Source organism: Hypomesus transpacificus, chromosome 1, assembly GCF_021917145.1.
Source record: "Hypomesus transpacificus isolate Combined female chromosome 1, fHypTra1, whole genome shotgun sequence".
Lineage (NCBI taxonomy): Eukaryota > Metazoa > Chordata > Actinopteri > Osmeriformes > Osmeridae > Hypomesus > Hypomesus transpacificus.
In genome coordinates, this window is record NC_061060.1 from 1049623 (window position 1) to 1285550 (window position 235928).

The window sequence follows — 235928 nt, forward strand, 5'->3', positions numbered from 1 at the left end:
CCCCACTGGGTCCACGCTGCCCTACCTCTCCTACCCTCCCCTACTCTCCTGCCCTACCTCTCCTACCCTCCCCTACTCTCCTGCCCTACCTCTCCTACCCTCCCCTACTCTCCTGCCCTACCTCTCCTACCCTCCCCTACTCTCCTGCCCTACCTCTCCTACCCTCCCCTACTCTCCTGCTCTCCCCTGGACGGGAGGGTCTCCTCTGAATAACGTTGGTAAAGAAGAATCCACGTAGCTTCAGGGAGCGTACATTGTAGTGTCTGGCAGAACAGGATGGATAGATAACAGAAATCTCTCCTGAACGGGATGTCTTGCAGATTTCACTAAATCTTTGATATTTGAATAAAATTTCATGATGAAAGAAACAAATGCCGCGACATAAGGGATTTGAAATTGGGGGATAAACAGACCCCTGTCTTAAATTCTGGCCACGCTCCACTGAGTCTGTCTTCAGGATAACCGCTCCACTGAGTCTGTCTTCAGGATAACCACTACACTAAGTCTGTCTTCAGGATAACCATTACACTGAGTCTGTCTTCAGGATAACCACTACACTGAGTCTGTCTTCAGGATAACCACTACACTGAGTCTGTCTTCAGGATAACCACTCTATTGAGTCAGTCTTCAGGATAACCGCTACACTGACTGTCTTCAGGATAACCGCTACACTGTCTGTCTTCAGGATAACCACTACACTGAGTCTGTCTTCAGGATAACCGCTACACTGAGTCTGTCTTCAGGATAACCACTACACTGTCTGTCTTCAGGATAACCGCTCTACTGAGTCTGTCTTCAGAATAACCGTTAAACTGCCAGAGAGCTGCTTCTTAAGTATCCTCTGTCAGCAGGTTCATAAAATCATTCAATTTCTGCAATTTTCCAGCGTATCATGTGAACTGGTGTGGTATGGCCAGGTTGAGGGAGGGGGTGTTGGAGGGATTGACTGGATTGTGGGGTCTATTGAGGACTTGGCCTGTTGAAAGTTCTGCTGCCTTTGTGACCACACGGCTGTGATGGAAACGACAGGTGCAGGATGTGTATCTGGTAGAAGAAAAAAACAAAAAAACTTTCCAGCATAGAATTTCAGGGGTTGTAAAAACACAGCTGTTTGAGCTGCTCAGTTCCTGTTTCTCTCCTCAGCTCCTTGTTGGCGTGGTCACTAAACTCGCAAACATGGCATTATGGTCTTAACTCTTTATAACAACCTTTGTGTGGAAAATATGTGCAGGTCGCTGTTAACACTCTGCTCTTGAGGATGAGACTTCTTAGCAACTGCTTGATAACCTAGTTGTGGTAACTGATCTCAATGGGAATCTGTAGTCCTGTTTAACACGCACACCTATGAACACAAGATGTTCGCTGGAGGATCTCTGGCCGCCCGGCCTAGTTAGACGGAGGGTAAAGCAAGATATTTAATGTTTGAAAAGAAAGTAGATAAAATAATATGGAGTAGTGATCTGTAGAAAAATAATCAGTAACTTCCTTTCAACATTTCTTTCAGGACGTTTTCATAAAGAGTAGAAGTGAGCTTCAGCAGATTTGGCTTCCAGTGTTTCTGTTATCATTACGAGTGTTGCTCCCACTTAGATTTATTATGGTGAAGTTCTTAACCCAATAACAAATTGTGTAAAGTTATGAGTGCAGCACTGTCTGTGTGTACTTGAGGAGGGAGTGTGTGCGTGTGTGTACCTGAGGAAGGAGAGTGTGTGTGTGTGTGTACCTGAGGAAGGAGAGTGTGTGTGTGTGTGTGTGTGTGTACCTGAGGAGAGGGGGGTGCAGTGCCTGACACAGCTCTGTGTGGGAGACGTGTGGGGGTGACCCGGGGTTTTTAGCTCTATAAAGTTATCTAACGATCGACGCCACCTTCAGAACCCCTCACAAATTACCTCCCTATTCTGCCAAACCCAACCTCCATGGATCTGCTCACTTTCCTCTTTCTGTCAACACTGGAAGGCACTGCCATCTTTTCTGAAGCATCGCTGCCAACTTTAGATATTCATTATCGGTCGTGGTTTCTTCCACTAAGTGTTATTCCTCCTCCTGTGTAACCTCACCACTGTCCAGTAACAGGCCTGTCAGAAGCAGTTCTGGCTAAAGATTAACGACGGTTTAAACTGTCAGCAATTTTTGGCTGAATGATTGACAGGACCGTCTTCTTCTGTGTCAGTTTACATGAACAGGAAGTCAAAATAAATCTAGAATTTTCCTGACACAGCCAGCTGGAGACGTCCCGACGTAAACACAAAGAACTTTGACGTGACATTGGAAAAACACCACAGCGTCTGAGAGAAAACAAACAATAAAAATAAAATAAAAACCTTGCACCAAGACTCTGTTCACACCTTGGTCTGGAATGGCCTTCCTCTCAAAACACCTCGCAGCATACCTGCTGTACCCCAGCCCTGGGGCTGACGGATGACATCACAGCGAAGGCTGCTCACCGCCGCCATTTCTGAGGAGATAAGAGAGACTGTCTGGATCAGGGAGGCGTCAGAGGTGCGTCTCCAGAGCAGCTATTTGTTTGGGTAAGACAGCTCCTTCATTACTGCACAGTTGTGGGAGGCTGGGAAGGAGAGCTGTTTCCCTGATAGCGTGGGACTGGACTGACCGTGAACACCCAGCTTCTTCTTAACACCTTCCCTGCGTTATTGTAATCAGCGCTCGCAGCGGGAGATGCCGAAAAACAATTAAGCAATGTTCAAGCAGAAATCTTTTGGTAAATTCTTAATTTGTTGTCTCTGGAATTGGATTTGAACAGCTCCTGAAAGCACTTGGAACTTCACAGTGCTTCCAGGACTCCGCTGCTATGTATTTGAAAAGTTTGTCTACATCGCTTTGAGAATCAAACTCGTTTGAGAGAGACAAGGATGCAGACAGACTTGTGTGGAGGTTGTGGGTGGTCTCACTGCTCTCGTCTTGGAGGGAGGAGGCAGCGCCTGATGCTGCTGTCACTTTGAGAAACGCTCTCACGTGTGCCCTGTCCTCGTCCCAGCCCACTGGAGCGTCTCTCTCGGGGGGGGAAGCCCAGCACCCAGCACCCAGACACGCTTATCATCCTCAGAAGATCTCAGCTACAAATGATCTTGGAAAAAGTGCAGGAGCCATTGAGTCGGGGGTTGTTGAGAACTTGTCTTTCAGACACATGTTAGGCAGGAATAAAGGTGCATTTTACTGACAAATAATTTAATCACATGATTAACCGAAGGAACAAATATATCTATACATCCAAACATTAAGGAAAATGTTGATCCCTGTTTAGACCTTAGGCTCGTCCACACACTCGCCTAGTGTGATGCTGTGTGTGTGAGGCTGTGTGTGTCGGTGTGAGGCTGTGTGTGTGTGTGTGTGAGGCTGTGTGTGATGTGTGTGTGTGTGTGTGACGCTGTGTGTGAGTGAGGGCGGTCTCTTGTTGCCCCAATGGTGGTGAAGGGGGACTTACATGTAGTGTTGTTTAAGTCCCTGTTAATCCTTGACTGATTAGTGGAATTCTCATCAGGGCTCCTTGAGAAAAGAGAGAAAGATATGGAGAGGGAAAGAGAGGGATGGAGGGAGAGAGAGACGTCTGCACAGAGAACAGATCTCCGCATTAGGACTCAAGAGACCAGACAGCCAACACCCCCAACCGCAGGCCTGCCTCCTCTCCGGCCAATGAGAGCCCGGGCCCTTGGGTCACTTCACGTGGCAGACTAATCCAGAATCTGCCTTGTAGATTAGCTCTTCTCCACTCTCAGACCCTCCTGCCCAAACCCGGTAAATCCCGAGGTAAATGTCTGGGCTTCCGGTAAGTGGGGGAGTGTGGCGTTGTGGAGTGGATTAAGGAGAATGGGATAATATTTACTAACGAATCGCCAGTAGTGATTAGGGTGAGGATAAACAGTAATGACCCGTCTTTTTTGCAGACAAGACACATTTTTATTTGGATTTGGCTCTGATTTGTTTTGACTGTTTTGCAGTTGGATGAGTTGGTTGTGTACTTGGATGCTGCAGCACATCGTCATGCTTGTCATATAGATACTTACACTTACAGAGATGGCTAAAGTACACACATCCTTCACTCAAGCAGAAGCACAGATACTTAGACAATCTACAGAAGAGAAGCCGAGTACAGTACAGTATAATAGAGTCCTCATCAAGTACTCATCGATGAGGCAAATGTTATTTTATTTAAAAAAAAAATTTTTTTTTCAACCTTTCCAAACAATTTTTTTTAAGCAAATATTTTCTTAAAAAAATTGTTTTTCGAAATGTACTTATCGTGTTGGTTTCTAAACAGTAGTTATAGCCTGTGAATGTACATGAAATAGTCCTCTGAAAAACAGTTTTCATTAGGTCTTTTCAACATTTGAATTCAATGTGATAAAATGTTGCGATGGTAAATCTCAACTGCAGCTGAGCATCAAGATAGATCCCAGAGAGACGGGCCGTGTGGAGGGAGAACGTGGGCCGTGTGGTGGGAGAACGTGGGCTGTGTGGTGGGAGAACGTGGGCCGTGTGGTGGGAGAACGTGGGCCGTGTGGTGGGAGAACGTGGGCCGCGTGGAGAGAGAACGTGGGCCGCGTGGAGGGAGAACGTGGGCCGCATGGAGGGAGAACGTGGGCCGTGTGGAGGGAGAACGTGGGCCGTGTGGAGGGAGAACGTGGGCCGCATGGAGGGAGAACGTGGGCCGCGTGGAGGGAGAACGTGGGCCGTGTGGAGGGAGAACGTGGGCCGTGTGGAGGGAAAACGTGGGCCGCAGCGTCTCTGAGAGCGTCGGGGAAGCAGCTCGATGTTCCTCCCTGTAGGTGGCACTGCTAACCTGGACATGCTTCTTGTTAACCTGGACATGCTTCTCCACTGACGAGGCGGACGAACGAGCAGGAATCCACCGCGTCTGGTCTTCATTACTGCATCTCGCCCCAGAGGGAGAAATAAATTAAAGTAATAAAGAATAACAATAATAATAACAAAGATTATCTTCGTCATCACAGTTATGCTAACAACAGTTATAGAGTTTGGAAGGGAGCAAACGGTCCAGAGTAGGCTGATACCTCGCCTGCTTTTATCTCAGAGACCACGATAGATAACTCTCTCCCCCTCCTCACCCGCCTTCTCTGAGGGAGTTTTCTTCCCCCGGTTTTCACAGAAGTGTAAGGGAATAGGGGTGGGGTGGCCGGGGGGTTAGGGACGGAGTGAAAGGCAAGTGTGTTATTGTAACAGAGTTCACAGGGGAGTCATGCTCAGGGCAGTGGGCCGATGGCACGCTAGGCTGTGATTCACAGTCCAGGCCTGAGCACTAGCCTGGGAGCCTCGTGAAAAGCTCCAGTCAGCTCGCCCGCGCCATGGCAAGAAAAACAAATAGGCTATCACCTCGCGCCACCCTCCTCCCGGAGCAAAACTATTCGTCACTCCACGTTGATAGAAACTCCGACAGACTTTAGGCGACAGTCTCTGATGAAGACTGTGACCTACACACACGTTCACAGATGCGTCTTGTCACCTCACAGACTTAATATCAGACAGTGTTAACACACTGTGATGCTGGAACTCTGCCGTCAAATGCCACTAGCCAAACAAAAAAAAACACAAAAAAAAGATCACGGAATGTAATGACATCACAGTTTTATACCATAATATATTACGAATGTTCTGTTGTGTTTCCTTGGAGAGGAGCCCATCCCTACCGAGGCAGTCCTGTCTCGTGACTGAGCTGAACCGCGTTCATGTTGCATGCGATGGGCCTCGGCCTCAGGAGGGAGATTCTCTTACCCCCTCCCTGGGCCAGACCATCAGCCTCCTGGTGACCAGGACCTGCTGTCGTCACGGCAATCTTCTCCTGCGATCCGCCGGCCAATGACTGAGCCCTAATAGAAGACAGGTGTTGGAGGAGAGAGGGGTGGCAGGATGGATGAAGCGGGTTAACAGGAGGGGACAGCGTGGTCAGATAGAGGGACTTGAGGTTGGTTGCTCTGTAATGAGGATCCCTACCAGAACATGGCCCTGCTTTCACATGCCTCACAGCAGCCTACTGTTGGTGAAATGACTGAATCGAGAGTTTAATCTCTTTAATGTTGAAAACACCATCGCTCATCATGGTCTTATGGCTTGATATTCACATTTCAATTAGGTCTCAATACCCAGAAATTCGAGTCACTGTGCGATGAAAGAGGAAGAAGTTAGCTTAGCTGCTCATTAGATATGTCCTTGAGCCCACTTGTAATATTGTCAGACCAAAGTTAGCTTTGGTCTGAATTACTAATCAACTGCACACATCCTGTGTTTGATGACATTTTACCTATCCCCCTCCCCTCCCCAGAAAAATCATTAGTTTCTGAAAAGGAAAGAAAATGAGCCTGAGAAACTCTGCAGCATGGAAGATTATGACTTTTCGTCTTCCCCCCTCTCCTTCTTTCTGATTACATCCCTTTGGGTTCAGCTTTCCTGTCCAGGGTGAAGCCGTCCTGCCTTTGAGCAAATTTCCGTTGTGTTTCTCTGGAAGTAATGACGGGTGACTCGACGCGTTTGAAGACGTGGGTGTGGAGATGAGAACAGAAATGTGTACCCCCCCTTCTTCACTCCCCCCCTCCCCTCCTCTGAGGACACCCAGTTTGTTTCTACAGCCATCGGACCCCGGAGGGGGGAAGTAACACAGAGTGAACAGCGACGAGTTAGAGAGACGCTATCCCAGAAACCCTGCTGGATCTGGGACAGGCCTCCACTGTACAACACTATCACGTCTCCACGCCGACTCTCCCGCCTAGCCAGAAGTCAATCGCAGGGTCAGAGCCCAGGGGGAAAAGGTTTGCCCGTTAAAACATAATCAGACAGCGTGGTTTATTTAAGGAGAAATACGACCCTGACCGCTACTGTGTACAGTGCACGTCACTAGAGACCTAAGATAATAACTCGGAACCGAGTATGAGACAGCAACAATAATCTTCAAATTGTACAATTATAAGAGCAGGTCAGGAGTTGTGTGTATGAACATACCTTTATTTGTTTGGTGAGGGTATAGGGACGTGAAATAGAACAGGGTTCCATTTCACTTGTGCAGGGCCACATGGACCTTATGAGGAAGGAATCATAGCCCATTCACATAGATACTGTTAAACAGTTACGTTACCTCCCTCTCCTTACAACCTATCTCTCTCCCTCTCCTCACCCCTCCAACCCTTCTCTCCCTCTCCTCACCCCTCCAACCCTTCTCTCTCTCTCTCTCTCTCTCTCTCTCTCTCTCTCTCTCTCTCTCTCTCTCTCTCTCTCTCTCTCTCTCTCCTCACCCCTCCAACCCTTCTCTCCCTCTCCTCACCCCTCCAACCCTTCTCTCTCTCTCCTCACCCCTCCAACCCTTCTCTCTCTCCCTCTCCTCACCCGGCTTCCCAGTCACCTTTCTCCGTACCATGTGTCTCGTTGTGTGCAGATTAACTCCTTTGTTCTTGAGGGCAGTTGTCTGTTTTCGTTTTTGGTAAGTGTGTGAGAAATGAAAAGCAGGTTCCCCTGTGCTCTATGGGGCCAGAGGGCCGAAGGAGAGAGCGACGCGCACGAGCGTGCACGCTCTCAGGGCGCATGAGCGTGCACGCTCTCAAAGCGCACGAGCAAGAGGAAAAGGGAGCTCTGGAAAACGCAGCTGGAAGTGTCTTTTCAACTTCTTGGAATCGTTGATTTATTTACTGCAGTGTCCTCCATTGACATTCCAGCTGCATTAACTATGAACTCACTCTTCCCATCATGGAGGATGTTTTCCTGCAGTGCCCGACTGTTTAACAGCCGTAACTACTGCTATATCGTAACTACTGTAACAAGATGAGCAATGTCTGGAACCAGCATTTACATGCACGTAAATATACACCAATCAAACATACCTGAAATACAATAAGTTCAAGAAACAATATATTTATTTAAAAAAAGACATGCTCTTGGATCCTTCAGTGATGCATCACAGTAACAGACATGGCATTTACATGCACGTAAATATACACCAATCAAACATACCTGAAATAAAATAAGTTCAAGAAACAATATATTTATTTAAAAAAAGACATGCTCTTGGATCCTTCAGTGATGCATCACAGTAACAGGCATGGCATGACCCGTAGAATGTAAACAGTATAGTGTACCAAGCTGATTCCTACCCTGTCAAACCGATGATGACAGAATGCTATTCATCCACCCCACACACCCCCTCTCAATTGGCATCCATCATTTGTTAACCTCTACCTATTCTCCACAGTGACCTCTGGTACTCTCTTCGTCTCACAATGTGATGACACACACACACACACACATGCATACACACACACACACACACACACACATGCATACACACACACACACACATGCATATACACACACACACGCCAATCTAATGTCTGTACCAAACTATCCTCATTAATGTTGATGACATGATGGAGTCTTCAAGTGTCATCCACATTGTGTTGAGCACATTCAAAGTTATTAGCTTTAAGACACTGAAAGCTACTCTGGAGATCTCAATCTAATATTATTGTGCAGTGTCAAATTGAATTACCATTTTTACAATTTTATCCCTTGGCAGAGAACAAGGAAAGCGATTGAATGGAAGTTCATTTCTTTGATGGCTTATTATTCCAAGCACAACACTGGCTCATTGCTTAGTCTGAGAGCACATTTTCTATGGCAATGCATATTCATATGTTTAACGTACAGACATGCATTCTTAATGATCCAAGATAGCACAGAATACAACGAGCTCATTAATACGTTGGGCCATGCCTCCGCCTGTTTCGAAAAACACAAGACTACCTTGTGACTTTTAATCAAGCTAATTCAATTTCTTCACCAGGAGGAATTAAAATGGTTGAGCATAAATTAGAGATGAATTAGTGTACTTTCTTTCCCAGAAGGAATTTTTATTTTAACTTGTGAGTATTTTTCCCTGAAGTACCTAAATTAGTTTTATGTTGTACGGCTATTTAAAAAAAATCTGTGTTGACTGTTTCTTTCTTTTTTACTTTTTTATTTATTTTCTTTCTTTCTTTAATTCTTTACCTTTTAACTTTTTATTCATTTGTTGGTCCCACGAGTCAGAGAAAATGTGTGTTCTTGTCAAACATCGAGGGTAATCAGACGTCTGATTTATATCTGGAGATTGTTAGGATGAGTTATTACACTGTGCTACACAGCCCCAGTACCCTACCTCCAAAAAGTATTCACAACTGATAGTAAATCTTCTGAAAGCAGGGGCACATTTAAAAGTGTGAGGCAAAGAATGGGGCTTAGGTGTCTTGGTTGTCATGGGGATGGGGTAATGGGCTGACATGACAACGTGGCTTTCCAGGATCGCAGAGCTTATTTTATTGGAGGGAATTAGTATGACCTTTTCACTCAATCTTTAGAACCTGACAAAATCAGGACTTTAGGAATGACACATTTGGTGATTATTTCAAGTTGATTAATTGTTAAGAATTCAGACTCCACCTGTGTTAGTCCAACTTGTTTGCATTACAGCCTGTGCTACTAGTGCGTGCCTCGTGAAGAGGCTTGCTTTGCTGTGCTAATAGATTTCAAGAGCGCTGACGTGAAGTGCACCTTATATGAATTGATTCAGCTCTGTATCATTTAGCCATATACAAAAGGGCACTATATGACCTTTCATAGAGTGACTGAACAAACATCACGCGCACTAAAACATAATAGTAGTCAAATTAAGAGTTACGGCTGAGGATGATGCTCTGCAGAGCCACACACAGAAGCTCTGAGCTCAACCAAAAAAATCAAGAGATTTACAGTTTCCAAAAACACAGCAAAGTGCTTTTCGCAATTAATGGACCACATCGTAAACATACGGATGCATTTATGGGCTTGGCCAACTTCATAAAAGCACTTAAGCCATTTTCGAAGCTAAAAGCTAATTTTAAGATGTAAACATCTGTTAACAAAATTATTCAAAGCTATAAACTGACAAACGCCAGCGTCAAGTCATCAAAAGCACTGTCCTCAGAGCTTCACCCTCAAACCCCTCACAGGCCAGCAGTCCCACCCTGGGAGAGAAAAAAAGGTGGGAATTTTCCTCAGAATGTGTACTTTGTCAGACCTAACATTATCGTTATTTCTTATCTCCATGAGATGCCCTGTCACTTTTGGTTGAACAAATAACATTAACCAGCTAGGTTAGGGCCATAGGACAAGGAACATGTCTAAATACCGCTCGGCTAGCGTCTGAGCGCAGGGCTGACGGACGTGGGTAATGGTTGAGGGCTTGTTTATAAATTATTAATGATTTTCTTCCCTCCCTGTCAGTTTGGACGTGGTTTTAGACGGAAGGGTTGCCTCTGCTGTTTGCGTGGCAGCGTGCTCCTCAAACACATTGCAATTTATTCCTCTGCAGTTTGTCCGTCAAGGCTCGCTCTGACAACATAATCCCGAGCTAAGCCGCCGTGTTCAGTTTTTCTTGTTGGCTCTCATGCAAAGAGCTCAGCCAAATCTCGCTACCTGTCAGTCGGGCCCTGCGCGCGGAGACCGGACGAGCTGCCAGGCCCACTGCAGTGGCTCCCAGGAGGGAGAGAGGGAGGGAGGGGGAGGGAGGAAGGCATGGTGCCTGGACAGACTTAACCCCTGCATCCCTCCCTGTAATCCACTGTAAACACCCAGAGCCTTAGAGGGGCTAACTTCGCTAATCAAGCCTCAAGCTCGCCCACTCGCTATCATACACAGCACCCTAAGAACTGGAGATGTGAGCAGCCGTTCCAGTGTGTGTGAGCGTGTGTGTTGGAGAGGGAAAGGGAAAGGGAGAATGAGTGTGTGAAAGTGTGTGTGAGAGAAGGACCCTGAGCTTCTAATCCCTAAGGAGAGACACAGGTGCTTTAAGAAGCACAGTAGGGTGTCTCTATCCAGTGTCTGCCAGATACTGGATCACTACTTCCACAGTTTAGTTTAGTTTCTCTGTCATTGCAAATATGTGCAAAACGATCACACCATCATGAATCAAATGAAAATCCCAAACTCATTGACTTTTATAATGTATTAAATGCGTGGAAGCAGCCACCTAATTCTCTGACATATCACGCTCTGTTACAAATCATATTTTACAGTGTAAAATATTTACAATATGTTTACATGAACTGAATTCAAATTATACAAGTACTCACTTATTGTTCAGATCCATCAATGTAGTTGAAAGGGTAGCCTATGGAAAGCTTCCACGAATCATCTAAGCTTTGGAGAAAGCACAACACTACCAGAACAGAAAACCCTACAGTCAATGATCCAGCACAGGCTTCTGGGACATACATTGAAATTTCCCTCACATCCTCCCAAGTCTTTCTGATAGTCACCCAAAATCCACAGGAAGAACATAAAAGGCCTGACAGTCGCCAAAGGCAGAGAAAGGAGAACTAAGACAAGCTGCCCCCCCCCTCACACCTCCCCCCCCCCCCCCCCTCGCACCTCCCCACCCTCCGAAAAAGAACGATTTGGAACTTCTGAGTGGCCAAGACATGACACAAGCTTTAAAACTGAACTCCCCTGTGTTTCCTTTTCTTGCTCTTCTTCTATCTTTCACCTCTCTGGGTTGATGAGCTGGGTGGAAGGAGATGAGGAGGCCAGGGAGGGGGGGAAGGACGGCTTGACAGAGAATAACACCACATTTCTCAACATCTCCTTCCACGATGAGAAACCAGTTCCATACTTCCACCAGCTATACAGAAACAGATTCGACTAAAGACTGCATTACTAGACCAATTATAAAATGATCGTCCCAACTCCACGACTTAATTAATACTCATTTGAGCTGATTTCTGTCTGACGTCTGGCTTCGGACCAATAATTGTAAGAAGGTGCTAAATCATGGAACTGTTGGGCAAGGAGAGGCAGGGCCCCTTCACTAAGAAAAGGAACGTGAGGCAGCCCACACAGACCTGCCTCTGTTCCTGTCCTCCCTCCATCCTCTCCTCTCCTGCCTCCCGGACTGTGGGAAAGCTTTGGGTAAATATGTTTGCCACTTTAAAGCCTGAGATAAGTGTAGGTGGGAGCAGGAGTTGGAGAGGTGTGGAGATGCCCAACAGGGTGGTGGGGCGGCGGAGACAGGCAGACAGGACGTGGCCCCGATAAGAGCCCTCTGGCGGGTTAGCACCACAGCTCGTAGCCATGATTGGCCTGAGAAGCTCTCTAAGAGAGCCCTGGCATCTGCCCCTGGAGCTAACTCTGCTATCACACGGGACAGGACCGGGCCTGGATGGAGCTCAGGGCACGAGGATACAGGAGACACACACGTTTTTTTTCTGATGAACTTTGAACCCTGTGCCGTTAGGTGGGGCCAGTGTGAGGTGAACTGACCCCTGGTGGAAATGCTAAAATGCCCACTTTGAAGCCAGAGGAAAATGTCAGTCCCCACTTTGGTGTCACACTTCATGTGGCACATGTAGCGGGGAATGTTGGCTCCCACTTGCTCTGGCAGGGGAGAGGGACAGGGCTCCTGCTGACAGTGGCTGGATTAGGGCACAAAGTCTTCACTCAGAACCCTGGCAGAGGGGTAGTGGAAAAGGAAAAAAAAACGATGGGGCAAAGCTTCGACTGTGGAACTTTACTTTGCTAACTTGTATTTTACATGACTTTCTTTACTTCATTTAAACAATCTTTCTTGCAAGTAGACACTATATTTATCATAATATAATCATGTTTATATTCATGCTTAATATTATTAAAATGGCATGGTTTGTTGTCAGGGCCATCTTTGTATGGATATGTACAACATTATTTTGCTGATCTAAAGACAAATGTTGAAGATATGAAATTCAGAAGACAAGTGCTTTTTAAACCCTGTCGTGGAATCTCCGTATGTCTGCGGATTTGCTCTCACATAATTCCATATCTCATATTCTCATTTTAACCCCCGAAAAAACCTAAACTAATGCCACAGGACCAGCCAGACAGGAACCATGCAATAAAGATTGATTGATGGCCTTTGATATTTGAGCCTGAAGAAGCGACCAGTCACAAGCATTTAGACAGCTCTACGTAAATAGGGTAATAAATAGATCGATCACACATAGCACGGAGAGATTTATATCACATTAAAATGACCGGACAGTGCCAGCTCAGAGACGGCTCATTACTCAGCGGCTGAAACCCCTCAGGGGAACCGCGACGTGTCGGCAGCTTGCTGGACGTCGAGTCCAGGGAGACATCAGCAGAGGGCCGGAGATCCCAGACGGGCTGGCGTATCAGACCGGTCTGGACGACGGTGACATCCATCAGGAAAACTGCAAATGGAAGTCATCTGACTGCGACAGGCACGTGAATATCAATCAGACAGTAACACCGAAGGCATGCGCAACCTCAGTCATGGTTGGTTGCGTAAAAGACGGGATCACAAGACAGAACACAACAGACCTAATTTTCTGCACTGGTTTGGTAAACGATAGTTGAATTTTCCTGTACTGGAAGCTAGGTTATCCAGGCATACAGGTATAACGTCCCCAACATACGACAATAAAACAAGAAATCCACTCTAGCCTGTGACGCACGTATTTTTATTTTTTGTCTTGTAAATATATGCGTCACAGTTTGTCTAGTTTGTATTGTATTGCGGTTATCACTTTGGTTTATCTGCCGTTTTTCACACAATACTAACGGATTAGGAGCTGAATCAACACTTAATGCCGGCGCTAAGCGATTTCAGCCAGTGCATTAAAGCTGACTGCGGTTTATTCTTTTTCAAACCTCATATTCATTTAGAGCCAATTGCCTCTCAATTATTTAAAGTCTGTCAACAAGGCTTTGCTTGTAGAGGGAGGCTCAAGCCTGCTTCTCCCATATCTTCAACCCATGTAACAAAAATCCGACGGCTGTATGTCAGGACTAGCCTTTAACCTTTCTACGAGTCGGTCTATTTCCAGCGGTACATTCCAGTCGTTGGGAGTCCCGTATGGAGTGGTAAGGCCCTCTAACCACAGACATCGGTAAGATTTATGGGAGGTTAGGGGATGTTAGTGTGTTTGTGTGTTACCGCAAGCCATCGGTAGAGACGTCAGTGGAGAGAGAAGGTTTACGGTTCTGAGAAGTGGCCTGGATGGTGCAGGGTGTTAAAGGTTGGGCTCGCAGGTGACATATCCTATGACCTGTCTCACTTATAGGCCTTTATCTTTAGATGCCTTTGTGTTCACCAGGCTGTGTTCTTTAGATGCCTGTGTGTTCACCAGGCTGTGTTCTTTAGATGCCTGGTGTTCACCAGGCTGTGTTCTTTAGATGCCTGGTGTTCACCAGGCTGTGTTCTTTAGATGCCTGTGTTCACCAGGCTGTGTTCTTTAAATGCCTGTGTTCACCAGGCTGTGTTCTTTAAATGCCAGGCTGTGTTCACCAGGCTGTGTTCTTTAGATGCCTGTGTTCACCAGGCTGTGTTCTTTAGATGCCTGTGTGTTCACCAGGCTGTGTTTGTGATCCAGGCATCCCAGTGAGTATTAGCTTCTTATCAATCGTGCCCCTTTGTCTCATAAATCGAGATGTCCAGTCCAGTGAACAGGGATGGGCTGCCTGCGTAGTGGTCTAAAGGGCTCCCCAGGTTTCTCTGTAAAGGTGTTTCCATAACCAGCACGGCGGCCGAAAGACACCAGGAGTGATAGACAGGATCACCTCAAACGGTCAGGTTAAAACTGAAAGTGAACCTACAGCAGGATGAGATCACATAGTAGCAGGATTTAGACCTGGTTCTTACTAACAGCTGTTATAAAATAAAGTATTTGTGGGATAATCCGTCCAAAGCCTGATGGTCAAGCCGAAGCAGTCCTGAGCTAGCTCTCGTAAATGAAATACCACCTGCATTCACAATGTCAGAGCTTCAATGGAGCAAAAGTTATATTTAGGCAGGAACATGAAAGACCCTGATCCCTTAACAAAATAAAAGCTCTGCACAGTAATCTCGCAGGCAGAAGTCAATACGGAGCACGGCAGCTCAGTAATGAGGACAAGATGAGCAACTGTCAGACGTATTTCTCCAAATTTTGAAGCGTTGCTTTGACAGGAGCTTGACAACTCTGCAATCCATCTCATTCTGTCTGTTTTCACTGTGATGGAGCTACTGGGAGACAGAATGTCTCCTTAAGACAAACCACCGATCATTGTCAGACTCGAAGGCTTGGATTACCAGCCGTTGTTTTCAGCTGATAGAAATGTTGTTGTTGAATTGTGATGGGGGTGAATCCTGCTTTATTGACCTACCGCCGTTGAGTGTGTCTTCTGTGGCGTTGTGACAGCAGCGTGTTCAGACGCCCGGGGCCTTGAGAACAAAGCCCTCTCCTGTGTGTGATGGCCCTCTAGGACCATGGGAAGACCAGGGCTCTGGAGCCAGGTGACTACTGAGCCGGGTGACTACTGAGCTGGGTGAATCGTGAGCCGGGTGACTCGTGAGCCGGGTGAATCGTTGAGCCGGGTGAATCGTTGAGCCGGGTGAATCGTGAGCCGGGGGGAACAACAGTGCATCTCCTCTGTTTTCATCTGGAGATTACGGTCAAGTACAGTCAACTCACTTAGCAGTCTGTCATCCACTGTCCGCCACTGCACTCTGCTCCCACGGATGTGTGTGTGTGTGTGTGTGTCTAAGTGTGTGTGTGTGTGTCTAAGTGTGTGTGTGTGTGGACACTCCATCACCTCCTCCTCCCCCGCAGGCCCAAGCAGAGTAGGTAAAAGCCCAGCCCTCACTCCCAGCAGGCTCTGCAGTTCCTCAACTGTGACCTCCGCCATGACTTTGACCAGATTCCTCCATATTTTAAACAACCCTCCCCATTATAGGCCTTGAGTACAGTAACAGGTTTCCATGGTACTGGAGGGAGGGCCCGGTGGCGGATGTATGTGAGCGTGTATATGTCTAGGAGAGGCTGTTCTGTTTGTGTGCAGCTGTATAAATCACTTGACCCAGTCTCACTGTTGACCGTGGATTTACGCCAACCAAAGAGCCTCGCGATGAAAATGTATCTGCCCTGCCGGTAATGGATGGTACACAGAGAACGCTGTCATCTGGCAAATATGCTGGCAGAATGGATCTCAAGTGAGGCTGCGTCCAGCCACGGAGCAGGGGCGCTGGGGTGGGCGCTGGGGAGAGGGGTAATTGATGGTGCTCACCCCAGGGTGGAGCCGCCTGCCTCTGACCCCCCCCATACACACACACACCTCGCCTCTCTTCAGTATTCCCTCTCTGATGCCCTCGCCTGCCCCCCTTGTCTCTGAAACAGGACCGCTGCTTGAATTAGACCGGCAGCAGCACAGTTGGTTGGCTTCACAGCCAGACTGACGCCTGCAGTGCCAGGATCTTAAAGTAGCGCTGAAAAACACACCAGGATGAAACTGGATACATAGTGTTATTATACTGGAAATCAAGTTGTGTCTGTGTGTAACATTAAGTTCTTTTTTCGTGGGAAAAGGAAAGGGGTAGTGGTAATAACCCTTAGATATGTCCCTATGATTGACAAGGCATTAAATCGAGAATAAGACACTTGACAGTGCCCAATGCCATGGTCTTAAAGCAGCGTTGTCACCAGTCGACCTGTCTGCATTAGCAGTGCCTGCAGTACTTGACAACAACAAAATATCCTTCCAGCTATAAACATTTAAATGACAACCCTAATGACCTGATATCATCTGCTGTCTTCCACAGCATCATTCATGAAAGTGCTGCATTATTAAGATGGTGGAGCGGTGGACGGAGGCAGGACGACAGCAGGGCTCTGGCAGAAGGAGATCAAATTAAAACCACATGCTGCTAGAACCTTATCCAGTCTGTGGGTTCCTGCAGCTCCACAAAGACTATCTATAATTCATCCAGACTGGGCCTATCACAGGGCCTGACATCTTCCAGACTAGCGTGGACTATCACAAGGGCAGATAGCTGGGGCCGTCACAAACCAGGGTGACGAAGTGTCCTATTTCCATGTTGTCTCCCAAATCTGGGGCCCACACTTCACTTGCTGGACAGGGTAGAAGCACAGACAAGTTGTTCTTTATCTGTGTGTATGTAGGTGTGTGTGTGTGTGTGTATGTGGGTGTCGGTGGGTGGATGTGTGTGTGTTGAGATGTAGGTGTGTGTTTATGGGGGGGAGGGGGTGAGAGTGTGTGTGCCTTAGTAAACCTTGCTATTGTCTCCCATATGGGTAAAATATGATATACCATTTATGACAATGACATTTGTTTTAAGAGTTCTAGGAATTCACCCTGCACGCTGTTTACTGCCACTGCAACACGGCCCAGGGCTGTCTAATCAAGAGTGAGCACCGACAGTACTTTCTGTCACTTCGCTTGTGGAACCCCACAAAGTTTGTGCTCTCTAACCTAGACAGCTGAGCGACGGACAGTGACCAGGCTGGGCTCTGTCTGGGTGCTGGCTGGCTGAGCGCAGGCTAGGACCAGAGCTCACAGCGGTAACAAGAGTCTACTGTATGACTAGAAGCATGAGAGAGGACCAGACTCTTTATTCTTATACTAACAAAAGGAATTCACCGAACAATGAATCTGTGAGGGGATGACATGACAAGACCAGATGGTATTTTAAAAGGGGCATAGATAATGCCTATGTACAGGGATCCTCTGATCTGACGCAAAATACCTTCTTTTTTCTCTCTTTCTCTTTCTCCTTCTCCTGCACGGGAAATGTTTATCTTCTGATGCAGGCAGGGAAGGTATTAATCAGCCAAGACCTCGGAGGCCCATACAATCATATCAGATGTAATTGATGGTCGTTTACAGAGTGGTTTCCAGAGGACAGTTTGAGTGTAGTGGAATCCATATTGTGGAGACTGTCTCTTCTTCTCTTGTCTCACTCCACTTCAGTTATTGTACGCTATCCAAAAGGTGTTTTTTTATTTGTATTTTTGATTCAACCGATGAAAGGGCTCAAGACATACAGATGACTACATTAAAAAGGAAAGAGAATTGATTGTAATGTTAAGTATGTGTTTGTCTGTGAGTACGTTTGTGAGTTGAAGTCAGAGGGCAGCTGCTCTTATCCATAGCAGTAGAGTTTATTGGGAGCAACTGCTCTCACGGTGTGTTGAACCCCACACACTCTCACCGAGGGACAATCATTACACTGTCACAATGTGTTATATGTAAAGAAGGCAAGGAGACCACTCCAACACACACCCACACTCACACACACACACACGCTGCGTAATCCCCCTCCATCCCCTGGGTTCCCCCCCCCCCCCCCCCCCCCCCCCCCCCCAGCAGCTAGCGACAGTGCTTATGAAGCACGGACGCTCGTAAATTCCCTGCCTTGATGTTGTTAACCTTTACCGTGACCCGTCACATCCACGCTGGCTGTTATAGCACCCACTCAGTCTCAGCCCCCCGCCCCCCGCACCCACTCAGTCTCGGCCCCCCGGCCCCCTACTGGCCCGGTCGCCTCTTCAACTCATCGCTCACAACCCGTTGCCAAGCAACAAGCCGCCCGGAGGTGTCTACTCACCCCATAACCACACACACACACACACACACAAACTCTGTACAGTATGTTAAAGGCAGAGAGAGCTTATGTACATGTCAACACGCTCCTTGTGTTTGTGCAGAAAGAAAGAGGGAGTTAGTGGATCTGTGAGGAGCTGTACTGGCTGCCAGAGCACGTCAGGAGCGTCTCATACCATTTTTCCTTCCAGGATAACTGTGAGGACTTTGGAGTTGCAAGTGGTACGTGTGTTTTTCTGCCACCTTCTGCGGAGGTTTGGAAACACACGCCACTAGAACGGACTGAGAGAACAGAACTGTCCTGGAAGACAGGAGAGCAGTAGGTTAAGATCCACTGCACAACTGTGGATCTGGTGAACTCATGAAGCCTTTATTACTGTAGGATGCTAACGGTGGATTCCAGACTAGCTAGTGTACCGTTAGTATAGACTGTGTGGCATGGTTAGTTATAGACTGTGTGGCATGGTTAGTTATAGACTGTGTGGCATGGTTATAGACTGTGTGACATGGTTAGTTATAGACTGTGTGGCATGGTTAGTTATAGACTGTGTGGCATGGTTAGTTATAGACTGTGTGGCATGGTTATAGACTGTGTGGCATGGTTAGTTATAGACTGTGTGGCATGGTTATAGACTGTGTGACATGGTTAGTTATAGACTGTGTGGCATGGTTAGTTATAGACTGTGTGGCATGGTTAGTTATAGACTGTGTGGCATGGTTAGTTATAGACTGTGTGGCATGGTTAGTTATAGACTGTGTGGCATGGTGTGGATGTTCACAGTTACATTGCGATGGTGAAGTTCACTTTTATGATTCCTGTAGCTCTCCTGCTATGTATGATTGTACTTGAAGATCCTTAAACGTGTTTTTGAACGCAGTCAGAACAAATGAGACAGACTGAAGTTCTAAGTTGAGGAGTCTCGTCTCAGGCACCTAGCAGCACCCTGGCTAGACCTCCACTCTTCATTTTAAGGCACCTGTTGGACTTCACCCCAGGTGTGGGCAGGAACCAGAGCCAGACGGGTCACTCAGAGAACTCCATCCCCTCGGTTGATAAAGACCCCCTTGTCATATCACATGCCCTATCCCATTACGGCCCTGATGACTTGAAGGAAGTGATCAGATTAGGTGTGTATAAGCTCTCCACTCTCTAATCCCCGGAGCTTAACTCGGGGTTTGTCCAGCTCTCAGACGCTCCGGGCGTCATGGCGACAGGGTCAAAGCCCCCCTGCGGAGTCGTGGGGGGCTGTCGTCCCGTCACCAAGCCGCCGGGCGGGGCAGTGGGGTGGACGAGGTTCACACGGAGGGGCTGATCTCCTGCCTGTGGGGTCTGGGGCCTCCTCGCCTCTCCTCGCCCCGGCAACATGTTTACCGCAGCGCTAATCCACGAGCCCCCCACGTCATGCCGAGCGGCTAGTTCCCGACTTACTGACTCAGAGGTTTGGAGGGAGGACTTTCGGCGTTGCCGCGGTAACCGGCTTCTTCTCCCACCCCCCCCACCCCTGCTCACTGTCTTGTCTGTTTTTTTCATTGGCTCCATGTCTGAGGGAGGAAGGGAGGGGAGGGAGGGAGGGATTATGGGATGGGAGACAGCCCCCTGGAGATTGAGACATTCTGAGAGTCACACATTCACAGCTGATGGCAAATCCTTTCAGAATGTTCTGGAAGAAACTCTCTGAGCTTCTGAAACACAGCGTTGATTCGTTTATTTTCCAAGTCTGAGAAGTGAAAGAGGTTTGGTTCAACTTTCTGGGTCTCCATGGGATGCTGTCAACCAAGGACAGGCATCCTGACCCTCTGCCAAACACAGCTAGCAATCCATAGGAATAGCTTTAGCTGACAGTCAGTAACAGCCATCTGTGAGTCAGGACAGCGAGGACCCAAACAGCCGGCCATGTCTGGCTGTGACCAGTGAAGCGTTTACCTTCACCGAGTACACAGCTCCCATCCAGCTGATAAGACACATTCCTCTGAGCACAACCCCCTCTCCATCACCCCAGACCCTACTGATGACCCCTGCCGACCCCGCTCAGTCACACACACACACACACACACACACACACACACACACACACACACACACGCTTTTCCACATTGGAGAGTGAAAAGATAAGGACAAGACAACCGAGAGCCCTCCACTGCCTGTAACACAAGTCAACTGATAACTTTGTTTTTACTGGGATACCCACTTGACACTGTGTGGATTAGTTTTCATGTTGGCACAGGAAGACATGGTAACAGTGAGCAATGGCTTTTTTGTGATAATAACAAGCAGTTTAGACAAAGTCCCGTAGCTTTGGCAGTTAGACGGGGAAGGTATTTCTGGGTATTAACAGTGTCACGCTGGTAATAAGGTTCTAATCGACGATTGAATTTATAATCAACAAGCTACGCAGAAATAGAAAACTTGCATTTGGTTGACAAACATAACTTGAAGATAAATAAATATTTCTGGTAGGTAGGTCAGGTAACTGTAGATGACTTAGAACAGGACTTCTAACAGGACTTCTAACTTACTCGATCCTATGCATGCATTACTGTAAACATAGTGTTTCATTCTCACTTCCACTTCTCTTTCTCTCTCTTTCTCTCTCTCTCCAAGAAGCTTGTGTTCTGCTGCACCCTGCATTGTTCTTCTTGCACGCGTGTTTGTGATCTCAGCGTCCTATCTGGGATCAGGACGTGTGAACAGTCTCTGATAACTCTACACACGTCCTCTCCCTGATAACTCTACACACGTCCTGTCTCTGATAACTCTCCACACGTCCTTTCTCTGATAAGTCTACACACGTCCTGTCTCTGATAACTCTACACACGTCCTGTCTCTGATAACTCTACACACGTCCTGTCTCTGATAACTCTACACACGTCCTGTCTCTGATAACTCTACACACGTCCTGTCTCTGATAACTCTCCACACGTCCTTTCTCTGATAAGTCTACACACGTCCTGTCTCTGATAACTCTACACACGTCCTGTCTCTGATAACTCTACACACGTCCTGTCTCTGATAACTCTACACACGTCCTGTCTCTGATAACTCTACACACGTCCTGTCTCTGATAACTCTACACACGTCCTTTCTCTGATAACTCTACACACGTCCTGTCTCTGATAACTCTACACACGTCCTTTCTCTGATAACTCTACACACGTCCTGTCTCTGATAACTCTACACACGTCCCGTCTCTGATAACTCTACACACGTCCTGTCTGATAACTCTACACACGTCCCGTCTCTGATAACTCTACACACGTCCTGTCTGATAACTCTACACACGTCCATCCATCTTCACTCTAAAACAGTGCATATGTTGCCAGACTGGCTGCGCACAAGCAAAAATCGTCTTGTCTGCATCGCACCTGTCTATTTTTTCTGAGTTTATTAAAAGAATATTAGATATAATGCCCAACGTGTAAATATTCATCAAAGTATTCATTAGGAGCAAAAGGGTTACTGAAAGTGTCTGTAAAAAAACCCATAGTGTGACTAATACAATAACGTGTTTAAAGAGCATCGACACAGTGAGCTAATGCACTTGAGTCATCTTGATATTGTATTTTTCCACGTTCTCAGTTTAGTGGAGGACAAACCAAGCTGGCTGGTCCACAGGAGGTCTTATTCAGGCTGAACGGGTTTAAACCTACTGAAGCAGTGGGGCTAACAGTGACTTAAGAGTGGCTTATGCTAACTCGATGAGTGGCTGGTACTGGATGGAAGCCTTCCCCTAGGAGGCAGAGCCTGAGAGCTGGTGCTGCGGAGCCCGTGCTGGCCTGGGATCCATGGCAGGGTGGATGGAGGAAGGAGTGACCTGCGTAGCATGACCCGGTGAAGCTTGGCTTGCTGTGTGTGGTGAATATCCTGAGTCATGTTTGCCCAAACGCCCCTCATTCCTGGGGAGGGTCCCTCCTACGGGGTTGCTGTCCTCTTCCTCACCTGTCCTCTCCATGACCTGTCCTCTCCCTGACCCGTCCTCTCCCTGACTTGTCCTCTCCATGACCTGTCCTCTCCCTGACCTGTCCTCTCCCTGACTTGTCCTCTCCATGACCTGTCCTCTCCTTGACTTGTCCTCTCCATGACCTGTCCTCTCCATGACCTGTCCTCTCCCTGACCTGTCCTCTCCCTGACTTGTCCTCTCCATGACCTGTCCTCTCCATGACCTGTCCTCTCCCTGACTTGTCCTCTCCCTGACCTGTCCTCTCCCTGACCTGTCCTCTCCATGACCTGTCCTCTCCATGACCTGTCCTCATAAATAAGGCTGAGTTTTGGGGCTCCAGCACTCAGAAACCTCAGAACTCGTCTCAGGGAATGTGTCATCTCACGGTGAAGAGCCTTACTCTGCATGTGTGTTTTCGTGATATACTTCACAGTTGTAAAGGACGCTGCTGAACCTGCTGAGCTGCCCTCCTCAGTAGCACAGCTCTACACCAGAACATCCTAGTGTTGTCTCAAACCTTCACTCAATTTGTCAACAAATGATACAGATCTCGCTCCAAATACTTTTCTTTCCCCTCCTCCTCTTCCCCTATCTGGGTCGTCCTTCCTCTAAACAAACCCGATGAAGACCTTCCCCGGAGCCTGGAAAAACACAACTGCTGCTTTCTGATTTTCTGAACCCTCCGAGCGATGGCTGCAGCTCGGAGGCTGGGGAAACTCTTATTTATCATTCCTGCTGAATCTGTTGTTTCTGTTAATCTGGCCCCCGAGCCGAATCAAATGAAAGCAGAGGGCCAGACGTGGAGCACATTCATTCAGGGCCTTGATAAGAAATGGCCAACGTTTTTACTGCGTTCCTGACAGCGTAGCTAACCACACGGACGATAGCAGCAGTGGTATCGCATTTTTTTCGGTGTTGTAACGGTTTTGGTATTGCATATTTTTTGTTCTGACTGGTTTGGTTAGGGTTCCTAAACTTTTATGGACAGTTATATATTGCTGGCCTGTCGGCCGTGTGTGATAAGGGGAGATGTCTGCGTTGTGGACCAGCGTGTCAAACAAGCTGTCATTGACCTGACGTGACCCCTATCTGAACAACGAGGCCTGGAGAAGATTGGAGGAGACGGGTTCTTAAGTTCAGCTCTCGCACACCGTGGTGCATGAAGCACAGCATATTGACTGTAAAACCGTCTGTACTTCATGTTAATAACTTCATGTTATTAGAAGATGCACCCTAGAACTGTTTGCTTGGTTTGTGTTACTTGTAGTGCACACAGTGGGCATGTGCAGGGCCATTGCATATGTAAACACTTGCATTTAAAAATAAATAACAAATATTTTGATGGATGAAATCGTTGCGGAGGCTTCTTCACTTGCTGCATGCACACACATGGTCATGGTAAAGGCATGACTATGTAATGTGTTCCCTTTTGAAATTATGTGTTCGTGGTGTGGGTTTAAAGGTAAATCTAGATGCTTCTTACCTCAGCCTTATCCCTGCATTCATGGGACACGGCTAGTAACTAGGAGGCACGCACAAACACACACACACACACGCGCTGTGGCATCTATCCAGATATTTCACCTCAGATACAATCCACTAAACTAATCACCAATCTCTTTAGTTCGAGATGCCAGAATTTTATGAAATTATTTTTCACATCATAACATCACCTTATCATATTGTCATATATCTATTTTCCGTACAGACTAAACCGAGGACCTGGTTTCAGGAACCCAATCTAAATGTAATCTCAGCCTCAGTGCTGTAAAAGGCTTTGGTTATGTGGCACATCCCTACCATTATGAATCCAACATGAAAAGCAACTTTTATGCCTGAAAAAAGGCTTTTCCAATACGCTGTTTGACAATTTCGTAAGACATTCTCCATCAGTTTTCTTTTTTCAAGAACTGATGCATTTTTTGTTGTTGAGGTGTGTGTGTGTGTGTGTGTGTGTGTGTGTGTGTGTGTGTGTGTGTGTGTGTGTGTGTGTGTGGGTGGGGTTGGGGTGTGTTTGGGGGTGGTGGGGGGCTGGTGTTAATACACCTAAAGTGGACTTAGCTCAGTCTCTAGTGGTCTACTACAATCATCGCAACTCTGACCACAGTAACTGACCACAGTAAAGAACAGTTGTGCCAAAACCTAGGCTATCAAACATTTAGTAAATGATGATGATGTGTGGAAACCCATATTGATTCTGCAGTGTGATGTGCATTCGGGAAGGGGGGGACACTAATGTCAAACTATATCTGTTTGGGGGATTTCATTATTCAACTCCACCTATGAAGTGAGAAGGTGTTCAGGTGTTTTCACACTAAAGATTATTCTTCACACTGGGTTTCTTTGTGTCTAGGCCCCCCTCTTGTGGTCAGTTTGGGTCACAGCAGAACCTTTAGGTTGGTATTCTTTAATGTGGAAGAGCTCATTCCCCTTATTTGCCCAGGCAACGCCACCAAACGATATATCCTAACTACTATCACTTCACTCATGACCTTTAGCTAAAACGACTGATCAGAATGACAAGGTTCTGGCTGTTCCAGATGCAGCTGACCCTTCAGATTGATCAAGGCTGGGACCGACTTGGAGCTGGCTTGCTCACAGGTGCTCCTGTGGTTCCCAAATCCCCCACCCAGACAGGGTTTTGTGTCCAAACCCACCCCAACGCAGCCAAACACTGCCTCAGACTCTTCCTCCCTCCCTTTCTGGCAGGCGGCCATTTTGAGAAAGAGAGCGAGAGGGAGAGATCAGTTTGCTTGCGGCCAGATTCTCTGCTTGACTGCCTTTTGAAAGTGGCTCCGAGGCAGGTAAGGCCTCCAGTGAATACCTTGCAGCTTCACAATGACAGCTTGAAGGCAGAGACACTTCTCCCTTATTTCAATACTCCACTGCCTCAGTTTAGCATCCAGAGCTTGTCAACACAACCCCCCCCCCCCCCCCCCCCCCCTCCCCGGACCATCGTATTGTCTGCAAACTGATCGGAACACTTTGCTTTGTTTATTTAAATGGTCCTCAGCCCTGAGGGCTGTTTGTTGAGAATAGTCTAAATTGCCAAACGCCTCTGCACTCCCCCTGTTCTCTTGTCGTCTTTCCTCCCGTCTCTCTCCCACCCTCCTTCAGCTCCTCTGTAAACACCCCCACCCTGCAGCCTTGTGTCCCTCTCTGGTGTGTGGTCCCCACGCTCTGTGACAGGAACCACTACCCCTCCACACTTTGGAAGTCCCGCATCCAGGATGACTGTCGCTTCACCAGGGCTTTCTTGTTGGTTTGCGCAGGGGGGAACTCCTTGCTTGAGACGCTTTCTTATTAATGATGTTGACTAATGATATTCCTCTATGTACTTCATTAAAATGGCTAGCCAAAAGCATTGTGATTCAGAGCATATACATATATAATATATATATATATATAAAGCAACCACTTTCTTTGATATGATTTAGAGGTCGTGCTCAAGGGAAAGCTAGGGTGTTTTGGGTCTAACTTCTGAAAAGCAGCGCTGTGTATTTTCAGCAGGGCATGTGTGCCACATGGGTATATTGGCAAACGGACATATTTCTCCTGGAGAGGTTATCTATGGATGGTTGGATGGGTAATGACAAGCTTGGGGGCCTGAACTTCATATCCAGAATCATCACTATGTCATCTTCCTGTCATCGTCCCTCTCATTAGACATGACGATGCACTGCTGTGATTTACAGGAAGCCAGTAGATGACCCTTCAACTTTCATAGAAAACAATGCGAATGAGGCTAAGCCCACTATAAGGATGCACTACATTACCATCACTGCCATTCACATGCCAGACACAAACAAGGACAAGACTTCAAAAGCATAATTTAGAAATTGAAGAAAGAAAATAGTTTATTTATTTATTGATATGAGTTAAAGCCCATCTTGGGACGATCGATCAAAATGAGCTGTGTTTCTGTTGAGGGGAGACAGGCTCCTGCAAGCTTGGTATGCAGGCTTGAACCCTCAGTTCCTAGTTGCAACAAGCGAAGTAAATCACCTGACAAGAGCGTCTTCAACTGACAGGCTGAAAGGGGAAGTCTACTTCACGATGGAGAGCAGAAAGTTCAGCAGTAAATTTCATTGTTCAAGCCCCCGATTCTTCCCCTTTTTTCCTGGCGATGGGAACCGGCGATTAGCGTGCGCTGTGAACTAAATGTAGTCACGCTTCAGTGAGGACGCAGGGGCAGTCCTTGTCGCAGGTGCTGGAGGGCTGGAGGCCAGGGTGAACTCACACATGGAGGAGAGACTCTCTCTTCCTCTCTTCCTCTCCTTCTCTCTTCCTCTCTTTCTCTCTTTCTCTCTTCCTCTCTTCCTCTCTTCCTCTCTTTGTCTTTTTGTCTCTTTCTCTCTTCCTCTCTTCCTTTCTTCCTCTTTTTCTCTCTTTCTCTCTTTGTCTCTTTCTCTCTTCCTCTCTTTGTCTCTTTCTCTCTTTCTCTCTTCCTCTCTTTCTCTCGTGCCAAGAACTTATCCACCCTGAGGTCATGTCCCTTGTCTCCTTCCTAAAACATTAAATAGACGGGGAGAAATAACACTGAAACTGCAGCCCTCTGCTATATCAATTCATTTTCGCACTCGTATTTGTACAAGCGGTGTCAACTAATATCATTAGCCAACAGTATCATTACCAAACCCTTGTCAGTGAAAGCAGAGGAGGAAATATGTCATAGTTCCAGCTCCCGGGGCTCTCAATTCAAGCTCCCCTCCCCCGCCAAAAAAAGATTGCTGTGTTCTATGTTTTAATTGGAGAGTATAAATTACATGTAATTACTTACAGGTTTTTCACTGGCTAGACAATCGGCAGTCACTCATCCTTCTTCCTGTTTAAACTATCTGCGGCAGGATCGCAAAGCCCTACTGCTTATTGTCCAACGATTAGCTGTACATCAGCATTACCACCTCAAATCCAGCAGTTTCACATCCAGCATTAAACGGGATGAATATTGATCTGCTAAAGAGGATTTATTTATTTCATGCTCTATCCAAAGATCAACTGCAGCCAGCACCAGAGGGCTCTGAGAAGCTCTTCTGGTGTAAAGCTACAGCATACATGACTTTGGACTTGACATTTTAGACCTGGAAGAAAACCAAACAGTAAATTCACTGCAATAATCCCAGATAAATGAGATGATCACTGCAAAAGCTTAGCTAGTTAAGTGGCCTACGCTTAAGTCGAGAGACGATAAAAACATGTCTGGTGTTCAGATCCTCTGTCTGGGGGGTGGGAAAGAGGAAGGCCTTCGAGCGAGGGCGACCCACACCTGGGGTGTCATCATTTCCTGTCTCCTTTTCAGCCAATCACGCGACATAAAACACAATAAACAACGCACGAAACAACAGCCGAAACTATGTTCAACAATCAAATTTTGCTTCCACTTTTATTCTGTATTTTTTGCGTTATTCTTTTGTGTCTATTCCCTTTGTCCATATATTTACACTCACAGACAGTAACCCAGTGTAGGTTTAGTGGCTAGGCCCCATTGTTAGCAGTGGAGACTGGTGAGCTAATACAGGGATAAGCCCCATGCTGTCTGCTTGGTGGTCGTCTCAGCTGGGATGGGTTGTCAGAGAGACAGACAGACTGCGACCATCTGGAGACACGGCCCCTCAGGGTCACATGACACGGACAGTGGCTGCCGTTTCAGACATGGACGGCTCATGATGTAATACGGTCGGCTTTGACTGCAATTAAACATTTCCCCCTTTTCAGTTGTTTTATTGAAGGACGGTAACCGAGCAATAGTATGTTTTTTTTTTCTTCATGTAAAAAGGTCAACGTGTTTTCATTTTGTTTTCTAATGTCACTGAATGGGTAAGAATTGATCAAATTGACAAACAATGCGTTTTTGGGAGAATTTCATCTCAATTATTTGTACACGTTGAAAGGATATTGCATGGATTTTTTCATAATAGTATGTCCATTATTATATTATTCATATATATTGTCCGTATTTCTGAAATAATGAATGTTTTTAAAATTGTTTTTTTTTAAAACACTAAAACAGATCATAGGGTTACAAGCGAAGATTGAATTCCATCATTTACACCTTTCACTTCTAAATATGTGATTTCATGAAACTACTCTGCATAATAAATTACTTGTAGCTATGTAGGCTTGTTTATGGGTATCCAAGGGTGAAATAAATGTGAATTTATTTGGGCTTGTATAATTCATACGTCATACTTAAGTCTATATTTCATCGTGTTTAACTGATTCCCCATGCCTAACCCAACTTGTTTCAAACTAATGTCAGACCGAGTGAGGTGTGACATTTCGGTGCATTTTATCGCCAGCAGGTGGCGTGTGAAACCTTCTGTTGTAAGAATGTTTTGAGTTATACGCCAATCAATTTCCACCTAGTCAACCCATATTCTGTGTTCAAATGTCAACCCAACCAAACAGTTTACAGGGCAACAAAATATTTTTAACCGCAATATAGATTTCAGTAATATACGACGCGCTGTATAAAAAAATTTAAGAATAATATTTATAATAACAGATTTGAATCACTGTCTATTTTCAGACATAAATCTATAACTGTATTTCTCTTTATTTTCAGAATTGTAATTTAGGCCTTGATAAAAGTGAAAATACACAATGTACGGTATACAATTCCAAACTGATGATCTAAGTCGCGTCATAATCTCATTACGAAGACAATGCAGATAATACAGGTTTGCATGTGAATACATTATTTCAAATCATACAATAATATTGGCAGTCATCATTTTACAATGGGCTAAATGTTCAGTACATCATCCCATTATTTTCTTAAATTATATAAAGATGGGATTCTGTATCCTAATTAAGATTTACTATCTTAAATCATGACGTATTTTTTAGCTATTTTTGTTATACCTATTTCCATTTTTCAACCACGTAAGATATTAGCCTATGTCTAACGTTTCAACCCACAATTTTTCAAACGTGCCATAAAAATGTCATCGTCTCTTTTGAGAGCTGAGACAACGTGCCGTGGCAGCAAGAACGGAGCTGGCGAACATCACGGATGTGCAGCTTGCGCTTAGACCGAGGGACGTCGCTTCGGTAATCTTTTTCTGCAGATCCATCACACATCAGAAGAAATTCATAGATCATCTTTTGAGTAAAGGACCTGCGATGTTGGCGTAGCGGTACACAGACTAAAGCACAAACTGTGTTCTAATGATAGATCGGCTGCAGGTGAAGACCACCCAGGATGAAGGCTGTTGGCTCTTCCAATCATCTTAGCAAGAGTACAACAATAGAGCAACCACACCTTAGTTAAAGATGCTTAACCTCCTAGCGAGATAAGTGCCCCTCAGTCCATTACAGGTAATTATAGTTAATCAGGGAAAATGTTAAAGGGTGGGATTAGATTTCAGACTGAAGTAGAATACTTCCTTACCAACAAGTGTTCACAAATAAAATCAATCAATCAATTAATAATTAAATAGGATCTTCCTAAATTTTCCCTTTCAAGAAAAAACTTTAATCCATATTTAAAGGTTTAGTTAAATGATTTAGACACATCCACACTAGTGATAACATATATTAGTGCGTGTTGTGTGTTTAGGTATTGTCTGTGAAAGAAAGAAAAGGCTTACTGAAAGCTAATTTAAGGTATTTATTTGGTCTTCCTCTGCTTGTGAAGTTTTTGAGACTCAAAATCCTCATCAAAATGGTCTCCATCAGTTTATTGGTTATGATATAACTGCTGTGAATTTGCCAGTTCTTGGCTAAGGTAACTTTGATAATTGATTAAACGTCAGGAAATTTAAACGTCAGGAAATTTCCAGTGAAATTCAACTAAAGCCTAATCCTTGCTATTCCATAGAAGCACTTAATATGATATCAGACACAAAATGGAGGACAGCCCTGTCCTGGGAGAAGGATGAACTAAAGCTCTTAAAACACGTCACATTAATTATTTGTGTGATTGTGTCTATTACAATATATTGGCATATTATTTGGAATGGTTTGTAGAAATTTTTCACCCTGTGCAGATAATGAGGCAGTAAATTTGAACTACAATGTTTTTGTACAACACATGTTTTAAAGTATACAGTATATATAATGAGACAGCATTAATTCAGTGAGTCATAATGTATTAATTGACAGGAGGTTAAAACAACCGACCAGGATCCAGTAACCTTGTAATTATCAAAGTTTAATTAAAAAACACAAACTCTGCAGAAAAACGGCTGAAAGTCGGTGCTCCTTTTCCTGGTCAGATAACAGGACTGTGCGGGTGAACTGAAGAGTCTCAGGCCCACTGCAGAGCTCTGAGGAATCGATAGCAGGCCATGTAGCGGAGGGCTGGTCGATATGTGATGATACCATGATATCTCAGCCCGCTACACGGTCTCAGCACCACAGAAGAAGAAGGGAGAGGACGAGCGTGCAGGGAAGGTAAAATAAGCAAAGAAATCCATGATAAACTCTATTTTGGGGAAGCTTCAAAGTGTGTGTAAAAGATAATGAATAGATGATTGTCAGCGCTGCTGAATTATTCTCAGAGAAAGAAACTGAAAATCTGATTTCTTTCCATTGAAGATGACTTTGCAGAATTTTTTCCTCTTTTCATTTCTACCAAATGGAAAATATAACATCCATGCAGACAGACTAAATAACAGTTGATGATAGATTAATGAAAAGGTTTCAGTTTTGACACACAAGACAGCCCCATACATACAGTGATGTCGGGCTATCTTCAAAGAGTGGTGGTTCAACTAATGCACACACACACACAGAGAGAGACGGCGCAATAGAGAGAGAACATATTTGAGAACAATATTATCATTAGTTTTTTAAATGCAGTACATACCAGGTGTGTTAACATTGTAACATACTGTGACTGTATCGGTCTCGTCAGTAAATATAACCTGCTCGACCCAAAAAACAAAACAAAAATTAAACAAAGAATATGTAGATAAAACAACTGGACGATGAAGCAGTCTTGTAATTTAGCAGTTCATTCAAACAGTGATACATCATTTTTTATGTACACAAACTGCACCAAGTGCTTACATATTTACCGTAACGACAGCTCAAACACCTATTTTTGATGGCAAAGACAGGGTTAACTGTGCTTATATGGGAAGCTTTGGAAACAATAGGTCTCCCTTGCGATTTAAGAGTATATCCTAGGATTTAAAACTTGGGCTCTTTAAAGTTGTATGTAGAAGCTCTTAAAGCTCACCACACCCAGGAGAGAGAAGCTGTTTTCTTTATAGTCTCTCATTGACTTCCATGGACTCCTGATCGTGAGTCCTCTGGTGTACACTGCCATTAACCCCCCACCCCCTACACACACACACCCCTACACACTCACTCACACACACCACCACCACCAAAAGCTTCTGCCTGCATTATCCCAAATGAGCTCATGCGGAACAGCTGCCATCACTGCGTATAGCACAATACTCAAACACAAGTACAACTGTCTTTTTTGTTAGTGTGTGTGCGTGTGTGTGCGTGCTCAAAAAACAGGGTTAAGCAGGTCTGAGGAGGACGTGTTATTGTCACTGTGTCCAAATGTTCATTCATCCCTGTTTAATGACAGTGTTGAGAAGGATCACTCACTCTCTCACTGAATCATTAGTCTCTGTTTATTTGACAGTAATTAATGTTACTATTTTTGAGATGTAGGAAATGGCAATGTGTGTGTGTGTGTGTGTATGCTACAGTCCTCAATATCTAAATAATTAAGAATGTTTTCTGACATAGAGCTGAGGACAATAAAAATGTACAATGCCCTTTTTTCACATTTAATCATCCAAATTAGCCTTCAGGTCTGGACTGCAGTCAGACTTTCTAACATTACATTTCCAACCAGGCCGTCTTGCTGGCTCCAGTCCTGCCTACTGAACAGCATGTTTCTCATTATTATATTATCTTCCAGAACACTCTATTCATCTCTCCCTTTATGTTCGTCTGCATGCTTCCCATAGTGTTCTGGTCTGCTCTACTTGAAACAGACTCTCTGCCACGACATTTCACATCATCATTTCACAACAATTCTGAACCGTCTGCTCGTCCATTGTGACTAATGTTCCCCTTGCACATTGCATGTGAGTCAATAGTGATCATTTTTAATAGATTAGAGGATGTGGAAGACACTAATGATCAGATGAAGGATCTCAAATGATGAATCCTTTGTGGTTTTCTGCTGTGTGACCGTCCAGATATCTGCTGCTTTATTCCCCCGTCTCCCTGCGCCCTGCGCCCTTCTCCCAGGCAACTCAGTTAGGATGTTCCACCAGGACCCTCCACACCCTCACCCCAGCCCTCATCCCCCTCATCCCTACACCACCGGCACACCACCGGCACACCACCCACCCACTCCCTCCCGACCCCACCCACCCCCTCACCCTCTCAATCCACTCTCGGATCATTTCAATTTGCATGTTGACTGGCCCAGGCTGCCTCAGCCCAGTTAAAAGGCAGGCTATTTGTTGTGCTCCCCAGTTAATGCCGCGCAGAGCTTTAAATACCCATATCAAATCTTTGAGGCTCAACAGATTCAGTTTTGCAAACCTGTATCGAACAGGGGTTCAATCTGCCAGCTTAGAAGTGTACACTCCTTAAATTCTGTGATAAGGTAAAACCAATCACTGGATTAGGCTCTGCTTGTCAGCGACTGTGTATTCCTCAGTAACGTTTTCATTGTTGAGAAGGTTGGATGTCAGGTGAGAGAGGGAGGGAGGCTGCCCGGTTTCAGTTGTTCTCTGTGGGAAAATACTTAAATTACTCTGCTAGTAACAGCCTGGTTCTCTGTTTTCATCGACTGCCTAGTGGGTATGCACATTGAACATAACATGAGTACAACTCGATGTTACTGAGTTTTAATTAATGCAAGTTGCCCATCTTGTGCAAATTATAATTGTACATAATATAATTGTGTTTGCAATGGTTGCTGGAATAACATTTTCTATTTTTCATGTATTTTTTTATTTTTGTGTGTGACCAAAACATTACACATCATATAGTGTATTCATAACTCAACAAGAGGAGGATCTCAGGACTCAAACTCTAGTTTGTCTGTGGTCTTGCCGCCTTGTTCCATCTGGTTCAGAGAAGAAGTGGGAGGCTTTCGAAATGACCAACTTTTTCAAGGTTTTGAAGCGAGGTTAAGTCCAAATTCATGGCAGGTACATAAATAATCACCCGGCTAAAATATAGACTGCAACTTCTGTTCTTGCTATGAATGTAGCAATGCTGTCTCAGATTACCAATCTACCGACAGAATCCCCAGCCCCAGTCCTCTCCTCCTACAGATGAATCTGGATTTCCACTTCTTGTTGCCAGCAATCGCAGTCTGGGAGCTTCTCTGCTGGCGTTTCACGCTTGGTCTAACTCACACATAAAGCCTTGAGGCTGCGTTTGCGGACAGCCTGGATCTGACTGTCATATTCTTTTTCACTTGGTTTTGCTTGAATGCGGACAGATCGGTGTGGTGGCTGGTGATGAAAACCTGTCTTGAGTTTTTGACGACTTAAGTGTGAAAACCCAGGCCTGCTTGTTTGTGTCTTCCATTAGTTTTGCTGCCAGATTGGAGCATTTATTGGGAACTATAATCTAAAGTTCCTTTTTTTTTTATGTGTTACTTGTGTAATTGCCACAAAATAAATATGATTTTGCATCATAGGAGTACCATATACGTTGTTTTCCACAGTTGTTGGGCAAACCCTGACTTCTCTCTGCAAAATGAATATTATGATTGAATGTCTGCGTCAGCACTGTGTGTGTCTGTGTGTGTGTGTGTGGAGAAATTATTTTCTTAAATGCAACCTTGGTTACAATGTGCTTCTTATAAAACTGGAGGAGTTTGTTCAAGAAATGACAAAGTTTTTAAACTGGGGCAACGTACAGCCTATGTTTGAATCCGTGGTAATGACTGAGTGACTGATTGCAAACTGAGTGACAATTAAATGCAGTCGACAAGTCTAGCCAGGGGACGCCATAATGAATCACACTATACTTTAATCATCAATTTAGACTTGTTTTTGGATGGCCTTCAGACATTGAGAAACTGAATCATTTTACATTTGGTAATTCATGATAAACCGTCACCCAACCAATATTATGAGGACATTTTTATTGAAAAGATGATGTATTTACATTATTAAATGTGCGGAAAAAATTTGCACAAGTTCATTCGACTTCATTTGCTAACATAATATTTGCTTGTTTAATTCATGGAGAAGTGGCAAATTGATACACTACCCAATCATTGTTATTCTACCCAACTCACTTATGGTAAAAGCCAGTTAAATAAATGGACCTGTCTTATGGGGTGGGTCTGGACCTGTCATCTGGACCTGTCCTCTGGACCTGTCTCTGGACCTGTCTCTGGACCTGTCTCTGGACCTGTCTCTGGACCTGGCCTCTGGACTTGCCTCTGGACCTGCCTCTGGACCTGCCTCTGGACCTGTCCTCTGGACCTGCCTCTGGACCTGCCTCTGGACCTGTCCTCTGGACCTGCCTCTGGACCTGCCTCTAGACCTGTCCTCTGGACCTGCCTCTGGACCTGTCCTCTGGACCTGCCTCTGGACCTGCCTCTGGACCTGCCTCTGGACCTGTCCTCTGGACCTGCCTCCGGACCTGCCTCTGGACCTGCCTCCGGACCTGTCCTCTGGACCTGTCCTCTAGACCTGCCTCTAGACCTGTCCTCTGGACCTGCCTCTGGACCTGCCTCTGGACCTGTCTCTGGACCTGCCTCTGGACCTGTCCTCTGGACCTGTCTCTGGACCTGCCTCTGGACCTGTCCTCTGGACCTGCCTCTAGACCTGCCTCTGGACCTGTCCTCTGGGGTGGGTCTGGACCTGTCCACTGCCCGTCACAGCTCACCTGCCGCACAGTTGTTTTAGCTGCTTCCCTTGGTTTCTTTAGCCACACCGTTCACAAACAAGCCACGGGCTTGGAGCTGAAGTGTAATGGACACAAGACTCAGAGTGGCCTGTCAGCTCCCAGCCATTAGCAAGCAGAACTCATAATCCTGGGATTATCTGAAACAGCTTCCCTCCCATTCTACGTTTACCAGAATTCACTGCAAAGTGACCACAAAGCAACCTATGGCCACTGCACATGCCTTGGGTGAACATGAATCTTTAATGTGGTTAAAAGGCAGAAAATCCTATCTCTCACTTGGTTTGATGTTCACTTGCCCATCTGTGACTTTAATAGGTGTTGCAGTGCATTATGGGTTTTGTGTGAACACCATATAGTATGCAAATTATGGGCTGTTGTTTTCATTGGAGGAAAACATGAAAAAAAAAAATTATAGTCACATAAGATTGTTTAATTTATTAGCACATCACCAGGAGTCATGATTTGTTTTTTCTCCAGGAGATTCAAGTTAAAAGTTTTGACAAATGTACAATTTAAAATGCACGACTCTAATGCTAAGCCTGTAATGGAGGTAAGTGGCAAGTTTTGAGACAGAAAAGAAATCAAGATGCATAAAACCCTTAAGCTGAAGTGGATGAAGACCATTCCAAGCATTCACATCCCATCTTTATGTCTAGAAGTTCAGTTCAAACACGGATGTTTTCTCTCTTCTGATTCCTTACCTGATGCCGGTCAAAGACGCCACAAGAAAGCATTACTTGAGTGGAAACAGTATTGACCAGTTACACATATTGACCACTACTGTCCAGTAGTTGAGAGCTAATGTTGACATGGTTTGGTCTATATGGACAATGCTCTGGTCAATGTAGATAATGAGGAATGGGCTAGTACAGCCTAAACATTTACTTTTGGGTTCGACCAGTGCAGAAGTTCAAAAGAACTGTGTGCACTGTAGCTATGAAACGAGAGGTTTGTGAAACGCAAGGACAAACTACAGTTGTGTGACCTGACAATCAAGACAATGTCAACACTTCACATTCAATATACTGGGATACATGATAAGTACGATGTGTGAGTATGATGAAGTATGCTGATGACTCCTGAGTCATGTGACGGCTCGGCGGTGACATTGATGTGCTCTCTCCCTGCTGTCCTGCCGTCTGACGATCGAGCCTCATTGATCCTGGGGGTGACAGGTCGTCTGAAGGAACCACGGAGCTATCCCAGAGGCCTCTCTGCTCGGCCGTCTTTGAGGTTGGAGGCTCGATAATACTCTTTCTTCCCTCCTCTGCTTGTGATTGTTCCCTTCATCTGCAGCGAGGGAGAGAGGCCTCACTGCTGCACAGACACAGAAGAAGCCACCACATGCAGAGTCCTGGCTGACAGAGCTGAGGGAGAGAGAGACAGGAGGAGAGAGACAGGAGGAGAGAGACAGGAGGAGAGACAGGAGGGAGAGAGACAGGAGGAGAGAGACAGGAGGAGAGAGAGACAGGAGGAGAGAGAGACAGGAGAAGAGAGACAGGAGGAGAGAGGACAGGAGGAGAGAGGACAGGAGGAGAGAGGACAGGAGGAGAGAGAGACAGGAGGAGAGAGACAGGAGGAGAGAGACAGGAGGAGACAGACAGGAGAAGAGAGACAGGAGGAGAGAGAGACAGGAGAAGAGAGAGACAGGAGGAGAGAGACAGGAGGAGAGAGAGACAGGAGGAGACAGACAGGATTAGAGTGACAGAAGGGAGAGAGAGACAGGAGAGTTAAGGCGTCACTGTCTCTTATTCACAAGGGGACCTGGGTCAGTGTCACTAACATGTGACAAATGACTTTGGCGGTGAAGAGACCTGTGGGGGTGAGCAGGCGCAGGTCACGGAGCTGCTTCACGAATCAATCCAAACGTTTCGATTTGACTATCGCTGGCAGACTAATGCCTAAACATGAGCAGGGAGAGAATGTGTAAAGGAGAGAAGGGATGTATGCGTTTGTGTGTGTGTCTGTGTGTGTCCCAGTGTGGCTGCAACCGATTATGAGCAAACATGATCTCCTGGAGAAAGACAATAATATTGGCATTAAACACCTCAAGAGAAGAGATGCTGTCGGTTTTTAATATATCTTAAATTATGTCAGGAAAAACACTGGAACACCACACAAAAGCCACAGTCAGTGTATTATGCTATCTCATAAAGCTGCAGCGCTCGCAAAACAATATTGACATTGGGAGCAGGCAAGCAAATGTCAGACCTTATAACATATGAAATACTTAACGTAACCAATTTCCATCTGTCAATCACCCTGGGAATAATGACAGGTGGCTGGAAATCAATACATTCCGTGCATGTGCTGCTCAGTCACTGGGCCCAGATCAGACTGGGCGCTAAACATTGATCTTATTAAACCAAAGTGTGTTTGCAACAAGTTTGCTTTCGCTGCTAGTGGTGTTGTTTCCACAGAACAACCGAGTTTTATAAGAAGAAGATTGGCTCCAATCTATCCTCTGCGTGCGTTGGCACAATGAGTTATGAGAAGCAGCGGATTTTGATCCTGTTTCTGACTGGCTGTAGTGCTCTGCAGCATTTCTGTGTGATATTCAGCTTTGTTGTCTGTGGGCCTCACACTAACCCATGTCTCCAATGCTGAGGAACACAACACAATGTGCTGTACAGTTAGCTGTGTAGCATGGCTGTGTTTGGGCATCACCTCATTAACAACACGCTGTCCTTCTCCACACATCATCAGTAAGGAGGCAGAGAGGAGGAACTCCCTGGGGCCAGGGGCTCACATCAAAAGACAGAGATGCTTTTGAAGAGTCTCACTTTATCCTTGACTGTTCGCTCAGAGACTGCGAGCCAATCACTTTCAGACAGGGTTCAAATCTGGATCTGTCTCTAGCGCTCATAGGAAAACAACTTTTTCTTTTGGTTATTTTAGCTTTTTCTGTAAGGTATTTCTCCTGGAATATGTGAAAGTTTAATGATAATAACGATGATGTACACAAGTTATTCAAACAGGTTTACGAGCTGTTTGTTGTTCTCCATTCGGCAAATGGAAATTCTGTGATCCAAGAACATACAAATCAGTCAATGAAGATCCGTACCTGAATCTGTCATGTCCGTCCTCCTACCGATGACAACTCTGGAGGGGGCCGGGCGGCCTAGCCCCACAGCAACCCAGGAGAGGGGGCCGGGCGGCCTAGCCCCACAGCAACCCAGGAGAGGGGGCCGGGCGGCCTAGCCCCACAGCAACCCAGGAGAGGGGGCCGGGCGGCCTAGCCCCACAGCAACCCAGGAGAGGGGGCCGGGCGGCCTAGCCCCACAGCAACCCAGGAGAGGGGGCCGGGCGGCCTAGCCCCACAGCAGCCCAGGAGAGGGGGCCGGGCGGCCTAGCCCCACAGCAACCCAGGAGAGGAGGGCCGGGCGGCCTAGCCCCACAGCAACCCAGGACGGGGGCCGGGCGGCCTAGCCCCACAGCAACCCAGGACGGGGGGCCGGGCGGCCTAGCCCCACAGCAACCCAGGAGAGGGGGAGCCAGCCTCCAAACTAGCGTCAGTTTTATGGTCCTGCAGCTGTGCTGGCAGTATTGATTTCGGACGTCTGTTGATGGTGCTGGACACATTTTTATGAAGTGAGGAATTGTGGGTCCACGTCGCTGGCGCCGCCCAGGAGAGAGCGCAGCAGACAGACGCTCCGGACGTCCATCACACTACGGTGTGTTCGCTCTCGTCCGAGCACCCTGGTATGCTATGCTGCGATATGAGGGCCGCAATAAAATGCTCTATTCAGTCTGCAACTGGATATTTTGTTAATGGCCCATCCTTCAATTGACATGTATACATACATGGGGAGATGTCAGAGAAGTGCCCCATATAGAGTCATTGATAACTCTCAGTAAAAGCCATCTTAGGCTAATAAAATCGCCGACTATACATATCGGGGCAGCTGTGCAATTGAATCCAGGAAATGATGATTTACTAGGGAACTGTATCTGTGTTTCCGTAGAAACCAGGACTCTGTGTAGTCAGAGAAACAGGTGGTAGAGAGTTAATATTAGCAAGGGGAAAGACAATTAAGAGACTTGCACATTTAAATTTGTTGTTTTTTAGTTGATTAGATTATATTCATATCTTTACGGGACTTCAGGTTTTCATACTGTACATGTATGTTGTAAAATTATATGCTGTCAAAGTATGTGAAAAAAAAAATTCCCGATAACAAATTAATATAGTTCCAAATACTGTGAATGTGTGGCGTTGCCTGGTAACTGACTGTGTGTGAGGGGGTGAATCCCATTGTCAGCGTCACAAAAGCCGGCCCTCCCCCCCTCCACCCGGCCCTCCACCCGGCCCTCCACCCGGCCCTCCCCCCCTCCACCCGGCCCTCCCCCCCTCCACCCGGCCCTCCCCCCCTCCACCCGGCCCTGCCCCCGTCCAACCGGCCCTACCCCCCTCCACCCGGCCCTGCCCCCCTCCTCCCGGCCCTCCCCCCCTCCACCCGGCACTGCCCCCGTCCACCCGGCCCTGCCCCCCTCCACCCGGCCCTCCACCCAGCCCTGCCCCCCTCAACGCTGGCACAAACACGGCATCCTTTTTTAGCAGGGATGCATCTCACACAGCCCTGCGTCTTAAACAGCAGTCCAGGGCTCATCTCTGATATGCCAGGGTTGTTTTTGGAAATATATCATGTCGTCACTCCGATGATGGATAGGGTACAAACTCATAAATCTGGGGAGGATTTGTAGAACAAATGTTGGTCAGCCGTGATGTATTGTGAAACATAAACTGAAGCAAACTATCTTGAAGAACTCGCTCTCTCTCCTTTCACTCAGTCAGGGGTCGTCCGCCAATGAAAAGACGAGAGTCTTGTTCGTGAACCATAAATTGGCACACATTCAGTACTAAATTTGTGGATGAGAAACCTTGATAACAGGGTGCTGAAGACTTACAAGACAAGGTCACGTTAACTTATTTGTTGTCTGACAAAATAAGTGGCATGTGCTTCCACAGAAGGATTAACAGAGAAGTCCACTATGTAGAAGCTACAAGATGGGTCCGGACATTTCCCCTTCCCATTTCAGTCTGCCCTTTGCCGTGAATCATTATTGTTGTATTTCAACATGAAAGGCAGGGGAGTGAGAGAGGGGAAGCCCAGGCTGGAATCAAACCTGGGTACCTGTGGTAAGGCCTCGGCCAAAACAGCATGCTCTCTACCCTGAGCCACCAGAACACCTCTCACACACAGGATATGACACCAAAATGTGAGCTTGCATTCGGTTCCCTCCCATGGTAAATATCATGGACATGAACAGAAGATACAAAAGTACAATACACAAAAAAATGAAGTGATGTTCCACCCTGGTCATTGTCTTTCTACCAGGTGTGCCCCACCAATAACCGCCTCGGACATTTGCTTTGACTTAGTGACATCTGGTTCCAATGATCGTCCACCAAAGATCAGGAGATGGCAGGAGGAGGGGGTGGAATTCACAAACTGGCCCGGCAAAACAGAAACTAGGATTCATCTGCATAGACGGGCGATTTTGGCGGGAGCCCGTGTTACGTTTGTCTCCATCCCATGTCGTTCTGCCATGTCGTTCTGCCCTGTAAACAAGTGGGTTTCACGTCCTTGCTGTTTTCAGTTACCACATCAGCACATTTTCATGGCGTGAGTCACTTGTCGGGTCTGTAGGGAAAGACAAGCCTCCGCCCAGCTCACGGGGAGATACTTCCCCCACAGTAGGAGCTCGCTTGACAGAGTTGGAAACAGACTAACATATGTTTGGCACACAGGGCTGTGGAGACCAACAGACTCTTCTCTCTCTTTTTTTTCTCTCTCTGAGACCTGAAGTTACAGAACTGTTGCACCACGCCTCTCTATTGTTTGTAGAAGGCTGTCACAATTTGCTCCCAGCCGAAACTGTCACACTCGTCCAATTGGAACCAGCTCTTTTCTCTCTCTCTCTAGCTTACACACACACACACACACACACAGAGACACACACACACACACACAGACTCACTTGCTTACAGAGGGGCCTGACACCGCAAAACGTCAAAAACTAAATATTTGGGGAGGGTGATATCATGCTGCCAGGTCTCTGCATCGGAGTGTGAAGCTCAAATGTACTTTCAAAGACTCCAAAGCCCATCTCATTTCAACTACCAATATGCAGAGCCTATCCCCAGCTGCCATAGCCATGCCAAAGCAATTTGTCTCTTTTATTGCTTTTGGAAGCCAATATGTTTTAATTAAGGGAATACGTAAGCACAAACAACACCATAAATAATCCTTTTCCCAACCCATGACAAAGGAATTTCGTCAGATCTTTTTAATTTTTTTGCCGTCATGGCATACATACTACATTAATTAAATCAATTTGGGTGTTGTTATTGAACCAGGGGGAGGCAACTCGTTTTCTCCTGGAGCACAATGTGTCATGCTTATTTGTGGCCATGGTGATCTGGCTGTGAGCGTGTCCAGGGAGATAGCAGGGTGAGCCTGTTCTCTGATCAATGTAGCTGTTGGCACATTTTACGGAGCCACAACAGTGTGTTTATTTATCAGTGTTTATTTGCAGTGTAAACAGTGTGTTTTTTTATTTATTAGAACACTTTTATCCAAAAAGACATTTAGAACAGGGGGAGATTCGAACCTTCAACCCCTTGTTCTGCAGTTATGTGTCTAACCATTTGAGCTATACCCCCCAAAACTGAGCCATCCAACAGCCCACAGTCTGGCATTGTTTGGTTGTGTGATGGGAAACAGCGTGTGCAGGAGATCTAGACTCAGACTGAGACCCATAGCCCACCTGACTGACCTTTTGACCCGGAAGTGAATGGCCACTAGCAGATGAAGGAGATAGTGTGGATGACCTTGTGTAATAGTATTATCACAACAAACAGGATGGGGTCCCAGACAGGGGTCACGCACAGGGGTCACACACAGTGCAGCACAATACCTCCAGTGTCACCCAACATTCCTGGAGCTGCATAACAGTGTCTTTCATGTCACTTGAAGACATGAAATTAAGTTTTGTGTTGAATATACAACCAGACAGTAACGTATACCCCATCGCCGAGGTTGATAGAACAGAGCAAATGGTTTGGCTAGGAGGTTTTAAAATAGGAACCTCACAAAAGAATTATCCAAGTGAATGTTTGTTTATTTATACATCCAGGATGAAATCCTTGGGTTGGGAAAAAAATTCGGAGGAAAGAGAATGAAAGAAAAGTAGAAATGTTGGGAAAGGGGATCTCCTCAAAAGACTGGATTGAAAAAGGATCTAGAAGTCATTTGGATACTTCAGTACAGTGGAGCGTATGGCTATTTGATCCCTTGTCATAGAAGGTCTCTCATGAAATTCTATTTTAAAACAAATCCTTCTGTACACAAACATGTTGATACTATTTGGTACAGATTAAGTTGTGTTGTTTAAATGGTTCATTATTGCCGAGACCTATCCGAGAGACCTGATCCCACAGATTAAGTCAGCTTGATTGTATTTGTCCATGGATTACATGGTGCCATCTATTCAAGGACAGGTCCACAAGTGTGGACTCCCTGTGTTGTTGCAGTGCTTAGAATGTTCTCTGTAGTTGAGAGACAACACTGTCAGGAAAACACTTGGTGAAGACTCACTTGATAGTTCTCATTTAGTCAGTTAGAGTTGGAATCAATGAATGACTCGTCATCAGAGTCGTTGGTCGCGTGAACTGAGCAGTTCACAGCGAGTTCACAACTGTTGTTGTTAAAGTTAAGGTGAATCCAAGTTGTCAAAATGTGCAGTCCGGATCTTTTTAGAACGTGATAAACTAGCAAGTCTGCTCTCTATGGAAACTGAAAAAAGAAAAAGAAATTCTGCAGCTCATGACTCAACTACATGTCATATATTTTCCATCTTTCTCTTTACAAAGTGGGCGTGCCTCTTCCCCTGTCCTCTAGTGTCACCGTCCCATCACACTGGGCTCTCTGCTGGCTCTCTGCTGGCTCTCTCCTGGCTCTCTGCTGGCTCTCTCCTGGCTCTCTCCTGGCTCTCTGCTGGCTCTCTCCTGGCTCTCTGCTGGCTCTCTGCTGGCTCTCTCCTGGCTCTCTGCTGGCTCTCTGCTGGCTCTCTCCTGGCTCTCTGCTGGCTCTCTACTGGCTCTCTGAGGCAGATAGGGATGCGCCCGTCCCTTTGAGATGGCACACAGACCTTCTCTTTCTTCAGAGATGTACACCAGCATCTGGCAACAGTCAGCCCCCCGGCGCCCCTTCCTGGAGACAAGTATGTTGTGTGATCAGGTTCCTCCAGCCTCATTTATTAGATGAAGTGATGCGTCACTGTGGTGTGTCATGCGTCGTGGTTGGGGATGGGAGGTAGCGGGTGGGGGGTGATGGTTAGGGGGGTGCTGGGTCTTTCATGCCGCTGGGAGGGAGAGGTGGAGGCCAGGGAACGAGGGAGTATGACGCCTCCCTCCCTCCTCTTCTGTCAGTCACTCTACCGCCACACATTCGTCATTTGTCGACAGGGAAAGCAGGTATTTTCAGAATACAGTCGGTAAAACACTTTCTCTTTCCCTCTCTCTCTCTGTGGCCGAGACACCGGAGCTGTAGTTAGAGTCTCTGTAGACATACAGGGTTCAGCAGCAGTCTCCCTACGCTGTTCTCATTCCCGTCAGGTACCCTGACAGTGACTGGGAGAGAAGGCCGGGGGTCACTGCTGACTAATTTCTCCGAGCACTCAGATTGTGTAAGTAATGGACCTCTTATTGCATGTTCACAACCATCACTGCAAACAAGCCAGGAAAAATCCATACAAATTCCCCCACGTGTGATAGGTCCTTTGGAGGGGGGGTGGGGCGAGGGGGGGGGGGGGGGGGTGGGCACCATCTTTAAGGTACAGCCATCACTGCGGAATAGGCCTAATGTGCAATTTAAAATCAATATCTTTAAAAAATGCTTTTCCTACCTGCTACGGCATCATCTAAATATCAATAGGGCCCCTCAGTTCTTCAGAGAAAGCCAGGCACGATGAATCTCAGATCCAGGGTGCTTTGACCAGGGATTTCTCTCTGTCTATCCCACAGAATCTGGCTCTCACTGTCTCTCTTTCAATTTTAATACAGCGCCACACTTGGCACATGAGGTTTAATAAAGTAACGTAGTGTCTGACAAGCCAGGTGTATCTTCAATCCTTTCATATTCTAACTAAATCCCAAAGAAAGGTGTTGGGGATACTAAGAGAAGAAGGGATGGAGAGAGGGAAGGGGAGAGGATGGGAGGGAGGGAAGGGGGGCATGTTTTTTTCTTCTAAGATGCCCGAGGAATTCTCTTTTTCTCTCGCTTCTTCGCCAGATCTCCGAGTAGCTGTCTTATCTGCTGGTGTGTCTAGCTCATGTGTGTCTTACACTAAAACATATTGCATTCCCCCAATGATGACCTCTAGGCCTGTACTTCACAGGTGTAGCACGCTTTTTTCGATGAAAAACTTCATGGGATGTTCACATTTTCCTTTCTTTTAGGTCTTTGAGGTCTGGCTTTGGCTTCCTTTTGGCATTTATTGAAGGAAATTTGTTGAAAGTATGGTTAAATTGCACGGCTCAGACATTTTTAATTATAACTGAATTTGTAATTCCTAATTTCTTTATAAGTACGTCTTAAATTAAAATGTGTTAATTTAGTAGCTAAATCCAAAATTATTAGTCTGGACTGCAATTTCAGCATTTTAAGCATTTGACCTCTGTCATGTACAAGGCTTTTACATCCCTTGTGAACAATCAATAACCAAAGGGAAATGACTGCTAAATGACTGAATGTAATGTAAATGGGATATAATGAACTAGTCACCTACATTTCCCATGACCTCTGTTTTGCTTTGCCCTAACCAATATGACAATATAACTCCATGTCCTAGTGTTATTCAAGGCCTGAAAATGAACAATGTGATCCATCAAAGAAAGACAACTTTTAACTTTTAATGCAGGATTCCCTGCATTCAGACGATAAGTAGTCTTATGAGAGAGATGTGTTTCATCGCACCATATTTTTATTTTCATTTCAAGACCATCCAGTAAGACTTTGGAAAAAGTGCCTTTCCCCCAAAAAGGGGAAAAAAAGTAATTAATGTCTCTGTCTCTGCCATGTCTTGTGTTTGCTCATCTCTTTCCATCTGGGTTCAATTATGGGTGGATTCTGATGATAAGACAGTCAGGAGCTGGGTGACTCTCAGCACACACACTGCAACACAACGCAAGTTTCTCCTCTACATGATTGTAACTTAGAAGTGTTTTATTGCGATTCGTAGTTCTTCTGTTTCTTTTTGGGGGGGGGGGTGGGGGGGTCACAGTGTTGAACTTATCGTCCTCATCCTTGATACTGAACTGAAATCAGGAGGGAATTATCAGGCAGCAATGGTGAAAATGTCAGTGTTTTTGAATGTTTAACTTTTAGTATTGTATTTAGTTTGATGAAGAACCTCCAACAACCACATCCCCCCCAGCGAGGGTGATGACGAGGATTGAATCAAATGACTAAATGAGGGATGTCAAGGTTGGGCGGTAGGGCTTGCCAGGGAACAGACACAGCCCAGTCTCATTAAGACTGGACCTCGGACAAGGTCAAAGGGCGCTGTCATGGTGACCCCTGGTTCACCCCTATTTGACCCTGGTCACTCGGCCTGAGGCTCGTCACCGGCCACGGTGACCCTGCCCTGACCCCTCCTATGCTGACAAGCTGATTGGCCGATGGGGTCAGTCTGTGGACATGAAGGCTGGAAGCACTGTCTCGCTGACCATGTAGAAACTTCATAACTTTAGTTTGAAACCAGTAAGCCTCATGTTGTGTGCGTTTAATCAGTCAATTTTGCTTGGTACAAAAAACGAATAAGAAAAAGAGTTTGAGAGCTCATGAGGATGGTGAGATAGTTGCCCCTCGTAAACATACAAACCTTCATCTCAAAAATAATAATGCTCTAAATTGTAGATATGCACTGTTATTTAATGGTGCCGTCTATTGTTATGGAACGTATTATCATAAGACATTTGTACTTAGCGTGAAACTGTTTGGCCTCTGGCCACTAACATGTTTGATTTAATAATGTGGGAATTTTGCGCTGTTTTCCTTTCATTAAATTTAAGTTGAAAACAGAAACAGAAAGCCACTTGCTTTAAAGCATGAACTTTACCGCCCAACAACTGTCAGATGCAATATGACCATCTGGATTCAAAAGAGAAGCTTTTTTACAGGATGTCCGTTTTAATGCAACGGTATTTTGTTTTTGGAGCTTCTCTCTCCCATCGCTTTTCTCCCGCTACGCATGGAGCCTGGAAATTTGCCGGTGACCACCCATCCTAACCTGGGTCTGTTTCAGCAGAGGAGGCTCTGAGATTTAGGCCGCAGAGAAGCCAAAGCCCTGGAGCTGCAGGGGAGTATTTCCGAGGTTGGGATGAAGTCTGACTCCAGCCTGGGAGTCACCAGGACCCGGGGAGGAGGTAGGAGAGGGTTATGGGTACATTTATATCTGCGTTCTTGCTAGTGGGCCAGTCTGATGCATCAGAGAGACCACAGCGTTGGGGACGAGGCTGTCGTGTGCTCTGTGGCCCAGCGTTCTGTGATGTGAGCCTGGGCACGTTGGAGAGAGGGCTTGCTGCTCGTCGCCCTCCAGAAGGAGGGGGGGGGGCTGCTTCTGGTCTTCATCAAACTGATTAACTGGTGGCTGTGTGATTGTATTTGTAACCTCCACTATAAAACTATTCTTGAATATTTTTGGAGGGCATTCAAATTCATGAGTAGATTTTAAAACACACAAAGTCACGTTTTAAATATATTGTAGATTAATTGTTTCATGACATTTTTTTCTTCCCCAAACTGAGAAACTATATTGGTCCATACACAGTATGATATTAAGTACTTATTAGGTTTATCATCATACTATGCACGTTGGCTGGAAAATTTCAAAATAAACGGAAATTTAAGGAAATCTACAGTCAAAGATTAACCGGCATCAACCAATTAATATTATTAAAATGATATTTACCAATGAGCAGGCACCACCGTAGAGCTGTGTAGCACGCAGACAGGAAGTGTCACGTGACGCATTCTGGGAAAGGGTCGAGGCAGGCCACACTTCTTTCCCCGACAACGAAACATCAACATTAGTCTCACGGTAGCCGAGGACGAAGAAATTGACTGGATTTCATCTGGGAGTCGGATTCCAGCTCTTTCATCTTGGTGCTGGAGGCATGTTCCCTAAGCAGATGGCCCCTGGAGACCCACATCGCAGGGACGAGGGTGAAAGTCAGGCTTCGAGCGGGTGTGAGGGTTAAGTTTAGGGTCAGAGGTCATATGAAGGTCAGGGTTACGGCCAGGTTAAGGTCAGAACGGGGTCAGAATGTCCAGCCCCTCAGGGCAGTGTTTAAGTGATCCTGTTTTCAGTAAACCACAACTTCTGTCCCCTAATTAGTAGGCAGTAGTCAATAGACTATGAGCTTTAGTTATTTACCTACAGAGCCAAAACACATAACTATGTCCCTATCTATACCATAGTCCCACACAAACTACTATTTATAGGACATTCAAGAGGCTCTGTTGGTCAGTAAAAGTAAAAGGATGCATCTGTAGAAAGTGACGGTTTGATATCATTACACCATTAACTTACATTTAGTCGATGCTTTCATCCTTCTGAACTCGGTTCTGTGGGGGTCCTCTGAGTCTCATGACAGTTCTGAGGGGACTGGGGACAACGCTTTCATCAGGACTCTGATCCACATCAGGGAGGAGCCGGTGATTTGCCAGGCTGAGTTATGTGCCCTCTGATATGATTTATTTCAAACGTCAACAAAGATATTATTTATGTTTCCATGGTATCTCTCGCGCCAGTTGTTGATGATGTCACCCTTGGCTGTCACCGCTGATTCTGTGGTCTGTGCTGCATTCTGGGAAACCCAACACCGTCCGAGCAGGGGGACTGGGCGAGCAGCGTTGAATGTGCTCCTCTTCCTTGTGTCCTGCCGTGGGGTGCAGACGCTACGTCATATCAGACCCACACACACACACACACACACACACACACATGTATACATACCCCCCCCACACACACACACACATACACATTCCCCCCAAACACACACACAACCCCCACACACACACAACCTTCCCCCGGCATTTTCTACCCACCACAGGATACCAGCGGTTCCTTCTTCATGTCGTTCCTCCAAAACCAAAATTACCCTCCCAGAAGACGAGGCATTAGGCTCAGGCTCGTTGTCAAACATGGAGGGTGTGCAGCAGGCCGGCTGCCATGAGGAGCAGGGCTTCCAACACGGTGCTGTTGTCAGAGGATTTTCAGGCTACACCAAATGTATCCGCACCCTACGAAACCACTTAGCGTTTTACTGTGTGACTTAACTGTCATAAATCAAATGTCACAATTGGTTAAGTGGAGGGAATTATCTCTTGTCAAATCAAAGCATTTTTTATTTGTTTCTTTATTTTCTTTAAAGGTGCACTTTTTACAGTAATTTGTCGTTTATTGATGTCATGACACAAGATTTCACGGAACATGCTCTCCTTTGTGAATCAGCCCTTGAAATGAAACAGTCCAAGGTAACACTGGAAGAAAAGAAATCCTGTACGATATTCCACCCATTCATTATCTCCTTTTCTCTGTCTGTCCATGGTCTTAGAAAATCCTACCAGGGGCATTCTCAGGCTTGGGAGGGCTTAAGATCTCATCAAATGAGCTGTCATCTGCTTAGTTATTGGGTGCTTACAAATAACCAAGATGCAGAACTTCAGAAAGTACTCGTTTTTAAAACCCTCTCTGGTGTAAGGGAAAAATAGCTTTTCAAATGTATTATTAATATGTTTCCAAAACTAGATCTGGATAATACAGCACATAGGATTAGCCATAGGAATTTAATATAAAATCTATTCAGCCTCTTTCGTTTCTCTCACTCCCCCCTCTCTCTATCTTCCCCTCTATCTCCCTCTCATTCCCTCCCCCTCTCCCACTCTCTTCCTCTCTATCTCCCTCTCACTCCCTCTTTCTGTTTCTCTCTTTCTGTCTCTCTTTCTCCCCCTCACTCCCCCACTCTCTCTCTTCCTCTCTATCTCCTCTCCCTCTCCCCTTCTCTCCCTCCCCGTCCCTCTCACATGTGTTGAGTCAGTCTGTTGTTGGTTATGAAGCTGCAGGGTTCCTGGTGACAGCGCTCGAAGGGAGTTGAAAGTGCGCACCCCAAAACCCCGCCATGTGTTCTCATTTAAAATGATACTTTAAAGTTAATGACTTACACAGGGCTTATAGGTATAGCCGGCTGATCCATGGTGCTAATTTCATTGGTAGAGTGGGCTCCATAAAAAGGTCATTATGCCTGGCTTGTGTTTAACTCGTGTTTAATTCCAGGCAGAGGGAGGAGGGGAAAGTATTGATTAAATGACATCTTAACAACCAAGAGTTTAATAAATAGCTGGTGTGTATTGCACTGGAAGGCCAGGGGAGACAGAGGAAGGAGTTGTGGGGGTACGGGTGAAATGTCCATTTGATCACGGTGAAGAGGGGCAGGAATAGTGTGTGTAGAGATATGGGTTTCACTGTAGGCACCGTGATGGAAAACACTCCTAGCTCTTGACAAATTTATGTTAACAAGCAAATTAGCCACAGAGGGGAGGTAGGGAGGGATCAATAGCCACAATAAAATAAAAAAAAGTTGGTGCTGACCACATACTGTCTACGAATGTAAACTGCCATCCCCAGGTCCCACAGGGCCAGCCCCAACAATAACCTACAACCGAGCGAGACACAAAAGATATTGACACAAAGAGCGCCTCAATTTCCCCAGGCAGCGTGGTCCTGTCACATCAAACTGGCTATTAGTCACAAATTCTGCCTGCCAGGGATCCATCTTGGATCTCTAGGGGGACTTGTCAACTTGAAAGTTCTGCCACTGGCCAAAGGACATCTGCTTCCACTGGAGGGTGTGTTGAATACAAGAGGCCAGGGGTTGGCTCTGTGTTGGGAGAACACACAGGGCCACTCCACGTGTCACTTTCTGTTAAAAAGAGCAATTGACAAAAGGATGAAAAACAACCAGGGCGGGTTTTCTTCTTCTTTGAGGGAGGTGTGTAGAGTGCTGATATAGACGGTGTTCAGACCAACATGGTGTCTGCTTTACAATACATTTGAATGATTCATCACCGTAACATAACTAAGAAACTTTGATTTTTCTCCTGTCGACTTTTAGGTTGTCTATTTTTCCATTTGTGTAGAAAGGTAAAATGTATTAAACACTTTGTATATAGTTTCGGTTGAGTACCATGCACAGACTGCTTTGCTAACCAAAATACTTACTCTTAATACCAGAAGTTGTCACTCTTATGTAATAATAATAATCCATAAAAAAAGCTCTAATCTCCAATTTCAAGAACTAAAATATTTTAGCCACCATTGGCCATTTTTGTTGTTGTTGAAGGATTCTACAATATTCCCCTAAATACATTCCCCCTCAACTCGTCTGTCCTCACGGGGTCAGATTTGCCGCTGCTGTCATTGGCGTCCACGTTCCCTTGTAAATTTCAATCAGTGTCTCACCGCAGGGTGCCGCGTCCAGCCCCTCCTCACAGGTGGTCCCTGGCTGCCCATCACTCACCCCCGTCTAAGCGATCCGTCCCCCTCTTCTACACGCCTGTTAATTGCCCCTGTGTTCCTGTGGAGGGGCCCAGTTAGCCCTGGTTAATGTTTAATGCGGCCACTGCAGCGATCAATGTCCAGTTAACAAAGACACCATTACCCACGCTGGCAGACTGTGGGGTGTTATTGGAGGACTGACAGGAAGTGTCACATCACTCTTGTTGTGGAAGGGTAGGCAGAACGGTGTTGAGGTAAATACGTATTATTTTGCTAATTAAGTGGGACAGGGGAGTGGGGTTGATGCGTGTTTAATGAGATAGTTAACTGGCACTACATTGAGGGGGAGGGGCGGGTTGATGTTGAAGATTACTGCTCTGACAGAAACTGAGAGCCTCATTCAACATGCAGACAAGAATACCTCAAGATCTAAAAATGGCCTCATACCTGTAGATTTAAATAAGACGTGGACAAATATTTGGTTGAGGACATGGTTTTAAGCCGTGTGAGGTCATTGTACAGTCGTATTAATAACATAGGGCCTGTGCCTGCTAAAAAGGTCCACACTTTGAGTTCCAATAATCGTAAAATGTGACATTAATTGTTCTATCAAGATAAGGATGCATTTTGAGTTATCACGTCAACAGTTTATTACGAACACTTGCATACAAGTAAGCATACACATTTTAGGCCTAGTTGTTAAAAAATAGATTCATGATACTCCTGCATTTGCCTCACGATGAGGGGAGAGACATCTGGGGCAAGCCTGGAATACAGATGACACCAGGAAGGAAAAAAGAGATCAATTTCAGAGGCAACGGTTTGGCACATTTAATGAATTCAGTCTCTAATTCTACCTATCATGATCTCTCTTTCTAGCTCAGTTTTTTCTGTCTTTCTGCGAGGATGAAGGCCTGACTTGTGAGTGACCATCAGGGAGAATCTCTGCAAGAGATCAATTACCAATCACTCGTTAAGAAGGTTTGTTCAGCTGAGAAGGGAAGCTGTGGATCACTGCTGGACTGAGTGCATGCCAGGGTCTGGAACAGCCATCATACAAACACCGGCCTGGAATCCTTTCCTTGGCACAGGACTGGGTGATTTCCTCTCCTCAGTTCAAATGATTTGGTTTAATTGCTTTTAAATAATTTCTGTATATATAAGTATATACACACACACACAGGCATCCTCCTCATAAAAGGTGGACCCTTCGTGGTTCCAGAGGGCTGTTGGGAAGCCTGCAGGTTGATGTGAACTCACTTGATGGGCACCAGAGAAGAACCAATCTTTGCATTGTGTTCATATCTGTCACCTTTAAACACCCTAATAAACACATGCCACCTCCAAAGCCAAAGCTTTGCATTGGTACCTTTAAATCTAACATCCGTAAGTCTAATGTTCATATCATGCTGACAATTTTGTTGTGCTACATACATTCTGTATGTATTAATACAATTCAACTGTGTAAACATTTAAGTAAATTATATTTAAGAGGTGAAGATGTCCAAACGGTAAAGACTATAGTATTACGTTTTTGTTTTTTTTATGAAATAAAAGCATTTAAAATGTCACAAGCAAAACCTTTCCCCTAACAGCTTCACAACCTGGTTTACTAAACGCAGTTTACCTACAAAATTAGAAAACGACGTCTCCTACAAAGTAAGCCATACCCCCCCCCCCCCCCCCCACACACACACACACACACACAAGGAAAAAAATAGAAAGAAAAGAAAAAATAGAAATATTCAGCTTCTGCACACCAGAAATCTCATAACTTATTAGGTGCATTGGTGGAATACCCTATTAGGAATGAAGGTAGAAGGAAGAAGGAAGAGGGGGCTTTACTTTAAATAGAGTAGTGCCAACGCACATTTATTGGCTCTAATGTGGTACAGCCGACCCCCTGCCACAATACTGGAGCTCACTGGGCCGACACAGCCACAGGGAGGGGAACATAATAACCTTTTTAAGGGTACGGCACGTCGCTGGATCGTGGAATAAAGACTTCACTGTCGGCGCGAGTGAGAAAACGAAGGGCCTCGCCCCAGATGAACATAATCTTTTGTTATTACGTTGTTAATACGTTTTCGTTCTGCGATCTGGTCTCAAACAAACTCTCCTTCACGAAGACCCCCTCCCTCTCCCTTCCCCCTCGTCTCCGCCTCGGTCTTCCTGGATAAAAGAAAGAAGTTGATTTCTGTTTGTCGTGTGTGTAACCTTGTGTGCAGAAAAGATATGCTTGTGTCGGCAATGCATCTATTGACTTTGAGCGTAAGCTCGAGTCATTTAATTACATAAAATCTTTTTTTTTTTAAGAATCCTAGTGTAAAATCTGTTGAAAGCGGCACATTTCCGTGTCTTTTGAACGTCATGGTTCAACTTCCACCCTGTCCTGTCACCTTGTGACGTGAACCGAAGTCCTGTCCCACAATCCCTTGCACCTGGTGCTGACACACTGTGCTTAGGTGGCCAATCGACTGGCCGATTGATTAACCGATTGGAAATATGAACTGGGGGATGCTCCTTCCAACATCCTCCATGTCACTTCCAGTCAGTGTCACAAACACCTGTCTGGAGCAGAAAACTGCCCCTCATTAGCATTCTAATTAGGAGACAATCAGATACTGATCAATCTCAGAAAACACTGGATGTGCAGACATGCACAAGCATGCAGATGGCCACACATACACACACAGATTCACTCACACACACACAGATTCACTCACACACACACCGATTCACACACGCACAAACACAAAGATTCACACACAAATGCATACCCATACACAAACAACTACACGCCCACACAAAACAAAGCACACACACACACATGATCCTTCTTTGATATGGTACATTCACACCCCATTACACAGAAGTTATAGGGATTTTTATAATCCCATCAAAAAACCTCTTGGCTCCCAGCTGAAGAGAACCTATCAAACGCGGTCCAGTCAAATGTGGACGAGCACATTTCACAGACACGCAGAGCACATCTCCACAAGCCAGACGGAGAGATGGAGCATGCATCCTAGATGAATGCAGAGTGACAGGTATTGCATATCATATGACGGACAGCTCCTTTCTTCAAGGAAACCGTGATAAATAAACATGTGCCCTGTTTGGCAATATGTCAATGCGGGTGTTTTACGAGCCTGTGTTTTATGCAGCCGTTCACTTGAACTTCCTAAAGCTGTGGAGCCGTGGCTGGGGACCCTGCCCAGGCCTGTGCCACTGCAGCATTATGCAGAAAGCAGATTTGATTTGATTTAGGAACTATGACTGGCTGAACATCATGTGCCAGAGACCAGGAAAGAGACACCGTCATTGATTGATTTTTATATTGTTGTTGTCTGAGATCTTAACATGCCAGAATTTACAACCCTGGGAATAATAATGTCATATAAAACAGACCAGAGACACAGGGCCCCCCTAGCTCTCTCTCTCCCCCTTTCTCTATACTGCTCTATTTCTCTCTACTTTCTCTCCCTCTCTATTACTCTCTCCCTCAATCTCCTCCCTCTCTCTCTCTGTCTCTCTCTGTCTGTCTCTCTCTCTCTCTCTCGGGTTGTCTTATCATGGTCATTTTCAATTTTGAATTTATTTCATCTTCTGGGAGAATATGAGAAGTGTTTGACACTTGGGAAGGTGATTTTATGGACGGTGCGTGTGTGTGTTGTGCTGTTTATTATGGTGCGTGTGTGTGTTGTGCTGTTCATGACACATTAATAGACAGTGTTTTGCAGGTCCACCTTCAGATCGTATTTCCATTATTGAGTTCAATTTTACTGTTTTTCTCATTCATTTTTTCCAAATTTATAAAGCTGTAAAGGAATTCATGGTTGCAGTATGTCATTGCCGAGGGCCCCCTCAACACACATACACACCATTAACAAAATGGAGCAGTTTTATCATGTTACAGTTGGACAAACTGCCAGTCAGGTCAACCCTCCTGGCAGCAGGAATGTCTGGTCCTGTTCTGGACTTCGAGGGCAGCTGTTTCTGACAGAATCAAAATCAACGCCCTTCCTTTCACCACTTTTCTAGAAAACCTTCTACAGTACAGTTTTATCCAAAGTGAGGTACAAACAGCCTCCAGCATAGCAAGCACAGCAGAATATAGGATGACTCGATCTGTTCCACCCAGGTGTTTAGGCATCTGTCTCTTAGCTGGCCCCAGGTACAGGCAATATCCAGATGACCATCCCTCCATCCTTCCAACCCTCCATCTCTCCATCCCTCCATCCCTCTCTGTCTGTCTTCGTCTGGGGGTGCAGGTGTCACTCTCCCCTCTGATCCCCTCCCCACACCCCCCTTCCACACTCATGTTGGTGCAGAGTAATTGCTCCCTTTTCCCCCCAAAAAAATGACAGGACGTTGACCCCACCGAATTATTGAATTTTCATTGCTTGCCTTAGGCCCTGTCGGCGCTATTCAATTTTTGCCTGAGGAGGACAACCTATTAAAAGAGAGGAGTCAAGAAACGTGTTTTTTTATTTTTCTGATTGCCCGAAGAAGCCATTACAACTAGACAGGACAGGACAGGGGGCAGGAGAGTGGACATATACCTTTCCCAACACACACACATATATACACTCACAATCACACACACACACATATACACACACACATATATACACACACAATCACACACACACAATCTCTCAATCTTCTGAAAAGATACATACAAGAGTTCTCCACCACAGGCACAAACAGCACACACACAACCATACACCCACACACACACACAACCATACACCCACACACACACACAACCATACACACACACACACACACACAACCATACACCCACACACACACACAACCATACACCCACACACACACACAACCATACACCCACACACACACACAACCATACACCCACACACACACACAACCATACACACACACACACACACAACCATACACCCACACACACACACAACCATACACCCACACACACACACAACCATACACCCACACACACACACAACCATACACCCACACACACACACAACCATACACCCACACACACACAACCATACACCCACACACACACACAACCATACACCCACACACACACACAACCATACACCCACACACACACACAACCATACACCCACACACACACACAACCATACACCCACACACACACACAACCATACACCCACACACACACACAACCATACACCCACACACACACACAACCATACACCCACACACACACACAACCATACACCCACACACACACACAACCATACACCCACACACACACACTTTGACCCCCCCCCCCTTTCTCCAAAAGAGAGCGGACACAATTTACATGACTTGAAGGGAAGTGACAGTCAGCAATCAGCCAGGGGAATAGGGTTAGTACCTGCTGCCTGGATCACTATTACAGTCTGCCTGGCAGCTCCGTCAGATCGCTTATACCAGGGCTGACCTCCGACCCCCACACATATCAACCAATTGCCCTTTAGTATAATTATGTGGAATAATCTTTTGGAGTTTGATTTGAGGGAGATGGCCAGGGAGCCCGCTCCTAATTTATTTTTTCTCCGTGTTAATAAACACTCCTGCAGCAGGCCGCTCTGGATCCTAAGTGAAATACCCCGAGAGCAGGAGGTCAAAGTTATCTATTTGCCCGTCGTCGTGTCCAACTGTCAGTCGGTTTGTCTGTCCATCTTCCAGGATATGGGTGGATGAACACCGAGGGGGATGCCCCCCCCCCTCTGATCCTCTGATGATGCTTTATTGATGGCACCAGGACGTCCCTCCTGGCTTGATATCTCATCAGAGCCTTGATGAGCAGCTCTCACAAGGAGATCAGAATCACACACACATTCATATCAAACTGTCCCGTTGACATGATGCTGTCACTTGACTTTTAGAAGTTTGAATGTTGAACAGCACTGCAGTTTACATGTGCTCGTTGATCTTAACCTAAAATGACAGAACTGTGACATAGGAGAATCCTTCTTGAACATGAGAGGTCATCTTTGAGTGCTCCTCTAGACCAAAACAGTGTTAAAAATCCTGATGTTGCCTTTAAGAGCCAGCTAGAGATTCTGACACTATTCCAGGCAGCGAGAGATTGAAGTTCCCTCAATCTGACGGAAAAACATTTTGACTCATAGATTTGGCCTACCCTACTGCACCTCAAGAATGCTTATCACATCAAACACTCATGAGCCAACTCTTCTCTCCTCTTCTCCTCCTCCTCTACCCCTCCCCTCCATTAGCCAGGCAGGGTGATGAACAGTAACACTGCTCCTAACCTCAACCCGACACACAAACACAGCCCTGCTGAGGCTGCTGGGGGAAGCTTCTCCTCACACAGCCCTATTAGGCGCTGGGCTTGACCTTAATCATACACTCCTATCAAGGATCCGTGACCCCGGCCTCCCAGGGGGGCCCAGCTCATTCACAGACGGGGGCTGGCCCCCCCTGCCTGTTTAGGGCTGGGAGCATGGGGGGGTGGGGGTGGGGGTGAGAGGGCCCCTGATCAGCCACCCATCTCATTGGGCCCTCCTCCGCCTAGCTGGCCTGTGTGGTCCCCATGGGATGCATCGAGGCATGCACACACACACACACACGCGTACAAACATACAGAGAAACATACCCCAAAACACATGCACGGACAGCATGCTCTCCACAGGGGGCTAACGTCAACACAGGTCACTGTCACACATCATGTGACGCTCAGGACGCATGGTTATTCGCTAGCGTGTCTGAGAGAGAAAGGTACTTCTGAAGTAAGGTTCTTATTACAATAACCTCTTTTCAATCTTTTTTTTTCTCTTCTGAAAAACTGTTCTGTTGATTAGCATGAGCTACGGTGTGAGAGACTTCTATCTGCTTGGCAGAGTTTGAAAAGTCTGGAAAGGGCAGAAAAGAAATCAATTCAGACCTGACAAATGTAAATAAGGTCTTATCGAGCAGCAGCAGAATCGACTGCATCAAGACAGCAAATGTTCCACTCGCTTGCCTGTCATTTGAGAACATCACTGGATCAAACCTCCGTATCTTGCCCCGAGGACATCCAATTCTCCACCCCATCTGAGAGCATGGCAGCTCGTAGCACACGAGTGAGGGTATGTGTGCGTGTATGATATGTTTTAAGGGGGGGGGGGGGTGTTGGTTTGTGTGTGTTTGCTTGTGGTCCGCAACACTTTACATTTATTGAAATGAGCGCTTCCCTGGGGTGTGTGAGAGGAGCAGAGGCAGAGCTAGCGTCTATCGACTCCCCGGGATTACAGGCTGGCCCAGGCGCTCCCTCGTGTCCGTGGAGGTGACCCATGCTAGGGCAGGGTTCAGGAGGGGCGGGGGAGGGGGGCCGGGGGGCCTGGGAGGGGGGCCAGGAGGGGGGGGGGGGGGGGGGAGACCGCTCCCAGGCACAGATTAGTGGCTCAGGGTGTCCCAGCAGAGACAGTGTGAAATGATATGGAGCACGCACACGCACACACAGAGGAACTCACATCAAACAATGCTCAGATCAGCATAGACAGGTACACACACGTCAATGAGGGTGATGGACCACAGTTAGATAGTTGGATCACTGAATAAGCAAAAATATTTATTGAAGGACCATGTAGAGGAAATTATATTGTGTATGGCATGCATTTAGCGTATTTGTTTATGTTAGAAATAACTTAATCGTTTGATGACTATGATGCCTTTGTATTCCATTTACAAAAACTTTTTTTATCCCTAATCATGCCTTGTGAAATTGAGAACGGTTCCGTGGATCAGGAGAGTACTTTGAAGTGCCTCCTAAATGAGACATTTCTTGCAACATATAAATTTGTGTGAATCAAGCCTGAAAGAGTGGAGCTGATCCTGCGTTAAGGCCCCTAATTGCGTTGAGAAAAGCACAGCGCTGTGTTGGAACAAGGTCTTCCATTACACTGAGAGGCCTGAGATGCTTTCAGATGTTAGCAGGTAGTAATTAAGGTTCAGGGATTTTAATTGGTTGTCTTGTTTCATCAAAGCCCCTTGTCTTTGAAGTTACAATCAACCATATCATTATTTTACTTTTTTTTTGTTATATCTTAACGTGTTTTCACAAAGGACATGAAAAGCGAAATAAAATTTAAAAAAACATTTTTCGCAAACACAATTTTCTTCATTCTTTTTTTTTTTTTACTCTCTCTTTTATTTTACAAGTTGCAACAATGATATCAGTTACCCCCTCGATGTCTAATATTATTCTAACATGTGTGAAAAAGGGCTTGTGGTTTCATACATGGAGAATTGGCTAATCAAGAGGCTGGGGAGAAGAATGAACTACTTAGGTCCTGAAGTGCTTATCTGCCGTACGAGTGCCGTAGAAGCAACATCGCCGCCTGCTCTCCACCAGCATGAAGAGGCAAAGTAATTGGATTCTTTCCCACAAAATAAGGCCTTCACCCTTGAGCTTAATTAACCAGCCAGACACAGGGGCAGCGTCCAGCCTACTCCAGCCCGCGTGCACCCCCTTCGGATCCCGAAAAACCGGTCTCTTATCGCCCGGTGGCTGTTATTACAATGACTGGGCAATGATATAGGTCAGTCGGTGGGGGCAAGTTACTGAATGAGAACAACATTTTGGCCGCTGTATGACAGCTGAAGTCACGTCGCGCATCCGTAATGAGCTTGGATGTTTTAATTTGGGAAAATACAAAACAAGTTTAGATCAAAGCAATGTGCAAATAGTGCACAAATATTAAGTGCAGCAGATAATCAAGGATTAGGTTAGCACAGTTCTAACAGTATTGAAGTGGTTAGGGCTAAGAAACTCTGAATTTTAGGAGACACTGTGCAGATTAGAAATCTGTGCATAACTGCGCAGATTAGAAAACTGAAATGTATAAATAATCTAACCCTAGTTCACCATCAAACCTTAAGCAGTTGTCAGGAGAAAGAACCTGTTATACAGGGGATCAATATAGTGACACATGCATCCACGGTACGGATATTCAACTGTGTTTCACTTCTGATTCACTGTTATTCACATAGCTAAAATAATAATTCTGAAGATATTACTTAGAGGAAGGATTTACTGTACTCTCTAATCTTCATTGTATGATCTACTTTACAGCGATTTGTACTGATACTTATAGATAATTATTAGTTTTGTATTGTTTAATTAAGTTTAAAACATATGAGAAGAAAAATTATAATTATCTTTTGTTCACCCCATCCACACAACTGCTTAGGAGCAGCACTTGTTCCCAAAAATTCACAATGAATGGCACTGGTCAATACAGTTACAAATACTGGCTTTGGAAGCACTACCACAAACACTCACAATCTATCGCGGGTCAACCACGGCTAATACAGGGCCGCTCACCATATTAACAAGGTAACATTCAGAGTAACAGCAATCTAAAGGGATAAAGCAGTGCGGTTGGTATATTGAGGGATCGTACTTTATCGTGGGTGTTGTTTTATGACAAAGTGCGTCTCAAGCCCCTTGTGCGATGCCACCGCTCGTATTATAACTCTTCCTAAGGTCCTTAGGGCCACTTTGGATGAAGAGTTGCCATCTTTCTGTCACCGTTCCCCCACACACTTTCACCGGCTCTAAAGCTCCATGTGTGTTGTTCCGTTCCCCCTCTATGTCTCCCCGAGGAGCCGACTCATTTTAATATAAATAGAACGCTTCATCATGCAGTGCCACAACCTTCCCCACGACGCATCGCTCCCGTGGTATTATACGAAGCACGCAATGCACCTCGAGACTGCACGAGGTAACACGGGAACGAAACAAACGTTTATTTCACTATCATTTCATATGACGGGTTCAATTTGTGGTCGGGTGAGATGTGCAAAAAAAGTGCGAGCAGGAGTCATTGAGCTGCATCTAAAACGATTAATAATCAAGTTCAAAAATACTGATGGAGAGTCGCCACAACACACAATGAAATGACATCGAATTATCTACAGAATTGATTTCAAACTAGATTAGCAAACATACATGGAGGTACAGGAGACACGGAAATAAGTTTACTCAACAGACTTTCAAAACAATTTGAAACTCTTTGTTGAGAACCTTTTGTTTCTTATGTGGCAGGCTTATTCTTCAGACCTAAAAGAAAGCTCTCAGAAGCAGCCTCGGCTAGCTGGACTTGCCTGCTCTAATGAGATGTGCACAGCTGTATCCCAAATACCAGGGAGATCATTTAACAAGAGATGTGTGCAGCCCTTCCCGGCTTGGGATTTCTGCACTCTTCTCTGTTGTGGTAAAGAGACGTCCAGAGGGCCAGTGGGGCTAGGACACCGCCCGGGGCATTGCCTGCCAATAGCCTCGCCCCGAGAACCACTGATTTGTGGCTTCTGATCGTGCACACCTAAAGCCGGCGCCATTGACTAATTGCACTTCATCTGGGTGAGGGATCCATCTTGGCTAACAAGAAAGCACTAGAGGTCTTCATTTAGCTATCACACCCCGTCTCCCCCAGGGACAAGTCCACTGCAGCTGCAGTCCTCTCCCAATCAACACATCAAACGCAGTCCCCCCCCCCCCCCTCCATGCCCCCACCACCCTCCCTCCCAATTCATTTTCCTCCCTCCCTCCCTCGTATCTATCTCTCCCAGAGAAAGGGGGAGGGAAGTTGGTGATGGAGGAGACGGAGACACAGTGGTGAATACTGAGCGCCAGCTTTGGACCCACCCTGCAAGCACTCTGGATTTAACAGGATATTTATTCTTTTATATCCAGACAAAAGAGATTGCACATGCCCTCCCATACCAGCCAGAGTCACTCCAGCACATCAGGGGGAAACTAGCCAGAATATAATGAGACTCCATCAAGAAGATCGTGGCAGATTTGGCGATAATCGTGAATACATCCGAAAGGTATCAGCATGGATGCCAGGACGTTGTTGTTGCAATGAAATGACGATCCACCTGATGATGCCAGGGTCAAAGGAAGGAAAATTACACCCCACATTTAGCAAATTTTTCTACTGTCGTTAAAGTGTCTTAATTTCAGAAAATAATAATGGTAATGTTCGGTACTGTTTACACTCTCAAACCCACAAACATACATCAACCTTCTCCCCAGAGACACCCTTCTGTTATACATGTATTTATTTGTCACAGTACATTTACATTTATGCATTTAGCAGACTCTTTTATCCAAAGCGACTTCCAAGAGAGAGCTTTACAAAAGAGCATAGGTCACTGATCATAACAACGAGGTAGTCCCAAACATTGCAAGCAGCCAAAACATGAAGCATACATTGTGAAAAAACTAAACAAGTGCCAAAAGGGAAGGCCCATAAGAGCATGCAGTTATACAATTTACAAATTAAAACAACATGAACCACAAAAAGTGCAGGACTGTACCCATCTACATTAAAATAAAACATATTTAAACTTTTAATTTTGTCTCGGTGTTACTCCCATAACTGCAGTCAAACACAATTCTTAGAAACGTCATTTATAATGACCAGGTCTGGAGCTGAGGTCCAGGTTAATCAACTAGGAGCACCAACAGAAATCTAATAAAAGTCCTATATCTGAACCACGTCCCCCAGTGGACAGAGGCTCATGTGCTTATTAAAATACCTTATTAATGTATGGCTTGATTGTATTTCTTAATTACAGGATATTATTAATGGTGCCACACTATGTTTCAGTCCTGGTATAAAGACCATTATATTAAATACAACCTAGTTATATATTCTTATACCATGGTCTGGGTGAATACTCGATTCTGATTGGCTGCAGGGGTGTACATTATGTAAGGGATAATGCCCGACGAGGTGTCCAATATCATCTGATAACGGACGATGCGGGGGCGTGAACCGTCCGACGGAAGCAAAAACCGTCGGACGGTTCACGCCTCCGCATCGTCCGTTATCAGATGATATTGGACACCTCGTCGGGTGTCCAATAAACACAACATAGGCTGTGCTTATTTGCCTCATTAATGACATATGTAGCCATACTACATACGTACATAGCACATGCACTACACAACATGTTAAACTGTCCACACCTAAACAGACATGGTACTATTGCTCCGTGTGGGTTTGCTGGCTTGTCTTTGTCATTTATCACCAGCGTTTCAGTCATTTGCCTTAAAATAACCAATAATCTATTGGTATTCTCTAATTGAACAACATCAGTAAGCAAACACTGGAGCCCATAACACATGCTAGTAATGCATGACAATCACCAGCAGTAATGCATGTTGACTGGCATTTTAAATGTCATGTTAATAACGCATCTGAAATGAGATAATGAGCCACTGGGGTTTCTATGTATCAGGTCATCACCGTGTCAATCAATAGCCCACTAAAAACGTCAATAAACATATGCGTGATTATTGATTGTCCTACTTGGTTATTATCATATAAAACAGATTGGTAAATATGCAAATGGTTGCTCCAGACATTCCTCGATGTCCGTCACCCCGTGACGAACACAGATAACTAAGTAACGATGTGACAGGATTTCCCCGTTTGAATATTCCAATGACGCTCCAATCATCTGATGCTGAGATTGACAGCGTGTCGCAAAATGATAGACATTTTTTCCTTTCCACGGGTCTACGTCAACTGAAATTTTTGGCCAGCAAAAAGTGATACAGCAACAAAATATGAAAACCATCACCTTTTTGCCTCAGAACTTTCTCAAATCGCAAGCAATGAAAGTCTGTGGTTGTTGTGAGACACAGCCTGCACCAGCTGGATCAGCAGGCACCAGAAAGCTTTCATTCATATCTGGCCTGATGTGCCACCCAGGGTTTACAGATATCACAAAGGGTGTTCTGAATTCAGTTCATGCTTGTTTGTTTGTGTGTGTGTGTGTGATCTAGCTATCTTTCTTGTCAGAAAACAGGAAGGTGGTAGTTTGACAAAGTTGTGTGGATACACTGCATTACCAAGCACAGAAAAGATGGCTTGGAACTCTACTGCGGGACTTTCCACTCATTAAGAATCAAATCTATTTTAATAACCTCATCAGTGACTGACCGCTGGGGAAGGAAGTTAAATATATAAATATTACTTTTATTGGATGTATGTTAGTACACCCAGTTCGTACAATGTTTTATTAGACTTGACGTGACTTTTCACGTTCCCATCTTCTGTCTGATCTTGACATTAACCATTCAGTTTTCATGCTCAACCCTAACCTCACACTACATGTGTGTAGATGTTGATGTCACTGTCTGACGTTCAAAATAAATCTCATCATTTCAAAATGAGAGCCCGTGGTGATACCTCTTGCAAGAAATCACCATTCTAGTGACATCATGTTGATCCCCCAATAAATTGTTCCATGAGATCTCTCCTACCGTTGGCAAAACATCCACTGCAATTCACATTCCTCAGTCCTCCTGTATGCCAACACCAGTCTTCCACTCTTTACCACCCCTAATTCATCCAACCATGCGGATTTCACCCGCCTATTCCCTTGCCCAGTCTTAATCCTGCTGGAGTTGAGTAATATGAGACGGAGAGAGTACCCAATTCTCATTCCCGTCCTCCAATAAGAGGGGCTCTGGAGTCTTCAGTCTCTCTCCCTCCCTCCCTCCCTCCCTCCCTCTCTCTTTCTCTCTCTCTCTCCCTCCCTCCCTCCCTCCCTCCCTCCCTCCCTCCCTCCCTCCCTCCCTCCCTCCCTCCCTCCCTCCCTCCCTCCCTCTCTTTCTCTCTATCTCTCCCTACATCTCTTTCTTTCCCTCCCTCTCTCTACCTCCCTCTCTCTTTTCTCCCTCTCTTTCTCTCTCTATTTCTCTCTAACAAGATGAGCTGTTTTCCATGTGGGCCCTTAATGCCCCTCTGAGCTTCATTCTGCAGATCCCCTATGTGCCACAGTGAAATCACAGCCCAGGCCGCAAACCTGCTTGTTGATCTTGAGATTATTGCCCGACAACAGGTTTTCCCCTAAACCCAACCCACCCTCAGTGGGTAACCCAGGCGTAAGGTAATATTGAGATGTCTTTCCTCTCTCTCTTTCCCTCTCTTTCTCTCTCTTTCCATCTCTCTCTCCTTTCCTCCCTGTTTCTTTCGGTCTCTCTGCCTTTCGTTCTTCCCCTCCATCCGTGGTCGTGCACAAGTGTTCGCAGCTGCCACTGCGCCGCTAAGCAGGTTTTAAGACCAGTCCCAGTCGAGCCCTCTCTCCTCCAACCAGGAAGATGAGCCCTCCATCCAGACCTTTTTAAGTGATCATCCTTGTATCATAACAGATTAAGGGCTACTGCTACTTCGGATTAGACCTAATCTAACCTTTATCCGCTCCCATCTTCACCTGAAACTTACAGGGACCAAGAAGTCAATCGCCTGGGCCCATGATTTACAATGACACTGATCTGTCTTCCTGCGGTCTAATTATCCGGATTAAGAAAAACACTTTTCAGTAATTATTTTCACATTGGATAAACATTAAGCTTCCACGGATTGAGTTGAGCTTTCTTCCAACAAGAAAAAAAAGAAGACCGGAGAAGGCTTACAAGCACGTAACAGGCAGATGGAGGTCCCCTCTAATAAGAAATAACCCACAAACAGGCAGAGTACATAAAGAGAAAAGCAAAGAAATTGATGCTCTTTTTGGTTCAAACGCAGGGGGTTTGTGTAGCTGGGCACACAAGTGTACACATTAAGCCGAGATGCCCTTGTCACCAATTCTATTTACATTTCAGACACGAGAAACAAGGCCTTGGCAGGGTTTCGGTTATTTTTTGTGGGGGGAGGAAACACATTTCCTTGGGTTATATTTCTTTGTGTCTGCCTATTTCTGCCTGTGTCCCAAATACACAGGTTAACACTTTCTGACATCACATTGTGTTTTGGGGTCTTTTTCTGCTAAATAAATAATTCATCCCTGGGAAAAAGGTGATCTTCATCGAATCTTTGGTATTATACTGTTTGTTATTTCAATAATACACAATTACAACATGGATTCACATCACAGAGGTCCCAGATAACCTTGTAAAGAGAGAATTCCCTCAGAGGAACCACCTCTGACCCCAAGGATGCCAGCAATCTTCCTCAAGACCACATCGCCATGGTCACAGAGCTTGCTCACTTTCACACAATCTTTCTCTCTCTCCCTCTTTCTCTCTCTTTTTCTTTTTCTCACGCTCTCTTGCCTTTTCTCTTTCTCTATCTCTTCTCTCTGTCTCTCTTGTTCCTTATCTCTCCATCCCTCTCTCTCTCTCTTATTCTCACTTTCGCTTTCTCTCTCCCACGTACAAACACACACACATCGATTACTTGAATTTTGGCAGGCGCTCACCAAATCAGAATATCAGCACTTCAAATGTTCAACAGCTTCTTATAACATACCTCAACAGATTTATGGATGATCTATTTTTCACCAAACACCCATCCAGGAAACATCCGTCCTGTTGTCACCAACACAAATTCATCTCAATGAAGTTTGGAGAATGCTTCGATGATGCCTCTAACCCCCCGCGCCCCCAGACATCCCCGCCAGATGCAGGTTAGACCTCTGTGGCCCTCTTGCCAAACCAGATGTGTCCAGGCTTTGATGTGGACACAGCTCCAGTAAAACAACAGAGAGTTCCCTACATGTTTTAATTACTTATTAATTTAGTCTGTGTTGTGACCTTTGTGGGCTGGATTGTGATGTGGGTTTACATGTTTTTTGTTTGTTTTATATTTGGTCAACTGCATGTTTCAGGGAAACACTCAGAAATATGCACAATTAGTGAGTGCTGTTATTCAGGAAATTATAATCCGTAGGATTGTTACTAATCTACTTTAAATCAGACAGCAGCATCATTTTATAATCTTCTTTGAAATGAGACGGTACAGGACGTTTTCTTTCATCCTGTCTCCTCGTTCTTTTATTGACTGAATCTCCTGCTGTTCTGTGCAAGGTGCCATGAAACCCAAAGACTGGTGATAATGTGTCAAACCCAGGGTGTTCTTCCTCCTCTGGCTCGGCCTGTACAGGAGCCATCTGTGGTCAATAACGCCTCAGGAAGAACTCAGAGGGGTAAACCAACATTTAATGTGCTTCTCCAAACATCGCTCTCTCACTGACCCCCTGCCTCACTGACAAGAGCCTGTGTAAACTGCACTCATGCTCTTAGCAAAGTTTAAAAATGTTGCATGCACGCCGATTGTTTGCTTTGCTAATCAAGCCCAGCAAGAGAAAACAAACTTGTTCTTTTTTTTTTGGGTGGAGGTTACCGTGCCAGTTCCCTCACAAGGGCAGTCTAGCATCACGTCCATGGAAGGATCAGAATGATCAGCCGTTTGTCTGCAGGGAGGTGTCTGTTACTGAACACTCAACAGAGTGTGTGAAGTTTGCTAGCCATATTAAAGAAACTGGCACTTAATAACCGTATTCGAGAAACTGCCACTTTCTGTGTCAGAATTTGTCGACACGCATGTATTGGCAGCTTAGGTATTCTTAGCCTAGTGCTTCCATTTCAGCATGTTTGACCCTGTATAATAATAAATATCAACGCATCAATAAAGTATCTTGTGGAGATGGGCCCATTCTGTAAAAAGCTGTTGTCGTAAAAGCGTATAAAACGTCCTTACATCACAACCTCAGAATGCCATCTCCTCGAAAAAGAAAAGAAAAGAAAAAACACCATTGTCTGCTCAATGTAAAAATTACACACCTAGAACCCAAGCCCATATTATGTCTCACTGACATCCTATTAGTATGTTTTATTGTCCGAAGTCGGTTGGTTGACTCAAGGGGATAAATTCGAGGAGCACAGCTATTCAATTGACCTGTCGAGTGAATCGACAAACAGATCAATCTGGCAGCAGGCCAGTCCTGGGAGGCCCCAGCGCTGCCGTCCCAGTCGGCTGTGTCAAGTCTCCTCCCAGAGACAGGAGATCCAGGCCTTCTCATGTTTGCACAGGAGGCAAGCGCCAAGCCTCACATACCTGTCCTTTGTCGAAAGCGAGGTAGTTATGAGCCAATAGCCTGACGCAACCCCCAAAATATTAAGGTGGTGTCTGCGGATCTTTCAGAAGCCATTGACATTGACATGATGGGGAAGCCCAACAAAGTAGGGAAGAGATTACTCTTTCCTGCCCGTGTAATCCATTAATTTCTCCTTCTATTCTCTACATCCAGTTGCATGTCTAGACTGGTTGTTTCTGTACCTCCAACAAAGCTTTGGGAAAAGTTAAAACTTTATCTTCTCAGGCCGCCCTCCCCCTCAGCTAAAGTCTAAAGCCCATAATATTAGTTATGTTTTATGCTGTTGTCCCCCCCCCCCCACACACACACACACAGTATTTTTGTTGTTGTCTTTTTTAAATAGACGCTGTCATTTGTCTGGTTGGAGTTTAGCAATAACCCTTGAGCTGTTACGGTTCAACAAGTATGGGTTACAGTATGCCACAATGAAACTCGGAATACTAAAATAATCACACAGTTCCTTTTTACTTAATATTCTGAAGGTAAGATTCTGACGGTAATATTCTGAAGGTAATATTCTGAAGGTAATATTCTGAGGGTAATATTCTGGTGGTGAGATTCAAGGCCGGTTTCCTTTGGGCCACAAGACATGGAGACACCTGCCTGCACAACAGGCCTCCCAAATGGTTATCAACACAATATTATTATTCCAATAACGACTGCAGGCTTCAGTCCTTTGTTTACCTTCAACCAAACATCCCCCTCAAGCCCCACATGACTGTTCCTTAACAGCCACACTCATCTCAATATCATCATTTAATTTATCACGGCTTCATCTGGGCTTGAGCTGACCACGACATGATTGAGCCAGAGCAGCACCACCCTGCGTATTCACAGTGGAATATTTCCCTGATAGTCTTTATTGATTGGTACTGTTATTTGCCATGAGGATCACTGTGGTAATTAAAATGTGACCACATTTAGCATTTGACTCCCAATCAGTCATTACCTTTGTGTCTCACTGCAGGAAATGAAAAGGTCATGTGTAAAGGTGCTTTCACATGGTGAGGATTGATGAAATGCATGACAGGCAGTTTGAAAACGATTAATTCAAATTTATCAGCGTGGATTTAGACATTTGATCAGGATGTTTGCTTACTCAAACATTCTACAGCAACATTCGGTTGACTTTGACATTATAACATTAACCACAGTTAACTGTTTATAACATATAATTTATTTTGGGCCTGTAAACTGTTAACTTAGCTTTTTATTGGAAGAGTTGGACTTCATTGGTCCCCAGAGGGAAACTTGATTGTTCCGGAAGCATTGACAGGCATGAGACAAACTCTTCACAAAATATGCAACGTAACAGGCCCTCATAACAATGTAAAAACAACATTGTAGATAGTAGTTACATAGAAGCAGATAGTGTGTCTGTGTTTTGCATTGACCAAGACAACACATCTCGTAATAAAAGTATGAGCATGTCGTCACAGAACATCTAGTGGACAAGGCTCAGCTGTTATTCCCTTCACTTTCCTAGCTGTCTACCTCTCTCCTGCCTCTCTCTTTCTTAGCTGTCCTCCTCTCTCCTGCCTCTCTCTTTTCTAGCTGTCCTCCTCTCCTGCCTCTCTTTTTTCTAGCTGTCCTCCTCTCCTGCCTCTCTCTCTTTCCTCCCTTTCCCTCTGAGCTCCTCCTTGGAGCCGGTTTCCACAGGGGAGACGAGGGGGGGGAGAGAGGGGAGGGAGAGAGGACAGAGGGAGAGATAGACGGGGGTTAGGAACTAGGGAGGGGGAGAGGGAGGAGAGAGAGGGGGGGGGAGAGGGGAGGGAGAGAGGGGAGGAGGACTCAGCCAGAGATGAGCTGGCTTAGACAAATGGCCTCTCTCCTAGCTGTATGACAGCTGGCTTCTCAATGGCTCCCAGAAGGCCCCACACTTTAGATCGACAATAAGGTACCAAGGGCGCTGCACAGTCTGAACGCCGCGCAGACGTGAAGGAAAGGTCTGGGATCCCAGATCGCAGCTGTCCAACTCTCGTTACTGAGAAGGGACGATGGGCCAGGACTTTGTCGTGCTGAGCCAATAGTTCCCCAAGGCCCAGACACCTGAGAAATCAGGAAGTTTCACACAAATAGTTTATCATCCCCGCCGCTCTCTCTCTGTCTCTCTCTCTCTCATAAATCCTGGACCCACAGTTCAGCTTCTATCAACAAAATCTAATACACTGAAGGAGCTGTTAAACAAAGCAATTTGTCACACTGTCATTTAAGTGGAATCAAAGGGGGATTTTCGCCATTTACAAAGTCCGCCTCTTATGAACGGAGAAGAATACAAGCTTTAAAACACATGACGCACATGTGTTTGGTGTACAATGTGGTGCCTCTCTGAAACTGGCTTCAGAAAGTTTTCCAATTAATAGCCCTCCTCCCTCCACCCAGGCTGCCTTGAGCGGGGGGGAGTGAGCCAAATAAAACACCACGATCATGGGAGGAACCCAAATATGTTCCTGGTTACTAGGCGATCCCTGGAAAAATCATTAAGATTACGTTACAGAAAACATTTTCATGTAGCGTGTACGTGTAAAGAGAAGTGAAGGGCAGGGATCCGATGGCCTAGAAATGTACAAACGTGTCAGTTTATAAATACACATATATCATTTTGTGTACTATGTTGTTTAAAATATACATATAGACACGTTTGTACAAGTCAAAAATAAAATTTAGGGAATATAAATTGATCATTTTAATTCCTGGATTATATCCTTGTTTGCAGAATGTTCCATGGAAGGTACTGGATGCGTGGCAGTTGGAGCTGTCTTGACCGACACTATATCAAAGAGACATCAGGTTCATTCTTCCTCTCTTTTGTATCAGGTTCACTCTGTCATGTAACACATCATTGAAGTTAAAGCACAACAACAAAAATATAAGAATATATCAAAAGCAATCACAACACTTCATCTTGTGAAGACCCCAATAGCGTTCAATGCCTGCAATCCAGCACAACTCACAAAGCATTTTACCTCTCTTATAAATTAAGGACCTGGTCATAAGCCTTCTCTGAGAACCAGCAGAAGCCTTCCCCGGGGGGGGGCAATTCACAACGAGACAGGAGGAAGGAGGGGAGGAGGAGGAGGGAGGGGAGAAGGAGGAGGGAGGGGAGGAGGAGAACAGGAGGAGGGGAGGTGGGGAAGGAGGAGGAGCAGGGATGGGGAGGATCAGAGGAGGAGTGGGGTGGGTGTGGGGGTGGGGAGGTCAGTGCTGGAGCTACTGCTTGAATTGACCCTCAAAGACAATCCAGCACGATGCAGCAGAATCTGATGGCCATGCATCAATGAGAGGGAGACAGTAGGAGAGGGAAGGCAAACGTAGATGTTTGTGTATGTGCATGAGCTGAGTGTACACTGGAGCCCTCACTGTGTGTGTGTGTGTGTGTGTGTGTGTGTGTGTGTGTGTGTGTGTGTGTGTGTGTGTGTGTGTGTGTGTGTGTGTGTGTGTGTGTGTGTGTGTGTGTGTGTGTGTGTGTGTGTGTGTGTGTGTAAATCATACCGATCTCCCCCGGTCCCTGTCCTTTAAGGGCCCTTTGGAGACGTTTCAGCTATCTTAGAAAGCAATAACAATTTATATATTTCAGAAAAGCAGAACCTACTGTGTGCATGTGGGCGTGCTGCATTGTGATCAGGTTGTGATGATGAATGCAGCAGGTCAGCTTTATTTGCTATTTGGCATCCTGACTGTGTGCAGATTCAACATTGTGAAACGTGAAAATTATCAGTATTTTTCAACCTTCAAATGTTCTTCAAAGTGAATTTGACTCATTTGTTTTGGTACTCACAGCAGGCCAGGTTCCTGATAATCCCCATTTTGATATATCATGTCTTCAAGGCAGGTCAGTTAATGAGCAATAGTTATCGTTAACAGTTTTTGTTTATCTCCTGAGCTTCAACATAAGAAACAGAACTAGCCTATTGGGGAGAAGAGAGAGAGAGAAACAGAGAGAGAGGGGAAGAAAGAGAGAGGGGAAGAGAAAGAGAGAGAAACAGAGAAAGGGGAAGAGAGAGCAAGGGGAAAAGAGAGAGGGGAAGAGAGAGAGAGAGGGGAATAGAGAGAGAGGGGAAGAGAGAGGGGGGGAAAGAGAAGGGAAGAGAGAGACAGGGTAAGAGAGAGAGAGGGGAAGAGAGAGGGGAGGAGAGAGAGAGGGGGGAAGAGAGAGAGGGGAAGAGAGAGAGAGAGAGAGAGAGAGAGAGAGAGAGAGAGAGAGAGAGAGAGAGAGAGAGAGAGAGAGAGAGGGGAATAGAGAGGGGGGAAGAGAGAGAGAGAGGGGAATAGAGAGGGGGTAAGAGAGAGAGAGGGTAAGAGAGAGAGGGGGGAAGAGAGAGAGGGGAAGAAAGAGAGGGGGGAAAAGAGAGAGGGGAAGAGAGAGAGGGGAAGAGAGAGAGAGAGGAAGAGAGAGAGGGGGGAAGAGAGAGAGGGGGGAAGAGAGAGAGAGAGGAAGAGAGAGAGTGGCATGATAAGACAGTCCTCCTGAGTTCACCAGGAGAGAGCAGATAGAGACAGATGGAGTGACTCCTGGTTCATCTCCATCTCTGTACTTCCTGTAACCTCAAAGGGAGAGAAAAAGAAAATGAACAAGGATTAGTCTCAATCTCATTCAACCAAATTATTTTAAATGATTTATTCGGTTAGCCTCAGCCTTGGCATGCACATGTTTAAGTTGACATTTCAATTCTACAAGTAATTTGCATTATATTTGACTCCCGATGACACCCTGATATTAAAGATTCTGCCGGCAGTTTTGATTTCCTCAATTCAAAGAAACGAGCGTTAGGGCTCAGGAGATGGAGATTCCTGTCAATCCCTGACCAAGAAAAAATATAGAGAATTAAGACAAGACAAGGTCTTAACTTCAATCACATTCTTAGGTGTCCACTTGTGACACTCAGCAAATCCTCCACTGGTGCATCCCTGCTTATTAAATAAAGATCCCTTACCGAACACATGTATCTGTAATGTCATGGCAATCTGGTGAAAATTAGAAGAGAAAAAAAAATGGGGATATTACATGCAGCTTCACACGAAGAGGTGAGAATCTGGTGCAGTCCTGTTGCTAAGATACTTGGCTAATGCCTAACCCATAATGCTAATCTGGTGGAATTCACGCATGTCCCCACATATTTTGGCGAGAGGGAAGACATCAGCTGGTTGGCTTGAAGGTCCCTCCACTTTAATCATGAAACCAACGTTAATCTGAAGAAAACACAACCTGTCAGTTAGAAAAGATAAAACAAGAAAATAGTGGGTTGGAAAATTGTAAAAAAAAAAAGAAGAAAACTGAGCTCCATTATGTGATAGAAGACATTTTCAAACATAGCTTCAATCATTGGCTTGTGTCTGGTTATGGATGTGGCCGTTGGAAGTCATGACTTTAGTGTGTAAACTGAGAAGTCAAGGGGGTTATTTGCATGTAAGGTGTAACTTGACTTCCAATCACCTGTGACAGGAAGTTCAGTCCACTTCCTGGGGGAGTGGTCCATTTGAGAATGTAGTTCTGGACTACTACTGTAGAGAGGCCTGTTGTCTGAAAATAGTCTTGAAAACGATGTAAAGATGTGTAAAATGTTTTTCAGAATTCCTCCCCCCCTAATGCTGTATGTTGGACAGTCTACATTTTAGTAAATATTAGTATTTAGTATTTTCCAGATCATTCTAATCTCAAAGGACTTTGTTAACTATTTCTGTGTTTGCCACATTGTCTAGGAGCTGCCACACCATACCACCTCCTCATCACGATGGTTGGCTTAGCTGCTCTATCTTGCTACATTTCCATCTATTTCCTCAAGGTCAGAGCTGTAGAGGTCGCTGGCTAGACTTGAGGCATGGTGTAATGAGTTTGGAATGACTTTTAGGGCACTGGGAGGCAATGACTAGTCCCACCTGACTCGCTCCAAAAACAATTACAATAGATTTGGTGAACAAATCGTTATCATTGAGGTTGAGTTTCTTTGAATTTCTTTGAAAATTACAGACTAACATTTGAAGCATAACACCATGCTGATTTGTCACTGAAGACCAAATAGAAATCAATTTACCAACACGGTACACAATTCCATTTAGAATGTGTTAGTGTGTGTTGACACCTGTGTGTTGACACCTGTGTGTACCCTCTGGTAACAGTGCCCATTCCTCACCAACCCAGCGGTGTATTTAGCTGTTAACAGCTCGCAAAGAGAGAAGAATCAATTGTGTTTTGGGACACCCAGAAATGACACTTTTCAATCGTCCAGCAGGCAGAAAAGAAGGGAGAGACTGATAAAATGTTTTCGCAAACCTCTTACCGCTCTCAATCTCCGCGGGGCTCTAGAGAAAGAGATGAAAACGTTTGTTTACCACAGAAAAGACGAGAGACCCTGATTTCCATCCCAAAGGTAATGGCCAAGAAGGAGGCAGATCAATAGCCATCTGCACCAATTCCTAAAGTAATAACATTCAATACGAAAATCCATTTACTTTTACTTACCTTTACTTTATTTCATTTTACCATAAAAGCCTGCATGTAGCGTTTTGGGAGAGCTTAGGCACTGTGGCTGATTGAGGGCCGGTTGCCACTGTGTTACTGCTAAGCTTGCTTGTTTTCTCTAAGAAAATTGGAGGTGGGCTAGGAGGAGTTCATCCATGTTGAGGGAGAAATATTGCTGGGGAACAACATCTTCATCAAGAACAGTAGAGAGGCTGGGTGTGCAAATGTGTCTCCAATTCGATGGACTAGTGGCAATAGTTTCTGTGTATTTTATTTCTCTCATTTAGTGTTCTCCTTTGTTTTGACTCCTTGTTCATCCTGACCTTGAAAGATGCACCTTGAAACATCATGCAACCCAACCTTTGTCACAATTATGAGAAACTAAAGGGAATTTAAGGTCTAGACAACAATCCGAACCCTAACCTCAGCATCATTGATAAAGGTATTGTTATGGCAGCTGTACATGTTAGCACCACAGAAAGGGAAGGTTGAGATTGTTTTGAAGCCTGATTCAGACACAGAGAAAAGGGGTTTGTTTTTGGTGGATTTGTGTGTGCGTGTGTTCCCAGTGGCTCAAAACAGGAAGTTTAATAAGAGCTTGTCTGTTTGGCTGAACTTGCCTTGGAGCCAGTTCTGAAAACCTCCTGCAGCAAGCTACATGCCAGGTGGACCACACAACACCCTCTCTCTCTCTCTCTCTCTCTCTCTCTCTCTCTCTCTCTCTCTCTCTCTCTCTCTGTCTCTCTCTCACATACACACACACATCCTTGTGTAATGCCAGTTTCCCTTCTTTCAGCAGCCACTTACTACCCTCTCATGAGCACCAGGACTGCACAATGTTTTAATTTAGACAGGCTTTAACTCCAATTACTCAATCCAAACAGGGCACAGGGTTTTGAATATAGAAAACCAACTACTGCACACTTATAAATGCAGCCGCAAACTCGTGAAAATTCCCTAATTCAGTCATTCGGCGTTGGTTGAGTCTGAGCATTACTGCCCCTGTGGTGACGTGACAGTCAGGATTCTTCAAGGTGAAATATTGCGTCTTACTTTCCATGCTAGGCCTGTGTCTCACTCTGTCTACCAAATTAAACAATGGTTCTGGCTGCCCTCTGTGCAACCTTGCAGCTAACTCCAGAGTCTTCCCCAAAGCCTGACAAAGCTCCTGGGAATGACAGCTATCTGTTTTGGCACTGAACTACCCTGTTGTGTGTATTGTGATACCACGACAATACCACAGCAATGCACTGTATGTATCTGCATAGGAATTGACACGATTACCTGGATACATGTTAGTTATTTACATGTTGGGTTTTGACATTTTCAGAAGAACGATTGGTTTGTTTTTGTACTGTGTGTCTGACTGACTCATGAGTTTACCCTGACCATGTGATGTCTTTAGCTATATTACACGGTGCACAAGTTCAAGTGTTCCTGATTTTGACTATATACTGTCCATCTTGCCAACAACAACAATACAATTAAACTTGGTACCTAAAATTCAGCCTTAAGCCAAAAAATGTCCAACACATCAGTGACTTCCCCTTCAAACCTTTTACCATCGGACAGCTATGATGTGGAGTGCCTGATTTTTTGGGACTTTTGTTGCGTATTCATCCCGGCTTAACTTCAACCATATCGTATGAGGTATGATATGTCACAAATATAGCCCCACATCCTAATCCTGCATTGTGTGGGCATTACAACGTGGTATTCCATCATCTACAATAGTTATTAGGCATTATAATGTTAGCAAACATCCAGATATTTTTGAGGTCATCGGTAGGTGTAAAACTCTGTGGATTAAAATGTCCTTAGTCTCAAGTTTCAGAAACCCAGGGAACAGGTCTGGTTGTCCATCCCTCTGCTAGTGAAGGCAGGCCTTTTGAGTGTGCATTGGTAACACAGCGGTGATATGAGGACACCAAATGAAGCATGAATAACTTGACTATGTTGCGAATCTTCAGATCCTAAGCCATTAACACATTGTTTTGTATCATCGTATCATATAATGTGATTTCTAAAGGCACCACTGTCTCCCCTCTGAGGGCTGCCACACCTGTTTGAGGGGATCCTATACCATGCTTAGTGGCACAGGGCACTGGAATAATCTCCCCTTGTACGATTCAGAGGCACATACTAAAGAGCATCATTTACATTCTTACATAATTGCACTGATTGTGTGTGCATGTGGACATGTCTATGCATACAAACTGACTGTGTGTTTTTGCTGTGTATTTATGTATGTATGTGTGTGTGTTTGAATGTGTGTATGTGTTGTGATTTGTTCCTGAAAAGGAACTTCCTGGATGTAAAGTAACAGAGGAGTCCAGACAGCTGCAGCCCTCCGCTGAGGCCCCTGGGATAGCTTGTCCTCCAGGCCCTCAGTCACGTCTGCTTGTTCACTTCCTGTTCTTCTTCCTCTGCAGTCGTCAGCTCCAGCGCTGCTCTGAAACCAGACCATTTTCAACATCTTCCTCATATATGGCCGGCAGGAATGTCCGTGTTATCATTTATTTTTTTCTAAACTTTTCTTTCACACACAATGAATGGAGTGGCGAGGAGAACAGAAAAGCCTAAAACAGTGTGTATTTTAGCACAGCCGACTACTATATACTAGAGTATAGTAGAGTCCTAATCAAGTACTGATCTTTTTTTATTTATTTTTCTAAAACAAAATATTTTTTCAACCTTTCAAAACTTTAAACATCCTTTTTTTCAACCTTTCAAACCTTTTTTTCAAATTTTCTTTAATGTATCAAGCAAAGCATAGAATATCTTGATTAAAATAATATCCAACTGTAAATTAGATTTCTATCGTTACAAATTAAAAAAAGTCTTGATTTGAATGTGTGTGTGTCTGTGTGTGTGTGGGCGAGGTATGTGAATGAGTAATGCCCTATAATTGGTGCCAACACCAACCCCAGTCTTAAAGCTCCAAATGTATCTCATTACTGAGGGCACACATGTACTGCAGGAACCATTAGCAGATACTCCTAACACAAGGCTGGAGAATCGTCCATCGCGGGGCGAAAGTGAGATCAACGCAGAGAGAAGTCCAATAGGCTCACATGAGATCCGCTTCATGCTTTAATTACCTTGCAGTGAACCAACTCCCCCCCCAAAAAAAACATCTTGAACTTTCATATATATTGATCTTAATTATTTCAGCCCTAGAGGGTTAAAACAACTCCAAAGTGGAAACAGAGTGGTTCAATTTATATTTTTTTTAGACCTTCCCTCTCCCCCTTCTGACTGGGATTGTGCTCAGTTGGTGTGGAGGTGTTCTGAAAATAGGGAGGAGAAACTGCCTGAGGCACCGAGCAGAGGATTTGACCTGTTCCCTCGCAGTCGAAGACAGACAGCAGAAAAAAACCTCACTTTTCCCACACTAGCTAGGCTCTGGTTTAAGGTTGGGAAACTCAGCGATACCCCTGTAGGTGTGTGCCTACATTTTTTTTATACTCCTGCGTGGTGCGTGAGGTGCCGAACAATTTGGAGATTGTGTTGACCTGCTCTCGGCTTACACTGCCAAAATAAAATAAATAATAATAAAAAGTTCCAGCGTTTTCTATAGGGTCTAGGGGCCCTGTGCAGTCCGTTTATTTGCGTTCAGTCTTATGGCATCACAGCCAGTCACGCGATGGCATGTAGGGTCCTTGATGATGTATTTACATGGATGAAACATGCACATTGACGGGTTAAAGGTCAAACATAAAAAATAAAAAGTAAAATCTAAATTCACGGGACTCCACCGGCTCTGCATGTTGATTCAGTCACATTCTCAAGAGTTCAGAGTGGACTAAGAAGGACCTGTTTAGGAAGAGTTATCCCTTCAACTGAAACTTAACTGAAACCAATATTTTATAATCATGTATTTAATCATGACAGCTGGGTTTACAACTGTTTCAAGAGAAATTCATAACAAACTTATTTGATTTTGTATAATGATTTTAGAAGTAACTGTTCCTTCAGAGCAAATCCTATTTAAATGACTGTCAAACAGAAGTGCTTTATAACATATATTCACATGATTTGGAATGTTATGATCCAAACTGCGCATCAGAGCCTCTTCCTGACAACAAGACCAGGTGCGTCTCTACATGTAATACCTCATAATGCCATCTCTACAGCCATCTCATTTTCCTCTGGCATCAGATCTCTCTAAGATGTCATCAAACACAGACTACTCACCACCACACAGCTTCTCTGCGTTGCCTTGGGTACGAGGATAACAGCCGACCGGCCCATGTGAATGCCATTTTTAATATTTCTAGGACATGGAATCGCTAACAGACTTTTTCTCTTTTACCCCCCTACAGCATATTTTCATGGTGGAGTTCGGCCCGATCATGGTTATGATAATTTGATCTGCGAAGACACAGATATTTGAACTAGTGTACAGGGGGATGCAAATCCTTGGGTAAATCCCCCATGCTATACAGCCGCCGGGCGCTGCTGCAGTTTAATATCTACGTGAATGATTAAAATGAGAAGGTGAGCTCACCGTTGTAGTCGTAATAAGTGTGATTGTGCAACAGGGGTTGAGGAGAAGGGTAATGGTTATCTGACAGTAGCATGACCTTCATGGTACACTGAAGCTCCAAGATGCTCATTTAATGAGGTTGGATAAATCATTAGAACGTGTTCCAATCACACAAAAAGTACAAATTGAGATGAAAATCCTTGTTTTTCTCTTTCTTTGTTTAAAAACATTTCTCGTTTATTGAATTCAATTTCACACATGCAGGCTTTATATAAAATTTATGTTTTACTACATACGTGAAATCCATCACTCATTAAAATGCCAAAGAAGAACACACAAAACACATTAAATCAGTTCAACAATTGATTTATATTTGAACACATAATGCATTTATGTTCACCTGATTCATCATTCCTTATGCTTCTCACAATCTGCAGAATTTGCTGCTCCAGAACATTTTATAAAATACTATAATAAACGTATGTCTTGAGCTTGCCAAGCCCAACCTGGTGCTGTAGGGCAGGACCCACCCTGGTGCTGTAGGACAGGACCCTCACTGGTGCTGTAGGACAGGACCCACCCTGGTGCTGTAGGACAGGACCCACCCTGGTGCTGTAGGACAGGACCCACCCTGGTGCTGTAGGACAGGACCCACCCTGGTGCTGTAGGGCAGGACCCACCCTGGTGCTGTAGGGCAGGACCCACCCTGGTGCTGTAGGAAAGGACTCATGGAGGTTGACCACAGTGGCACAAATATTTCCCGACTTTCTGAGAGAACTGCTGGCCAATCAAATACAAGAACAATTACATCACATGAGCACATCTATTGCCTATTTGAACAAACAGACACCATTGCACATAATTGTTTTTATATTTAGGGTAATTAGCAAACATACTTGCAGTTGTACAGATCATTTTTAGATTTTTGTGTCAGGTTAACTCGATCTAACTAATGCTAACTGCAGTACTAAGCTATCTTCTGCTTCCAGAACAAACTTGCTTGACACTATTCCCTCTGTGTATTAATATGCTTTGCAATAAGAGGAGATGGCCTTATAAACCAACAACTAGCACAGCACATGCCATGTAGTCATCAGCAGAACACATGAGGAACGTCGAGAGGGCAGCTAACTCTCCAAAAGAAATAAACTCATTTGATACGCAATGAACACTTAGAGAGAGTCCTGCTGTAAACAGAGCATCATTCCTCATCGTGTTTATTTTGCCAACGGGGATCCGTTTACCTGTAGTGATGCTTCACGACACTGTAATGTCCTCAGTGAGTTAAATATATAATAATGAGATATCAGTACCAAGAACCTTATATTTTTCTTATTTAAGATTTGGCGTTCAGTCTTGTGATGGAAGGCTGTCTATGAGGAGACTGTTCAAAGTCACAGGCTGTCTGACGAAGCTCAAATATATAAAAGGACGATGGGTCGATAGCGTCTGCAGAAATCTGATAAACTATCTAATAAAAACTAAATTGGTTGCCTGGTGTATTGTACTGAACCAGAGACTGAGAAAACAGAGAATGGAGCCAATTGGCCGAGGTCACGAGGGCAGGGGTCAAAGTATTTTCCAATCATAAGGACGGGTGTCTGATTTTTAAATTAGACTATCAATCACAAACTAGAAACAGTAAAATCTGAACTGGTGTGTGTCTGTACCTGTCACTCAGGTAAGACATCTTAAATAATTACTTACACAGTGACTTACAGATAAAACAAACATACTTTTAGATAGTGACGTATATTGTGTGGTCATCTTTGCATGGGCTACACATCAGCATCAGACCCTGGACTTGTTGACAACACTTACTACACATACGACAGCTTTCTCCAGCTTTGTACATAATAATAGAGATACCCTCAACATTCTCCGGGGACTAAATCCTTTAATAGAAGTGGAGCAGAGTCACTGTCGATCCCTCGAAGGTCTCAATTCATCTCTCTTGCAAATCTGTTGTCAGGCAACAAAGACGCTTTACGGCACAAGTTGCCCACGTCGTCCCAGAGATCTCAGATCCCCTGCTCACGCTGCTACGGCACGGGCCATAAGCCTGCAAGGGTACAGACTGTCTGTTTCAGAAGGCGGATAGGGCTTTAACCCACAGCGATAAAAGGGAGGTAGACATGATGGAATGGAAACCGCACATAAGCCAGTTAGAGTATAGATAGATACCAGTAAAAAAATTAAAATGGCTTGTGGAAGAGGAACTATATTATGAACATATTGCTATATCATGTACACCATGCAGGGTTGTGTATCCTGAAAAGTTAGCACAGTGCTGAGTGACAGGCAAGAGCATGCCAATAAATGATTAGCTGAAAAATCAACATTTGGGTTATCTGAAGGCTTCAAGTTGTTTTCCACAATATCAGTCTTCGACTGTTGCAAGACACATGGGAACACCTCTGAGTGCTGTGTCATCATTCCATCAGCGCTGTGCAACCAGCGACAGGCCGCTCGCTCATTAAACATTTGCCGTCTAAATACAGCGTTCCCCCCTGGGGGGTCCTGCTCTGAAGAGCAAACACCGGAAGATACTAAAACGTCAACCGAAAACTGAAGCCGTCTTCGATCTGAACCGTCGGTAACTGGGGGAGCCTGTAGCAGGAGACAGGAGAGGGACCCTGTTCATCACTCGAACACAAGAGTCTCCAGCCAAGATGAAGGTCGACGTTTCCTGTTCATGTGTTTCAGAAGGAATGTCACCCGTGACTACTGAATGTCACCGTGAAATATCAATTCATCTCCACCCACTTCCCGTGTCTTCACGGCTGTCTCGTGACACCAGTGGTGAGCAGGAGCTGCCGAAGGGTCGTGACCTCACTGCACAGCTCACCTGCAGAGGTGGCGCTCCACATATATAATAACGCCTCCGTAGGTTTAGGTTATCAAACGGATTTATGGTCTCAGTGTGTCTTATTGTCGTATGTGCATAACTGTATTGCACTGCTGTTCCGCGATTATAAAAGCGCAATACAGATATGGATTTATTATGTTGCATAGCCCTACCCAGGCTTTTATTAAAACTTGCACTATGTAATCGTATTTCCATTTTTAGAAAGGATGCATGACATCAAAGAAGACTTTAAATTCAAAACAAAAAACGGTGTCACGAACACAATACTGTATGCAGTTTGCTTTCTGCTCTGCCAATGGGGTGTTAGTTGAATAACAGCACCACAGGTTACCAGGTGATGACTAACCACTCCCAAAGAAGACTACTTTCTGAACCACAGTTACAGTTACAAGGATCTGCAGCTCCTTGTTTCCTGGGGAGAGATCCCCTCTGTTGCAACACCTCACAAAAATAAAAAAGGCCCGTAAACGTAGTTACTCTGCCTTCTTAATCTGTCTGTGTGTCTGACGGTATAGCATCGTCTATTCAAAGCAAGCTGGGGCTGAACTATCACTCAGTATGCTGGAGCATGGAGGTGTTGTTTATTTATTGTTTTTTATTTGTTTCATTTGATCATGTAAGGAAAAAGTATGTGGGTGGTATATAGAGATACAAGCAGTAATAGCAGTAAGATAGTTTAGGTTTCTCAAGTTCCACTGACTTCACAACATTTTCTGATTCTAGACAGAATGAAAAGAAAAATCTCAATGGAGCGCCACCACCTACATGTGGACCACCACCCACTACACTACCCACCACGCACTAGACCAGTGCATTGAAAAAACCTACAAGGAAGAAATTGAAGTAAGCTGTATACAAGTTTATAAATTTGTACAAACTTTCACATCTTACAGTTTGTTTTATTAAAATCACTAAAAGCTTTTAATTGTTTTTATTATTATTATTTTGGCTAGTTTTATTTGAGTAATACATTACTATTGTCTTTAAAACGATAACTTCCCTCTTCATCATAATATCGTAAACCATCATCAAGTGCATTTGTACCAATATATTTACATGCCTTTGTGACTGACTAACAAGATCAAGAGTGAGAGGAGGAAAAACAAGGATTTTGTTGTCCTGCATTTAAGTCTTCATCATGGCAAAGTGTGGTCGAAAAAACGTTTTTTCAATAAGAATGAAAAGACAAGGTTGAGAAAACAATAATTTAATGTTCATCAGACACACAAGCTCTTTCCAATGGAAGTGTATTCAGGCAACGTGTGCTTACTCCTGAATGTTGGTTTATTCTCCTCCTCATGACTGACCTTTTACTTCCTATGTCACAGACCCTTTGAAATGTCTGTTTATTTTTGAGGCCCTAACAAAGATACCATATTCTCACAGATGACTTATGCTTACAGGGAATTCTTGAATTACTACGACAGTTGAAAATCTCGTTAGGAATGATTTCATCAAAATCTGCCACATTTATGTATTTTACTGAAACTATCCATCATAGCGTCAGAGGGAGACTCATGAAAAGTACGCTTTAGATGCCCAGACCTTAACTTTACTGATCAGAGCAGACAAGATCTGAAGGATAAGACAAATATTTAGCCCCGGCGTGAACTTTGACTGAAAATACGACCCTGAATGGCATTATCTTTCAACTGTCTCAAATTGAATACAAAGGTCCCATGTGTGCCAAATGTAAACATTTGTTCAATTTAACAGTTTAAAAAACGTTGTTTATATTTGATCTTATCCAAAATTTCATTGAAGACACTTGATAGAATTTGTAAAACTGTAAACACGCCTACAGCCCATAATGATTGACACTTCTCAAGAACAGCATTTTAATGTGGATACGCAAACCTCAATAATTGAAGTCATATTCCGTTCTCTTTGGGTCTTTTGGGAGCAGTGCTGTTTGTGCTGTGCGATCCCAGGGAGGAGACAGACATAACACACTGTTTGCTCTTCCACGCAAACGTAAGGCAAAGTTCAAAGGTCACGTGAGGTGACACTTGTCAGTCAAAGCACCTTCCCAGAGAGCCTAGCCTGTCAGCTGTCACTCTCGTCACACTTTCCCATGGTTCCTTTGAGCTTCGGCAACTTGCCTCGGTTTTCAAATAAACAGATCTGATTCCTCCACAAACAGGTCGCCACCTCCCCTTTCTATTAGCAGCGAAATCATTTAAAACAAATGATTCAACTCTTTCATGAGAGCACTTTTATTGGTCATGAAGACTCACCCTCCCACCGACATCTGTTTGATTTTATCTATTTGAACTTTATCCTCTTGCGGGATGATTTATCGGCCCGCGTTGGTACAGCCTGTTAATGTCAGGCTAAAATAGAGAGTGTTAAGAGAAGGGGCAGGAGAACATGCTTGTTCTTCCGATCAGGAATACAACAGTTTTGGTAAAGCAATGGGATGGTGCCAGCAGTTGTGTAAAGTGTCTAAAACGCATACACGCAAGAAGAACATGTATCAATAAAAAAAAAAAATCACCTTCCACAGAGCTGCCAGTAAAAGACATCAATTTTTACCTTTTAACAAATGTTAAAGTTCTTAAAAAAAAAAAACAATAAGCACACAAAGTTTTGCTGATACTGCTGATTGTAAACAAAAACAAAAATGTTTGTTTTAGAAAACTGAAATCTCGTCACTGTTTTCACTTCAACATGCTCCAAATATATTGTTTTCCAATATGTTTTCCTGATCTAAAATATTTCATAATTTAATACTCCTTTTCGCTACCAACAGAATATTCAGTGTCTTAAAAAATGTCTCCCAATTTAATCAACTTTGTGCAGACATTTTACATAACAATTACAATATTTGAAGACTTTTATGTTCATTGTTAATGTACAGTCGACGATGTACATAACATTGTACACCTGTACGCTAATTTCTGAGAGAAACTCTAGATGAACTAGGAACAAAAGCTAAATTTCTACAAGAAAGATTCCCAAACTTGCAGCGCCAACATCCCAACTCTCTTCTCTTTGGCTCGCTATATTTCATCAAATTATGGAGGCTAAAGAGTGAGTCTGCTCTTGCCCTGCTGTGTTGTAGAAGCTGTGGGCTCAAGCCTGTGGCCAGGCCCCGAGATCCCCCCGCTCCCAGCTGCCTATAACTCATCCCTCGCCCGGCCTGTGAAGGGAGCTTTACCTCTTCCATCCCAGGCCTAAAATATCCTTTCAAAGGCCGAAGACTGGAGCCAGATATGTAGGTGTTTTAGATAAGGTAGGGATCGCATTAAAGGATTGCTCCTTTTTAAAGTCGTAGCTGTTTTTTCTTCTTTTTTCTTTCCTTTCTCGAAGGCTTGGGAACGCCAAAGAGAAGGAAGAAGAGAAGAAGTACCGAACTAAGGACGGTAGCTTACGTTTGTGGTCAGTTCACAGCTCATAAAGGTTGGGGAATAACATGCAGCCTCTCTTAGCGTTCGGAGAAATGGGAAAGGCGAAGGCAGCTCAAGGCGTCCATTAAGAATACTGACACATACACAAAAAAATACGGGAAAACTCAAACCATATCGATTTCTTCAAACTGTATCTATAATTACAAGGAAGTCCGAAAATCTAGCCCTCAGAAAGATGGATTTTAAACGCGAGTACTTGATGCCCAATGCAAAACCGTTCAATTAAAATCACTTCCTCCCAATCTCAAACGGAGTTTTGTTTATAAGGGCAGAGACTGGACCTACAGAGACTCTTTTAAAAATGGGTGGTGTGATACCTGATCCATGGCGTGTGAAAGCGAAAGTAATTTTAAACAGTGGTCCGTTAAGACCTCAGAATGTCGGCATGAGCATGGCATTCCCAGCCTCTTTTTGTCCGTGCTTCACTGTTTTATAAGAGCTTACTGTCTGCCTCGGCGTTTACTTAAAAACGTTATAATTACGCGGCAAGCATTTTTTCAAGGCCGAGCCTGTTTACTTTTGCCAGCTTAACATGCACAGGGTCCAGCCGACACACAGGCTCTCCAAGGTCCATGTCGTATTAGCGGCGGTGTTTGTGGGATTGGGTTACAGTGAGATTAGCCGGTTCACTCCCTTTGGTGCCTCGCTGTAGCGCTCTTTCACCCAAAGGGTTTCAGCAGTCATTCTGCCGAGGCGGAAATCCCGCCTCCCTTTTGAAATGAGCCGGTGTTTTCCTTTGTAGAACCCGTGGGTTTGAAACGGGAGCGGTGATTGAGATTCGATAGAAGATGAGTGGTTCGCCCCAGTTCATGTGTACAAGAACTGGTCACAGATTATACGTCTCATAACAATATTTTCCCTTTCTAAATCACATAATCTACCACATCACGGGGTTAATAATAGGCATATACAAAAAGAGAAAAAATCCTCTCAATTCACACATTGCAAGAATTACACTACAAAACAAAAAATCCTCAAACAGTTTAGTCCATGTTTGGATTCCATCTACAGGAGGGAAAAATAGTAAATACAAATAATTTTGACACATTTACACTGACACAAGGGCATCCTAATTCTCTATGCTTAAAATGCAAGGACATTTGAAATCTCACACACTCTGACATAAATGTTTAAAGTTATAAAAAAAAAGAAGAATAAAAGTCAAAATTTATATAATAATGAGTGAAAAGAAATCACGAAACCAGGAGAGCTGAACTGTGCTGAGCATGTTGTATCGATGGCTGTTCACGCGTCCTTGTTTTTTCCTCTTACCATGCACTGCTATATTATGTTTACATTAAAGTTTCAATAAGGCGCGTGTGTCTCAAAGTATTAATAGTCAGAATTATGCAAGACCAGTGGAAGCTTGAAGGTTGACTGAAATAATACATCCCTCAGCTTGTTGCCGTCCACAACAGCTTAATCGTTTAGAGAAAATTGCAGGCAAGAGCACATGGTTCCCTACAAGTCAGTGACTGCCTGCCACAGAAGAGGAAACACCACACATAGATGCATTCTTAGAGAGCTGAGAGGGAAAGGCGAGGAAGAGACTAGAAAGGTTATTGCAAATAGTCTTTGGTAACACTTGAGATCGCAAGGAGAAAGAGGAAACTATTCCGATGACAGGAAGGTTACTTGGAAAGCAATAATCTGAGATTCAAAGCAACAATCTGAGATTCAAAACAACAATATGAGATACAATCTTCTGAAAATCATATATAATCAAATATGTGTGATTATAAACTGCAGGCAGAAACAAGACTAAGATAAACAACTTCATGTTGTGACGTCCAGCCTTTGCCTGTCTTTGCTCGCCCGAGGCCTATGAACCAGCCAGTCCAGCAATCCAGCCTCACAGGTAAGCCGCTTCCTTCTCTACCCTCTAACCACCTGTCCTGCTCCTCTGCTCTTCCACGTGAAGCGGGTCTGTCTGTGTCCTAGCCCACATCTCCACTCAGAGCAGCAGACTACTGTACAGCATGGGCAAAGATTAAGGCAAATTCTGATAAGGACTGAAGGTTGACTCACAGCATTAAGGAGGATTAATGTTTAGCTCTTTGTGGCAGGGCACTTCTCAGTGGCTGTGTTTACGCAGTGTTGCAGCCCCACATTAATCCAAAATTAGTATAAAAGATCAGCCGTGGCCGCCGGGGCGAGTCTCACCAGAGCTTAGGCTCGTAATCAAACCTCACTTTGGGACAATGAGCGCCTGGAAGGTCAATGAATGCCTGTGTTGAAGGGAGCGAGGCATTGAGGAGGGTGAATTGAGGTGTGTGTGTGTATGGGGGAAGGGACGGTGGGTGTTAGGGTGTGTGTGTTTGTGTATAGGGAAGGGGGTGTTGGGGTGTGTGTGTGGGTTGTGTGTGTATGGGGGAGGGGGCGGTGAGCGTTAGGATGTGTGTGTGTTGTGACGAAGGGTGATGAAATAATCAAAGTGAGATCTGCAGAGTATATAGCATGGTGTCAGCCTCCTCCTCAGTTGGGTGTGAAACTGAAGTAGCAGGAAGTAGACGTGCTTCTGTAGTCCTTAGACATCACATTCACTCTGAAACCGAAACTTTACATTTTCACTTCAACATTTTAGGCCTACATTTTCTATTTTGGTCTTTGTAGAAACTATAATTAGAGTTACTTCTAATTAGAATCCCAGAACCACATATCTTGTAAGGACAGAGTCATATGACTTGTGGTCATAACGATAATGTATTGGGTCGTATAAGTACACTGTACAAACACATTAGTGACAGACACAAACGTCTACATGCAGTGGAGAGGGGGCGTTGCTCGTACAGCAGAACCTGTCAGATTCCTTGCACTACATAACCTTTTAAATGCTAGATCTTTTACAGCAAAATAAAAGTTTCTAACTTAAAAAACAAGTTGTATAAAATCTGCAGTAAATGTTCATTGGCCAAACTGATGTCGGCCAGTGAAGTGACACTATATTCCAACAGTACATTCATTTGAGAAAATGGGAAATAATGAAATGGTCCTGACCACTGTCTGTGTGATACACTGTAGTGTGCACATTACTTTAAATAAGCAACCACAGCCAAAGAGACTTTTCCCCTGAAAAGCCACTACAAAAACCTGTCATTTTTATTGACAACTTACACTTATCATCATCTTCTATGTTGTACGATGATACATACATATTATTATTTTTTTATAGAGATTTTATGGAGCCGGAGATAATTACAGTTGCCTTGAAAAAGAAACAGAAAATCATCTCTTCCATCAGCTCCTTTAGACTCGTGCCAAACAGCGTCCTTTGTAACTGCGCGCTGCAAACCTCTCCAGCGGCCTTCTCCCTGTCCGTACTCCAGCGAGTGAGCAACTGACGGAAATCAAATGAAAGGGGACTGGCACATGCAAAAAACAACAACACAGCGCGTGGACCGTTTATGGCATTTGCACTACGTAGCGGTAAAACCAAATCTCTGAAGTGTGAGCAGCGTTGTGAGCCCAGCTAGGCACCCCCACTAAGCAGCTAACTGGCATCCCCATGGTAGCCACCCAGCTCTCCAGCTAAGATTAGACAAATTAAACACTATTATGCACGTCACTCTTGCAGCTGGTCTTTTAAGTGGCTTCATGTTAACTATCATAATGGTTTGCTTTTAAAAACCCACAGTCTTCTCCCTAATTTACAATATGAGAAACTACTTCTGGCTTCGTGGTGGGGGAATATTATTTTTTTTCTTATGCTGCAGCGGAAAAAAAATGAGGTTTCGTTTTTTTCGGAGCGCTGTTCGACAGAATTGTTGAAGTCAGCGCAGCAGAGCGCTTTTCTACAGTGCCTTATGTACCGTCTCCTCTCACTTTGAAGACATGTTAGACTTTAAAGGTGGTATTTTCATAATTGGTCTTCTCTAAAACGCAGTATGTGTGGATTGTCTGCCTCTCGTGAGTCCATGAGTTTTTCATGAAACTCTTCCAGCTTCTCCCTTACCCTGTAAACCAGTGTGGTATTGGCCTGGATCCAGTGGACTTAGTTCGGCCGGTGATGGATAACCTAGTTTCTGGCCTATCATCGCCCAGAAGCATATGGGATGTGGTTGCAAGGAAATACCCCCCACACAGCGTGGTCTAGACACGGACACAGGAAATGACAACATCCAACTTCCTGTCATCTTCTCTGTGATTGAAATACATATTGCTGAGCGCTAATATGACATGGTAGCTATGAACTGCTTTCAATGCAAAGTTCTTATCCATGCCAACTATTTAAACAAATATATATCAGTCCTAACCCTAACATTGAGTAATGCAATCAGTAAATACAGTTTGCCTCAATCTTATATTATGTACATGAATAATATATGTACTTAAACTGCCATGCTATTTTTATCTATTTGACACTACAAGGGTTTATGTGTATGAATGTGGCATACAGTTTCATAGAGCTTACAAAACTATTGCGGTACAGACATCGGTATCATTGCCTGGAACATGGAATCTGGGCATCAACATCTACAACAGCAGATTCTGGGGTCCATGTTCTGGACAGTTATTTTCTCTCAGTCGAACCCCACGTGGCCGACGTCTAGTAGGAGAGTGCACACAACTTTCCTTACGAGGAAAAAAAAGATTTAAAAAGTTTCCCAGTTGGGTTTGTATTCAGTGTCTATAAAAATAGTAAGGGAGTAACTCACACCTCAGTAAAACAGAATCTCTCCCTCAGCCTGTGCTGGGTTAGATCCATAGCATTAAATACCTTTTAGTTTGAGTTTCAGATTTACAATGGGATTATGTCGTGCATTTCTAGCTAAAAGCTAATGATTATACTACCATCTCCTATTGACTCTACACTCAATGTTCACTGTCTGCTGTGTTTTCTAAATCCTGTGGAAAACTAAGTTAAGTATTGAAACGTGAACATCGTATCAAACGTTATGAAACGTGAAATGAGGGACACATGTTTGGAGATTCGCTGAGACATAAAGAGCATAAAGAGCATCAAGACTGTGTGTGTTCCTTGGTGCAAGAGTGAAGCACTGGCAACGACTCACAGGCCACAACACAGCAGAGATTTACACATGACACATTTGAGTCAGGCAGAGTTTTTATTCCAAAGAAACTATGCAAAGAACCACACACTTGTTTTTTTCATATTCACACTTTTAACATTTCCAGTCTGTGAGAGGATGACATTTCATAGCGTTGTCCTCTCTTCTGGCTAATTCTTTTTAGACCCCGGGACATTACTAATCCCTGCCCTTTTTTCCCATACGGACTCTCTTCTTCATACAAGGAAATTTGGAAGATATCAGACTGGCATCACGTTGTAACCGTCGTGCATTTGGACTTGTGTAAACCGTCCGTAAACTAGACACACTGGAGTTCGATTGGTCCCCAACTTCCTCAGTGCACGAGGAGGGATCGCTCTCCATACACAAGACTTCTTCTCAGCATCAAAGTGCAGCTTGGCAGGTTTAATGGTGCACATCTTTCTTTGGTTAGACAGGACAGCTCACTGAGGAACCTCATGATTTATGCTGGGGCGGGTTGCGTAAGACTATGGGAAGTATCTGTGGTTTTTACCACAGGGGGGCCTTGTCTTACTGGATGACACAAGGACGTAGGAATAACGGGGGAGAGGGGGCGTGTTGACCTGCAGCTGGGATACGAACCAATAAAGGGCTGTGATTTAGACCGATGACATTTCATTAATACATGAATGAGTCCATACATAACTGATCAGAAATCAATTTCCCTGCAAGATGACCAGGTCATTCTCATATGTGTTAGGTCACTCTGGCCAAGGCTAAATGAATAATGATTGAAGGGCTCGTTTCTAGGAGCGGCTGGTGTTGTGGTAATCTCCACCAGCCCCCCTCCCTTTTCAAGTTTAGATACACGCCACACACAGTCCTTTGATAATGACCACAATTATTAAATTTCACATTCACCCTCACTCATTTAAATATTCACTTCAAAAATAGATTTTATTATGAACCCCAGCACCGCTTAATAGGCACCGCAAGGTCTCACTTTTCCGTACCAGTACGTCTAAAAGAACAGGTTTTGCTGCCTGCTATTCTATATTTAAGCTTTGCTGTCATGCATGATCCTCAATGGGATTTCACTGGCACCCATCATGCCTTGCACCCGTATCAAACCACCCGGCCTGCTGTCTCTCGCACCGAGCCCTCGCACAGAGCACCGATGCAAGGTAACCCTCCTCCGCATGTGTCCCGTTACTAATCTGATCTAATCTGGAGACTTTTGGAGGTCTTAGAGGGACTGTGGGGGACATCAAAAGGAAACATGTCTTAATTCCGGGACAAAGACACAGGGGTTTAGAGGGCTGGGTCTACTGCTTAAAATGCTTCTGTTGATAAACTTGGTCGACTGTTTTGTTCTGGCCGTCCAGTTTTAGATTGTGGAGCGGCAGGATTTCTGACCGTGAGGAGGGAGAGGGGATAGAGCCGATTGTTGTTGTGCTATCGAATATTTATTCATTTCCACGTAATAACAAATACGTTTTCATAGGTAAGCTACAGCGATTCAGAGTGTTGGGGCATGATTTTCTGTGTGGTGCGTAGGTAGACAGTCAGACTGCACCAGGCAGCGTGTAAAGGGCAGCAGTAATGTGACTTGCAGCAAAGGAGGAGGGTTAAGCTCGCTGCACTGACTGCCCAGCAGTTTAAGAGCCATGGGGGGGAGTTGCTCTTTAACAGTCAAGCACTCAATGTCCCTGCGCTGCATTTTCGCCTATTAACACATCCACCGTGTACCCTCTCAATCTGGGACGGTAACGGGAGGCAGATGAGAACGACCTCGTCGCCTCACACGGCCTGGAGGAGGAGGAGGGGGGAGGGAGGGAGGGAGGGGAAGAGGATGAGTAGGGAGAGGAGGAGAGGGAGTAAGGGGAGCGTGAAAAGGAGGAGGGAGGGGGAGGAGGAGAAATTTGTCAGAGTAAAATCACCTCAACAGGGGGGAGCCCTCGAGGTCAGCGTAGCTGAAGTTTGGGGTGAGTGGAGCGCGGCTCCTGAGGGTGGGGAGCAGTGTGATCCATCACGCCCCGGAGAATCCAGTGCTCCCAGCCACGGCTGCTTGGTCAGCGCTGGGCCGAGCCACGTTGGGGACAAACGGCACCATTCATCACAAACACAGAAGGAAAAGTTTATTGAAAAGATCCTCAGATGGAGGCTGATGATGAGGGCATAAAGCGTTTTACTTGATGTGAAGTTGAAAAAAACCATATTTGCAACAATCATAATTCATGTAAAAAATACTATAGTATATATGGTGTATGATTTCTATAGTCTGTTTTGGAATAACAAGAACATTATAATCTCCACCACCACCTCGTCTCTCAAATGTTAGTTTTTATCTGAACTTTCTCTCTGATTATCACATTTTCGTCTATTTATATTGTGCGTAACGTAGTACAGATCATGGACTCAGCGAGCATGGTAAGCTTTGTGATGAGCTATTTGTAAAGCAGCCACATAAATCAAGCATTTTTTATCCCAGTCTGACCTGTGGCTGGTCCTGGCTCAGGGCCTGAAGGTACGAGGCTGGCCTCCTCCCTCCTCCGAGGCTGGCCTCCTCCCTGGCTAGCCTCTTCCAAGGCTGGCCTCCTCCCTGGCTGGCCTCTTCCAAGGCTGGGCTCCTCCCTCTTCCAAGGCTGGGCTCCTCCCTCTTCCAAGGCTGGCCTCCTCCCTCCTCCGAGGCTGGCCTCCTCCCTCCTCCGAGGCTGGCCTCCTCCCTCCTCCGAGGCTGGCCTCCTCCCTCCTCCGAGGCTGGCCTCCTCCCTCCTCCGAGGCTGGCCTCCTCCCTCCTCCGAGGCTGGCCTCCTCCCTCCTCCAAGGCTGGCCTCCTCCCTCCTCCGAGGCTGGCCTCCTCCCTCCTCCGAGGCTGGCCTCCTCCCTCCTCCGAGGCTGGCCTCCTCCCAGTGTCTCCAGCCCAGCCTGGGACTGATTAGCATGGGAGCTACCGACTCCCCTGTGAAGAATGCTGCTGCTTTAAAACAAATGTTATTGTTTGTCACAGGAAACCAATGTGATTACTGTTTTTCTCTATCGCACACACTCATGCTGTGCGTAAAGCCATATTTATGCATGTGGTTCTCATTCCCCCCACACCTTCCCCCCTCTCCCCCTCCCCTGGTGAGGCAAGCAGGCACCTTGAGTTTTCGTCTTGATGAAGTCACACCTAGGAAAGGTTAAACAAAACACCAGACTGTTTACTCAAAGTATTTGACATTCGGGAGAAGGCAATCTGTTCACTTCAAACAATAGATTGAGTTTCCTTGTGGCACAGTTTCAAAAGTGGGAACGAGCAGCTCTGGAGCCATCAGTGTCTGTGTTATCTCAGACAGACGGTTAAACTGAGGACTTTTCACACAGTGTGGTGTCAATTCTGGAGTTATTTTAGGGTCTTTAGCTGTGGAAGTTGGCTGCTTTGGGAATGCTGGGGGTCTCCGTGTGTGTGTGTGTGTGTGAGAGAGAGAGAGAGAGAGAGAGAGAGAGAGAGAGAGAGAGAGAGAGAGAAAGAGAGGGAGAGAGGGAGGGAGAGAGAGAGAGTCTTTTCTCATGTTTGTTTGATTTAACAGATGATTTACAAAATGAAAAGTCCTTCCAAAAAAGTGCCCCCCTCTACCTTCTCTCTCTCCCCCCTTCTCTCTGTTTCTCTCTGTCTCTCTCTCCCTCCCACTTTTTCGCTTTCTCTAGGGATTAATAAAACACACGCAGAAAAAAAGGGGAGATAAAAAAAAGAGAAACAGTAAAAACAAGAATAAAGGTCTTGAAAGGCGCATCTCGTATGGAAGCAGAGAGGCCTGGTCCCTGGTCTGCCCAGCCTCAGAATTCAAGCTGTTTGTTTTGCCGTATGTCGACACCATCTCTCTGTTCTCCCAGTGTGGTTTCCTGCCACACAGTCTTCCACCACACCATCTATACAAGCTCTCTGCTTGCTATCCTCCTTGCTCCTCCTCCACGCTTCACCAACCAATGGGCCGCCACGAACCCGCCCCCGAAAAAAAGAGTATATACACGTTATGAATAGAGCCAATTAAGGAATTGATCTTGTTTGAAAGTCCTCGTAATATTTTAATTCCGAAAACATGTTCTCTGCCTCCCAAGTAATGCTTCTCATGTGAGGCTGTGGTTTTTGGAGAGGGAACTTGAACGTGCTTGGTGGCAAACATTTGTTTATGTTCTCGCTCGGCTGGTGCGTCGTTTCAAAGGGAGCCGTGCGTGTCACATAATGGGAGCTCATATCTCCTCCCAATTGAAAACACATTGGTGCTCACTCAGTGCTGAAATGTCAGAGCAGCAGGCTTGTTTTGTGCCAGGCTGAATGGAAGACAGATTAGTAGAAGCAGCATTTTTTTTCTTTCTCTGTTTTTGAGGGTGCAGAATGCTGATAATTGACCCATTCAATCTGCGCGTCAGTTGATTGGTTTAGTCACACTTGGCCTTACAATCCCCCAGACTTGCAGCCCTGTGTTATTACAGTATGTGGACGTTATTTAAAATGTGTGTGTGTGTGTGTGTGTTGGCTTGGGGGCAGTGTGGGGGCGTGCAATTAGGCAGAGGTGGAAGTCATAATTTGAGGCAATGATCATAAGGATGTTAGTTTGTGTGTGTGTGCGTGTTTTTGTGAATGTGCATGTGATTTTGTGTGTGTGGTGTGTGTTTATATACCAGTGTGTATATGTCGGTGTCTCAGTGTGGCTTTGGAAGGCCATGAGATGACAATGTTTTTTCTTCTTCTCTGCTTAATTTTCCACTTCCACTGTGCTAAGCTCAAGCACATGGTTAACAAGGCGACAGTTTTAATTGCTCCCACCGCACTGCTCACACATACTGCTAGAGCGATGACAAGCAATGTCATTGACTGGACCACCAAGCTCACTGCAAGACTGTGGCGAGCTCACTTCCTCCTCCTCTTCCACGACGCCCACATTTAATTTCATTCTAATATTCTGCGGAATTCAAGAGGTGCTTGGCTCTACAACTTTGATTGAATTTCTAGAATTAATCAATTCTGACATTTCGTTTATGTTTCATCACATGAAATCACAAGTAATATGTCTTCCTTTTTATAAAAGGTGTGCTGTTGAGTTGAACAGCTTTTAAATTAAATTAGTATTTTTATGAAGTCACAACTTCACTGGGTGACATTTACTATGTCCTCAAAATGGTAGTTGACAAGGTTTTCATTAAATACTAGGCAAGTTATTTTCAGCTTCAAAGCAGGTTTACCAAGCAGGTTTATTCTCCCTTATTAGTTGTTATGTGTTCTTCACCAGTGAAGCAGTTACACTTCATCTTTAATACCCTACAGTATATAAAGTTCTTATACAATCAGCTCTTAATAAAACAAAAAAAATGTACACGCCAACATCAAACCAGATAAAAAAATATGACTTGCAAGGTGGTCAGGTGGTCACAGCGAAAGGAGTTTTAATGAACCAACCATATTAGAAACAATACACTCTTATTACACTTAACTCTTCTTATTACCTGAATAAATACAGGCTCCAGCGCTCTGAGGCGATAAGCCTAATAGCTTCCCTTCGTAGCAGCGTGTTCTGCTGACAGAGGAGAGTGGACACAGGGCTGAGAGAAGCCATGCAGTTAGCTTCCAGTCCTGCTCCTCCGAGGGCAGGGACAGATGGTCAGCACAGAGGCACAAGCAGGAGGACCAGGGGAACACGTCTTATCTCCACTTTAATTTTTCTCCTGAGGTGAGCATTGAGGAGATCAGTGACACTAAACCCGTGGTATTACCCGAGATATTGCCCCCCCTGTGCTCTGCAAATGAAATCCTACCGACGGCCGGGGAACATCATGGTTAACACTCTGAAAATCAGTTTCTGTGCCTCCAGACCACAGCTGGGTGCAACAGGGAAGGGTGGGAGGTGGGAGGAGGAAGAGAAGAAAGAAGGGGGGAGGGAAGTCAAAAAAGTCAGAGAGAGGGAGAGGGCAGAAGAGGGAGAGTGAGTCTGGAGAGGGAGAGAGAGAGGGAGAGTGACAGTGAGAGAGACAGTGAGTCTGGAGAGGGAGAGAGAGAGGGAGAGTGACAGTGAGTCTGGAGAGGGAGAGAGAGAGTGAGTCTGGAGAGGGAGAGAGAGGGAGAGTGACAGTGAGTCTGGAGAGGGAGAGAGAGAGGGAGAGTGACAGTGAGTCTGGAGAGGGAGAGAGAGAGGGAGAGTGACAGTGAGCCTGGAGAGGGAGAGAGAGAGGGAGAGTGAGAGTGAGTCTGGAGTGGTAAGGGGGAGAGGGCAGGAGGGTGAGTCTGGAGAGGGAGGGAGGGACGGAGAGAGGGAGAGTGAGTCTGGAGAGGGAGAGAGAGAGGGAGAGTGACAGTGAGCCTGGAGAGGGAGAGAGAGAGGGAGAGTGACAGTGAGCCTGGAGAGGGAGAGAGAGAGGGAGAGTGACAGTGAGCCTGGAGTGGTAAGGGGGAGAGGGCAGGAGGGTGAGTCTGGAGAGGGAGGGAGGGAGGGAGAGAGGGAGAGTGAGCGAGTGCCTGTTGACTGATGGATGAGCGAGCCGTCCGCCAGCCCAGCGTCCTTGTGGAGCAGCTTCCTGCAACTGAGCGTGCTCCTTGTCTAGCGCAGGGAGTTTGATTTGAAAAAAGAAAATGGTGAAACTGGAACCATGGTCCACCTGTTTGGGGGGCTGGGGAAGGGGGGGAGGGCATGTGGTGGGAGTTGAGGTGGGGGAGGGGAGGAGGGTGAGAGGAGGGGCGATGGAGCAGTGGGGTGCACAGCAGAGCCCTCACCAAACCCCTGTGATCATAACCTTCAGAATGGTGAAGCAGGCCAGCTGTCCGGCTCGCGTGGGTCTGGGTCTCAGTGTCTCTGTTCCGAGTCTGTTCTCCTCATCCACGGCACTCCTCACTACCTCCACCCCTGCTAACGACCCACGCATCGCTTACACTCCCCAGAATGTTCAGTGGGAATCTAAAAGGCCATGTTTCCACAAACACACACACACAAGTGCATCTACACACGCACACACGCACACAGACAAACACACACCAAGTAGAGGACCTTTATTTATAGGCCCTGATCAGGAGTGAAAACAAGCCGTACTGTCTGTAGAAGACCCCCTGCCCTGTCCTCCTGAAATAGAAGGTGCGCATCCAGTTAGCCAGCCGGGGGACTTGTGGCTTCTAAATAAAAAGCTGGATGTTTACTCACAGCCAAATCTACCTCCACCCTGTTCCAAGACCAAAAAGGTGCTAATCTCCAATCAAGTCGAAAAAGGCAGATAGTTAGCAAGGAGAATCTAAACATAGATGCTGGGGGGAGGGGAACATATTCCACTTGAGATCGAGCTTAACTTTGATCTAACTACATGTTGGAGATTGTGCAGCAGTAATGAGGACTTCTTCTGTGGGGCACTCTGGGTAACATGCAGGCTGGTGGATGCAGATCGGGGAGGGTTAGGTTACATCTCTGTGGGATGGAAACCACCCTTAGTGTGAGGGTGTGTTGATATAGAGATGGAAAACTGGGGCCTCAGTTTAGAGAGAGAGTGCAAGGCTGCATTACATTTACATTTTATTCATTTAGCAGACGGTTTCATCCAAAGAGAGGCACATGTAGTGCATGTAGTCATGGCAGTAGGACAGCGAGGACCAGAGGAGGGGTTACTCACTGTCAACTCCAACTGTGTAAAAAAATGATTGTTGCACTGCGTTTCTTTAACCACAACGTTTATCTAGTTATTTTCTGGATTTCTGTATCTCAATATCTACCGCTCCATTTGTAGTAGTAAAGTTTGAGTGTGTGTTGTTAAGTGATTCATAGCAATTCAAAAGGCCTTGATCGACGACTTAAAAAATCGATCTGTTTGTTTGTGAACACAACTTCCGTTTAATTGATTTATCTGCAGTAAAATTTGAGCATGGCTGATGTCCATGGTGAGCAGAACAGCACAGGTATACAGTTCCTGCCTCCCTTCTCTCTTTCCAGCTGGTGTTTCTAACATCTCATGTTGCGTATCCCTAACACGTTACAGACAGAGAGGGCAGACGTCGTAAAAAGAAACGCACACACTCGCCCACCTGTCGTTCCGGCGTGGGGCTGCGTCGGCCTTCTGAAACCCACCTGCGACGCCTGGGTCTGGGGGAGCGGGAGGGGGGCTGCAGGGTTGGGTGGAAACCCAATCAAGCAATCTACGGATGCCCTGGACACAAACCCCCAAACAGGTGGGGTTCCCCTGGACCCAGATCAGGTTTCCTCCTTCCACTCCCCATCACAGGCCTCGCTAATGTCCTCCGCCACGCACCCACTTTGACGGACAAACCAAACTCTGTCATGAGCACACCTCCATCGAGCTTGTATGGACTTCACGGTTGTTTGACAGCATGTGCTTCCACATATGTAACGTGACCCTTAGGGGAAAACACACAAGCCCACGAGAGAGAAACTGGCCCTTGGAGACTTCGGACGGGTCAAATGAATAGGAACAACGTTGTGACTTCAGAAGTCTGGATGACTTCCTCACACACCCCTCGGAGAAAATGTGATATCTCTCGTTTCACAATCCTTGCAAGGCATTACGTTTTCAATGAAGACAAAGGCTTTCAGTGAATGAGTAGGAGTATAATAATAAAAATAGATTAATTCTGTGAAAGTTCAGGAATAATGACTTCTCCCCACCACAATGGAGACTAAGGAAATTGGGAAAGTGTAAAAAAGAAGTCTCCAGAGCCTACGCACACTCTGCAAGTCATTCTGGGATCTCTCCCCAAGCCAGGGAACTTTACACCACAACCATTCTGCAGACGGCCGGCTCTCATTTGCGCTCAAATCTGTTTTCTTGACATTGATTGGTTATTGTTGAACTCCGAGGACACCCAACACTCTGCCCCCGAGGACTCCAGTTGTGTGGTGAGTCATCTCAACGTCGGGCTGTTGACACAGTGGAGCGGGCCGAACTTGGACTGCACTTGACTCCCTCCGTGTTCAGAACGGGGGCGTCCGATATCCACAGGCATGTCTGACATAGCTCCCCTCTAACAGAACAATGCAAGGGATTAGGACCCGGAGCTAAATTTAAAGAGCTGAAGCATCCGTGTGTGAACTGGAGGGTCAGTTGGAACAACGACAGGAACATATGTGATGTCAGCCATCCAGGCCATCCTGCAGTTTGTCTACCGTCATTCCTTAAAACAAAACACTGAACAGGAAAAACACTGACAGACGGCGCCCCAAATAACAGCGAATTGGGGGAACACGTCTTTGCGGTGTTTGTGTTGAAGCTGGAACAAGACGATTTAATGAATCAAAAAAAGAGACCTTCTGGAAAATAATCAAGAAAAGTTTCGCTTTATTTATGGTGACACATACATTGACCTATTTGAAAAGCAATTGTGTAGCTCTGTCTGGGCTGTGTGGCATGTTTTAGTGGCCATGGGGCCTGTCTGTCTCCCAGTGCCATGACAAGTATTAATGTGGAAATGAAACCTTGCCTGATCAACAAGCAAATAGGATCCACTTGTGTGGAGTTGTTTCAGGGATATCCATGGCACTTATTTTTAGTGAACTACCCCGTGAACCTTCCAGTCCAAAAACACATTCATGAGATAGTTGTGTTGCTATTGGCATTTTTGAAGCTGAATCTTTAGCCAGGAAAAACAAAATCCATAATCTTTTTTGTTTTAAATATATTCCATAGAGAAGGATGGAATGGAGTTCGGAACTACCGGAGAGTTCCGTCTTCAGCGTATGATTTAGCGCTGGTCAATAGGCTTCCTGGAAGACTGATGGTATTTTTGGCCTCAACAATTGTTAGAGCGCTCCTGGATGAGATTCACGATGCAGAAGCATCCATAAATTCATATTTGTTGTTGTTTCAAAGTAGCAGCAAGGGCCAAAGAGCTTACAAATCTAAACAACGTTATCAAATGAAGATCAGTCCCTTCCCTGTAGAATATCACAGCACCTAATGTTGTTTGTGTTGTTAACCTTTTTTTTTGTTTTAGGTATTGGTTCACACATGCATCACTGTGGAGGTTAGCACTAGACAGTTGCTTGTGTGAAACACAGTGAATCCTCCCACCTCTAATTACCAAGGTCAGTAAATCATTACCCTCTGAACAAACCCGTTGTTTCCCCCAGTGCTAATTTACTGCAGAGAAGAAAACTCTAAGGCACAAGGCAATATGAGAAGACGAGAGAAAACCTCCCCCAAACCCAAGATGTGTTTTCCTGTTTGCTCGCCAAACAAAGCACAGGAATTAATGATATGTTGTTTGATGGAAAATTATATTGATCTTTCCTTTTTTTTCCTTTTTCTTTTTTTTCATTTTCCCTTTCGGAAACCAAATCCTCCCACGCAAGCTTTGCCTCCGAAAGATCGTTTTCCGAGAGTTTAAAGATGCCAGCCTTGCACCCACTAAATTAGGCTCCGAGAATATTTCCTCCAAATCCATATTGACTCCACTTATAGAAATGAAGCATTATGTGGGTGTTGAGTGGAGCGATTGGAGTGGGTTTGAAAAATGACACGGCGTTCTGGGGTATCAGTTACAGCATCTGACAGGGAAACATCTGGTTGGGCCGAACTCCAAAGATCCCAAACCCAGCTGAGAACAAAAGACTCTATAAGGAGGATAGACTTCCTTCTAAACCAACACCACTGAGTTCTAATTCAGAATCTATTTGCACCCTGGTTCTTTTTTCTGGCTCCTACTGTCGTACTTTTTTTGGTCCAGATGGTGAGAAGGACGAAGACTTAAGTAGAAATTAAAAAGTGAATGTGGGTCCTGCTCCGACCATGTGTTCTGAGTTTGATTCGCTGGGTCTGTTTGTAGTGTTAAATGTGAAAAGTTCTTCATGTTTTCTTTGATTTCTTCTAAACCTTGTCGTGTCTGATGTCCATTTGGCTGAATCTGAACCTCTTTCACAGAAAGAACTTCAAGCATATCAATCATGTGTGGTCTGTTTTCCTTCTAAACAGGACTATATGGCAACATTCACTGAGAGCCAGATAGTGACACGCAGTGACTAAGCACTGTACGTCTTAAACAGTAAGACTTCAAGCATATCTAGGTAGAGGTAGACATCTAACCTTTCGGTATATGACCGCTCTCTTAACCTTTAATCACCAAAAACTATGACATTTTGTTCACTCCACATGACCAGCAATATCTACGCAGTAATCAGAGTGGACTCTTCTGAGACAGTTAGCCTCAGGAATGTAGCGTCGCAGAGTGATTTACGACCCTCGGGAGGAGTTCATGACCTCACAAAACACCTTTCAAACGTTACATCCTCTGAACTGTAACTCTCTGGACATCCTCAGGTGGATCCATGACAGTTTTAAATGTTTTGTGGATCTGTACCTGAACATGTAGAGGAAGGTATTCTGTGTAGTTACTGCGATTGACATTTGATTCGTTTAGCGGTAGTCAGAGTCACAGGACGGTCTGTGTATCCTAGGCACAGTGCAAAGCAACCAGATCTCAGCTGCTAGGCATGGTGAACAACAAGAATACCTCATCTACAGTGCAACATATATATTGAGGTCTAAAATAATATATTACAGGTTTCTAAAACAGAAATTTAAAAATAATAGTTTGTTGCGGCAAACCAAAGAGAGCATATTGCTTGTGAGACCAATGAACTCCAGAAATCATGTTTTCATAAACCTCCATTGTTGGTCTATTGTTGCCTCTTTGGACATCGTACATTGCTCTCTTTAGAGTAATCTATCAGCCCCCGGGTGAGAAATAGCCTTCTATATTTGGTTTTCCACCCTTTAGGTCACTCTCTCAGTGGGCTCCAGAGCAGCTGAGGCCACCCTTTCTATCAGTCACAAACTCTGGCCCAGAGCCTGTATTCCCTGTCATCAAAAGGCTTACGCTAAAGAATCTCCATCCTAAATCTCATAAGAGCCGTGCAGGTCAAAAGGTTTTCAAACAATTTGACACAATCTTCCTTTCGTTGTGGATGAGGTAGTGAGTTTATGACTAGAGGGCGTCGTTGGTTGTGTGTCTGTCAGAGTTCCTGCGCCAACAATGTTTTGAAAACACCCCCCGTTCCTAGAAAGTCCAGTTGTATGATGGGGTGAGGGCTGGGTTAGGATGTGATCATCACCTCAAAAGACAAACGCAGCCTTAATCCCAACAACGCAGGATCCAGCTCTTGCTTATCAGCAGCATGGGATTTCTCTTCTGTCTGTCTCCATTACGTCAGATACACAGACCTTGCTACCACTGAGAGAAGGAGGTAAACGTGTGTAAGACCAGAGTAAGAAAAACATTCAGGGAAAAAGAGTTGAAACTTGGAATCACTACTGTAATGCTGCCGGCTGACCACAAAAATCTGGCTGTGAACCACGTTAGTCTGTTATCGTTATTTTGCTTTTTTTCCCTCTCGTTCTTTTCGTCTGCAATCCTTTACCACTGCCTCAGCGTTTTTCCCTCACATCTGAAGGAAAGCCTTCCCACCCCGCTCCCTTAAGAAGCGCTGGAGCCTCCATCAAAGCTGTTATGCTCCTCTCTTTACTGTGAGAAAAGGAAAAGCAACGAATAAGGTTTTGACGTCCCCCATTACAGTTATTCTGTTTTTATATGGGCCGTAAACCCTAGTGAGTGTGTGGAGACGGAAGAAGGAGCAGGAAAGGGAGAGAAAACTGAGGCTGATGTTGACGTGGAGAGTTCTGCCGTTATATCCGATGTTTCCATGTGCATATTTTTTTTTGGGGTCACCACACTAAAGACTGAGCTAATTAATGACACCAGCAAGGGCACCAGTTGTATGTTGGTCTCTTACTTGCCAGTCTAGACTTTCTTCTGCAGGCTGATGTGGATACCAGAGAAATGAGGTACCAAGAAAATGTGGTGGAAGTTTTTCAACAAGGCAACTTCTTAAAACAACAATTACCTTTTATAGTTGTGGGGTCTTGGCAGCTGACAAGGTCCTTCAGTTTGGGCCAATTACTGAGAAAGCACTGCTGAAGTTACCAAAGCACATAAACCCAAATGTTCAGTCAAAGCTCTGTGTAAATCTAGTCATGCTCCCTGCTTTGGGGTGACAAGGAGCTTACATTCTGGTTGGTGTTGGTCGGGCTAGCTGGGAGTCATGACAATTCTGATCCACTCATGGTGTCTCACAATGTGAAATTCGCACCTCATAATTTGCTCGAAGCAACTGTGGATGGTGGCATAATTTCTCAATAGGAACATGAACGTTTCCTGGCAAAGTTAGGAAGGATCATTTTGTATGGGGAGGGAGTAATTGTTGGATGAACAAATCACACAACTCCAGTACTCTCTTTTAATCCCAGGGCAACACATTTTACGATGTTGAAGATTAATTGTCACTAATCTGTCACTCATTTATTTCTCCTTCCTTTGATTTATTTGCTATTGTTTGCAAGTTCGTGTTCCAGATTATTTTCAGTATCTGCTTTACACCGTGGGAAAACAAACAGTACAAAACTCACATTCAAGGTTTTTATTCCATTACTGTAATTAGTTTAACTTGTTTTGTTCTGCACGCAGGTATAAGATATGTCCATATTAATTACTCTTCATAACACAGTCCATCAGGAGTGTAATCTCCTTTGGGGAGTAATAAAGTACCACTCTCTCTACTTTCTGTACTTGAAAAGCTGTGTTGGCACTCCACTGAGAGTGGGATTCCTGCTCACTGGTCAGGTTACCACTGTTTCACGAGACAGAAAGGGCTGAATGAAGTCATCACACAGTAGAAGACAGCACAGGACTGCCCGAATGGGGATGTTAGAGGGAGAAGAAAACTTGGCAGAGACCTCGAAGGTCTCTTGAGTTGAGTGGGGAAGGAGAGAGGAGGCGATGGGAAGTGAAAGGAGAGAAGAGGGAGTTGAAAGGGAGGAAGGAGAAGGAGAACAGGGGAAAGGGAGTGATAAGGGGGGAGGAGAAGGAGAGAGAAGGAAAGCTGGATGTAGTTGAAGCGGGAGAGGGGAGGCGGGCGGAGACAAGAAGGAAGAACGGACGGATCCTAAGATGGACAGAAGTAGAAAGGAGAGCGTGGCGCAGCAGAGAGACGGCTCATCTGGCTGCAGGCCCAGCTGGTGTCTGTGCTCCACTGCTGAGGGTGTCAGATCTTTATTCCCCCCTGGAGACAGCTGAAGGTGTCAACACAGAGCCTCAGTTACCTCCCCAGCAAAACTGGATCTGTGTTTGTGCTCACAACTATTCCACTGTCACAACACACAGATCCCATGTTGACATGGAGTCTCTCGTGAGTGCTCACCGAGAAGGACTGGATTTTTTTCTCTTTCACTTTTCCATTAGTCACGGCGAATTAAACGACAGTGATTCCTGGCTAGGAACATTCAATCTCATCAGAACAAACAAAACTGATAACCAGTATTGCTACCAGAAATTTTATTGTTTTAAAGAGTAAAAAAGGTTTGTTTCATTCTTGTGTGTCCATTGTAGGAGACTCAGAAACAGCCAAATGCAACAGACACCGTTGAGACGATTCGACATAAGGGAGGCCCAGGAAACGGCACAGACCTTGCTACCATGTTAAAGTTACGGTTCAGATGGACATTCAAGCCCCACCTACTACAAAACAATCCTTCTTGTCTGGGGTTTCAAGTTCTCAGAGATTACAGACAGGCCGTTTAGGGGTTAACCTCCTAATAACAAATCATGCTGCTAGGAAGGCATTTAATACACTTCTTAATGGATTCCAGAGAAGACATGGTTCGGCGATTGAATGCGTTCGTCTGAAACACATCCCCCATCTCGCTTTTTAACTTTGACAACTGTAAGAGGAGTGAGAAGAGAGAGCGTTTTAAACAGATAAGAGGAATCCATTTCCATTACATTTGATTCCCCTTAATGTATCGCGAGCTGTATAAAAATATAGTCAGTGGCCTTTTATCAGAAGATAGTAGAGGAGAGAGCTACAGTCAGAAACAGGAAAGGAACATTCCTGGGAAATGAGGTTAGTTATGGTCCGCGAGGTTGGCGGGAGTGGCAAGGATCCCTTCAGACATCTTGCTCATCCTGATGGATATGAATTACTGTGATTATAGGACAAATGCTTTGTTACTGAGTATTTATGTCAGTACTTTGCATGTGCACTGAAGCTTTTCGTTTCAATCCAGTACAAATAATCCACCCTTAAACTCACATTTAAAATATATCATCCATGTATGATATGTCAATATATTGTACAGAAATGTAAATATATACTGTGTGTGTGTATATATATATATATATGTAGAGAGAAAGAGAGAGACGGAGAGAGAGAGAGAAAGAGAGAGAGAGAGAAAGAGAGAGAGAGAGTTTAATAACAATTTCATAAATCTCAAGCATAATGTCATTGAATTAGCAGGGACTTAGGTGCCAGCTACAATATTAAATCTGTATTTTCCGGTTCACTGATCTTGGTGGCCACATATCCAAGTCCCACATGATATACTAAGAGATCCTCCAGCATTTTCCATCACCTTTAGCAAGGCCTTGGCAAGGAGACACAATAAATAATAAATGGACTTGAATTTTCTGATGGAATTCCGATTTGCGCATGGTACAATTTTGAGGAAAGAGGATTACAGTTAATTCCTCACGGTGGCCCTATCAACAGTTGCTGTTTGTAGAGCAGATTACCTGTGAGATCTCCATATTTTCATGACATGATACGATATGCGCTGTAGTTTAAAGAGATGCGTATTAGTCCAAAGCACACATTCAGATATAGCTCTCATAAGCTCAAGTAGAATTAAAGACACTTTCCCCTAGAATACAGGCTTGCTTCAAAGCTTTCAAAGCTTATCTTAATTGTGCATTTGCACTAGAGCAAGCAACATAGAAGATGGTTGTGCATTAACTCGGCTAGAATTGTTTGTCAGTCTGAACCTATCATTCCGTTAACAAAGTTGGTTATTTTTTTCCATGCATAGAATGGAACTGGTCCATGTTCAAGATACCATTCACCTTGTAAACTGTATTGAGATAAGGACGCTCTGTGTTGGATGAAAGCCGGTGCTGACATCACATAGAAACAGTGGGTAATGTCTTCGGTACATCAGACTGATTTAGTGTCCCATCTGAATTGTGCTGACAGCATCTTCAGAGAACTACACAGGAAATTACACACACACACAAACACAGATGACACACATAATCACAGACAAAACACTGTCCCAGCCTTCCCTAATATGGGGATGAATCATACAAACACACAAACATACACCCACACACATACAGAGCCACAACAATGTCCCAGCCTTCCCTAATACGGGGTTGAATCAGATGCCTGCATGGCCGCGCCATTCCTCATTACCCAGCATTCCAGTGGGCCGCATGCCTGGCGGTATGGGGCGGGGGGGGGCGGGTGAGGGTGGGTGGGTGGGTGTGGGGCGGGTGAGGGTGGGTGTGGAGCATGCGAGGGTCCTGGTGGGTCCTGGTGCGTCCTGGTGACAGTGATTGATTGAAGTAAGATTGATGGCTGCAGCTGATCCCCCAGCTCCGTTTTCAATTGTTGTGGACCGGGACTTCTCACCTTGTAAAGCCCTGAGAGGAGAGTCTGGCCTGGGCTAGGGCCAGGCGGTGGGAGGGGGGGTGAGGAGAGGGGTTTGGGGGAGGTGTGGGAGGGGTGAGGAGAGGGGTTTGGGGGAGGTGTGGGGGGGGGGGGGGGGGAGAGGGGTTTGGGGGAGGTGTGGGGGGGTGGGGTGAGGAGAGGGGTTTGGGGGAGGTGTGGGGGGGGGTGGGGTGAGGAGAGGGGTTTGGGGGAGGTGTGGGGGGGGGGGGGGAGAGGCATGATGTTTGGCTGAGGTGAACAGGTGCCACCCTACCCTCCTCCCTCCCGCCAGCGCCTGGCACGACATCAGCCTCCTCTAGGCTCGCAGGGGGCACCGTCGCTCAGCGGCCCAGCGGGGAGCACTTGGCCCTGGGCAACCGGGTTGGCAGGAGACCCATGGAGCTCCAGACCACATCACACCGACCCCCAACCCCCCTCCTACCCCCGTCCAACCCCTCCCGCCCCTGGCCGTGACCTTCCGAGACACAGCCCTCTCCTGCCTGAACGGCGCTACGCTGTTCCCACATTCCAGAGCGTAGAGCCAATGCGGCCGAGCCTCCCTCTCTCTTCCCTTCAGCGTTGTTTGATGTCTGCTTCAGCCTCCTCCGGTTTCAACACCATCTTTTATTTGGCTCCTCTGGTCCTGAAGACGGGGGGGATCTGCGTGTGTGTGTTGGACGCCGGGGTAATTGGACTGATACTTAATTGGGTGTGTGGAGAGAGCTCAGCAGCTGTTATTCCTGCTTCCAGCCTTGATTTGCTGTGAAACGAGGAAAGAAAGACTTTTGTTGTTTGTTTATTTTTTTTTTGCTTTCAGCTCCAGTGTGAAAAAGCTCATGGTTTTGCTGTCGCAGACTACAAGTGACTGCTGGCATTGGATTCAAGGCCTGGATGGGGGTGAACCATGCCCTTCATGGTTTATGATCTTATAGTTTTTGGCTGGTGGATCTGTCATGGCAAGGCATAGCAGTTGATCGATCTGTTTCCCCTAAAGATCCTAAGTTGAGTGGGATTGGCAGCAAAGCCTTGAACCTGTTAGTATACTCCCCTGATGACCTGGCGGTATTTGAAGTGCCCTCCAGGTCCAGTGAGCAGAGGGCTGGTGGACCAGGAGAAGCAGTGAGGGTTAGGTAGGGTGGTCTGCAGGGGGCAAGCCTCGAACACGGGGGAGTTTCTGCCTGTTTCTGTGGGGATGAAGGGGCCCCCCTCTCAGACCGTCAGAGCACCATGTCACACACACACACTTACACTGTGCACACTGTCAGCGCACCATGGCACCCATACACACACACACACATCGCCTCACCATGAGTATAGGTGTAGCACACACACACACACACCATGTCACCCGTACTGTGCTAGCAGTAGAACCCGACACATGCCAGGCCTTTCCCTCCCCTGGAGAACCCAGGTCTTGTCAGGTTCTGTCTGCTCCCTCACCGGGCCACTACATGGTTTGTGTTATCTGTTGATGTGTCACGTTAAGATCGGGTATGTTGGAATTCTGTCCATGTGCTGCCCAGATACGAGCATTGGGCAACACTCTTGTTCCGTTCAACTTCAATCTTGCCCAGGAATGCGTCGCCAGTCACACCTGAAGGGGTTACTTACAACAGGACCCAAGAAACGCAATGATCATGCATCTGTCATACATATATCTATCATACATAAAACATACAACTATCTATACACTGTAAATATACACCTAGCATACATACAACAAAGAACTATCTATTTATACACATACAGCTTCCAAACTCAGTCCACATCTTTGGCTCAGGTTACAGTTCCTTCAAACAGTGTTTGCTCGGTGCAAATCCAGTTTACAAGAAAGAAATGTATCCCAGCGATGCGTAAGGCAACAGATATGATGTTAGTTTGACCGTGGATCGTCTGGTTCACTGACATGATGGCTTTCCAGCGGGAGACCCCTGGAGGTGCATATATCAGCAACATGACCTTGTGTTTGGTCAGGGATCGCTCCACATCACTGTGAACTTCAGATAACTGTGGTCGAGACGTAAGGTGCTTTCGAGGGCTTCGGTTCAGCCTAATCAAAATGGAATGGGATGCAATAACACTGCAATTAATAACCATAATCAAATTCGTTTGTTGTTCGCTATTAATTCCAGTTATCGGAGAGGGGACGCACCAGAAAGCTACAGGAGGGCCAAACATGGCCTGGATGAGACCCTCTCACACATGCACAATGAGTCATCACAGGGGAAGGGAAGTACAGTATTAATAAGATATCAAGTCAGCCACTATCAGCTCAGAGAAAAGCTCTGCTCCCCTCCACTCTGTCTCGTCTCAAGCTTCTACCTCTGAGAAAACCTCCTTTTATTCAACACTTCAAACTTCCTGGTCAAAGGTTTAATTTGAAATAAACTAGCCAACATATTGGACACAGATAATGTAAATATATACATAAACAGTTACAGTACATGTACATTACATTTATGCATTTAGCAGACGCTTTCATCCAAAGCGACTTCCATAAGAGAGCTTTACAAAAATGCATAGGTCACTGATCATAACAACGAGATAGCCCCAAACATTGTGGGTAGCCAAAACATGAAGCATACATTTTAAAAACTAAATAAGTCCCAAAGGGAACATTTATTCATTTAGCAGAGAAGAAGGGAAGAACCATAAGAGCATGTAGTTGAACAAGTTACAATAAAACAATTTAACAACATGAACCTAAAACAAATGCAAGGGTGTACCTGTGGAAAAAAAGCAGTAAATATATACTTTGGTACGTACAGTATATTTTGAAGTGGTGTTCGTAAGGTGTAGGACAAGGAACAGCTCATGCTTCTTCCACAGAATCGAGGCGGTAACGATCATCTGTTGAAGGGATGTCATAGTTGCCTGTGTCCCTGTTTTGACGTGTCCTTGTCTGTGTCCTGGTAGGGCAGGAGGGGAGGGGGCGCATGAAACAGCCTGGAACAAGATTTAACACTTCTAATTACATCTATCAGCGATGTAGGATTTTATGTCAAAGCCGGTGTGTTTCCTGTTAGCTAAACATTACTTGTGACAGCCCTGCAATTAATTGTAACCCCAGAGAAGGGGAATGTGAGCAGGCCTCGTGTGGCCTTGACTGACACGCAGCCAGGCCCCGCACACACACACACACACACACGGAAAGCACAAGACATCCAACGACAGCTTAGCTATCGTGAGTCGACCAGCTTTCCCTCCCTCCAGGGGGCCCAGATGTAACTTAGCTCTCAGCGTTAGCGCTCGCATCGCACAGAGGCCAGCGCCAGAGAGACCTCCAGCTCGTGACAGCGTTATTGCTGCGGGGTGTCATTTTGGAGCGGCTCTCTTAAGGAAGATACCCAAACAGGAAACGGAGCCGTCATCTGCTTAACGGGGGTTAGGTGATTTATTGGCATGTTGAAGCATAACTGAGAAAGAGGAACGTAAAGGTGTGAGATATGGAGGAGGAGGTGGCGTCGTGTGACTCATCAAGCATGCCACTCCTCCGTGGGAAGGACAGTTTGATCACATCTTTACACGGAGAGCGAACTAAATACAGGCTTTCTTACTACCCGATCATCTACTGTATCTAACTGTCCAACGGGGTAATACTTTGCTTAGATTGAACACAGTGAAACATAAAGAAGGGATTCAACATTTATATTTTGTCCACCCCTCTAAGTGATACCTGACTCACACTAAACACACTGACATACGTTATGATTGTGTCCGCTGGTGTGTGCGTGTGTGTCTGCTGCCGCACCTGTGTGTGTGGGGAGTGTGTTACAATGGAAACTCCATTTACGTTCTATAGCATGACGAGCATGCCAAGGTCACTGACGCAGCAGTAAACCAAGGTGTCAGTCACCAAGGTAGACTTGGGGACTTTATTTTCAGCTAAATTTACGAGACAAGCAACTGCCATTATAATGAATTACGATATCACCTAAGCTTAGCCCATTAAGCTTTTATTCAGAACTATGTAGCACCTCACATATCAACGCTGTCTTGTTGGTGTCGCCTACATCATCCACAACAACACAATGACGTCTGCAAGCAGCTACAATGCAGCTACAATGGATACAGATATGTAATATGTTGATTCTCCTTTCATTGTCGGACTTTAAGGTGAAGTTGTCATTTAAAACATTTAATTACTTTTAATTATGACCTCAAATTGAAACAAGTAGGCTACGAAGGTGTTGGCATTTGTTTTAGTAAGCCTAAGTCAACTAGCCGAGACCCTGTTTGAAAGGTTCAAATTAAAGAGCAGTTTGGCCATCAAAAGAAGCGTTCTCTAAAGGAACATGGCAGTAGAAGCGTTCTCTAAAGGAACATGGCAGTAGAAGCGTTCCCTAAATGAACATGGCAGTCTTCCATCAACAGCTCCTCACTTTTCAAAATGCGTCCAATTATGTGCCAAGAAACACTATAATTGCTGGGAGAAGCTTTGACGCCTGTCACAAAAATCTCTGGTATAACCATGGAGGAAGTACGAACTTTGCCGTCATATTGACAGCTAAAACCAGACTGTCAGCTTTCATGGTGTCCACAATTATTTGGTAGTGTTCGCCACAAGCAGTGTCACTGCATACTGCAATGATAATCCCAAGAGCTGTTTATAAACATCAAAAGGTAGTAGGCCTAGTAGTGACCCTGTCAGACATGCGATGTTCCACTTTGCAAAATCTTCTCCGGTCAGATTGCTGCAAGGTTTGGTTATTTTGATTCAGGACAGAAGGTGTATCTTCACTGGGAGAGAGCATGATTGTTTTGGTATTCAGACAATTGTAGTGATTATCACACAACAAATGAATCCTACCTAAGCTAAGCATTACATCAAAGTTCACGAAAGAAGATAGAAAGAGAAAGCAACTGTGAAACGTTCTAGAAAAAGATCAAAGTCCACTTTTTTTCTCTTTTCCCGTGAACGATTCAAATAGGGCAGAATGTGACATCATTACCAAAGATGGTGGTTGTAGATTCTCCTCAGGATTACAGCCCTCTCCCTTTGAACCCCACAGGCGCCCACAGAATCACCCGCACAAAGACCTCAATAAGGGATCTATGTAGATGGGCCGCTAGCCAGCACCAGCACAAGAGGGCTAGCTACAGAATCAATTATTCTACCAACACAGTACCTACACACAGCCCAGGAAAACGTAATTATAGGAAGAAGTTTTAAATGTGAAGTTTTAAATGTTAAGCTTTGACGAGGCTCGGTTCTTTCCCTGCTTCGGTGCCGTTGATATGAAACAACGACGGCAGTTCAGAGATTGCGAAGACGTGGCAAGCTAATCTTCCCATCCTGCTGTCAGGGCAGGGAGCAGTCTCTGTCTTCCCTAATAGTCGGCAATGAGCAGCTTGAGTAAACACAATCAATGAAAGACACCGGGATATGCACCGCCGAGACTCCCAAAGTCTCCCCCTATTACCTTCCCTCCCCCCTCGCCCCGTCCCCCACCCCACCCCTCCCCACTCCCAGCGGCACTTAACAGCCCAATCTTTGTGAATTCTAAACAAATTACAAACCGTGACAATGGCATTGATCCAGAAATGAATGAAATAATGAATAGATGGCAGGTATTGGTAGCGTTCTTAGGAGTCTGTGTTGTGTTACAGTGAGTCGGTACCTCTGTCTCTCCTCTGTGGCCCGCGAACACTTCTGCTCTCCTGCTCCCAGATTACATTCTCTTCATCCATTATTAATGAAGTTAAACTACTAGTGGCATGCTGAATGTGCTGCATGGGAGATTTGTAGCTAATCCAGCGCAAAACAGGCCCAGTCACATAATAAAGAAAAAAAAAGAACAAATGTCAACAGTTTCACACAGGGACTGGATTAGCCCCCCCGACCCTCCCCCCCCAAACACACACACAAAATTCACAGACTTTGACACTCACAACACACACACACCACACACTACCTACAAGCACCTTTCACCAGAGGAAACTCAAGCCGTCAGTTTAGTCATTGTGTTGTAGACTTGAGGAAAATACCACAAGTCTATCCTGGTCTGTTTCTCCATCAGGTTGTTAGAACACTTAACTGTGTTATTACAGAACACCAACTGTGCCTAATTCCCAGATGCTATGACCATATAGCATTAGACCCCAGCACAACAATAACTGCATTCAGTGCTTTAATCACAGTCATTGGTCGTTGTCATTTGAAATAAATCAAGAAAAGGCAAACAGAGAAGGCATGTTTCCTGTTTCATATTTACAGATGAGCGCGGTCAGGTGACTGGTCAGGTGACTGGTCAGGTGACTGGTCAGGTGACTGGTCAGGTGACTGGTCAGGTGACTGGTCAGGTGACTGGTCAGGTGACTGGTCAGGTGACTGGTCAGGTGACTGGTCAGGTGACTGGTCAGAGGAGACCGCAGCAAGGATGAGCCTGGGTCAACATGACAGGTTATCACTGTGTATCACTGAGGGCCAACAGGCTTCAGCCAGTTGCCTGGTTTGTTATTCTACTCTGCTATGTACACACATACAGTTTCTAGGTAATGGTGGAAGAGAAACTAAACCCAGTCAGGATCCAGTTACCTGTATTCATTTAGCAGATGCTTTTATCCACAGTGATGTACAAAGGTGCACATATAAGCGCAGCAGGTAATCGAGGACTAGAAATTCACAATTCTAACAATTTAACGCCAAAGGACAGTCTGTGTTGACGAACTGCATGTCTGTACAGTATGACAAGTATCTCACAGCTCGGCGATGTTCTGTTTTTCTTTGTTTGGCCTCCTCTCCACCTCCCCTCTCAGATTCTAAATTCACCTCAGTGTTTCTGTCACCATCAAACCTCCCCTCTCTCTGTTTCTCTTTCTTCTCCCCCTCCTCTCTCTCTCTCTCTCCCCCTCCTCTCTCTCTCTCTCCCCCTCCTCTCTCTCTCTCTCTCTCTCTCGTTCCAAGCCGCTGTAGACCAATTAGAGCTAAGCTGCCTCCCTTTGCACCCCCTGTCTCCACCTGGGGTACATGGTCAGAGGAGACGCTGTGTAGCTGATCTGTTTAACATGTTATTGATGAAGCGAGGCATCGTGGTCCTTTTATTACACCAATTTCATTCTCTGCCGATTTCCCCCCTCAGCAAGTTAGAGGCAGCTTTGCATTGATTTAGCGTGCGATTGATCAGCGGCTGCTTCAGCAATTTATTGGAACCCTTCCACCTGTAATTAAGATCACAGCAACATCCGCGAGAGTGTGTGTGTGTGTGTTTGTGTGTGTGTGGTTAATATGACTGACTGAATCTACGAGTTTTGGATGTGCGTAGTATTCTGTCTGAATGTGTAGACTAGTCTGCTTTTTAAAGGGCGAGTTTAAATCATTTTTACCAAAGCAATGTCATGTCTTAAGTCACAAGGACTACAGTCTGTCTTGTAAAACTGACCAGAAATGACTGTAGTTAATGTGTTCACTTGTAAACGTGGACCAAAGTTTAATTCAAAATTAATCCTTGTGCATTTGAAGCAGCTGAATGTATGAGATTAATATTAGACCAGCAGAAGGCCAAAACCACCATGACATCAGCGATTCATTTTCTTTGGTACTCAAGGATGGGATAATTACAAAGAACACAGAGGCAAACAGCCGAGTACTTTTTAAATATACGTTGCATTAGCTGAGCCTGTGAAGGGGAAGAGAGAGGAGGCTGCCTTGGGAGCAGTGTCTGGGGCCTCTGTAGGACTGAAACCTCAGCTCATGTTGCCGTACAAGTACAGTCTCTCTGCCCTTCCCAGCATCTTTTCTCTTAGCTAGAATAATAAGGATCATCTTAAAAGCCATTCAACAAGCTCAAGAGCTGTTCAACAGTCATCCTTTTAATTTGGTGAATATACAAGCAGCTTTCCGTGATTAATACACCTAGATTGCTACTTGAACAATTGAAAAACCCTAAGACTTTTTTTTCTCATTTAAGGAGGGTTTGGTGGCAGCTAGAAATATATATCTTATTCTTACCTCCTCTTCCGTCTCTCTCTCTTTTTGTCTATGTCTCTCTTTCTCTGTCTCTCTCTCCCTCTGTCTCTCTCTTTCTTTCTGTCTCTCTCTCTTTTTGTCTCTCTCTGTCTCTGTCTCTCTTTCTTTCTCTCTCTGTATCTCTCTCTCTCTCTCTGCTTCTCTCTCTCTGTGTCTCTCTCTCTGTCTCTCTTTCCTTCTCTCTGTCTCTCTCTCTTTCTGTCTCTCTCTCTCTCTTTCTGTCTCTCTCTGTCTCTCTGTCTCTCTCTCTCCCTGTGTGTGTCTCTCTGTCTCTCTCTCTGTGTTCTTGTCTAGTAGAGAAGTTACACCCACAATAAAGCTGACTTCCAAGTCATTAATTTCTGTCTAACTTATTAGCAGTACATAAAATGATTTGTTTAAAGATTTGTGGCTTTGGAAACACCAATTTGAATCCACATTTTATTGCATGGTCACACTGCGCTGGCCAGACAGAATACTAGGCGACAATCACTTGTGGTTTGGGACTAGGGCAGAGAATGACTCAACAGTTTCTTACGTAAATGAATAATGTACTTCTTTTCTTTGCATTACATTACTAATTGATGGTTGATGGTACAATCCACAAACTGGATTAGAATACCTATTTATTTATTTTTTTAATTTTTTGTAATGTAATTCTAAAGTGGTAATGGGAGTCATTGTATGCGAGACCTTAATCTGGTAGCTAACATAACTCTTAGTTTTGAGATGTGACAATGTAGGGAATTTAGAATGTAATTTTAGAATCTGATTTAATTGTCCATTAATGTATTCCTTGTGACAATTTATATATAATAGTATATATAATATAAATATATATATAATAATACAAATATATATATATAATATTGAAAAAAAACTATAAATGTGTGCATTAAAAATAAGCAATGTATCTTTTGTTTTTAAAGAAGTATTTCCATTTATGTTACATCATCTTGTTTACATTTACATTACATTGTGAGAGATTAACGTTGCTGATTTACTGGAAAGCTGAATAGAAACCTATTTAAACTATTCTTCTGTCAAAAGTGAGAGGAGACCATGAGCCAGAAATTGTAAGTTGTCAATAGATCAAAATCTATTTGTGAAAAAAGTTATTTGTTTGGTCATAGATGCAAAGCAACAGATGTAACAGCTCATGCGTGTAATGCAAATGTAACAAGCACTGTGTGATGCGGCAAGAACGTCTATCTTGTGTACACACTCTGTCAACTGTCGTGAGTAGTCATAGAAATACCTCAAGATTTAATGTGGTTCAATTTAATATTTTATATTCTGCTGGGACTTTAAGGATATTAAATAGAAAGATCACACCCCAAACATTGGAATTGTATACAGTGTAAACTGCAGTAAACGCATGAAATATGGCAATGTAAAAAGCCAGAACTTTGTCAATTCAACTGAATCGAGACCGAATTTGGATCTATATTGGGTACGTCAGATTGCCTAGGCTTGTAAGGTAAAGGGATGCATGCTAATGTACATGAAAGGGAGAGGATGTTACAAACTCCTATTGAGTATGCACAAGTAAAGTTTGAATGTCCAACTGTATTGCTGTCGGCAGCTTAATGTGTGCAAAGGGGTTGATGTGCTAGTTAAGAGTCTGCAGAGCGCGCGTAGTCAGGTCACCTCCTTTCTCACATCACAGACCCATCAGAAATTCTTTCAAGTGTCCTTCGGCGTCGCCAAAGATGACAACAGCGAATCGATAAGTGCTTGAAATGAAAAGAAGCCGTCGGTTTGCCCTCGAGGCAAAAGATTTCATACCCGCCAGCCTTTACTGAACTTCAGGCATTCCTTTGCACCTTTCTTCGTGAGAAAAAGAAGACTCTCTTTTTTATTCTCTAGATGAAGGTAGGAGCGTGTACTATCTCAATACGCCGCCTTTTCCCCTCTGTGGTATGACAGCAGGGGCGCGGTGTGCCAAAGGCGTGCATGCAAGGTTGCTGTCGGAATAGCGATGTGGGTTTCAAATTATGCACCCTTGCAGTCCGGGGAGATACTAATCACAGTATACAGGTCATCTTCAGACAATGTAGGGATGATATCCTTCAAAGCGTTACAGAACTTGAATTTTCTCTCAATTAATTATTTAGGTTGCTTGTATATTTGTAACTATAAGCCTGCATGTTTGTACTCTGCCTACATTTTTTCCGACCTATGACATACAAATATAGACTGTGCGATGGGGCTCTTAAAAACAGCAGTTATCCTATAGCCTATTAAACGACTAAACCTATTTAACCGTTTGCCTAGCAACACCAACTTGCACCAAAAAAAGCCTTATAAAGATAGTATTGGCATCTTTGAAATGTGCCATTAAACTGTGCCTGCATGCATCTTGCATGCATCTAGGATTTGTTTTCCCCACAAATGTGTTTAAAATGTAAACCGATTCCGCCTGTAACCTCACTACATTGGAGGGGTCTGTATAAGAACACGGCCCTTTGTCGGCTTCGTGTTTTGCTTCAGTGCTTCATCGCCACGAAATTCCCATGTGGTTGTGTGCATTAATTACTTGTTTAATGGGAGTATGACTGAAAATGTAAAAGAAGGATTAGGCACGTGAAACGTAGGCCCACGTCCGGGCTGCTTGGCTCACTTAAGATGCGAATGGAAAATCAGTCCGTATTTTACGGATCTATAAAGACCATTTGCATCTTAGCCAGCTGTTCACTTCATCTGCGCATTAACTGAGATTTTCAAAACTGGCCATATCACTTTAAAAAAAACACAAAAAACTGCAAAATCGTGGTCTTTTTGAAATTGTAGTTTTAAATACATGTAGCCTATTAAATGCTAAACAATTAGGCTTTGTGTTAAATTTGATACTGTGTGGATGCAAGAAGAGTTTACTTCATTTTTGATGTAGCCGTTTTTCAACGGTAGTAGTTTGGCCAGTTACTTATGTAATTATAAACTAATTGCCTATTTATTGTGTTAATTGTAAATTACATTACAGCACAGGTTACTGTGAGCATGGTTGGAGAGACCACATCGACTCACATTTTATTTGTATAGCCCTTTTTACAAGCAATGGCTCCTCAGACGCCCGTAGAACTGCACCTGTGATCGGTATATTTTTATTAGAGGGCCTCAAAGAGTTTAATTGTGATTGAAAGATACTGGTACTTTAATAGGAAAGTAATCACAAAGCAATAGCATTGCCTGTATTCAAATCACAAACACTTAAATATAATGTCATTCAATGAGTCATGACTAAAGCCATTTGTTATGTTATACTCTTATATTTATTACTCTATTTTTATTGTTGTAAGTTGAGAGCTTCTAAGTTTACACTGTCTTCATGTGCACGGACATACACAGACATACACAAACACACCCACTGAACGCACACACACCCTCACGCAGACACAACCACACGCTCCTTCTCAAAGCTCGAGAGGGAGAAAAAAATGCGCCACTCTTGGAGTGTCTGTCTGGAGAAAAAAGTTGTTGAAACTGAGGACGAACCAAGGAGAGAGAATCACCTACTGAAGAGACCGCGTCTGCTTGGCTAGGCTACTTCTAATTGCTTTGTATAGGTATCCTAACGCGCGTATGACACAATCTTACGCTTGGCGTCAGATTTTTGATCAGATAAGTGGATACGCGACGTTGATAACTGTTTCTTCGAAAGGCGGACATAACTTTTATATCTTGGACCGTTAGTTTCCCGTCTTTACTTCATATACCAAAGCCAGCGCATACCGTTGCTGTGGACTTTACATATTTATCAGGCAAAAACAAAACAAGAGAGAAGAGTGATTAAACGCTGCTGTCCTACTAGCCAACTGGTAAGTCCGGGGGCCACTTTTAACCGAAATGTGAGTCAATGCAAGTGAAGGAATTCGTTCCACCTCGGGTTAGCTTTTTCGGCGTAATCTGTGAAAGTCTGATGTGAATTTCATCACCACCGCAGTAATTTAAAGGGACATGATAAGTGAGATCGTGGCAGGTTTCACCTTACAAGGAGGTTGATAATGCTGTATCGTTAGCACTGGAGGGAAACTGAATTGAATCGGTTTCATTGTCCCGTGCTATAATTAGGCTAACACAAAAAACGTGGGTGTATAAAAAAATGTACAGACCGAAACTCGCTGCAGACTACATTTAGTTCAAATAAAAACTTATCTTACCACTGTACGCTGTGTTTACGAAACAAAACCTTGAAACCGCTATGAAATTATATTATTGCTCAATACAAATGTATCAGCTAATTTAAGACTTGGTTGTGATGTTTTGACGTTGACTGGGGGTAATACTATGCAAAAAAAATAAAGAGATCCATGTCTTGGAAGTTTCTTTTGAGTTGATTATATAATTCCTGAAAGTAGCTAAACTAGCCTATTATGTAGCCTATATAAGCATGCAATGATTATAGGCCTATTTGAACAGTGACTACAGTATTTTTTAATACTTTATAATTAATATGAATTGCTTTGATTTAATTATTCATATCACTAATGATTCTTTATTTTTGTTATTATTATTGTTGCTGTTTTAGGCCTATATTTTATAGTAGTAGCCTAGTTGTGGCCTTCTAAATAGGCGTAATATTTTATTATTGATAATATCACCATAAATCGCTCACCCTAGAAATAATACATTTATAATAGTTGATTTATTCTTGTTTTTGACTAGCTATTGAACTGTAACACCAATCGCAAAAAACGAGACTAAGCATTAGGCCTTTTGGTTGTTATTATTTGGATCGACAATCATTATTAGAATTGACAACCATTTCCGTTAAGCTTTGGACGAAATTAATAATAACATGTTTATTTATCTTCGTTGTATGCCACTAGGCTACATTTGTTTAAAATACTGTTGAAAGGTAGGCAATGGCTTGGCAAGAGTTTAGGCAATTTCCTTGCTTATTTTTTAAATAACTGCATAAAACAGCACAGGCTCCTTTTGATGTATTTTAGGCGTGTTCTCCCATCCTTCTTTTTTATTATTCAGGCCAATGCGTAAACATTGTCGTTAAATTAGATTTAAATATATTGCCAGTGTGATTTGCTTCAGACGCGTTAAAACTGAGCTAGGTGGAAAGGTTGTATTGAATGAAATCTCATTACAGCTCCTGATTAGATAACACGAGGGACAGACAATAACCTTGCACCTTCTAGTCTGAAACCCGATATTTAATTTTGCTGTGGGATACCCGATACTCTGCCCCACTACTACCAGGGTTACCCAGGTATACACCATGTAGAAATTAACCTCAAATGTCTCCCTTCTTTGAATAAAATCGCAGATGTAGAGCGCAGGTGTGTGAGTAGCAGTTTCTCGTGCATAGGGGCTGCGTCTAGAGAGAGGAAGAATGAGGGAAAACGGTTAACAGCATGATTGCATGCAAATTTCTCCCATCTTGAATTATCATAAGCAAACAGCGGAAGCCTTGACTAATAAAATCCCATCTGTGTTACTTCATATCGAGTTAGTTTAGAGCTGCGATAATGAATTTTGTAATATTACACCGACAGACATCTCAATCAGACACTAATCCCGTGATTTCACTGCAGAATCACTCATATTCCAGCAGCCGAACTGCTGCAGCTTGGCGCAAACACATCACGGTCACATACCTTGATTGTGGCTGTGTGTGTGTTTGTCTGTGTGTGCTGCCATGTATTGGACCTCCTTTCGTATTGGTTAGAAAAGCTTCAAAACAAAAAGCTAAAAAAATGTTTTCAGAAACACTGTTGTATAGGCTGGCATTTAATTGAAGGAATTTAAGGAATAAGGAAAAGATAAATATTGGCGATTATTTAATTTTTTTTAACTAGTTGAATAGTTTAGGGTTCTGATTGGGTCTCGTCTACGCATCTGTATAGGCTAAGCATCTGTATAGGCTAGCTGTTCGAGAGAGAAAAAATTCAGTAAGGTGAAAATAAATGATCGCTGAAGGAGCATAGCCCATTTGATTGTGTTACTAAATCAGACTTCTTTTTCTTTTCAGAGGCAGTTTTCAAAAATCTGATAATGGAATCCCACTGCCGTAAACTTGCGTCAACTTGTGCACAATTAGGTGAGTATGTGAGCAAATATTATGGTGTCATCAGCATGGCCAGAATTAATTAATTCTGATCGTCATTAAACCTACATGTTACCTAGACTGCGAGTAGGCTTTAATGGGCCTCTTGAGTAGCGAAGGTCTCTCGCTCTCTCTCTCGTTCTCTCTCTCTTGCTCTCTCTCTTGCTCTCTCTCTCTCTGCCAGTCAGAACAGGTCAGATTAACAGGCCCGCTGTCCCAGAGCCCTCGCTTCTCTTACGCGTGTCTGTGTGGCAGGAGGGGCGACGTTCCCTGTCTTGGAGTGACACCTAGCTGTTGGTCATGGAAGTGCAGGAGAACACGTTAGGCTGGAAATGGTGCATTAATTCATGTTTTAGATGTTCCTTGTGTGAAGTCCTTGACGCACGGTAGACGATCTAACAGACTACTATATTAGTAGTAGCCTAAATTGTATGTGGGGTACAATTATTTCCAAGCTATTTTTGTTAAATAGTTGATACTCTTCTTTGTTATGAGTGCATTTCATTTGACATGACAGAAGCAACTGGTGCAAGACTTCTAAAGGACTAAAATCTATTTTAAAATGTGCGAATGTATACGCCTTAGATAGCAGAATTGTATTAATTGTCATCTTTGGACTAAATTATGCAGACAGTTTAAATTCTTACAAGGAAATATTCAAGCTCTATTAAAATCCGCCCGGCAATAATACGACCGGAAGTTCGGAGGTTGATTCCATTCCTAGTTGTCAAGAACAACCTAATCTTGTTTAGTCTAAACGAATTACCAATAATTCATACTTTAGCTCATATAGAAACGATTTATCGGAGTAAGAGGGCAGCTGTACCGAGCAGGGACAATTTGTGATCTTCCATTGATTAACAATAACAAGATAAATAGACACATAATTATACGAGGTATGCAATGATGACTTAACGAGGCTTGCGAACGTAGACACCGGAATGAGTAGACACTCGAGCGCCCAGATTATTGGCGATCTTCATACAACTCTTTTACACCAGATAATATATGCAGGATAGATTGACTCCAGGGAAAACGAAATGTATAATGAAAGCCTATTCGTGAGGAGGAATATACTAATGGAGGAATCTGATGTCCTCTTAATCCTATGTAAAAAGCCTTGTCGTCAACACCTATATTGACTGAATTACTAATTAATGGCCCTCTATGGTATAGCGCGCATTATCTGCAAAATAGAGATAGCGCATAAATTGTCAAATGAAGAGGGAATGGTTAATCCACTGTAGGTCTAGTATTACTTGAATCAAGAAGTGAGCAATCAACAGTCTCCAGACTTGTGTGCAATGCAGCCCACAAAAGGATAATGTGCATGGCTGCTCTCATAAGCACCACAACATGCATGGCCGAGTAATAATGAATTCATTAAGATATAAGGCTGTAGTTTTGTTAATTATCACACACAAAAATAACAGCGAGTCATTTTCATGTGTTAGCTAATTAGTTGTATTGTCTGTATGTAAACAGTGAGGTAGGTTGACGTCTCAATAACAGACAGAACCCTTCACCCCTTTAAGCACCTCACTTTGACCTCTCACGGTGTAGTAAAGGGATTTATATAACTGATATGGCCGAGTGGAGATGATGCGCGTAAGTCATAATGTCGACTAAATGCTATTTTATTATTAACCGATACATGAATGTAATATTGGAACTAAATACACAAAACAGGGAGGTAATAACCATGCCATTGGTTTTTGTCTCTTCCGCCTCGGTTCATCGCCCCCCTACCCGACTGCAAATGAGGTGGATATCAAGTGCTTTCACTGGATTAGGCTACATTTTAACTTGTTAGTAGCGCCATGTGTCGGAGGAGAGAAAGTAACAATGCTCATGTTTGAATGTTTATTCTTCCGTTTACTTAGCTGGGATAAACAGTGCCGTTATATTAGGCCTATTTAAAATATAGGCTAGGTGTTGTTGGTTGGCTTGATATTTGTTAGAACTGTCGATATACCTGTTTTTCCTTTTTACTGGATGGCAAGCATCAAACCCATCTCGCTTCGTTTTCTGTTCTATTGGATTATGTCCAGTAGGCGTTATTGATAAAACTAAATATGTTTTACCTGTCCGCGTGTTACCGACAATCAGGGTTAACTAAGGTGAAAAAATAGTCTGGTAGAACGAATGTTTACTTAGCGTTTACGCGCCTTGATCTAGTGGGAATTACTGACAATTCAATGAGATCAGCTCAAACTCATTTAAAGTCCCTCTTCAAAATTCTTAGGCAAATGAGAGTCTTATCAGATTAAAACTAGTACAAGTGGGATCAGTCAGAACCACGGAGGGGTGTAACGCAGCGCTACCCTGACATAAGCATTGAGAGGCCTCATGAATGAAAGTCTTTGGTCAAAGAAAAGCCACTGTCGTACCTCTTTATTGTGCTTATATGTTATATTTGTTAGGACTACGTGTATGCACGGTCTGACAATCAAAAGAATGACTTTGCTTCATAGTAATTTTTTCATATTTTTGTGTATGTGTTTGTCAGATGGCTGACATACACGTTCGAATCCCGGCTGTGCAAAAATGACGCTGTGTCCTTGGGCAAGGGACTTCACCCTACTTGCCTCGGGGGGAATGTCCCTGTACTTACTGCAAGTGCTGCTAAATGACTAAATGTAAATGTCTCAACAGGAACGGGTATTATTAGAAATGATCTGCCGCCTGTGCGTAATAGACATCCTCCCCAAAGGTGTTTTTTCCCGATATATCATGATGTTGGAATACCAGTTATTTAAAGATGACTGTAATGATCAGCGTACATTGGAGTAATTTTGCAATAGGGTGAACCAAGTTTCCCTGGCAATAGCGTCAGTGGCGATTTTAGACCCTTTTTAGGGTCTAAAAATTTCATCTCAGCACCCCTAAAACAAAACAAAAATATTATTATTGTTTATTATCATTTGATGCTGGTTGGTCATGAAGAAAGGGACATCCCTAGTTTTTTCAGTCATTCATTAAATATTTTGCATAATAATACATAAATGAATTAATTGTTATCCAGTGCAATTAGGGATTTATTAGCAAGGGGGTTTAGCACTTTTGCAAGGCACTGACAGTATTCATGTCACATTCTCATTGGGGGCTGAGCACCCCTAAAGGTCTGATCGTACAATCGCCCCTAAATAGCGTACAGAACACAATTAGGGTGTCTACTGCGCAACCAGACCCCGGTAAAAACGTTAACATCAAAGTAGACCATATTATTATCTTTTTCTTTGTCTCTGGGTGCAGCAAAGCGATGCTCCGGCGCGTCTAGGGCACAGCATGCGTCTCATCTCTCTTTACATGCTTTTATTTGGAAGAAAAATAAGCACCAACCCTGCACAAACACACTGCCAGAAATACGTGTCTTATTTCTCTGGGCGCCGGTTGGCTATGCAAACCGTCATGTCCACATTGATGACCTGTCAGAATATGGGAGGGTGCTTGGTGACGTCAAAGTCTACAGAGAGGCACAGTTGGACAGCCAGGGCGCAGCTGAAATGAAGAGCGAGCTGTGTAGTGTGTGTATACTCCTGGATCTAATATCGCCTACCTGTCCTTGTCACTCTGATACTCAGCGCAGCTAGCAGTATCAGAGCAAGATATAAATCTTCTCTTTCTTCAGTCTAAAAAACGCTTTTGTTTGCCTGCGATTTGCGAATAATGGGATTCTTCTAAGACATTTTAATCCGTTTATTCAAAGGTGGTTGTCAACTTAAATGCAATAGGAATCGCACTACTGTAAATCTTGACACCGCCGATTCCCTTTCGAATCCAACGGACGTGTTTTCTTTTGTGTGGTTTTCTTTTTTTTTTTGGTTCCACTGAGGGAACATAATCGCGTCTGACAGTGCTTTCCTATCGATGAACTCTATGAGGGATCCACTGAATTTGGACCATCACCACCACCACTTGTCCGGGAATAAACTCGCGTCCACGCACCACACGGCACTTGCAATGGCTTCTAGCCTGCAGCCCTTGCAGCGGTCTGTGGACTCCAAACACCGGTCAGAAGTGCATACTGTATCGGACACCTCCAGTCCAGAGTCTGTAGGTAAGCTCTATCGGTGCAGATAGGATCGAGTGATGCGTTGCGGAGAAAGACGGACATTCTAATGTTAACATCAAACAAAAGATGGCTACCTCATTCATACCCGCAAAGAGTTTGAGGCGAAGAAAGTTGTAATATTGCAGTGCTGCAAATATAAGGAGCATTTCACATTGATGGGGGGCCACCTATTGTTTGCGTGATATTAATTTGGCAGCTGCTTGGGAGGCAGCGCTTGACGTTTGTTTCACTCTTGAGAGATCATGTTTTCTATAAATTAAGACATAATCGGACTGTAAAATGTAAGCCTGTGTTAACATGTTTTCTTTCTTCAATTGTGTGTGACAATAAATATAATCTGGATTGAATTTAAGGCTGTATGGTATAGGCTACACCATGTGTATGCTTTGCAAAAACTAAACTAAAGTTCAACTAAAATTAAATACTAAATGAAACTAAGAAAGCAGCTCATGTATCGGTAGCTTTAACTCTTATTATGCATTTATATATAGGTAGCCTATTGTTTACACCAGTATCAGTGTTAAGATTTGTTTAATTCCAATCAAATCTAAATTTAGTTTTGATTAAGATACCACCGAGAATACTTCGAGCTAGAGTTAAACTAAACTGTTTGACTGAACCTCTTGTTTATTCCCCACAGAGAAAGAAAAAGGCCAGAGTAAAAATGACGACTCTTCAGATGACCCTAAAAAGAAGCGACAGAGGCGGCAGAGGACTCACTTCACCAGCCAGCAGTTGCAGGAGCTCGAGGCCACGTTCCAGCGAAATCGCTATCCGGACATGTCCACAAGAGAGGAGATAGCTGTTTGGACCAACCTCACAGAGGCCCGCGTCAGGGTAAGCCCCAGGGAATATACAAACACCATTTATGTCTATAATTTGAGGTGATTTGTGTCAGTCTTGTAAAAAAAAATAAAAAATTGTATGTATTACGCACTAACTTTGCGCATGATTACGCACAGCCTAAAAAGTCATTCAACAAAGTTGAAGCTAAACAATTTGGAATAAATAAATAATCAAGAAATCGTTTGAACAATTTTTCTAATCAAGCAATTTGACTTTTAGGTTACTAAAAGTAAAAACATCTACACAGTCTTTCGCTGTAATTTAGCCTACTAATTAGGCTACTGAGTTGAAATATGACAATTATGCACTTTTAGGACGTGGTAATGTGCCTACACTTTTCCTATGCCTAGCTTTAAAATATGAAAGTAAAGACGCTAACTACGTTCTTAACTTTAGAAATTAATTAGCATGTAGTTACTTTTAGCGGAACGACTAATAACGGCCTAATAAAGACGTTAACTGTTGGGGATATTGACTTTAGTCGCTGACAGATACCAATCGTGTCACTACATTGGTGTGAAAGAGGTGCAAAGCTTGTATTTTACGTTTGTCACCCGTGTTGTGTAATTAAGGTCACCGTGATTGTCTAAGCTGGCGGAGGAATACACATCCGACACCACATTAAGATGTTCAAATGACAGTTAGGCTAGTCTGGATGTGTATTGAGATTCTACAGAAACCAAAACAGATAGCGCTGCATGAGAAAGAGACTCTGGCGTAGGTTACGACACCCTAGCTATGATGCCATAACAAAAATATACGTTATAATAAGGAACTTTTGCCAATTATGAAGATAAAGCAAACCAAAGGAATAGTCATATAGCCTACGGTAGCGATAAACCAAATTATATATTTGTCGGAATGATTCATACAACACTTGTATGTTATTTGATTTACATTGCGAAATAATTAATGTAACACGATATCATTAAAAAAAAACATTAACGGTAGGCTAATATACTGAATTGCGCAAGTCTGTTTAACACCGATGCAAAGCTTATGTCTCACATTTAAATTCCAAGCGAAGTACTAATATAACATATCCTTTGTTGTAGGTGTGGTTCAAGAACCGGCGCGCAAAATGGAGGAAAAGGGAAAGGAATCAACAAGCCGAGCTATGCAAGAACGGCTTTGGTCCTCAGTTCAACGGACTAATGCAGCCCTACGACGACATGTATCCCAGCTACACATACAACAATTGGGCCGCCAAAGGGCTAACTTCGGCCTCTTTGTCCACCAAAAGTTTTCCTTTTTTCAATTCCATGAACGTCAACCCTTTGTCATCGCAAACGATGTTCTCCCCTCCTAACTCTATCTCCTCCATGAGTATGACCTCCAGCATGGTACCGTCCGCAGTCACCGGTGTACCCGGCTCGAGCCTCAACAGCCTCAATAACTTGAACAACCTCAGCAATCCCTCTCTGAATTCGGGAGTTCCCACGTCGGCCTGCCCCTACGCCCCGCCGACCCCTCCTTATGTGTACAGGGACACTTGTAACTCCAGTCTGGCTAGCCTGAGACTGAAAGCTAAGCAGCACTCGAGTTTTGGATATGCCAGTGTTCAGAACCCGGCCTCTAATCTGAGTGCCTGCCAATACGCAGTGGATAGACCAGTCTAATTCCTGAGAAAACACAAATCCCTAGTCACCGGAACGAGACACTACTCTTTCTTTCTTCTTTTTTTTCTTCCAAAAGGGCACTAGAAGACTAAACCACTGAAACGGGCCGAACTCAGCCATGGAGTTTCAAACTTCAACGGAAGTAATTAGACGTTTTTACCTGATGAATATTTTGTTCTGCGTCGGCTAGTGCAGAATACAGGATACTTTGTTTCCTATAAGCTTGTTTATTTTGAAGTTTCACATTTGGACTCAAAGGTTGTACATATCTAAATATCTTCTCCAGTTTATAGAAGCGAATGCTATAGCTCTCCTTTCCTCTCAAAGTTCAATTTAACAACGCATGTGGAAACCCCTAAAATGAATAATGTTTTGCTTGCAAACAAGGGAATGTACATACTAAACGCACTAGTTGTGTGTTTCTAACATATAAATTTATTATTAAGTGTCTGTGTGAACAACGATTTAGAATAGCAATCCTGGGTATTAAATGACGCATCAAATGTTCCTGCGAGATTGAATTGGTTTTTTTCTGTGTATACTATTTGGTACGGACTCTTGTTTCGTTTTTTTCAACATCAAAAAAATAAACTATTGTGTTTTATTTAATGGAAGTAAATATATTGTTCAAAAAGTTTTGTTTGCCATTTTTGTGCTGATCTAAGCATACAAACAACAGAACTGAACTGCAGTTCGATTAGCCGAGGCTGTATTAACTACTAGGTCAAGAAAAGGTGTCTGCATCCAATACACATAATCACTAGACGAGACTAGAGGTCCACTGACCGGTGAAGGCAAGATTTCCCGGCAGATTAACTGCTGAATACATGTCTGCCTTCTTAGCCAAGTGGAGTGATCATTGATGCTTGAAATAACACTGGAATCAACAAACAAGAATTGGACCACACAACAAAGGCGCGAGCTTGTTAGCCTTACGCGCTGTAGAGTCTCGAGGCCTGATCGTGGACAACAGCAGAACAACAAGGCCAATGCATGTATTTCCAGGACGCTAAATAAATACCCCTTTGTGTTGATTAGTCTGAAGAGAAGCATTATATACAACTTTGATTGAAGACAAAACACAAAGAAAGAAAAAAAGAACTTTTGAGCTAATATCAGTCAACAAGAGTACTAAAGAAAATTACGTTTTAATAAATGTAGCTAATGCTTCTTAAAACAATTGTAAGCTAAAATAAAAACACCAACATTAACAATAGAACGTTTGATTGATTAACCTAACTATTCACAACGTCGATCACATTGTTATATTTCCCCCAACATATTTTTTTATTGTTTAATTTATTTGAGCGCTTTTATAAAAGTCTGACATGTCCAGAATTTACAGTCTAGCTTAGTTTGATTCATAAATTAAAACAAACAAATAACTGAAGGGTATGTAGCTTGACTTGGAGATGGAGGAGGCGGGTACGTGATCTCATGGCTGCAGGGCAGAGCTAATTTAAGGGTGCAGATGAAAAATGGAAAGGCTACCTCAGCAAGTCAATCCACATCTAAACTCTTGGCACGACGGTCGATTTATGCATCGGAATACTTCAATTGAATGCATCTGTTTCAGGTAAACTATCTTTGTTTTTTGGACCAAAATAGTCTACTGTATCTTGTGGCAAAAAAGCCCTACATCGGGTGTTTTGCCCACGTTATAATGTGCAGTAGACCTAACAGTAATATCTTGTTTATACATGGGGTGACAAATTATTGATTGTTTTATACAAATACCTACTATGGATCCTTGTGGTTTTCAACGAGCAGAGTCATAGGGAACCCAAATGAGAAATGGAGGAGACCTCGGAAATGTATTGTAAGTATTTTCAGCAAGAACTCAAGTTTTTCACAAAAATGCAAAGGACGTAAATTATCAATTTCAGCCCCTGGTAACTTGAAGCAATAATAGGCTGACGGGTACGCGTTCTGACAGGAGGGCAAATACGCAGTCTGCGACTCAATACACATCCCAATCAACATCTGGGGGCTGAAACCAGGGGAGAGTCAAGTTTTCTGTGTCATTCGCCAAGAAACCGCTCAAGACGTCAGACTACAGCTACCCTCCCGTATGGACTGCCTGCAACAAGGTAAGAAATATATTTAAAAGTTCAATAACAATATTTTAAGAGCAGATTTTGTGACCTACATTTTTTACTACAGCGCTTGAACTTTTAGTTGGTCAATGTCTAGTAAAAACTGTATTCTTCTTGATGACCTTTTCCACCTATTAGCCTACATTATTCGTTTATAAAATGACACTAATAGCCCCTGCCTCCTGTAAATGCACATGCTATAGGCCCATGCTAGAAGCTCGAGATAACTGTGAAGGGCCTCAGTTGATTTGTCTTGCTTGAGGTGAAAAGTCTGTCCCTCGCGAGGGGGACATTCATCCAAGAGTAAACTGAACTCGTGCTATATAGGAAGCCTTTGTTATTCCAAGAGCTCATCTCACAATAATCCTTAAACTACTATCATCTCCTTCCTATTTGCATAACTTTTGCTTCATTAATAAATGTTCTTACTTATTATAATACACTATTTTTAAAAAAGCGTGACAAAAGCGAGAGTGTCTAACTTCTAAAGAGAATAATTAATACGGAATCAATATTCCTGTCATGATGCGCCAAACGTGAGACGGTTTAGTGGTGGAATCTATTTTGTTATACCCTTGGTTGTATGATTTTAAACTACATAAACTGTTTGATAATAATGAAACCCAACAGATCTGTTTTGGTACATAGGTTTCCACTACACAATGCAGTTATGGATCTTGCATTTTAATTGAATGGAGATTATCCCCACATATGACCAACAAACATATTTAACTTTTTTATTTATTAAACCTACAATTTACTATGTGTATGTAACAACATTTCCAAACTAGGGAAATGGCGTATAATGCTACATTGAATTGAAAATTTATTTGTTTGGCTCACGTGAAACAAGAGAACTAGCAAGTGTGTGGAATACACGCGGGGTTGGGTTTGTGTGTGTTGAAATTCAATGTAAACTAATTAAGTGTTGAAATGATGTCATAATCAATGCCACCATTGTAATTATTGGTTCCGTGATGGTAGCATAGCGCAATGTTGTTAGTTTTGTGTAGGCTAAATTACGCATTGCTCAATATTGTTGTAGGCCAAGAGGGATCCCTTGATCAGTGCAGCTGTTGCATCGTTAAAATGTTAAAACATGTTAAAACATCCATTACAACTAATGGAAAGCTGATGGTTGGTTATGTCTTTGGTATCAATACAATTTGAAAGGGAAAAGTTGTGAAAAAAAAGTAGTTTCATTTAAAAAACGGAATGGAAAACTGTTTAAACTATTAGCATTTCTGAAAAAAGAGAATTGCTGGTTAAAAATCACGGTTCAACACGGAGGCAAAAGAAGTGTAGAAGGTGTTGCAGTGGATAACAAAACACGGTTTATCCTTTGCTGAGTTTGACCATACCTCTTGTGGTCAGTGGGGGGTTTGGCCATGGACCAATCACAGCACAGAGGCTGCAGCACGAGGTTACATGGGCTGACCTCACACATTCTCACCCTCACCTACAGCTAGAGACCCCCCCCCCCCCCCCCCCACACACACACACACACACCCTTTAACAAGACATACTCCTACACTCCTCCACAGATTCCTCTGGCAAAATATTATAAAAAAAAAAAAAAAAATCTGCTCCTTTTTGAACAATTTCAGGAATTGATTATGTTCTGTCTCAGTTAACGGGGAGGTTAGATCACAGTAAGTTTTCTTGTTGTTGAGTACAACAACTTCTATACACAGAAATGTGATATGAGTTTCCACGTAAGCACCACAACCTGCTTAAAGTTTTTCTTTTCACTGATTGGTCCAAAAATTCTAGATATGTCATAATACAAATCATAGATAATGCAAACAATCCTCTAACCATAACGTGTATTCTTCTCGGGCCATTGATGGTTCTGTGAGTGTGTGCGTGTGTTCATGCATGTGTGTGTGCTAATGAGGTGTTTGTATGTGTGTGTAAGTGTGTGTGTGTGAGTGTACTGTATGTGTGCTCATAATTGAGGGTGTATGTGCACGTGTGTGTGCAGCTCCCCATACCGCAAGCAGCACGTTTCTGGTCGCAGGCGATGCGGAGCGTGTGAAAGCAGATAACGGAGGGGAAACTTCATGACTCATACACTTCCTGTTCTTTGAAGTCAAATGAAAGCAGGGAGAGAAAACACACATCTTAGATGTTTTCAGTTCAAATCCATTTCTACACTCCAGGCACGCTAGTTTTACCGTTGAGTGTGTCCAAAGGATTTGCACGAAATAATTAATATTCCTGCAACAGCCAAACAAAAAAGATAGTTCCATAAATCGAATTAATAAACAGGTTAATTATATGTGTCTCATGTTAAGGGTTCAATTGAGGTTTGTTGCTTTGAGCACAAGGTCTATGCAGTAACTCATCGCTTAAGTTCTTATGGGTACACAAGACAGCATTACAGAAAATGATTACGTTCAAGAATTACGTTCACACGAGTCTGTGATTCTTACCAGCTTCTGCATGACCATAAAACATAACTAACGGTGTAACAATATCTAAACAGAACTTCCTTACCCCATCTCTGACAAGCACGTGCCAGTACATTTAGATGACAACTTCCTAATTCCACAGTTACAAATCAAAGGCCAGATCCATACTTCCATACCTGTGAGGATTATGCCTCTTCCAAAACTCTGATCCATTTGCGTTTCGAACACCAACCCAAAATATTTAACATGTCTTTTCATGTTAACCCAATCATACCAAAGCTCAGCCCATGATGTGACTAATCATGTTCAGACACCTTTAGTTTACACTGTCTGCCGTCACGCTGTCTGCAGTGTACACTGTCTGTGGCGTCCTAGAATGTTTTCTTTTCTGCTGTCAACTGCTGGAAGGTCTTTACTCTGTTTGACTCTGCTCCTTTCTGACATCCTGTCACTGATACACAGGGAAAACAGACTTCTCAAACATTGCATCTCACATCAGGGCTAGCATCTTTTAGGGTTTTGCATCGACACAAAAAAATAAAAAAAACTACAGCAACATACGTAATACAATCAATATTTGTCGAAGATAGAATTTGACGATTCCTCACCCATTTTGCAATAGCTTTTTAGGTTTGTATTTAAAGGTAGTAATGAAAAAGTTGTTTTAGTTACTATTTTAACTGTATATAAACTTACGTGTACTTATTTAAATTAACAGGTTCCACACTAATTGTACAAGACCATGACATCCTTGCTGTGCTCTGACATGCTTTATACAGTGCCCCCTAGAGGCTGGTGTGGGAGTTGCAGCTTGTCATTAGACACGTTTAGTCCTCTTGTGAATTTTAAAATGAATTAGATCCCAGGCAGTTTGTTTACCAGACCTATAAGGCACATGAGACCTGTGGTCTAGTTCACATCTAGAATCCTGACTCTTTCACACAACCCTGTCTGACTTGCCCTTGGGGATATAAAAGTGAATTACCAACCGTAGTATAAGCAATATAGTGGAAACCATTCCTAGACAAAGAAGCCATATCTCAGCCCAGCGACTTATTGGATAGAAGCCCACCCAGAAGTGACTTATATGCTCAGCCTATATATGTCACAGATGGTAGAATCTCAGAGGGTTAATATAGGAAATCCACTAAGGTGTATTGATCTGTTGAAACATCCCCTCTACTCCTGATCTCCACAGGATCTGGACGACCACAGGGGAGGTGGTGGGGGAAGCTACCAGGATCTCCTCTCGCTACCTGGGAAGCCGAGCAGGCAACCAATCTGCTGTCTAAATGAGGGCATATAGGATCATATCTCAAAGTAGCATCCAGTGATAAGATGCTGCTGTTTTACTATATGATGAATGTATTTTCAGGTCAAAGGAGAGAATTACATTTCATCATGTGTTTTTGTAAAAACGTTTTTCTAAGTTGATAATAATACTTAGAAGCTAAAAATGGTCTGAATAGTGTTGAGTCTTATTCCAATAAAAACACGTTTGTTCTGATCAAGTCTGTGATGATGAAAATCTTACGTACGTAGCAAGATGATTCACATGAAGGCTTTAAATCAATCTCTCCAATTTCAGTGTTGACATATTACATTAAATGAGTATGAATTATGTATATTATATATTGTAAATTAGGTATGTTAAATTAAATGATTACATATGACTGTAATCTACAAGCAAGAACCAGGCAACTCATTCACATTATGATGACAGTAAATGTGACCTCCTTTGTGTTATAGAGAATCAACATTCAGAAGCATAAAAATGGGAGGAAAAATGTCCTTATGACATTATCAAACAGATTCGTAACAATGGAGTCCATTGTTAATGAAAGGAACATTGTGACATCATCAAACTGGTTTGTAACAATTGAGTCCATTGGAAATGACCTGAACAGCATGACATCATCAAACAGGGTCATTCCTGATTGGTCCCACGTGTCTGGTTCTGAATGCACGGTGTTCAGAGTTCAGACAACCATAACCCGTGACACCAGGCCTTCTGCAGGTTTATATCTCCTCCACATGAATGTAAACCCATCAGCCATGGGCCAAGGCCCTGAGCAGAGACGAATCCTCAATTGTTTGCTGTGAAATTGCTCATGTTTATGAGACACAGCGCATGGGGGGGAGGGGGGGGGGGGGGGTGGCGTGCAGGTGGAGATTACAAGCCTGTAAATGGGCCTCACATTGGGCTTGCATGTCTCTACAACCATCCGGCACTCACCTGCTTTCCTCCAGCCAGTTTTAATCTTTAATAAGGCAGACATGTCCAAATGCGCTCTCAGTCTAATAAACTCTGGAAAGCAATCTGCCGCCCTGCTCCAGTTCCACCCCCCCCCCCCACCCCCCCCAACCCCCCCCCCCCCTCATTACAGGGCACGACGGGCAGAGCGGCGGGGAGAGAGGCCAGAATCCGGGCTGGAAGACGTCTCATCATTAATGAAATGGATGGAACGGTAAGACAAGACACACACACACGCACACACACACACACATATATATATTCAAACACTCTCACACAGACACACACAGAGAGGACAGAATGGGACGCTGATGTGACAGCCTGCTGCAGATAAGGTCTTGGGTTTGCTGCAAGGGATACGGATTCCCTGGAACACACATCTTGTGTGTGTCATGTCTACGTTGAAGGGGTTCTTTTTGGGGGGGGGGGGGGGGGGTTCAAGAATTAAAATGTTCCTTGTTTCACGTGACAGAAGGTTGAGGTATTTAGAAGCATAAGAAACGAGTCGATTGGATCTGAGCTGAGCATTGTGACGTCATCAAGCCTGGTTCGTTGAACAGTGATGAGGGACGGTCACAATAGTTGATCTTTTGAACTTGTCATAATTGTTTTTAGAGGGAGGAGCAGAGTTTTCCGTCAGAGCTATATCTTGTATAGATGACCAATGGTATGATCTTGAAGAAGTCACTAATGTAATGTTCTGATCAATGTAGTCACCTAATTAGTTCTAGTCAGGATATTTAGTTGGTAGTTCACATCTCGCCACAAGAGGGCAGCAAAACTAATCAAACCAATTAAAACAATGAAGTGGGTCATCACAAGATAAAAAGTCACTGTATATCCCAAATTCAAGTAAGATGTTTCCTTTGTAATTTCTGTAACCTCTCTACATGATACACCTGATACATGATACATACATACATGATAGCCTGCCTCCAAAGTTGGCAAAAGTACACTCATCCTTCACTCAAGTACAGATATTCATGTTTAAAAAGACTGGTAGAAGTTGAAGCACTGACTATTCTTATTCACTCAAGTTAAAGTAAATAAGTATGGGCTCTGAAATATTACTACTACATGTTTTAGTGTCACGCTGGTAACTGGACATCACATCAAAATAATACATTAATAGAAAAATAAATAGTGAAGTAGGCCCACTGATACCAGAAAAATCTACTCAAGTACAGTAACAAAGTATTTGTACTTCGTTACTTCACATGCCTGCCTCATCTGACATGACCTAAATATTTGAAATGTATGTGGTTTATTTAGGGTTAATGAGGCGGGAAAATGTATTTTATCCTTCATAAACCGGTACATTATATTTCCACTTCCCAAACCACAACACTGTGACAGCACCTGGTGTCCTATGATTGAAGCAATGACTAGAAATGATCGTGACCCATCACCTTGTTCACTCACACATCAGAGACAGATTGAAAATGTCACACACATATCGAGTATTATCGGTCTCATATGACTCAAAATTGTGTTTACTGAAAGGAAAATTATTTTGCGATGGAAGATAACTTATTATAGCTAATATAAAGGTGAATATTTCCAATGCAATATGTTTGGGTCAGTGCGTTGACACTGGCGAGCTGAAAAGCCGTTTACTGTTGTTTGATGGTTCAGTTCTCGCTAAATCTCGCCAGATGGCGCTGCACCAGAGCACATCAATTGGACTACGGAAGTGGTTTGCAGAACATCGCTACGGCAACTAGGCAACATAATAACTACAACGCGACGAGTAAACTCACATCGCCGAGAAAACTCAAAAGCGGTATCTGGACCAAGCATGGTGCCTGATGCCAATTTCATTAAACGAAGAACACCAAATGGACGGTAGCCTACTCACCTCTCGCAAAATCATCTCGTAATTGCCTACTCCCCTGGAGTTTGAAATAGTTTGGAAGAGTCCACAATTACTGCTAGTTTTACACTAATGCCCTCTAGAGTTTTATCAGTGAAATGCACACTTTGCTGTTACTCAATTAGCAATCCTATGGTGACAGCAACAATCACCCCACCCCTGCAAGTTGCACTCATGGTGATGTGTGATGTCGGGCCTGTTGTTCAAAGGGTGTAAGGTGAAGGAAGTCTCTACTCTTTAGTATCTCCACCAAAAGGGAATAACTGCATCCATTCCATGCATGCAAATGCATTGCAAATACTCTTAACAAGGTAGAAAACGGATTAGTGAATCATAACCTTGCATGGATTATTTTCAACGTGAAAATGTTGCTTTGAGCATTGATTTCTCAGAATAGTCTCTGAACAACAACCCAGAATATCCTCAGGATGTTTCAGAACTAGACTGTACCAGTTCTGTGTGAAGACATGAGGGAGGAAGAGAAAGAGAGAGAGGGGGAGAGAGGGGGAGGGGGGAGAGAGAGGGGGAGAAAGAGGGGGGGAGAGAGGGGGAGAAGGGGGAGGGGGGAGAGAGAGAGGGGGAGAGAGAGGGGGAGAGAGAGGAGGGGAGGGGGAGGGGGAGGGGGAGAGAGAGGAGGAGAAAGGGGGAGGGAGAGGAGGAGAGAGAGGGGGAGAGAGAGGAGGAGAGAGGAGGAGAAAGGGGGAGGGAGAGGAGGAGAGAGAGGGGGAGAGAGAGGAGGAGAGAGGGGGAGGGGGGAGAGAGGCGGAGAGAGAGGGAGAGGGGGGAGAGTAGGGGGAGAGAGAGGAGGGGGAGGGGGGAGAGAGAGGGGGAAAAAGAGGGGGGGAGAGAGGGGGAGAAGGGGGAGGGGGGAGAGAGAGAGGGGGAGAGAGAGGGGGAGAAAGAGGAGGCGAGAGGGGGAGGGAAAGGGGGAAAGAGAGGGGGAGAGAGAGGAGGAGAGAGGGGAGGGGGAGGGGGAGGGGGAGAGAGAGGAGGAGAAAGGGGGAGGGAGAGGAGGAGAGAGAGGGGGAGAGAGAGGAGGAGAGAGGAGAGAGGGGGAGGGGGGAGAGAGGCGGAGAGAGAGGGAGAGGGGGGAGAGTAGGGGGAGAGAGAGGAGGAGGTGGAGGGAGAGGGGGAGAGAGAGGAGCAGAAAGGGGGAGGGAGAGGAGGAGAGAGAGGAGGAGAGAGGGGGAGGGGGAAGAGATAGGGACAGAGGCGGAGAGAGAGGGAGAGGGAGAGTAGGGGGAGAGAGAGGAGGAGGGTAGTATAATGAAGTATAATGTGTCATCACATCATATAAAATTATATTTCTCTCTTGTTCCCTCTTTTGGCCGTGTCTTTCACTGTGCACAGTGTGTGTGTGTGTGTGTGTCAGCCAGCATGTTTGTCAAAGTGTCTGTCTGTCTGTGTGTGTCTGTATGTGTCTCACTGTGACTTTATCTTTTAGTCTGTTGGTCTGGGTGTCTGGCCAACATACTGCAGTATCCCATTTGCCGAGGTATGAGCCAATGTCCTCATCCACCATTAAAAGAACAGGTTTTGTAATAATCAAACATGGTGTCATACCAGGTATCGATGGAGATACAACATACATTGGCCTTCGAATGACAGTTCTTCTGTCATTCAAGGACAAAATTACTAACCCACCAGGTGGCTGGGAAAGAGGGATACATAAGCAGGAGACAGGATCACACCATCAGTCAGAGGTTACATGGTTCTGTAATGGATCTTATGATGTCCCATGCTAGCTTTTTGATTGGCAGGTCCACCAATGTTAATAGCAGGCCTTAAACCAGATCAAATCAGACATGTCCACAACGTGCCATTAATGACTATGGGGTGTTAGCTGAACAGCAAAGTTTCAGGCCAAATCTAATGAGAGCACCTTTTACTCCAGTATCTAGGTAAAAGGTTGATATGGTTATGACAGAACTGACACATCCAACATATCTAGTGGCAAGGTAAAACTACCTGAGCAAGTTCTGAACAATAAGGTAGTCTACTTCGACAGGTCGAAAACGACAGCCTTCTGATCCAGAATATCAGCCATCCTGAAAACGGACCAAAGGTTCACATGCCTAAAGCCTACAAAAGACAAGTACTAAAGCCTCTATGTATCGACATCAAAGTAAATGTTCTCACTGGTTAGCAGGGGGTTCATTTCAGGGCAGGGCTGTATTGGATCTTGCCAAGATATGCACCCCCTGCTAACTCTGACTAGGAAAGTGCAACATGCATGAAACTTTCTCTAATTACTCATACTAGTCCTTTAAATGTACAGTAAGAATCATTTGATGCTGGGCTTTACAGACCATGAATAACACAGGAGGTGCATTTAAGGGCAGGGCTGTATTGTGTCTTGCCAAAAAATGAAGCGACAGCAAATAATCTTCGCACTCGATCAAATTCCAGATCCCTACTTTTTCTAAATCTGTGTGTTTTGTCACCCAGTATTTAAACATCCCTGCTTGCAACACAAACCAGAAATGACTGGATCTGACAGCTTTAGGACCCTGAATCCACCTCCCAAACGGAGAGGGCGTGTGTATAGCAACCGGCTCGAGTTGGAAGCCATATAGCCGGGCGTTCGCGTATAATTGCGAGCTACTGACAGCTACAAGAGCAATGCGAGACAAGGGGTGTAGCTGAGACAAAGCAGAACCCAGTTTTTAAAAATCACCTCATTAGAATATTATTTTGTATTCGTTTACAGGAAAGCACGCAGCTAACATGTCGGTGCTGGCTTTGCAAGAGTATGAATTTGAGAGACAGTTCAACGAGGACGAAGCCATCCGATGGATGCAAGAAAACTGGTACGTCCATTAAAGATATGAATGATCCTACTGTTAATGTAAGTTACGGATATATGTAGGTCGAACAATACATTAGCTTCATGTTCCCGGAAATAAAAGTCAGGTAAGAGCATCTGAATTAAAAATAGAAATCAATGAGGCTTCATCAAAGCTGCATGAATTCAGCCCGGATCCTAATACAATCGCTTCTCACATGCAAGATAACCTACTGTTCTCTGGTCATCCGCAAATACGAGGCTGTGCTCATCCGAATAAAACTGCCCATGCAGTAGTTACAATGAAGCAAGGAAGTGTCCCTTGGTTAGCCGATTGAGCAATGCATTTTATGTTTAGCCGGTCGGTTTAACATGATTGGGTTGTTCTCAGTTAATCAGGAAAATATGCCCTACAGGTTACAAAGATGTGAGTTTATTTTTTGGCATAACTGATTATGTCAGATCATCAAGGTGGTGTTGGAGGCTAGTCAACCGTTGATGTCTCCGTAATTACGAGAGAATTTCTCGCGTTCATCTCTGCCCACAGGGCCGTATGGTAACTGTTATGAATGAAGCGGAACATTGGCAGGCACTGACAACCATTGGTGTGCATCTTGTCAATCGTCTGTTGTGTTCCATTAAGTCATTAAGGCCACTCAAAACTTGCCGTAATTAGTCAAAAACGTCTTCCGAAATAAGACACGATGACAAAATAAAAAACTTACCAAGTCGGTCGATATCTGTCAATGTCCTTATTATCATCAGCCGTAGCTTAGAGAGGCTGTCACTCTATGGAGTTTCCTAAAACTGCTGAAAACTGTGACTTTGTTACTTAAACTAAGTTTGTCATCACGACAAGTATAGGCCTAAGACACTGACCATCGAGTCATATGTTTATTATACTGATGATAAACAATTGTTTACGTTAACGTCTGTCAGTGATGGCCTACTACGTTGGTTTTGTAACGCCCATCACTTTGTCAAGAGATTGAGAAGATGAAACGTGCTTTTTGGACACATTTCTTTTGGACAGTATAATCACTGTCCACCATAAATCTACATGAAATAATGGGGTTCTCAATGAACTTGTAGGCTAATTACCCATTTATAGCCTATAGCAGGCGAGTTCATGTAAAGCGACAAAGAGGAATATTGAGAGCAACGTCTTTATTTGCGGTCAAATGCTCGACCACTGAGCGATACCTATGTCTAGTAGAATGTTGTTTCATGTTAACCATACTTTTTATCTTTTGACGCGCTGGACCGCGTGGAAGCATTTTGCGGGAGCTGTCCATATCTTGGTACTGACCACTGACCAATCAAATGTATCTTATGATGTCTGCTGACAGAGCTTTAGCCAATCACAGTGCAGTTGACCTGTGCCGTGTACTCGCCTTGGCAGCGTGGAATGTCAGACACAACTCACGCCTTTAAAGGGAGGAATTACCACCACAAGTTCCTTTTTCCTTGTTTTGAACAAATAATGTAGGAAATTTAAAGATTTACTCTAAAGTAATTGATCACTGAGTGAATTTGAATCATGAAAGACGAGTAAGGGATGTTTTAAACACCAAGTATCAAAAATAAATAATTGTACACATATTTGTATGTATTTTTGAACCTTGGTATACTTTCTTCAATTTATACATCTTTTACCACACAAGACAACAAGTTTGTCCACACATTTTTGTGGGTCAAACTGTCGTGTATTGTGGAATTCAGTTCAGTGAGCGATTGCCTCTGTAGCTGTCAGTTGCCCTCAAATAGAGACAGAAAAGTGCATCTGAGTTGAACAAAAGACAAACCTCTTGAGGACACTGAAGTCAGGTGATAAACTGTACAGGGTTGAGAAGTAACGATTCAAACAACATCACGGCAACCACATATTTTCTAACAGGCTTTTGATGCAGAGATCTTTAAAAGTGTTAGTACCATAGTTGAGTTTTTCTAAATAAACCAACTGTGATATGGTTTACTGACTTCAGTCAGTGTTTCTTTGGTAAATCGGTTCTAGCCTGTCGAGATTCGAGGATGATTATCGTGTAGATTTTAGCTTTGGCCTCAAACTAGGGACTAGTGTGTTTAACAAAAAGAAGAAGAATTTGCTTCCTAAGGTACGCCCTTGCTTTGAGGTGAGAGTGTTACAAGCAGAGGTTGCATCACTGGTGTTGCCTGCATCACAGGCAAAACCATCAAACTGATCAACAATGTACCGTAAAGCTCTTTATTTTCCATATAGTAAACCATATAGTGGCCTTATGCACCTATTAGAAAAAGTGTAATGAAGGAGATGCTAGAGTTGGGAATAAGCGAGGCTCAAAGCAATGTCATCGTAACCTACATCATCGTCCCAAGGAGCCAACTCCCTATCATGTCCCTAGACCCCACAGAAGGTGACACTAGAGACATCGAGAACGTTTATAAAGTGTGTGTGTGTGTGTGTGTGTGTGCGCACACCCGAGCGCATGCAAATCTTAACAGACAACTAGGGCATGTTATTGTGTACCCGTGACAGTTTACGCTACTGGCTAGCAGTCTTTGCGTTGAAGTAAGATTGGGTCTCGGTGCCCCAGACAACTTTATGGCCGCCCGCCACAAAGATACAAATACTTAACCTGCTGAGTCATGCTCTGTTTCCAGTGGCATCACCATGGCACAGGGTCAAGGCGGTGGCTTTTCTGTTACACCTCAACAAGACCGCCCACTGATACACGAGACTTGTGGGTCACTGTCTTCTTTCGTTCTGCAAAAGATCCCAGGCAACTCATACAGTTCCACAGCTGGGGTTTTCTTGTGACAGCGGATACTACATTGAAACACATATTACATTAACATTTAGTCATTTAGCAGACACTCTTATCCAGAGCGACTTACAGTAAGTACAGGGACATTCCCCCCCCCCCCCCCCCCCCCGAGGCAAGTAGGGTGAAGTGCCTTGCCCCAAGAACACAACGTTATTTGGCACGGCTTGGAATCGAACCGTCAATCCTCTGATTAATAGCCCCATTCCCTAACTGCTCAGCCATCTGCCCCCATATTATGGTTGTTATTACTATCGATCCCTGTCTTCAATCGGAGAGTAGACGACTCACACAGTAAGGTGACTCCTGTCTTCTCCAGTGTCCCATTACAGCTCCAGTCCTCCTCTGTTCCACGGCTTTGTTTCACTGCCAGCTGCAGCCTGCTGTCTGTCTTACCAGGGATGTGGGTCACACACACACACAGGCATCCTGTGTTTGCATTTAATAACAATGTTGATACACTGTTAGCCCCCTCTGGCCTGTCCAACCACGTGTTTCCATACAGCTGTTCCCTCTGTTGTAAAACATCAACACTCTTGTTGTAGCTATCCAAAAAGGTTCGAACATGCCCCGTAACTCTGACGGTTCCGCTAGACAAAGTCAGCCCTCGCTGTGATGTACACTTATTGCAGTGATGGATCTCCATGCTGCCTTTTGGAGATGCGCAAGCCCTCTGTGACATGCTTGCGTGTAAAAAGGGCTATACAAATACATTTGATTTGATTTGATGTACAGGAAGTGGTGATTGTGATTGATCCAGACTGCTTCCACCCGGAGCGACACTCGTTCTGGCTCTCGAGTTGCTCTGCTTCTCTGGCACGATTAACGTAATAAACATGAATATTATTTAGCAGATGCTTTCATCCGAAGAGATGTACATAAGGGATTTGAACCTGCGACCCCTTGATCTGCAGTTAAATGCTCCAGCACTGAGCTGGGGCAAGGCTAGGGAACGGGGATGTAGTTTGGCTTGGAGTCAAGGTATTACAGGAGCAAACTCTTATTTAAAATACCAATGTGTTGGATCTTATCTTGGATGGCACAGCTCAGCCAGGGATGTTAAATATGCAGAGGAAAAAGAGCATTAGGTGCAATAAAGTCAAGGTAGTAGCTCACGTGTTATATCATTAAAGGACTGGGAACTTATTTGAACGTGCCTTCATGACATACACTGCAATTTATAACCTCTCTCTGCTTCTCTTAACGTATATTTCAAAAGGCTCTTAGTCTACATCAATCAGTTGTATGCAAAATTGTGTTCTATGGTCCATCTATATTATGTTTTAAAGTGAATGATGAAAATACATCATTCTGAAGCTACTAACATATCTATTTATTAACCAATGTATATCAATGTAAACTATACTGTATTGGACTCAAGGCTGATCCTTCTGGAGGCTGTTAACTGGAATATGCATGTCTTATTGATATCTTATTTATATCTTCCCCTCGTCTAGCAGTTTCCTCCCCAGTCTAAAGTTTGGTTGGTGTAGCAGGTTACTCTGAGAGTAACTGGACCCTGCTGCTTGGGTGTAACTGTGTAGTCTCCTGGCCGCACTGAAGCACCAGGGAACAAAACCGCTCACCCTTAACCCAGGGCAGCTCCAGACACAGAGACACAAGCACACACAGACACAAGCACACACACAGACACAAGCACACACACAGACACAAACACACACACAGACACAAGCACACACACTGAAACAAGCGCACACACGGACACAAGCACACACACGAATGCATACACACTCACATGGATACAAGAACACACACACGCACACATAGATGCAAGCACACTAATGCACACACACACACATAGCCTCATCCTCACACTACAAAGTCAGGGTTACGTAATGGGGGAAGTCTCCTGCTCCAACTAATACAGATCCAAGTTACACAGCAGGTTAGCCAGCAGCTTTATCCAGCACAGACAGTGGGGGCAGGGCAGGGCAGGGCAGGGGGATCAGCCTCTAATGCTGCCAGTAAGTGGTTCCCTCACCCACTGGAAGGTCCTCAGCACCTTCTTCCTCACAGAGAGCACTGCAGGAGGGTCCCCCTTCATGAGGAGCTTCAGCAAAGGAAGGTTGGCTCCTCTGTCTGATGAAGGACCAGGCTGAGGGTACGGCTGAATGAGGGCTCAGGAGGGACATGGTAGGGTTAGGGTTGAGGTAGAGATGTGGTTAGGGGTTAGGTTTGTGGTAGGATATTGTTAGGACTATTGTATCTCATCTGTACGGTTTAAGGTATGGAAGGGTAGGGTTAATAGTAGGGGTTAGCCTTAACTTTAGCAGTATTCTTTTCACGCAGGTAGTTAAGAGTAGGTTGTTTTACAGTGACAGGCTCATAGTCAGTCCCCAGTGTCCCTCCCTTGATTATAAATCATGTCCTTTTACATAAACGTGGACCCAGCTCTCAGTGTTTGGCAGGATGGCCTGATGCGCGATGCAGACACAGGACAGAGAGGGGAAACCCAGACACGGGCTCGCTCGCCCAATCACCAAGCATTAGATCAGCTCTGGTGTTTGCTTAGCTTCATCCCTGTAGCTTTAGCCCTGACTCTTAGTGCACACACTGTCCCCTGCCCAGAGTCTCACCCCAGATAAGCCCTAGCATGAGAGCTGACAGGAAGGCTATGGGTGCCCGCAAACCGGCAAAGTAAAACCTCTCTCAGTACTTGAGCTGTCTGGTTCCTTTTTTGTGTACTGTTTACAGCAGGAATCACTTTTCTGTGACATCTTTTCTGGCTTTTTAAATTGGAATTTTCAGTTGGGTTGTGCAAAATGTGCAGATTTGTTTTTGGAGCAAATCACAACTGGGGGACTTAGAAGGCGGCGAGGAGGAAGACTTTGCTGAATCTGTCACCTGCATTACAAACAGCAGCTCTAACCTACAGTATGGATGCTGCATCAGCTCTGTTCCACAGAAATCTCTTTGCCAGACTGCTCTCTCTTGCTCTGCCCCTTTCAGTCCTGCCAGTCATGAAACAGGATGATGTCACAGTGCCCAGCTTCAATCTTTCCTGTTTGTTTTCCAAATTAAACTTGGGAGACTGCTTGACTGCAAAGAAAGTATTCATCTAAATATATCCTGTCTCAAATAGCTTTTTGGCTCTTTAATGGGATTAAAAAAACAAAAACATTTGAATACAAAGGAAACAACTGTCAACAAATCCAGACTAACACATTTAGGTTGATGCTAGTGAGATTCACAATCCTGATGGCAGGTAGACTCAGTTCTCCTGAACAGACATTTTAACTTGAGGAGAGGATTGTGTCACTGTGGTGTCAGTGATCCAAGACGATTCATCTTATGCATCTTTCACACCAGGAACCATGGTTTTACTAAGGTATTTTTAAAGTGTCAATGCCCTTGATTTGACCCATTTATACTGAATCGACTACAGAAACGAGTACCATGTCGTCCCTGGCCATAGATTAAGTCACCATGGATGTTTGGACAGAAAGAGCCACAGAGTCTTATCACAAACCTGTGAAAACTTGTGGTTGTTTAGTCTAGTGGAGGTCTTGGTGGTGTACAGTTATATAGTATCTACCATGCTGAACGTGGTAAACTTTGAGGAACACAAACAGCCGCTACTCCAGCTGAACCTCCGACTCTTAATCCTCTCGCCACAGTGAAGATACTGGAACGAGCGGAGAGATGATGTGAATTCACACTGACGTGTCCAAATGCAGCATTCCTGCTACTGGAAGATGAGTGTAGCCCCCAACTGGCTCTGACAGCTCTCTGCTGGTCTGTCAGCGTTGACCGTGCCCCAGGTTTGCTTTGACCTTAGAGCGGCGTTTGGTCCTCTCTGGTCAGCCACTCATTATGAGATATGGCAGATCATCTACGGTGCTTTTCTCTGTCCCTAATTCAACAGGGAGTAGCAAAATATCGTTATTTTATATTCGGGTAGGATTAATAATCATGTACTCTGACCCTTAGTTGATTTCTGACTATTTGTATCCACTGTTGTTGGGCGGAACAATGTGAAATCATTATTGTGGCCATTGATCGACATGACCTTTGACCTTCTTAGTTCTGAAGACAGGGTGTGAGGAATTCTGGGATTGCTGCTCATCAGGAATCCGCTTGTCTTGCCTGTCTGGGTAGCCTACAGCGCTGCATGTCTCCATTCTTCTCCTCTGCTTGTTTAGCATGGCAAACAACGATGTCATTCTGCGCTCCCAACCCGGTTGTCGTTGTGTGAAAGGAGCTTATTTTGACTTTGACTGTACTGCTTTGTCCTTTGTGCAACGGAGGTGGCTTAAATCAGTTCACAAGCCGGCAGCAAGCACAGATGGATGGCATGTTCTGTCACTAGGGCACAAAGAACGTCCTTTGTCAACGACCGAAGATGCCCTCTCAGGGCATTTGAACAACATTAATGGTATGAAAGTAGAAAAGTGTCATGCCACCAAATACATTATTCCAGCAAAGTATAACACTCTACTATTTTCTTTCAAAATTATTGGTGGTTTGCCATTGATTTCTAAAAAGTGTAGGAGTCTAATTAAGACCACGAACACTTTGACACAGAGAAACAGCTCCATCATTTTGCATAAGCTGTGAGGAGACATTAATGTTGTTATGGGGGCAACATCCGTTTCTATAGTCATTTAAGGTACTATTATACTATCGATGGCACTATAACATGGTTTAAAAGTAGCTCCTTGAACACTGTGACAAAATAAAGACGATGATTCACCTTAAAACTATATTTTTTGCTGTTTGTCCTTTCCACACAAAAAAGTGGACTCTACTTGAGACACCTAGTCAGCAAAATAAAGCAAGAAATAGTGCTGTTTTCACCATATGGAGCTGAGGGTGCAGAACTGATGTGAAACTATCGCTATTTATGTTTTCCAGACTCCAGGGAATCTAGCTAACATATGGGTACGGTTTCTAGTGAATAAAATGTCAGAAACTGCTTGAACACGTGAAATCTTTCAGAGGGGTAGTTTACTGCAAATGATCCATTAGACTAGCCTGGAAACCAGACCAATCTGCAAGGTCATGGTTTATTGCTCTGGCCTCCCTCCCATTCAAACTGATTTCCCACCAACATGAAAAGTGCCGGGCCAATCACAACTGTTTATCTGGGGTAAAGGGGTGGGTTTAATTAACTGGTATACCCTCTGTATACAGTCATTTAGTCAATTTCCTTTTTTCATCTCTTATTTTCATTATATTCTTGACCTGATGCAGAACTCATAATGGCCGGGTTTCCCAGATTCGTTAAGAAGCTCTTAACGCAAAGATTTCCGCTCTAAGATTTCAGCTCTAAGAGCGCTCTAGAACGCTCTTAGAACGTTCTTAAGACGCTCTTAGCGTTAAGAGTTTCTTAACGAATCTGGGAAACCCGGCCAATATCAGCATCTGAATGAATGTTGAAATCCGGAAATAGAATGCACCACTTACTATCCATTGTTACAATTGCTTCTTTGAGAATGTGATTGATGAGACCTGTTCACCTTTCCCACTCTCAGCCCCCCTCCTCCTACCCAGAATCCAGTTCATCCAGTCAGACCACTTCCTGTTTATGCTGAGCTGCAAATATTTTGTAGATGATGACAGGCCAGGTGGGGTTCCGGATCGCGTCCTGAACTCCACGTGGGGTTGCACGGCCTTTGCCTTTGATCATTTCATGTATTATGATGACACGTGGTCGCACGTACACACACACCGAAAATGTTGATGCCAGAAGGAAAGTGGATGAATCAGAGGTTTGAACTGTGGTCCAGGATCAAGTTACTGCAAACAGGAGTTCCACTGTGCTCCATGGTCTAACATTACATCAACCATGTATCAATGTCAGACATATTTCCTAATTTTTTTTTTTTTTTTTAAATCCCCCCAGATGATAAGGTAATGGCTAATCCACCGATTGTGATTAACAAAAGCACATAGGAAATCCAATTTCTTCCACCCCCCCCCCCCCCCACACACAGCCCTCGTCAGTGAGGTAAACCCTCGGTCCGTTCTGTGTTCACAGGAAGAAGTCCTTCCTGTTCTCAGCACTCTACGCCGCCTGCATACTCGGTGGACGTCACGTCATGAAGCAGAGAGAGAAGTTTGAGCTGAGGAAGCCACTTGTGCTTTGGTCTCTCACCCTCGCTGTCTTCAGGTAAACACCTCACACAGACACAAACACCATCACATCCAGTCAGTATTTATTTTGCACTTGTTTGTATTGTTAGTTTTGTCTAGTTGCTCTTGTTTTCAGATTCCTTGTATGTGTGAGCATACTTGGCCAGTTAAGCTGATTCTGATCTGACCTCAAACCCCTCAAATCAAGATATCCTTGTCCTGCCTGCATCAAAGCGGGAGCGTTGGGAATCTGTTTTGAACCGGTGAAGATTAACAGTTGATCCACAGCAGTCAGTGCTGCTGATGGAAACATGCCCAGACCCCCCGTCTCTGTGTCCAGGTGTTCTAACCTTGTTTCTGCCTCTGTCTTGCTGCAGTATATTTGGCGCCGTACGAACTGGGAGCTACATGACATACATCCTGATGACCAAAGGGCTCAAGCAGTCTGTGTGCGACCAGAGTTTCTACAACGGGCCGGTCAGCAAGTTCTGGGCATACGCTTTTGTTCTCAGTAAAGCACCAGAACTGGGTAAGGATATCAGACTCACCGGATGCTATTTTTGTTTTTGTTTGTTTGTTTATTTTGCAAGTGCCTTTATCAAACTGGGGGGTATGGGGTGGTGTCGTTTTCTAGAGTGATTACCTGTAACTATAGCAACATCTATGCATATCAGGAACATTGTGTTAGCTACACCTATTAAATAATTACGCAGCGTACGTAATGAGCCTGTAACGTATGCGAAAATACAGACAGATAAAACCTCAATACCGATCAGCAATCTCATTACCCAAAGTCTGAGATAATCCCCTTAAAATGCCTCGGAGACGTGAGATGACACATTAGAATGTCACACTCTTTTACACACTCAGATTCCGACAGACGACACGTTAGCCCGTCTTCTCTGGCCTGCTCTCGTCTGCTCTCGCCTGCTCTCGTCTGCTCTCGTCCCAAGCCAGGTCCTTGATCACTGGCCCTCGCCTCTTTCCCAATGTCTGTTGTTTTTGTGTGTGTCTGAGAATCCATTTTCTGCCCTTGTGGTCCTATTGTGTTTGCCCAGCTCTGCGGTTACTGGGTCTCTACACCCTGTCAGGTCAGAGTACGGCCCCAGAGCAGAAGTGCCCCGTCTGGGGGAGTGGGGAGGGGAGGTGGGGGCTCTGGCTGGGTGACTTCCAGAGGCTGCTGGTCCGTGACTGACTCTCTGACACCTGCAAATCAAACACGGCCCCCAGTTAGCCCCCATGCTGCTCACAGTCACCGTGGGTGACGGACACAGGTTTAGGAGCAGTGTGCACACTCACTCATACACACTCACTCATACACACTCACACTCACTCATACACACTCACTCATACACACTCACACTCACTCATTCACACACACACACCCTTAAACACACGAACACAGGCTCCACACTTACCATAATTTATCGTTATCCAAGCAGTCTCCTGCAATGGAATATTTGTCTGTATATCTCTCAATATAACCTCTCCCCCTTCCCTCCCTCCAGGAGACACCATGTTCATCGTGTTGAGGAAGCAGAAGCTCATCTTCCTCCACTGGTACCACCACATCACGGTGCTGCTGTACTCCTGGTACTCCTACAAGGACATGGTTGCCGGGGGCGGTTGGTTCATGACCATGAACTACCTGGTCCACGCCGTCATGTACTCCTACTATGCCCTGCGAGCCGCAGGATTCAAGGTCTCGCGCAAGTTCGCCATGTTCATAACAATCACCCAGATTACGCAGATGCTGGTGGGGTGCGTGGTGAACTATCTGGTGTACGCCTGGATGCAGCAAGGCCAAGAGTGTCCGTCGCACGTGCAGAACATCGTGTGGTCCTCGCTCATGTACCTCAGCTACTTCATACTCTTCGTCCAGTTCTTCATCGAGGCTTACTTCAGCAAGACCAAAGCCACCGCAGCCGCTAGGAAGACCCAGTAAACACTGGGGAGGAAGACGAGGGTCTCGGAAGGGGAGGAGGGTGGGATGAAGACCGATGATGGGAGGGAGGGAGGCAAGGAGGGGGGGGCGGCGGAGTGTCGTTTGATGGACGAGCAAGGGGGGGGGAGGTAACGGGTGGTGTGGAGGTAGCAGGGGGTCGTTCGAGGGAGGGAGGGGGGGCTGAAGCAGTTGTTTCAGGAAGGAGGCTGCGGTGCTTTGAGCGCGAGAATTTTGCTAACGCAACAACGCACGTGCCTTCTGTCACATCACTACCGAGGAGCACAGAGGCGGTACCATGGCAACAGGCAGTCAATGAGCCCCTTGCCTGTACGTTTCAAAGCCCCCCCCCTCCACTTAATTTGCCATATTTATGAATATGAACGAGCAAAGGGACGTTTGAATGACCAGACACAGGAACTACAGCTATTCGTTTACTTGATACGTAGAGAATTAATCGGTACTTATGAAGGTGGGTGAATTCAATATTGGACTGACACCATGTAAGTGTTTCGTCAGTGTCTTTACTCATTGCTGTTTGTCGTCTGGTTTTGAAATATTCTATTATTTTATGACAGTGGCGTGTGAGAGTGAAAGGTAGGGCTTTTGTTCGATTGCTGCTGTGTGTTGGTGGGTGATAATATACGGTTGGGAATGAATGACTGTATTTCTGTAGGCCTATCCTGCACTGTAAACACAATATTTTCGGTGACTCTTTACTTGAAATGAGGGTCTTCACATGGGGGTCTTCATGACACCTTTATGAAACTATTCATTACACCTTCATGTCTGTTGATGTATCATTTACAACAACTTTCAGAACGTTACCGTCATGTTGTTTAAAGCGGATTTTCAAAATAAAAGTTTGTGAAAAAATCCTCAAAAGTCAATGCTTTGAAAAAGTATCAATATATGCAGAATGAATTTGCCATGGAGGTAGTTCAATTCATTATACATTCAGACACAAAGGTGTAAAACTGTTAAATTAAGGTGTTATAAATCCATATGAAGACCTTAATATAAGTAAAGTATAACCCAACTTTCTCAGGACTTCATATAATGCATATCAAAAAAAGAATAGACAGGTTAACATTACAACTAGGTTACAAAATGCATCCTAAAATGTCTTATTTGTGCTTAGTTGAATAAAGCATCCTGTAAGAGTGGCATGCTGGGAAATGGAGTCTCACTGACATGTTCACACCTGTAACAAACACTCAAAAGTACCAACCACACCGGAGAGTGTGCTACCATCAATTTCCAAAGACTGCATTAAAGAACACGTCTCGCAAAGTCATTTTTAGGACCAGACTGTTGTTGGAAGTTTAACTGAACTGAAAGAATCCCATTAATATTAAGATAAAAGTAATAGATAAAACACGCAATTGTCAAAATATACTGTAATGACTTCAAATAACCTGTATTGATTTATGGTGTCTGTTGTGCTATTGTGCATCTGCACTGTATCAATGTAAACCATTGTTGCTGAGAATCTTAACGTATGAAACCGAGTGTCATTCTCTTCACGGTGTCGTGAGTTTTCATTTCGGTCTCGAACACGCCTACCCTGGCGTTACACGTTTAATTTATCCCTCTCTTGCATCCCGGTCTCATGCATTTCATCCGGTAAATGGTATTTGCGTCAGGTAATAGACTAGTTCTGAGAGGGGTGTATATGTGTGTCTGTGTGTGCGATTAAAAAAAAGGAGAGAAAGGGGAGTTCAATCTAGTTTAGACTTTTGTTTTTCGTGTTGTGGTTTCTACAAGGTGCTAAACTGGTTAAGTTGCATGAGAGGACATTCTAAGTATGCCACATAACCCGTTTTAATTTTAAGAGCACAAATTCCACCTGCTGGTTTCGACTGAGATTGTCAAGCCATCACAACATGGGAGTTAAAACAACCTGTCTTACCTTACCGTGGTGTTTGAGAAATGTGGAGCTACATTACGAGTGTCATTCCACTTCATTACAGCAAACAATAGTGTTAGTTTCATAAAGAAATACATTGGTATTGTTGAAAAAGGACTACCAATTAACAACACAATGCAAAAATAATTACATGTAAATCTACAAGCAACATAACGTGCGTTTGCAACAGTTAATTGTCAATGACTAACTTCACTTTGGCCAATCACACAGCACAACGCTTGTTATTGGCTACTATCACAGGAGGTACGAGATGAAGAGGAAATGTAAACATACTTTGCTGTTTACAAAATCTGTACATAACCCATAGCCAAAATGACAAGCATACATTCTAAAATGAACAAAATCCGATCACTTTTCCGATATCTTCTGTAGGATAGCCTATCAATAAATTTAAATAATTTGTTCAGATAAGGAAAGTGCAGATAGGTTACACGTGGATGATCAAATCCTGTTGAGTTTTAAACGAATCCAAAGATCTGTCAACAGTTGGGCCTGCTCATCAGCAACCCATGATTACCGAGGTCATATTGCACGTTCCTTGGTGTGCCCTCATAAAACTGAAAAACCTTCTCTTGTTTTTCTACCGTTTCTAATCTACAAAATACACTCACACTCCTGGTTGTTAAGGTTTAGCAACTGTTTCTTGCTGCAGTGGCTAGCACTGTTAGCATGACAAATCTAGGCCCAATAGTAGGCAATATGAATATTTTCAAGGTGGTTATGTGTAACCTACCAATCCCTTATTTGACACTTTTTCCACTACAGTAATAATCCGTCATTATTTCTTTGTTATGCTCCAAAGATAATTAAGAATTCAAGATAAAAATGGCGCCTGAAGCCATAAACGCCGCTCATATTTCCATCAGTGTGACACTTCCACTGAAAGTCTGCAGAGCCGCCAGTTGCTTTGCATAATCAAAAGACAATTCTGCACGGATTTGCTTCCGAGATCGTCTGGCAGTGGCCAAACATGCCGCTTAGATGCAACACATTGTGTGTGTTCATACAAGCATAAAATATTAAATGTATGTAAGCTACCAGAGAGTGTAAGCTAGCAGAGCTCAATAAGTTGAACTCACTCAGTTCTGGCCAATTGCTCCAACGAAGAGCTAGTTTTTCGGTTGAGTAGCTGGTTGAAGCGGTGTTAATAGGCCCAGGTAGGCCTAGTCGCTTTCGCTAATCAGATGTCTCTAGTTAGTGAATGATGAGCGACGTGGCTAAACCTGTCACGAACAAACCTCTGTGGAATTTTCTTAACAGTTCATCGTTTGTGCATTGGGGAATGATTTCCTCTTCCATGGTAAAGGCACGGCCTATGTAACATCACACATTGACGTTACATAGTCACTAAAGGTATCAATCCATAACACATGATAGATTTCATTTCGTACATTAAATTAGTTGAAAACATGAAACATGGTAGGCCTACCAAACATGGCAGAAACGGGGTCAAACGCGTTGAAGATAGAGTGTGCGTTCGAGGCGAGCAACGTCTAACAAATACCTTAATACCTTCTGGCATGAAACAGATGATTACAATAGGCAGCCACGTTCCCTTCGACTTTCCATGGTATTGTGTGGGTTAGTCTAGTGTGCATTATATTTTTATTCTATGATGCGTTCCGCGTTTTTCCATTTTAATCGTAGGTCTATATTTCACACGCGCCATAAAATAAAAACTCAAATCAAATGTGTGCAAGTCACTCATTTATGTATGACTTGAACTCGTGACCTTAACATTGTTATGCTAAAATTCATTAATTCATGGCCTTTACAAATGACACACCCGTCAGCACAAGCACGATATAGGCCTACGATATAGGCCTACTATATGTTCATGATTTCAACTGTGTGGATCAACCGTGAAAGTGAGGAATAAAGGTCAGTCTTACTCGAGAGCAGGAGCTGGTGGAGAAGGGTGAGACCGGTTTAAGACATGTTTGTTGTCTACTGGCGCCATCTGCTGAACAGTCATGACAACGCTGACGCCGTGGAGAAAATTACCTGAACCGAATGCGTAGATAAATGTTTAGATGAATGTTTCCACTCAGGACTCAACATCAAAAAACATTTATGCAACAGCAGTGTCCGTATCATTACTTTCTATACTGTTCACATTCCTGCAGTTCATTCAGCTACATAAACACGAGCAAATTATTTCCACAGCTGTGAGACATTCTACTACTACGGTATCAAATGCATTGCAATAGTACAATCCCAATTATGTATAATATTTAAATGGGTAATATTAATGTTTATATATATATATATATATATATATATATATATGTATTGTTTTACGTAGCCTACTAAACCTCCTGTATCAAGTTCCTGTAATACAATGCGCATGATTAGTGGTGCGTGTGTACATCTGTGTTCGAAAATGTTAGCTTTTTCTTTCTTTCTGTTCGCTTTTACATTGATCGCCACTTTAAGTCCCATTGTTGCAGGACAATGCAAATAAGGGCGCCAGGTTGCTGGCTTAGCACAAAGTTCCTTTTAATCCACGCGCATCACGGCACCACCACGAGAGTAGAAAGGTGAGCAATGCACTCTGAGAAACCCGGTGCTTCGGGCATGTCTTCATGTCTAAATACATGTATTAAACCCCGCCTCCCACTTCTAAATTTGCCCAAAGCCCTGCAAAACAGCCCCAACTGTCCCAGGTCAGCAGCCACAGAGTGACCTGAAGGATCAGAGCAAAGCCTTTGAGTGGGTAGCTAATGCTTTATTTAGACCCCTTCATCTGTGGGCTTTTAGGAAGACAGTGCGAGGCCGTGGCAATGGACCAACCGCTTCCACCCTACAGACACGAGGGATGGGCTAATTTCCTGGACAAAAAATAATAATTGTGTTTTGTATCTTTATTTCGTTTATTTTTTTTCTCAGTTTTCAACTCATCACCAAAGTTTCTGGTGCTCTTCATTTGCACCCTCTACCCCTCTGCCTTTCTCTATCCAGTTTCCATTATTTCTCTCTCTCCTTCTCTTTCTGTATCTCACACCATCTCTCCTCTTCTCTGTCTCTCATTCTTTCTATATCTCACTCCATCTCTCTCTCCCTGTCTGTCTCTCTCAGGTGGATTACCTCCCTCATCCCTTGATCCGCTGGTTTTAATTCCCAACAGCTGAAGCTAAAATGTGACTGGACTGCAGCACACGGCTCCAACACAAATGATCCACTTTCTGCTCTCTGTTAGCACGAAAGAGAGAGGAAAGAGCGAGAGATTATGCTTTCCTTCATTTTGACGTTCACAGATGGCGATGTGGACGTCAAGATGTCTTCATCAACACCTCCTCCTCATCAACACATCTTCCTCTTCATCAACACCTCCCAGCTATCTCTACTTCTCTACTTCTGTCTCTCAACTATTCTGCTTTCTATTCTGCTTTCTACTATTCTAATTTCATTTCGGTTCATGTATTCTATTACACAATATTGAATAAGAGTTACAATTACTGTTGATTTGCATTGATAGTTATAGGCCACACATCAAATACAAAACGTTGAAGGCCGTTGAAGGCCAACGACCAAATGGTAAATATCCATAAAAACAATATAAAAGCAATACATATTGGAAATCAAACCTTGGTTACCATCAACTCTATTGGCCCCTATTGCCCTCTATTGAGGAGTAATACAAAATAAATTGACACAAGGTTCCAATTTCATTTTTTTTCCAGTGGCGATCTACTCCTCTTCAGAATGGGGCCCTAACCTGTCTGTTAACCGTAATAGAGAGCAATATATAGATAAGTGTGTCTTTCCAGGAAATCAATATCGATGTGGCCGCTGATGGTTTTTCAAGGAAAGAGCTTTGTTTACCCCTCCTCTCTAAACAAAGAAGAGGCCAGCTCCTTGATTATATGTTCTCAGTGAAGCCTGAGAAAAGACGAGATATGAGGGACAGAGCGTGAGGGGGGTGAAAACTGGTGTCCAATGTTCCAGGGAGAGACATTTGGACGAGGAGAGGAATGAGTCCTCGCTGAAGCAGAGCGGTCTTCACCTAAGGAAACACGAGTGGTGATGGAGACAGAGAGAAGCGTGAGTGAGAGTGGTAGATCTACACTCACAAGTAAACAACCCTCCACGGCCTTTTAAAACATTCACAAATAGTCTTCAGTTCACTTCCAAAGACTAAGACGAGGGTCACAAGCTTGACATCAGCGCCAGTCTCCCTGGGTAACTAGCGATATCTCCATATCTCCATTCTCCTTCTTGAATTGACTGGATTGAGGGACCTGATGTGAGGTAATCTCAGTTTTAGGGCAAAGAACAATTAGTTATTTCTCAGTTGTCACATTTTACTGTTGAGGTGAGACTAAAAAGGTGATACAATCTTTCTCTTCTATGGAGAGATTTTTTTCTTACAGAAAAGCAAGCGTGTCTTCTTTTGTTACACAAACACTTTGTCCCCTCTCTCCATCTACGTCTGAATTCAAACAAAATTTAATTATGGTTTTATGACATCATTGTGATGGATTATAGGTATTTTATTACTAGAGAAAATATGCAAGCATTTGATTCAAAGCCATATAAATCAGTGTTTGGTGGGTTTTTTGGTTTAAACAATCTACATTCACAAAGTCACAAATATCTTCCCACTTTTTCAATGAAAAGTTTACGCTGCAAACACAATGCAGCCATTATATTCTACCACAAACACAAATGTATAGAAAATTAGAAAGGTCCAGAACTCAATCTACATATGAAAATACATCTAGCCTCCGAGATGCCTCTGCCCACGAACGCGTCAGCAGACTAACAAACTGGTTTGATTTATTTTCTAATACAATGGTAATGCTTACGGTATCTACATTATTTAGTTGACAAATATATTGTATGCTAAACAGTTGATAAAAAAAATGCAATAAAAAACCAACGTAAAAACTTGGTTACAGCATGGGGTTTGATACTGTACAGTGTACTGAAATATACCGATTTTATAACTCATAGTATAATACACTTCAGTAGCATCAATATTATATACTGCTTGTTACTTTCAATTATGTGAAATATAATTTGACCAGTTTTAACAACTCAAAGCTTATCTGACTTTCATTTCATGACATTTCAAAATAAGACACAGAGGGATATGCAGCAAGGTTACTCAACCTAAAGCATCAATTTCACATTATGCGATACAAATATTATAATTTCTCATATAGTAAATTAAGTAGTATAACTACATGTTTGTGTTCTTATAGGAGCCGTGGAAGAAAAATAATACAAATAAATCAACAAAAATGCAACTATAATTAAGATCTTAACAGGATTGTTGAAATGAAGTTGAACTGAATTAAAAATGGACAAACAATTGTTCTTCCAGTGTATGTTTGTGTGGGTGTGTCTAGTTGGGTATGGCTGGATGTGTATGTGTGTGCGGAGGTGTGTGTGGTGTGTGCGTGTGCAGGGTGTGTGTGTGCATGTGCAGGGTGTGTGTGTGCGTGTGAGCATGCTCAGCTGAGCTGAGGGGTTGAGGTTGTGGCTCCTCCAGGATATCGAGGCTGTGGGTGGATGCGAGGTGTTAACACCCCTCGTCTCCATGGTCACCGTCGTCACGGAGCCCTCCCCGCAGAGCTCCCGCCTCCTCCATCACGCTGTCCCCTGGTCAAACACACACCAGGCCAGGGTCGCTCACGGCCACGTTAAAGGTCTCAGTAGGTCAGCTGTCCCTTCAGCGCGGTGGCAGCAGAGTTCCTGCGCTGGTCAGAGTGTTGCGTGGACACGGCGGGGGGAGGAGGGGGGGCAGCGTTCTCGGGGGTGCAGGACGGACACATGGCTCTGACGGAACAACCCCGGGCATGGAGGAGCTGCCCCTCTGCTGCATCCAGCACCACATAGAACTGGAGGAGAGGACAGGAAGTAGGACAGGAAGTAGGACAGGAAGGAGAGGACAGGAAGGAGGACAGGAAGTAGGAGAGGAGAGGAAGTAGAGGACAGGACAGGAAGCAGGACAGGAAGTAGGAGAGGACAGGAAGGAGAGGAAAGGAAGTAGGACAGGAAGTAGGAGAGGACAGTAAGGAGAGGACAGGAAGTAGGACAGGACAGGACGTAGGACAGGAAGTAGGAGAGGACAGGAAGGAGAGGACAGGACAAGAAGGAAGACAGAGTGTGTTTACACGTTAACTCGCCACTTTGTTGTTTTCAGTTTTTCATAGCCATATCACCCAGGTAACCCTGGAAAAGATGTATCACCTAGGCAACCCTGGTGTGTCACCTAGGTTACCATGGTGTGGTCGTACCCGTGGCGGGCTGGTGTTGTTAGGCGTGGTCTCCTCCGTGCTGGTGCTCACGCTCATGTCATCCACCGAGGGATGCTCCCGGAACAAACTCCTAGACCTGTGAGCCAGAACACAGTCAACTTGGAACAAGTGCAGTTTCAATCTCTCATCACATTAAGTACATTTATTATCATCTCATTTGTGTATTTGGATTGCTATGTTTATCGCAGGTTTCAGTGAACAACAAGAAATCTTGTTCCCTGGCGTCCTCCATGTAAAATGTGTGACTTAAATGGAGACGTTGGTCCACTGATGTATCCTGGTGATGGACTGGATCTCTGTTACACTGATCCAGGTCTCTGTTATCCTTCACCTTTCCATAAGACAGCAAATGCAAACAGGCCCCATGACTCGTCAACCAGAGTCTGGAAAGATCCATTTCACAGTCCGATGTTGTCTTATAGAGTTAGTGCCTTTGTTTCTCTGATCTCTGTGACCCATCCCTTCTCCAGAGGCTGGGGTTGTGTTCAGCTACAACACAGGATGAATTTCAACAGCGTTGTGTGTGTGAAGGGGTGTTAGTTTTAAGAGGGAGGGTGATGTGTGGGAGCTAAACCCACACCGAGGTAGTCGACCTGCATTCAAGTGCGAAAGGCAATTTGTGGCAGAGCTATTGGGGCCTGCGTAGCGTCTCCACAGGGCTATACCTCAGCGGGTCCATTTGGGGCCCCAAAAATGACCTATTTTGCTGTGTAATTGCTGCAGAACAAGCTAAACCAAGCATGTCATTGAAAGCGTGCTTTCTCCACAGAGGAAACCAAGCACGCCCTTCTGAGAGGAGGAAGCAGAGGGGCTGTTTTGTGAGTCAAAACAGGCGTTTCTCCGGCATCGTGTCCCTAAGCAACCAAAACATCCGCAAAGAGAATCAGCCACTTACAGCCGTATCAACGGGATATAAAAACAAGAGAGAGAGAGAGAGAGAGGGGATAGTGTGTATAGTTTGTGTATGCTCTCCGCGCACTCCTGCGAGCGCAACACTGCTGTAGCGCGTCCACACCTGCATCACATGACCCACACACCCTGTCTCCTGACAGACCCTCAACAGTTTCCAAAACAGAAACTCTAGGCTGAACTGACTTTCAAATTTGGGATTTTTTTGTACTTAACTCCCATTCACATCTCATTACTTCCACCTCCCTACCTCCCTCCCCTCCCCTCTCACCCATAGCAGTAGGTGATGCAGGCAGCGATGGAGAGCAGGGTGATGAGGCCGGCCATGCAGGCAGCGATGGCCACGTTCCTCCTCTTCTCCTGCTCAGCCTGCTGCAGATCCCACCACTGCAGGTCGCTGAACTGGCACCTCTCACCCATGTAGCCCAGCACACAGCTGGGACACACACACCGCAGGGAAAAACACCTCACACACCCTTCTAACACTTATTGTGTCATACAGTCTTGTTTCTTTGGTTAACCAAGTGGTGCTTGATATTCAAAGTATTTGGATCCAATTAAATTCATTCAAAATATGATTTTGAAAAGACTGAACAGATATGTTCAACTTTAACAAAGGAGCACCCTGGTCCTCAGGGCCCAGTGTCCTGTGTGCTTTAGATGTTTCCCTGCTTCAACACACCTATTCATTTGAATCAGGTGTGTTTCATTTGAATCAGGTGTGTTGGAGCAGGGGAAAGGGTTGATGAAAACTGAATTCTCAGATACAGAAGCATGGAACAACACTGCCACCTAGTGATCAAGTCTGATTTGACAACACACATCACCCAACACAAACACAAAACACATCTGGCGTGTCGTGACCTTAAAGGTCGTTCAGAGGTCAGAGTTGTCTGAGGGTTCAGTCCTACTTGCAGGCGTAGGACTCCATCTCTGGGAAGTAGAAACAGGTGCCTTCGTAGAGACAGTAGGAGTCGTGGGAGGAGGGACAGCTCTCCACAGACTGCTGCCCCCTGGTGGTGGGGTCCACTGGGCTGCGGGTCGTCACCAGCGCTGATTTGGTCTGCGTCTCTGTGGACAAGCGGGGAGAGGTGACGTGGCTGAGCTCCACCCCTGTACACCTCAGTAGATCGTGTCTCATCATGTTTGTGTGGCTATTTGCTACATGTCCCACAGGGCTTTGTAAATGCCCATAAAACTGCACCTAAACTGACCTAAACCCACAAGGTAGACGAGGAAAAACTCCCAGGAAACGTGTACAGCTGGTCTCAATGAAAACGTAGTTCCTCTATGAAAATATGAAGCTTTTAATAAGCTAGAGGGGAGGTTAGAGCTGTGCAAATGTTCTCAGAAATCCCTCTCAGGGTTCTTAGGTACTACTGAGCGCCCCTCAGGTAAGGCCTGTGGTTAGTGGTGGTCTCAGAGCAGGGCCTACTCACCGTGGCAGCTATGTCCATGTCCACTGTACCCAGCCTGACACCTGCACAGGTACTTCCCCAGGCTGTTCACACACTCAGCCCTCTCATCACACCTGTGTGATCCCAGCGAGCACTCGTCAACGTCTGGGGAGGAACGTCCACAAGTTAGGGAGTTACACAGGAGAAAGGGGGTTGGTGTGTGTGTGCTTGTATGTGTGAGGCTGTTGCATGTTGTCTTGCACGTATGCGTTTTGTCTTGGCCAGGTCACCGTTGCAAATGAGAATATGTTCTCAAATCGGATCACCTGGTTAAATAAAGGTTAAATTAAAAAAAATGTGCGTGTGTGAATATGTGAGTGTGTGACTGCATCACCTGTGCAGTGGTGCCCGTCTCCAGTGAAGCCAGGACGACACTGGCAGTCATACCCCCCGGCCGTGTTCACACACTCTGAACTCTGGACGCTGCACTGAGACACGCCCGCCTCACACTCGTCCACGTCTGCACACAACCACAGAGTCACACTACTTCAAACTAACTACTTTACTTCTACAAGCCTCATGTTTTACTAATGTCCTCTTCCCCCTCCCCCTCCTCCCCTCCCCTCCTCCCCCTTCCCCTCCTCCTCCTCCCCCTCCCCCTCCCCCTCCCCCTCCCCCTCCCCCTCCCCCTCCCCCTCCCCCCCCTCCTCCCCCTCCCCCCCCTCCCCCCCCTCCCCCTCCTCCCCCTCCTCCCCCCTCCCCCCCCCCCTCCTCCCCCTCCCCCTCCCCCTCCTCCTCCTCCTAAAGCCTCCTCCCCCTCCTCCCCCTTCTCCTCCTCCCCCTCCTCCTAAAGCCTCCCCCCCTCCTCCACCCCCTCCTCCTCCTCCCCCTCCTCCCCCTCCTCACCCACACACAGGTCTCCGTCTCCAGTGAAGCCGTCTCGGCAGACACAGCTGGCACTTCCTGTCTGCACCAGGCAGCGAGCGTTCACGTCGCAGCGCAGAGACGAACAGTCGTCTTGGTCTGCAGCCACAGCAACAACAACAGTTCAAGCTTCTTTTTATTTTTATCCTGAGTAAAATACAAATAGTGTATGTAGTAGGTGATCTATCTGTAGAGTGATCTCTTTATAGTGTGATTCTGGTGCCTACCTGAGACCATCTTCTCTGTAAAGAGCGCCGGCTCGCTGCTGTGCTCCAGGTGGGCGTCGGCCTCTTCTCCGTCTGAGGAGAGCCCAGGCAGGGGCAGGGGCATGCTCTCATCGTTCAGAGTCTTGTTCTTCAGAGAGAATGGATCTACAGACTCTCCCCAATCTCCAGACTCTGTCAAACCAGAAGCACAGCAAGAACAGTGATCTCTTTGGTCGTGTCGGGAGGCAGCCAGGTGACTGTACACAATATGAATTTCATGGAAGCATTGGAAGCATTATGAAAATCCTAAAATGTGATGGGTTGATTTGATGTTTTGGTGTCTGACCACCTGCTGGTTTGCTGGATGTGGTGATGGGTACACAGCTGTCCCCCTCGGAGGGCTGGTAGTGGGGGAAGCAGGAACAGAGAGGGTGCCCTAGTCTGCTCTCACACACCTGGGAACAGCCCCCATTCTGGTGGAGGCACATGTCCGCTTCTGAAGGAGATCAAATCAAATCACATTTTGTTGACACAGCCCTTCTGACGAGCCCATTGAACTGCACCTAAACCACCCTGAACCCTGGATGAGATGGAAACGAGTCACACAAGATGATTGAGCTGTATAGGGCTCTCCAGCCCTGCCCCTGAAGACATACCTTCCTGTGGGCTTTCACTCTAATCTAGCACACTCAAACCCAAAACAATGTTTTTTATAAAAAAAGAAATTCCCCCCCCAAAAAATAAAAAAATATTTGCAATATTTTGTTTTTGTTTTACTACAAACCTTATGTCGTGTTGTAAAAAAAAAAGGTTTCTAAACTTTTTGAACCAATCTTTCTATTTTTTCAACCTTTCAAAAAGTTATTCAGGGTTAGGTTGTTTTTTCCTTTCCAATTTTTCTAACCTTTCTAAAAATAAGTTGCCAAAAGAACTTATTTTAATTTGTTTTTTGTTTTATTTTTTACTAGAAACTTAGTTTTGTGTGAGAAGAAGAGAGGAAAGAGAGATCATGCTACCAAATACAGATTAAAACGTTAAAAAAAAAGTGCCTTGAAAATGTAACCGCTTCCTTCCATCCCTGTCCTTCCCTCTCTTCCTACCTGACTTGGCCATGGGATGAACCACCACAATGGACGCCGGTTGAACCACGTTAACGTGGATACGCTCCAGTTTCTCTCCGCTGCGTTTGTCGAAGCTCCCCAGCGAGCGCCGCTCCCGGTCGGAGACCCACACACGGTCCTCAAACACCGCCAGGTCAAAAGGTCGCCCTGGACCAATCAGAAAACACAAAACGCCAGGGTTAAGAGCATCCGGATAGACAATAACGTACGTGGGTGTGTGCATGTATGTTTCTATAGGTGTGTGTGTGCATGAGTGTGTGTACATGTGTGCACATGTGTGTGTTCAACAGAAACCTCACCTACTTCGTTCTCTGTCAGCAGCCGTCTCTCCGAGCCGTCCAGGTTGGCGCTCTCCAGCGCCCTGGTCCTGCTGTCGCTCCAGAACACACGCTCCTGAGGGAAGTCCAGAGCCAGTCCGCAAGGCATCTCCAGCCCGCTGTCAGCCACCACCCAGCGCTCGCGCCCATCCAGCGCCGCGCCCAACACCGCCGGACGCCGGCCCATGTCCGTCCAGAACAACTTCCTCCAAAGGGAAGACAGAAATAATGACTTGAACAGCTGGAGTTTGGTGGGGTGTGTGATCTCAGACAGGAGTAGTAAAAATAGTTTCTGAAACCTAGTGAAGTTTTAAAATAGACACTTTGAAATAGTCTATCACTTAAGTGTTTGGAATTACTTTGCCGTGAGGTGTTTAAGATGTTGCACGCACTAGAATGATATTTTACTTTGCGAGAGGGTGAACAGCGATTCCTCTTGGAGCTTGGATCCCTTTCCTTATCACTGTTTCTCTGTCCAGCCCGTTCAAAGTGCTGCACTCAATAGTAGAGAGTCTGGAACAAAATGTTTCAAAAGGAAGGTTTTTGAGAGGACAAGAAGAAAATATTTAAATATTCATATGTTAATAACATTTTCAGTTCAAATAGTGGTCAGTAAAATAGACGTCCACAGACTGGCGTCCAGGCCCCACCCCCGGTCGGTCCAGTACAGCCTGCGGTGGATCCAGTCCACGGCCAGCCCTTCAGGGGAGTCCAGACCCCCGCTCACCACAACCTCTCTGGACCCCCCGGACAAATCCACCCGCTCAATCTGCCTCAGAGTCGTACTGGCAAAGTACACCTGAGAACACAGACAGAAGCACAGTCACAGACGTGTTGAGGATGCACGCAGACCTGCCCACAACACAGGCACACAGAATGCTGTTGCAGGACACAACCAATAGATGGCAGTAAACCTGAATCTTGTATTGGTCCAGTCCCATAGCGACAGAGTTCCTGTATTTTAACACAGCACAGACTCTCGTCCAATCCCCTACTTTGTTTTGGACGGGATCATAATCCAAGGCGATCACGTTTCCCTGAGGTTCCTCCAGGAGTCTATGGTCACCTGACCCGTCAAGATTCACTCTCCTGACATCCACCATGTTAGCAAACACCAGGTAAGGAGCTGGTCCTGCAAGGGGTGAACAGGAGGGCATCGATACAGAAGGTTTGGCTGAAAACGTCCAGCGGTGACGATGTGGCTTTGCGTGGTTTCACCTGACCCACCTGTGGCAGAGCAGCGCCTCCCGTCCTGGTGGAGCCGGTAGCCTGGCACACACTCACACTCCCAGTGGCCCAGGGTAGTGGGGGAGCACAGCTGACTGCAGCCTCCTCTGTCTGCTGAGGAGCACCCTGGGAGACACACAGAGACACTCAGCGAGACAGGGAGAGAGACAGGGAGACAGGGAGACAGAGAGAGAGAGAGGGTGACAGGGAGAGAGAGAGAGAGAGAGAGAGAGAGAGAGAGAGAGAGAGAGAGAGAGAGAGAGAGAGAGAGAGAGAAGAGACAGGGAGAGAGACAGGGAGAGCGATAGGGAGAGAGACAGGGAGAGCGACAGGGAGATACAGGGAGAGAGACAAGGAGAGAGACAGGGAGAGAGACAGGGAGAGAGACAGGGAGAGAGACAGGGAGATACAGGGAGAGAGAGATATAGAGAGAGACAGGGAGATACAGGGAGAGAGACAAGGAGAGAGACAGGGAGACAGAGAGAGAGACAAGGTGACAGGGAGAGAGAGAGAGAGAGAGAGAGAGAGAGAGAGAGAGATATATAGAGAGAGAGAGAGGGTGACAGGGTGACACAGAGACATGCCTTGAAAGGTTTCTGTGTTTCACATTGTTTCATAAGTTGTTTAGTTAGGAGTTAAACACTGAAATACAAAAAATGGAAAGCAGCTACGACTCGTGAGTCCCTCAACTGATTTCAGTTTGTTTACATTTTTCGGTGTATTTCTATAAATATACAGTTATACGTTACATAATTTACATACAATTCTCATATTATTTAAGTAAATAAATCCATTCCGTTAGTACCTGAGCAGGAGAGGCCCCCAGGCAGGAGTGTGGACCCCTCAGAACACACACACACAGGCCCACTCTCTGATCTCACACAGCCTCCGTCACACTGGGTCATGTTCCCCTCGCATGGGAAGGTCTCTGTCAAGGCAAGAACACACCGTCTCCAACACTCAAACACATTCTGGATGTTTTTTCAGCAAAACAGGCAAATAAATGATTTATTTGGATAATTAGAGTTATTTGGATAAAAGAGAAGGTTTGGATATAAACAAATGTTACTCACGCACTTCAAAGTTATTGTTTTGGATAAGATGGTCGCATCAAAGACATTCAGATGTGCATGAGGCTCGGGAGAAAACCCACAAGTCAACTCCCATCAGCCAATCACACACCTGATTTATGATTCGCCAAACCTGAGACCCAGTCAACCTATGATCATATTAGCAGTGTTTCTACTCCTGCACCCTCTCCACCTCCTCCTTTGTCTCCAACCAACACACCTAGAGGCCAGCTGCTGAGGGTGGGTAGCGCTCAGTGGTTAGAGCGGGCTGCAGGTTCAAATCCCCCTGTGTAAATGTAAACATTCCATCTGCTGCCCCCTGGGAAGCCCATCTGAGTACCAGTGACTATTAAGGCACACTTTTTCTTTATTGTATTCCTTCGTTCTTTTGTTGTTCAATGCAATGTCATTACACCATGTAAAACTACCAACCATATTCAGTTGTCAGTACTGTCTTTGAACATCTTAAAACAAAGTCCTGTCAAAGATGTTGGCAGATTACGAGCCATATTTAGAGCCGCCTTCCACGACCATGTCACGTAACGAACCTAAAGACTTCAGATGTTAGCACTGAAAATATTCAGCGACTATTTTTGGCCGCAAAACCACTTTCCCGGACAGAGCGAGGCTTTGACAAAGGCAGATGGTTGGTGGACAACAATCTCCTTAACCCCTGCCTCTGTGTAATCTCTTTATGAAATCAGCTCTAATCCAAACAGGTGAAAGTGTGACGACATGAGAATGGCCTTTGAGTCCCAACTTGTGATGTAACTGCGCAGGAGCATAATGTACTCTACTGTACTCTATTGTGCTGTACCGTACTCTATCGTACTCTACTGTAACCAGTGTTGGGAATTACGCATTACAAAGTAACTCCACTACTTTTGGCGGTAACTAGTAATGTAACTCATTACTTTTTTCAATTAAGTAATGCAGATACATTACTGAAATTTAAATGGGCTCGTTACTTTTTTCTTGCATGAATTCCCCAATTTCCTGTTTTAAATCTAATTTAAACAGGTTTACGGTGACGCAGTGTAAGAATGAATCACTCCGCATTTTAGACCAACCCACACAATGGCCGACAGTTCGGAACGTGCAAGCTTTGTGTCATGGAAATATCGACATTATTTTCCAGATCAAGGATAAAAAATATACTGGTTAGTTGTAGTTTGTGTGCAGGTGCGAGAACTGTATCCACTGCGAAGAATAGTAATTATAATCTTCACAAGCACCTAGTAAAACAACACGCTTCTACAAAGCTAATCGTGAAAGAACCCTGTGCTAGCTCCGCTGATCAAGCAGTCGAAGCCACTTCATCAAAACAGCCCAGGCTTGATTTTAAACAGAAGTATTTCCAGTCTCTAAGCCAGGCAGAACTAAACAGAGTGATTGCCAGGTATGTTGTCAAGACATGCGACCTATGTCAACAGTTGAGTCCGTTGCCTTCAGGCAACTAATGAGCAACATACAATGATATAACATTTGACAGTTGTCGTGTCCCACACTGTGCCACTGCAACACTAAAATTGTATAACTATCTATGTGCGTTAATTTGATAATAGAAGCAGGGAATTAAAAGAAATGCAAACGTTACTTTCCCTTGTAACAAATTACTTTTCTATGCAGTAACTAGTAAAGTAATGCAGTTACTTCTGAAATAAGTAACTACTAACTGTAACTAATTTCAAAATTTCGGTAACGTTCCCAACACTGATGTTACACCCTAACACTTAACACTGGTGAACAACCAGGTCTTCCTTGGGTTGATGACAAAGACATGTGTCAGTATGAGGTTTGCTCATGCATGAACAAAGATGGCTGCTTTCTTTAACAGGACCAAATAGTATTGTCCAAGTAGTATGTAAACAGAGCAGCGTGGCGGGAGGGAGGTGCAGGAGTAGCATAACCATGACAACAATTGTCATGTACCCGTGTTAGTGTGGACGGCAAACATTTGGAAACAATATAAAAACGCTAGTGTGGACGGGGCCTAGGACGCGCTTTCAACTTAAGAAAACTCTTCCCGGGGAGCACAGCTCAGAAAAGTTCTGCATGCGCAGGAACACATTTTCAAGCGTTCATGAATTTGGCGGATGTCTATTTCTTACGTTGTTTTTCCGTAGCCCCTAAGAAATAATTCAGAAGAAACTTAAGAAAATGTTTGAGAATGAGGCCCATTATTATTACTTTCTCAGACCTTAAAGTAAACGTAGTTGATTCATGCCTTCCAACTGCCATACTCAGGACACACATAAAAAGATGATCAATTTCATTTACATTCATCTGTAATTCAAGTTTTTTCTCAAGAAACAGCAACACAGGCACCATAAGAAGAGATCAGTGTAATCTTTTTCATTGTCTTCCTAAACTGTTGTCCTGAACATTCAGTAATCTTCTACACCTTGCCAAATGTTGTCTGCTAACCAGCTTAGCAGGACACGACTGCTGACTAAATATGTCCCCTATTTACAACGGCGACTCATCGTCTAATCTGACTGCCCAGCTCAGTCCATCTCATCCAACAGAACAGGCACAGTGGCTTCCATAATGACATCAGATCTGTTGTCGGTTAAAAGATTTCCAAAAGTCCACCTGAGTCATAGAAAGACAGGAGGTGTTCATACAGCAAGACCGGTCCCAACCTCAAGCAAAACATGTCATATTATGCCATCAGTGTGGATTTAGGGAGAGGGTAGGTTTCACGTTTTGTGTGTGTGTGTGTTACTACAGACTCATTATTTACTGGAGATCTCTTGGAAGGTTTAACGTACACATACTCTTCCTGAGGTGATTCTCCCAGACCCTGACACCTAAGGGAGGACCTCTGGTTTGACCTTGGTCACCCGACAGGTCATTTGCACTAGTCTGTCTGGTTTTGACCCACTAGATTTATTATCCATGTCAAAGGGACATGGATAATATGTTTCCCTTTGAAACCGAGTCACTCAAAATAACGGTTGAAATACCTCCCCCAACCCAAACATCTGAAGTGTTGATGTCTCCCGTCCAATAGAATGTAAGAATAGCCGTAATCTAACGCCGACAAACGTAGCCTAACGTTTTAACACCAAACAAATACCATCGTGTTTTGACAGATTTGTTCAATTCAACCATCCACGCGTCACAGCAAAACGTTTTCCTCCATCATGACTTGACTAGAATCCACTGAGCAGTCTTACCTTGGCAGGTTCTCCTATCGGGCAGTAGAGCATATCCTTGGGGGCACGAGCAAAAGTAGGAACCTGGAACGTTCTCGCACCCCAAGGAGCAACCGTGGCTCCACAAAGCACACTCGTTTATATCTAAAGCGGCAAAATATGAAAAGGTGTTGACATATACACTTGGGTTTGTATGTAGTTTACTTTATAGTACAGTATTTATATGGAAAATTCATTTATTGAAATACTACATTTGACGTAATAAGGATTTGGCCAATTTTTTGTAGGTAAATTGTAGACTAGGTGGCTAACAGTAGTTTACCTTCACAATGATTTCCGTGCTTGCTGAGGGTAAAGCCCTCGCTGCACTGACAAAGACCCTGTTCAGTTGGGTTGGAGCACACGTTTACACAGGGCCCTGCGCGTCCATCACAGCCTGCATGCACAGATGAATGTTAATACATCCAATATAGGCCTACTATGGGTAACTTCTTCAACTCTGTGCAGGTGTTGAGCAATCATAACCTGGAGAGACAGCCACGGGGTCTTCTATTGGCTGGTTAAGGGGATGTACCACCTTCACATCTATGGGGGGGTGCGCCATCCGCTTCAGGTTAATTTTTTTCGCCGCTCCCCCTGTGTACTTGTTGACTTGTCTTATAGCCCGCGATGCGGCATCAGTGTAATAGACTTGCTCCATGAATACAAATATCCCAAGAGATTGAGACCTGGCAGAAAACACAACTGATCTGATGAACTTTGCATTTCAATTCTCCAGGGTATGCGCCTTGTTAGATATAGGCCTAACAAATCCCACGCCACTAGAATGACCTTTGTTGTGCTATCATACAATAATTGTATCACACACGATAGCTGTCTATGTTCCCGATATTTACATGCTAAACATACCGGAGAGGCTGACTGATTGTGTTGATGACATTTCCATTGTAGTCACAGGAGCCAATAGCACTTTCTCCTTCAGAACCGAACTGGACCCAGAACAGTCTCTTGTCTGTTCGGTCGATAGACAGTGCTCTGAGTTTCTCAGCCATCTTTAAAACTGTAGTGGTCATCTCTCCTGCCACGTTTGACCGCTGGATACTGGGTGTGATGCCGTCAGACAACCAAAACAGAAACCTTGGGAAAAGAGGAAATGTTATGGGATTGGGTTATGGTACATACCTCTGAAAGAAATGTGTCTTTTCAGCAAGATGAACACATGTCTTATAAGACTTACATTTAAATTTACATTTAGCAGACGCTCTTATCCAGAGTGACTTATAGTAAGTACAGGGACATTCCCCCGAGGCAAGTAGGGTGAAGTGCCTTGCCCAAGGACACAACGTAATTTGGCACGGCCAGGAACCGAACTGGCAACCTTCCGATTACTAGCCTGATTTCCTAACCGCTCAGCTACCTGACTCCCTTTCTTTGCACTTCCTACTGCATATCCATGTTTAATGTTTGTGTGCGTGTTATGGGATTTGCTTTCAGAAAGACTGTGTAGCGGACAATTTATGTTGAGCTATGTTTGTTATGAGTTCACAAACTGTTGACTTATATCTAAGTCGCTCAACGTTGGAAGTTACTGTAATGCAATAAAATGGCTGGCATGAGGAAATAATCCTCACTGGTGAAAATGGCTACCGTTGTGTCTAGCCAGCCATGGGAAGGCATTTGAGAGTCTGTCAGTAGGTTTGCACCTACGTGCCAGCCATTTGAAGAACGGAGAATATTTCATGGCCCAGCATTTATAGCACAGACAAACAGGATGGCTGCCAGCTGCGATTGGAGAATATATTTTGTCTTGTTTCACTCTCGCTTGCTTAGAATAATTTTGTTGCGCTTTTATGGTAGACATTGTTTTTTAAATAAAGGAGTTACCTGTCACTCGGGTCGATCGCTATGCAACACGGCTGAGATAAATATCTTAAAACAGTCCTCTCATTTTTGTCATTTGCTTCCATTCTTTTAATAGTTCCCTTTTCTTCACTTGACCAGAAGACAACATTCTGAATCCAGTCAACCGCAAGACCCGAGAGGCCTTTTTCAGATGAGTATAATTTCTGGAAAGAATTGAGATACAATTTTCAATTAAAACTGCACACATTGATGATGTGTTTCAGTTTAAATATGATATGAATGTATACCCCCATGCAGCAAGGCAAAATCACTCACACAACATGTTTTCATATCCAGCACATGGTTTAACAATACCTGAAGCCAAACCTCCATAGGCTACAAATTAGTACACTGGTCTAGGTGTTATCATACATGAGTTTTTCAGTTGAAAACAAGCACCTGTCTCTGTGCACCATCCATTGCAGCCTTGTAGACGACCCCAGTGGTCCTGTCAGCCCAGTACACTCTGCCCTCCTGGTAGTTGAAGTCCAGTAGAATCGAGTTTCCAACCCCGGCCACAAGCCTTTTTCTGTTCCCTCCATCCAGGTCCATCCGATAGATGCCCTTACCATGGCCGAAGATAAGGTAGGGCTCTGGAACCATCCGGGGGGGGGCACAGGTTATCAGAGAGGTAGGTTATAGATAATGGCCGGGTTTCCCAGATTCGTTAAGAAGCTCTTAACGCTAAGATCTTCTTAAGAGCGTTCGAGAGCGCCCTTAGAACGTTCTTAAGACGCTCTTGGCGTTAAAACCTTCTTAACGAATCTGGGAAACCCGGCCAATATCAGGGCCAAAACACAGCTAATGTTTGACCTCCGTGTGGTACATTCTTAATGTCAGGTCGTATATGCTCCAACTGTTTTTTCCTCTGTGAATGTCATGTTGTCTGATGTCAGAATGAAACCACGTTAAACAAGCAGGGAACAACCGTGCTACAGAAAGATCCAGAATGTGAAGAGCCCAAGGTGGGACAAGTTGCTAAGAGCACGGTTGCTGTAGACTTTGTGAGACTAATAGACACAGTCTTTAATGGTGTGCTGCTTGGTTCTGATGTCATTGTTGAACATGTTAGATCGATGTTTCTTGCTAAAAAGCCTATTTGTGGCGGAAATGGGGTTAAGGTCAAGGCAGGCGAGCTGCTTTTGAACAAACCAGCAGTCACCAAGCAACATCACCTTTCACACCCTCCTTTCACAAGTGATAAAAATCTTTGCATGTGAATGAAGGTAGTCACAGCTATCACTGATTCACAATACCCTATTTCTCTCAATTTTTATAGAAGTAAAACTTTTGAATGGTTTCGTATTTCTATCTTCCACGATATCAGCCATAGAAGAAATTTCCAATTACAGAAATAAAAATAAAAATATTTTCAGGTGTTGATTTAGGTTGCTTGGACAGCTTGTTAAAGATCATGTCCGCACAGGAACAGGTCAGTTAAACGCACATATTTACTCTGAGGTGAAAGGTCCTAAATATGTCCTGGCTGTGTCATCCAAATGGCCTTTTATTGACACCCGAAAACATGGTTATCTAGGATAGTTCTTCAACACAGATGTATAACATTGTCTTGTGCGTCCATGGATACCGCTTCTAGTCGCCCAGGAATGAGGAGGACAATGAAGCTGTTAGCAGCGTGCAGCAAACAATGAGTCATCTGTATCTGAGATGAGTTTCCATGATGATCGCTAGTGAACTGTTAAGGCGGGTCATAGCTAAGTGGCTTGGACACAGCATGCAAGGCCAGATCAGGCAAGTTGACGACGTTTTGGGTGTGAATGCCAAGATTGGTCTTTTTGAACTAATTATTTTGTAAAAGTCTCATTTAATCTCGATGTGGATTTTCTGGTCAGTAACACTATTAGTGGTTCATATTCGGCACAATTATGCTGCACAATTGTGTAAAGAGGTTCACCTGCTGTAGATCAAAAAAACAGATAGATTAATTGTCTGATTGACTTGTTGATTAATTGCCTTAAGTGATTATCCAGCAACCTCAAACATTCTACGGGTCCTCTCTTTATTTACCCAGCTGAACCTGTTCCAATTAAAGTATTTCTTATCCCCCTCGAGATTGCACAGTATTTCAGTATTCAGTGGATAGTCTAGTCATGACATGAGTCGAAAACATCCATATGAGCTGGTCTGGATGTTTATGAGGTTTCTGTCCAGCCATAGCGGTGGAAAAACCCAGGTTATTGTTGATAACCGCTCTCGATTACAAGAGATAACCTTCCCAGAAGTATTCTCTGTGGCATGTGGATTCTCAGTAACCCTGTGTGCCCAGACTGAGTACCCACGACAGGCCAGAACGTCAGCTCAACTCGAGGCGCATCACACACAGGCCCGGCCAAGTTCCTATGACCTGTTATGTTTGTGACCCTCCCTCTTCACCCTTCTCCCACTTGGTGAAGACAACCCTTGAGTATAGGTAGCCATTGACCAGCTGGCCTTAAACATATCTATAAAACACTGTGTATAATATGTTAGGCAAAATATACTGTATTGTATATTTTGGGATTTTGGAATGTGCCCAAAATCTCCCATAAAATGCATTTAGCAGCAGATGAGTTCTAACTTAACATCAAACCTGCTCAAATCCAAGCTAAAATCAAACGCAAATACACCTTTTCCTTCCTCACTCTAAATATTTATATCCCAGATCAGATTTTACTGGGTGTACTTGTCCCTGGAAGTGTTCCAAGTTCAGGTACGACAGAACAGGTGTGAAACCCAACTCACCCACACAGCTCCAGTTGCTACCCACACCCGACAAGGACCCGCGCCAGCATTCCCTCCCAGGCTCCGTCACTTCTGCCTTCCGCACAAAGAAACAAACCAGCAGAGCCACGACCGTAGCAAGGAACATAATCCTGAACTCCGTGGTGGTCAGCGGGGCCACTCTTCACTCACGCTCAAGCATTCCCGCCGTCAGACCGGGCGTAGGAGAATCCCACAAAACTCTGCAACGGTCGCCGTAGGTCCGTGGGCATCCTTGTCTGAGGCCCCGGCATAGATCGAGAGAGGAGAAGAGAGGGAGGCTCACATCCCCAAAAAAGGAGGAAAACGATAAACAAAAGCAGTAGGTCGTGGGCACGGAGAGGAAGGGAAGGTTTGTCAGCTCCTGGTCTGCCCGTGGGTCTGGATGTGTGGGATCCAGTGGGCTCCTCTCTCCAGCCCCCTGGTTGCTTAGCTGTTTTGGAAGCAAAGTACGAAATTCCTGACACCCTCGTGGTACATTTTACACATCCCGGTCTCAGTCTGGAGGATTTTCCCCGCACAAGAGTCGGTGTCTGAAGCTGAAAGCCGAGTATGCAAGTGATGAGACAGGGCTGAAGCAAAGTCCAAGAAAATAACAGCAACTCGCCCTACTCCACCCCCTCCCTAACCCCTGTCCCTCTGTGTGTGTGTGTGTGTGTATGCGTGTGTGAAAGAGAGAAAGAGAAGAGTCATGGAATGAACCTCTTCTTCTTTTGTGGTGTCTCTTCCTTGAACAGATGAACTCTGACTCCCATGTCTGCATACACACATTAGCATAAACCCAGACATACCCACAGGAACATGACCCTGGCATGCAAACACTGATTTATCAGTCCAGCACTAAAACATTGCTAACTAGTTGCTTCAGTGTTCCTGCCACTCTCTGGGACAACCAAACAGTGTTACGCGCTCGGGATCAACGTACACATGCCTATGCATGTCTGTCAGTCAATTAGTATTTTGTAGGCCTGATTTCTTTCTCTTAAGGGTGACTGTCTCCTCCAGGGAATCCGGCTGGATGAGTAATACGTACAACGGATGGTTTGAGGACATGCCGTCAGGGCCTCTCTTGTTTTCTGTTTATCCAGGATAACAACCGTCCCACTTCATCTCAAACCCCTATTCATACCCTTGTTGACTAGCATATTGTTCCCAGCGATACAGCCTATAACCCACGAGTAGCTCTATGGGGCTTACGTGAACGAGAGGACCCTTGTGTCTTCAGCCGGTATACAAGATAATGCCCTTAGTCCAGGGTAATGCCTTCCCATGATTTCACGGGATTTTATCCTTGGTGTTTTGTTGGAGTTTTACAGCCGGCAGACCCCCTCGCAAATCCATCAAATCATTTATCTCGAGCCATGAACAAGCCAGGAACATGTTCCCTTGCATGTAGAATATAAGTTAGACCAGAAGTAGGTGGGCTATGACGATTAAGCTTCTCAAAGGAGGGGCAGTGAAGGTGTCAAGGTTGACAAAAACGACTTGATTCCACGAATCTCCAAAGGACTTCAGAAGTGCTTCCCTTCCTTCCGGCTTAGAGGTTCCTCTTCCACTCTGACCACCCTACCTCTCCAGCTCATCGTGTTTGTTAAACATCCTGGGTGTTGTCATGATTACAGAACAGCTGGTAGGACGGACACACATCTCCCAGGCACAGCTGGCGACAGACAGGGTATGATGGGTGGGAATGCCTCTTTCCGGGTCCACCCATGTTATTGGGATTTACAGGACCACCTGGTTGAGACAGGCATGACCCATCGATTAGCGGTCGTCACCCGCTACCCTGAGAGACTGTATGAGGGTGCAGGAACGTACACATTTGCGATGTACCGCTGGGATGTGTGAGTTTCCGTCCTTGCATAGACACAAGCACAGAGACACGGAGGCAGTGCTTTCAGACTGAGGGTGGAGGAGATTACTGTGTGAGGTGCCAGAGAGAGCTGTAACGCTGCAGAACAGATGCACCTGTCGCAGGGTGAAGACAGGGCAAGGAGCCCATCACTCATAAGATTATCACCTCAAGAGTTTAGCAGGCCCGCTAGCACCGTTAATGCATGTTATGACGATGATGGCTTTCTATGTATAATATATAGCGCTATCAAAGAAAGATACATATCACTTGCATCCAGTGCTGTGTAAAAGACAAATATATGTTAGCCTTAGATGTTTGTTTTGTTGCCATTTGCATTTGTGCGTCAGTAGAAAGGAGCAATATACAGTTATTTTTAACGTTTCGACTTTTCATTTGTAAAGTACTGAAATCATTTTAGCATCACTTATTTCCAAAAACAAGAACAGGGTGTGTGTCACTGTATGTGTTCGTGATGAACTGCACTTGAAATATTTCTATTACCTCCAAACACAGTTTGCTTTAATTAAAAATAAGTGTACACTATAATTTCTGTATATAAATATAAACAAAATGTACACAAACTTTACTCCGATTGTCAAATATAATGTCAAAATAGAATGCTTTTTTGTAGAGTAAGGCAACAATGAGCTTACAGCTTAAACCTTGAGCAAGTGGTACCTGTCAAAAACAGATTTATGTACTGTGAGTAAAATGTGTACACCTAAAACAGGCCTAAACCAGATATGCTGTTTCACAAGACATTTGGCATGTAATGTAATATAGATCATTACAGTAAACAAAATGACAGATTTGATAGACGTCTGTATGTGTGGCACAACAACAATGTTGTCAAAGTTCTCATTTAAACAAGGCTCCGACAATCAGTAGTTATGTATCCATCCATTCAAATAAAAAAACGAAGAAAAAAAGAATATTGAAAGATCTCCAGAGTATCTTAGCTCTTAGCATAGCCGTTGATGCTTGCTCACAGCTGTTAATCCTGACGTCTGTCAGCATAGAAACTCCGATCGGGAGCTGTCGCTCTTGTAGGTCATTTGAGAGTCGATGCTGGACCTGGAGCAGAGCAGCATCCTCTCTGAGTCGTGAGTCTCTCTCCTCGTCCAGTGTTCGTTGGGGAGTGTGGTTCTCTGTTTCAGCGTGAGCGTCTCAAACTTCACGTAGCTCTCTTTCTCCAGCTCGTCGTCCTCCAGGGTCGTGTTGTTCCTGTTGCAGTAGAGCGCCAGGATCTTGTACACCAGCAGGATGATGACAGGCAAGGCCACAGCGCAGGCCATCCCACTCACGATCATCAACAACTTGTTCTGCCCCTCGTCGTCGAGGACTTCCAGGGTGTAGAACTCTGTGCAGGGGTCTTTCCCCGCGGAGCTCCCCTTGGCCACCAGGCAGACGGAGTATCTCAGTCCAGGTGTGAGGCCCTCCAGCAGGACCTTCCCGCTACTGGCCACCGTGTCCATGGTTCTTTTGGTGTCTTCCTGTTCGTCAGCAGAGTAAACCACCGTGAGCGGGGTGTCGCTGGGCAAGCCGTCGGCCACCCAGAGCAGCACGGCGCTGTCTGTCGTCTCCTCGACCACCTTAAGGTCCTTGACGGACTTCCAAGGTTCCTTTTTGGTGCTTTTCTCGTCTGCGGCCAGCTTCTTACCGCCACCTCCCTGCAGGATCCTGGCAGGTTTGGCTGATCCCACCTGCTGGTTGGCAGTCTTCTTCAACAGGATGGGTGGAGGTGTGGTCAGTGCTCGCATGGTGGTGGATGGGGTGGTAGTGGAGCTGGGAAGGCTGGTGAGGGCGATGGGTGGACTGGTGTTGTCGACCGGGACCGTCTTAAGCGGTGTACTGGTGGTGCTCACTAATCCCACCACAGATACTGTTATTGTGGCATCAGCGTTTCCAGCAACGTTCTTGGCCTTGCAGATGTAATCCCCGGCATCTTTGTACGAGATCCCATGCAGGCTGATGATGGACCATCGCACCCCCTCACCGGGTGACTCTTGTACAACTGTAGGTGGAAGCATAGAGATATTTACAAAAGATTGGTAGGAACATATCAACAGATATTTATCTAAGATCGCCAAGTCTCACGCTTTAAACTGAGTTTTAAAAAGGCTGCCAAGATTCCAAGAACCTTTCTCACCTCACAGTTCAAGGTTGACAACTATTCAATTATGATTGCATTTTCAAGTTACATCAAGCAAGTCCCTTTTTAAACAAGACTTGTATACCTCTACCTGAGTTGGCGACAAATGACCCGTCTGACTTGGTCCAGAAGAGGTTGGGAGTGGGGTAGCCCGTCGCATCACAACGCAGCAACACGTTGCTGCCCAAGGAGGATGTGATCTTGTTGGCTGAGATCATGACTGACGGCTTCAGGCACTGGTCCAGTTCTGCCCGTTGAAACAAGACTCCAGCGAGGCCTTCAGGTCCACTGCAGGACAGGAAGAGGTCCATTAGAACCACCGGCGTGTTCGACATTTTCGAGAGCTCGATCAGCTTGGAGATCCTGCAGTCGCAAAACCACGGGTTGTCCTGGAGCCCTGTCGGTAAACAAAGAAGAGAAGGAGGTTTTCAGCAAGTTGGGTTTGCTTAAGGAACTGGATCTCCATGTGCTTCAAGGTACTTGTTCAGCTTGGATTATTACTAAAACGGATGTGTCAAAGGTTGATGAATGTCAAGCTGTTAAGCAGATCACATGTGTTCAAATCCATAGCAAGTCTTTCTGGATCAGAGTTGTAAAAGACTCCTAATTAACCCCCCCAGAGCTTGGTTTATAAAACACCAACTTTGTGTAAAATTGTAGAACAAGTTTTACATTATCACACTCTCACTGACAAGCACATTAATAGGTCAAAACAACAAAATATTCCTTCCCGATAGTCAGCAAGCTAAAATAAGATGTTACGGTTTTCCAAAAAAAGAGGTTTAGAACCAGGTAGATGGATTTTGAGTCATTTCATCTTTTACAAATGGCATTAACAGTACTTACGCTCAGGTAATACTGCAAGATAGGGCTCAACTGGAGCCTTTCCAACTAAAGCTAAATTACGATTTCATAGTAAAGGATTACCCAGAATAAATGTACACAATCACACATGCTTTCTTGACAAACTTTAACATACTTACACACATGCATTCACCACTGTGTGACAGAACACTGTAACCAGATTAGTTTGCTCTTAACTATGGCCAGGTACACAAATGGACTTTGGCTTGTTTCCAAAAAGAACTCACAGTAGGTTGTGTTCAGAATAATAAGCTAGATACATAACAGTAGCCAAGTGGGTGTGATTTATCATCTGGTGTTGTCTTTAAGGAAGGCTTTTCAGTCCCTGTGGCCAGGAGAGGAATGGCAACAACTAGCCTATGTAAATAACACAGTTTCACTTTTCAGCAGTTTGGCGTTACGTGTGGCAGTCAATAAAAAATGTAATGTTAAAAAAATATCTGAATAATTTGTTTGGTAATATTATGCCCTGAATATACCTTGGCCCATTTTTCCATAACTTGAGGTAATAAAACATTTAATTTAAGAGAATGGCTATGAAAGGGACATTTTAAATATTAAATATCTTAATGTCTGAATAAGAATCTAATTCCCTGGATAATACTACTCAAGTAAAAAAAAAATATATTATATATATTTGTATAACATTATATATTTTTTTGATAATGTTAATTCAAAAACTGCTTTGGTACATTAACAAAACAAGGAGATGTCACTGAACTCCCCTTGTCCAATTTTCATCACATAAATAGGCTGTTAAAAAGGCTCACATATCTATTCTATGGAAAGGACATTGTGTTTTCTTCTAATCCTGTTTTGTCCTTCAAGGATGCCAGCTTATTTTGCAAGGATAAGCTAGCTTGCCCTCAAACACCCTATTAACATTATCCAGGTCTTTGAGCGAGACACAAATTCCCAGACATCCATCGAACACCCTGACATGCTCCGTATATCTCTCCAGAGTCTGTGATTACTAGAATAATTAGAAATGATTTACACGTTTCTTGTACTTTCACAATGACATCAGGAAGTACCATCCAGAAAGTGGTTGTCATCTTAAAATAGCTTTTTCAACCTGAATTTAACTGTCCCTGTTTTCTAGCCAGGAGCCAAAAATACACTTGAAAACAATCAGCAAACACAACCCAAACACACAGTTGTCTCACCAAGCACCACCTTCTGGGACACGGCGGAGGTGACCGTCGCTCCGTTAAACGGAGGCCAGATATCCATGAGGTCTGAAGGCAGCGTTGTCAGCTTGTTGCTGGACAGATCCAGGTAAGTAATGTTCACCAGGTAGTGGGCTGCCTCGACCGGCACGTTCGTCAGCCTGTTGTTGTGTAAATCCAGCGTCCTCAAAATGGGCATCTCCTTGAGGGACTCCCAGGGGAAGGTGGAGATGACGTTACCGTCCAGCCTGAGTTCGTGGAGAAACTTCAGGTTGTAGAAACTCCCAGAATCCACGGCGGAGACTGAGTTGTAGGTGATCCACAGGTACCGGAGGTCAGTCAGGTAGTAAAAGGCCTCTCTAGGGATTCGCCGGATGCCTGTTTTCTCCACTCGCAGCTTGACCGTGTCCACCGGGACGTTCACGGGGATGTCAGACATGTCTGGATCGTTGCACAGCACGGACCTGAGTTAGGAACACAACCAAAGGCTTAGATGTTGTGCTTTAGGAGCACGGACCTGAGTTAGGAACACAACCAAAGGCTTAGATGTTGTGCTTTAGGACACACACACAGTACATCTTCCATACTAGAATACGATTTTCCAGAGGAGTGTGCATCGATAGAGGCCATTACAGCAATTTATAATCCCCAAATAATTGTAAAGGGGCAACAGTCTATGTTTAAAGTTGGTAAGATGCCTACCTTATGGATTTTACATGGGGTTTTATTGTTTATTGATTACCTTAAATCACTGAGGCAACCACTTGCGTAAATGGTGAACAGTGATCAAGTCTTTCCCGTGAAAAAACAAGACCATTTGGTGCATCAGTAACGGATAATAACAATACCTGAAATCATGGTGGATGAACAAGGATGTCTGAATCCTGATAGCGTAAAAGAACTGTCCAAATACCTGGTGCCTGTGCCGTCGCTCCGTCCGTGATACACGCAGGTGCACTGGGAAGGACAGAAGGAGTGGGCCACACTGACGCAGCAGAGCAGCACATGAGCGCACAGCAGACGACGCATGGTTTCACCAGATCAGCTCCAACTGTTCACGGCTCAGGGAGGCGAGGAGAGAGATCGGGAGAACATACATCTGAACTCATTCAGAAAGGAGAAAACCCCACTCCCCCCCCCAAAAAAAAAACTAGCACCAAAACACAAATGTCTGAGCAGAGGGAAAGAGAGACTGTGAGCGAGTGTGCACACATGCAGGAGAAACATTGTACAGGTGATTCAAGAGGAGGTGAGGAGAGGGAGGGAGGTAGGGAGGGAAGAGGGGAGGGGGAGCGCAGTAGGGGGCAAGATTAGCAGAGGATTTAATGGGGTTGACTAGGTCACACAAGGCGGGGGAATCAGCATTGGGGACATGCGTTAATCACCTAGCACAGGAAGGTTTCCCTTACCTTGATCTAACCCTCCTACACCGCCACCAAGTCCCTATCCCCCTCTCGCCACCTCCCCAGGGCCAGCAAAAACAGCTTTTTGGGTGCTAGACTTGGTCGCTTCAGCAGGTTTTTATTAGCATCTTCTTCCATGACACTAGTGTTGATCCACACTAAGCTGGGCAAACTAGGCGGTGGCGTGAGGAATCTCCAAGTGACACCAGGGTGTAAGCTGTAGCCTGGGGCTTGACATCCATCCAGACTGGAAGGAGGGGTCTGGAGACGGAGGAGGCTGTACCCTGGGTACGGTCAGATCCACAACGGGTCCACGCTCACTGGAGTCATCTGCTAAATGCTGTGGGGTAGCCTGTGGCGTGGGCTGTTTCAGGACTTGCGCGGGGTTGTCTACACTGGAGTTTTCCTCTGTTGGATGATGAAGGATGAGAGGCAAACTGTTAGTGGGTTCTGAGAGGAATTGATCGAGGTGTGTTGACAACGAGGGTTCACTAAAAGATGTTGGTTGAATCTTCTGAAGGTTGTTGAAGGATTTATGTTTCAGTAGAAGAGGTTGCCTTTGATGACAGAGGTGCAGGTGCTATTCATACTTTTTTACAACGATTTCCAAGACTTAATGTTTCACGTAGAGTATCTACTGAATGATGATCAGCTGAGGCCATCCTTCTTCTATTTACAACACACTCATGGTTTGTTGTTGAAACCTACATGGACTTTTCGAGGAGAAAGAGGGACATCTGGTGGTAGACAGACCGTACTGCATAGCGTGTCACTCGGTATCTTAGAGAAAATAATGTACATCAGCTTATGCAGTCTGTATTTTTGGGGTGAATTTGTTTCTTTGGCGAAGTAGTGCGCGCTCCAGCTTACTGTTATCTGCCTTCAAAAATAGAACGAGTGTAAACATATTGGCACACGAAAAAAGATGCGAGACCCGGCGTGTATTTATTAACAAGTACACAAGTGAATTTTTATTTATGCAAGCAAATTTGATCCTACAGGTCAGGAAAGCCACTTCAAGCTGTTGGCACATGTATGTACAAAAAAAAAAGAATCAATTATAAGCCTGCTACTAAGCATTCTTGGTGAAAGTACAAAAGACTAATACGAGGAAGAAGCAGAAAGCGTTTGTCTTGTCAGGTCGTCACAGAAGAAGTCACGCTGGTCCCAGTATCAGGTTAAGACATAAGCCCATCACACAACTAAAGAGAGACGACTCAAATACTACAGTCTAATATCATCAGCATAATGCGGTAAGCGTGGGAGTTTTAGTAGTTTTAGTACTGCACATATAAACAAGGGGTTGACCCAGCAAGACAGTATAAGTGTAAAAAAGTGAATAAAATGACGTTTGAGTCAATAATACTATACCATTAATGCATGTCCATGCCACAAAAAAACATCTAAATTCACAGTCTTTACCTAACAGACAGTTATCCAACTCAGAGTTGAACACCAATGCGCTTACACCTAGAGAGAGCACAGAAATGGTCAAATAAGTGCACGAAAGTAGCTCTTTGAAGTACTGACAAAACAAATATTGCCAGGCAATGAAATGATAGGCCACGGTTGTAGTCCTATGGCATGATGACGTGTAAGCAAGACAATCAGATTTTTACTGTCATGAACAAAATTACTTACTGTGACACATTTTTCTTACATCAGATGAGCCCATCCAAAAAGTGCCACAACACCAACAACTTAATTTTTTTTATCGTCGAGATTTTAGTAAGACTGATAGATGAGTTGTGGATTCAACCACAGTGATCTCTTTTCATTCTCGTATGAATCGTCCTGATATTGAAGTGCTCAACATATAGGTATGCATTTATATATCAATATATACACTGCAGATATCTGCAAAAACTTGTTTCATTCTAGTATTTATAAAGTTCACTTTTAAGAAATTAAAAAAGGGGTTATGAAAAGATGTTTGCATGTGCTTATGTGGCTGGATTAAAGACAAGGAACCATTCTGTCCCAAAATAGCTTTTCCTATTATCATAAAATAGTCCATAGTTTATCATTTTAATGACGAATCCTGTCTTTGATACTGACCTAGGTCAAAGTTTCCTATTTAACAGGCTTGGCACAGCTAGCAAATAATATCTGTTCTCGTGTAACGTTTTGGTATCTATCCTTAAATTGGCATGCTATTGTGAAACTGCAATTACAAAAAACAATTGTAAGATTCGAATTCCTTTCACTTCAAGTTATTTTCATCCCAGTTCATGGCAGTACAGTACTGCTACATTATCTAAAAGGCTAGAGATGCTTTTTATAGTTGCCCTGTGAGATTGAAAATATTTTTAGTCTTCAAAACAGATTACCCCCGTTCATCAACGTAAATACAGTTCTTGAAAATGAAACTTTTTTTAATACACAAACATGAGAAATGTGCTTGAAACCCTTTTAAGCCCCAACAGACCACCTCATGAATGAAAAAAATAAATAGTACATAAAAACTAAATAAAGATCAAATCCTTTTTTCTATCAGTAAAAAAAAATAGATAAACAATAAAAAAAAAAAATCTATTACTGGACGTAAAGAATATCCTACAAAGAAAATACAAAAATAAACTGCTACTTTTAAACTTTACTCCATCCTACACTAGCGTCAAACTACACAATAGTAACACTACACTACACACAATCAACAACAATAACCCAACCAATAATTATAATACTAATAATAATATGACAGTTCATGACAGAGGTGAATGGGGCTGTTTGAAATGCTGTTTGTGGGGGCGAGAGGGGTGAAGAGTCCCCGGACCACTATGTCACATGACGCACCAGTGACATCAGCAGTGGCGAGGGCCCTGAGCGCCACCCAGCCCCCCTCAGGAGGGGATGGTAGAGAGAGAGAGAGAGAGACAGAGAGAGAGACAGAGAGAGACAGAGAGAGACAGAGAGAGACAGAGAGAGACAGAGAGAGACAGAGAGAGAGAGAGAGAGAGAGAGAGAGAGAGAGAGAGAGGGGGGGGTGGAGGAGGAGGAGGAGTGATGAAGTGGGAGCGCCAGTCCTCTCGCTGGTCTTATGTGTAGGCGTTGAGACGCTCCTTGGAGCGGGTGGAGTGGATGTCGTGGAGCTCCTGTTCCTCCTTGGACTTGATGTCTTCGTACTTCTGCATCCTGCAGGCGTCTTTCACGTACGCCCAGTTGGCTGAGAGCACCATCAGGTAGTGGATCTGCGACAGGGGGCGCAAACCGGGCCGTTACTCAGTCAGTGAGTCATTCAGACAGACAGCTATTCCATCATTCAGTCATTAAGTCTGACAGTCAGTCAGTCAGGTCGGACATGCTGTGGCAGTTCTACAGTTTGTTGACAGTATCTGGCCTGTTTCCTAACGTCATGGGCTTTGTGTTACAGAGGTGCCAGGGAAGCTGTAATTCTTTACTCCACCACCAGGTAGCAGAGCAGTATTTGTCGTGAGCTGGGCCCCAGTGTTTCCATGACAGCAGAGGCTCCATGGAGACACCCTACCATTGTGTGAATGCATTGTGTAAATCCTGCCACTCCTTTCACAAGGGATCATTTACAACTACGATTCCCATCTTTCTCGTCATCATCACGTATTGACAATGACCAACCAGGGGGATTGATTTGATTTGAAGTGAGTCTGGATCCCTACGTTCCATCCCAGACAATACACTTCATTATCATCATGTGAATTGTTTTGGCTTATTAGCACCTAGGTTATTATCTGATCTAAACTGAAGGATTTTTTCAGTAGGTAAAAAAAAACCCCATCTCCAGTCTGTGTCTAAGGACCTATCCCTGCTGGTGACTGTCTGTGGATAAATGTTTAATTTTCCCAGACATTTGTTTAGACGGAGAGAAAAAAAAACGCCAGGCCGTGTCTCTCAATTTGCACCATCATCCTTGACTAACGAGTCCATTCTCCTTCTTAGAAAATGGCTCCTCCACAAATTACTGAGTGATGTTTCCAACAAGCACCGGCCCTTTCTTTTCTCAGTTTCCATGACAACACAGTGACATGGCCAGCGTCTCGTACAGAGAGAGAGAGAGTGAGAAAGAGAGGGGGAAAGCATATATCCACTGCGCCAAACTACCTCCCTTCCAGCCATTCCCACAGGCAAACACAGCTATCACCAACGCGCCCCAGTGGCACACACGATAACAACTGTATCTTTCGTGTTTTCACATAATTCAATGTATTTCTTATCTATTATGGTAAATTGTGACAGGGCTCATATCAAATCACAGCCTTGTAAATTAATTTGTTTGGGACTAACAGTTGGGAAAAAAAAGTTTGGAACATTTACTGAATTCAAACTTTCTCACTCAAGGAATGTCAGATGACTTCTAAAGAGGTTATGTACACAAACGCAGTCAAGTTCTGATTTCACTGTTCATCAGATGAGACATCACTCTCCCAGAGAAGCGACTCAACAATATCAGTAGAATAGCTTTCATATTTCCACATAATTATATTATTTATAATCTATTATGGTCGAGTTGAGCAGTAGAGGAAAGTATGTCTATGTTTAAATCATTTAAAAGTCTCTCACCATAGCAATCACGGCAGCACCCGCCCCAGCCAGAGCGCAGATGAACAAGTGGAAGGTCATATCCAGCTGGAACACATACAGGAGAGGAGGGTGAGGCTACAGAAACTTACATCGACGTTCATATTTTATTCATTTAGCAGACGCTTTCATCCAAAGCGACATCAAATAGATCATATAGAAAATACAGCCGATAATCTAGGAACAGAAGTGCAGTGTTCAAACTGTTTTTCAGCATGATTGATTCTTTGTTTTACTTTATCTACCTTCCAAATACAGGGGAAGAACAAAAATGTATGTGGCCCCATATTAGGTCTGACACATAAGTACCCACCTCGTTCGATTCACACATCTTGTAAAACTTCTCAGATTTAGTACATACTGTTTTGGCCTCAGCAATTGGCACGATCCCTGAAAAGAAAGACATGCTATGGTCAGCACTGGAACATTAAGTATATCTGTGCACATGTTTTGTGGCCTGTGGACAATTACATTGGGAAGTATATACTTCCACCAGTGGCATGAATGTACTTGACCTGTGCCAGGTGGGTGATTTAAGAAAGAGAGAAAGAGAGACAGAAACAAGGACACAGAGAGATAGAGAGACAAAATGTGCCACAGAAGAAGAAAATAAAGAGACAAAGAGAGAGAGAGCAGGAGAAAAACGGAGAGAAAGAAAACTAGAGAGAGAGTGACAGAGAGATCTGTTTCCTTGCTTACCATACTGGCGCGGGTCCAAGCATAGGGTAACCCCCTCCAGCATGGTTGTGTTTTGGCAAATGGTCCAGATGTTAAAGTACATGAAGACAGGAAGGGAGGTGAATGCCGTCACCCCCAGCCAGGCCAGCATGAAGATATACGTCAGCATGATGAACTAGGACAACACACATAGGACAACAAGTCACATTCAATGTTGCGTAAAAGTGTAAACGTTTCCTGGCCTAGTCTAGCAGTACTTAAAAAAACAGCAACTCTATATGTTGGCGCCCCTTGTCCCTCACCCAGGACAGCAGCAACATAATGATCCTTTCATGAACAACTGGAATCAATTAATCTCCTTTGTTTCCAGCTCCAGCTGTATTAAAGGCTGATGTCCGCTCACCCAGGCACTGACGCAGCGTCCACAGGTGGTGATCTTGAAGTCTCCGTACAGGTCCTTGATGGCCCCACTGGTGAAGAAGCCCTCCACCATCAGCAGGATGCCGTACACGAAGAAGGCCGAGGCGATGCCGTAGATGACGTACTTGATGATGTCAATCCTGAGGGAGCGGGGGGGGGGGGGGCAAGCATGGTTAAACAACACAGTGTCTTTCCCACTGGTGCATTTATATCTTAGTCATTTAGAAGACGCTCTTATCCAGAGTGACTTACAGTAAGTACAGGGACATTCCCCCAGAGGCAAGTAGGGTGACGTGCCTTGCCCAAGGACACAGCATAATTTGGCACGGCCAGGAATCGAACAGGCAACCTTCTGGTTACTAGCCCGATTCCCTAACTGCTCAACTGCTCAGCCACCTGACTCCCTGTCTCATACTTCACATCATTAGTTTCACCGCTTTCCTTCAGAGCTTTGATACTTGTCCTTAAATATATATTTAACATGTGTCCTTAGACATTGAACACCCTGTATGTCCCTAACCCTTCACAGTAACGTCTGTATGTCCCTAACCCTTCACAGTAACGTCTGTATGTCCCTAACCCTTCACAGTAACGTCTGTATGTCCCTAACCCTTCACAGTAACGTCTGTATGTCCCTAACCCTTCACAGTAACGTCTGAGACCTAAAGGGCCCTAGCGTGGGTCTAGTGGGCGCTGTGCTTACATGGTGAAGACGTCCAGAGAGTCCATGGGGCTCCTCACCACCTCAAAGTAGTTCTGCAGAATGGTGACGGTGCCCGACAAGGCCTCGTGCCCACAGCCGCAGAACAGGGCCACCCCGGCGTACAGCAGGATGGTGGCAATGAGAGAAGGGTAGGGGATCCCACCCAGGCATTTAATGCAGCACTCCAGGCATCCTGAACACACACACACACAGATACACACACACACACACACATACACACACACACACAGATACAGACACACACACACACACACACACACACAGATACAGAGACACACACACACACAGATACACACACACACACAGATACAGAGACACACACACACACACAGATACAGAGACACACACACACATAGACAGGCACACACACACACACACACAGAGACAGACAGACAGACACACACATAGACAGGCACACACACACACACACACACAGATACAGACAGACAGACACATAGACAGGCACACACACACACACACAGATACAGACAGACAGACACATAGACAGGCACACACACACACACAGATACAGAGACACACACACACACAGATACAGAGACACACACAGATACAGAGACACACACACACACAGATACAGACAGACAGACACACACATAGACAGGCACACACACACACACACAGAGAGAGAGAGACAGAAAAATAGAAGATTTAGCTGTCAGTCAATAGAGAACTCAAGTAAGAAGTGCATGTTTAGAATCAAAAGGCGAGTAATGGAACCCTGAGGGAGACAGACAGCACGATTCCAAATCATTTTTGGGATCGATGTTCTGGAACAGATCTGAGGAGAAGGCTGGCTAAGCAGCAGACGGTCATGAGTTTGACGCAGAACATCTTCTGACCAGTCACCTCTGACCTTTGACCTGAACCCTACGCCGAACCTTTCGTCATCCAGCAGGAGCGTCTGCAGGGTGAGTCATCTCTGTTCTGCTTATTGTCGCACTGCTCACTGTGGAGGCGGGGTGTGTGTGTTGTGTCTGAGTTGTGTGGATTGTGGAGACAGACAATCGGAATCTGTGTCTGTATATCACACCAAGCCAATTTTGGCTCATGTTGATCCCAGTTTGAATTCCAATCTAGAGATGAACGTTAAACAAGGTTTTTTTTTCTTCTTAACTGCATGTAACACTTTAATGTGGTCTGTCAAAATTACCGTGTGCACATTTAATGAAATGCGCAAATGTAATTTCATGCTCATGGAAGAATTCTCTGGAGTATTTACATCATTATTAGAACCCATGATTAAATTATTAAATTATCTTTCATCCGCATCTTTGGTCACGTTTTGCTCCGTTTCTCTCTTAGTTTTTCATTCAAGAATCTGCAACCGCGCAATGGAATTTTATTTTCATTCAAGAGGACGTCGATAAATTACGTGTTACAGTGATTGCGGTCATTCCCGCCTTCCCTCCCAGCCTCTCACCCACCGTCGTCATGCGATCTGCTCTAGCTCTGCCAGGCGAAAACATAAGCACGAGCGAGCCCTCCAACTCGCGCGGCTTCTGTCTCTGAGTAGAACCTGCACTGAATACCAAGCAGCTCGAGCCGGCTAGACTTGCTGAGCAACGAGCCAATCCAGACAGGAAGATTATGTGTCCTCGCAGATGTAATCCTGCATTCGATTGTGCCGTTATCGACACAAGTATCCCCATCGCTTCAGAGCAGTGATATCTTCATTATACAAGCTCTTATCGGTTTTAGCGGGAAAAAGCGATGAAAAGGGTCGTCGACTACAGCTGTCTACCCTGGGATGCAACAGTGTGTGTGTGTGTGTGGAGGGGGGGGGGGGGGGGGGGGGGGGGTCCATTATGAGAGCGGGTGTAATTGAACTATTCCTTGAAGTGAATGATTTGTGTCATGTCCCTATTCAAGGTTTTATTACCTGAGCATTATTCAAACTAGTGTCCCTTTAATGGGCTATTAAAGGGAAATATAAATCACTTTAAGAGAATGAACTGCCGAGTGGCCTAATCTCTGGTTAAAACCTTGATTTCCTATTTATAATTTGAATTTTTTGTGTGGATTATTATGTTGCATCAATGCTACACGAGCGATTCATTGGGCTTCATGTTGACTCGTTGGCCCTTGTTGTTCCAGTGTTGATGAACGATTATTTTGTTTGTGCTAATATAAAGAAATCTGTTGGGATCTATAACGAAATGCAATATATATTAATAACACAGAGCAACACACTAGTGTAACTTCTGGCTCACCTAACTACCACAAGTAATCTAGCTAGCTAAGACTCAGGAAATTGGATGTTGTTACCATGGAAACTGCAACGGATATGGATGTGAAGCTAGCACTGGGAGGAATAAGGAGTTGATTTAAGGAGAATGAGGTTTTATTGATTGTGTGGTGCTAATTTGATGGAAGACAACTATTGGGCTGGGCTGGTCACACCGTTTCCCATATAGATCCCCGATGAGAGCGTGCGTATGGCTGTTTGAGAACAATAAAACTCAGACTAATAAATAAAACATAGGCTAACCTATTTCCGTCAGACTTTTTTTTGTCAGTTTCTTTGTTAAACATGGATAATTACAGCTAGGTATAGCAATATCACAATATCTGATGTTGGCACCAAAAGGCAGACGTTTGAAAGATGAAACCGTGAGTCGTAGACCCAGACAAACGGATAGCTCCTCCCTGCATAACTAAACCGTCATCCGATTCTCAGCTCTCCATTGATCCTGACTCACCCTGTGAGATGTGAGCCGCTGGAAATGACAACCAGGGTGTAAATTGACTGAGAGGAGCAGCAGAATGCTTGATCCATTATTTAGCGCCAGCACAGCACAGCGCCAAACATTTTCATGCATTATTTACGCTCGCTGCATTAGTGTTACATTACCTACGATGTGGAAGACGGCTGCTTAATGAGCAGTCGGTGCCATGCAAATACCGCTCACGGTCTGAACATTGGGTTGAGACGCAGGAGACTCCTTGGAAGCGAGGCCTAGCCACCGTGGGGATTTGATTGCATTGATAAGAGAAAACTGAATGTGAAACTGATTTCAAATCAGCTTTAGCCAGATTGGTTAACGAGGGAGACTACAATTGTTCCTTTGTGCTGTTCTTGAATGGTTGAAAGTTGTAGATTGTGCCCTCTGACACCGTATTACATCAAGGAAGATTTAAAACAAAGAGGTATGCTACATAAACTGTAGTCACTGTCTTTACAATAACACTTTGATTCAGAGGCAAACCTACTTTGGTAGATATTGAGTCAATTATTAATGTTGGATATGACTGCCACGCCCGCTTTTGCCATTGTGACTATTTTATATTATAATTCATGTTACCATCAATTTTCTTAAACATTGTTGAGGAATGGTGAGATACATATCTCAGTGTAAGGTACAATCGAAACACAAGTCCTGGAGTTTTCTTTGTTCTGTTTTTCATTACATTTTCAACTGAGGGGAATCATTGAATTCATCTAATTAAAATCACCAATTATAAGGATTCATTTTAGTCCACGAATAAAAGATGAATTAAATATAACCCCCCCCTCACACACACACAAACCCCTCTTTAAAAAGTGAATTCTATAATTTCACCATGACCCCAAATCCCCACCCCACCCAATCAACATAAGGCGTCTCTCTAATACAAAGAGAAAGGACACCCCCTTCTCAGCCCCCCTCCCAACTCCCACCTCTCTCCCATCTGTCAGTGTCATGTCCGACAGGCAAAAGACACACACAAACGCACACGCAAACACAACCATTAATTTCTTCAATATCCTCTATCCCATGAACTCTCTGAAAGATGGAGGTTACTATTATGTCACGGTCAGTCACCCCTCGTAATGAGAACATCCGCCGAACCGTCCTGAAGACAGCAGGATGCAAGTAACTCCGGAAGACAAAGGACTCAGAGTCAGACGCTCAAATTAGCACTAAAGGGAAAGCTGGAGAAGCAGGGTGCAGTTAGACTCAGCACACCACCAGGGAGGGAAAAGGAGGGTGCAGTTAGATTCAGCACACCACCAGGGAGGGAGAAGGAGGGTGCAGTTAGACTCAGCACACCACCAGGGAGGGAGAAGGAGGGTGCAGTTAGACTCAGCACACCACCAGGGAGGGAGAAGGAGGGTGCAGTTAGATTCAGCACACCACCAGGGCAGGAGAAGGAGGGTGCAGTTAGACTCAGCACACCACCAGGGAGGGAGAAGGAGGGTGCAGTGAGATTCAGCACACCACCAGGGCAGGAGAAGGAGGGTGCAGTTAGACTCAGCACACCACCAGGGAGGGAGAAGGAGGGTGCAGTGAGATTCAGCACACCACCAGGGCAGGAGAAGGAGGGTGCAGTTAGACTCAGCACACCACCAGGGCAGGAGAAGGAGGGTGCAGTTAGACTCAGCACACCACCAGGGAGGGAGAAGGAGGGTGCAGTTAGATTCAGCACACCACCAGGGCAGGAGAAGGAGGGTGCAGTTAGACTCAGCACACCACCAGGGAGGGAGAAGGAGGGTGCAGTTAGACTCAGCACACCACCAGGGCAGGAGAAGGAGGGTGCAGTTAGATTCAGCACACCACCAGGGCAGGAGAAGGAGGGTGCAGTTAGACTCAGCACACCACCAGGGCAGGAGAAGGAGAAGCAGACATAAAAAGGTGGTGGGGGTGGGGGGAGGAGGTGGAAGAGCTGGGCGTTTGGTTGGGTGTCTAGCGGTGTGTGCATGCAAGGCAGACTCTAGCATATAATGATGATCATTAGATCCTAGGGCCCGGAGACTTCCGTGGAGGGGGGGCAGGGGAGAGCTGTACGTGGGCTGGAGCAGGTTGTGTGTGTGTGTGTGGGGGGTGTGTGTATGTGGGGTGTGTGTGTGTGCGTCTCGGGGATGGGCTGTGTGACCTCTCCTCCGCTCGGCTCTCTTCCCCCCAGAGCGGACAGGTTCACAGCCCCCCCCCACACACCCCCCCCCCCCCCACTCCTCTGAGCATGTTTAATCAACCAGTATGGTTGCCATGTCAACCGCAGCGCAAAATCTGAGAATAGGCCAGGCACTTCAGAGCCATGACCCACTTACTGTATGTCAACAAATTCAGTGGGACAATAGTGAATGAGACCCATCACACAGATTAGCCCTCTGGGCTGAATGGCAGTGCAGTCCGGGCCTGAGAGCTGGGGACCAGGCACAGATTTGATTCAGGTTTTTTTCTCTCTTTTTTCAAGGGTTTAAGCAATCCATGATTACTTAACATGGACGGGCCTTTTGTCTGCAGTGATGTAGTGATGTACCTCGTGGAGCGAGGGTTACAGATAATGTGTGTAAGAGATAAATGTACTATCAGGCTAGCGTTTGCCTGAAATCTTTTTGAAGTCTTCAGAGACTGTTAAGCTCTACTAGTGTATATCTCCACGGTTTAACTACAAGGTCCAAAATGTCGATTGAGTGTCAACTGCAAAAACCCTTCAAGATATTATCCGGTTTTGTGAGAGCCTCCTGTTCTCCTATCTCTGATCTAAACTTGCAGTGGTGACTAATCTTGTTCATAACAATGAGACAGCCTTCAGAAGCCGGACAGCCCTATCCAGGACAAGTGAGGGAACAATTGGTGGAACTCCCTTGGCCTCCACTGGGCTGGGGGTCAGGAACTAAGGACATGGGAGAGTGGGTCAGGGAAGGAGACTGTTGGTGTGAGATCACAGTGTGGGACTAGTTAACCCACATTTACACTCAACGTTTACCTCACCAACGCCTCCAAAACACAAAATCAGAACTCTTGGATGTTCAGATGTGCATGTGAAATAGGATTTTTTTTTTTTTTCTCAACATCCTGTTTTTCAAATCAAAATATGGCCTGTGTTTGCTTTGGATTGTGCTGCGAGTTATCAAAGCATCACATCCTTGAGCTTTATCTAACTGATCAAACAGAAGGGGAACCAATCCCTCGCAGAGAGGATTCTTGGCTCGGCCAATGCTAACAGGTGTGCCTCTCGCAGTTTTTCCATTTGGATCTGAGGCAGATAAGGACGGAAATGGCCCTAAAACGCCGCTAAAATAAACCTTCTGGTCCATCTAGATTCTGCCTTGTTAATTAAGAGATAACCACAACCATTGACACAAGACAGATGACATTTCTGTTTCAAAAACGGGTGTAAAGGAGGTTTTGTTGTCTGTCAGGGTGTTGGTTTGTCCCCTGTTGCTAGGTACTAGCTCGGCACGTAGCATGCAGCGCTACATTTGGCTAACAGCTGAACTGAGCAGAGCCCACCTGGTGCATCTGACTCATAATCTGAGATTTGCAGCCTCAGAGGAGGACGGAGTAAAGGCCTTAGCAAACTGGGTGTGTGTGTGTTGCCACGGACACCTGCGTGTCTTTTTTCATCACACCGATTTATTTTAGTTTTTAAGCTGCTTGATAAATGTCAACATATGGACTAATCTTCCTTATCAAGATTAATGCAATTACCAAAAATGGTGTCCTTTTTAAGTTTGGTCTTTTAGCAAATGTATGAAATCAGAAAACAAGTTTTTTTTTAGGACACAAGGAAGTGGACAATATTATTAAACTGGTCTTTTACTGTTGGGTTGCTTGGTTACTGATTTGTTTATACGTGGCATGGGGAGAGAACCCCAGACGACCCAGTGAGGTAGCAGGGTTCTGTCCTGGTGGGACGACCCACACAAAGTGCTCGTAAATCGGCTTGTCTTTGTAATGAAGTCATGTCATTTAGGGCCACGGTAGATTCTCTGTTGTAAATTACATTAAAGGGGTGAATAAGCATGAATTTATCCTGTTAACTATTAGAAAAATCGAAACCAACTTTGTTTTAAAGATGGAACCCAAAGACATACAACACCTTCAGGATGGAGTATAAAAAAAGCCTGATTTGTTTGCCCGACAAACTAAAGCAGTCGTTTGTTGTTCAAACAAAAAGGATGGTGTTAAATCTCTTGTGTCTTCTAAAGTTAAAGCAACTCTCCATAGTAACGGTAACATCCCTCCATAGTAACAGGCTGACCTGTGTCTCCTATCTCACCAGCTCCAGATCTGTCAGCTTCACCATGGAGATGTGAAAGAGAGGCTCGCTCAAGCAAAAACTGCCAACTGGAAGCCAACAGCTAAAGCAGTTCACACAAGGTGTGGTGGAAAATGTTTCTTTTTATGTAACGTGCAGTGTTTCCTTCTTTGACTTAATGTCAAGATGAATGTTGCTTGTTTGTGTGGTTGGGTTTGGATGGGTGCACCCAACTGCAAATACCAACCCCCGAACAAGGTTTTAAATATTTGCTCTTGTGGACAAGATGCACTGTATGAACGCTGCCCTAGAACTTACATAAATAGTCGCTTCCCTAACACAGTGTTCAGTGATTCCACATGTCATCCACTGGACTTTGAAAGACTGATGCACTTGGTTAGATAATTCAATAACTCTCCTTGCAGACTTCATCTAATCAAACATCTCTCATCACAAACACACAAACGCCACCATCCTCATCGATGACAGTATGTTCCCCAAATATCCCCGCCTGGTGATTAATAAAGTGTTATGTTAATAAACTGTTATGTTAATAAAGTGTTGAATCAGTTCAAGTTCTGTGCTCTTGAATCCTGACTCCAGAACACTTCAGAGAGTCCACACAGAGAGGAAGCAGAGAGGAATGTTAATCTGGCCCACTCAGCCTCAAGCACACTGCTGCTCCATCTGCATGTTTTATGAATCCATCTCCAGGTTCGATGGAGGGATGTGCCACTTTGCCACATTTGGGCCATGGGAGGCCACTGCTAGCTCCGCAGAAGAGTTCAGCTAAGTAATTATAGATAGTTAGCCATTTCCTCACCCGGATGAACGGACGTTGTGTGCAGCACAAGACAGACAGGCAGGGCCATCTTGCGTGATAGCCTCTTTCAGTTGGTTAAACATTCTTGGAAGGAAAGTAACCCACGGTCGCGGAATGTCTTTAAGGCTAGCGCTGACACGGTTTGCGGGAATGCACAGCCTATCTTTTAGAGGGAAACTGTGAGGTATTAAATCCAAGATGTGACAGTCATCTGTGACTGTTTCTCATGTTGTGTTATGTTTGAGGACACTGTTGTGACAGGACCATAAACATGTAGACGGTCAACAAAAAATCTGATGATGTCAATGACATCGTCATTACCTCAGTAGAAAACACAGGCGGCAGTTTGCATCAATAAGTGAGAAACGCCCAGCATTCTCAGCTCCTTTGCACACACACAAACACACACATAAACACGTGCAAACACAAATGCGCACACACACACAGACACACACATGCACACACACTACACTGTGCCCAGGATACCAAAATGTCATGTGCAGAAACGAGCGGACAGAGAGTAGCTGCAGGGATAATGACTAGACTTTGACAGCGCCATGGCAACTGTTTCAGTTCTCTCCCATGCCGGGCGGTGCGAAGCACTGATGAGAGGGAAGGAAGGAGGGGAGGAGGGGGAGGGAAGAGGGGGAGACAAGCACAGACATATGAAGCTCTGTCACATGCAGCAAACCTGGGGAGAGAATGGAGGGAGAAAGGGAGGAAGGAGAAAGGGAGGGAGGAGGGAGAGAGGGGAAGATATAGATATGTATTTTTTTCTTCATGCAACAAACCCTTTGAGCTAATATGGCCCTTTAAAAGAATGCAGATAATCAAACCTAGGCACTGGCAAACATTAATATATTAAAACACTCCTATTTCTGCCTAAATGCATAACATACACTCTTGCACCAAGGTGGGGGCTGGGACTTGCCTTATAAATAGCAGCATCTCTCAGCAACACAAAGCCTGCAAACAGGCTTTCGGAAGATGAACGAGAAACAGACCTCGGTCATGCGTCATTTTCTATTGACAATGCAAATCCACTTATTTCATAGCAGCTTCTTGATACACTTTTAGACAATGGGGTTTATTAGGACAGAGACTGAGTTGAGGTCCCTATTCTTTGATGTCCCTGAACTGAAGGCATGGCAGCCTTATCCAGTGCACAAAGACAACACTCACTGAGAATTCACAGCCAAGCCTCACAGGGACTGTTCACACCCCTCTGACTGCCTTTACAGCAGTCACACACACACACATACACACGCACCTCAGATAAGCATACACTCAAAGGACAAAGGAATCACCCCAAAAAAACAGCTTTTCATATTTCAAGAATTCAACCAATGTTTTGTTCAGCCAGAAGCAGTTATTGTTGAGACGAATCACAAACAAAGACAAACCACGCAAACATGTTACTGAAATGGCATTTCAATCCACATTATTACAAATATCTGCTCATTGTCTCTTACCCTTCTGGTTCTGCCCCTCCTCCATGTCCTCTTCCATCGTGGCTATTCTAGATGTGGGGTGGCTGGAGATGTGTTAAGAAAGCTCCTCGCTTTGCAGGTTCGAACCCTGTAATTAAATATTCTGCTATTAGCTGACGGATAGTCCACAGGGCACTCTTTCTTACTCTCCCTCTCCCTCTAGGCGGCGAGAGCGTTTGTCAGCACTGATTTCAGTCAAGTCGCTATACTGTGAGAGGGGTCACTGAGCCTGCCTAGCGCTGTCCATCGTGAGCCACTGTGGCGAGTGCTTAAAAGCTTGTCTGTAGCAGAGACTGGAGGAAGGGAGAGGAGGAGCGGAGAGAGCAGGGGGAGGGGGGTGCGAAGGGTGGTCTCAGTAGTGGGCAGGAAGAGCGTGAGTGTGAGGGGAGGGGGGTGGAGACTGTTGCCAGCGCAGGTGCTCAGAGAGGAAAAAATACACAAACAAAAAACGGAGAATCTGGACTGGAACACAGTCTATCAAAACAGATCCTCACACTCTGACCAGAGAAGAGAGGGGTGTTTCTCTGGAGACGTGTCCCACCAGGCCATACCGAGCCCACCCTGACAACCCCTCTTCTTCTGAGAAAATGGTTAAGCCTGTCAGCCCCCTTGGCTATGTTCTGCTGCATTAACCGAACCTCTCCTTCATTGGAAAAAATAAAGATTTTCTGAAATCAGAAAAGGGATTCTCCTAATCTTGTTAGTCATACTGATTCAATTACATCATGACAAAGACATTGTCATGGGATTCTTATCATGTTTTTGCATGTATATATGAATGTATGCATGTATGGATGTATGGATGTCTATGTGGATGGATGGATGTGGTTTGAGTGTATATAACGTGTACGTAGCACTGTGCATTACAGCACTACTCTGAAGAAGGGGTGTCAGGATGGATAGACAGTTCAAGTTAAGTTTCAACTTTATCATTGTGTATTAAAAACATGATGAAATACTTGTGTTCTAGCTCTGCCTGCCTTAACACAAAGGAAACAGAATCCCCCCCAAACAACATGGATGGATGAGTGAATGAAGGATGGATGAGTGAATGAAAGGATGGATGAGTGAATGAAAGGATGGATAGCGGATGGCTGGATAAATGCTAGAAGAAAAAAAAACATAAGAATTCTTGAAATATGAGAAAGATTGGTGAGGTTGCCCTTAAAGGAGATGCCATGATATAGAATGACGTACCCGTGTGGCATCAAGCTGACATTCAGGCATAAAGGTGAGAACATGTTGCGTGCTCTGCTGTTACTAAGTGAAACCAAAATGGATTACAAGTGACGAAAGGTAGAAGGATCACATGCTGACTATTAATTATGCAGAGCATTATGTAACATGACGTTACATCATAGCCAAAAACGGAAATCTGAGATCAGCTGATCCTTGTTACTAGGCTGAGAGGTGTCTGAAAAAGGTAAACAAATTCAAGTAAACAAATCCTAAATTCCTTTATACAGCAGAGTATGCAGTGAGAACGCACGCAAGGGAAGGCCTATTCCTGCCAGCTCCTCACAATGCTTGGCTATATTTAACTTTGCTATTGAGAGAATAAGAAGTCGCTCAATTTAGTCCCTGTCGTTACTGTAGCTTGGGGGCGTTGTGGAAGACGTTCCACGTGAAGTTATCTGAAGTTCTGCTCTGTGGCCACTGGCACACGGAAGGGGTGCCCTCATCCACTAGGCCATGGAAGGGGTCTCCTCATCCACTAGGCCATGGAAGGGGTCTCCTCATCCACTGAGCCACGGAAGGGGTCTCCTCATCCACTGGCACATGGAAGGGGTCTCCTCATCCACTGGGCCATGGAAGGGGTCTCCTCATCCACTGAGCCATGGAAGGGGTCTCCTCATCCACTGAGCCATGGAAGGGGTCTCCTCATCCACTGGCACACGGAAGGGGTGCCCTCATCCACTGAGCCATGGAAGGGGTCTCCTCATCCACTGAGCCATGGAAGGGGTCTCCTCATCCACTAGGCCATGGAAGGGGTCTCCTCATCCACTGAGCCAAATTCAGCTGTCTTTTGTCCGTCAATGTTTTGATATAAGACCATTTCCTTCCAAATTCATTTGTTGTGTTGTTTTGGGTGATTTTTTGTTTTGCTGAAATTCGATTTACATTTATTCATTTAGCAGATGCTTTTATCAGAAGAGCTTTACAAAGAGTGTAGCTGTAGGAAAGCAAGCAACAATAAAATAATTCAAAGCGAGTACAAGAAGTTAAATCAGTTACAACTAACCAACAAGAGAAACGAGTCCCTCAATAGGTCATTGTTTTCCTGGAGGAATTTAATAAAGGAGGTCTGTGCACTCCACACATCTTAGATTTTCTGTAATTTATAGCATAAATGGAACAATCCATGCTTTCCAAAAATCTTTATGAAAAAGGATAACTCAACCTTAAAAACCCTGCAATATTCTGCTGTTTATTACTATCTAAGTGAGACAGTGCAACATTTCCAGAAAACTCAAAAATCTGAAGCCTTTGTAGATTAACAGTGCTTAAGAGCACCTTGTAACTACAAACTAATACAGTGTGTCTCTGTTCAACCAAATGTAATAAATAAAAATGTAATAAAATGTGCAAATGAACAGGAGCTGTTTATCAGTTGTTTGTAAGCAAATACAGCAGCATCTGTTGTGAAAGATGCTACAGCACACACACACAAACACACACAGTGAACACATACAAAGAACATATACACAGAACACAGGCACACACACACATGCACTGACACAAAGCGCCCCACCCTTGGCCTGGATAACACTGCCTCACACAGCCTTGTTAATGGGGTGGGAGACTTGCTGTTGGGGGTTGGGGATTTTTTTTCTTTTGGGGAATCCTTTAGCTCACAAGCCTCAGATACCCCCTGGCTACTCTTGTTCCTGTCTATGCTTTCAATAAAGCTCTGACCCCCCCCTCACCCCTCTCCCGCGCCCCTCTCCCCCCCCCCCCCCCCCCCCCCCCCCCTCTCGCGCGCCCCCCTCCCCCCCTTCTCGCGCCCCCACCCCGCCCCTCCCACGACTGCTGCTGTGTTAAGCACGGTGGCTAGCACCGTGGAGGGAACGAGGTGCCAGATGGCCAAACAGAGAGTGCGGGCATCTAGGTAAAGTGCATCTCTCATCAGCTAGCTGGCATCTCAGATGTATGGAATGATCTGTGTGAGCGAGTGTCTGTGTGCGAGTGCGTTTGTGTGTAATCAAGCGTTAATGTGCGTCTCTAATTGTATAGGTGTAGCCTACGTACGCATATAGGAGTAGGCTACATGATTACATTCTGTCGTGCGCGCGTGAGTGCTTATTACTGTAGGCTTAAGTGTTGTGTGTGTTTGTGTGAACGTAAAATGATATTGCCAGTGCTTGTGTTCATCAACAGAAGGAGCCAAAGAAGCTCACAGTAAGCTTATTACCGTCTCCTCCTCGCTCCCCAGTATGTTCGACTCGCTAGTTGCCATAGCAACCGACCCCCAGATATTGTTCAAAAGAAAAAGGCGGACAGATATGGAATAAATAAAAACATCAGCACCCTAACCCCGGACACTCCCTTTTTTCACTACACACATGAAACAAACAAAAAATGAGATAGAGAGGCTTTATCTGCGATAATTAGGTTTTATTTAGAACGTTGGCTTCATATTAAATCGACAAATTTAATGAGAAGGGATTATTGGTTTGGCTATTTACTGTTCAGGGAATTCATTTTGAACAATATTGAATTGTTTAAGAAAAATGCTCTGCTTATGTTGCCTAATATAGGCCTACTACATGGTTTCTTGAACAATTGTGCATTTACATACAGTAGCATAAGCTATTGGCTAATGTTAAACTCAACCCCCCAAAATAAAATAAAATTCCAACAGTGATAACTAGGCAACCGTAAAGAGAGGTGTTTGGGAGCTACAGTGTGTTGGCGTCTAACGAGCCAGACAACACTGGAAGATTCAGGAGGTCAACATTTACAGCCCACTAGCGACAGAAGCTAAACTGCTTATGACTGCAGTTCCCTTTGACAACCATGGCAACAAGACTTGGTCTAACGGAGATTTATTTTAGCTCTAGTTTGAAAGTGAAAGACACTTATCAAAAACACTGGGATGGGGGGTAAGATGGGCTATACATGACTCACGTTGCATATCTATTAAAATGCAAAGCACTTAAATAATAAAATACTTCACAAATGCTTACGGTAATTTGTGGATCTGTTGTTTTTTTAAAGGCATGAAGATTTAGCCAATAAGATACATTTTTTAAGACGTTTTACTTTAAAATAGATGGCCTAGTAGCCTTCTGCAGACTGTACTTATATCTAGAGTAGGCCTAGGCCTAAAGTAGGTGACTATAAAAATACATTTTAAAAAGTCCATAATGTCCTTTGCTTTGACTGACAGAAGATTTGGGATATACAGCACCATTGAACTTCACAAGGGGCTACTTCAAACTAAGTGTTCCCGATAAAATGATAATTATCAGTGTCATGAGAGTCTGGTATAGATCATATCAACAGATCATTGTTCCAGGCTAAACCTCTTAGACCACATGGGCTACTGGGCCAGCAGCCAAAAACACTTATCATCTTGTCATCTTTTTACAGTACGTTTACAGCTCAATTGTAAATTGAGAACCACAGGGTGGTGAGAGATTTACAGGATGAGCTGCAGAGCTCCTCCAGTCCAAGTGGGCATGCTTTCAGTTAGCGGTAATCGGACTACTCCTATCCCAGGAACACAGAAAGAGAAACTTCAGTCTAAAAACCTTCAGCCCAGCTGGAAAAAATCAATCAGCTTTATTTGTATATGGACCTATAAACGAGTTATAGGTGAAACGTGTCATTTTAATAGAATTGTGGTGTGGTGCTACAGCTGTGTTGAGAGGGAGGTAGGGTTATAGGAGAGGTTTAGTAGATTGTTTTTAACATTATAAGATGTTAGAACTTTTACCATATATGGATTTAAATACAGACTGTCATATTATTGGATATTTGTTCAAAAAGAAAAAAGTTTAACCTACAGAATTAAATATGAAAGCTATGCACAGAATGTGTTTATGTGACAGTTAATTGCGCACTGTGGCAAGTACTAATGACCCTGCTAGGCCTACATAAACACTGTCACAACATTGACATAACAGATGTCATTACCACTAATTAAAGTTGAAATCAGCCCATGGCCCATGCCTCTAAAACATACCACCACGATAAACCATTTGGCTTGGAAACGGCTGTCTAAGAAATGGGCATATCTAAAATGGTTTTGTCACGACAGCTGTGGCAGTTAAAAGATCAGGTAAACATTTGTGACAAGAGGGTTTTCGCCTGATAATCTGAGCCTGGTTATCCTTATCCCTGGCACTGTCTGAGAGACATACTGCCAGTGGACTACGATGTCAACAGTCAAGAATGTCTCTGTTCACGTGTATAGCCTGCATGCTATAGCAGGTACACTGGAAACCTGGAAAATCTCAATAAAAGTCATGTCTACAAAGCATTTATTGTTCCTAGTGGAAGCATTTAAGAAAAGTCCATTGACACCTTTTCAAACAAAGCACAGATGTCAATCTTCCAGCTGTAATCAACAGTATCAGACACAACATTGACATGTAAGTGAAAGTAGTGTGGGTTGAACTAGAAAAAGAATCACTGCGTTTCACACTGACGTTCGCTACAACATTCCATTCCTGTAGTGGAGTGTTAGAATATACGTATATCTGCACTCCTGTAGTGATGTTAGAATATATATCTGCACTCCTGTAGTGGAGTGTGAGAATATGTCTGCACTGTTTCTACATGCAGACACACCGATATCCCTTTACATCCTTTATGTAAAAAACAGAGCCATTCAGTTATGTACAGTTATCAAATCTATTGCTGATGCTGCCTTCGATTTTGATTGCAACATTTAAACCAGACATAGCACTGCCACCTACTGGTGGAACGGTGTACAGGTCATGGGGAGAAAATAATTTTGTTTCCAACTGTGGTATGTGACTGGTGACACACACCATACTGCTATAGCTTAACCTGATTTATATCAAATATATTATATTCTAGATGATCTTATTCTATATTATGTTATATTTGATCTTGTATCCTCAGTTAAATTTGTCCCTACAATGTTAGGAAAGCCTGAAAATCAGAAAACACAAAAATAAACTACTTATGTTGATAATACATGAAGGCTTTGTGGAATTACTACTGTCTATTATTTCACCATATCTATAAAATCTTTAGAGGACTTCAATGTCAACATACAGTAACATATCCAGATATTTATGGAGTAAAATCTCACAGTGTTTTTTTAATTGGACAAGGAGCGCCTGTTTGGTTGGTGCACTTCAATCTCCTTGAAATAAACATGGGGCTTGCTTCTGACAGATGAGGGACAAGACTCTGAAAAACAACAAAGTTTACAGTCATCGTCTCACAAAATATATTTTATTTCCTCTCAAAAGGAAAGAAATAACACATTTTTAATGTTTACAATACATAAAAAGATAATAGTATAAATGAGTTCAACCAGGCAGTGTACATACGTACTTGTCCCACTGCTAAAGGATCCGCTGGTGTCCAGGTCCGTGTTTCCATGGCGACGTGATGGCGGCAGTCGAGCCACCAGCGTTCCTACGGTGGGCTTCCTGTTGAAACGCTCTGTACACAGTGTACAGTATCTACTCAGTAATGCGTCCCCAGCCTGGCTGACATTTTCTGACTCCCGACCATGTGAACCATCAGATTCAGAGATCTACATCCACTCACTAGGATTCGGATTCACTGATCTACATTTAGACTCACTAGGATTCAGAGATCTACATCTAGACTCACTAGGATTCAGAGATCTATATCCTGACTCACTGGGATTCAGAGATCTACATGCAGATTCACTGGCATTCAGAGATCTGCATCCAGACTCACTAGGTTTCAGATTCAGAGATCTACATGCAGACTCACTGGGATTCTGTTCCCTCTCCGCTGCCCTCTGCTCCAGGTGCATGTGGATGATGGCCTGCACCTTCCTCTGGTTGGTGGTGATGCTGGGCTCTGCGATGAGCTCACTCAGTCGCAGGTTAGACTTGATGGCTTTGGAGGCCGTGGAGCGAGCCACCATGGGCAGCTGCTCCTGGTACCCTCGGTCAGAGAAGTCAAGCTCGTCCTTCTGGAAGCTTCTGATCCTGGGGAGAGAGAGAGAGAAGGGGGGGGGGGGGGCGGGTTAAGCAGAAAATGTTAAGTACTGGGAATGGGGGGGTGTAAGGCCATTTGACTGCAGAATAAGAGATCAGAGGTTTGACCATGCCTGCAATCCTGTTCTCCAGTTATCTTGGCAGATTTACCTCCTGTTTGTCAATGCTGTAAACATCTCCTGCACCAGCAGCTCAGCAGCTCCCGGTTTACAGTGGATGCTGCCATCAATAGCTTCCTTCAGCAGCTGTATGTTTTCCTTCTGTAGAAACTGTGGAGGCACAAATGGATTATATCATATAGGGACTACTTGAGCATCAGTGAAAAATGATAGCTATGTAACCATGTTCGCTGTCTTTCTGTGTGGTGTTGTTTGGCCTTTCACACTGGACTTACCCTCTCTATTTGAGCCCAGTTACCCAGTTTAGTAGCAATAGAGGTGCCATTGTCATACGAGTGCATAGTAAGGTTCTCAGGATAATACCAGGAAAATATTTCTGCCACCAGATAGCCATTAGAAAAATCTCTGAGGAGAGATTAGAACAATTTTTTTCTGAGAGATCATATCTGATCAAATAAAGTATATAGTAATACATTAACTATTATCTGCCTACCTGCGCATATTCTTTGGTGAAAATGACAAGTCAAGGCTTTGTATCCACTTCAGTACTTCTCGTGGTATCCCTGTCCTTTTAGGAGTTTGTGGATATGCCATAACAAAGTTACAATATTTGCGTCAAAACGTTTTCCTTTAAGTACTTGTTTACGCAAGTGCTGTAGATAAACTAAGGAAACTAATCGAATACTAATGAATCATCTTTACTAGATAGAAAGCTAGCTAGCCAGCTAATTCCATTTTTGATACGTAGACATTTTAGTGTTTACAACTCCATGACAACGGCCTCTCTTCTTCTCCCTTTCGCGGTGAATCAGAGCGAAAATAAGCATTGTCGCCATCTAGTGGTTATATAAAGACAAGACATGACCACGTTCTTAAGCGGTTTACTGGTAAATCCAGGACACCCTCTCATGTTGTGACCACCATAGAGATATATAAATTTTTGTTTATATATACATCTATGGTGACCACACCGTGCAGCAGTTTTCAAACCGGTGGTGTGTTGTCTATGAAAGCATGTGCACACATACATAAACATATAAACTATTTAACTGTTGCACTCTATTTCATCAAATACTGTCCTTAATGGCCTAGTCCCAGAATGCAGAAACATACAATCTCAGCACTGCATTATGCCTTATTTATAAAAACACCTATCTGAAAGCAATGGCTATATGCACACGACAGTGATAGCTAGCTCTACTTATTCCCTGGAAATAAATAGGCAGGTCTAGAACTCTTAACCCTACACTCAGTTTGTGCGATTTCTCCAACTCCGTGTTGGAGTAGCTGGTCGACGTAGCTCGAAACGTAGGCTACAATTTGAACCCCCTTTACCTTGCTTGAATGGTAGCAACATAGAATCCTATGAACATGGTTTAAGGTCATTTTGAGAAGATCAACCAAACTCCTAGTAGAAACGCAATTTTGTGTTAAAGAACGAAAGCAACTGCTAGCTAACTGAAGTTTTTGGGCCGGTTTATGCAATATGCAAAAGTCACGTTTCTTACTTTGTTGGAAGTTCTAGACATGGCCTATTTCCCACTTTAAAAACGTTTTACTGTCGTGTGCATATAAACGATTAATTACAACGCTTAATACAGTGTTTCGGTAGGTCAACTGCACAAAAACTCAAATTATTTCTTCAAGTGTCCGTCAGTCGCAAACAGAAAACGATGCTTATTTTCCTGTGCTGTTGCGTTATCTGTATTGCAGGTAGTTTTTGACTGGACTGGGCAGAGGCAGTCGGGAGATCAGGTGGAACCGATCACGACCGACACTCTCTCGGATGCACTGGCGGCACAGCTGGCTGAGCAGGCGAGGCGTGACTGGGGGAAGAAAGAGGGATGACTGAGAAGTGGGAGAACAGCAGAACATCGACTGGTAAAATAAGTTTAACCTTTAATTTTTTCTTCTTCTGAAATACAGTCAAAACAAACTAGCACTGGAGATGGTATTTAATATAAAAATCTCTGTTTTTGTTCTTTATACTTCGAAAAACCAACCATATTGAACAGGATTCCTTTAAAAAAAAGGTTTTTACATGTATTCATTTAGCAAACACATTGATCCTGAGCAACACACAAAGGGGGATTTGAACCTGCGATCTCTCGATCTGCAGTAAAATGCTCTAATCACTGAGCTCCCAGCTACACCTAACCCCAGATATTCAATGTTGCAGTTCTTGGTAACTCACCTTCGTAGAGCATCAGGAAGCTCTCTGTGGAGCTACCAGGAGGAGACACCTCCACCGGCTTCTGGAACTCCAGGTTCCTGGCATTGATGTCAGCCCCAAAATCCAGCAGCATCTTCACCATGGCTGTGCAGTCCTTCTGGGCTGCGGCGTGTAGGGGCGTGTCCAGGTACTTACCTCTCTGGACATGGGCTCCTGTGGTGAAGAGACACGTCAGGGCTGTCCAATCAGGGCCGCTCAATCCTACACACTGGAGAACTACACTCCTGCAGTTTTTTTTGTTGTCATTGCTTCAACCCCATTTGTAACCAACCTGATTCAGCTCATCGACCAAACAATCATTAGATCATAGGTTAGCTTTGGATCGAAGCAACAGAGCCAGGCAGCGCCCAGTTAAATCGTTAATGATGCCAGGCCTGCGACGGACCTCACCTTCCCTCAGCAGCATCCTGGTACACTCCAGCTCCTGGAATACACAGGCGGTGTAGAGCGGCGTGCCCAGGTGAGGAATGTCCATGTCCACATCCGCTCCCCACGCCACCAGAGCCTCCACACACTTGCTGTGTCCTGCACAGGGACAGGGGGAGGTAGGAACGAGGGAGTCAGGTGGCTGAGCGGTTAGGGAATAGGGCTACTAATCAGAAGGTTGCCGGATCGATTCCCGGTTGTGTCAAATGACATTGTGTCCTTGGGCAAGGCACCCTGCTTGCCTCGGGGGAATGTCCCTGTACTTACTGTAAGTCGCTCTGGATAAAAGCGTTTGCTAAATGACTAAATGTAAATGTAGGAACTCTTATTTAGGTGAGTTTAGGTGCAGTTCTATGGACGTATGTGAAGCCCTCTGGAACATTGCTCTTGATGCAACAGAAATACGATTTGATTTAGTGTGAGATGATTAGATTCAGTTTGGGTAAAGCTATGTGTAGCATTTGGCTGCTGATGGTTCAAATACCCCCCTTCTACGTGAAGCATTGGATAAAAGCGTCTGCCAAATTAGTGCATGACATTGTTTACTTTATGGTCTAGTAGAATAGCAAAAAAAGTCAAATAATAGAGACATCTTTTCTTTTAAGCAGGGGCTTAAGTGTGTGACCATGCTTCGTTGGGTGCATTTTATGCTTTTGTTTTGACCTTCTATTTCCATTAGGTTTACTGAATAAATGCACAGTTTGCAGTGCCTGTGGAGCGTACCTCTGCTGGTGGCTTCGTGGATGGGCGAGGGCTGAAACACCGGGGCCTGGGGCTTAGCCCCCCTCTCCAGGAGCAGGTCTGTGCAGCTCACACTGCCCACCAAGCACGCGTTGAACAGGGGGGTCCTCCCGTCTATGGTGGTGACGTTCACCTGCACACAGTGGGGTGTCAGCTTCACTTAAGCGTGACGCGGAGACTATCCAGAGAGGAGAGAGCACTCAGGTGTTAGACAGCTGAGTGTCTTTAAATTTGCTCTTCGCCTTTCGATGAAGAGAGAATCTAGTCGGTGTCATGAACATGCTGTTGTTCACATCTGCTGGTGTCTGGGTTGTGATGAAGAGGGACTCACGTTGGCTCCTGATTCGATGAGGAGCCTGGCACAGGCTACATGGTTGCCCAGGCAAGCATCATGAAGGGGGCTCACATGGTCTATGGTGAGCACGTTTACATTGTGGCCCTGTAGATTCAAGCAAATACAATGGAATTTTATTCACATTTTGTTTTCACATTTTGACACTTTCAGACAATGAGGGCATGTTGAAAGTACAGCAGAATATCAAGGATCAATGTTATCTTGGAGGTCAGAGTCAAGGAACGGTCTGTATTTAACAAGTTTGGATGTGTTTCGTATGTCAAACACAAATGATTAAGAGCAACACACAACTGTGACATATTCGGCGGAAGCGACTCACAGTTCAGTGAAGTAGATCGAAAGCAATAACCCACACATTCACAGTTCACGGGAGCAGCTGACCTGTAAAATGAGGTTCCTGAGGACGAGGAGTCGGCCTTGGCTCGCTGCGTCATGTAGAGGAGAACGGTCGGCCCAGGACCCTGAAACAGGAATAACATCAACAAATACTGCAAACAACAAGTATTAACTCAGATTACCGACAGAATTATGGCAGAGGAACGTCAGCTGTTGTCATTGACTGGTGTGCTACACTTTTGAAACAAACACAACCGTAGAGATGTTTCGGGAATATACAAACATAAACATTTGTAATTAAACAGCAACATTTTATCCTTAAAAAAAATTCTTTCTTTCTTTTACTGCTTGCCGTTATCCATGCACAGTTTACTCACATTTTGTGTAGAATCAGCCACATGGATCAACCAAGTTCATAATATTCACAGATAAATATTAGATACATCCTATTATGTAACAGCACTGTAGGCTAACTCCACTTTACAGACAGACCTACTGTACCTGAATCAATATCCAAAATAACTCCAAAAGCATTCCAGACAGCATCATCAGCATCGCCATTTCCCTCCATTTCATTCAAATAACCTTAAAACCTTTTCCCAAAAAGAAATTACTAACTGAATAGTGGCATCATATCCAACAGTATCGCTTTAGGTACCTCGTCTAAGAACCATGATCTAGGTTGCTGCTAGCTGTTCATTCTTCACAGAGAACATGCATGTTTGCAAACAGACTCTGGTTCTGCGGGTGCTTTTTGGGCTTGTCACTCAATCCCTCCAGTTCCCTCCAGCTCCCCGGTTGAGTACCAACAGTAAGTAGGCCAAGGGGTGGGACCCCATGGCTGGGTTCTATTAATACATCGGGGGACGAGACTAAATGTCCAGCCACTGCTGCTGTATGTTTTGTTTTTACACATTATCCTTATTCCTTTAGTGACAACTACTGTTGGTCACTAGTGGCGTAAACCAAGATCTGAAAAGGCAGTATTCAAATGCAAGAGTATGCATGAGAGGAAGTGATAGTGTATGAAAACAAACAAATAAGTGTTTTCCATTGTGATGTATTTTTTTCTTAGTGCCTGATCTATCCAGTGCCTGATCTATCCAGTGCCATGATATATCTTCATATGTATGGTTCTAAAACAGTACAGAGGCATGACACAGTTTTACTCACCCTGTCGTTTACCATAGTCATAGAACTCTGCAGATATCCTGGCAGCCTCCTTTCGGTTCCCACGGATGACGTAGAAGTAGGTGAGTAAGTTCAGGCTTATCTTCACAAAGAGTTTGAAGCAGAACAGTGCCAAGATGCTGAGGTAAACATTGGACAAGTGGGCCGTGAAGGGCTTGTCGGTACTCTCTGCTGACTCTGGCATTGCCCTCTGTTAGTTAGGGTCTCTATACCACAGGGGATCATGTGCCTCTGACTGCTAGTCTGGTTTCCCCTCAGACACCTACTGGTCCTGATTGAACAAGCTGGTATAATGGTGCAGCTGCTGTTGTGCCTGTGTGAAAATAGTTGAGCATTCTCCTATTTCTGAAGAGGGGGTTGAATATTCTGTGGTTAAAATTTGTATTTGTGATAACCAGGAGGGATATAACGTTGTAGAAGTAATGGAAGGAGACAATTATTAAACTGTGTACACGTTCTTTTATGAATGCTTGTGGGTGTCTAATAGGATACGTGTTGGTTTGATAAAGAACCGTGATTGGGTTGAGTTTAGTCATACAAACTAAACTTTTTGTAGTATTCAAGCACAACATTAAATAACCTATTAAACCGCCAGAGGGCAGTACAGCACAACATTTAGTTATAGCAGAGAATGTCTAATATCCTTTAGACAGGCACTGGTTATAGTCAAAGTAATAGACACAAATGGTCTCATAGAGTGTATTAAACTTACTGTGATGTGATGTTGACGGGCTGTTCATCTTCACAATTATCCTTATTTTCGTAGAAACGGAAACAGGAATCGTTTAATCAAGCTCGTTTCCACAATGTCACATGATACGTGACGACACGACTGTCAGCAGTGAGCCCGCGGGATTCAGAAATGTGGCGGGTCGTTTGGTTTCGTTGTTAACATCAAACCGAGGAGAGAAGCTTTTATATATCCCATTTGGCTAACAAATCCCTTCAGAATATGGTTGAAGGGCCGGGTTGCACGCTGAACGGAGAGAAGATTCGTTCTAGGGTCCAGCAAGGACAGAAAGTTAAAGAATTCCGAAGTCCGACGACGACACAGGTTTGTATACTAATGAAAGAAGTGACAGACCAGCTATCTGATGTAATGCAGGCTACAGTAGCTGAATGAAGTGATACATGTGTGTTGCTTAAACAGTCAACAACGTATTTGCAGAGAAATGACCCAAATAAAGGCTCGTTCCAGATCTTCACTGGGTGTCAATACACTGGAGCTGCTACCCTGGGAAAGGAACTTTTCTTATACTTCGGCCAAAGAGCGTTGAGGTATGAAGTCCTTTCAAGTTATGTTAGCGTTAACCATCCATCTAGCTATCCACTTAAGAAATAAATGTAAAGTATTCATTTATCAGACGCGCTTACATGAAGCCTCTTAAAGCTGCAGTCAAATGCTTGACCACGGAGCAAAATGACTGTACTAGTATGTCTTTGACAGAGTTCACTTTGGTATGAATGGTTCAATGCGTATAAACCCTGCCAAGACTCCGGGCAGGAAAAGCCCTAGTCCGATCCTGGAGATCCACCTCACCAGAGACGTAATCTGCTTCTTCGACTCCACAGTTGAAATCAGGTAATGGGCATAAGGTTTGTTCCACCGTTCGTTTCTGGGTAATAACCATAGTGATACTGTTGGGACTGTGTACTTGTCCAGGATTTTATTTAATTGAACCTTTTTTATCATTTGTTATTCAACCTTTCGAAACGAATACATTTTAAAAACACATTTCCCCCTCCAAAGTTTGTTGTGTTTTGTGTGAAACCTTTGTTATGACAACACAGTGAATTAAACACAGCACAACACCTGAGAGCAACGGTATTTTGCTGTTAAGGTTGTCCAGTAAAGGCATGTTTGTGTGCAGGCTGGCGGAGGACTGTGAGCACAGAATCCGGGCCATGCACAGCCTGGATGTGTGCTCTCCCCAGTTCAGTTCCTCCCGTGCAGAGGAGGTGGTTCGAGGACAGAGAGACAGGATGCTCTGTGATGTGCTGCTGGACCAGACTATACTTCCTGGGGTGGGGAACATCATTAAAAACGAGGCCTTGTTTGACTCAGGCCTCCACCCTGCGGTTAAGGTACACAACTATCGTCGTTGTTGTTGTTGCACTGTAGGACTCTTAATGTTGTATTCTTTTTTCACTGCGCCTGGATGTTGAGATGTAGTTACTTTGCAATCTGGCTGGTAAATACAGACCGCTGATTGACTCTGAAGACTAAAATACTGTTTAGATCTTGTTTGTGCTTCAGATTGTTGATCTACTGTACTTTCGATATTTGTACGTTGCTTTGGATACAAGCAAAAATATGAACGTAACAAGTTTTAGGTTTGATAGGGACTCAAAGCAGAGACAGATAAGTGTCACCATAAGTGACTGAAGAAGATCCAAACGTCATCTTATTTAGCAGATGTTTTTTTAAATCCAAAGTGACATGCAGTAGAGAAGGGGAAATGTGAACCTCCAACCTCTTGACCTGCAGTAAAATGCTCTAACCACGGAGCCATACCCCTCTTGTTGTCAATCATTGCACGATCCATGTTTTATTGATTTGACTGACTTCTTTTAGATTAACCAGCTGACGGATGAACAGGTCCACCACATAGTGAAGATGACACGTGACTTCACCCTCCTGTTCTACAAGGTAGGGCTCCCCTGGGTCTGCTCCCCACCCCCTGGTGGGTCTGCTCCTCACCCCCTGGTGGGTATGCTCCCCACCCCCTGGTGGGTCTGCTCCTCACCCCTGGGTATGCTCCTCAATCCCTGGGTCTGCTCCTCCCCCCTGGGTCTGCTCCTCACCCCCTGGGTCTGCTCCTCCCCCCTGGGTCTGCTCCTCACCCCCTGGGTCTGCTCCTCACCCCCTGGGTCTGCTCCTCACTGCCAACACCACTAACGGCAGGCCCAGTCTCGTAACCACTCAGTCACTTAAACACCGTGTCTGCTTGTCTTCTCATTTCTGTTCAAGTGCCGCAAATCGGGCTCTCCTCTGCACAAACACTACAAAGTCTACAAGCGTCCCCACTGTGGCCAGTGCCGTAACGCCATCACCGTCTGTCGCCTTGGCGACAACGGCAGGATGACGTACTTCTGTTCGCGCTGTCAGAGCGCCGACCCAGGAGAGGTTGACTTGAGGTGAACCTGCGACATCAGATGTGTGGGGAATTTTAATCAGAGGGTCGCGAGCCAATCAGAGGGGAGGGGGGGAGGGGAAACTGTGAGGTCTTGCGTCATCTCTGATGTAATTGGAGTTCATCATTCACTGTAGGTGGATAAGCCTGCTGGGAAGTAAGAGGTGATGATGGGAGATTGAATGTTCATTGCGAGTGTGGACTGTGCTTGTCAGACAGGCGCAAACTCTGAGCTTCCTGGTGTCTGTTTGAGGAAGGAATTAAAGAGGGTTTGAGTGTAAAGCTCTACAGCAAAGCTCACAGATAAAGCCTTTTGTGGACCGCATCTCTATTCCAACTCATCATTTTTTCCATTGTTCTGCGTGTTTTCAAGCATTATCTGTGCTTTGGAAACCTAAATGCGTTTGCATTTCCACAAGAAATGTCATTATTTTAGTGCGATATTCACACATACCTTTTGGTGTGTGTGTGAATGCCAGACGCCAGATCCTCCCTGACTCGTGTTAATCTTCCCGAGTTTCACATTTCTAGCAAACTTCCCGCAAGGAACAGCTTACTGGACTGGGCTTACCGAGCGTCTGTGGAACCCAGCGACGACGTGGCCAGGAGAGAGGAGGAGGAGTGGGCCTGTGAGCTGTGCACCCTGGTGAACCAGCCAGCGGTGAGAACCTGTGAGGCCTGCCTCACTCCCAGGACTCAGGGTGAGCCGTCATCCCCGTCCCCAGCGGCACCACCCACTTCAAACAGCCTTTACACAATCCATTCACGTTCGTAGGTGATCTTCAGAAACTAGGAAGATGATATTCACTGAGGCGGTGGAATGAAACAAATTGACCTTTGTGCCTCTCTTCCCTCTCAGTCCCTACAGACGAGCCCAGCGTTGAGAAGGCTTTGTTCACCAGAGATTTAATCAAGTACCCTTGCAATGCCTTTTCAAAACCACGAGAGGAGCTCAAAGTCAACCGCAAGGCTGCGTTTGGAAGCACCACCCTTGTTTTTACCGACTTGTCGAAAAAGCCAAACCAAGCGAACTCTCCTTTTTCCCTAGCCAGCAGTCATCTGAATTCCTTGGCGGGGGAGAGAGGTTTAAATAAACAGAACGTCTGCCAAGGGACAACAAGTCCCAATTATGCCTCTGGTGGCTGGCAGAATAAAAGCACAGAGCTCTCCAAAAGGGAATCGTTGGCCTCCTCCAGTCAACCATCTAAGAAAATGAGAATTGATCACAGTCCTTTTCCTGGTAGCAAAGCTCACAATGGAGCCCTCCTTGTGAGGTGAGTGATGGGTGCACTCAGCTATTCATGAGTAAGAAAGTTATAATAAGGCAAGTTTTTGACTTTGGGGAGGTAAGTGGGATAAAAAAGCATCCAACCGTGGAATTTTTAATGCGGTATTGTTATAAAAGTGCCGATTGATGAATAGCCACATATGGGGATGCAGTAGTGTGGGGCGATCTCCAATAAACCCTGATATTTTTTCTCTTGTGTGTATGTTTACGTGACATCTCTTTCATCTTATCGTGGAATTGGTTCGGTGAAAATACCAACAGAAGGTTCTGGAAGTTGCAGGTTTATGGTGGAGAAATGAAGACATGTCTTTACCCTTGTATCTCCATCAGCTCCTCCCAAACCAAAGCACCAAATGAGGAAACACAGGGCGTTCCCACAATCCCCTGCTGTACGTCCCATCGGTGTCCCAGTGTACTCCGCGTGGTCAACAAGGAAGGAGAGAACAAGGGCCGACAGTTTTACAACTGCTCGTTCCCCAGAGACAAACGCTGTAATTTCTTTGAGGTGAGAGAGAATCTACATACACCCTGACTCATAATGAACATGATATAACAGCGAAATGGTGACGGAATCCTCCGGTCTCTCTCTGGTTCTTTCAGTGGGCTGATTTACATTTCCCCCTCTGTAACCATGGGAAACGCTGTCTCAGGAGAACCGTGCTCAAGCTGGGGCCGAATAATGGACGAAACTTCTACGTCTGCAGTTTCCTGATGGGCAAGCAGTGTGACTACTTCCAGTGGGCATGAAATGGGCTAAGAACCCTAAACAGGAATTGCCATCCCTCCTTGCTGCTGAAACAAGTAGCTAACTTTAAGAGATTAAGAAGATCATTCAAGCGGAAGGGTTACAAGTTTTATGTTTCCTTGTGGTAAGAGCTGACGGGTCGATGCAATTAATATATTTTCGTTTGCTTATTCATGTTGCATTGATCATGTCTTGGAATTAGTTATGTCTGGTGTGCCTTACAGCATATTTATCTCTGTCGAACAGTCTTGAATAAAAAATACATTTTACATTGACAGAAATCTCGTTATGCAAGCTTTTTCTTGCACTATTAAGGAAGGCCACATTTCAGTAGTTTGAATGAAATAATGTATACCATTTTAGCTGTGAGTCCATTCAAATGTCATAATACTATCAAACAGATTTATTCAGTTTAATTGTAGATCACAACTTTTAATCACTTTTTTCTAAATCTCTAGATGGAAAACCTTCAGGATAGCTGTCAAAAGATCAAGTCTGATGATTCTTAAATTTTCCAATTAACATAATTGATAGTAGAAAGTAGCATTAAACCCAACATATAAAAAAAATGAATCAAAAACAGTCTACAGATTTCAATAATGGTACGTTAGATGGAGAGTCTGACACCATGAAGGAGAATTTGGAGAATCCAGGAAGCTTGTTGCAAGCAGCACCTTTTGAAAACGAGGAGGGAAAAAAAGCAAGCTCAGTTCATCTATTTTTGTAACTCACTTCTGCTAGTCCTAACGCCACTCACCATAATGACCAGTTGTGTTGGCACAGATGACGGCCCCAAAGAATTCTGGGTAATACCGCTTGATCCTGGAGATGGCTGTCTTGCAGGCTGAGGATGGGTCTGCTCCAGTCCTCATCAGCTCCACAGCCAGGAAACTAGGCTCAGTCAGAGAGAGAGGACAGTTACTGGTGCTTTCATATCCTTGGACACCTCAGGGGTGAAAGTAGCCACAGCCCTGTCAAATCTCATTATTAGTTCAGCGTTGACCGTTCTGCCTTAGCTGTGGTCGAGAGAGATGTTACTGTTGCGCTGTGTCTGGCAAATAAGACAGTTCCTTGGCGCTAGTCCACACCTCAGACCACTTTTAAAACTGCACTTCTGGCCCATGATTGTCTACTATCACTAAAGTACATCCAACTCAAATCTACTGCACTCACTGAAGTCCATCCAACTCAACTTTTGTTACATTTGTTGTTTCCATGCTGTGCGTGTGCTGGATGAGTAAGGTGTTGGAGCAGATCGGGTCCAACCTGGGCAGGAAGCGCATCATGACGTCTCCATCTCCGGTGGCAGCCGCGCCCCCTGCGGTGCTGTCAGCGTAGGCGCCCGCTCCTGCTACAGACGAGTCTCCAACACGACTACAGGGTGTGGCACACAACACCGGTACATTCAGTTACACTTACCCAGCGCTCAACAAAGTCAGTCTTGACTTACCCAGCGCTCAGCAAAGTCAGTCTTGACTTACCCAGCGCTCAACAGACAGTCTTGACTTATACCCAGCGCTCAACAAAGTCAGTCTTGACTTATACCCAGCACTCAACAAAGTCAGTCTTGACTTATACCCAGCACTCAACAAAGACAGTCTTGACTTACCCAGCGCTCAACAAAGACAGTCTTGACTTATACCCAGCGCTCAACAAAGACAGTCTTGACTTACCCAGCGCTCAACAAAGACAGTCTTGACTTATACCAAGCGCTCAACAAAGACAGTCTTGCCTTCAAATGTCTCTTACGGCTCGTCAGGATTCATCATCTTGATATGGCCCATATTGATGAGTGACATTTGAGTTGCATTTGTTTACTGTCCTAGTTTGTGTAGTGTGGGGACTAGCAATAACCATAACAAGGGATCTGATTTACTGTAGTAAAGGCCATCCAATCACCATGCGACTCATATATGATGTATGAAATGTATATTTTGATGTACCCTGGGATCTTGTGGTTTGCTCCATTGGTGGATGTTCCAGCTGCCACATGACCATCCTGACCAATCGCAATCATTCCTATTTTGAATGAAATATACACAATTATGAACAAATAATTGCATTTTAATCTGACAAAAGTATTATATGTAACCATAAAATAACTTAAAACTATTCATACTATTTAGCATCGGATTAAAAAGGCACAAAAACACTATACCATACTGTCTTAGCAATACAAAAGCAAATGTCTAAGTTTTCAACACCAATCATATATTTTACCAATAGTGTCATGAGCATGTATATCAATTTGACGTTCGCTCTTTCTTTGCTTCAACATGGCTCTTGGCTTGTATGGTCCACAGTTCTTCGAAGGATCTGGAAGAACATTCTGCTGAATATAAAATGAAGATAATGTACACACCATGTATAATGTACTGTCTGCCACAACTTTGAACTATTCCCACAACACAAACTCACAAAATTTTTAACGTGATGCAGTCTAGATGCAGTGTATACATGATGTCTTACGTATCCGACCTGCTACCCAGCTTGGTGGTAATGTATGCAGGCTAGCTGAGGACGAGGCTCAGTCAGATCTCTACAGGGCTTTGATAGTGCCAATGCTAACAGCATGTTGGGATCAACAGTCGTCGCTTTCAGGCAGCCGTCAATGCATAATTCATCCAGCAGTCAGAGTTATTCATAGATTTTAAAGATAGGAGGTGATATACTTTACTGTTTCCCTGACAAGATTGTACGATTTTGTTGAGGGGTATAAAACGGTGCTTCGTTCTTTCGACAGTTTGGGCGGTTTTACAAAACATTGAGATTAGGATAACTGAAATTCATCCTGCATGATATTCAGAATCTCAAATGAGGTGTTAAGAGTTATACCTAATACTTTATTTAAACTGTATGAAGCTGAAGCTATGAAATGCACACCTTCCGATAATTGGGTTGGCAGTTGTCCTTCAGCCACTGTGTGAAAATACTAAGAGATTTGTTAGTGGTCAGGTCTTCTGCTGTGAAACCCATATTCTCAGCAAAAACCGAAGCTGTAAATAAAACAAACAGAGATCAAAGACTTCACAGAGGTCAGTAACACACCACATCTTATATTAGATCCAGTACATCCACATAGCCATTGAGGACTCACTTTGAATGTTAATTATTAACAAATACTCGTTTATGATCCAACATAGATGTAATTTCACATCGAATACTAGTTCACCCTAACTTTTACAATACCTGACTCTCCGACTAGGAATGTGTGTTCAGTGTGTTGCATCACAGCTCTGGCTACTCCAATCGCGTTCTTGATTCTCCTCAGGTCCGCCACAGCCCCAACCTCCATCGTGTCCCTGCAGAGACAGACAGTTCATCACGGGTGGCTGCACACGATTATCATGCGAAAAGGAAGACATCTACAATCCCAAGGCCATTATATGGCTGTAATTGACTCGCAGTGGAGTTTTGGATCAATTCCATTTCAATTCCCCGTAAATCAGGAGGAGTCGGACACAACAAAAGCAGCTGAAACTGTTATTTACTGCAGGAACTCTGTCTTTACCCCACAAATTAAATTCAAAGATAGGAGATTGAAATCCAAGCACCTCCAACAAAATCCTACTATAAGGTTTAGGCTACTCTGGCATTCGCTGAACTTTGATTTAGGACAACAACCATTTGTGGCCATTTGGATTGTGGCCATGTTCTCTCAGTGATGCATGAGAGGAACGGATGACACTCACCCGTTCATGATCATGGCGTCCAGGGTGGTCTCTCCGTTCTCGTCTGGACTTCCCCCAAAGCCTACGCTGCCGTCACACTGGTCCACCTCGCAGCGGCTACAGCCCTGCTCCACCGCGTCCAGTATCGACCCTCCGGCTTGCAGGACGCTCCACGCTTCGGAGGACAGAAACAACAGCAAAAGTTCGTATAGTCCAATCTTTGAGTTGTCTGCAGGGCCTTATATAGTGTGCCGCATAAACGCTTACACAACAGCACCTTAAGTTTGACCTAATGGGATTCTCATTCTGTAGCAAATTAATGACTGTGCCATATCACCATTTGGACACTGATCCGTTTGCTTGCTTTGAGGATTATTAAGCCAACTGGTGACATGTTGAACAGCTTGCAATTTGCAAATCAGCGCCAAGACAATTTCAGAACAATTTGGGTGAAGAGTTGAATCCCAATCCTTGGTGAGTTTTGACACCAGCGTTGCTTCTCATTGTTGGTCATAAATAAAGACGCACAAAGAGGTTTTAATACAGTTAGAAACCATACTAACGTGTAGCCTATAATGTGAAAGTTTAGCATTACCTGCGGACGTAGCATCTTTAAAGGGCCACGTGTTAATGACAAAAGGTAACGTTGCATGTCCAAACGGCAACATAAGAATATAAACCAAGAATGTTGTCATTTTCCTCAAGCTTTGTTGAAGTTTGCAAACTTCGGAGGAGAAAGTGCTACCTGGCTAAAAGGTAGGGTGGAACGACAAAATGCTTTTTATGCATCTATTCTTCTTGAGAAGACAAAGCTGGTCCACGGCAGTTTAGTGTTAATAATGAAACATATTCGTTTTAAGTGTCTGTCTTGATCAAATATTATAATTGTGAGTACATTTCATGTTTATCCATTTCTAGTTCCTTGTTTTATCACATGACATGAAATCATCATCATTAAAGGGCCAGTGCATTCAATATAAATCCGATCTCTTAAGTTTCCGGTGTTGAGGTATTCAAAAACAGATCTTAGCTTTTCAAGTTTTATTGGAATGAATGTCATGCTTAAAAAAACATGGCGTAGCTGATCAATTTGTTTTGGTCAATTTGTTTAACTTTCAATGAACAATTTGCTGCATAGATGTCCATAATTTAAGCCACCAAAATGTACACGTAAGTAACTGTTGAATAGTAAGCTATGGATTTTCCAGTAAAGTTCCATGTGAAACGATGTAATTATTGGATACACTCTCAGTGAGTTAATCTAATTCAGTGATACTTTCACGTTGTCTGGAAGAGTGACTCATGTATGCTCTGCAGCTTTGGTGTGAATCAGCACGTGGTGAGAAAGGAACATTATTTTCAACCTCAAAGATCCCCTTGAGAAAGAGTTTCTTGAGAACAAAAAACAGTCAATATGAATGTGTCTTCTGATTTCTGTCAAACCCTGTCACTACAAAGTACAGGCCAGGTAGACTGTAACAACACAATATAGTCTAACCTTGAGAAATGAACTCTAATAGCCTACCATATCCACTATTCCATTATTCATACAAAAAAAAACAATTTTCTTTCATATTTTATTCATTGATCTTTCTTTAACCGAGGTAAGTCAGTACTGTTGTTGCAAGGCGTCTGAGGGAGGGCAGGGAGGGGGACAACGGAGTATTATGACTTTTTCCGTGTTATTGATTTAAATTAAATGGCTCCCGCTAAAGGGAATTGCCCTTTAAAGAATAACTTTATCAATCACAGTTGCCCTTTGAGTCAATTTCATGATGTCCACCTAAGCTTTCTAGATGCCACTGCACTTATGAGCACGAAGCAGCAATGTCTAAATAGATATTTATCTTCTTTATGTGAACATATATTAATTAACTTATGTTCTTGGATGAAATATTACGGTTTAGTTAAATGAGTGAAACTTCACCACAAAAAAAATACTTTAAGTTTCATCAGCACAGTGGCCTTGTTAGGGTGTTATGTCTTAATTCTGCAGGAAAAAACATTAGACATTATTAAACATTATTAAAAATTAGTATGGAAAATGTGTCAACGTTTCTACAACAACGTCAATATCTCAATTTTCTAAAAAGTTGGGGTGAAAGTTTTGACAAATATTTCCGGTGGTCTGACATTTTGAGCTACCTTATCAGATTGTGCAACCACAGCGCAAAATAAATAGGGCTAACCTTCACCTTGCTGTATCTACTGGGAATGCTCACATCCTGTTGGTATATCATGTTGTTTCTTCTCTATTTGTCTTGTCACTATCAACGTATCAACGAACTAATATGTTTACTGCCCTCTTGAGGCACAGAAGAGAGTGCAGGCTATACGTTTTTGTTAAGTAGTTGTTTGGGACAGGGTCGGTTATAACATAGTTTTTTTCTACCTTTGTTAGTCTTCACAAATGAAAGTAAGTAATTTATAGAACATAACTATGCTCAGGAGACTTATTAATAAATATTTTTTTGAACAACATCAAAGTCCGGGGGTTCCTTTTAGTGTCATATCACTGGGTCGAAACAGATGGTGGAGAGATTTGTCAGTAGACCTGGCTTCGTATGCAAGTGTTTGTATCACAAACACAGGAGTCCATGCAGGATTTAGGAGGTCCGATAGACGATCAGAAGTGGTTAAAAGGAAGCGTTTGGCGCTAAAAGCCAGCTAGGTACCCAGCAATAGCAGCTGCTGGACCTTAAGATGAAAATACTTACTTTACACTTGGCATTGGAATAAGCACAGGGGAAGCACAGATCTAGCTTCAAAGAACGAGTACTCCATTTTATGGACTGGTTAATTATTTTGCCCTACATTTAATTTTAGCAATTTTCAGTGTAAAAGGGAAATGATAATGACAGAAGGCACAAAACCAATTTTTTCACCTGTTAAATAGTGCCAGTAAAATAATAATTGCTGTGCTATTTGCTGAAAGCATTTGTTCAGCATTGTCACCCCTTATGTCTTTCCAATGGCCAACTGGAAGGTCTTTGTGTCGGAAATGAAACGGGATGTATTTTCTGTGTCCTAAAATGTCAGTCATGCTACAAGGTTTATAAATAACTTTTGGTTTGAAATAATATTACTCAGAAATATATTTAATCAGTTAGCTAAAGTTTAAATGTGTATATTTTTATTGAGATAAAATTCAGAGTAAACATGATTGAGGTCCGTATTCACATTGTGTTAATAAAAACATGTTTTATATTAATAAATTGGAAAAAGTATTAGCTAGCTATTGTGGTCGTTGTGCTAGTATGGTAGGGCATGCTAGGTGGCGGTAATTCACCTTATAATTTTTTTTTCTTCTAATTCTGTGATGTTCTGCTGTGGCAGAAGTTGTCACCCACTCATCACACTTTTTGGAAAACAACATTGATAATTCAAATCGTCCTTAAGTGAAAACTGACCTATTAAGTCGTCCTCGCGATACTCCAAATTAATCAATTAATTTTAAGCATTTCAAACCACAGCAAACGTTTAGAATATTGTTCCAGGGGCAATTTAGTACTGTAAGCATCTTAATTATCCAATCGAGACACACAGAACAAGGTAACAAACATAACTCACCATGTGACTGTAGTGAGTCAGATGGCTGAGCGGTTAGGGAATCGGGCTAGTAATCAGAAGGTCGCTGGGTCGATTCCCGGCTGTGCAAAATGACATTGTGTCCTTGGGTAAGGCACTTCACCCTACTTGCCTCGGGGGGGAATGTCCCTGTACCTGTACTGACTGTAAGTCGCTCTGGATAAGAGCGTCTGCTAAATGAGTAAATGTAAATGTAAGACTGCTAAATTAAGCCACAGTGTAATTGATTTACCTATCCAGTGGATGGTGCTGAAGTGAAGGCTGTTTACTATGGTCTCAAACCCCATTCAAAACCTGATGGCTAATGTGTAATTCTCGCTGTAATTGAATATTATATATTATTTTGATTAGAATTGTTTATGTAAATATCGTTGATTGCCCTTAGTAAACAGTTCCAAGAGAACAACAAGAGGCTCCATCTGAAGCTCGTGTTTTCTCTAACCTATTCCTTCACCCACTGCCTAGAAAGACAGGTTGTATTGAGGGAAGAAAAAAAATGTGAGCTACCCTAATGTGAGGTAAAGCATTTGATTAGAGTTATCGAATGGTACTGAACATTCTGAAACCCAAAACGTTTAGCCCAAGCAACTGTACTTCGGGTTGGGGTCATTGAAAAATACTCTGCTTAAGGCTGCACCATGAGCCAGATGGGCTACTCTTGGGAGGCAATTCGTTTGTTTCCGTAACAACAGACAAGCCTAATCAACACATTTTACAAATATGAAACCGTGAGCAACCATCAGTTTTTTGTTTTTTGCCATTGGTTTGTGTTTAGAAAGCCTCTGCTCTGATGGTTCTTCTTCAGCTGCATGTTGTTCAGCCCATCTGTTCCTCCTGCCTTTCTCTGCTGTGTAACACACTTTTTATGTTTATTGTTGTGTTGTTGCCATATGTCTCATATGTAGCATGTCGGTGCTTCTCTTTGTTTTCTGGTGACCTGTGATGTAGCTGCGGTTATGTTTTTGCTTGGTTCTTCTGTACAGTAGTTCTAGGATGTTAGTCTCACCTCCTCATCCCCCACACCTTGTTAGCCAAGTGGTAGTCGTATTTCACAAGCTTGTTTCAACTTTTTACTTGACGTGCATTAGACAGTATGACCTTTAAGGTTCTTTTTCTGGCATTTACTGTAGCTAAAATTTTCAAAATGGACACTTTCATGAGAATAAAACTCCCAGGACAGTCTGAATTCCACTGGGTGCAATTTTTCTTGTACTGTGTGTTCTAAAACTGCTTTAAAAGGTTTTCGATTTGACAAAATTCCCCAGGTCTTCATCAAGAAAATGTTCACTGATGACGGCAATAAAACCATAGGAACATGTAAAACAACGGCATTATTATACTTTGAAGAGTTGCAAAAGTTAGTCAAATAAGTAAGTTTCTTGTTTAGGTTTACTGCAAAATTATAACAGGATTTGTTTTGTTCTCTTCGGATATTGTAGGTTAATAAATACATTAGCTGCTAATTTATCTCAAATATACCTTGTTTTCCAGTAATTTACCACTCAGACGTTTGCTTGAAACAACACCCACTTCTTAATGTGATTTTAATTAGAATAAATGTAAGAGAAATTATTGCTGCGATTGAATTAGATCGTCAATCCAAACACTACAGTTAATTTGTTTGGTTGGCAATAGTTTTCCATCAGTCTTAAGACAACTCTTTTCCCTTCTGAGTTGTGATTCCCACAGACAACGAGAACTCAATTGCCAGGTAAAGATTTTACGGAGAACAATTAATTTAAGGGTCATTGTGTGCCTGGCAACAGAAAAGGTCTTGAGGAACATTGTATTGTTTGTTTTGGTCATTTGTTTTTCTTTGTGGCCGAGGGAGTGAGATATCGACTTGGGTTCAAATTAGGCTGTTGTGAGGCGATGGGCCTGTATGTCGAAACGCACAAGCAAACGCCACTTCAGAAACGATTACCGAAACGTGTTTACTCTCCCGTGTTCGTCATCATCGAAGTCATCAGCGGCAGCGCTTTGATTGGCAGATGTAGACAAATCAATGTGATTGACTAACTTTCTGTGCCATGACATCTGTCTCTCTGTTACTGTTCGACGATAGGCTCCTGCGAACACAACAAAGAGAACAAGCTTAGCTAATTTCTTTTCACGCCAGAAAACTGTGAACGGTATTGTAATGGGCTACTCGATAAAACATGTGTTAGGCATAATTTTCTCGAACTCTCTGACATCCAATACTCAATTCAAATTAATTAAATAATGAATACGATATCAGACAGACAGGACTGGCAGTGGAAACACAGATATTTTGAACATTTCCATGCAGTCTCATCAAGCACAGAAGATGTTTTGTTTGTAATAATTGCTTGTCAGTGCACTGATCCCCCCCAAAAATAGAAGTCGATTTCCTCGGGTGCAAATTATCCAAAACATCATCTCGTATAATACAAGCCTACCCAAAAGGTAGAAAACAATGTGTACTTGTCTCCTCGTCTGACGAAGGATAATTAACACAAAGGTGTCATGACATTTGATTCAAACAGTAGAGTTACTTTACCTGACAGAAGCCTACTTTTGTAGCCTATCTTTTCATTAGGTTGAGAGGCTTCTGGACAGTATTATCCATCTTTTCACCCGCTAGGCCCTAATCGTCAATAAAAGGATATGTAGCCTACATTCCCCAAGAGAAGTCTATTGTCAATATTCCAATTAAGTTGAAGGTTAATTTAATTTCAGCACGTGTCTCACAGCTGGTTAAGTGTATACATGACACATTTCTTTCACACATTTAGTATGACAGAAATAGATAGATGTTTTGAATTAACAACCAAAGTTTTAGTTTATCAACTTAATTACTCAATTACAGTGTATATTTTTTTACTAACATTCCTAATGACTAAATTCCTACCTGGACAAGTGTGCAAGTAGCTTGATAATTTGACAAGCTTTCCAAACACATGTCTTAGAAACCGTTTTGTTTTTATATCGAGAACATTATTTCCTTATTTTTTTCGTGTTGCAAAAAACAAAAGTATAATTAGCTCTTTTCTGATAAAGATGCAGTGGGTTTGTCTTTCTGTCATCTCCTCATTAATGTGTCTTGTAGATAAGGGGGATGTAGCCACAGTGTATTCCATGAGACCATTTGGATAAGTTTAATTTATGGAGCACAGAGAGATTCCGCGCTCTGACACAAGCAGCAGGGGGTCTTTGAAAGCGGGCCTCGTTGCAGCACAGCAACGCTTTGAAAGTCTTTCCCTGGAGGGAGGTTGAAATCAAAAGCGAAGGCTAATACGCCTGGCACGTTACAGCGTCCTTCTCCTAAAGAAAATTCTCAAGTTTTTTTCATTATTCATAGCAGCGCCTTGTTAGGTACATTTCTGACATGATAACCACACATAAAAGTGTTGACGGAGAGAAACTCGTATGATCACAAACTGCAGTCTGGTTCTTGTGGATAAACACTCAAGTAATACTTTTGGGTTGTTGCTGTTATGGATTGTCTTGAATGGAAATGGCTGCTTTCTGCATCGTTTGACCCTCTCTGCACCCCCTACTGAGCAACAAAGATGTTCTGCTGCAGGTGACTAATTAACGGTAGAAAACAGGTTCATGTGTTCCTATAAGAAGTTAGACAAAAAATAACTGCCACCAAAAGTGTGAATAGTAAGTTGATTCTACACAATTGTACCACAGATGCATACGTTTCGAAGGCGACATTAGAAGGGTTTGCCTTCCTAGAGGACATGAGGTAGAAGTAATGCTGCAAGGATTAAAGAGAAGCAAATGCTGCCTGTATCAACAATTCTACTAATGAGAACTGCATCTCACCAGCAATGTCTCTGGAGAGGAGATAGGGGTTCATTTACATAAACAATAAGTTGACTGAACGAAGAATTTTGAATAATTGAGCGTGTGGTACAGTGCAGATGTGTAGCATAAAGGGACCATCTCTCCTTGGTGAGCAAAGAACTTCTTTTTGAAAAAACATAAAGTTCATCTTCTAAAAAAACTGTAATTTACTGTCATAACAAGGAAACTGCTGTTTCGATATTATACATCAAAACGTTGCATTATTAGACTATTACTTTACTCCGGAATGCAGTTTAGGTCACAAAAAGCATTTCACCACTCTTCTGTTTTGCCACGTATGTGTGAGGAAGTCGAGTAAACGAGATTGTCTTGCTCTGTGGTTTTTAAGTACTTTGCATCCCAGACGAAGACATCTGGCACCTGGTCTAATGCTGGAACAAGCATGGAGAGGTGAGAATTAGCTTCCTGGAGGCCATACGGTGGACCATCACTGACTCCTAAAGAAAATCACAGGAAAATAAGTTTATTGGAAAAAGAAAAGGAAAGAGAAAAGAAGAACAATTGACATGGTGCAAACACCTTTGTGACACCATTGTCACATTCCTTAAATAACTTTATCATCATCTATTTCTATGAAGTTATAATTTTAACACATTTTTTACTACCAGTACTAAATGTGTTTTTTCAACAATCCTTACATTGTCTATCAGTACATTTTAAATTGCGTTTTGCTTTGTTGTACCATAACAGTGACTGAGGTGGTGTTGTGGGAGTGGGCAGTGTTCGCGCACACACACAAAGAGAGAGAGAGAGACACTGTTAGAATGCTCATTTAGCGGCTGAGTGATGCAGGGAACAAGGATGATAAGGCGATGGTAAAGTGGACCAAACCGGGTGGTGTTAATCCCAACAAACAGTACAGCAGCACAGGCAGTGAGACCCGACTGTCAGTCACTCAGTAAGGAAGTGAGGGCCCTTTGTTACACACAAGCACACACACACACACCATGGCATCAGCTGCTGTTTACACAGCTCTCATCCAAAAATTGCTGAAAAGTGACCTTTCACCATGGCCTCATCTCTGACTTGGGTAACAAGTGAATGGAAATTGGTTTTACCTGAGTCAGGTAATCATTACTAAATGAATTTGGACGCAGGCCAAGGCTATAAGTGGGATAAATATATACCTCTGAGATGAATACAAATTTCACTTATGGAATGAAAGGCAGCTTCGTTATTGATTTTGGAAGTTACACTGTCATTGCCTTTCATCGCTCGCCTGTTCTACATTAAAACAATGAGTTTTGAATTTGACATCCGTTTATTGGGAACAGTCAAGCATTACAACACTGGCATTATTCATGACTGGACATCTTGGTGCCGGAGGCCGGAACACACGCTGAGACACGAATGGGCACTGTAGACAAACACATCCTGTACACTGGTGATGAGGACGACGAGCAAACATATTCGCTGCATGTGGTTCGGTCTTTCGTGCCACAATCATCCATTTCATCAACAACACCATCACCATGATCATCACCATGATCGTCACCGCTGTAACGACGACCATGCGAGTTCGTCACCATTCCCACGGCTTCTTCATTTATCACATGTATCACATCGCGGTGGTGATGATTCATCGTACCATGACTGTGCCAGCGTTCGTTACCCTAATAACAGATGGAGACTTAACTGTGCACACCTGACGTGTGTTGAAGTGTCAGTCTCGGCATGTTGAACAGCTGCTAGGATATGGCCTGTGTTTCAGAGCTGGACTGCAGTCTTCAATTATTCAACCCCTCCAGCTGTCTCTCATATAAGGCCTGCCTGAAGCTCTATAACTCTTCAAGCTTTTTTTTTTTTTTTTTTAGATTAAGGTCTTGGTTCTTAGTCAGGCGTAGGACAAGACACCTATAGACAGACACTGCACAGTGGTGTTATGATTACAGATCAATGGCTTAACTCAGAGGCTCAAGCACCAACCTTGCTCTTTGAAAATATCTCTTGTGATCCCTCACCAATTTAGGGAATTTTCTTGCAGAATTGAAGAAATTAGTCTTTTTTCACCCCACCAAAGCGGACTTTTTTGTAACCCAAGATATCTTTAATTATTGACTGGTGCCCTAAAGGAAAGTGGTTAAAGACCCCTGTATGTTCTCCAAACCTCGAAGAAAGGAATGGATCTTTGTTAGGGGCTTCCTGGTGAGATGAAAGTCTAATTATCTCCCAAGAAAACGACTGGAAAGGGTTTTTAATTAGGACTCAACTGAATCTGTGCACTGAGAATTTGTGCATTGTGATGGATGGTCTGTGCATCTCCTTAGTGACTGCAGACAGATGAATATCAAGAGGAGGGAGAGAGGGGTGGGGTGTTGGAGGATAGAGGTTGGTGGGGGGTGGAGGTTGAAGGGAGGGAGGGGGGGCTGAGGGTAGAGGTTGGACGGAGGGAGGGAGGGGGGCTGGAGATGGTGGGCGAAAGCACAATCCCATGATTCATGGGGCAGGTCAGAGAGAGAGGGAGGGCGGTAGGTAGGGGAGAGAGGGGAAAGAGAGGGAGCTGGGAAAGAGTGATAAAAAAGAGGGAATGAATAGGAGGAGGAGAGATAGAAAAGTTAGAGGAAGTAAAGAAAAATTGTGGAGAGGGGGAGTGAGAGATGGAGAGGGGGAGAGAGAAACAGAGAAAAAGAGAGAGAGAGGGGGGGGTGAGGGGGAGAGAGAGGGAGAGAAACAAAGGGAGAGAGAGGGGGGGCGAGGGGGAGAGAAAGAAAGGGGGGAAAGAGAGGGTGGGGAGAGAGAGAAACAAAGGGAGAGAGAAAGACAGAGGGAGAGAGAGGAGGGGCTAGGGGGAGAGAGAGAGAAAGAGAGGGGAGAGAAGGAGAGAGAGAGGGTGGGGAGAGAGAGGGGGATAGGGGAGAGAAGGAGAGAAAGAGAGAGAGAGGGTGGGGAGAGAGAGGGAGAGAAAGAGAGAGAGAGGGTGGGGAGAGAGAGGGGAGATAAAGAGAGAGAGGGTGGGGAGAAAGAGGGAGGGAGAGAAAGAGAGAGAGAAAGGGTGGGGAGAGAGGGAGAGCCCCGGGCAGCAGCCATGACGGGACCCATTTCTAGCTGAGCGGATTGGTTAGCCCCTCTCCACCCCCCTCCCTCCACCAGACTCTTACCTCCCTCTCATCTCTGCAGGGGGTCCCTCAGCCACCAAACCCCTTAATGCTCCCCCCAACGCCGTGGATGGCATGCCAAACACGTAATCAGAATATAATCACCACAAATGTGGAGGTGGGTGAAGCTGCTGGGAAGAGATCCTGTTTATTTTAGCCTGAAGTTGAAACAGACTGATAGAGATAGTGACGTGTGATGATTGTACGTAACAACAGCTATGAATGCATATTAATCTCAGAAAAGAGAGCATATGTTAACAGGATTATCCTCAAAGCTAAACTCGATTATGGTCTTGAAACGGTAAATGTGAGCTACGCGAGGTGCATTGAAATGGTTGTGGAATATAAAGCCCATTTGATGTCAACCCAAATTCATGTTCATTTATGCAGCAATAAACATGCAATGGAAGGTAGAAGTTAAACACATACAAACAACAAAAATTCAGAAGCAAAACGAATATGGAGACCAAAGTCAAGCTTTATTTTGGACGACAGTGTTGGTAATTTTTTCAGTGTAGTAAGTAAGTAAGTAAGTAGTACTGTAAAAGAGTTATAAGAAATGTTCGGTTTGAAAGTAATAGGCATGCCTTTTTAAATCTTAGATGCATACTGTAGTTCTAAAGAACAAACTACACAACTATGTTGTAATTAATCACTTAAAAATCAGTGTACCCCGTCACCATTCAAATCGATTAATACTAAAGCTACAGTGCTGTTTGTCAGTGGAGAATAAAATGGTGACCCGATTCCCATCTTATTCTAATGACATTGTTTATGTTCCCTGCACGTGTTCCTTTTGGTTGACCCCCCTCTGCTCTATCTCTTCTGAACTTCAGTGACGGCAGTTGGCTGGAATCAGGCCCGTCATGAATTCCTTTGATGTGAGCTAACCGAAAAGACACTGTCCCAGCTTCAACCTCTAGTCTACCTTTGATTGCTGGGCCGACTGCCGAAATGCCTTTTGGTCTTTTCCCTGACGTCTGTGGTTGGCGACACGTTTTCTTTCACAGTCAAGTGCTTTTTCAGTGATGAGGAAGGTCCGTTGTTTGCATCGAAACGTTTTGCTTTTTTGATCCCAGAAAAACTTACACACACAGACACACACACACACACACACACACACACACTCACATACACTCAGGTGTGAAAATGGAATTCAGCTGAGAAAAAATAAAATGAAATAAAAATAGAACATCTTGCCTTCACTGTTTAGATAACAACATGGTGGGGTACACCTTATCTCCACCGTTATACTGTATGTGGTCATCGATAGCGTCAGCCATTTTATGGCCTATTTCTCTCCTTCCACAGTGAAATGGATGATGTTCTGCTTCGTCATACCGCCACAGCGTGTACAGGCAGAAGGCCTCTTGACAAATTAACCCACGGACAGAGAACCACTCAACCTTGTCACTTCTATGAATTTATCATGAGGAACTTCATTCCCCTTTCTACAGACTCCACAATACAGCTGGTCTGCCTGAAATCCTTTGACTCTTAACCTTCTGCAGATACTTTAGTGGTAAAAAGAAATGGTCAAACCAAATCAGTTTTGTAACATGAGACTACAATATGCAAGACACAATCTCACAAAGTTTACAAGGATTACAACAATACTAGTTGGTTATGTCCAACAAACCAGCCTAACTTTGCTTCTTATTGAGTGTTTTTTTTTGGTATTATTAGCAGTGGTTCTCATCCTTAGTATTAATAATAGCGTCGTTTTTAATCCTAATCGTTTTAGTTCTGCTTCTACATAATGCTGTTCACCACCATAAATACCGTTGAGCCAAAATACAAGATATCTTCAGGCAGTTGGTGATAAAAGGACGCCTCAAAGAGGATCACAATGTCAGAAGGAATTCTATGGTCACATTTGTTAGGGCTGATTGGCTTTTAAAAGGTGATTACGGCTCCTGGATTTAGATGTGTAATAATCACTCTTTCACCCTGCTTCTATCTCTGGATCCACAGGCAGGCTCCCTGGGGGTCACCCCTCCGGGAACAGACCCCCCCCACTGCTCCACAACATGTGGATTTTGATCCAAGAAATCCATAAAAAACTTCCCAAACAATAAACAAACTCTGAAATGCTAATTTTAATGAATATCATGCTCTATGATAAGCACATTGGACATGCGGTTGTGTAATAGCACAGTCATGTTTTATTTAATTTCATATATGTTAGTATTTTTCGAAATACAAAAACTTGCTTGTGGAGTGTTTTAAGTAGATTAGCAGTCTTGGGTATTTTCTAACTGACAAAACATAACATAAACATTTATTTACACCATTATGAAGGATATTGATTCACGATTCATTTAAGATGTTTCACAACACATCGATAGGACCCAAACTAGGACAGAACCAAAAATCTTTACAGAGGTATTAATGTGTAACCAGTAATGTTTAATGTTTCAACTCAGTTGGAAACAGTGTTCACTCGGGGCTCCGATCTAACCAATGTTGTTCAAGCAGCATCGGAGTGCTAAATCTGCAGGATTGTAAAACACCCAATTTTTATGTTAGTTTCATGTGAAGGGTAATTTCCTCTGGAAGAGGAAGCTAATTAAAGACGACTGGTGAGTTTGCAGGCGCATTTATGGTACTTTAAAGCCTTTTCTATTGTATACGGCTTAAACCGTGGGGTGAGGTGTTCACTTAATGAAGATGTCCAAATCAAAAACGCGTTTACTTTCATATCACAGGGCTGTTTCAAAGGAGAGAAGATCCACACATAAGAGAAATATCACATCATTTCCCCCCTGCAAAGCCTGGATTATGTACTAATATTCCCGCTATAATGTTAGGAAAGCTAATAGATGGTTGGAATGCTCAACTCGGTCCTCCAATCACAGAGAAGCTTGTCTTGTATTGAACAAAGTTTTACTGCCATGGGAGACCAATTTAAACTCAATTATCTCCACTCCCTGCTGCTCTGCCTCTGTAGTGTTCGACCAAGTCGCCATGTGAAGATCCTCTCATCTTTAAAAGATATCCAGATAATTATTTTCTTAATTGCAAACTTAAACTTCTACGGCTCCATTGGGGAGCCAGAGGAGTGTTGTTTTGCATGGTGGCTTTAACATGACGGCCTGCGACAGTCCGCCATTTGGAGACACCTGTCTGTCATTCCAGAAAGCTTGGCCTGTGGCCTCAGATGTCACAGTAAACATACAAGCGTAATGACAATATGTCTCGAGGTTTGGAGAGGGAAGTCAATACCGTGTGCCAGTCAAAGCTGGTGAACTCCATGCATTCGAGACAGCGATGGACGATTGTGAAAGAACTCTTTGGTGATGACACTGATGATAGACTTTACCTGCAACACAGACTTCAACGGTTGTCTCTTGGATATTGTAACACCATTATGAAGGTTAGGTAAGCCGTAGCTGTTATAACAAGAATACATACTATACATTTATCAGCATTATTGACCACTTGATAATATGCTGTTATTCGCTGATGTTATTTTACTGCACTTTGCTCAGGTTTTGTTTTATTTAAGGTAAAATCTTCACCCACTGTGTATAAGAGAGTGCCTTCCCATGTCTGTGTATTCAGATCAAATGACTCACCTAAAATCAAAGCACATTATTTTCTTCTTTGCTTATTCAACTTCCACTGTTGTTTCTTTGTACCTACTGGCTAGCAGTCAGTCCCTTGAAGGTATCTCTTGAGTCGTCTGTGTTGATGTCTGGTTCTGCTCTGCATGGGACAAGGAGGTTCAGGGAGACGTGATCATCTGGGGTGTTAATGGACCACAGCTCTTCACTCCTGACAAAGGTCACGTATCTCAAACGGCAGGACAGGAAGGTAAAGTGGAAGGGCTGTGTGTGTGTGTGTGTGTGTGTGTATGTACTGTGTGTGTATGTACTGCATGTGTGTGTATGTACTGTGTGTGTATGTACTGCATGTGTGCGTATGTACTGTTTACAATAATAACAGTTCACATACTATCGGAATTCATCGGACAGTAGAAATTGTTTCTTGCTCGATTTAATCTAAAATCTTCATATATTTTTATCATATATATTTACAATGGACAATTAACAATAAGATGTTTCGAACCCTAGTTTGTTGTTTCCAAAATGTTCATTTGAATGCATATAAAATAGCTTTACACCTTCACCAAACCTCACTGATGTTATGTTGACTGTATCAAACGTACAAAACTGGGATTTCGAACGATTTAGTACGAACAGTTGTCTTTCTCTACTCTGGTTCAGCCGTGGTGCATGTTCCCACTTGTAATGGCGTCCTGTTTTCCTGTCAGCAGGAGAGAGGAAGTTCTATGAGTGGAATTAGATTGCATTTCCCATCCCTTCATTGTTATTTTAGGTCGAATAACAGATTGTTCCTGCACTCACAGGCAGAGGCAAAAAGCAGTCGGTGTGTAATCAATCCTTTAGAGAGAGAAAGAGGGAGAAAGATGGAGAGAGGGAGGGAGGGAGGGAGGGAGGGAGGGAGGGAGGGAGGGAGGAGAGAGAGCGAGAGAGAGAGAGAGAGAGAGGGAAAGGGCGAGGGAGACAGAGGGAGAGAAAACGGCACAGTGCTCTTACGGCTCTGTAGAAAATGGAATAAATGTGACATTAGGGACACGAGTATCATTACCTTGATGAATTATGGGAGGTATAACGATTATGGAAATCGTCATCGACTGATCATCTGTCTCAATTTATTGTAGCTCGGTGCCGCAATGGCCCAGGACTGAAACCCTATCATGTCAGTGGGGGCGCAGGCTGTTGTCAATGTTTCCCTTGCCCTTACAGCAGTACTTCTTTGTAGGTCGACTGGGCACCATCCAATGCTTTCCAAAACAAGATGGGTAATATGGTCAGGGAGGTGCTAATTGGCCAATAGGCTTGTCTGCATGAAGGTCTATTTCTTACCTGGATCTTCCAGGGATTGGATACAAATATCTTAATAATCATCCACATGAAACTATATGATGAGAATTTCCACGGCATTACATTATTATGTAATGTTATTTAGCTCAGTTAGCTCATATCAGTTTTCAGTCACCTCAGGGAGCTTGTTAGTGCTATGTATGTTTGTATTATGTGACTGTACTGTACACTTGGCTATAAAAGGTTAAAGACATATAAACCATGCAGTTTATACCATGGAATACGATATTGCTTGTGTTGCAAATATATTTAAATATTATTGCAACCTTGACATCTATAATTTCCAGTACCATGGCAAAATTGGTAAGCCTGCGAGAAAATAAATCATGGTTATGTCAACCATGCTCATTAGACTTCAATTTATGAAAACGTGGCGCAGGATATGAGGGTTTGCGAAGGTCTAGCTAGACTCGGTGTTCGCCTCAGATACTCCTTCTCCGGAGACTTTCTAATCGCGGCTGCAGGAACAGAAGATCATAATGGAGGACATATCTCTTCATTAGCTATGTGATGGGAGAAGAGTACAGTTCATTCTGGCCGTAATTTACGGAACAGCTCCCTATCTTTTATTTATTTATTTGTTCTTCCCTTTTTACTCGTGCGCTATTAGCAGTCACATGCGATGTGTACTTGCGAGACTCCTGTTTAAACCGTTCTTGCCGATGCAAAGGTCTTTTCACTGAGCCATGCGTTTACTTATTGACATATTTCCCCAGTACGAATTGGACCACTTAATCCGAAGAGTCGTTACTTTCGCTGAATTCGCAGTTGGCCTCCTTCTCCTTTAGTGTTTCCATTCTACCCTTCGAACAAGGAGGCCAAGACGTATTTTTCGACATCTAAAAAAGAATGAGTTATTTAAATAATGTGAATTCACGCTTTTCTTTCATGTTTTGTACAACGTTAGTCTTTATATCGTACCTCTTTTCACTGCAGTTTAATCATTTATACAGCAGTACTGTATGTGTTGGGATGTTAGCTCTTGGAATCCACATTAAAATGGAGAGGTTAGTGCCATTCAAGTGTCCTGATAAGGTTTACACACAACATATCTTGGGTCAGGGGAGAGGTATATTTGAATCAAGGTTCATGTTCAAATATTATCCCCCCCCAAATTATATACATATAAGAATTTCAAGGTTACATTTTTCCAGGCTTAAAATTCTTGAACTATTGTTATTTATAGTTTTAAGACCACTGTGGTTTCCTGTGGTTCTAAAAACATTGCTTGCACCATGACTGGATTTTTTTATTAAGTTAAAAGTCAGGACTTATTGTACATTTTCCAATGAACTTAAATTAACTCAAATCATGTTGTTTCTAATTTTACTCAATGTCACTACAAAGCACTATGTTGTGTATCATGTATCCTGGAACCCTATCAGATGGTTAAGTGTAAGTCCTAAGGCCTGCCATGGTTTGCAGTTGTCATCTATGACACACACACATACACACACACATACACGCTTGCTTGCTTGTAGTTGTCCATCGAGGCCGATGATGACTTCCACTTCTGACTTCAACGGTGAGTTCTCTGGTGACTGTATAGTCCTATCCTAGATCCACAGTGGCTGTATAGTCCTATCCTGGATCCACAGTGGCTGTATAGTCCTATCCTGGATCGACAGATCTTGTCACAGGTGGGACATGTGTATGTAATAGTGGTGGTACTGGCAACCTTGGTTGTGTTTCTGTTATGCACACACATAGACACACACACCCACACACACCCACTCACACTCACCAGATGTACCAGATGTACGAGGAAGGCAGATAACTATTTACTAGTTACAGGATCATACCAGTGTTGTAACAATGCTATTGACTAACATTTAGGGAAGCCGAGACTTGAGATGTATGTAGACAGTAGTCTGTCATACTGCTTACTGTGTGCTGTTCTGAAAGGCAACTCTATGGAGAAAAAAAAGCAATTTTTAGGTTCAGAAAACTGTGTTGTGAGTGTTGTGCGACATCCTATCATCAGTGACGTAACACGGACGGATTCTTCCTCAGGGCCAAATTCAAATCCCCTCTCTGTGACCAAAGGTGAAAGCTTTTTTTGTTCTCTGGAAGGAATTCATTTCCACATGAAAGGAGAGGTTCTGTCCAATCCTTTTTTACACTTCCATTTAGTTGCGGAGCACAATACTGTACTGACAAAGGACAACATTCTGCACAGTGTCTGGATAATGCACTGTATATGCAGTAGTTCATAGCCATTGTTGATAATGCTCTTTAACAGACAAAACAAGACATTACTTTATACATGATGTTATCCGCACCACCGGTTTGATTCCACAGTGGCAAATTCCTACTATGAAATAATGTGACAAAAAAACAGCTGTGTAATTTGTCAACATTGCTTTATACTGTCCACAAAAAGAAGAAGAAAAAACTGGAGGGTTCATGTTGTACAGGCCGTTTCCTCCTGTGATTCAGTATATCTACAGTGCATCAAAGATGGATCCTGGGAGATATAGCTGCAACCCTTTATTCTTGAATGTTTGCTATACTCCTGGGCTTCAACATGTTGAAGTTTCTGGTTCATATAGTTGTATATGCATACAGCACACCTTCCTAGCTAAGGAGGCACCATCTACACAGAGCAGGGCAGTGGTTTACCCACACCTACAGAACGGCTTTCACCAACCGATGACGTCTCATTTCGGTATTACCACTCAGGAAAAAAACAAAAAAACACTTCACCTGCTTAGTGGTTGAATAACAGAGTATTTATAGGTGCCACACACTAAGCTCCTGCTATCACACTTGGATTATTTATGCAGCTGTTGAAGGGGCACTCGTCCAACAGAGGGCACAGTAGACTGCATGTGTTTACAGCAACGTGCATTGGGCCAAACCAAAGCTGAATTAAAGGGCTTATTAAAGATAATGCTCTTAAAATATGTCTAAGTAACGGATCCCATATAGGCACAGTAGTTTAACAGGACCGGATACCTGGGTTGTTGGTCGTTGCCTCTTATAAAGACTGAATACAAGATGTTTCCATACATTATATGAGCTGAAGAAGCTTCTACAGGAGAACAGGTATCAATTTCAACACATTCTCCTGCCTGGAAAACCTATAAACACTTTCATCATTTCATGTAAATTCGTTGGGTTGCGGGGGGAAAAGGAAAACACGATCGCAATTCAGAGTAGGCTAAAATAGTAGATTGCTCACTACAATAGTTCCAAGAAGAATTATCTCTCTACTCCTTTCCCCGCCTCTCCCCGCCTCTGTTCTCCTCTCCCCTCCTCTCTTCTCCTCTCCCCTCCTCTTTTTCCATGTTCCTTTCTCTCTTGTGTGCCCTTGGATGAAGATTGAATGGCAGAGTTGGAGATAGATTGTTGGGCAGTTCCCTTTCATGTAGATAATGCCATTTGATGGAGGCTGCTTCTTGATGTGCTGTGTGGATAATACCGATCCAGGGCTGGGACTGGTTGAGGACAGAGAAGCTGTCCTTCGTGATAACTTCATCGCAGCATGCGGTCGGACGTGGGGGAAATTCAGGAGGGGGATTAAGAAAGAAACTGCCCAGTCAGAGCTGCAATGGCCAGGCCCCCTATGGAGCTG

At 44.1% G+C, this 235928-nt stretch overlaps 9 protein-coding genes and 1 long non-coding RNA gene across 18 annotated transcripts; 3 read left to right on the forward strand and 7 right to left on the reverse strand.

The window, feature by feature from the left end:
- The first annotated feature begins 91054 nt into the window (after positions 1 to 91054).
- pitx2 (paired-like homeodomain 2) lies at positions 91055 to 132974 on the forward strand. 3 transcript variants are annotated; one of them, XM_047023202.1, is made up of 7 exons: positions 91055 to 91070; positions 120323 to 120391; positions 125113 to 125309; positions 126374 to 128513; positions 128708 to 128756; positions 128874 to 129027; positions 132646 to 132974. In XM_047023202.1, the coding sequence occupies exons 1-4, from the start codon at positions 91064 to 91066 to the stop codon at positions 126935 to 126937; spliced, it is 837 nt and encodes a 278-aa protein (XP_046879158.1). In that variant the 5' UTR covers positions 91055 to 91063; the 3' UTR covers positions 126938 to 128513; positions 128708 to 128756; positions 128874 to 129027; positions 132646 to 132974. The 3 variants fall into 3 exon arrangements, with proteins under 3 accessions (XP_046879158.1, XP_046879166.1, XP_046879149.1); XM_047023210.1 differs by lacking the exons at positions 91055 to 91070; positions 128708 to 128756; positions 128874 to 129027; positions 132646 to 132974 and adding an exon at positions 117746 to 118154 and having other exon boundaries at positions 126374 to 127796; XM_047023193.1 differs by lacking the exons at positions 91055 to 91070; positions 120323 to 120391; positions 128708 to 128756; positions 128874 to 129027; positions 132646 to 132974 and adding an exon at positions 123585 to 124457 and having other exon boundaries at positions 126374 to 127790.
- On the reverse strand, positions 108974 to 132116 carry LOC124469740. The gene is made up of 3 exons (XR_006956330.1): positions 131624 to 132116; positions 131028 to 131117; positions 108974 to 109334 (listed from the first exon to the last, which is right to left on the reverse strand). It is a non-coding gene; the product is annotated as an uncharacterized LOC124469740 (long non-coding RNA).
- A 5169-nt stretch (positions 132975 to 138143) lies between the features above and the next one.
- Positions 138144 to 150720, forward strand: elovl6 (ELOVL fatty acid elongase 6). The gene is made up of 4 exons (XM_047022796.1): positions 138144 to 138384; positions 147162 to 147293; positions 147634 to 147785; positions 148765 to 150720. The coding sequence occupies exons 1-4, from the start codon at positions 138302 to 138304 to the stop codon at positions 149199 to 149201; spliced, it is 804 nt and encodes a 267-aa protein (XP_046878752.1). The 5' UTR covers positions 138144 to 138301; the 3' UTR covers positions 149202 to 150720.
- Positions 150721 to 155626: 4906 nt separating this feature from the next.
- Positions 155627 to 175143, reverse strand: egf (epidermal growth factor). The gene is made up of 23 exons (XM_047025179.1): positions 172371 to 175143; positions 170028 to 170221; positions 169611 to 169792; positions 168636 to 168863; positions 168252 to 168454; positions 168049 to 168162; positions 167748 to 167870; positions 164301 to 164423; positions 163496 to 163621; positions 163264 to 163400; positions 162919 to 163067; positions 162677 to 162781; positions 162251 to 162474; positions 161931 to 162098; positions 161180 to 161326; positions 160852 to 161022; positions 160607 to 160723; positions 160095 to 160220; positions 159743 to 159865; positions 159215 to 159374; positions 158575 to 158739; positions 157374 to 157470; positions 155627 to 156974 (listed from the first exon to the last, which is right to left on the reverse strand). The coding sequence occupies exons 1-23, from the start codon at positions 172495 to 172497 to the stop codon at positions 156786 to 156788; spliced, it is 3498 nt and encodes a 1165-aa protein (XP_046881135.1). The 5' UTR covers positions 172498 to 175143; the 3' UTR covers positions 155627 to 156785.
- Positions 175144 to 175178: 35 nt separating this feature from the next.
- lrit3a (info leucine-rich repeat, immunoglobulin-like and transmembrane domains 3a) lies at positions 175179 to 179644 on the reverse strand. Its single transcript, XM_047025167.1, has 4 exons — positions 179342 to 179644; positions 178426 to 178892; positions 176487 to 176792; positions 175179 to 176257 (listed from the first exon to the last, which is right to left on the reverse strand). Exons 1-4 carry the CDS (start codon positions 179455 to 179457, stop codon positions 175254 to 175256), a joined length of 1893 nt encoding a protein of 630 aa, XP_046881123.1. The 5' UTR covers positions 179458 to 179644; the 3' UTR covers positions 175179 to 175253.
- A 1707-nt stretch (positions 179645 to 181351) lies between these two features.
- gpm6aa (glycoprotein M6Aa) lies at positions 181352 to 195924 on the reverse strand. Its single transcript, XM_047024013.1, has 7 exons — positions 195490 to 195924; positions 186187 to 186379; positions 185467 to 185623; positions 185085 to 185238; positions 184699 to 184775; positions 184368 to 184433; positions 181352 to 183022 (listed from the first exon to the last, which is right to left on the reverse strand). Exons 1-7 carry the CDS (start codon positions 195524 to 195526, stop codon positions 182870 to 182872), a joined length of 837 nt encoding a protein of 278 aa, XP_046879969.1. The 5' UTR covers positions 195527 to 195924; the 3' UTR covers positions 181352 to 182869.
- A 3255-nt stretch (positions 195925 to 199179) lies between these two features.
- On the reverse strand, positions 199180 to 203395 carry spata4 (spermatogenesis associated 4). The gene is made up of 6 exons (XM_047024950.1): positions 203295 to 203395; positions 203077 to 203206; positions 202833 to 202951; positions 202453 to 202673; positions 202042 to 202152; positions 199180 to 201894 (listed from the first exon to the last, which is right to left on the reverse strand). Exons 1-6 carry the CDS (start codon positions 203393 to 203395, stop codon positions 201803 to 201805), a joined length of 774 nt encoding a protein of 257 aa, XP_046880906.1. The 3' UTR covers positions 199180 to 201802.
- Positions 203396 to 204484: 1089 nt separating this feature from the next.
- On the reverse strand, positions 204485 to 208331 carry asb5a (ankyrin repeat and SOCS box containing 5a). Its single transcript, XM_047024936.1, has 7 exons — positions 208066 to 208331; positions 206938 to 207017; positions 206533 to 206640; positions 206184 to 206334; positions 205425 to 205559; positions 204996 to 205187; positions 204485 to 204627 (listed from the first exon to the last, which is right to left on the reverse strand). Exons 1-7 carry the CDS (start codon positions 208265 to 208267, stop codon positions 204500 to 204502), a joined length of 996 nt encoding a protein of 331 aa, XP_046880892.1. The 5' UTR covers positions 208268 to 208331; the 3' UTR covers positions 204485 to 204499.
- A 592-nt stretch (positions 208332 to 208923) lies between these two features.
- Positions 208924 to 213819, forward strand: neil3 (nei-like DNA glycosylase 3). Of its 3 annotated transcripts, none has more exons than XM_047022091.1 (10): positions 208924 to 209137; positions 209234 to 209361; positions 209531 to 209665; positions 209955 to 210168; positions 210659 to 210733; positions 211055 to 211221; positions 211749 to 211918; positions 212077 to 212491; positions 212836 to 213010; positions 213106 to 213819. In XM_047022091.1, the coding sequence occupies exons 1-10, from the start codon at positions 209036 to 209038 to the stop codon at positions 213250 to 213252; spliced, it is 1728 nt and encodes a 575-aa protein (XP_046878047.1). In that variant the 5' UTR covers positions 208924 to 209035; the 3' UTR covers positions 213253 to 213819. The 3 variants fall into 3 exon arrangements, with proteins under 3 accessions (XP_046878047.1, XP_046878055.1, XP_046878063.1); XM_047022099.1 differs by having other exon boundaries at positions 209252 to 209361; XM_047022107.1 differs by having other exon boundaries at positions 209282 to 209361.
- aga (aspartylglucosaminidase) lies at positions 213649 to 217866 on the reverse strand. 5 transcript variants are annotated; one of them, XM_047022148.1, is made up of 9 exons: positions 217517 to 217866; positions 216943 to 217096; positions 216440 to 216552; positions 216134 to 216246; positions 215471 to 215579; positions 215194 to 215269; positions 214517 to 214624; positions 214008 to 214141; positions 213649 to 213924 (listed from the first exon to the last, which is right to left on the reverse strand). In XM_047022148.1, the coding sequence occupies exons 1-9, from the start codon at positions 217614 to 217616 to the stop codon at positions 213824 to 213826; spliced, it is 1008 nt and encodes a 335-aa protein (XP_046878104.1). In that variant the 5' UTR covers positions 217617 to 217866; the 3' UTR covers positions 213649 to 213823. The 5 variants fall into 5 exon arrangements, with proteins under 5 accessions (XP_046878104.1, XP_046878081.1, XP_046878097.1 ...); XM_047022125.1 differs by having other exon boundaries at positions 214424 to 214624; XM_047022141.1 differs by having other exon boundaries at positions 215471 to 215582.
- Positions 217867 to 235928: the final 18062 nt, after the last annotated feature.

Excerpts from the sequence above, each read along its gene's own strand:
- elovl6 (XM_047022796.1), top strand. The coding sequence starts at position 138,302 with ATGTCGGTGCTGGCTTTGCAAGAGTATGAATTTGAGAGACAGTTCAAC. Across the intron at positions 147,294-147,633 it reads CTCACCCTCGCTGTCTTCAG|TATATTTGGCGCCGTACGAA; the intron begins GTAAACACCTCA and ends GTCTTGCTGCAG. Across the intron at positions 147,786-148,764 it reads CAGTAAAGCACCAGAACTGG|GAGACACCATGTTCATCGTG; the intron begins GTAAGGATATCA and ends CCCTCCCTCCAG.
- aga (XM_047022117.1), bottom strand. The coding sequence starts at position 217,616 with ATGACAACATTCTTGGTTTATATTCTTATGTTGCCGTTTGGACATGCA. Across the intron at positions 216,247-216,439 it reads ATTCCTAGTCGGAGAGTCAG|CTTCGGTTTTTGCTGAGAAT; the intron begins GTATTGTAAAAG and ends TTTTATTTACAG. Across the intron at positions 214,625-215,193 it reads GCAAACCACAAGATCCCAGG|TCGTGTTGGAGACTCGTCTG; the intron begins GTACATCAAAAT and ends CACACCCTGTAG.
- lrit3a (XM_047025167.1), bottom strand. The coding sequence starts at position 179,457 with ATGCGTCGTCTGCTGTGCGCTCATGTGCTGCTCTGCTGCGTCAGTGTG. Across the intron at positions 178,893-179,341 it reads AGCGACGGCACAGGCACCAG|GTCCGTGCTGTGCAACGATC; the intron begins GTATTTGGACAG and ends TTCCTAACTCAG. Across the intron at positions 176,258-176,486 it reads GTCATTTGTCGCCAACTCAG|TTGTACAAGAGTCACCCGGT; the intron begins GTAGAGGTATAC and ends TTCCACCTACAG.
- spata4 (XM_047024950.1), bottom strand. The coding sequence starts at position 203,395 with ATGGCATATCCACAAACTCCTAAAAGGACAGGGATACCACGAGAAGTA. Across the intron at positions 203,207-203,294 it reads TCACCAAAGAATATGCGCAG|AGATTTTTCTAATGGCTATC; the intron begins GTAGGCAGATAA and ends ATCTCTCCTCAG. Across the intron at positions 202,952-203,076 it reads ACTGGGCTCAAATAGAGAGG|TTTCTACAGAAGGAAAACAT; the intron begins GTAAGTCCAGTG and ends GTGCCTCCACAG.
- gpm6aa (XM_047024013.1), bottom strand. The coding sequence starts at position 195,526 with ATGGAAGAGGACATGGAGGAGGGGCAGAACCAGAAGG. Across the intron at positions 186,380-195,489 it reads GGAGGGGCAGAACCAGAAGG|GATGCCTGGAGTGCTGCATT; the intron begins GTAAGAGACAAT and ends GTGTGTGTTCAG. Across the intron at positions 184,434-184,698 it reads AGATGTGTGAATCGAACGAG|CTGGATATGACCTTCCACTT; the intron begins GTGGGTACTTAT and ends TATGTGTTCCAG.
- egf (XM_047025179.1), bottom strand. The coding sequence starts at position 172,497 with ATGTTCCTTGCTACGGTCGTGGCTCTGCTGGTTTGTTTCTTTGTGCGG. Across the intron at positions 167,871-168,048 it reads GCACGGAAATCATTGTGAAG|ATATAAACGAGTGTGCTTTG; the intron begins GTAAACTACTGT and ends TTGCCGCTTTAG. Across the intron at positions 163,401-163,495 it reads GAGGCGCTGCTCTGCCACAG|GACCAGCTCCTTACCTGGTG; the intron begins GTGGGTCAGGTG and ends CACCCCTTGCAG.
- pitx2 (XM_047023193.1), top strand. The coding sequence starts at position 124,268 with ATGAACTCTATGAGGGATCCACTGAATTTGGACCATCACCACCACCAC. Across the intron at positions 124,458-125,112 it reads CTCCAGTCCAGAGTCTGTAG|AGAAAGAAAAAGGCCAGAGT; the intron begins GTAAGCTCTATC and ends TATTCCCCACAG. Across the intron at positions 125,310-126,373 it reads TCACAGAGGCCCGCGTCAGG|GTGTGGTTCAAGAACCGGCG; the intron begins GTAAGCCCCAGG and ends CCTTTGTTGTAG.
- neil3 (XM_047022091.1), top strand. The coding sequence starts at position 209,036 with ATGGTTGAAGGGCCGGGTTGCACGCTGAACGGAGAGAAGATTCGTTCT. Across the intron at positions 210,734-211,054 it reads TCACCCTCCTGTTCTACAAG|TGCCGCAAATCGGGCTCTCC; the intron begins GTAGGGCTCCCC and ends TTTCTGTTCAAG. Across the intron at positions 212,492-212,835 it reads AATGGAGCCCTCCTTGTGAG|CTCCTCCCAAACCAAAGCAC; the intron begins GTGAGTGATGGG and ends TATCTCCATCAG.
- asb5a (XM_047024936.1), bottom strand. The coding sequence starts at position 208,267 with ATGCCAGAGTCAGCAGAGAGTACCGACAAGCCCTTCACGGCCCACTTG. Across the intron at positions 206,335-206,532 it reads TCATCGAATCAGGAGCCAAC|GTGAACGTCACCACCATAGA; the intron begins GTGAGTCCCTCT and ends CACTGTGTGCAG. Across the intron at positions 205,188-205,424 it reads CAGGATGCTGCTGAGGGAAG|GAGCCCATGTCCAGAGAGGT; the intron begins GTGAGGTCCGTC and ends TCTTCACCACAG.